The 288358-nt window shown below is 35.4% G+C and overlaps 2 protein-coding genes across 3 annotated transcripts; one reads left to right on the top strand and one right to left on the bottom strand.

Annotated features, from left to right (window-relative positions):
- The first annotated feature begins 25632 nt into the window (after nt 1-25632).
- LOC145668023 (uncharacterized) lies at nt 25633-161076 on the top strand. The gene is made up of 10 exons (XM_081735488.1): nt 25633-26083; nt 39287-39478; nt 57447-57677; nt 62429-62635; nt 98570-98791; nt 122745-123761; nt 125580-125747; nt 141905-142156; nt 145393-145440; nt 160576-161076. Exons 1-10 carry the CDS (start codon nt 25978-25980, stop codon nt 160641-160643), a joined length of 2511 nt encoding a protein of 836 aa, XP_081591614.1. The 5' UTR covers nt 25633-25977; the 3' UTR covers nt 160644-161076.
- A 16591-nt stretch (nt 161077-177667) lies between these two features.
- LOC145668026 (trypsin-1-like) lies at nt 177668-281150 on the bottom strand. 2 transcript variants are annotated; one of them, XM_081735494.1, is made up of 7 exons: nt 280994-281150; nt 259390-259475; nt 245009-245097; nt 233234-233372; nt 213787-213900; nt 187872-188030; nt 177668-178117 (listed from the first exon to the last, which is right to left on the bottom strand). In XM_081735494.1, the coding sequence occupies exons 1-7, from the start codon at nt 281112-281114 to the stop codon at nt 177968-177970; spliced, it is 858 nt and encodes a 285-aa protein (XP_081591620.1). In that variant the 5' UTR covers nt 281115-281150; the 3' UTR covers nt 177668-177967. The 2 variants fall into 2 exon arrangements, with proteins under 2 accessions (XP_081591620.1, XP_081591621.1); XM_081735495.1 differs by lacking the exon at nt 213787-213900.
- Nucleotides 281151-288358: the final 7208 nt, after the last annotated feature.

Below are 288358 nucleotides of genomic sequence, written 5' to 3' on the forward strand. Positions count from 1 at the left end.
GTCTTCGCGGAAAAGAAGAACAGAAGAATGGATTTGATGTACAAAAAAATATAAGGTAAGTTCCTTTGGGGAAATTTACAATTTCATAGTTGTTTTCCAAACACGTTACTAGAATGTATTAAGGATCGTACCATATACATTATATTTTCACAGTCTGTAGTTACGTTTCTAAGACTTGTTTAGATCTTGTAATTTTTTTCTTAGTGTATTTTGGAGAACGTGATGGCTCAGTGGCAGAGCGTTTACCACTCATGTGAGAGGTACTTGATTCGGTCTCTGGCCACCGTCTCTAGCGGTTTACAACAGTTTTTCTCGAAGTTCTTCCATTTCATATGCAATTGGATATTGATTCATTCATTGTACTTTTGAACTCTTGTGTTTTATGACTTGAAGGAAAATTAATTTTAAGTGGAAAATATCTGAACATGTTTTATATGCAAGATCACAGCCACAGAAATAATCGGGGAGGAGGAGAAAATGTGTCTGAAAAACAACAATCCTTATTAGAGGAACCAGAAAATGACTTTAAAATCCCATTTTATTTAGTGTTAAGGGTTGATAATTTATAACCTTATATATCCCCTCCGAATAGCTATGTATTGTTGTTTGCAGTAGTATTGTATCGCACAAGTGACTAACTTTGGCATCCCCATTTCGGAATACCACGCTACGCTACTGGTTACTACATAGGTAAAAAGAGCAAGTTCCGAAGGGATATTTGAAGACTATAATCTTGAGAGTGTAACATAGCATCTCTGGAAATGTGCGAAAACGTGGAGTCAACTCTTGCAGCCCATCACAAGTAGCTTCTAAAGAAAGGTTACGGTTGACTAATTCCACGTAGAAATAATATTTGGATCAATCACCAAGGATTACGAATAAAATCAAGAATTAAAGAAACGACGTAAAATAGAGTACCACAAATTTTAATTTAAAGAATGGAAATACCTTACATATCAATGAAGATTACTAAAATGTATGTTAGTTACGACGGATGTTAGGTACGACTGATAGATCCGACGACGACGGATGTTAGTTATCTCGACGGATGTTATAGTTCTGGGAATCGTTTGTATTTGGTCATTCGTCTTCTTAGTGGTCGGACTCTCAACACACTCTCACCCAGTGGCGGCGATTGGACGTTAAAAGTGGGGGGGGAAGACATGATCTGAATATTTGTATATCAATCTTAGTTTTCCTGGTTGTTTCAAACACTTTGTTTCACGAAAGGTTGTATAACTAATAGGATACTATATTTTTAAGTCAAAATACTGTATATCGTATTTCATATTTTATTAAGTAAATTGACAAAACCAACGCAAGTAGGTACTAGACCTTTACACTCTGAAATAACGAAAATGTAAGAAGAGATTTGATTCCTTGCTCACGAACATCTTAAAATTCTGTCTGGAAAATTGTGTAATCAGATTATTTAATAACAAATTTGAAAACCAAATAAATAGAAATAATAATATTAATCATAGTAATGAATAAGTTGTCTTGCTTTGTAGATGCTATACTGAAACTGGGGATAATTGAACAACTTAATTTTTAATTCCACACATGCTATTAAATGCGTGTTATTACTCTTAGAAAATGAAAGACAGTAAATACAACAAGCATATGCTACGACATTTAAAGCAATATTTGCTTTTGCAGCTTCCCGAAACACGTTCGTTGCCATTAGGTGCAATTTTCACTTTCTTGGAACACATCAAAAGACAACAATACTTAGAATCACTCTACACTCCAGCTATACAAAATAATCCTAAAACCTAGAATTATGTTGAATTCACTAAATTTAATTGTATATACAGTTACACCCCTAAACACACACCACTTCACTCGTATATTACATTACAAAACAATGAAAAAGGTAGAAGTTGTTTCTTATTACGCTCTTTTTAATCAATATTCCTTACTTTAGAAAGAAGAGAAGACATTTTAGGAATTGTCAATTTTTGTGCAATTAAAGAATAACTTGTGAAATACTTCTTTTTTTGCTAATGTTCTCTCAATTAGTTTCAAAGCGGCTGACTAACATATCGAGCCCTTGTAAGAAGGGGGTATAGAAGCAAAACCTGCTAAAACCATTTTTGAATTTTGTCTGAACGACGAAAAAGTGACGCCCTCGTGTTTTCAGAATTATTGAACAACATTTTTTGTTTAATGGTTGATTTCACTCATTTGTATTAAGTAGGGACCTCTAAACAAGAAAATTGTTAAACAATTCTGAAACATAAAGACATCACTTCTTCGTTTCCTGACAAAACTGAAAATGGATTCAGCAGGTTTGACTTCCATATCTCTGGATTGAAAGTATGCTCGAATTGTTGTGCTCCAATAGATTGATTTTTGGGTTAATTTCCGTCGCACTTAAAACGCAATTCTTAAAGCTTTCTTAACTTCACGGGAAGACAACCAATACGTACTCACGCAACGGCAAATGTTACATAGCACCATTTTTCTTATGAAACAGTAGCACACACATAAACTTTATATTTCCAAATGAAACTACGGTACATACATTAATGGGTTGCTTCAAAAAAGTGGGGGGGGGGGGCAACTGCCCCCTTTGCCTCCCATGCTCTCACCTCGTCGTAAGTCAAATCTTCCCCGAGCCATTGTGTTCAGAAACTGTAGTCTTGAAAAATTCGATAAGGAAGCAATGTACTGTATACTAAAAAGAAACGACAAATACCCGTGTTTTAGGTACACGGTTGAAAGGAATTTGAGTTTATTGCAATTAATTACAAAAGCTGATAGGCGATTAGAGCTCTTCCCCAAGGCCCCACGTTTGCTCGATCTACAGCCTCGTACCCCTTAAACCCGCAATTTCCAGGGCGGACGAAGTCAAACTTTTCACCCGTACTAAGTGACTTTTTGGCGCCCCCTAATTCTAGCCTATATTTTACATTTTATTACAGTGATTTTAATATTTTAAATCAATTTTTTCAGAAAGAAAAATCAACACTGAAATACATGATATTGGTACTGTACATTAATACTTAAAAATATACGTACATATGGTATCAATTACATTGTAATTTTATTGTTATTTATGTACCGATATTTAGGGCCTATAAATAAAAACAATATCGAACAGCATCTATTGAATACTACTAATGGTGACATGGTTACTGCTAAATTATAAATTGTCTTGTTATTGATATAATATCAGGAGTCATGAAACAATCTATTCTAATAACGGGAAGTACCAATAAATACAACTGATTCATACTAGTTTTGTTATATTTTAATAACTTACACTCAAATACAAATGCTGAGCAAAGCAACTTTTTATTATAAATTAATAAAATCATATTTGTGACAGTTTCGGATATCTAACATATCCTTCTTCAGACACGATCGAAAATAAATGAAAATACATATGGGGGCGTCGCATTGTAAGCAGCGCATCGAATTGTAACTGATAAGTGGAGCTATTACAAACTATATGCGAGATGACTGCCGAAAATTCTGATAGACGCTTACAAAGATGAAAGAATGATAGCTGAACGTGATCTTTCGGCCCGGTGGGAAGACGATATATATGACATATTTTCTCACATTGTGAGGGGTGATGAAACCTGAATATCGTATACGTCAATGCGGAGCCAAAGCTGCATACAGTCAATGCAATGGCAGCACTCCGATTTCAGCTTGCGAAGAAATTCATACTATCATCATCAGTTCACAAAATCATGGTAACTATGTTTTGAGGCCAAATCGGTATGATTCTTGTGAAATTCTTGGAACCAGAATGCACAATTACAGCATATATATATATATATATATATATATATATATATATATATATATATATATATATATATATATCGCCAAACATTGTACAATCTGCGAAATGCCCTCCAAAATCAGCGAAGAGGAATGTTCTGGAGTTCTTCAGATTATGGCAACGCCGGGCACATACAATTGCTCGTACTGTTGAGATAACTCAAAGATTTCTTCGGGAACTATTCAATCATCCCCCTTACAGCTCAACCTTGTCCCTAGCAATTTCTTCCTTTCTCTTCACCGGAAAAAGTGGCTGCATAGAACCTTTTCGGCGATAGTGAAGTACTCAAGACACTAGTTCCAGGCAGAGATGGCGTGGGTCAATGAAAACTTGACCCAAGACCCACTGACCTACCATCCATCGTGACCCTCGCCCCATTGATCCACAACCCACCACCCACCGTTAGCTACGACCCACTGACCCACCATCCACCGTGACCCACTGTGACCCATCTTCCACTGTGACACAGTGACCCACCACCACACACCACGAACCACTGACCCACCAAAACACATTTTCGTCAACTCTGACACATGATCCACGGCCTCTTCTCTACTGACTAAAGAGCTGAGTTGATTTTGAGTTTAAAGTACCGTTCATCAGCGAGGCTATATCAGACATGGACCTACTGATTAATGTGGAATCTGAACCATATGAGCTCCGCCGGGATCTACTAACTAAGGAGTTTACACTTGTAATAAAACCAAGTTGTGAAATTCTAGCTGATCGGAGTTTGAATTTCCACTGTCAATCGCTCAAGCACCGCTTTGTTACCATAACGGTGGATCTGACCCTTACAATAAAAAATGGTAAAGTGTTTGTCATGGGCCAAATTACGATGAATTTCAATTAAATTATCATAGTACAATTATTTCCTTGTTGAATTATCTATACTTTTTCAGTGGAAAAACAGATGAAGTTTGAAAGTCCTAAATCAAATAAAGTAGACTAAAGTACAGTCCAAACAAAATTTTCGTATGATTAAGCTCACAGTACAAATTTTTCTCACACCTTTATTGCTTGACTGCCTGTGCCCTAAGCGCTCCATAAAATAAACATAAGCTTCAGCAATTATTATAGTAGAAAGCGCATGGTATGCATATATGGATATATGATGCGAAGCGCTATTTTTTTTTCTGAATTTGTTTCTCAACTAATATCGATCGTTTTTTCATTATTTTTACAAACCAACCCACTACCAATTTTCCATATATAGAAAGACCCCCCTCATAAAGCAGAATTTTAAAAAAATGCTAGGAGACATTCCGTTCATTTTCAATAAAGAGTTAATATACGTACTGAATTTCAGCTCCGTAAGTTTAACATCTTGTGAGATACTCAATTTTTTTTCCCCGCAAAAATTCGGATCCCCACTATCCCCTTAGGACATTACCATAATGAAAGCGATATGATAACATCCCAGTTTGGATTAAGACCAAACTATATACCAAAAGTCATTTCGTTTGACTTTGCAATTTGGCCGTGATGATCAGGCGCACACAGTACTATTCAATTATTTCAGGATTTAGGATTTAGGTTTCTGGGCGTTCGGCATCCAAGGCCATTTAGCCCGTCACGTTTGAGGCATGACCTCCCTCGACGAGCACCCAACCCGAGGAAAGGGAAGGAAGAAAGGATTGGGGAAGGAAGGAAGCGGCCTGGGACCTATAAGTTAGGTACCCACCCCTTCATTTGCCTGGTGTGAATGAAGAAAACCCAGGAATAACTATTTCAAGGTGGCTGGCCTGAAAAAAGAGTTTATAGTTTTTCGACCGAGTGCTCCCACCGGGAATCGAACCCAGGACCGCTCGTACAGAAGGCGAGAGCTTTAATCTTTTTAATGGAATAATTTATATATTACAGTGATTCAATAATGTAATGTTTCCAGTAGTTACCTCCTCTAAAAGCTCACAGGCTGTTTGTGTCGAAAGCCAAGTAGTAGTATAAGTTCTATTGTTATTATTAAAATTACAAATATCAATATACAAAAAAAACCTTGAGTATCTCTAAGTGAAAAGAGAACTTATCTCAAGTAAGTAAACAGAAACAAATGAAAAAGGGAAATGGATGCCTTGAAATCAGTATAAAATACAGTATCAATGGCGCGCGTTAAAGTCGCCGTCCCAGTACAGAGTCCCATAGGATGTACCTGAAAATGATAACTTTTTTTGTCAAACGAAAAGCCCGTGTATTTCCGACATGATTCATCCAAAACTATCTGAAAAAATCCCCTTTTACAATTGAATCTGTACATAATACGAGCATTAGTCAGTGTAGCAATAAATTCTTCCATGTTAGGGGTGACTATATTATTGGCTTCCACAAGCTTAGATAATTTACCGAAGTTTAGAACTAGGCGTCCTCTGCTTGCAGTATTTTTAACAATAAAGCAAGGGAAACGATACTCACTAGTACTCTCCACGATAACCCCGTTATCCAAAAGTTTTTTTTTTAATTACACGCATTTTTGCTTTTGTTTACTAGACATAGGATATTTTTCTTTTACGAAACACAATATCCTCCTTAACCCGAAATTTATACTTAAAATCTTTAATTCTTCCGATATTTGATGTAATCACATCAGTATAACCATTTACAATATCCTGTACAAATAAATGTAAGGTAGTATCTTCATTAATAAGTTCATTATCAATGTTTTCCACAACTAATTTTCCATTTGTACTATCTAGTTAACAGATGATAGTTGATTAACAGATTAATCATAACTTTACTACCAATACCTAATACCTCATTTCTGTTCGAAAGTACTTCTGAAACACCCTGTACAACGTTACATTCAATAGGTGATTTAACTTGCAACTCATTTTTATATTCTATTACTTTTTCATTTTGAAAAAAATCTTTATTAGTAGCCTGTGACGTTAAAGACCAAGAATTTAAAAAAGAATTATATTCATTAAATTGATTTAAAGCAGAACAAGCCTTTTTAAAAATAACAGGTTCTTTAGATAAAGCAAAGTTTTGTTTATATTTAGAAACACACTCTTTACCTTGCTGTAGAACTGCTTCCTTATCTTCAACAGGTTGCTGACCGGGTGGCAGGGCTGTATTACGTGGCACCTGGCCTGGTGAGAACTCAGGAATTCAAGAGGTGTTGTGACCTTGACCATGAAAAAGGCTCTTATCTTCACTGCCGAGCTGGTTTTGAACATTTGGTTTGTCGCAGGATGTGCGGTTCCTTGTAAGATAACCCATCAAATATGATGTAGAATAAGGACCAGTCTTCCTGCAACCAAAGGGCCAGAATATTGTCCACAAAAAGGAGATTTGAAAACATACGTAATGTTGAAATTGTGATCAGGAAAGAATATACTTTGTTCTTCAACATCCTATTTAAAGGCAGTCTGCTCAATAAAAGGCATTCCTAAAGTAATATGTTGGCCACTGGGACAATGCTCGTTTATATACGCACCAACAGTTAACTCTTGCTTATCAATTCTCAGCGGGAGCAAACTATATTTGTGTAACACTAAACGATAGTTTGTAGCAGTACGTCCCACAAAGTTCTTAACACGTACTTTTAGGTTCGAATCCCGTTGTAGTAAATACTGTAACACTTCGTTACTTATATAATTAACATTTGAAGCACTGTCCAAACATGTAAGCTATTTTTATCATACAAATCGTCTTCAATAAATATACCACCTTTCCCAACTAATGAAGGTAAGGTTCGTACACCACAGCCCGAGGTTCGACCCTGCTGAGTATCAGAAACTTCTTGAAAATTAGAAACCTGTCCTTTGTGGAAATTACCCGATCTGTTTCGTACATGAGGAACCACACTACATGATCGAAAGTCACTGTTTTTACGATTTGTATCTAAAGATGATCCACCAACCGTTGATTGATGGTGCTTCGTAAAAAGTTCTAACTGTGAGTAAGCCTTTAAAGAGTTCATAAGTTCATCACGCGTTTGAGGATGGTCACTATAAAATACATCCGATCTCACATCCGGTCTACAACCACTCGCGACTGTTACGATGTAGGGCCTAAGTTTCATCACAGATATGAATATCCAATATACGTGATACTTGATCAAGTCTACGTGAATATTGCAAGACCCCTTCACTTTCGCCCTGAGATTTATAAATTATCTCGTAATAAGTTGTTGTATAGACACGTCAGAAAGGAACTCAGTCATGACATATTTACATAAATCTTCCCAGTTCCTCGTTGTTTTAACACTATCCTTAAGACACTGCAATAATGGATTTGTGGTTTTTGTTTGTAAAGCGTATACCACAAAACGTATTGGAAATTCATTACCACTTAGAAAATAGTCTGTTTCACATATAAAATTGAACAACCTGTCAGTCATTACCATCACAAATTGGAAGATTTTCTACAAATCTATTTAACACCGTCAAAGCAGTATTATCCTCCAAGCGAGGAGCATTGGTACGGAGATGAGCGTCACCTATGCCCTTTGTATGGTCACTATGGCCTCTATTACCAGACAATTTACTAGTACGTTTAGGGATAGCACCAGAAGACCTATCAAATCCCTTATGATCCTTATTAACATGTATCCTAGAAGATATCGGACCCACTTTTCTAGCTATGTCTTCTAACATTTCTCCTAATCTTTCAATTCCAAAAAACAATCTATCAATTTGTAACACGTTTCCGTTATAAAGAGCAATTTTACAATATCGGCATTTGAAAGCATCTGTTTACATTCATGTAAATAAGTTAATCCAATAATCGAGATTTGAAAGCAATTAGATACAACCATAAGTAATTACATAAGAATTGTAAAATAACAATGATTATTAAAAAAACTGTTATAATGAAAATTTCAAATGAAACAGTAAATATCTATTCTTCGGTACTTTGTTCCCATGATGTTCGGCAGGTACTACTAAATCTTCTGCTTTCAAAGGCTCCAACCTGTCATGTTATGTCACTGTCTTGACGTACAGTACAGCATTCATGCTGTTTTTTTATATATATATATAAACTTATGGACTGTGAGCTGTCTCTTCACACTCCTTGCTCGGTTGCTACATAAATTGATGCACCAATGATCTATCAATTTTATCTATATTTAGAGGTAGCGTTCCTACACCATCATCATCGAATCCGGATATAGCATCTTATCTTTATCTACACCTTCAACCATGTTTAACATAGTACGAACAGCAAGGGCATTAACAAACTAATTCAATATGTAAAAAGCCTAAAACTGGTGAGATTGACTTCAAACCAAGTATATGTAGTGTAACACACACGCCCTACCGCAAGTCAAGGAAGGCACTGTACCAGTAGTTAGATAATTTAATAATAAGGAATACTTCCTCGCATCATAGCACCAGCATATACAACACATACATAAAGGCACGTTATTCGATTGGATACCCCCCTTAGGCAGATATATAAGAAACCAGAGGCTTTTCAAAGTCAAAACTTTATCCTCAATTAAAAGGTATACCAATGAACAATTTAATAACCAGACAATAGAGAGCAAGTAAACAACAAATATATATATATATATAACACGGTAGTAACAGTAGGTTAATATCAAATTAGCAAAAAAAAAATGAATTTATACATTAAATCAACACGACTTTACCTGTGGATGAAAAGGGCAACCTCCAATGGTCAAGTCGGGACCGAACCCTGGCAGAAAGTTTTCACAAGCACAAAATAGCATATTATATATATATATATATATATATATATATATATATATATATATATATATATATATATATATATATATATATATATATTTAAAAAAGAAAACACTTGAGAAAAAAACTATAAAAAACACAAACTACAGAACTAAATAACTGAACACTTCCGTTTACAATCCATTCCCTCGTTTTCCATTGAATTGCGAGGCACAATTTTACACTTTAAAAAAATGTCCAACCAATACGCACCCGATTTGAAGTCAATCTGACAAACGGCAGAAGGAATTCAAATCGGAGTCATGTATGACGTCATATCGCATACAATAGTACCAGAACAATAAACCAATAGAACACCAGAATAAGAAGACATATTTTTTGTTAGAGGTATTAAAGTAGAATACACTACATCTGTTAATATTGATCCTAGATATTTGAAACTATCCAGTTCATCAAAAATATTATTTAATATTTTATCATATCCATAATTTGCTGTATTACGGTTCCGACTTTCTTTCATGTATTTAGTTTTCTTTGTATTTACTTATAAGCCCATGTCCCTGCAAACGTTTAATAAGACCTGTGCATTTCTTTCTATTGTTCTCCTATCATTCCCTATTAAATTTACATCATCAGCATATGCCATAACCTAGTCAACACAGTTCAACTGTAGGCCCTGGTTACTATCTTGTAGCGCATTCCAGAACAAAGTTTAATAATAATAGCAACAACGCATCTCCTTGTTTCAGACCATTCTCGACGTGAAAGCTCTTGGACAAAAGGTTTCCTACCCGGACTTTACTATGGTATTCATTTAAACATACAATTAATTAATTTAATTAGCTTTATCGGTACGGACGTTGGACGGTACAGAGTTTCCCTCCTAACCGAGTCGTGTGTCTTCCTAAAATCAATAAATAGTTAATGTATCGAGATATTGTATTATCATTCCCTTTCGAATATTTGTCGAATGGTAAATATTTGGTCGATAATAGATGGATTTCGTCTAGATTCGCACTGATAATCTAATCTAATATAAATAAAATAAAGAGTTTGTTTGTGTGTTTGTCTGTCAGCCTCTGTAGGGCCTGAGGACTAGAGGAATGGACCGAGAGTTATCAAAATTTGGTTACACATACCTTGGTCCAGGCCCCAGATAAAGACGAAGCGTTTCTTTCAAATTTCGAACCAGGGGGGTCTCAGGGGGCGTTTACCGGAACTGGTTTTTGAAACAGACAAATTGACCGAGAGTTACCAAATTTTGTCACGGATACCTTGGTACAGGCCCCAGACCAAGCTGAAGCGTTCTTGTCAAAATGCGAACCGGGAGGTCTCAAGGGGGCGTTTACCGGGACATGTAAAAGTAGTAGAAAATAACGGATATTAATGTCGAATTCATAGTTTTTGCGGTCGCTGAAATCAATGCTGAAACTCTGATCACATTAACTTCCAAATTCACCATATTCGGCTGCGGGCTGGGGGTCACCGTGAGGAGGATACGTAAAAGTAGTCCAAACTGACCAATATTAGTGTCAAATCCATAATTTTTGCGGTCGCTGAGATGAATGGTTACACTTCCATTAGCGACAACTTGCAAATTCAGCTACGATTGTATGAGGGGAATGTGTCAGCGGGGGAGGATAACGAAACATGTAAAAGTAATCCAAAATGACCGATTTTAGTGTCAAATCCATGGTTTTTGCGGTTGCCGAAATGAATGGTAATATTTCCATAGGCGTTGACTTACAAATACTGCCCAAATGCGAAGAATCGGTATATTCAGCTAGTCTCTAATAATTTTATCTGCGCATGGGATCAATCTTGCTAATAGAATGTTTTCACAGAATTCTACAGGATGTTGACGGGAGAGAAATGCCTCCGTAATTATTAGTCAGTTTGTCGCCTTTCTTGTCAATTGGAACACTGATTGATTTTTTCCACTCTTGTGGCAATTTTTCCTTGTTCCAGATACGGAGAATGAGCTGTGTATCTTGTTTCACATTTTTTCGCATCCAGCTAAAATTAACTCAGCCGGAAGTTCGTCTATACCCGGAGATTTGTGTTTCTTTAATTTCTTCATAGCGTTTTCTACGTCCATTCGGTTGGGTACCGGAATGTACGGTTCTGCGGTGTGTATCTCCCTTTCTCCACGAATATTAGTTTTTGGCAGCGTGTTAAGCAAATCGTCAAAGAAATCTTTCTATCTATTTAAGATGCTATCTGTATCCGTGAGGACTGTTTTGTCAGCTTTCTTTAATATATAGGTACGAGGGTGATAGCCTTTGTTAAATTCATTGATCCTCTAATACATCTGCAGAATGCTTTTATTTTACTATGATATTCAAGTTCCTTAATTTTAGCTTTCAAAAAATCGGCTTTCTTTGTTCTAAAAGTTTTGGAAATTTCCCGCCTGATGTCTACGAAATTTTGTGTAGTTATTTCATTCGGATTTTGTAGCCAACGTAATTTTGTCTCTTGTCTCTTCTCTGCTAGTTTAATGCATTCCTGGTCGAACCATGGTTTTTTCCTACGTATTTTCGCGTGTACCACTTTTTCTTTTGCTGATATTTTAATGCCATTTCTAATTTCAATCCAAGTATCCTCAACACTAGTGCACTCCAAGTCTTCTAAATCCGGAAATTTATTCAAGACTTCAATCTGATATCCTCTCTGATCTGGCTCTCTTCTAATTTCTTTAAATTAAATCTATCCGTTTTCAAACTTTGACTTTCGTTTCTTCAACAATAATCTCACTCTTATTATCGTTGCTACCAGGTAGTGATCAGTGTCACAATCAGGCCCTCTAACTGACCGGAGATCAATTATGCTTGATTGTATTCTTCTATCTACTAAAACGTAATAGTAGTATGGGCCCAACCTGATCTAACTTTGGACTTTAACCCCGACATTTGTGACGTCATAGGTCAAAGGTCAATGACCTTGGCCCGGAGTCAATGACCTAGGGGTACTTAGGACCACCCCCTCTAGATTTTGGCAGAGGTACCTTGGCCCACCCCCTAAATTTTGACAGGGGTACCTAGGACCATCCCTTAGATTTTGGAAATTGCATAATCTAAAAACTTGGTGTGGTAGCTGAGAACCATAGTATGTACCTCTATTAGTATTGGGGGTCTATGTCGTTTCCTTTCATGGGTAAAAAATTGCCAAAAATTCAAATTTCGGAGGTTTTTGACCTAATTTATCCCCTTTGATGAGGTCCTATTACCTTATATGGTTATATGAGCGTATACAGGGATTCATTTCCTTTCATAAAACATAGGTACATTTTGTGCACCCCCTGATTTTTTGGGAAGGGTACCTTGGCCCACTCTTCAATTTTGGAAATTGCCAAATTTAAATATTTGTATCATAGTGCTGGACCCTAATATATATCATTATAAATTTGGGTGGTCCCGTCGTTCCCTTGTAGGAGTACAAGATTGCGAAAATATAAACGTAAGCAATACGTAGTACCACATGTTTGGTTTTGAAATAAGTTATCCCCTTTGATGAGGTCCTATTACCTTATATGGTTATATGGTCATGTATAGGGGTCCATTTCCTATCATAAGACATGGGTATATTGACGCACCCTTCTTAAAATTTGGTAGGGGTACATAGAACCACCCCTTCAATTTTGGAAATTGTCCAATTTAAGCATTTACATGACCTCAATATGTATCATGATAAATTTCGGTGGTCCTTTCATGGGTACAAAATTACCAAATTTTCATTACAACCACGTGTTCGGTTATTGACTAAATTTATCCTCTTTGATAAGGTTATATGGAAAGACGGGTATTCCCCTTTCACTTTGGTACGACCCTTAGGGTGTCAAATGCTTGAATGGTCACGTGATCGATGATTTGATTTTGATGCGCGAGTCTTTGATACGGGTCCCTGGTCAATATTCTCTGAGTTAGGTGGAAACTTTGAACAAGATTCATGGCATTTAAAACTTTTTTCAACTTTCAAACTAAAAAAATCAAACCAAAATTTTCAAAACAAAAAAATTGAAACGAAAACTTTTAAACAAAAGTCTTCAAAGTAAAAAAAATTCAAACAAAATTTTGAAACGAAAACATTTCATACCAAGTTTTCAAAGAAAATGAAACGAAAATTTTTTAAATAAAATTCTAGAACGAAAAATTTTCAAAAAAAATTAAAACAAAAACTTTCAAACAAAAATTTCAAAATAAAGAATTTTCAAGATAAAAATTTAAAACAAACTTTGAAACAAAAATTTCAAACTAAAGAATTTTCAAATCAAAATGTTTAAAACAAGATTTTTAAAACGAAAAATTTTTCAAACTTAAAATTTCAAGCAAAATTTTCAATCGAAAAATTTAAAACAAAATTTTGAAACAAAGAATTTGAAAACAAATTTCAAAGAAAAAATTCAAATAGAATTTAAATCAAACAAGGATTAACTTTCACGGTTAACCGTCAAACTTTATCCGGTTTTTAACTATTCGATTAATAATTAAACGGTTTTCAACTATTCGATAAACACAGAAACGGCTTTCCGTTTCTCGCCAACATTTACTAGTGAGTGCAAAAATTTACAAACTAAAAAAAGTTTGAAGTCACTTTAAATACGCATAATATTAGAAACAAGGTGTTAGTGTTCATCATGGATACACAGTGGAAACATTCATTTACCTGTATTCTTGCAGGATCTAGTGGGTGTGGAAAAACGTATTTTGTGAAGCAATTACTGTCACATCTCCCAACCATGATCAATACGAAATTTCGTAAGATATACTGGTATTATCCAGAATTGCAAGATGTGTATGGAACAATGCCGGTTCCAGTAAAATTTCACGAAGGACTTCCACGAATGAAAGATTTTCAGCCTCAAGATGGACCACATTTGATTATTATTGATGACCATATGCGAGAAGTGAATAGTGATATTGTTGATATGTTCACGAAAGGATCGCATCATCGAAATAGTGTAATATTTATAACACAAAATGTATTTCATCAAAGTAAAGCAAATATAAATATGAGTTTAAACTGTTCGTATTTGGTGTTGTTTAAAAATTCGAGTGACAAGTCACAAATCAAGCATATGAGTTATCAAATCATGCCTGAGCATCCACTGTTTCCACAAGAAAGTTATCCAGACGCAACAAGAAATCCACATGGCTATTTACTGATGGATCTTAAACAAGATACACCCGATGAAATGCGATTTCGTACAAATATTTTTCCCGACGATTTGCATCATTATGTTTACGTACCAACAAAACATGTTTAAATTATTGTGCATGTGAAAAGGATGACTTAGTCTGTCAGGATGTTTCCTACAGTGAAACATGCTGATCTGCAGAAAACTAAACCGAGATTGCGCAAAGCTATTATAGCCAATGCAAACGCTTCATTAATTCATAATTATTTGTGAATGTTGTTACAATGTCTTAAAAGGCAATGTTCCACTGACAAGTGCGCAGAAGTCAAGATTAAAGCGTTTCAAGAACACGCTCCGTTATCTCGTGGACAATACAAAATCATTGCATAAAAAGAAGAAACATTTAGCCGTACAACAAGGAGAATTCTTACCTGCATTACTTGCACCTATTGTAGGAAGTGTGTTATCCAGTATTTTGTTTAAACAATAAACATCATGGAACATAGCAAGAAGATGGTTTTAGTGCCACCAGAAATGCTTCAACGAATGCATGCATCATCATCCCAAGTGAGTGAAAATCGAGAATCTAATCTCGATCGTGAAATGCAATGTATATTGAGTACATCGTATCCAAGTGATGAAGAAAAATGGAATCAGTAGAATAGAATACCTAAACAAGAAGAACCAATACCACTTACAATTACATCAATGAAACCTAATGCTGACGTTCCGAATGTTGATGATAGCACGAAGCACGAATTTTAGCCGTTATACCACAAATGTATCGTAAGAAAGCCGATCTACTATTCCGACGTTTAAAACAAGATGACGCAATTACGTGGGATTATAAGGGAACAGTCTAAATCAACGATAATAAACTACATGGATCCAATATTGTAGATTTAATGTGTAATGTGACTCGACCGAGGAAACATACTAATCCTCAAGGCTGGGAATTGTTTTGCAACTACCTTGCATCGTCAAATATACCTCAAGAATTGATTGGTAATCCACGAATATTAAACTATATTGTCAAGCATAATAGTACAACAGCATTTGAAGGATCTGCACCACCAAAACCTGCACCTGAATTATTTTCTTCCGGAGAAGAAGAAGAAGAAGAAGAAGATGATGATGATGATGTTTTAGAAGTCCGACTAAAAAGAAAACGTATCATTCTACAAAGGTCAACGTACAAACCATGAACAAAAAGTTGAAATCCATTTATTACAATCCAGCACATCCTGCATCATTTTCTACAGCAAACAAATTATGGCAAGCCACAGAAAAATCTATATCTCTAGCCAAAATGAAACTTTGGTTAAACAAACAACCTACCTACACGTTACATCGTCCTGTACGTCGTCGTTTCCGTAGATATTTTTATCTTGTCAACAATATTGATGATCAATGGGAATGTGATTTACATGATTTACAATCACTTCAAAACTATAATGACAATTACCGTTATATTCTTAGTGATTGATGTGTTTAGTTGGTATGGGTGGGCTGAACCACTAAAATCAAAAAGTGCCGAGGATATAGTGAATGCAATTGAAATGATTTTCCAGCATAGGAAACCAATTGTGCTACGTAATGATCAAGGAAATGAATTTACCAAGAAGACAGTACAAAAGTTTCTCAGGAAACACAACGTGCAACATGTTACAACAAAAGATCGAGATATTAAAGCCAGCATCGCAGAAAGATTTAATCAGACATTGAAACATCGTATGTGGAAATACTTTACCAAATATCAAACATACAATTACATCAAAGTATTGCCTTTACTTGTAAAAGCATACAATGAAAGTCGGCATTCCAGTATTAAAATGGCACCTGCAAACGTTTCTCAGGACAATTTACTGGAGGTTTGACAAAACTTATACGACAAAAAACTACAACGTTCAAAACAAGATACGGATTTATCTGTTGGTGATACTGTTCGTATTAATAAAACAAAACGTATCTTTGACAAGGGTTACCTTGAGAACTGGACTTGGGAAATATTTAGAGTAAAAGCCATTGTACCAAGAAACCCACCAGTGTATCGACTAGAGGATTTAAATCATCAACTCATCGATACTGTTTTCTACAGAGAAGAGTTACAACTAGTATCACTCCTTTCAACGTTCCTCATCGATAAAATATTACGCACAAGAACAAAAGGTCGCAGAAAGGAGTATCTCGAGAAAGGAGTATCTCGTCCAGTGGAAAGGATATCCTACCTCATTCAATTCGTGGATCCCTGCAACTTCATTGAAGAAGAAGAAGAATGGAACCTGATCAAGATTTTTACGTTACACTTCTCAGTAATAGTTCCATGGATTATTTTCCAGATAATACATTGACTTCATATATTACGAAATTACAACGACGTGTAGAGTTTCGCCAGAAATGGGATGTGGCAATTGTAGAGATTCATTATCCACATTCTTTACTGAACGTTAATAGTGAAAACAATAAAATATACTTCAAATCATCAAGTAGTAATGATCAGGAACCGTGGAAGGTTGTAACGATCCCTGTACGCTATTATAACAATATACGGGATCTTATTCATGCAATTAATACACATCATAAAGAAACCAATTTATTTATATCTCATGATGCAACTAATAAGACATTTTAATAAGGAAATTCATACTTCTGCACAATTCTCACCAAGTGTTAGTTTAATGATTGGATTTGAACCGAAAAGTCATTTAAAAGATATGCAAAAGGCACAGTATACACCGGATGTACGATTAGGTTTACCATCACAAATGTACGTCTACTGTGACATTATTGAATCTGCCATTGTTGGAGATACAATGGTACCCTTACTACGAATTGTCAACATGGATCTTGTGAATCATACTTTTCGAAGTCATGCAGTACAAATCTTTAATGCTGCACATTATGTTCCGGTGGAAAAAATGAATTTTGAGCAAATACAAATCGATATAAGGGATAGCACAGGTCATTGTATTCCATTCACCTTTGGAACGGTGTGTATAAAACTACATTTCCTTCGTCGTCGTCATGACTGATCCGTACTTGCAATACAACCAAAAACAAGCGTTATCCGGTATCAGCAACGTCTATGTGGGAAGTCCCTATCAAGCAGGACATGGCATTGGAAATTTCCTTGGTGGCTTATTTCGTTCAGTGTTACCATTTGTGAAGCAAGGAGCTAAAACTGTGTGAAAAGAATTATTAAAATCAGGTGCCAATATGATTACCAATGTTGTGATCTCGAATCAACCGCTGAAAGAATCGTTTCATCAATGGATGCAAGAGGCAAAATCAAATTTACATGAAAAAGCTAAAAATAAGTTGAAAACTATATTGGGAAGTGGATATCATAAACGAAAATGGGACGACTGCTCTCAGTTTGAGGTTGACCTTCCAACGAACATCATCATCAATCCTACGAAGAGATACACAAGAAGAAGAAATGATCACATAAGAAAAAGAAAAGATCATTGCATTGTCACAAGATATTTTTGATTAATTCAACGATGGCTTTCTTACATCATCAATCCTGTGAATGTGTAAAAAGTGAATGGGACATTTTTTCAACGTTACACACGCAAACCAGTGTTCTGGACAATCGTATTATTGGCTACAAACCAATTAGTTCAATAGTTGAAAATTCACCAATAGAATTTGTAGTGAGTGGTAGCATTGATGAATATATTGATTTGCCACAAACCTTATTGTACATCGAAGCACAAATTGTGAAATCAGATGGTTCCTCCTTCACCGAAACGGATAAACCAATTGCACCGGTCAATGATTTTCTAAATGCTATGTTTCAGGGGCGGACTGGCAACCATAGGGCCCAAACTGCTAAACTGAAATGAGGGCCCACTGTACAAAAATGTAAAAAATGTACTTGGCATTCTTCATATGTATTACATATAAAAGTCCATCTTCGAACCCATAAATAGTATCCCATATATTCATACAAAAGCAAAACATTAACCTCGACCCGAGAAGGATTTAGCCAAAACGGCGCATAAGAAAGTTGACCCGAGCCGACCCGTGGCTAGAGCAGCCCTGATCCTAGCGTAGGTGACCTGACCCGACCCGTGGCTAGAGCAGCCCTGATCCTAGCGTAGGTGACCTGACCCGACCCGTGTCTCAAGCAGGCTTGACTCGACCCCTGACCCATGAAAGCCTGATCTGACCCGTTTGAAAGCACTACGCGGCAGCAAACAGTTCAGTTAATTTCGTATTCGCCTGTTAAAGTTGTGTAATTTCAAGTAAAAATAGACATAAAAGATAAGCTAGAATTGACTGAAATCATCCAAAGACGTGGTGTACACATTATAATTTATAAACACCTTAGACAGAAAAAAAACTGGCAACTGTCCTGGAGTACTCGAATGAGTCGCATCACGCTCATTTGTTTCTTGGGGCTTCACAGATTCAAATAGCCTACGTTTTTTTGGGTCAGATGCAGCTTTTTGTAAATCACATCTTCACTTGTGTTCTCGCTTTTTAGCACCACTTTTATATTTCTTCTTTACAGTAATCTTACAATCACTCCTACTGACACAACCACATCTGTCTTCCAAGACAAACGACACGTAACTGGTGTTCCAATAATTGAATTGCTGCTATCGGATTTGCTCTTCGATGTAATATACAAATAAAACATGAGCCGAGGGCAGCAACTTGATAGTAATTGTTTGAGGTTTGTATAAAACAATCGTTGATAGTGGCGACTAATTTCTTTTCGCTTTACCGCACAAGAAAAAAAATCGAAGCCTGATCCGATTTCTTTCTTCGAAGCATGGTCTGAGGACAATGCAGTTCAAAAGCGTTCCGGCTCCACCTCCACTTTCCACAATAACAATATCTATGAAACTATTGTTTCTTTAAAACATCTCCACTCGCCGGTTTGTAAAAGGACCGGAGTAGGCAATGGTATCCAAATCCAATAACAGCCTGAAATCTACTATGTTTCTTATATTTTAAAAAGTAATAGTTAACGTGCTCGTTTTTAACAGCTGCTGTATCACAAACCCCGCAATGTTTTAGGGCTTGATTGTCTCACAGACGGAACCTTTTCAAGTCGATAAACGTGAAGAAGAATAAGGTCTGTTCATGAAAGTTTAATTTTACGTCTTTTTTATGCAAAACACAAGTTTGCGAGAGTTACCCTGCCACATTTTTTATACTGGTAGGTTTAATTGAGCACATCTTTTTAAATTGGTGGAGGGGGCCCACCTGTTTGGAGGGCCCACCTTGCATTTGTAGGGTAGCAGGGTGGGCCAGTCCGCCCCTGCTATGTTTAGTGAAATACAAATCTACTTGAACCATAAACTGATTTTATTTCCGTCACATAATCATCCATATCGTTCGTACCTGGAAAAACTGCTCAATTATAGTGATGGAGCTAAAAATACACATTTACAAACAGCAATGTGGTTTCAAGATACTGCTGATCATACGAACGCAACCACCAGTGAGAACAAACGATTTCAACAACGCTATGAACTGTCAAAACAAAGTATGAAATTTGATATGATTGGACATCATTGTCACATTTTTAATCAAGATAAATTTGTAATTCATGAAGTGGAATTACGTGTGAAACTTATTCCTGCAAAACCAAACTTTTGTATCATGACCAATGAAAGTGGTGTCAGTGCAAAAATCAATGTTCTAGATGCATAGTTGCAAGTGTAAAAAGTCAGCATTAGCCCTAGTGTCAAATTGGCACACAATAAAATTTTAAATCTACACGGGCAAAGTATCCTCTGACAAGGGTTCAAATGAAATCATTTACCATCCCGATGGATATACAATCCAAAACTATTGATAACCTGTTTATGGGAACATTGCTAAATCGTATTATTGTAGGTTTTACATCGAATTAAGCATCCAGTGGAACTATTACCAGCAATCCATTTGAATTTCAAGATCTAAACATTAATTTCTTTACATTGTACGTGGATGGAAAAGCTGTACCTTCAAAACAATTGCAACCCAGCCTTGAAGAGAATCTCTACATTTCATCGTACCACACATTGTTCTCAGGCTCTGGCATACATTTTACCAATACTGGAAATACAATTTCAAGAGTCGACTACAAGAATGGATATACACTGTTTGTGTTGGACCTAACTCCCGATTCTTCTGCTGGAGATTGTCTCTATTGGAATTTACAACGACATGGAGCCATCCGGTTGGAAATTCAATTCCAAGAGAAATTAGCAGCACCTGCAAACTGTATTGTTTATGGGGAGTTTTCCTCACTCCTAGAGATCGACCACCAGCCCAACATTATCCTGGACTTTTAAATTACAAGGTACGTATACGTTATGTATCATTTCCACTCACGATGTTGAATACATTACATTAGCTAGTGCTTTAAACTTTAGTCCATTATTCAGAAATGATTTTACCGGGGTATTTGCAAGCGATGAGTTGCCCTCACGGATTTCTCTTTCTCTGGCAACCATTGTAAATACATATCCATCCACAAAATTAGGAAGCCATTGGATTGCAATTTATATTAATAATCGCGGCGTTGGAGAATATTTTGACAACTATGGCCTTCCTCCTTATGTACCACAACATGTTGCATTTTTAAAACTTCATTGTATGAACTATAAATATAATAATAGCAAAATGCAAAGTCTTGGTTCATCCGTATGTGGCTATTATGCTTATTTTTATTTGTGCTCTAAAGCCCAAGGAAAATCTCTCCGTGAAATTCAATACCTGTTCACAACAGTACCCTCGGTTAATGATCGTAGACTACTACAATATACTTTCCAGGTAATTTTATCATATTTATCATTGAGAGTCTATTTGTTTTATCATCATCTATTTCTATAATAATCATCTTGTTTTCCTCGTTCCTTTTACAGAATTCACAATACGAAGCTTTGCAAACCGGTACTATGCTGCAAAACATGGAAACAAATAATCACAATCAAGAAGAAGAGGAGGTCTAATGAAGAAACCAGCTCAATATACAAACATTGCCAATACCTTAGTGTAACAAGAAAGAAAAAGAAGAAACCAGAAAAATGAATAAAATACAATTTATGCTTATCTATGTGTTTTTATTGTTCATTCCATCAATATGATACATACAATCTTATCAGATTCAAAGTAATGTTCTCTGCGATATAAGACGAGAACCCTGGTCATAAATCTTGTTCAAAATTTCCACCTAACTCACAGAGAACATTGACCAGGGACCTGTATCAAAGACTCGCGCATCAAAACCAAATCATCGATCACGTGACCGTACCAGCATTTGACACCCTAAGCGTCCTACCAAATTGAAAGGGGATACCCGTCCACATCTTATAACCTTATCAAAGAGGATAAATTGAGTCAATAACCGAACACGTGGTTGTAATAAAAATTTGGCAACTTTGTACGCATGAAACGACCATCGAAAATTATCATGATACATATTGAGGTCCTGTAAATACTTAAATTGGACAATTTCCAAAATTGAAGGGGTGGTTCTATGTACCCCTACCAAATTTTAAGAAGGGTGTATCAATATACCCATGCCTTATGATAGGAAATGGACTCCTGTATACGCCCATATAATCATATAAGGTAATAGCACCTCATCAAAGGGGATAAGTTAGGTCAAAACCAAACACGTGGTACCAAGTATTGCTTACGTTTATATTTTGGCAATTTTGTACCCATGAAAGGGAACGAGATGGACCACCCAAATTTATAGTGATATACATTAGGGTCCAGTACTATGATACCAAATGTTTAAATTTGGCAATTTCTAAAATTGAAGGGGTGGGCAAGGTACCCCTCCCAAAAATTTTATAGGTGCAGAAATGTACCTATGTCTTATGAAAGGGAATAGACCCCTATACATGATCATATAACCATATAAGGTAATAGAACCCCATCCAAAGGGATAAATTGGGCCAAAGCCTCCGAAATTTGAATTTTTTGGCAATTTTGTACCCATGAAAGGGAACGAGGTGGATCACCCAAATTTATAGTGATACATACTAGGGTTCCATACTATTATACCAAATGTTTAAATTGGGCAATTTCCAAAACTTTAAGGGGTGGGCCAGTGTACCTCTCCCAAAAATTTAAAGGGGTGCATTAATATACCCATGTCTTATGAAAGGTAATAGACTCCTGTATACGCCCATATAACCGTATAGGGTAATAACACCTCATCAGAGGGGTAAATTAGGTCAAAATCCTCCGAAATTTGAATTTTTTGGCAATTTTTTACCCATAAGAGGGAACGACATAGACCCCCAATATTACCAGAGGTACATACTATGGTCCTAGGCTACCATACCAAATTTTTAGATTTGGCAATTTCCAAAATTTAAGGGGGTGGTCCTAGGTACGGGTGTGGTAGCCTAGGACCAAAATTTAGGGGGTGGGCCAAGGCACCCCTGCCAAAATCTAGAAGAGGTGGTCTTAAGTACCCCTAGGTCATTGACCCCGGGCCAAGGTCATTGAGCTTTGTCCTATGACGTCACAAAGGTCGGGGTCAAAGTCCAAAGTTAGATCAGGTGGGGCCCATACTACTGTAAACAATTTGATTATGTGTTTGTCCGTCTGGTGATGTCCAAGTGTATTTATGAACGTCGCGATGTGGGAATTTTGTACTCTTCACGATTAGGTTTATGGATGTTGCAAAGTTCACGAGTCTAACACCGTTGTCGCTACTTTCCTTATGCAGACTTTCGTTCCCTATAATCGGTTTGAAAATATCCTCTCGTCCTACCTTCGCATCAACATCCACTAATAGAATTTTCCTATGGTATCGCGGGAGTTGGTCAAATATCCGTTACACTTCTTTGTAAAAACTGTCTTTTGTATCGTCATCCTTATCTTCAGTTGGAGCATGTGCATTTAAAACAATAATATCACACCACCGACCCTTAAGAGTAATAAAAGAAAGTGTATCATTAACAAATTCAACCCGCTTGCTGATATTAACAAATTGATAATTGCTGATATTATTCGTTTGTGAATGAAAAACCCTGTTCCAAATCTCTGGAATTTACGGTTCCATTTCCTTCCCACCTAACTTCCTGAACTCCTACTAGGTTCATCCTGATTTCTCTAACTCATTCGTTCTTGAGTTTAACGCGCTTGCCCTATAAAGACTTCTAATATTCCATGTTCCAAATCTCATGTCCATTTTTCTTTGCTGAGGTCGTGCCAACTTTACTGTCCTGGTCCGAGACTTCTGTGAATGTTTCTGAACAAGTTCCTTTTCTACAGTATGAGATTAATAGCCTCACCTAAACCCCCAAGCTGTAGGACCACTTCTAGTCGGCTGTCCGCGACTTCTTATTCAGTATATTGGCAGCTAACCTCTATATCTAGAGGCCTTCTTCTCGATCCGCAACCTGAGAACGCGCTATTTCGTGGTGACAGGAAGCCTCATTACACGGAAAGTATATAAATGTACTTAAATATATGAAAGAAGGCCGTTTTGGTTCTTTTAAATCGCGAAATAACGCGATTTTGGTACTTTTTTTTCAAAAGAACACCGAAATGCACTGCATAAAGCGATAGAAAAATGAAATGAAATCTTTGAGTTGTAGGTCCCACGGTTATGCCGGTTAGGCTAAAGGAGACGGTGATGATGAGTAATGAATAAAACGGCGGAATGAAGAAAGTGGGAGGAAACGGGAGAACCCTGAGAAAACCCACGCACACGGTGTTTGTCCACCTCAAAGTTCACCTGGCGGGGGCTGGGATAGAACCCGGGAACCCAAGCATCACAAGTGAACGCTCTACCACTGAGCCACCGCGGCCCCACCACAAAGCGATAGATTCGTGAAATCGCCCTGTTTCCCGGTAATACTAATAAAATAACGCGTTTCCTTTGTAACAAAGTGAGATTCGCAGAAGAACAACAGTCCAGTTATTTTTGGACCGGTTGGTTACTGAAAGTTTGCCCCTGAGATTTTGCTGGCTGTGCTCTTGAAGCCAGTTTCCAACGTTGATTCTGAAAGATATTTTTCAGAATACAACTTCGTAGTTACGGAGAGGACTCAAAACCTTAAAAGAGGAAAATATATATAAAAAATAAGAAACATTCAAGGAACTATAAATTTTCCATTAAGTGAAAATGTGTGTTGATATGAATTGCGTTTTAAATAAGTATATTGTGGATTGGTTGATTTTTGGAGTGAAGAAAATGTTAAAGAAACACTGCAGTGTGATTTTTAGTCGATATCCAGTATGTATTGGTAAGTCCAAAAATATAATTTATTCTTTTAAATTTAAGATGTCAAAATTTAAAACTATTCGTTTAATTTTAAAATTATATTTTATTTTAATTAGCTTTCACAGACTACTTTCTCTACGTTTACACTATACTTGCTTTTCAAAACCATTACAAAAAAATGTCCTATTTGCTTGAATTAAATCGCGAAGAATAACACCGATTTGGAGCAAAAAATAACACCAATTTCAGGAATTAAATAAAACGAAAACTTCACGTTCCTAGTGATAGAGCGTTCACCTCTGGTGCATGAAGTCCCAGGTTCGATCCCAGATCGAGCCAAGTGAACTTTGGGGTGGACAAGCGCCATGTGAGCGGGTTTTCTCGGGGTTCTCCCGTTTCCTCACACTTTTTCATTTCACCATTCCATTCATTTCTCATCATCGCCCTCTCCTTTAGGCTAGCCAGCATAACTGTGGGACGTAAAACTTCATTACCTTAGACTTCCTTTTTTGGGGGGTTGGTAGAAATTGCTTCGTGACGTACGTTGCCTGGGCTGTCGTTCTTATTTTTTGTTTCCTTCGTTTAAAGCAAAATATTTCCTTATAAAATTACATGTTCTATTTTAAACGTTTGTCTTAACCTTGTTTCAAAGAATTCTGTATGTCTCACAATTGTCAATTCTTTCGTATGTATTGCCTATCAAATACCAAACATTTTCTGCATCTTATGGAGCCAGGCTGATCCTGGTGTTTGAGGTCTTTTATTATTACTATTATTATTATTTCAGCGAGCTCTTATAAGGAAGTGTTTGTTCTTATCGGCAACCATTAACTCTCGTTGCAGTACTCAAGACCCATTACTAGCACATTAAATGTAGTTTGTATGTGTGCATTGCCAACAGAAACGTAAATGTCATGGACGTGGAAAATTCGTCATCGAGTGGAGAGGAGGAAAGAAATGTTTGAAACGAAAATTTCAGTGTGCTTGTAACGCGAGGAATGCTATCATTGATAACAAACGCAGCAACCATTTGCAACGTTGCCTGAATTAAGCGTTTGCAACGAACCGTTTTTGTAATCTGACTGTTGTGATGTTTGTGACAGATTAGGTAAATGATGTTCAGTGACCAATTGTTTATTGTGTGTTTAAGTACGTTTTACCGGAAAGTGGATAAACAAAATAGCGACAATGTGTGATGGAGTTTTCCTTTTTCTCAAAGAGATTAATTAGTCTTTACATATCCATGATTGTGATACTTCTCGAAAGTGTGCCGGAAAGTCAGTGTCGGAAACGAACCAATAGTAAGTAGGAAAATACAATGTCTTCTTATTATTTCCACTTTTATTTATAAAATAAGATCAGATTTACTTTATAAAATAAACTATTTCTAGCTTTCATCAGTATTTTCCTTTTACAGATATACAAATCAGAATATACAATTACAAAAGGATTTTACAAATCAAACGGAAACTGTGACACAGAACTCATTGATTAATTTTATATTGTAAGGGAATGTTTAGGCCATTTTAAGATGATAAACGCGGCTGTCACCAGAATCCCAATTTCTTATTCTTTTTCACGTCTGATGCATAAGGTCCTTGGTTCCACCCGATGACAAACGCGGCTGTCACCAGAATCCCAATCTCCTATTCTTTTCCAGGTCTGATGCATAAGGTCCTTGGTTCCACCCAGCTTGCGCCAAGTGAAATTTGTAGTGGAGAAACACCGTGTGCATGGGTTTTCCCGAGGTTCTTCCGTTTCCTCCCACCTTATTCATTCCACCATTTCATTTATATCCTATTATCACCGTCTCCTTTTGCCCAGCCGGCATAATCGTGGAACGTAAAAGCAAAGATTTCGTTTCATTTTTTTTTCTTATTCTTTTTGTTTAATAGAGAAAAACAATCAATATTCGATATGAACTGCTTAAAATATTACATAGCCCTAATATCACTTAACAAAAGTATATTAAAGAAGATAACTTATAATTAGGAATCTGATTTAAGTTTGTCGATAGTTGTTTCTAAACTCGCGGTACAAAAAACGACTGATATTTAATACCTCCCCCAATCTAAGTAGTAGGAGTAGTATAAGTAATAGTAGTAGTAGTAGTAGGAACGGGTTAGAAGCCCCGCAGGGGTTGGTTGAGTTCTGTTCTCGACATAAAATAGACAAATTAAAGAGTTCACCTCCGATACATGGGGTCCCTGGTTCGATCCCAGCTCGCTCCAAGTGAACTTTGTGGTGGACAAACAACACAGTGCGTAGCGCTTCTCGGGGTTCTCTCGTTTCCTTCCACTTTCTTCATTCCACCATTTCATTCATTTCTCATTATCACCGTCTCTTTTAGCCTAACAGCCATAAACGTGAGACGTAAAATTTAAAGATTTCATTTATTTTTTTTTCTAAAATGAAATTCCAGTAGAGTCCCTAAAAATAGGCACTTCGGGTAACTCGGCCACACCCTGGCAGGGTGAAATATCCGTTCAAGGTCATTGCTGGACATTTTTCTGACGTTTGTCTTATCAGGTAAAGAACTGTATAGTGTGTATCCATTAATTTTCATTTCCATGCATTGTAAAGGATCTATGTCGTCATAAAGTACTTACTTTTCCCTTGTTTTAAAGGTAACTGGGCAGTTTATTCTCTGTTGTATTCTCAAGCAACCAATACATACAGGTACAGTACTGTATTTTCTGAGGAAACACTCATTCTTTTTCAACCTCATACCCGATAACCCGGCGTTTTCACAAACACGGCCACCCTTTGATCTACATTAGGCCATCCTTCGATTCTACTCAAGCAATAAGTACACCCAACCACAAAACTATCTCCCTCCCTAAGCGCTCTAATTCCATTACTTGGGGCACAGGTCATTGGCAGTTGGGAGAATGCCTAGACAGATGCAACCCAACTTACACGTAACTCTTCTCGGGACTAACACCAGTTGGTAGCCCTGATCCAGGTGTTTATGCAGGTACAATGTAAAGTAGGTGATTATCGAAACATTTCTCCATTCAAAGATGAATCTCTATGGTTTGGATAGTGTTTTCAAAAGAACGCAATTTATTAATCTCAATATTGCTGTGTATGTAATGTATTATTTCTTTATATACTGTATGTTTAGAGAAATAAAAATACAGACTACGCATGAATCAGGAAATGCTTGAAAGTTGCTGAAAATATCAAATCTAGAACAACTGTTGGAAATAAGTTTGTAAATGATTGGCTCCATTGAGAGACCTTCTCCAATTCTCCTCATTCCAACATCTTTCTCTTTCTGGAGAGGAGATCTTGCTTGTCACAATGTGTATGTATTGAAATTGAAATCGAAACATTTCAAAAAGATAGAACCTGGCGGGGATTTGAACCCATATCTCCCGAATGGAACCTCAATACGTTAACCACTTACCTACCGCGTCACTTCACATAAGTTATTAACAAGTGGAATCGGTTCATGAAAGACTATACATAGATACTATTGATCGTATAAGCAGACGTTGCTTATGTGAATATCACAATGACTTATTCGAGATTTCCTTCTTTAACTTAAAAACAAGTTATATACACCTTCGTTAATCAGGAAAATATCACAAAACGTTCTTCAAATTGAAATTACCTCATAGTTTTTAACTATGGTCCAGATTTACATTGCTACTGTTCTTCCTCACCTTAACTTCTAATTTCCGAAGAAGAAATATTTTCACATTGTTTTGAATTCTATCAAAACGTGTAGAAATAGTGTGTGCTATGTTTATCTACCATAACTACTAGTTTATTTTTTTTTACCTTTATATGAGGAATTGATGGCAAAGTGTGAAAGCAGGAAGCTGACATTTCAGTGACCCGGGTTCAAATCTCGGCCTGACATTCATTTTTTTCTTTATTGACAGATATTGTTTACGTAATTTATATTATTATTATTATTATTATTATTATTATTATTATTATTATTATGCGCATAATTGTATGAATTCCTATGGCAACTTTTGCCGAATATTAGAAAGTGAATATGAGAGAACTATGAAATAAAGTAAAGAGATGCGCGTAATTTTATTATAAAATTATATAGCGAACGCATTTTATCTTACCCCAGACGGTTATCGTCCAATATACACGGTTAAAGGAGCACTCTGTTGGTCAAATTAAAGGGACTCAACGATTTATCCCTCTATAAGGGGACGTTGCTTCTGTGAATGTCACAATAACTTACTCAAGATTTCATTCTTTAAAAAAAAAAAAAAAAAAAAAAAACTTATATGGACGATCCTCAATGAGGAACATATCTTTCTTTTACAAGAATTTAACAAGTAGTATAGCGATTATGAATTTATTTCTTCACGGGATGCCAATTCTGCTACCCTATCAACAGCTCAAGTGCAAAGATAGAGAAGGGAAAATTACTTACACACTAAATGCGAACCCCATTCGCATTGTCGTCCAGAAGAAGTACTATTGCTTGGCAATTGAATGCTTGGCTGCTTGGAATATGATGCGAATGATGGCCTCTGCTTCCAAACACCTTTTTATTTGAAAGTTTATCTTAACCTTCAGTTTTATCTCCAGCGTTCAATTTCACTTAAATGGTTATTCACCTGAAGATTGTGTGGTAGCGTGCGGGGTCATGATGTGACTCGTCGTCTGTGTTTTAGTTCAGTTTTGTCCTTGTTTACTCTTATTGCAATTTATGTTTCGTTTAAGCATAGTCTTCGGGGTGTAAACTAACAAATAGAGTCATCAGCTATCATAAAATGTTTTTATCACATTAATTACATTTTTTTCTTCTTCCTTCCTGAGGGTTTGCGACAACTGAAAGCGTTCAGCATTTCCACTCTCCTATTTGCACGTACAATATTCGCATTACCCACATTATTTATATGCGTGTATTTCCAATATTCATTATTTCATGTTAATAAAAATATCCTTTATGTACTTATTGTTTGATAATCCACTTATTATATGATACAAGTAACACTTATTTCTACCTTCAATATATTTAAGGAGCGATGGAAATTTTGTTTTCTTCTTGGAAGTTATACTTAAAGTGCTGATAATGATAATCAACAAATTACTAACAATGACGTATACACACTAATATAGAGGAAGCTCAGAAACAGTGTGTAACAAAATACTTCTTTCTTTTGTGTATTTCTCAGAACTTTCAACCCTCCAGAACACTATATTCTTTCGCTTTAAATGTTTTCTTAAAATCATTTTAAGAGCTCATCATGTCAAGGTTAAAAATACCTGAGAGTAATCAGTTTTATTGGAATGGGAAATACTTTTAGGATTAATGACCAACATTCGTTTTCAAATGATTTTTATAACACGAATGATGAATTTTAGAATATTTCTTGTGTTTTGACGATCCGGAAAATGTATCGTCATTAAAAAACATTAAAACTTAAATACCATTCATTTCGTTTTTCAAAATAGTCGTACGGTTCTGTCATTAATATCAGAGCTATACTCAGAACAGCCCCAAGAGGCCGTGGCCTGACCACCAAGGTAATATAACACTTCCTGAATTAATATAGTAACAAGTAACGATACATTTAGTATTCTTTATTTGAATTAGTATATAAAGTTCATGTATGCTCCTCTTGAAAATATCTTTAGAATGGTTCTGAACGCTGACACAGAAATAATCTTTTCTGTTTTATGTAACAACTATTATCCGGGACTGCATTTGAGATTGATTTGAAGTAAGTTTTCATTGTTTTAGCTCATTGATATTTACACCGCATTCGGAATACTCACCGTCAATTCACATGGAAACAGAAGTAAAGAATTGTTAAGATTTGACGTGTCATTGCACTTGTTATTGATTAATAAGGAAAAGAGACACGGCTATTGGGATGTAATATCTTTTGATTCAACTAACTGCTATAACTGACAAAAAGGCAATTTAAGTATCTGTTCGAATCAAGAGAAACATTTTACTTATCGTGAAGAAACGAGTATATCCTAAAATTCCTCTTTCACAATAAAACATCATTTGTGTGTGATGGTCGTTAAAAAAATCAACATTCAAATAAAACTGATAGTTCTTAATTACTTTTTAATGCAATTTTCTGGAAAGTGGCCATTTCTTCTATAGAATGGTGAGACTTGGGAAACAAGTAAAAGCTCTATGTAATAGGAAATTTTTCGCTTTATCAAATTAGTCCAGTTCATTTCATTTCTAAAGTAAACCATTTTTCACAAACTGTCCAAGAACCGAATGAAGATGCCTCTTCGTAGCCATTTCTCTTGCATGGTGGCCTTACACAAGTTGAATCCATGGAGACTTTTAGTATGTTAAGTAGGAAGACAATTACAAGAATCCTATGAAGAAATCGCAATCCTGAATACATATGCAAGTACTAAAATAAGTTTCGCATTTTGTTACTGCGTTTCTTTGATACTAATTGAAAAACAAATGGACTGATAAAAGGCAAACGCTGTAGACCCTAACGCTTCGATGCGAAGTTCTAATATACGTATGAAATAATGATTTTTCTTTAGAAGATTCTTGGAAAGGAAACAGGAAAACAAGTTAATCCAGATTTTAACAATATTAATTGGTATATTATATTCTACATCAAGATCTTTATGTAACTTCCTTCATGTTGACTCTGGAATTATTATTTAAATAATTGCCTTTTTTCTGACCAAAGTATGCACTTCTTTATTAAAAATAAAGTATTTCGTAACAGTTTCCATAACGTAACGTTATCTCCTCTTCATATGCATGTTCATATTAATGTAGAAATAGAGACAGCATAATATTAAATTGAAGGCCTGAATTGCAAAACATCCCAAGTCCACTCTTTTTCTTCGTATTTTGCGATTTTTATGGTAGCATCTTTGTTTTAAGGGATATTCACTTGCATAATACGTAAGTCCAAATCAAAATTTTTTCTTAAAATGTTCAAAATAATTTCAACTAAACAGAATAGCATGCCAAGTATAATCTTCTTGTCTTTCTTCTTAAAACAAAAATGTACTCCGGTGGACTTGATATGTTCTGCAATTCAGGTCTTCAATTACTGATATACAATTAATAATTTATATTATGATGTCTCTATTACCTACATTAATATGAACATACACATTAGCGTCTGAGGAACATGACGTTACGTTATGGAAACTGTTACGAACTACTTTATTTTTAATAAAGAAGTGCATACTCTTGTCAGAAAAATATTAATTAATTAAAAAATCTTTATATAGTATATACACGAATCCAAAGCCGCGAATTAGAGGGCAATATCAATTTCATACTTGAAGATAACTCCTCTGTGGTCCTTGATGAAACAAAGATCTTCCTAAAGTCTAAAACGTGGTCGCCAAACTCATGAAGCTTCTGAGCTATCGTAGCCTATCGTTTTTAAATCCTAAAATGTTCCCGCGGGCTAATAGTAGCTCGCCTCGACAGTTTTGTGATCACTGGTTTAAAACAACATAAAAGTATATTATAAACAATAGCGATATAAGAAGTCTTCGTCTGGTTTCAAAGTTTTGTAATTTCAAAACTGCTAATCGTATTTCAATGAAATGGTTAAATAGTTTGAAGAGAGAGAGTTCAAGTTTCGTTTGATTGGCGGGAGAAGTCATTAGTGCGCAGAAATGGTGCACGCTAGTGATATTTCCCGCCAACTCCTCGTCAGTGTTAAGAGTGTGAAGACATCAACAATCGACTTTATATGCACAATGCTGTCGGAGGAGATTGCATTGAAGAGTGGTGAAATGGAAACATGATGTATTTAACTACAATTATTTTCAATTTTGTAACAAATTTGTAATGCTTTGTAAAGCCAACAAAACAAAGATATATATAGGGTGTCTGGTGAGGAATGTCAAAGATTTTGGGAGGTGATAGGGGAGGTCATTCTAAGCAATAATGCTTATGTGAACATGTGGTCTATTCCCCCTCGTTCCGGTGATAGGGGTGGTGGGGATAACTTTCTTGCCTCTTGAACTTGCCGATTTTTGTTTGAAACATTCTAGCACACCGTGTACTTGGGCTTATGTTATATATTATACCTCGTTTGAAAGCTAATAAAACAGGCTTGCAGATGTTATACTGATTGTCCCAGTGCTGCATACAAGAGGGAAGTAATTGAGGAAAACTTTTCGAATTTCCCTATAAAATTCCTTTTTTAAAACAATTTTGCATTGTTTTTCAGTGGAAACACTGTCGCTAGAGGAACCGTATCTGATTAGGCGAAAATGATACTGTATACCAAAGATCAGGTAGTGCTGGAAGTACATGGACGCCCGAGTTTGAAGAGTCACATCTTCCAGTAGTTCTGGTAATGCATGAGTAGGAAATGCGAATAATATTCACCGGTCAAACGTTGGGGCACAGAAAAGGGACCAATGATCTGATCACAGATAATCCCAGCCCAAACATGTACAGAAAATCGTTCCTGATATTGTCTTACTGTGGTTGCCCTAGGATTTTCGTCACACCAACGATGCCAGTTACGGGTGTTGTTTATCCCATTCCTGGTGAAAGTGGCCTCATCGGTGAACAAGATAAATGGCAAAACATTAGGATGCTCCTGTACCCATTGGAAGAAACCAACACATAGTTCAATATCTCCTGGATGGAGGTGTTGCATTTTTTTGGACATGGAACAGATAAAGCCCTTCTCCTCGCAGTACATCATGTATATACGTACATGAAAGTCCAGGTTGATACGAAAGTCTCCTAATGCTGCTGGTTAGATTTCGCTGTACAACTTGAATAATGTTCTCGTCTTGTTGAGGGGTGTATTTTGAGGCTCATTCAGATGTTAGCTTTACGCTGGAAAGCTCATCAGTTTCCCGCAGTTTAGTATACACGTATGTAAAGACCCGTGCAGTAGGGACTCTCCGGCGAGGAAACCTTCGCCGGTATTCTTCCACCACACCTTTGGTATTAACATCACAAAACCCGTAGACGTACATCGTATCTGCATATCCAGTGTGGTATTTGAAACGGCATTCTATTACAACACTGTCGAACTTCTTCCACAGTCTACACACAAGCACTTTGCACTTCCTCAGGGTACTGAAACTCCTACTATCACTTGCACACAAGGGAGACAAAATAACTAATAAGAACCCCTTTTAAATTAATAAGTTTTTTTATTATTTTTTTTACAATGCTATAGGCATGCCAGCCCCTTACAAGGGTTACGCCCTTTTCTCGAGAAGAGAAGGAATAGTAATATGGAAAAGAGGCAGCAGGGATAGTCTAAGTGATTTAATAATTTATATAAACTTTATTGATCATAAATTATATAGCATGCAAGTACCATAGCAGACATTGTGGCCTTTTGCCATAATTATTACGATGGGTGGTGAAATGGAGATGAGGATGAGCTCCACTGAACAGCACAACACAGCAAAGTGAGTGGTTAGTTAGAAGAATGCATGTTATCTTCCGATCCTGGTGCTGCTCAGGATCATGATGAGAGACACAATGAGCCCTGTTAGAAGAGATGGATTACTGTGCATATGATGGGAAGATCTAGAGCAAATCTGAATGAGTGGCAAAGGTTTATGCGATGTCTTCATCAGGATGGTTTGGTGGGAGTAAATAACGATATAGAGTAAAGAGGAGGGAGAGTGGTGGGGGCGGGCAGGATGTTGTGGAGCGTAGTCGATATCACTGTGTAGAATATCAAGGAAAAGGGTATGCTTCTGAGCCAGTCTATTGGTGATGTAGGAGAGTCGAAGTTTTTCGAATGGTAAAGGACGTGAGAAAAGGAGATGCGGCCATACAGATCTTGTGTAAGGCTGGGTAGCTTGATACGATATGCAATACGCAGGGCGTGTTGTTCTAGGATCTTGAGCTTGTTGTAAAAGATTGAATGTGCAGCTACCCAAGCTGTAAACCTATAGGTGAGGACGGGTCCTAGGAACACCTTATATGTGGTGAGAATGGTATCTGCTTATCTCCTTGTAGGCTCCAGGTTGTGCATGTGAGTCGGCGAAGAAAATTCAGTCTATTGTAAACTTTAGTGATAATCTGAGCTAAGTGAGGTCGCCATGTGAGGTGAGTATCGAATGTAACACCTAGGTACTTAACATGCTTGGTAGGTTTGATGGGAGTATCAAGAACAGAAAGGTGCAGGCGTGTTGGGTCTCTATGGACGCGGGACCGTCCGTCTCTTAGGGTCAAGAAAAGTTATTGCTTGAGTCTTCTTAGAATTTAGGCGTAATCGCCATTTCGAGCACCAGTTAACAAAGATATCGATGGCAGATTGGAGTGCTGTGTTCAATTGATGGATCGTTTTACCGAGAGTAAGAAAGGCTTTGTCGTCTGCAAACTGGAAGAGCTGTACATTTGGAAGAAGTGAGAGAAGATCGCCAACGAAGAGCAGACACAGAAGTGGAGATAATGCTGAGTCCTATGGAACGTCGGAATGAATAAAAACAGAATGTGATAAGGGGTTGTTTACAGATATATATGTAATGCGACATGATAGAAAGTTGAAAATGAATCGGATGTAGCACATTGGCAGTTTACAGGACAGAAGCTTAAACAAGAGCGCAAAATGCCATACCTTATCGAAAGCTTTCTCAAGGTCGAATAAAAGTAAGCATGAAGGCTATGAACGGTTGAAGTGATTCGTAATGAGATTGGTGAGGCGTAAGAGCTTGTCATGAACACCAATGCGAGGACGGAAACCTGCTTGATGGAATGAAATGATACAATGTTGAGAGAAATGTGGATGAAGTCTGTTTACAAGAATGCGTTCGAGAATTTGGTAGAAAACAGTGGTTAATTGGATTGGACGGTAAGATGATACAGAGGTAGCTAGCTTTTTAGGTTTTAGAAACATTAAAGTCTTAGAGGTTTTCCAATCGGCGGCAATGATACCGGTACGTAAAATGAAAGTGAAAATATGGGCTAATAGGAGCAGTAAACAGAAAGGACTCTCTTTAATGTGACGGTAGGTGAAAAGGTTCATGCCTGGAGCAGTGTTACTACGTTTGCGAGCTGTGACTTCACGAATTTCTGGAACTGTGATGGGTGTGGTAAGTTTGTGATGAGCTGGGAAGTTATGCTCTGTACTGGGTTGAAGATGAGGAGAATCAACATTAAACGTATACGCAGGATGATATCGTTCAGATCTTTAAGGAGGAAATGGCGTGAAGATGGTTTGGAGATGATTCGCAAAGGCATCAGCTTTGGTACTATCTGAGGTGAGTGGTTGATCACCATCAATGAGAGGGTAAGGTGGTCGAGTAAGTTTGATAGTTAGTCCATTAAATCTCTTCCAGTATCTGCGTCCAGTGTGTTGCACGTTTTGACCCAGTTTCAAAGTTTATAGGAGATAACGTAGTTACGAACCGTACGTTGGAGTTGTCGGTGGTGGAGTTAATAAGTTGCGGTGCGCCGCTTGCAGCAGAAAAAATCCAAAAACATTTCGAGGAAATTGGGCATAACAGTGGCAACGTCTTTGTTAGGTGTACGTGAGACAAGCTAAATGTTTGTGTGGATTAGAAGTAATTATTTATAATTTCGAGAACCCTATTGCAATGAACATTCTGGTGTAGTATGTTGTACTAAAACTTTAATTCAAATGGGATTTGTTTCGCTGCCATCTGTTGTTCAGAACTAATTAGTGTTCTCGCTTAGAAATATCGAGCTCTCGTATGTTAGGGAATAGTATTGTATTTGTAGTTTTGCATGAAAACATTCGTTTATTAAACTTTGTAACCTATGGAAAGTTGAAAAATTGTCATGTTATTAGAGGAAGGACTTAGGAAAAAGTAAAAAAGTTGAGGAAAAGGAAAAAGGAAAAAGTTGATTATATTATACAAGCTTTATTTATTATTACATAGGTCTTATTTTTTTCTATGTCGGTATCCAAATAAAATTTCACACAATTGATATATTAATATGAAGCCTTTTCTTAAAGTAAAGTTCAATGTTCAACTTAAATTAAACTGTGCTTATTTCAAGTTCTTATAGATACATGCTACTTATACTTAATAATAAAGGATCGTTACAAACGTAACGTGAGTTACAAGACTCTGTGCATATTCCATTAAAATAAGTAGTCATAAAATGTAAATAAAAGTTTAATATTTTTGCCATAATTACATTATATGTGTTCCTTTCTTACATATTAATTTCATGCACATAGCTACGCCAGGACAAAAGAAAATGTACTGAAAATCACAGCCTCTGAATGTAGGGAAAAAATTGTAACGTGAGTTATTATAGTATTTTATTTTTCCTAGGTTTGCTGTATCATGTAAAATGACAATATTTTGTAATTATCTGTATAAATATGACAGTTTTACTTTTTTTTTTTTTAAAAAAAAACGAAGTTTTAAAAGTTTATTTGTGGTTAGTATTCTTCAAAAGATACGTCATTACGTAACGTGAGTTACAATGGACATGCCCATTCCCGTTCCACTTTTGTCCGAATATTCGTCTCAGGATTTTTTTTTTCATATACTCTCAGTCTACGTTTTTTCCTCAGAGTAAGTGACCGTGTTTCGCAACGATACAGAATAACATACATGATTATCGTTCTATGTAATTTAAGCTTCAAATTCTTCGACAGAATTCGCGACGACAGGGGAGTTTGAACTTAATAATAACACGAATTTCCTGCTTTTAATCAACATTTAATATCTTCGTGAATACGGTTTTCGTCTGTTAATATTGATCCTCGATATTTGAAACTATTCACTTTATCAAAAGCATTATTTGATAGTTTTGCCCTATTACTATCCCGACGAATGTCCATGTATTTGGGTTTCAATATATCGATGGGACTAAAATGAAATGCAAACTATAGAACACTCTGTATATTCGCAAGATTTCTTGTTAAGTCAAGCTAAGTTTCTATTTTACTATTTTAAAACGACTAGAATAAAATGTAAAATAAAAATTGGAAAAAGATGAACTCTAGAATTTAGGAAATCCTACGAAATGCAGCAAAAATCGTTTTCTGAGATTAATGTATTTAGCGTTTCATTTGTAAATTTCCGAATCTCAAACTCCCCTTTGTTGGAGGATGTTATTTTCATTAAATTTTATTTTTAATAATTATTTTATTTTATTATTGTAAGGTTGTCTAAAAAGCATTTGGCCCTTTTAAGTAGGTCAAAATTATGGATACATTTATTGTGATTTGAAAATAACTTTATGAATCAACGTAGCATCAGTTTGTTCGATGATCTTTTGTCAGTTTTCCGCCAACACCATAACACTGTCGCTATAGACCTTCTGTGATTTTTAGTGAAAAAATTGTGACATAATTTTCACAGGTCTCTTTGGAACTAAATTTAATAGCATCTAGGAAGTACAGCACAGGCCGAAAGAAATGATAGTTCTATAGTGACAGGTGGATAAATTAAAATCTCCCAACCAAACTCTGTGAATTTCTGACAGATCGTTAAAGATGTATGAAGTTTGTCGTTGCCAGCATGGTATACAATGGCATGGTAAAATTTTTGTTGACCAGATCTGGCCGTTTCACTTGAATTCCTAGATGCACTCACGGTAATTGTCGACAGTACAAATTCCAGTTTATATTTTTGCCCTGTGGTAGCAGTTGGTGATGCAGAAGTCCTTCGAATCCCAATAAACGCATAGCATAACGCTCCTGGGCAGCAGTGTGAACTTTGCCACAGACGACAGAGCTTCTTTTCTCTTTGGACACGATCTTTCTAGCACATTGTGGTCGCAGATTAAACACTTTTATCAATAGTAACGAACCGCTTCAGAAAGAGCTCGTCTTCATTACGTTTCAAAGAGATTTGCAGATCGAAATTCATCGAGGAAATATTTTTCAGCCAGATCATGTAGCATCCAAACGTCCATTTTTAAGCCAGATTTCTATAGAGTTTAACATTGTTTGGCGATGAATGCTTACGTAACTGGCAATCATGAATACTTACAGGTCCATCTTTCTCGACTTTGACAGAATATTTTCCACTTTTGCTATAATTAGTAGACCACTGCGAATAGAATGATGGACGTCAAAATTTCTAGAACGGAAGCGATTGAACGATCTTTTGGCGGTTGCTTTCGATGGCGTATCATACCCATAAACAGCACAAGTCTCTTCATGGCCTCTGCAGCATTGTTCCCTTATAAAAATGAAATTGTAAAATATAACACAGTTTAACAGAAATTTTACTCATCTTCGCGGAGCAGTACTTCACTCTGATTATAAAAACTCCAACACTTCCTGTACGTCTGCTAGCTTTGACTGTCAGCTAGCAAGTGACATTAGGCTGTGGCTCATATTGTGAGATATTTGAACACTATCGCTATCTCGTGCGCAAAAGGCTCTATACTTTTTAGACTACCTAATATTTTGGATCGAAAAGCGGGGAAAGCTTTACATCGAATTACTGTTGTTAAACATTCGCATTTTATCTTAAAGAGTTTTATAACATGTAACAATTTTACAAAATTTTCATTTGTGTGGATATATATCTTTCTTTAAAAGTAAGCTTTCAACATACTTAATTCTTCATATTTTTCTTTTTAATCGTAGATATTTCGCTTCCACAGAGCAGATATGAGAAACTGATCACTTCAAATACAACATGGTACTTGTTAGGCACTGAGAGAGTTTCGTGGGAGGACGCCAAGAAGCAATGCCAGACGTTGGGAGGACGTCTTGCCCAATTAGACGATGACCAAGAAGTTTCATCCATTGTTAATGGATTATTTTACTCCAAAAGTAGTGAGTGATATTAGCAAATCATTTAGCTTTATTTCATCTAAGTGCTTTGCAAGAAGGTGAATTTATATAAAGATAAAATATCAATAAAATAACGATTGTTACAACTACTCTAGGTTACAGTTGCAGCAATATCATCTGATGGAGATAGTGATTTATAGTATAACACAGATTTGTAATATTAAAGTTTTTTGGTTAAGTCATTTGTTATTTACCTTATTCTCATATGCGTTAATTTATGTTTCCTTAGAATATTAATAAGCAATAACCACTCTTAAGGTATGCCAGAGTATAATGAAGATGGAACATGAAATCAACGAGAACATAATATCAGACACATTTTACATTCTAATTCCTTCAGTAACTGAAATTGTATTCATTTCTTGCTTCTAAAAATCTTATATCCCTTTCCGGATCCTTGGTACAATTTGTACCATACGCATTTTTCATGGTACATTGCGTTATTTCTCTTCTATTTGAGCTTTTTCGTCCGGTTTTTTTTTTGTTTTGTTTTTCAAGTCCAGAGACATTGTAGAAGACATTACATATGGTTTCAGACCGTCCTGCGTCCAGACATAGGAGGTGATGACGTCATAGTCTTAAAATGTATTTTTTCCCCTTTTTAAGCCTATGTTCATTATTTTTTGGCGGGCTTATTTCTGAACGTAGAAGATTGAAATTTTGTACAAACATTCAGTTCACCGAGTAGTATTTACCAGATTTTTTGTTCCGATGTCAGTGTTAAAACAGTGGGGAACCAAAGGGGCAAAGTGTTAAAAAAAAAGGATAATTTTACCCCAAAAATCCCGTTTTTCGTCATTTTCCCGCCTCACATATATGATAGGACCACGTGAGTCATACCGTCTGAAAGGCAGTTCCATTCTGAAGAGAGCGACGGTCGAATTATTATCGTAGGGTAATTAGGGATGTCTCGGGGAATTTTTAAAAATATACTTCTATATAGGTTAAAAGTGGGGCATGGTAGGAATTTTTTTTGGCGGGCCTATTTTTTCACGTAGAAGATTGAAATTTTGCACAAACATTCAACTCACCGAGTAGTATTTACCAGAAGTTGTTTCTTCGATTTCTGCGTAAAAACAGGGGGTCCAGAGGGGCAAAAGTTGAAAAAAGGGATTTTTAGACCAAAAAATCCCTTTCTTCGGGATTTTCCACCTTTACATACATGATAAAGACACGTGAGCCATACCGTCTGAAAGGCAGTTCTGTTCTGAAGAGAGTGATGGGCGAAACATGACCCTAGGGTAATTAGGGATGTCTCAGGAATTTTTTCCCTGAGATCATGGTGTTTTGCGGTAGTTTTGGGCATGGTGGGAATTCCTGATAAAATTTCTCCCGCCCTTACTATTCAAGATATAAACTTGAAATTTGGTACACACATTTAGTTTACCAAGTACTATTCATGAGATTTTTGGAGGTCTCTACGTTCACACAGGGGAGGGCCAGGGGGGCCCAAAGTTGGAAAAAAAAAATCCCCATCAAAATTTTTTCTTTGACATCAATTTTTCCTCTCGTCGTATATGGTATGGGCATGGAAGTGATACCATTTGAAAGCCTGCTCTATTCTGAAGAGAATGAGGTATGAACCATGATCCTAGGATAAATAGTGACGATGCAGTAGCTGCTTGACTGAAAGTCTAAAAAATAGCCCAAAATGCCAGGATCCGGAAAGGGATATTCCTAAATGACGCATGAGGTGACTCGAGCTCTAATATTGAAGTTCAGGTGTCCAAAAATTATGTTAATATTATCGCAAGCAGTATCATATTTTTTTCGCATATACGTGCAGGGTTTGAAACTTTTCCAGCTTTTGACAGGGAACAGGGTAGATAGACAAACAGTTAGGTATAATTGAAGTATATGATAAAGCGATTCTTGTTTGTACATCAGTTGCAGTTAAATACTCTTGATATATGAGTTCAAGATGAAGCTAAATATGGGACTCACCCACAGTAGACGAGATCAGTGATGAAATATATTCTTCTGATTGTGTAAATGCCACGGAGGTCAACGTTGTAATACTTGATAGTATGGGTGAATAAAGTCTTACATATGGAACAACCAAAGTGTTATCTGCTAACTTCAAGAGAAGGAAAACATCGACGGAGAGCAAGGTGCATTCAGGGCAACTCGAAACTTCAGTAACCATGGAGAATAGTAATTCTCAGCACGAGGCGATGCTCTCAGATAAACCAATTGGCCCGAAGATAGTTCCAATGATGAAAGGAATATCTGTGGAACGTGTTCTCAGGAACTAGAAATCAGAAAGTTACCCTTAAATTGGGTCCCAAAAGGGTTGAGCACCGATCAAAAACGACATTGTGTGCTTGCTTCACGCACAATGACGACTCATTTTGACTGTGATTCGCACGAATTTCTTTGATCCGTTTGGTGACTGTTGAAATGTCGCTCCATCACTACGATTCAGAAAACAAACAGTAGCGACATACGGGTTCATCAAACTCAAGAAATTTCGACAGCGTAAGTCCGCTGCCAAAGTGATGGTAATTGTATTTTGGGATAGGGAAAGAATCATTCATATCGACTATGATCAACAAGCATTCACAGTGAATATCAACTCTTGCTGCTATGTTCTGGGTAAATTACATGCATCCACTGGAAACGCCGTGCAGCTAGGCAGCCCAATATACACCTTCTTATCCCATAATCGTGTCTGGTAAAGAGACCCACCCTCTCTCTCCTTCTTTCTTCTCTCCCATACTAAAATTAGCTAACAACATGAAAGCATTCTAATTTCAAACTACACATGTATTAGTATCGATAAAATGCAATAACAAAACCGAGACGAAACAAGAGTCATAAGTTAATTAAGGGAGAAACTGAAACACACACAATAAAAAATTGAAACCAATGGATGTCTATTACACAGAGGTTCAGAAATGAGGCAGAGAGAGAGAGAGAGGGAGGGAGGGAGGGAGAGAAAAGAAGAAAAAGAAAAGGGAGAACAGGTAAAAATGTGGAATTTTAAACTTAGTAAGAAAAGAACCTAACATTATAGATTTCCGTTACCAGAAATCCAACAGTAATGTAGAAATAAGGTTTGTTTTTATATATTTTTCAGGACTATTCGAATATATAGAAGATGCTTGAAACATTCATTAAGGCATTTTCAAAAAGGATAGCATACTCAATTCCAGTAGAACTGTAGATCTCACAGACACATCTAATATAATGTCAACAGTTTAATACATGCTTTGTTTCCGCGTTGTTCGGTTGTAAATTCGGTAGTATTCATTGGACGTACTGATGCAAACTACCTTCCAATAAACCCAGTAGGTAGCGTAGGTCATATCTTCCATTCCAAACTACTAATGCAAAGTGAAAAAAAAGAAGAAAGAAACTAAAAGAAAAAGGAAGCAAGCAAGAAAGAAAGATAAAATTGAGTGAGTGCTATTTTACTGCTAAATTTTTACCAGAAATATCCTATATTAAAAGTCCAAACCGTATCATAATGAAAAGTTACAAATGGTCAAATGGAAAATTGGATGTTCCTTTTAGATGTAGCAGACCTCGCATGTTTCAAATTTTAACGTGAATAAATCACATTGAATTATAAGATGGAAGCAAATTTGTTAGCGATGACGATGAAATTGAATACTGTTGTAAATTCGATGGAATCTGCATAAACTTTGTAGTAGAATTCCCAATGATCACATTTTTTCTTTTTCTTAATAACGCCTAATTCAGAATGTACCTTATACTTTTTTAAGTAATTATCAGCATTTTTTTAAAGAAAAAGAGTACTCATCTTTTGTTATATTTGATTATTGAGTCTAATAAATATTTCATAAGATTCAAGTTGTGTTGTATAATAGTAATCATATATTGTTGTTTTATAATGATAAGTCTATATTAGAGCTGGATGTTATAGATGTAATAGTGTACGGGGCAGTATGGCGTAGGGCATAATGGGGTTGACTGAAATCCAATGTTCCATTATGCCCCACGTAGGGGGCATAATGAGGATAAGAGTCATTTTTGGAATAAGCTAAGCAAAAAGGTCCAAAACAATATTTTTTGAAAAGATTTGCTGATTGAAATACTACAATAAATATTCAACGTGTCTACTGCAAAAAATTACTGCAATTGAGATATTGGTTACCAATTTAGAAAAGCAAATATCTTAACTTCCCCATTATGCCCCACGTTCCCCTACAATGTATTTTTTTGTCTGTAATATATAAATTACTTCAATATATAGCAATTTTATGGTAATATTTGAATTCTCTGATCTCGATAACCTATAATTCCACACCAAGATGAGTTTTCTAGGTGATTTAGTTACTTATTTATGCTATTTGGCAACCATATTGGAAAAAGGTGTCTGTGGAGATGAGCTGCCATAGTTGAGATGTCTACCCAAGAAATAATAGAGAACGATTGGTCGAAGAACCCGATACAACAGTAAAATTCCATGCACCCAGATTTTTTTTTTTTTTTTTTTTTTTTTTTTTTTTTTTTTTTTTTTACGGACATGTATTGTGAATCCAGGACTATAACGTTCAAGTCTAAATTCAGATACCTTTGGAATGGTAGTTGAGAAGGGGGCGGCACATTTCGAAAATGACAAAGGCTACTGTCGAACTCATAGTTCTCGGAGTAGCTAAACAGTTATATGCCAATTCCGATGACATTTAAACCTAAGTTTGGGCACGAAACAGGCTTACCAGCTTGCTCGGGAATTTACAGCGGCAGGCCGAAGACGTTGCTCCTGTATTTACTCGTGTATATACTCTGAAACACGTGAAGCAATTTCAATGGAACTTTTTACACATATGACTCACAGTCCGCAAAGAAACAAAGAGAAAAAAATGCAGTGGAGTAAAACACCTACAGGACCCCCTAGGAAGGGGATGACCGGTATTTAAATCAATAGAGTTCAGGGTCGCTGAGATGAATACTGACACCTCTGATGCTCTTTGGGTACAAGTGTAGCGCCTATTAGCCAGGCCGGTAGCCAGCCCAAAAATGTAGGGGGGGGGGCTGAAGTTATTGGGGGTCAATCCAACCATATTATAGTTCATCACCATATTATAGTTTATTTGCAAACCTACCGTGAAAATTTTAGGGGGCCAGCAAAAATTTCGGGGGGCGCCCCCTAGATCCCCTGGATACGGGCCTGCTATTAGCACACCTACGGGGTGGGAAGAGGTGATTTGTAATAATAAATGAAAACGACCGACATTGATGTCAGATTTATAGTTCTTACTCTAGGGATTGTTGAAGTGAATGATGATATTTCTGATACTATTTAGGCGTACGTTCAGTATCCCTACCCCCGCCCCCAGAGCAGTGGTTCTCAACCTTTTTAGACTGGCGACACACTTTACTGAACATCCAGGACAACGTGACACAGTTGTTTGATATGTTTGTTATAAATAATAATAATAATAATAATAATAATAATAATAATAATAATAATAATAATAATAATATCTATTATAATAGTGAAACCAATTAGTTTTTACAATGAATCTATATATCACTGAGCATTATTGCTATCACTGGAGGTGTTGACTGATACACTCTGTCTTGATTTTAAGTAAAATATTATTGGATTCGTCATGATTTTTAAATTCTAAAATTTCGCAACACACCTTAGGGGACTTCAAGACCTGCCAGTGTGTAGCGACACATTGGTTGAGAACAACTGCTCTAGAGCCTGAAAGAAGTGGATAACGTGTTAAAATAATAGAAAACAACTGGCATTAATGTCGAATTTACACTTTTCGGCGTCGCTGAGATGAATAGTAACATTCCTTGAACCGCTCAAATCCAAGTTCAGCTATCAGTGGAAGAGGGGGGTTTGATACTCCTAGCACCCAATAGGGGAAAATGATAACATGTAAGAATAATAAAAGAAAACGACCGATATTAGTATTGACTATACAGTTTTCTGGACCGCTTAGACGAATAGTAATACTCACGATGGTGTTTAAGTACGAGTTCAACCCCTTTCAGCACCTCAAGAAAGAGGAAAGGGATTATATGTATAAATAATCAAATAAGACCGATATTGGTATCGATACCCAATTCATAGTTGTTGGGGTCACAAGCTGACTGGTGACAAACCCAATGACATTTAAACCCAAGTTTAGGGAAGAACAAGCATACAAGAAGTCCTTGGAAGTGAAAGGGGAATGCCTAAGGCGTTGCTCGTACATACATACGTACATACGCACGCCTACACACACACACCACACACACACATACCTACATATATATATATATATACAGGGTGGTAAGAAACTATTTGAACAAACTTTGGGAGCTGATTTCCGACTAGTATTATAAAGGCCTGAAATTTTGGGTTAAAAAACAGGTTTTTACCGTTTTTTCCCCGAGCTTGGAGAAAAACGGAAAAATTGAAAAATTGACATTTTGGAATATTATTACTACAGTATACTTTTCAAATGAAAATATTTTATAATTACTGTATTAGTTTACAATTAAGATCATTGAGTACTTACGTTCCTTGTATTAGAACAGGGAAATTTTGTCGCAACAAATATATTTGCACCAATCTTTAAAATTAGCACCGTGATAGAATGGAGTTATGGTTACAGAAGATAATAAAATATAATCCTAGTCAGATTAATTAATATAGACGCATTTAAATTATCTTAAGTATTTTTTTTTAAGGTAAGGGATTAGGTTTGGGAGATTTCTTTAATCATCTATTTTGTTTATTTCAGTATACTTGGTTTCATATCAAACAAACTAACCCCAGCCATTAGAGGGTTACGCCCTCTCTTTGGCATAGGTTTCCATACATGTTGATGGTGCTAGTACAGGTACAATAGATGGTCTAAGTGCAATGCAAAATAACAATAGATTGAGAAAAGAAAAAAACGACGTAAAATTAGTCTTGAAAAACAAAACAATATAATGTGGTGCAAGATATCATACTAATGGTGCAAATATACAAATATAGTTAAAGGATAAATGTAAATAGGTATATGATATATATATAAGCAGGTATGGTAATGATATGAAGTGCAATTGACGTCACAAACACATTGGGGAACATTAGTTGAGACACATGAGCGTTAGATCTTCTGTCTCGGGGCGACTCGAGACTGATGTAAGACGTGATGATAGCCCAATGTTAGTGATGAGTGAGAAACATGTGCTAAAATGGAAAAATATGAGGTATATGATCTCTGATGACGTAAATATCAAATATTGCTCCCTCTGTGGCGTCCAAATTTGTTGTCTTAACATATAGCGTGGTGAGTATGGTGAGCGGTGAGTGCTGGTATCGATACGGAGCATCCGTGAGAGCATCAAGTCTTAAAGTGTCCAGATAGAGTGGATGAGCATTTGTAATGCGTGACTGAATGTATCTTGTCCGGAGTGTAGCAAGATGGTCGAAAATGGCTGGAAAGTCGATGTGTTCGTAGGTCATGTAATTTGGATATGGCAAGCGAATCCGATATGCCAGGCGAATAACATGGCGTTCCATAACTGCTAACTTCTCGTAGAGTTTAGGTGAATTGTGACACCAGACAATGTGACCAAAACTCAGAAGAGGTCGGAGAAAAACTTTGTATGTCTTTAGTAAGACATCCGCACTTAGTCCCCAAGTCGTGCCCGTAAGGCGGCGTAGAAGATTTAATCTAGTAGATGCTTTTTGCGCCAGTTTTTGAAAGTGAGGTTTCCAGGTGAGTTTGGTATCAAATACCACACCCAGATACATAGCAGAGGCGCTTGGTCGAAGAAAATGCCCGTCAACTGATATAGTAAGATTAGCACGATTTCGGCGTACTTTAGTTCTACGCTTAGGTGGAAGAAATACTAGGGCTTGCGTTTTCTCTGAATTGACAGTTAATTTCCACTTCCTGCACCAGATGAGAAAATTATCGACTGTCAGTTGTAGGCTTCTACTGATCTGATATATAGTTTTCCCAAGCGATAAAAATGCTGTGTCGTCAGCATATTGGAAAATGTAGACATTAGGCGGTGGTCAAGGCATATCTGAGTCATATAAGATATATAATAATGGACTAAGTGCAGATACCTGAGGTACGCCTGTGTGCGGAAAAATAGGTCTAGATAGGACATTTCCTATTGAAACATATGCTATTCGATTACTTAAAAAAGAGTAAATGAGACAAATGTAGCAAGTGGGTAATCGGAGTGACTGTAGTTTCCGCAGCAAGCCATAGTGCCATACTTTATCAAAAACTTTTTGTAAGTCCATAAGGACTAAACATGGTGGAAAGGCTTTATTGTATTGATTGGTGAGAACTGTCGTGAGACGTAGCAGTTGATCGCTAATAGAAAAGGCAGGCCTAAGACCTGCTTGATGTGTTGGTAACAGATCATGTTCTTTAAGATGAATATGTAGTCTGTTGACAAGAATCTTTTCAAATAGCTTACTGAAGACAGAAGTTAACTGAATGGGCCTGTAAGACCTAACATCATGAATGGGCTTGTGCGGTTTATGAAACATGCAGACTTTTGAGACTTTCCAATGTAACGGATAATATCCAGTGCTGAGAATGAAATTATAAATAGAAATTAATAAAGAAATAGAGGCGGGGATTCTTTTAGCATCCTATAAGAGATGCCATCTATTCCTGGAGCTGTGTTTCGTTTTCCTCGTAGAGCGCAATGTAATTCGGGAGCAGTAATTGGTCTGGTAAGTCGATTTGATGTGTTACAGAGGGTTGTAGAGCAGGTACACTGGAAATATCAATACGTTCGCTCTGCCATGGAGACTCAGTTGGAGTGAATACTGCTTGTAGTTGATCTACAAAAGCATTTGCTTTGTCTGTGTCTGAAAGTAGTGGAACACTATTGAGATGGAGTGGATATGATGTAACAGTATTCTTTCCCGTTAATTGATGGAATTTCTTCCAGTAGCGGGTAGGATGTGCTTCGTCTCTCAACGTATTGCAAGCACTAATCCAATGTCTCCGTTTATATGCAATGAGATAGTTTCTCACTGCTCGTTGCCATTGTCTATAGCAATGAAGATGTGCCTCGTTTCCAGTACGATAGTATTCACGAATGTGCTGACGTGCACGTTTTACAATGGCCAGATATTGAGGCGGTAACTTTGGTTTAGAAGGACAGATTTTGTCCGTAGGAATGGATGCTTCAGCATTAGAGGTTAAGGTATCTGTGAGTCGTGAGATAGTGTTATACAATTCAGATTCAGTACTTGGTGCTGCAAGATCAGTAATATATTTTTCAATGGTTGTCCTATACGTATTCCAATCTGCTTTATCGTAACGTTTGACGGTACGGAACACCGGAGTGTTGTTGCAGTAACGGCCTTTATTGATCGTTAGTTTTACTGGGCAGTGGTCGCTGCCTATTGTGTCAAGTACCTGGATATTACAATCGCCGACCAGATTAAGTGACGTAATTACAACATCTGGCGTTGTTTGACTGCTTGGTCTGGTATGACTAGGTAAGTCATGGATATGTAAATGTAGTTGTTGCGTTACGTAGTCGATAAATTGCTGTTTTTCTCGGTCGTTGCGACTGTGAATATTGATATCAGCCATAATGATGATATTCCGAAAATTCTGGGCAATGTAATTGAAAAAATCAAATAGTATTTGGTGTCTCGGCCGGATATAGATTGTAGCAACGTTGATAACAATGGATGGATAGTAAACGGACAACAGAAGATGTTCTGGATGATTGCCAAAAGCCTGTGGATGATATTGTCGGAATGGTAATTTTGGTGAAAAACCTACTGCAACTCCACTTTGAGCTCTGGCGGCTGGTCTCATGTAATCATGTCGGTGAAGGTGATAACCCTTGATGCGAGCTGTGACATTAGGTTTGAGTGCAGTTTCATTCAGAGCAAAAATATCAATTTGTTCTTCCAGTAAGAGATGTTATAAGAGAAGTTTGTGTTGCTGGAAAGATCGAATATTAATAAACAATAAATTCATAATTAGAATCAGAAGAGACATGGCTTTAAACGACGGTTTCAAGAGGCGCAATTTGAAAGTGAGCATACTGTCTTGAATATGTACCATGGATATTGATGTTAAAGAAAGATTTTGAAGTGGCAGTTATGGTACGAAGTATATGATCGCGTTGAAATGGCAGCACGTTCTGAAGCACTATAGTGAAGTAACGTAGAAAATCTTCGATACTGAGTGGATGCAGAATAGATTGAGCTGGAGGTGTAGTTTTATCAGAACTTCGAATGGTGGAGTAAACTCCGGACGAGTGGGTTCTGCCGGGGGCTTTGCTTTGCAGCGATAGCTGTATGTGGGGTGCATTTCACCACATGTGGAACATTTTGGAGGTTGTTGTTGATTTTGGCACAACCTGGTTTCATGTTGGTTTCCACAATATCCGCATCGCGGTTGATTTGGACAGTTGTTTGTGAAATGCGAGTTGTAGGTCTGACATCTCTCGCACCGAAGAGGCACTGGCCCAGGAATTTTTGAAGGCTCTACCCTATGAATTTTCTTATAAATAGGTGCACCGTGTGCCAGAAGATGATCGATGGCCTGCTGGTTTTGGGACAAAACACGAATCATATATGTTGGCCCATTATTGTTTTTAATGCGTATGCATTTGTCAATGTTAATGCCCTCTTGAAGAAGCTCTTCGCGTACTTCGTCGTCCGTAAACTCTGGAAGAACACCACGGATAACAACAGACAACATTGGCAATTTCTTGGGTGGTGGTGGCTGTTTAGGCCTAGAATCAGACTTTTTTGTTAATTTTGCGTTTTTCCCGAAGATTTCATAAGATGCCTTGTTGCGTAAATAGGTTCCAAAATTTGGATCTTTTGATTTTACAATGTATCCATTTCTAGTTTGGACTATTTGTTCTACATTCGCACCTGGAACGTATTTAATGATCTGGAGAAAGATCATCTTTGGATGTGTGTACTTCGGGTCAAAGTCAGTTAGGAGAAAATTGTAAACGGGTTAAGTAATTTGACAAGGTTACCATTTTATGGCAAAGAAGCGTTAAAATAACGACGAGAATCATTTTAGTTAATACCGGTATGTTAAAATAAAATGTATATTTTATGGAGATACGTATCTTCCTTGTGCTGCGTAAAATTTCCGGAAATTTCGAACCCTTAAAAAAATCTTTTATTCGGAAATATTGACAAAACCCAGAAAATATAATTTAAAAACTTATTTCTTCGCCTGACGCTAATCTTATTTGCTGTAACGTGTCTGCAACATATACACAACGTATTTCGCTAGTAGGAAAAATACTTAAAGCAAGAACTTTTAATTCTAGCTTTTAGTTTTCTGATACCTGATAAAAATCCCTCTTTATTATTTGTATATTTTTCTAACAACTGAAAAACGGAGATGATCTTATTTACATATACACACATACACCGCAGAAGTGCGTAAATTTGAGCAGCGACAAATATATTAAAGAATTTAACATGTGAACCTTCCGTTCGTTATTATTAAAGATAGCAGAATACCCGTCCTTCACACAGGGAGAATACGTTTCATTTTGGGAAAAAAGTACACCAAAACTGTCACTAATGAACTTCGGGACCCGAGAAACTATGAATTCGATACTAGTATCAGAAACCCCGAAAACTATATATTCGACACTAATATTGGTCATTTTCGATTGTATTTATATATCTCCCCACCCCCAAGTTGTGTGCCTGAATTTGGACTTAAACGGTATCGGAAGTGTTACTGTTCATCACAGCAACCCCAAAAGTTATGGATTTGACACTAATATTGGTTATTTTCGATCGTTTTTATATAGCTCCCCTCTCCCCCGCCCCCAAGTGAAGAGGATTAGTTTTTTATTTAAATGGCATTAGAAGTGTCACTGCTCATCTCAGCGACCCCGAAAACTATAGATTTGACAATAATATCAGTCATTTTCGATCAGTTTTTATATATCACCCCTTCCCCTCCATAAAGTTTCGGCTTTGAATTTGGATTTAAACTGCATCGGAACTGTCACTGTTGATCTCGGCGGCCCTGAAAATATGGATTCGCACTAATATCGACCATTTTGCATCATTTTTATTTATCCCCCTCCCCAATTTGCGGAAATAAATTTGGATTTAAAAGGCATCGTATGTCTCACTTTTCACCACGCGACCCCAAAAACTATGGATTCGACACCAGTTTCGGCTATTTTCGATCATTGTTATATATCCACTCCTTTTCCCTCTCCGAAGTTGCGGCGCTGAATTTGGATTTAAACGGCATCGGAAGTGTTACTGTTCATCTCAGCAACCCTGAAAACTATGGATTTGACACCAATATCGGTCATTTTCGATCATTTTATATATTTCCCCTCCCTTTCCCTCATTTTGCAGTGCTGAATTTGAAATTTAAGCTTCATTGGAAATGTCACTGTTCATCTCAGCAACCTCGAAAACTATGGGTTCGACACTAAGATCGTAATTTTCAATATATACCCACACTTCCTTCCTCCAAGTTGCACCTTCAAAGTGAAATGTTAAAATCTATCCCAGGTCTGAACCTCATCTATGTTCAAAATTTTTATCGAGATAAGTCTGGTGGTTCAAGAGTTGTTAAGTTAGAAATATAGTCACTTTCATTATACAGGGTGGTAGGCAACTCCACCAACAAACTTTGGGGTGATTTTTTATATGATATGAAAGAAAAAGTTCTAATAAACATGGGACGAAAAAGTCTTCTTTTAGAGTTATGAGCAGCAGAAAATTCGAAAAATTCATGTTTCGAAACGCTCTGCCTTAAAAACTACAGGACCGATCCCAAGCTGTTTAAGGAATTACAAAGGAATCAGCATGCGCTCTATCTAAATATCTATGTTCTACCGTGGTCTGTTATCGGCGAAACGAATTGTAAAAAGGAAGTTGAGGTATAGGGATACTCCTTTAAGTACTAATGGCGCGTTCATTTCGCCGATAACGGAGGATGGTAAAACATGGATATTTAGATAGATCGCATACTAGTTCCGGTGTAATTCCTTAAGCCGTTTGGGATAGTTCCTATAGTTTCTAAGGCAGGGCGTTTCGGACATGATTTTTCGAATTATCGGCAGTTCATAACTCTGAAAGGAGACGTTTTTCGACCCGTGTTTATTAGAACTTTTTTCTTTCATTTCATATAAGGAATCACCTCCCAAAGTTTGTCGGTGGAGTTACTTATCACCCTCTCTCTCTCTCTCTCTCTCTCTCTCTATATATATATATATATATATATATATATATATATGTAATATGTTACACTATAAAACGTGTTTGTTTACATACAAAATTTTGTACATAAATTTTATTTTAAAGTCTGTATTTGAATATTAAATAATAGTAATTATATGTCACTTTTTACATAAGTATTAATGAAATTTGCCTACTGCTCTTTTTTTAAAGAAGTAATTTGGTTAAAATTCATAAAATTTTACCAGATAAAAAAGTACATTAAGAACTCAGTTTCATTCAAGAGCCCTAGCTATTGCAACAGAAACGCTTAGTGATGGTAGATGTGTATGCAATTGTAAAAGTCTGTAATTAATGCATAACCAGGAGTAAACGACTAAAATTCATATGAAGGAAATGAGTGCCGACTATTAATTTTCAAGAATAATTACAACAGTTTTATTTTGAATGCTTCTTTTTTTAAATATTCACAATATTGAAATTTCTCAACTTACATTTTTCACTCGTTCGAAAAAAAAACTGTCCCATTACTACTAAAACTAACTTAGTACAAAGATTTTTGATATTTTCCCAATTTTTTAAATTTTTCCGGAAAGAAACCGGAAAAAAAAACATTTTTTCTACCAGCAGGTTCAAAATTTCTGGAAATTTTGTAACACTATTCCCAACACAGAAACCAGCAAAAAAAGTCCTGTGGAACTGGTCAGTGAGGGATAGTTTTGGCGATATAAGGTGCCGAAAGCGTGAGAAAAATGAACTTCAAAGGGTTGTAATTCAAAAACAAACGCAACGTAGAGAGTGCGGTTTAGAACATGACACTCGAAGTCATGCGTGCTCTACTGAAAAATGTACGCTTCAAATCTCCGCAAGATGTGTGCGAGGGATTCCCCAAAGGAACGTAGGGATTAGGGTCCACTTGCCATGTTATAGAGAATCCCAACCTTCCCTTTGAAGAATCCCTCGTACACATCTTGATATAAGATGAATGTGTGTGTGTGTCACCATATTTCTGGATTGCCTAAAGCAACTACAACCAAAACTTGGTACACATACACATGACCTGGGAATAAAATGCTATAGACTAAGATACCCCAAGTTATACTAAGGATGATGTGAGAAGGGTGTGGCATATAACAATATTCGAGAATGTCAGATATTAGTGTCTAATTCATAGTTTTAGGAGTCGCCATATGAATACTGACACTATCGATGCCGTTAAGTCTAACGAGGGAACCTATCCAAGTGCAACTCAGACTTCGAGTCGAGACTATGGTCGTTGGATACCTTGTCCCAAAAGAACATAACACGAAAAGTCATACATCCTCGATCGCAACCGTTGCAGAGATATAAGCGTGAAAAGTTAGAAATTGAGCTCCATACTATACATTACAAAGTCGGCTTCCGGGTCAGATTTTTCGGAAACGGTTAGGTAAGGAAACTCAGCGAATACATATCAAATTAGTGTTGGAAGCCCACCACCTTTTGAATGAAAACAATGTTGCCCCCGGGGCACTCGCAGGGTCCCAGGCGGGGTCCAACTCAAAATTGGCAAATGGAACCGGGAGTCAAGTAGCATATTGTATGAAAGCTATTGTTAAATAAAAGAAGATAGAACAAATCTCAACTCTCTATGATGACCCTGTGCAAACGGGCAACTGGTCAAAATGTCAATACAACCTACATCAGAAAATATATGGCCACTCTTCTAAATCCGTTAAGTTGTGACAATAACAAAACAGAAAAACACGTTTAAAAGTGCAAGGTATTGAAGTTAAACAAATTGTTGCAGAGTCTCTCACAGAGTTACACAATGGACCTTATCCAAGTATAAGTGTGACTTCGAATGACCGATGGACCATAGAATGACCATGGCCATTGGATTGCGTGTCCTAGAAGAGAAAGGATACATTGTCAATAGCAACCGTCGTGGAGGGTGAGAAATTCAAAAGGCAACGGTATATACTTCGCGAATCGGGACCCCAAATTCGCAGATTGCACCGTGAAATTTCTGTCGGGGAATTTGCTGAACTAGAAACATGATTGTAAAGACGAAAAGGATTGACCTTGAAACTGTGAGGCAACTTGGAGAGGAGTGCGGTTGAGAAAACTGGAATAATGGTGCAGAAATAAATTATATCGGAGGGTGCTTTTCTAGGGCTATAGGGAATGGTCAAAAATAATATTTCGTTCAAATATAAAGTTGGAAACCAGTTGATATATTGTAAACTCGAGAAAGAAAGCGATAACCAAGTGGGGTGGGAGACGAGCCAAAACATAGCGAACGTACTAGAAGGTAGTGTTTCATAGAACATTAGCTACATTAGCACACAAATATACTGTGACAATACAATATTTATTTGCAGACACATGCAATTTATTGGAAGAATATCTGGATGAAATATAAGTAAACAAAAGTATGTCCACTTGCACTTTTAAACGTGTTTTTCTGTTTTGTTATTGTCACAACTTAACGGATTTAGAAGAGTGGCCATATATTTTCTGATGTAGGTTGTATTGACATTTTGACCAGTTGCCCGTTTGTACAGGGTCATCATAGAGAGTTGAGATTTGTTCTATCTTCTTTTATTTAACAATAGCTTTCATACAATATGCTACTTGACCCCCGGTTCCATTTGCCAATTTTGAGTTGGACCCCTGGAACCCTGCGAGTGGCCCGGGGGCAACATTGTTTTCATTCAAAAGGTGGTGGGCTCCCAACACTAATTTGATATGTATTCGCTGAGTTTCCTTACCTGGCCGTTTCCGAAAAATCTGACCCGGAAGCTGACTTTGTAATGTATAGTATGGAGCTCAATTTCTAACTTTTCACGCTTATATCTCTGCAACGGTTGCGATCGAGGATATATCACTTTTCGTGTTATGTTCTTTTGCTACAAGGTATCCAACTACCATAGTCTCGACTCGAAGTCAGAGTTGCACTTGGATAGGTTCCCTCGTAAGTTCAGCTTTCAGTGGGCTAAGACAAAGCTAACACTTCCAGCGTTGGAATGAGATGAGTAACATGGAAAAGTAATCGTAAGTGGCCTATAGTGTTAAATTCATAGTTGAGTTGATTTTAGTTTAGCGTCCCTTTCAGCAGCGAGGCTATATGAGACGTGGACCTACTGATTAACATGGAATCCGAACCACATAAGCTCCAGCCGGGAATCGAACCCGGGTCTCCCACGCCAAAGGCGCGTATGCTAACCGCTTAGCCACGGAGGAGCTCTTAAATTCATTTTTTTTGAGCTGCTAAGATGAATAGTGACAATCCCCGATACCGTATAAGCTGATGTTTAGCTCCAATCGGCATGGTGGATGAAAATAGATGAAAATAAAATATCCATATTGAGGGATAAAGTGTCGAATTCATAGTTTTCTGGGTCGAGACCTAGCTGACTCATTTGAAATAATATTTGGAACAATGTGCCCACCTCAAAGTGGGTTTCTGTTGTGTCAGTCCGATTCAAGTCCGTATTCTTTGCGTGGTAGGGGTGTTCCAAAATTTTTGCCAGTAGTAGTGTATTTATGGAATTTTATCATTGAAATGTATATCTTAAAAGGGAAGATGTTTCAATTGGGTCGTATGCACTTATTCTCCCCGTGCGAAGAACGTGCATTTCCGCTGGTGTTATTATACAATTCATGCAGAAACTATACCAGCTTCTGCCTCTTCACAAAATTCAAAATGGTGAAGTGAGTTGAGATGAATATATTTTGTAAACAATGATGGTATCATTCTTGCTGTTGACATATAGCGTGAGGACAAATATATATATATATATATATATATATATATATATATATATATATATATATATATATATATATATATATATATATATATATATATATATATATTTGCTACAAAGATGACTGTACTTGCAAGGCCGTTGGCGGAAGTGTAATGAACTGTAAAAGGCAAGAGGAATACATTGAATAAATTGTTATTAGTATTGTCGATCAATCCCCTTCCATATAAAGCTGGAAAGTTTACAAACCCTGTCGTAGTATATGTGAAAACAAAACAGTTCTTTTTCTCCATGCTTATGATTGCGAAGATTATTACATTTTGATGCAACATGATGCGTATTATCTTTAATCCTTTGCATTAACAGATTCCATTAACTTGATGTATGGTTTGTTTGAATATCTCCAAAACTTGATGTCCTGAAAATATTTTCCATAAACATTATTTTTGCCTGCGAAGAATGGGTATTCTGCTGGGAAACTCTTTCAAACCAATTCTTTAATAATTGTATTATTCAATAATGCAATCTACATAAAACAATAAATGCTAAACTGCTATTTCACTGCGAATATGCTGCGAATTTGTATTTATTAAGCTTACTTATCTATATACCCAGGGCCGGATTTAGCATTTTGGCGCCCCTAGGCCCAATAATTTTTTCCGCCCCCTAGTCTGGTTAAAGTTACTTTCCTAAAAACCTTTATTAAAAAATTATATCAGGCCTATATGTTAATTGCTTAAACATCACTCCGCGATGCAAATAGTGTAACTTTACCAACAATTATTTGTTCCAATGAACTTCAAAATCAGAATGCTTTATTAGCCTGATTTTTTAAAATCAATTCAAAAAATATGTTAAATTGTGGCTATTTATTTTCATTTCTAGATATTTTTTAATTTTTTATTCTCTCGGCCGTGCGCCCCCTGGGAGCTTGCGCCCATAGGCCCGGGCCTATTGGGAAATCCGGCCCTGTATAGACCTACTTTCGTAAGTTGTTATTTACTTCAGTTGTTGTTATTATTATTATTATTATTATTATTATTATTATTATTTTTAGGTGTGGAGACAGTGTGGCTCGGAGGTCGTTACTTAAATGAAACCTGGATTTGGATCAACACAAACACGACGATTCTAACAGATCAACTAAGGAACATAAACTTTCTTCTGATGTACAAAACCAATCATACGATGAATAACAAATGTCTTTTGCTTCAGAGGAGAGACTTCAATTTTGGTGTTTTCTTGCCTTTCAACTGCCGTGTACCGAGATCCTTTCTCTGTGAAAACAGTAAGTTACGTAGCAATAATCAATGCAATAACTATTGACTCAGGAAGAATGGACATTCCTCTCCATAAATTAATAATGATTTAAGGTTTGCATGCAACATAAACAAGACTTTCAAGAAACAGCATTTACCGAAACACCAATCAAATGACTCGATATCTGAAACATGGGGTCAACAATACTAAGGAACCTGTACTATACACAATGGAAACAACCTTTTTGCACACATTTCTGTTTATCATAGGCGGGGCATATTGTGTTTATATACATTGCTAGGCATTACCGGCATCTATGGTCTTCAGCCTCTCACGTATGAGGGATGACGTCCCTCAACGAGCACATTATCCAGGGAAAAGAGAAAGAAGAAAGAAACGGGGAAGGAGGGAAGCGACCTGGGATCTATATGTTAGGTACCCTCCGGTGTTTGCCTGGTGTGAGTGAAGAAATAGATAATTCAGATGCAGAAACATCTGATAGAGGAAGATCTAGACCGTCAGATGCAGTTTACTGATGGACGGTGGAACTGGCAAAGAATCCTGATCTTTCGCTAAACGTTTTCTAGTCCGGAGAGGCGTATGTTAACGTAAAGATGGAAGTTAACAAACAACATCACTGCTACTGAAAAGACAGTAACCCGCATTGCATTGGTACATCAGGGAGCGTTGGTGACGAAAATGCTATTGTCTTTTATAAAGCTTTTGACACAAGGATTACTGGACCACTCTTTCTTCATCCACGGCACCCTGAACACCGACCAATACCTGTGGCTGCTAGATGGCAATATGCTATCATAAGTTCTATCGGAGGATGGCTCATACCCAACATTTTCCCAGCAGGGTGGACCCTTTTCCTTTAGCAAATGTGGTATGTAAAATTACCTGGATCAGACGTTTCCTGCGGGAGGACCGAGCGTCGAGGCTGGTAGACTAGCTACCACATCCTCCGGATCACACGCCTCTGAACTTCTACTGCTAGGTGATCTTAAGTTCATGGTGCATTCCATTAAGATCCAGAATTTACCTATGAACAACATTTCGTGCGATAATTGAGGTTGCCTGTGCTGCCGTGCATCCAAGGACATTGCTACCTATGCAAAGGAAGTGAAAGAGATGTGTGATACATACTATTTTTGTGCAAGTGGTCATTTCGAGGATGTACTGTGAGAGGATAAACAAAATAAAATCAGGCTGTAATTAGTGACTGGTTAGTGAAAGGTCAAAATTGAAAATGGAACTACACCTCCTGAAAATAAGCTGCATATAAAATTGTATCGAATATGGGACTTTTTAGGGATGTAATGGTAGGGAAAGGAGTTGTACCTTTGAAACAATGTACCTTTGAATACTTGTACTTCTTTCGAATTCAGAGCTATCTAGGTGCAGAGATTAAAATTCGTTTGAAAGAGGAACGGAGAAAGGGCACTACAAACGCGATTGGGAGTTGTTTACTGACTGTTGTGCCGAATAGTGTTCGATTTAATTTTTTCATCCCCAAAGCGAAGAATTTTTGTAGTTACCTTTTGAGTTCTGTGCTCTTCGGTTTTCGGAACTTCTGATATTTATTTGCCCAACCTTGGGATAGAATCATTGGCGAGTACAACAGTATATTTAGTTTTAAGTTCTGTGTAATATTTGAGCTAATGGAGAACTTTTTTTCGTAATGGTGACCCTCTTCTACCTATGAACATTAATGCATCGTGTACCTTTGAACGGTATTTAATAGCATTCAAAGGTACAATCCTGGCATTTCATATTTATGGAATTGCAAAGATTGTAGGGAAAATGTATAACAGAGCATTCAGTACTATTAATATAACTAGTGGACTTAAATCAACTGGAATTTTCCCGTTGGACCCTAGTACTTTCACCGATGATGATTTTCTGTGTTCCTTCGTTACTGATCGACCTCCTCCAGAACAACCAGTTACAAGCCCTCGACCTAATTCAACATCAATTCTGTCTGAACAGCCATCCCAAGAGCCCCAACCAACGGAAGGTAAAACATCATCCGCTACAGAGAGATGTGCAAATATAGTATCATGTCAGGTAAGTTCTTTACTAGATCTTCCTGCGACTACTATTGCAACTGCCACAGCCAGCATTTCACCTGTGCAAATACGACCTTATCCACAAGCAGCACCACGGAAGACAGGAACGAGCGGAAAACCTGGAAGAACAAGAATTGTTACAAGCATCCTTGAAAAGGAAGCTCTCGAAAAAAGAAAATCATAAATAAACAAGAAAACAAATAGCAATAGTATAACCCAGAGACCGTTGGTGAAACCTCGAATTTTAAAAGAATTATTGCAAAGTGATTCAAAAGATTATCTTCTTCCGAACATTAGTTTTCATGATAGGACTAGCGATGAAGACTTCGAAGCCTTGAGGGAAGTTATCTTTAATTCAGAAAAATGTTTAGAAGAAATAAAGAAATTCCAAACGAACAGTTGTGTTATTGGTGATTTTGTGTTAGTGCTGTTCTTAACGAATAAAGGAGACCCTGAATATTTTGTTGATGAAATTGTAGATGCAATATTGGGATTAAAGAAGCAAGATAATGTTAAAAGTTGTATACACTCAAGTTTATTGTTCACAAGTTTTTGTTAGAACTTCCTTTCCATTTTGAATTAAAATTAATAAAATTTCAATTATGGTGAACTTTTTATAGCTAAACCTTTTACTGCAACTTATAACTGTTAATATTTATGGCTTCTTTTTATATTATTGCCGCAGAAACGTTGTAATTATCACTTTGTTCAAAGGTAGAAGACATGGCCATAATGTACCTGTGAACAAAACAGATAGGTTCTTATGATATCTTATAAAAGCTATTGTAATTACGTAACACGTTTAAAAATTATCCTATCTGATAACGAAGAGATGACACTTCAAATATATGACAAAAATTGGGGGGAAAGTGCTGAATATTAGCCCCGAAATTTCGAAAACTCTAAAAGTATTCACAGATACAATGCCCTCCCCTATATATACAGGAATATAGAGCCAATAAATACACATCTCTTATTTTTGTAGGACAACGCATGCTCACACTGGGTGTAGGAAAGAACGAGGAGATACGAGAGTGCGTATGCTGTATATTTTTAAAAATAATCAAGCGTATATCTATCAAAAATTCTTGCATTTCATCAGTAGAATACGGAATAATTATGTGAAGTTATATATTACGGGATGTAGTTACTTGTATACGATAACAAATATACATATAAAAAGCAATTTTCACCTTGGAATTTTAAGTAGTGCATTATTACAAAATTTTCTAAATTCAATTTATAAAAATTAGGGAGAAACATAATTTAATTCCATAGAGTATAAAATTGTTCTCTATCTCTATTCGATTATAAAAATCGTACTACAGAATACCTAAATATTAAGATACAAAGCATGAAGATGTAAAAATAGGTGTAAGATGTTGATTGATTGAAGGTGTAAGATGTTTTGCTGATGGTAAATGAAATGAAATATTTTCTAAGCAAAGTACAAATTAGAGAATAATACAGCTAAAGGGAACGGAATAACACCTAAAGTTAATCTATTGGTTCATCATCTAATGTAGAGAATGTTAACAGGGAAAAAACTAATTGTGTGGTTCAGCTGCATACAATTACTACGTTCGTAGTTGTACTGTAGACCTGTATGTAAATCGTAAAAAAAGTTCGTATTTCTTACTATTTTAGTGGTTAGCACAATATTTATAGATTCAAATCATGGAGAGTTGATATAATATCAAGAGTTTGCTGCTTATCCATGACTGTAAGATGCAATTTATGAGTTTTATGTGTGGTAGGTAGAACCAGATGAACTTCTTTAACCCTTCCTATCTATCACATAATGAAGTTATGGAAGAATCAAAAGAAAAATCGCTCTTGTACAAATTGCCACACTACAGCATTATTGATTTTAAGAGGTAATTGTTCTTCAATTGTTTTGGAAGTTTTAAGGAAGGTATTGAATTTAAATTGTTCGTTAAGTTTATAAATAAAGATTAATTAGATGAAAATATATTTTGTATCTGAGAGTGTGTGTGTTCTAATCTTTCCGACATTTTCCATTGTTAATCATGAGCAATGAATAGTATTTCTCACAGGAAGGAAAATTTATCACCTCATCTGACACAAGCCAAGAATCAAGACGAGAAAAACGTTTTTAAGCTCGAGAAGAGGAGAGAAACTTCTCGAGTGTCATGAGCAACACTAGTTCACACAAGTGTTAGATCTCAAACACTATATTAGTGTTAAATGATTCATAGTGTAAAACTATAAACTGATAAAATGATCATACCAACCCAATGAACATCGTTTGAAGATACACAAGGCAAGAACACACAGTGTACTCTAAAAATAAATACAATTTTAATGTTGTTGCATTACACTTTGTGGACGGCTATGACGCGGAAAGATTTTGGTAACGTTTAGATAAAGTTAAGAAAAAAATCACGTCATAAACTTTGTAAATTTGCAAAAGGAAACGAAAGGGTAAAAACTTTCCGAGAACCAGGACGAGGATGAAGCTTTCGATAATCGATATTTCTAAAAATGGTACGAGAACGAGGTGAGAAAACTTATTTCTCGTCACCTGGGCAACAGTAGCATTGAATTAGAACGTTCTACAATGATTTTTCTCGATAGAATAATTATTTTCTTTGATACGTTTTTACATAAATATATTTTATTTCTGCTTTATATTTTCTAATTTTACAACTGTAATATGCAAATTGAGATATTTTTTAATGACTAGTTTCAGATCCAGATTTCAATCCACCAAGTGATGTGAAACCAGCAGAAAGTTTGTACGTAAAGGACCGTGTGTTTAAGTTTTATCGTCGGAGGCTGTCGTGGGATGACGCACAGACTTACTGCTTGAGAAAATATAGTCACCTTGCAGAACCTTCAAACCAAGAATTAATCAGAGCCTTTTATCATCTAATGCTTCGTACAAGACCAGGTAAGAACAACTTCTCAGTAGTAGTAATACATAGTAAAACGCGAATCATTGCTACGAATTTTACGAATGTTGTCTCGTACAATTAGTCTAGAAATTTACCTATCATGGGGTAATACTGCTTCCTGGGACCTCTTGAATAATTGTAAATACAACTACTACGTGCGTCACAGGCTCTTTCAGGGGCGTCTTTTGAGGAGAGGGGAAAGCAAAGTCCCCCTGAGTTTGGGATTCAGCTTGGAAAATTTGTCAAATCCCTGACGTTAAAGGATTTTTTAAAGTTGGGGACTCGAAGTTCATCAGTACAAATTGTCGTAGGTGACGTTTACGTACATTTTCTTAAACCAGGATATGAATCCAGCATATGGTTAGCCGTTGTCGATATGGATAGAGCAAGAGAATATGTTTTAGATAACCCGGCAGTAGACTCAATTAGTTAGGCTCGTACCGTCGTGAACAAGAACGTATCGGAGGATGTGTAATCGAGGTGTCCATGTGCGGTTGAATAGTATGCGTCCTAGAGTAGTGGTGGTAAGCCAGAATGAAGGCTACCATGGTGCAGATAGGAGCTAAAGACATAATGAAAAACGAAAACAGACACACTAATGAAAATGAAGCAGATGATACTGTAAGACATAAACGTCTCGATATTACAGCTCTTTTCATTCTATCCATAGCAGTGATTGTCCTTTGGTTTAGAAATCTTTGGCCATAGTCCTTGGTAATACAGGAAGCGGTCCCGAGGATAAGAAAAGAGTAAGAAATAGAAAGGAACAAGGAGAAAACCAAGCTGTGATAGAGATCGAGCTACAACCGATTAGAGTTTTGAAAGGATTTTTGGATAGTCATAATAATTGTTGAGCTTACGAAGATATCAGAGAAATCAAACTTAGAGATTAGGGAAATTGATATGTATTACTTTTTGAAGTAGAATTTTGTTTGGGAGGGGGGGCATTGGAATATATCTTAGTGAACTTCAGAATTTTGATAAAACTTACATGAGCAGTTTCACTGCCATCTACTTTTATATTTTTTCTATTCTCTTATAATTACTACTATTAGTTGCGTATGACTTTTGTTTGCATTGAACAAGCTTTGAACAAGCTCAAATAGATACGAAAGAATGCTATGATTTATACAGTACGTTATTATATATGATCTCTTGTTTACCATTATGCTAGTCGTGTTTTTTCATTTATGTGACATATCTCGAGTCACGTACAGAAACATCCAGAAATAGTCACACATTATGTGATGTTCGAAATTCACCTCATACGGTCCTTTAATATCTTAAGTTCTATTAAAGCGCTCCTCCTGTTTAGAGCACCGACATTTTCAGAAAATAAGTTCAGAGGAACATTCAAAATTGTAGTTTCAAACTCACTGAACATCCTGTATTTTCAACTTTCGTGAAAAATCTTTTCAACTAGATTAATATAGTTAAGGCTATGATTGTTTCCCAGAAAGTTGTGAACCACACTGTTAAACGCTATTTCGTGGTTCTCTGGAAGTCGTCATTTCGACGTTTTCGATTATAGGGACCGATGAAAACACTCTCTTTCAGAATAAGTTTGTTTTATTTTGGCACACTCCAAGCCAGTGGACTTGGTTGGCTTTTGAAGATTTTCTGCTAGCACTCACCTTAACGTTTTAACCCAAGCTTATTGGCTTTGTCGTGTATGTGACGTTAGTTGTCAGCCAGACCATCAAATGAGATCATTGCTACTTGGCGGGTATTTGAAGTGCTTAGTTACCACACGCAAACAAGTGTGTTAGGTCATTTGCACACGGCAACGACAATATCGGTGGAAGCGCCAATAATGTCAGCGGTGGAATCGACTTCAATGTACTCAAATCGTAGCTTGCACACTCCACCGACATTATCGGCCGGCAGATGCTGTCGGCCAAGCTCCCGATATTTTCGGCGATATCGCTGACACAGGGGCTAATGTTTTCTTGTGATTGGATGCACATGTGGCCCACCATTGAGTAGAGGGTAAATGGGGATTCTAGCGCACTTTTACTAACTCACCACTCAATGACCCTACCCTCAATAACAATAGCGCACCCCTAATAACTTCTAGCACACCCCTGCCCCCAAATATCTTCTAATCAACTCCTAATAATTTCTAGCGCACTCCCTATCCCCCAAATAACTTCTAGCACATATCAAATAACTTCTATCTCACTCTTAATAACTTCTAACACATTCTATCACTAAATTTAGTTACAAAAAATCACTAAATCTGGTTATAACCGGCTTTGACTTCAAAAAATCACTAAATCTGGTTACAAAAAATCGCTAAATCTAGTTACAAAAATGAAAAAATCACTAAATCTAGTTACAAAAAATCGCTAAATCTAGTTACAAAAATGAAAAAATCACTAAATTTAGTTACAAAAATCACTAAATCTGGTTATAACCAGTTTTGACTTCAAAAAATCACTAAATCTGGTTACAAAAAATCGCTAAATCTAGTTATAAAAATTAAAAATCACTAAATTTAGTTACAAAAAATCACTAAATCTGGTTATAACCGGTTTTGACTTCAAAAAATCACTAAATCTGGTTACAAAAAATCGCTAAATCTAGTTACAAAAATGAAAAAATCACTAAATCTGGTTACAAAAAATCACTAAATCTAGTTACAAAAAATCAAATATCTCCACTATTTAAGAATGTATTATAGAACTGTAAAAGGAGTATAAATACTGACTCTAAAACAATTATTTTCATGTTACTAGTTACATATGTCTAAGGATAAATTACAAAAACACTTTTATGACTTAAAAATATCATAAAGTTAATTAAATTTTACTTAAAACCAAAGCCACACATAATTACTCACTAACACCTATCAACTACACTACACATAAAAGTTAATTAAATTTTACTTAAAACTAAACCACACATAATTACTCACTAACACTTATCAACTACACTACACATAAAAGTTAATTAAATTTTACTTAAAACTAAACTATACATAATTACTCACTAACACTTATCAACTACACTACACATAAAAGTTAATTAAATTTTACTTAAAACTAAACTATACATAATTACTCACTAACACTTATCAACTACACTACACATAAAAGTTAATTAAATTTTACTTAAAACTAAACTATACATAATTACTCACTAACACTTATCAACTACACTACACATAAAAGTTAATTAAATTTTACTTGAAACTAAACCACACATAATTACTCACTAACACCTATGAACTACACTACACATAATTACATTTTAACTATATCTTATAATGCCCCCAAACTAATGTACTTACACCACCCTCTAGTATATATCTTTTGTCATCACTCGAATCTAATGCTAACTTATTTACAGCTATGGTATACACATCATGCTTACAACTTCGAATTAGATTTATATTTTTGTATGTTTTCGTATCATTGAATAGGGTTCGCTTATAATCATTAAATTGTAACTCTTTTGCTACTACACATTTCGTTATTCCTTTTGGTTTTTTCTTCTCTTTATTTTCAACTTTAAAGGCATACATCTTTGATCTTAATCCAATAAACTCTGTCATTATTTTACCATTGTTTTCATCCTTCATCTTTCCTAATACTGTTTTGTTTACTAGTGGTATTCCATATTGATTATCCTTTCCATATTCACTTGTATCAAATAGATCAACCATTTCCTTTAAGTCTTTGTAGAAGTCATCTGTATCAATTTCATATATAAAACTATCAGTATCCATGTAACATAAGTCTATATCGATATCGTATTTAGGTTTCATAATGTTGTAATTTAAGTCATACATTAATAGTTTTGACAAATCTAGCACACTCATACCAACATATATTGGTTTGTTGAAGGTCATTTTTTCATTTTTCATATGTATCGCACACAAATTTCCAGTAAATATTGTTCTGTAATCAAAGTTCGGTTTCGCTATTAACTTTTCCACCCTCATTGGATCACATTCTAAGGTAATAGATGGTCTCTTTCTAATGTTTTCCATTGTTTTACCAAATACGCTATTGTTCATTAACTTGTAAAAATCTTTCTCGAAATCATTCTTAGCTCTTGTTAGATCAATATATTCCTTTAACCAGTTTGATTGCTTGAACTCCAATACTCTATGAATTTTCTTTAGCATCATCCCAAGTGACATATATAGTTTTAAGTTTCTGTAGTGAATAACATATCTTTCTTTGTTGTAAAGCGTTGTTAATAATTTTGAATGTTTCGATCCTGGTGGACACATTTTCTGGAGCTAATGGTAGATCTGAGTGTTTATGTAAGTATTTTGGATATTCTAAATCAACTTCTAATATGTAGCCAGTTTCTGAATCATCTGGAATATTCATTATGTTTATGTAAGGTTGAACCCATTTAAAGTCTTTGTAAGGCATGTATTGACTCATAGCCCAACCATATAAATTATTTGCATCTAGATAAGCTAAATACTTTGAAGGTTTGTCTTTGTTATAACTTTTCATATACTTATTATTTGCTTTTACATATCTCTTACTACATTGTGAAATTCCACCTCTTATACCTTTCTCTATCATTAATATTTTGTCATAGTCAGTTAACATTTCTAGTTTGATCTTAGTCATCTTTAACATTGAATCCTACGATAAACCAGGAGCAGTGAAATACCAAGCAGGATCTAAACCATATGCTTTTAAACACACATCTCTAAAACTTTCAAATACATCAGCTAATATTAATACATCTGTCTTGTTATAAAGTTCTGTATATTCACCTAGATTTTTAATATTGAATGACTTCCAAACATTTTTCGCATGCTCATAATCTTCATCACTGATGTGGGTTTTAGTAAGTTTATTAAAGAACATTTCTTTTGAAGGTAGTTTTGTTTCTTCTAATCTTTCAGTTGAGTCAATATAATCATATGGATACACTCCTTTTTTAATTACTAAATCTAATAAATCATTAGGGAAATACTTTGACGTTTCTCTATATTGTTCTTTTGTAAGGTTATTTGCTAGTTCTGCTAAACTCCTTCACATAAACCTAAATGAATCTAGAAATCGTAAATTAATCCCATTCTTTTTATCAACTTTCACATATTTCGAGTATGTTATATATTTTTCTTCATTGTTTGCAATTAGTTTTATTTCATTCTTATCATAAGCAAGTTCTTTAACAAACAGGTGAGTATCACAACCACTTAAGTTGTGAATAAATACTGGAATAAAATTAGGATTTCGATAGCTTAAGCTACAATAACTGTGAGCTGCACCTCCAAACTTTCCAGTTCAATGATCATGATCTCTTACTTTTGCTTTATTTTTATTTATATCCTTTAAACATTTTCCTAATTGATCTTTCCATTCTCTTAACTTTTCAATCATGTCATCATTATCTTTAGCGAATTGTATTTTCTTATTTAACATATTTATTTGTTTTTCAACTGCTGGTGGTAAATCATTCAAGTTTTTCTCACATATATGACAACTATTGGAATTATTGTATCTCTCTTCCTCATCATTAGTTAGGTTATCCATTTCAACTTTTTTGTTATATATTTTCTTTATTTCTATTGCTTCTTGTTTTAACTTCTTCACAAACAGCTTTGCAGCATCTAAACCAATATAACTAACAGGACTTTTATACATAATATTTGAGTACTTGATGTAATAACAGAAACTCATTGGTAAATGCTTTTGATACTTCACAATTTTAGAACAATTATGGTCTACTTCCATTTTACATAACAAACATTCAAAATCGGCATATATCGTAAACGGTACTCTCAATGACCTATTATAATTTTGGAACTGTATTTGATTGTCATATGGTTTTGGAAGTTTTATTCTAACAGATTCATGCTCCTTGCAATATAGCTCATGTTCTTGTAATGGTATCTCATTTCTAAAATGTCTTGTTAAACACCTATCACAGAAGTACAATTTCTCCTTATGCTTTGTTACTTGACTTCTTATTAATCTCGATAAATCTTTTATCCAACAAAAATGGTCATTATTTTCATCTTTTACATATAATAAATTGACGTGTTTGTCCTGCTTATTTTTTGTGATTTGAAGTGGGTATGTATGTTACGAATTATACGAATTATATATACGAATACGAATTATACGTTATAAGTTACGAATTATACGAATTATATTCATCATCATAACTATACACGTTAATGGATATGTTACTTCTCTTTTCAAACTTTACTATATCTTTTAATTGTACAGGAAATTCAATATCGCTACAATATTTCTCTTGTAACTCATTCACAATTTGATTATATTGTGGAGCTCTTTGAGGATCTTTTTGTGCTGGTTTTAAATAACTTGCAATAGAATACAAGAAACATTTATTATCTTTATTTTGAACATTAATCACTGCTTTCTTATCTTTAATTTGTTGGGAAGTTCAATATAGGAAGAAGCTTTCAATGGTACATATTTATTTAGTCTGATTTCCAAGTGTTTAATTTGATGTAATGACCATCCTGATCCTCTACCTTGAAATTCCTCCATCTCTCTACGTAGTTTTTGTTTAGCATGGGTTATATATTCATCTAGGTCACTTGATTGTAATATTCTCTCATTTGATGTTTTAAAATTGCATTCTTGTACTTCTTTATCTTTAATGTAATCACAAGTGAATACAAGGTTGACTTTAAGTGGGTGGTGCTTTAATTCTTCCTTGATTTTGTTAATAACAACTTTCCCACTTATATTTAAAAACTTCACCGGATCTTTATATTCTCCTATGTTTTCAATTGTGATAGTTTGTAATCGTTTCTGTATTGCTGTTTCCTTTGTTTCTACTTTAATTGGTATTCGTTGTGGTTTCGATTCTTCAAAAACATCTTGTTTAAATGAGAATATGTTTCTAATTTGTGATCTGTTTTGTTCATCTTCATGTTGTTTAATAAGATCAATAAGTTCAACCCTTCTTAATCTGGAATATCATTTTATCCTCTTCCTTTTACAATGGTTTTTTAGTTAATCAACTTTCATTGTGTATATAACTTTCAATTCATCTTGTTCATTTTGATATTGTTCGATTTTTTTATTAATTCACTCTTATTTAAAGAACTATAGTCACGGATTTTTTGACTTTACATATTAGTTTTAGTTTTGTAATCGACATCTCCTTCACCTCCCCACTAGTAAAATTAACATTATATATACTCATCCTATTTATATAGAAAAATACTGTATCGTTTTTTATCTTCACCAAATTTTTTAGATCATTTTCATAATATTTTTTCATGTTATATATACCAACATTAGCATATTCATTTTCCTAAGACAACTGCTAATATTTGTACACCCCTGCCATTGTCTACATATATTAGTGTATTGTCTTAGTATACGACTTTTATGGGATCACCCCATCAAAGTCACTATTAATATGATAAAAACTAAATCATTTTCATAACCTCATTCATCATCATAATCATCACTATTATATTCGTATTCATCACTCACCTTCTTATCCTAATTATCTTTTATGAAATAACCATAAAATATAACATTTATAATATTACATTACTCTTATCTATCCAACTATTATGTGAATCATCAAACCCTAACCATTTAACAAACACTTTATTACCTTACTTTCTCAACATTTTTTCCTCCAAATACTCATCCTCATATTTAGTTTTTAATAATTCTTGTTCGTAAAATCTTCCTCTAATTTCTTCATTGTTTAAATCTTTAATTTTATATGTTGGTGGATTAGATGGTATAACCTCATTAATAACAAATAATTCTGTTGACCAATTAGGTGTATATCCTTTCTCAAACAAACCTTTAATTTTACTTATACCAACATAATCACCAATCTTATACTTAACAGACTTATATTCTTTCTTATACACTTTTTTCAATATCACATGCTCATTTTTCTTATTCACTTCTACAGGTTTCACACCAATTGTTCTATGTACTTTGTTATTATATTCATCAACCAAACCTTGCAATATTTTAACCACTTATAGTTATCTTGAACAGTAAATTTCTTCCACATATTTTGTTTAAGTGTTTTGTTAAATCTTTCAACAACAGAAGCTTTTTTACCACTATATGTTGAGTAATGATTGATATTGTTTTTTCTCATCAAATCTTCAAATTCTTTATTGTAAAACTCTTTCCCTTGATCTGTTTGTAAATTGTTGGGTTTTCTTACTTTTAACACTGATTCAAATGCTTTAGTAACATTCTTCCCACTCTTATCTTTAACAGGGACAGCAAATGCATATTTTGAGAACACATCTATAATCGTTAGCAGATACTTATAACCTTTATTTAATTTGGAAACACCTTTTAATACTCCACTATCCATTTCAACAAGATCAGGTTGCCAAAGATCATCAATACCTTTAATCACAACACTTAGCCTAGGATAGTTTTTCCTTGCTGGTCTATGAATTTCTTCTATAATGTCTTCTCTAATACCTTTACCTTCTTCTAGTCAATCGGGCTTTTTAACGAATTGAGACTTAGTAACACCACATACAGAACAAATACCTTTCTTAATATATCTTCCATTTTTTGTTTGCTCCATCCTAATGGTATCTTTCTTTGTATCTGTTGATTTCTTACATTTAACACAATACATTATCATCATTTATTGTATAGATAATCAAAAAAATAATTAAAATTTATCACTACCTAATACTTACTTTTAATGTTACCAAAAATATCCATATTTATTATATAGCAAACGTCTTGCGGAAACCTCTCTTTCTATGTACATTATAACAAAAAATAATTTCCCTTCTTCCATAGCTGAATTTTTAGTTGGTTTAATCGTAATTATATCGTTCTTGTTAAAGTTAAAAGGAAAATTTTCGAAGTATCACCCAAATATACCTCTAAAAAGTATTTATCCAAACTTAATTCCATGTGCATTGTTTTCCCATTATAGAGAAATTTGTAACCATTAGAAAGATTAAATATTCTAAAGATTGGGTCTTTAACGTTTTTAGCTCTTAATCGATATAATAGAGGTATAGTTTCTTTTTGCATAATCAATTTAGTAGTATCCATCCTAATCTTTTGAAAATCTTTCTTTATGTATGTGTCTTGTAACGTTTCTAATGCGTCTTCAAATCGTTTTCTATCGTTCTCTAATTTTTCTTCACTAATACTAACATCATCTTTTCTATCTTTAACATTACCAAATATATCCATACTCATTTATTATAAAGAAAATGCTCATCGTAATTTTTCAAAACATTTCTTTAACGTCTCTATTTGTTTAGGTGAATGTTTAAAATCAATATCAACATGAACATCATGCTTTTTCAACACATAGTACAATACACATTTTAGGTTACTAAACAATGCTCTTTTTGGATACAGTTCTTTAAAGGTTTCGTATAAGTTTTCCAAGTCGTTTATAAGTGTTTCTTCCATATGTTGTAAGTTGAATGGTTTTTGATCGGTAACGTTATAGTGTATTAAATAGACATCATCATAATATTTTGTGTATTTGTTTTTCTTTAGTACTTCTAGAACATCTTTTGTTGATATTAAATGTTTTGATATATCTCTAAATTCATCATTTAACACCTTGAACACATCTTCAGGAATAATTCTATCATGTAAAGCTTGCAAACGAGATAGCTGTAACTTAAATCTTTTTGTAGTATTATACCATGGTTTTCTTGCACAACCAGCTTTCATTCCTTCATTAGTACTGTAAACCCAACCATTCCCTACAGAACAATCATCACAAATGTAACTGCTCATACCTTTTGTTAATGACTTACTACCACAATTATTGCATTTTAATGGTCCGGAGTTATAATTTGATAACAAATCCTTTAAGGTAATTATTGGATATAACTTTACCAACTCTTCTTCCGTGTACAAAAATTTAGGTATTAACATTTTCCATAATTCAATAACTGTATATGCGTTGTTTTTATTTTATAAGTCTATCTTATTAACATCCCGAAAATACAGATAAAAATTATATCTAACTAGTGCATCTAGTTCATCCTCATGCTTCTCAAAATAATCTAAAAATCTATTGTGTATAGCTTCCATATTTATCTTAAAACAAAACTTTTATGGATATAACATATAAGCACTTAAACCTAATCATTTTTAATCATATACATAACATCACTAAAAGAATACCCTTGATTTAGAAGATTTAAAACCTTAACACAAAGATGACCACATATAACTGAATTAAAGTCTTGTATTCGTTCGTCATTGTAAAATAAGTTTTCGGTACCAAGATATTGTACTAGTTGTTTAGGAGGAACACCACCATAAGAATCGAACACGTACTTTATGTTGTTATCTTTCGAATAGCATATCCAATGAGTACCAATGTTTTCTGATTTATCGAGGTTAACTATACCACACTCATTTACATAGGGTTTTTGTGGAAGTTCGTCACTCATAAATACACTTCTTAATCGTTTTATCTTTAATTCTTTAACCAACCTCTCTATATCGAAGCTGGTCAATGGTTTTAGCTTTTTGACTTCTTTGGTTTACCTGCTCCCTGCTTTTCTTCCATAGCCATATTGTGCCTTTTTTCTTTTTCAAGTTCTTGTTTATTCTTCTTAGCATCCAGTACAGTTTTAGTAATCGCTGCTGCACCACCTGCTAATGAGCTAACTGCTCCTAAAGCTGCTAAAATGGCTAAAATGGAATTGTAAAAATAAAACCACCCATATGCTCTTTCTTAATCTTTTTCATTTGTGCAGTAGTTAAAGTTAAATTCATTCCTTTACCTTCTTTAATTTTCTTAGACTTATTGCTAAGTTATTTCCTTGTTAATACATGATCAATATTTAAATCCTTTAGTTCGTTATAAGGAACACTAAACATACAACATTTAATAGAACACATCTTCCTATTTATTTAAGAGAAAATCTTGGTTTGTAAAAGTACAGTTGTTGTTGCTCCACCAAAATCAATTAAGGAATCATTCTCATCTGTTATCCTTATCTCAAAATTATCAACCTTCTCTTTCGATATAGGTAAAAATAATGGATAAGTAGGCTCATAAATAATACTATGTTTAAACTCGGCATCTGTTTTAAATGATGCTAAAGTTTCTGTTTCTCTATGTGTATACTCAGTATCTTTAACAAATATACCATCTGCTATATTACAGTGAACATTAATTGTATCGAACGGATGAAACTTTGGTATCTTATCTTCAACATGTTCTATGTTTCTAGCTAAGTTTTTTTCACTGAAACCTAATACAGTGTAAATGGTGTCCAAGGTTATATTACATCGTTCGTTATATATTATAACTCTATTTTTCTCTCTATCCTCAGTAAATTTAATATCTAAACTAGCATTAAAAGCATCAGAGTATGGAAGACTTGATTTAATGTATTCCTCTAATTCTTTTAAATTATATTGACCAGGTTGAACTATAAGTTGTTTTGTAAGATTAGAAAAGCCAGGAAAGTCACAAAATGTTAGTTTATTATTTTTTTCTGTAATGTTTGGAGTTAAGTATGTTGTGTAAAACCCAACTAGTCCTATACTTAAATAGTTGCTACCGTTGTCTAATTCGTAATAGAGTTTCTTCTTTAAAACAGAAGTATCACTCGTTAACTTAAATACCTTAGCCATTTATAATATAATAAATGAATGAGTTTGATTTACCTAGAGATATTCCAAGAGAGAATATAATCAAGTTAATAGAAGATATCATTCAAAAGTTAGAATACAGTTTAAAGAAGAAAAAGAGAAAACTACGAATTGTTAAATATGCATACTACACTTTGATCACGTTATCGGTTATACTTTCTGCAACAACTTTGTTTATTAATATTTTTATACCTGTAACAATTTACTCAATATTAACAACGTCTCTTGCAACTGGAAATGCTATAATAACAGGTTTGTCTTCTAAATTAAACATAAGCAAAACAAAAGACGAATATAAAACCATTGTCACTTGTATTAACTCATTTAAAGAACAGTTAGAGATGATAATAACATTAAATGGTGAAATGGATAACGAATATATAAACGATACGTTGCATAAGATCAGAGAACAACTTAAAGAAATAAGATCATAAAAGAGACGATTTTCTCTATAATAAATGAGTAAGAAAACTATTAATTGGGATGTAAAATAGATGATAAAAGAAACAACAGTTAAGAAAAGAAATGGAGAGCTTATACCTGATGATATTCGATGCCTTATTGTGAGTCCATCTGGGTGTGGTAAAACTTTTTTGTTATTTAATTTTTTATTACAGCCAGGGTGGTTAAACAATAATTACTTTTACATATATTCTAAAAGCATGAATCAGCCTAAGTATGAGCAGTAAAAAGATCGATTTGAAAAAGCAAAACTAAAGTTTAAGACTCAAATAGCAACGTTTTTAAGCGGTAATGACCGTATTATCCCTATTGATGAATGTGAAAAGTACTCTATAGTTGTGTTTGACGATTACATTTTAGAGAATCAAGATACTGTTAGAAATTACTTTACAAGAGGTAGAAATAGTCATTTAGACTGTTTCTATCTTGCACAAACATATTCAAAAGTACCTAAACAGCTTATAAGAGATAACGTTAACTTCCTATCTGTATTTAGACAAGATTATACTAATCTTAAACATGTGTATAATGAGTTTGTTGGAGGAGATATGTCTTATGATAAATTTAAAGGGATATGTTCAAAATGTTGGCAAGAAGATTATGGTTTTATAGTAATTGATATGACAAAGAAGGCAAACAATGGTAAGAATAGGAACAAAATAAAACTGTTTATAAACGTTTGACTTTTTTAACGTTTATTGAGGTTCTTTGACGTTTATTGACGTTTTATTCAGGTTTATTGAAGTTCTTTGACGATTATTGACGTTTTTTCACGTTTATTGATGTTCTTTGACGTTTATTGACGTTTTTCACGTTTATTGATGTTCTTTGAAGTTTGCGGACGTTTTTTCACGTTTATTGATGTTTTTTACGTTTATTAACGTTTTTCACGTTTATTGATGTTTATTGCCGTTTGTTCGTTTTCTATATAATAAATGGATGAGAAAGAAATTAATAAGAATATTAAGTTAAAGGAGTTCTTGATAAAGGGCTTCAAATATTGGAAGAAAGAAAGAGTAGGTATATATGATAAATTTAAGACACAAGAACAACCTGTAATTGATGCTATTCAAAATTTAGGAAGTGAAATCAAAGAAGTAGCAGAACAAAATAAAAATCTAATAACTGAACTTGTTCCAGCTGTACATAAGACGGCTTCAATAGATTCTAGTCTACTAGAAACATCTAAAAACCTAGAAACTTATGATAGTCCTCCAAGTAGTAGTGATACGCCTATAACAGGAGAAATAAAACAAATGAGAAAACAAATTAAAGACAAAGTCGAAGGAGTAGAACCTTTGACAACAGCACAATCATTTGGTAAAATTGCAACAAAATATTATAGTAAAAGGAATGATAGTGTATTTGGAATACGAGCTGTTGAAGAAGATGGAAAAATAATAAATAAAATAGGAAATTCTGAAGTTAAAGTGAGTGGTGATGATTTCATAATTAATGGTAAAACTTATAAAGGAACAGAAGGTCTATGGGAATTGTTAACGATGAATACTAACAAAACCATTGAAGATTATGACGATGACGATTTTGAACAGTACAAGGAAATAATAATAGAATCAGATGCTGCATTCCAAAATATAATCGGGATAAAAAGGTAGCATCTAATAGAGGTTCTAAGTACATTAATATTATCAAGCCTATTTGGGATAATTATATTAAACCATCTTTACCTCCAACTCCTAAAAGGACTGGTGAAGGAATTAAACAATATACCGAGATACCTAAAGAATATATATGAATGGATGATGTGAGAAAGTTAATTGATCGGTTAATAGTTATAGATGGAAAAGAAAAGGCTGGTAATAATAACTTTTGTAATGAGAAAGTAGGTATAGTGAGTATGATTAATAATAAGCTTTCACAATTTATTCCTAATGATCCAAAAGGTATTGGTTATTTGATTAAAAACTTACATACCTTACCACCACGATTCTGGAATGATAAGAAGCTTGGGAAAGGATTAGTAAATGATTTGATTAATAAACTCCCATTTGAATTACATATTCCAGGATTTTCGTATTGTGGTCCAGCAACTAAGCTACAAGAAAGATTAGAAAGAGGTGATAAAGGTATTAACCCATTAGATGAGGTTTGTAAAGAACACGATATATACTACAGAGACAATAAAGATACAGAGTCAAGACATATTGCAGATAAGGAACTAGAAAGTAAAGTATGGACTAGAGCATTTAGTAGTGACGCATCAATTGGTGAACGATTAGCTTCTTTTTGGGGTTGGTACTGCTATGAATGCTAAGGTTAAGTTAGGATGGGGAATATAAATTTTTAAATGTTATTATGTATGATTCTTTTATGGGTATATCCCATAAAAGCTTTGTTTCAAGATTTTCTTTATAATAAATGGATAGTGTTGAGAGTTACGAGTTACAGAGTTTTAAAGCTCACACAAGAACATTTGATAATTTGAATGAAGCTAACAAAGATTTTGAGTTTGATTTCGATGTGGGGGATGGGTTCATACATTAACACAAAGCAGATTGTCATATGACTTCTGAAGTTGTTGGTACAGCAGTTGGAGGAACATTTGGTGCAAATGATACTATAAAACTTTTAGATAACTTCTTACCATTCTTCTTTTCTCAAATTGAGGTTAGAAAGCATGGAGTTGTTATAGATAAGATTGAGCTACCTGGAATAACATCTACAGCTATTGGAACATTAAAGATTTCCAAACCAGAAGTTGAATATTTAAAACAAGCAGGATTTGAAACAGATGATAAACTTGGTCTAAGAAAGGACTTTAGTGTTTTGTACCCATTAAGATTAAAGTGATTATAAAGAGGTTATGTGGAAAGGTGGATTGAGAATAACATTTACAAAAGCTAACAACAAAACGATGTCTTGTACAAATGGACTGGGACAGAAGCAGGTGCAACAGCTCCTCATGATGGAAAAATGACAATAAAAAGTATAGAGATAAGAATGCCTATTGTTGAATAGGAATCTAATTATGAAAGCCAGTTAAAGTTGAATATTCTTAAAAAACCTAAAATTATGTTTTTATTCCATACTTATCAATGTGTTCAAAAGACTGCTCTAGGTTCTTTCTTGGAGTTTGATGTTACTACTCAATTTAATTCTAGACAATTTGATATGCCCGATTTCGTAGTTGTAATGTTCCAAACTGATAAAAGTGGTAAACAAACAACAGATGCAAGTAAGTTCGATCATTGTAAGGTAAAGAATATCTATCTTAAGAATGGGAGGAATGAGGTATTTCCAAAAGAATCAAGAAATTTAGATATTGCTAACAGGGATTATTTTAAGATGTATGAAGATTATACTGCATTTAAGAGAATAACATGTGGCAATACCGAAATGTACTATGATCCTAAAGAGTTTATAGATAACAGACCAATCTATGTGATTAATTGTAGTAAGAGGAAGAATGTATCGGTAAATGAGAGAACAAACATAAAGATTGTAGTAGACTTTGCGGAAGCTGTGGCTGCTAATACTATATGTTATGCGATTTTAATTGGACAAAAGAACTTTACATATGACCCTAAGAATGAAAAAGTAGTAGAAGAGTTTTAGCTACTTACATGTATTTTTGTGATGTTTATGGAGGTTCTCCATAAACATCATAAAAATAATTAAAATGTTTTTTGTAAAGATGAAAATTAAAGAGCGATTATTGATTTTCTATATAATAAATACGATGGCGAGTCATATTGAGGCTTTGAATAAACTTGGAAGTCTTGAGCAAAAACAAGTTATTGGATTAAGAGAATTAGAATCAGATACAGAATATAAGATTGGGAAAATGGAAAGGATTAAAACTAAGTTTCTGAAGAGCATTTTAGTTGAATGTGAGGAGTTTAAGGTCTTTCTTTCACCTAGATTTACAAAACACTTAACAGATAAAATGATTGATGAGATCATTAAAGATGGAATAAAAATCAAATACACTGGTTTAAAAGATAATTATCCAACTCTTGAGTTCTGTATGTAAATTTCAAATGAGGATCGGTTTTGTGAATCCAAAAAATAATAAAAATAACCAGAAATATGCCGTCAGAAGTAAAAAATGGAGTGGATAGATTGGATCCTCAAAAGAAATTTATACTTACTAATAATTTCAATGTAATTGTGAAAAATGTGCAAACCGAAGTTCAAGTTGTTTTTGATAATAACGGCTGTCTATTCAGCTTGAATTATGATCAGTAGACAGAGTTTAAGAAGTCGTTGTTTCCTATAGAGAACGAGGTTAGCAGAAGATTCCATTATCAGTATCCGAACTTGTAATTTTAAGTATGTTCTAAGTTTATAAGTGTTTTTATGGTTTCATTATCAATATCCGAACTTGTAATTTTAAGTATGTTTTAAGTGTATGTGTTTTTATATTATCAAGACTATAAAAAACTAAGAACTTTGGGTATTCAGAACACAATGCTGTTTGAATTTTAAAGATATATATGTATAAATAAGGGATTTATTTGAGTTTTTTATAATTATATCCTTAGAGTTATACAACCTACAAAACATTCGATAGATAGTACATTTATTTCTCTATTGATTGCCGTTTGAATTTTGAAAATCGGTTAATATCTGATGGTTATAACAAATTCAAAATTTTGGGAATTTTTACGGGTTTATTTTTGAGTTTTCGGGAAAATGTTATTCTTTAAAAAAATCTTAGAATTTTCTGTAGATTATGCTAGTATTTTTTATTTTTCAAATATCTGAATTTTTATTTTTTGCAGTGTCCCAACTCAATTGGTGTGCAAATTTTGCAGTGTGCAAATTTTTCTGAAATTTGCCAACTTTTTTATTTGATGAGTTAGCACATTATAACTATGGAGGGGTAAAACTATCCTCTTAAATTATTTTGGGTAAACACTATAATATTAGACAAGTGGGTTGGCAACACTGACATTTTTTTCATGCAACTTAGGATTTAGTTCTAATATTCTGGTATGATTGAGTGTTGATGGGAAGGAAAGAGAGAAAGAGACTCGAGAGATATTTCGTCATGGATTCAATGACGTCATGCATTGCGTTGTCTCCCTGGAGGAGACTACGTCAGATAGACTACCATCTCTCCACTGCTGCTATCTAGAAGCTGTGTTGAAGGAAGAGGGTTGCTAATGTATATATGTATGTTGACGTGAGGAGAAGGAAAGAGAATCGGATTGGACGGTTCTGCGCTGGTACTGGAATCGTTCAAATGAATCCGTGACAGATCACCTATTCCAGTAAATGCTATTTTATTATACATTTCTTCCCATCAACTTTTTAAAGTTAATTTTAACCGGTTTTAATGATTCAAGTGTCAAATGAAAGCTTAGAAACTGGAGATTAAGATTCAGTAAATATACTTTGTGTAGGATTACATTGTAATATTTTAGATGTAAGTTTTTATGATTTTAAATGTCATAAAAGCCTATGCGATCTCACTTTAACATTGTAGTTATGGGAATACTTGGCGCCGTGTAACTTTGTATAATTAGCTGATTCCTTCTGCGCTGGTCAAAAATATGTCTGAAATGGGTTGGTCTAGAGTTTTTGGCCCAGAAGTGACCGTGAGTGATTTTTTGTAACCAGATTTAGTGATTTTTTGAAGTCAACGCCGGTTATAACCAGATTTAGTGATTTTTTGTAACTCAATTTAGTGATAGAATGTGTTAGAAGTTATTAAGAGTGAGATAGAAGTTATTTGATATGTGCTAGAAATTATTTGGGGATAGGGAATGCGCTAGAAATTATTAGGAGTTGATTAGAAGATATTTGGGGCAGGGGTGCGCTAGAAGTTATTAGGGGTGCGCTATTGTTATTGAGGGTAGGGTCATTGAGGGGTGAGTTAGTAAAAGTGCGCTAGAATCCCCATTTACCCTCTACTTCATTGGTTTAGGTGAAGAGAGTGAGTTACAAGGCGCTGTATATTCTTGTTTCGTTTCTTGTCTTTGGAATTTTGTTGTTTCCATTTTTTATTACAAGTGTATATCATTATTATTATTATTATTATTATTATTATTATTATTATTATTATTATTATTATTATTATTATTATTATTATTATCATCCTGTCCCACAAACAACTTGGGAACAGCTTATATTTTTTTCAGTCTCTGTTTTGGAGTAGCTAATTCTCCCTCTAAATAGCTATTATCAAATAGAATATAGGAAATTTAGATAACTAACTTCCATTGATTATTTTCTACTCTTTTTGTATTTTTGTTTTCTCTTTCTCTCTCTTTCTCTCTCTCTTTGATTGTATCTTTTTTTAATTTACTAAAGCATTTAAATTTTATTACATTCTTGAAATTCATTTAAGCGTAATTTTCAAATTTGATACACTGTGAAAAATAAGCATATGAAAAAAATCCTGATAGTCACTACTTCCTTTTATTTTCATCAGAATTTCCCGGTCCCACTCAATAAGCAAAGATTGAATAGAATATTTGTTGACAAGTTAAAGTAGAATTATTATTATTTTGAAAGTAAACCAGCACAATTAAACACTCTTTGCAAAGCTCTCAAGGGCAAGTGACTCATTTGGCATTTTCTTGATTGTGATCTCAACAACAGGGATGTGACTCCACACTTCACTTGTCACTGTTCTTTTCTCTCCCCACTTTTTAAAAGAGTTTGTGAAATGGCAATTGAAACCAAAGACCAAAGCTATAGGACAGAATTGAAAAGAAAAAAGCATGGCAAGAACTTTATGCAAGTCTTTCCGATGATTCTGAGTGCATGGACAAAAAAAAAAGAGAGAGAGAGAGAGAGAGGGAAACGAGATGTACTACCATGAGCAAAATAAATGACGCGTCTCTTTATTTTGAAGTTTTTTGAAAATATCTCCGTTTTCTTTATATGTTCGAAATTTCGGAAGGTTTCCCCAGCAGGACAGGTTAATAACAAACCCGTTTTTAATATTTGTGTTAGATATTAGCTTAAAATAAAGAAATTAGAAGCAAAAAACATTAAATCGCCAGAAATCTCGAGAATTACCAACTCTGCTAAAGTGGGAAATTTTCAAGAACACGAGGGAATTCTGCATTTCAACACGTAGCAGCGACATCTATGTCATTGAGAGAAATGTGGATTAAATCTACAAACTAAACTTTTAACGAATATTTCTAGTATGTCTTATTATATGCATTATCTGCAAACTCCAAATATATGAATATATGCTAAGTATTAACATAAAGATAGAGCAAATAGTGGAAATTATCTATGGAAAAGGACGAATTGGTAGGACGATCGTAATTAAATGTCGTCTTTACCGGAACAGGCTCAGTTCACGTAAAAAAACAAATAGCTCAGTTAGTTAAAACAACGAGTCTGTGTGCTGAAGGTAGCGGGTTCGATCCCGTGGAAATGCCGTTATCATTTTTATCACTACACTACGATTATTTTTTTATTTTTTTATTTGGGAAAGAATCAAATTGTAACGTATGTGTAAAACTCATGACGATACCAAAAAAAGAAAAAATGCTGTTGTCGCACTTGCATTAGCATCCCCAATTTTGTTTGCAAACAGTTTCGTAATTATTTCCCCTATGCTCACTGCTCACCATATGCTCGCTGGCGCATAACGAATGTTTGAACTTTGTGGTGGACAAACACCGTGTGCGTGGGTTTTCTCGGGGTTCTCCCGTTTCCTCCCACTTTCTTCATTCCACCATTTCATTCATCACTCATCATCACCGTCTCCTTTAGCCTAACCGGCATAACCGTGGGACGTAAAACTCAAAAATTTCATTTCATTTCATAACGAATGTTTCCCAGTAAATGTTAATTCTAATTTGGAGAATTTTATAAAGTTTCACAATATTTCTCACTAGATAGTCTTCTATCTACGTGTTTGGATATTTTGATAAAAGATGTCCCTATTAAATGTTTCATTTTCCCTAGATGTTTAATTACGGAAAAGTTTTACAATGTATTTGTATTGAATTGAAATTGTTTTGAATTTACTACATAAGGTAAGTAGACCGAAGGAGGAGAACTCAAGTAATTGATATTCTACGTAAAAGCAACCTATTGTAGAATGATGATGCTTCTTACCTTCAGCACATAATCTTTACGTTAGAGAGTCAGACAGAGAAAAATCCTGGTTTTTCCTCCTCTATGACCACCCATCTTAAACCTCTACATATCATTGTTCGTCTCACAAAATTTCGGTGCTCCAAAAACATTCAAATAATAATAATAATAATAATAATAATAATAATAATAATAATAATAATCCTGAATATGCCATCCTTACATAATGTAGAATATCTTAGTTTCCTAGTTTAAATCTTAAATATCTTAGTTTAAAATGCTTTCTTTAGTACTTATTTGAGCAACCATGTAGGAGGGGGTACGACTTTTTATTTTGCCCCTCTCATTTAAGTAGCCTTCCAACAGAATGTAATTTTTGATAAGCAGGACAGACAAAATGAATAAGAAATATATTTACAGCATCCTCTCCCCTTTCATGATTGGAATATCACGTAATATTTTTTATTCTACGAAAGATGGCCCTGTGCGGTTAGGGGTAGGTAACTAAAAAAATACCTAATATATAGCGCCCCTTGATTGTAATATTACCGCTTCTTTATTTGTACGAGGGAGCCCCTACACAATCAAGGGTGACAAAAAGAATAGGAAGAGTGTCTATTGATTCCAGTGGTGGATCCAGCACGAACTCCTGGGGGAGGGGAGGGGAAGTGAAACATTCTTTTGATGATGTGAAGCTGTCACAAATTACCACTTAATTAAACTAAACAATAGTGGGGGGAACCGGAACCCAGTCAGTTTAAATTGATGTAAAAGTTTAATTTTTGACTTCATATTAAAGTTTTGGTTTCAAATGAGAATTTCAGTCCAAGTGGTCAATGATCAAATCTCGTGGGGCTCTTCAGTGTAGGCTAATACGGCCCCCTTATGAGAAAAGGCAAAATTATTAACATGTTTATACCTTTCGAATTTTTCGTCTATTTTAAAGAAATATTTTGCTTCGTATTAAAGTGTTGGTTCCAAATGACAAATTCAGCCCGAGTGGACAATGATCAAATCTCCGGGGGGGTCTTCAGTATAGGGGGCTACGGCTCCCTTATGGGAAAAGGCAAAAATATGAAAATGCTTATAACTTCCGAATTTTCCGTCTATTTTAAAGAAATTATTGGCTTCATATTAAAGTCTTGGCTTCAAATGACAATTTCAGTCCGTGTGGACAATGATCAAATCTCGGAGGGCTCTTCGGTGTAGGGGTTTCGGCTTCTTTATGGGACAAGATTCACGTAGTTGATATTGCAAAATTGTTTTGTATATATAAGTGGAAACTTGCACCATTTGGTTAATTTTACCTCTTATGTTTTGCAGATTCATATTCCAAGCAATAGTTGCTTCGCAGAGCTAAAAGAAGGCACTTACTAGTTTCATTAAAATGAAATGTCTTTTATGAGAGGAGCAGACGAACGAACAGGCACCCAAACGTTGGTTGAGTCGTACGGTTGAAACTCGTTAAGCTCGCTTCAATTATTATTATTATTATTAATATTATTATTATTATTATTATTATTATTATTATTATTATTAATAATAATAATAATAATAATAATAATAATAAAGCATTGCAGGGACCTTTGGTGCAGGGGGTCCGTGGCTCGATTCCACTTCGTGCCAAGTGAAATTTGACGTGGACAAATATCGTGAGCATGGGTATGTGTTTTCTTGAGATTTTCCATTTTCCTCCCACTTTCTTCATTTCACCATTTCATTCATCATCATTCTCCCTTAGCGTAGGTGCATAATCGTCCAACGTTAAACTAGATATTGCAATTTCAATAATAATAATAATAAAAATTAATTCAACTGAAAGGACTGTAATTTATGTGGACAGCAATTATCATAAATATGCAACCATTATAAAAACAATGCTTTGAGTAGAAAGATAATCCTTCCCAAGTGTTAACGAATGCGCACGAGATAAGACATGTCTCGAGAAAGAGACAAGACGCGCTTTGTGACATCCAAGATAATACGAGGCAAATATTTTGGACACGAGATAACTTGTAAAATGTCTCGTCTTGTCTGGAATGTCTCGAAAACAAAAGTCTAAGTTTTAAAATTATTTTTCAAGATCTATTCTCTCAGAAGTAGTTCTCTGCCTTAAAATTAATAACGGCATTTGTGATTTTAAAAAAGATAAACAATGCCTAAAGTTAATAGTTAACTTTTCGAAAAGAAGCTTCATTAAGGGTGAACCTGAAAGATGTCCACAAACTTCGGGAGGTGATTCGTGACATCAAAAGGAGACAAATGGTCCTCTTGCAGTTTTCGAATCAGCTTCGTTGTCGAGATACAGGGTAGCCAACTGGTCGTGTTTGAGAAACTCACTGGGAATAAATTCAAGTCCAAGAATAAACTACTACTCATATATTTTTCAGGTCAATTGACTTATACCATGTTGTAAGGTCAAATATTTATTTATGAAGTGTGTACAAAATTCGCCAGGGTCTTTTCTGAGAAAATCGTCGAGAAAAAGTCACCTCCAAGAATAAACTACCCCTCGTAAATTTTTCTAAGAGAAATATCTGATACTGCAATATAGGGTTGTTAATTAAATATTGATTAATGAAAAATAAACAAAATTGTTAAAACCATTTTTGAGAAAATAGCGTTTTTCGATTTTCGGTTGCTTGTAAACCACACTTATTTTAGGTGGTAGGAAAAAATGGAAAAGCTCCTGTAAGAATACTAAGTAAACCCTAAGTTTAAAATTTGGTGTAGATAAGTTGAACGGTATGGCCTCTAGACGAGTGCATATAAAAGTGTGCCGAACGGACGGACCGGAAGGACAGGTGTCGAAAAGTCACATTTTCGGTATGTAGACGCCAAGAAACATGTAAATCCGTTGAAATCTGAATTTGATATTATTTTCACAATCACTATATTTTCTTCTCTCTTTTGTCGCTCGAAAAAGAAAAGCCTGAGTTTACCACAAAAAGCTAGGGAGTTTCTAAAAAAATATTCAATTACAGGGCCACCGCACTAAACTTTTTCAATTCAATTTCTTAACGGTGTTAGGCCGCAGTTGCTACTGAAGTGTGTATTTGGATAATACGAATAAAATTATCGTATTATTCAAATACATCGAATGTCAGATTATCGAATAAAAAACTTCGATTGAAGAAAATCCATACTACAAAACTAACTCACACTTTCATTAGCACATTTTCATTAGACATATAATAGACCAATTAATGCAATCATTGTTTATGAAATATGAAAAAAATCAAATGATACACTTTGGGAAAGTCGTTCAAAAAGAACACGTCAGGAGTAACCTACCTCTTGTGAATTGTTTCGAACAATGAGTTAAGATATACTTTTGGTTATTAATGAAATATTTATTTGCGAAATTTGAACAAAATCGCCTGTCGTTCGAGAAAATTGTCGGGGAAAAAACCTTGACCCCAAAAATAAACTATCCGTTGTAATTGTTTTTCATAGAAATGACTTATACTAAAATATAGGGTTATTAATGAAATACTTATTTATGAATTATCAATAAAATTGTCCGAGTAATTTTTGAGAAAATCGTGAGGGAAAAATAACTCCCCGAATAAACTATCTCTTGAGGATTCTTTCAGGGTAAGCGAGTTATTCCATATTACTAGGTTTTTAATGAAATATTTATTTCTGAGTACGAACAAAATTGCTGACTCATTTTTGAGAAAACCGTGGAGGAAAAACACCCCCAAGAATAAACTACCCCTCGCATATTTTTCAGGACAAACGAGTTTTGCCATATTGTTCGGTTATTAACGAAATATTTATTTTTGAAATATGAATAAACTCTTTTGAGTCGTTTTTGAGAAAATCGCCCAGACAACATTCCACCAAGAATAAACTACCCCTCGCATTTTTTTTAGGACAAACGAGTTATGCCATATTGATAAGTTATTAATGAAATCTTTATTTATGTCCATTTTGAGTCCATTTTGAGAAAATCACTGAGAAAAAACTCACCCTTGTAGATTAAACTGCCCCTTGTAGATTTTTCTCAGATAAATGCCTTATACACAAAATAGGGTTGCTAATTAAATATTGATTTATAAAAAAAAGAAAGAAAACAAGATCGTTAGAGCCAGTTATGAGAAAATATCTTTTTTTTATTTTCATCGTACAGGAAACTACCCTTGTTTTGGGAGTAGGAGAGAAATAAAAAAAACTATAAGAAATACTATGAAAATCTTAAACTAAAATTTGGTGCAGATAAGTTGAACGGTATGGCTTCTAGGCGAGTGCACAGAAAAGTGTAGCGAACGGACGGACGAACTGATGGACATGTATCGAAAAATAACTTTTTCGGTGTTAGGGGCTATAATACGTGTAAATTCGTTGAAATCTCAAATTTGATTTTTTTTCGAACACCATACTTTCTTCTCTCATTTGTCACTTCAAAGTAAAAGGAACTCAGAACTACAGATAAAAGACACCTACTTTTACACATAGACATTTATTGATTTAAAACTGTTTTAGTTTGTGTCATTTCACTTCCAATTGAAAGGTTTTACAATGATTAACGGCATACCAATGACGAGACGGAAGTTTTCAGGAAATAAATGCATTCAGAAGTCTAGACTGCATTACAGCCTGTTTTTATTTCTGCAATTGTTAACAGCTGTAATTTCGTCCAAACGCTACATGAAATAATTTTTGGTTGACGTCATTGTATTACTATTTTAGTATTGTTCTCTTCAGACTTGGTTGAAGTTTTGTCTTAACGGTTATACATTTTTCTTTCTTATTTCATCGTTACACATAAGAACAAAATGTTATGGTGAGTGGATAGATTCGAACCTACGAACATTGAGTTTATATTCTTCCAACACTTTACCAATGGACCAAGCTTTGTCTTCACGTTAACGCCCGGTTACAGGGTTTACTACGATTTAAATAAAATGGCTGGCTGTTAGAATTCCCTGCTCACATATTTCGATAAATAATTTTCATTGCTTCGTAGATACGTAGAGCAAAGTTTAGATACACATTTTAGGAGAGTGAATTTTGGTGTGTATAATAATTTCATGCCAGGTAAAAGCTAGATAAGTTTTGATAAAATGTTTCATATGTAGTTCTCAATAATAAGCTTGCTGTTCGGAGTGAAGTTCCAAGGTTCAGCATTGCCTAGCAGTTTTTGCTATTAATATAGCTTCTAACAATATTGGCAGTGGACAAAAGTTAGCCCGTGTTGAAGCTTTTTGCTCCTAATTTAGTTATTTTACTCATTTAAGGAATATATTGAAAATTGTAAGCAGGCACGTATGCAGTAATTTAGTTCGGGAGAAGTCCGACTTCAATATTAGGATAAATTATAATAAAATTTAAAAGATAATCCTTAAATTTAGGCTAAATTTACATAGAAGTTGGGATTTCAGAGGGGAGTCCGGACCAACTGGACCCACCCCTAAATGCGTCCTTGTTTGTCAGTAACGTTTCCTCATTTTGAAACCCTCAAAAACTTCGGATATATAAAGGAAAACGAGTTATTTTTGATAAAATATCACTTCAGAAGACGCGACAGTTTTATTGCACATGGTGGTATCCCAAGTTCACAAGGGCAAGAATTCATTAATTTTGATTCTCTGTCATTGTGCTCTATCGAAAGGTTAGGTTTGTAACATATTACTCCTACGAACAAGCATGACTGGCAGATAGGAATACTGAACACAACTCCAGAGAAATGCATGCTGAACTTACGTTTATAGCTACGCTTTGGTGATTTGCCCTCAAGGTCAATCGAGTGGTAATTCAGTTCCGTCTCTGTTCTTAATCCATGTTCGTATTACTTCGAACAGTTTTGATAATGAAAAGCATGCCTCTTAATATAACAGACTTCTTTCGCGTAAGAAATCGAAACTCAGTTTGTCAGAGCAACTAGTCTGTAAGAATTAGGTTGTTAGTTAGTTAGGAGCCCAGTACGAGTAAGGGTTTTTATTACTATTGTTTTTATCTTTTTTATGTGAGGAAAAATCAAATTGTGACATCGCGATATCAAATGTATTTGATTAGGAAGCTTTGTCTTAGCTAAACTTTAAACATCAGTAACCGTCGAAATTATTTCACCAACAGATCACTTACTGAACATTTCAAACACGTCAAACCAGTGGCATAACATGAAGGTTAACCTCTCCTCCGCAGTCGTTAGTTATGCGTCCGTACTTTCAAGGGCGGACTAAGGGCCGGGCGACTGCCCGGGGCGCCAGAGAAAGAGGGGCACCAAAACGAGCCTCAAAAAGTGAATTTTATAATGTGCTTTCTACTGACGTTTTTGGTTTATATTCTTGTAAAGTAGTGGCAATTATATGATCTTTTTCCATTTCACTATGGAAGAAGAGAGTTTCATAGTACTAAGGGGGCTGTATCGAAAAATTGAGAGATGGCATGTAGAATAAAGAGTGCCGGGAATTAAGTATTGTTTGTTTGTTTGCTTGAGTTTAGCGTTCCACGGTTATGCCTTAATGGGCAAGGGAGATGTGGATACTAATTATAGTGGAATCCGAATCACTTTTATCGTTCAACAGTAATCCACCGGGAATTGGACCCGGTACCACAGAAGGCAGGCGTGCTAGCCACTAGACCAGGGGGGTGGAGTTGGTATTGTTTATAGCGGGCCATATTCTTTGTGAACTTTTCCTAGGTAATGGATTTCTTTTTCAAAATGGGTTTAAAACAGGGGCGTCATTTAGGGAGGGCAGGGAGGGGCATTTGCCCCCCGTGAGTTTGAGATGTATATAGATTTTATCATTAGAATAGTAGTAAATCATTGAAAAACGCGAAATTTTACTTATATCAAGAGGTCTTGGCCCCCCAAAGCAAAATCTGAAATGACGCTCCTGGTTTAAACTATTAAAAACACTATGATAAAATGTAAAATATAGGCTACTACTAGGGGAAGGGCGCCAAAAAGTCACTTTGCCCGTGTGAAAATTTGGCCTGCTCCGCCCCTGCGTACTTTCTGTATATTTTTTGGCCTTGCAGCTTGTGCGGTCCCCACGCCACATTGTTGCGGGGGCGCTATTTACGCCTACCCTTCGAAAGTAATTCAATAACTGTTTAAGAAATTCTACCATCAGCGTGAAAACGGGAATATATTTTTCTAATAGTCCCATAGAACTTTCACTCAGAATGCCAGATGCAATTTTTCAGAGTGGGCTCTGGCTAAGTAGAAGGAAGATCTGATGTTTCCTAAGTAAGTTCCTTTCAGAAAGTTTGCTATTTCTTTAACGTGATGTAAATAAACATACTCATCGTTATTAGCTTGACACCAAACCATTCTGGACAAATCGCTCTAGAACAATGATCGGCAAAAGTTATTCTGCCTAATTTTATAAGCGACTCAAGGGTGAAACACTTGTTAACGAAAGCAATGTTGTGTATATACTGCCTTGTTTCTGACAAAATATAAAGTATTTTGTAATCTTTAGACACTTTTCCTATTCTTTTTGTCACCCTTGGTTGTGTAGGGAAGCCTCGAACAAATAAAGAAGAGGTAATATTACAGTTAAGGGGCGCTATAAATATATTAGGTATTTCTTTTGTTACCTAACCATAACGGCGTAGGGTCGTCTTCAGTAGAATAAAAAATGCTACGTGATATTACATTCACGAAGGAGGAAAGGATGCTCTAAATATATTTCTTATTCATTTTGTCTGCCCTGCTTCTCAGAAATTATATACCTTCTGTTGGAGGGTGCTGAAAAGAGAGGAGGGAAAATAAAACGTCGTGCCCCCTCATACATTTTAAATTTTGTGACGTGGTTGCTCAAATTATTACTAAAGAAAGCACTTTAAACTAAGATGTTTTAAGTTACAACATTATGTAAGGGTGGCATATTCATTAATAATAATAATAATAATAATAATAATAATAATAATAATAATAATAATAATAATAATAATAATAATAATAATAATATGAATGTCTTTGGAGAGCCGAAATTATGTGAGACGAACAATGATATGTAGAGGTTTAAGATGGGTGGTCATAGAGGAGAAAAAAACAGGATTTTTCTCTCTCTGACTCTCTAACGTTAAGATTATGTGCTGAAGGTAAGAAGCATCATCATTCTACAATAGGTTGCTTTTACGTAGAATATCTATTACTTGAGCTCCCCTCCTTCGGGCAACTTATGTAGTAAATTCAAAACAATTTCAATTTAAGACAAATATTTATAGAGAAAATTAAACATTTAATAGGGAAATCTGTTATCAAAATATCCAAACACGTAGATAGAAGACTATGTAGTGAGAAACATTGTGAAACTATAAAATTCTCCAAATTAGAATTAACATTTACTGGAAAACATTCGTTATGCATCAGTGAGCACAGGGGAAATAATTACGAATCTGCTTGCAAACAAAAATTAGAGACACTAATGCAAATGCGACGATATTTTCTCTTTTTTTTTTGGTATCGTCATGAGTTTTACACATATGTTACAATTTGATTCTTTCCCAAATAAAAAATAAATAAAATAACCTTAGTGATAAAAATGACAACAGTACTTGCACGGGATTCGAACCGTCTACCTTCGGTATACAAACTCGTTGCTTTACCTAACTTTTTTTTTATTTGCCATTTGCAGAAGAGTTACATGAAGCTAAAACAGCTTAGGACAGATATTCAGTACATAGTATACGTAAATAATTTGAAAAATATTTGTGAGCTACATTTACAGAAAATTGTTTACAAGCAGTTTTAAGAAACATCACATATGCATATTCATTTCCATACGGATATGTGTCCATAAGATAAAAAAACGTTTGACCAATTAACCATGTGACGCTATTGTTTTTCGTGATTGGAAAAAACTTATAGTCTGAGAACAAAGCATAATTATGATCAAACTTATGTGCAGGTTCTCGGCAAATCACACTTAACAGGCGTTGTAATTTAGCCCAGATAGAAGAAGAGTGAAGACACAACGTCAGTCTGTGTTGTAGCGTGTCTTCCTGATTACAGTGTTGACACATATCCGTAGGGAGTACACTAATACGTTTTAACTTACCATGAGTAGGTACGAGCTCATTTACTATCGTATACCAGACACTCACGACCGCTGATGTCAACGTGGTGTTATGAATATTGAACCAAATTCTGGACCAATTTTTTGTTGGAAATTTCATTTGGATACGCGGAACGATATTATTGCAAAGAGGTGCGTGGAAGTGTGTGGATAGAAAGCGGATATGGGAGTAGTTTGTAGGATCAGAGATAGGAACATAGGACCAACCTTGCACGCAGTGTTGAATATACACCGGGGCCTGTTTGAGTGACATCACATTAGGAGGATTAGGTGCAGGGAGGGAAGAGATCCAACAAGAAATCCATTGGTGGGTGATTTGGTCAGTAACTTGAAATTGTTTATAATTATTAGCTAGAAAGAATGCAGTACATTTCGCTCTGACTGATATTAGGTTCAAGCCCCCACGGTCAAGGGGTAGGGTAACAGTGTCACTCTTGACACGAAAATAATGCCCTGCCCACAGAAACCAACCAATCAGGGAATTTATTTTACGAACATACAAATCACTAATGGGATATATATGAGCGGAGTACCACAATTTAGCACATAAATAACTATTGATGTACCAAATACGTTGAATTAGGTTTAAGTTGCGCAATTTGTGATTTAGACTGAGCATTCGTAATTTTTGAATGAGAGGATCCCAAATATGTTCATACTGTAAACTGTCTGAATTAGAAAACGTTATGCTCAGGATTTTCACTTTCGTAACCAGTTCAATGTTGGCAAATGGTAGGGGTATGCCGTCCATAGTCCAAGAATGAAAGGGCAACACTTTCGTTTTTTGTAAATTAAGCAGTTCGCCACTAAGAGCACTAAATTGTTGTAATTGGTCAATAATATAGTGAAATTGTTGTAGAGTGGTACAGCTAAGACTAACATCGTCTGCGAAGGCAGTAACCGATATATTTTGCAGGTCATTCAGATCAGGTTGTATATAGGCAGCTAACTTATATAATAAAGGTTCTAGTGCGAGGCCAAACAAAAACATGGAAATTGGACAACCCTGACGTACTCCTTTCTGTAATGGAATGGGAGCAGTAGAAAAACCATTTATTTGAAGCGTAGCCGTGGCTGTGCTGTAAATATGAGTGAGAAAGTTAAGGAAAACTTCCGGAAAATTATACGCTCGTAGCACAGCAAACAGAAAGGCATGAGATAATCGATCAAATGCATTTTGAAAATCAAGGGATATCAGGCAAGCCGGTTTTCTATTAAACGTAAAATAACCTACAACATCCCGAATCTTGGTCAGCGCATAATAAACATTCTTATGTGGGTTGAGAGCAGCCTGAAATGGACTAATTTTGTCTTGAAATATTGATTTGAGCCGTCGCACTAGAACTTTACTAAACAATTTGAGATCGGTGTTGAGTAAGGTGATTGGCCTATATTGTGTGACAGTGTTGGCATCAGAAGACTTAGGAATAAAGATCACATGACCATCATTTTGAAGGAAGTGCGGAGTAGCATAGAGTTCATTATATAATGTTACCATATCCACGCCAATGATATCCCAATACTGTTGATAGAGTGCATACGGCAAACCGTCACTCCCGGGACATGAGGTAGGATTACATTGCTTAAGCGTGTGAAGTATTTCCGCTTCTGTTAGTGGTGCAGTTAATGTCTGATTATCAGCCGCTGATAATTGTGGGAGCAACAAATTTAAATAATCGTGATACCCATGGGGAGGGTCCGTAGTGGCAGTATATAACGTTGTATAATGGTCAAAGAAAACTTTTTGAATGTCAGGGAGGGCCGTAAGTTTGGTATTATTATGATTCAGGGTGTCAATCACCTTCCCAACACGACGTTTATGTTTCGCCATATAGTGATAAAATGTAATGTGTTCATCGGGCAGACAGTCTCCGTCTGGCAAGGGTATGAACATATTTGCGTACATCATTAGCATGAAGTTGTTTTATCCATGCCTTCGTTTTGTGAATTGCAATCATATTTTGCGGAGAGCTGGGCAGGATCCAGAGTTCATGCAGCGCTCTGTAAAGATACGCTAGGGTGTCACGCTGGTCTCGTTTTTTTTCAGCTCCTTGCCATTTGAAAAAACTTCTTATTTTAGGCTTCACATATTTGACCCACCAATCATTTAGTGTCGGGTAGTAGTGACGTTGGCGGAGCCAGTACGTCTATTTAGTTCTAAACAAACATTTCGTGTCGGCGTCAGTAAGTAATTGAGTATTCAATTTCCAAGCTGTTTTTCCATAGGTTGTAGTAACACCTAGCGCAAATTTACATGTCCAGATTACTGCGGCATGATCACTGAACGGAACTAATTTCAAATGAATATCAGTGATGGAGGATACTAGATTAGTCGTTGCCAAAACTCGGTCCAACCGACTGCTCATAGTAGAATTTTTAAAAGTGAATTGGAGATCTCGCCGGTGGTGGACCCAGACGTCCTTGAAAGGTATTGATGAAACTAGCTGCTGTAGGGCAGGTGATGGAATAAACTTTCCCGTGGTATCAATTGCTCTAGAGACAGCATTAAAATCGCCTGCAAGTATTATGTTATTCGGAATATTCGGAAATAATGGTAAGATTTCAGTAGAGTAAAACTGTTCCCGTGCTATTCGATTATTAGTGCCAGAATACGAATAAATATTAATGATCGTAATATTGTCACAAGTAATGCTAATACCCCTGCCAGACGGCAAATGAATAACATTTGAGACCTCTATACCTCGTTTACATAATATAACTGTACCCCGGTGTGCTGGTCCTATATTGACAAATGCAATATATTGGGGTAAAAAGTCAAATTCTGCAAACGCCACTTCTTGTAATAAAATAAAGTCAGTCGATGTTTGGTTGATAAAGCTTCGTAAAAGATTGCGATTAGCATCACTTTGAATTTCATTCAAATTTAAGGTAATATATGATCGAACATTTGGCTTACGAACTTCTTGCATTGACCCGGATATAGCGCACAGGAACAGCAGAAACAAAAAGAAAGGAAATGACCTCGCTGGTACGTTTCTTAACAGACGGTACATTTGTAAACAATCTATATAACAGCATATAATAGAAAACAATGTAAATAAAGCTTTCGTATCGCAGGCACTATTACGTAAATCTTACTTTAGAGTCAAAATGACTATCAGACCGGGAAACTATCAACCTTGAAAAAAAAAAGAGAGAGAGAGAAGAGCTGTGCGGTGTGTTGTTGGTCTCGTGTCTGAAACGTGTAAGATCGCAGAACGATATAAACACTTGGAACATGGTTTGTTTACGAATTCACTGGCTAACATTGTTTTCACCATTTGCTGGAGTAAGGGAAGACACTGCACTAGAAGGCCACACGGATAAAGCACTTGTTACGTCATTCCGTTCAGTAGATACTTTTGTTTTCCTTTTCTTTGACACGTTTTCACTTTGCACTGGCTGTAGCGGAGGCTCTAATACAACAGGGGGAGTCACATGTGCTTCTTGGTTAATAGACACTTCAGGCTGTTTACAGTCGGGCGAGAGGTCAGATGACAGGGTCGTTGCAGTAGTGGGAATCATCTTGGAGGTAGCATGAGGGGCACTGCCCTCTTTACTCTGCTTCTCGGATACAGCTGACTGAAGAGATTCACTTTTGAGGGGCAACTGGGGAAAATTCCTCTCATCCTGTAAATTAGGAACCGAAGGGGAGGGGGCGCTCTCTAGGACCATTGGTTGGGCAGTAGAAACCGTTGGCAACTGTAAATCGGGTGAAGAAGGGCAATAGCTAGGAGTTGTCGGCATCTTACCACTGAAAAGTTCAGTCATCTTAAATGCAGTGGGAGCTGAAGTAGATATCACCTGGGGTTTAACTTTCCGTGGACAGGCACTTGCGACGTGGTTCGGGGCCAGACAAATAAAGCACGTAGGCGGTTGACCTTGATACATGACACTAGCACGACACCCACGAACCACAATTTTAGAGGGAATATGTTTCCCTAAAATCATTTGAACGAGTCTATTGCCATTATAAACTGGAAATGGTAACGTACTGAACCACAGTTCCTCCGTGACATGTATCACTTGTCCATAGGGGCGAAGCACTGCACTAAGTTCATCATTAGTGATTTCCATGGGGAGATCCAATATGCGTACACGGGTATATTGTATACTTGCACTGGACAACTGTACTTGACTTATTGTGCCATTTTCATGCTCAAAATTCATGGTTTCCGGGTGCTGACGAAGAAAGGTGTCCACGTGATCTTGACATTTAAACTTGATGTACAAACTATAATCCTCATTATGAAGTTGAATCGCTGCAATATCCTGAATATGTAATTGCAATTCGGTAGTTAACCAAGCCTGTATCCTGGCTACACTGGGCCTGATAGTACGCGTCATCTTGTCAAATGCAATTCGAACTGTATTTTTACGTAAAGCATTCATTGTAAGTGGTACAAAACTATCGTAGAGTGACACAACAACTAAGATGCACTAAACAAAACTATTCAGAAATCCGGGTTAGGTACACTGACAGACACACTACTGAAATGGTATCAAACACAAAGGCCGTCAAGGCGAACGTATAATATAGTTACAGCGGAGCTCACACACGAGGTGCACTACACCGCGTCTCACAACGAACTGACCTGAGCTATTTGCTCTCTTACGTAAGCTGAACCTGTTCTACAGTAAAGACGATTTTTCATTACGATTGGGCTAACAATTCGTCTTTTTCCATAGGTAATTTCCACTATTTGCACTATCTATACGTTAATACTTAGCATAGGTTCATATATTTGGAGTTCGCTGATAATGCATATAATAAGACATACTAGAAATATTCGTTAAAAGTTTCGTTTGTAGATCTAATCCACGCTTCTCTCAATGACATAGATGTCGCTGCTTCGTGTTGAACTGCAGAATTCCCTCGCGTTCTTGAAAATTTCCCACTTTAGCAGAGTTGGTAATTCTCGAGATTTCTGTCGATTTAATGTTTTTTGCTTCTAATTTCTTTATTTTAAGCTAATATCTAACACAAATATTAAAAACGGGTTTGTTATTAACCTGTCCTGCTGGGGAAACCTTCCGAAATTTCGAACATATAAAGAAAACGGAGATATTTTCAAAAAACTTCAAAATAAAGAGACGCGTCATTTATTTTGCTCATGGTAGTACGTATGGAGCAATGTAAAAGAAAATTACTAATTCGAATCTTATCATTTAATATACAATGACATTAGTGTTATTGCATGGAAAACAAAATACTATTCATACATACGATATGTAACATTGTTTCAACAAAAATTAAAACTAATATAGTTTGCAATGTACCGCAATATCAGTTCTCATCGAAACGAAAATAATATGTTTACGAAATCTATTTAAAACGGCACTGTTAAATCTAAACATGTTTAGGCATATTTTTTCTAAGTTTTGTACCGTCTTCCACATCTCTTCAGAACAGTTTTTGTAGTCCTTGTTTTAAAAAATATTGTTTTCCGATTATTAGTACTTTTATTTATTTTCATATGTGGAGAAGAATTTTCGGCAACGATATTGTCGGGGCTTCCACCGACATTGTCGGTGACGTATGCAAAGCTTACCGGCACCGACACCGACATTATCGGGGCTTCGTCCAATTTTGTTGGTATCGTGTGCAAACACGCTTACAGTGACTTGTGAGTGGTGTGTTTCGTAGCGTATTTTAACTCATAACTTAACTGTGGCGTGGCAAGAACACGTTGCAGACAGATCCATCCTTTAGGCGGGAAGCGTGCCAAGATAAAACAAACGTACTCTAGAATGTGGCAGATTTTAGAATCTATCGGAGGGGTACATGCAACCGTTGCCAGGCTTCGTTAATACCTTGACAAGCTATTTCAGTATGCCCAGTTGTGTGACAGAGATTGCAGGTTAAATTTTTCTGTTTCTGAAAAGCATTCATGTATAATATTCTTGTTCATTGACATCAATTACATCCTACTCTCCGATTGTTTCATTTACGTATGAAACGGGGGAACATTGTATGTCCAGCTCGGTGACCTACAAGTACACCGAACGCTTTCAAATATCGCATGCATTCCATTCTTAATCTTTATATTTAAGAGTACTAAAAACGTATTAAGATCTCCATGTCTCCTTGAGGTGTATTGAATGGCTTATAAAAGTATTGCGCTAAAGGAACAAGAAATTAAGTGGGACATTGCTCGTGCTGTTAACATGCCTTGTGAATTAAATAGCTTTTCTATTTTGAAAACAAAATAAAAATCTATTTTTGTCAAATTTAGTTTATTCAGTAAAAACATCTTCCTACAAGTTTTGTATTTGAATTGTCGGGACCAGTATTCGTTGGAGTCAGTGCTTGTGTCTTTAATAATAATTTGTTTACCTCTTCACTTGCCGCTACCTGATGTTGTTAATTAATAATACTTTAGGACATGTATACCAGTTACTTAATTTATGCGAAGAAGCTGCACCAGAAGGATGTTGCACAGTTTTTTTTATTTGTTTCATCAAATTGCTACAATCAAATGGAAATCCGACCGCTGTATGATAGACATTACACCTGCGTTCAAGGTAGAATGTAAGTAAGTTAATGATCGCCAGGCAGCGGTTTCTGTATACCTAGGAGTAGTAACTTAACAAAAAAAGTCTTTGATTTTAAAATTTTACCGCATCCTGTCAAACTAAAGGAAGAGACTTATGCTATAATATGTTCCTTCATCATATTATTTGCTAATCAATATAAAGGGTTAGAAGTAATTTAATATTCTTTTCTTAATTTAGAACTATGTTTTAAAGTTGAAATGGTAGTTGAAATAGATTCAAACTTCTCTTTTCACAGAGTTTGATCGTGTGTGGATAGGTGGAAGACTCTTTGGAAAAGACTGGAGATGGAGTTTCAGTGACGAGATTATCCCAGAGATGAGAGGATCAGATGGTTACCCACCATGGGCTTACAAAAAGCTTAGACGTCGGAGAGACTGCATACATCTTGATGCACACGCGTCTCCTCTGTTTATTGATGCTATGTGTAACGAACTCTGTTTCTTTGTGTGTGAAGAAGGTACGTATAATGTAGATATTGTTTGACGATTACTATTTGTACTATACACTTACGTTTAGTGATGAAAATTTCCCAGATAATTTTGAAACAGAATATTTTCCTTTGCATAAAACGTTATTTTGACTTGTTCCTATATCGTTGTTATACTGTAAACATTTTTTTTTTTGTATTACACACTCCATGAAAAATAGTTACATGAAGTAAAAATTCAACAATTCTTCGAAGAATTCAATAGGTCTATACTTTTTTTTGGTAGAATTTAATTTTCATCATATAAAATTATGATATCGGAGTTTGATCAACTTTATGCGCGTAATACAATATTTTTTCATAGCCTTACTTCTTTCCTGTGGGCCACGGTGGCTCAGTGGTAGAGCGTTCACCTCTGGTGCATGGGGTCCCGGGTTCAAACCCTGCTCCCGCCAAGTGAACTTTGTGGTGGACAAACACCGTGTGCGTGGGTTTTCTCGGGGTTCTCCCGTTTCCTCCCACTTCCTTTACTCCACCATTTCCTTCATTTCTCATAATCACCGTCTCCTTTAGCCTAACCGGCATAACCGTGGGACGTAAAACTCAAAGATTTCATTTCATTTTTTTCTTTCCTGTATTTACATAGTTCCATCTCAAATAAATAAGTCTAATATAAAGTATCTTCTGTACATTTTTCATTATCCATAACATCGAAGTAACTCATTAAAACAAATGCTGAAAATTTTCAGAAAATAAAAATATATTCATGTATTTACTCGGAAAATCAAGTTAATTGGAGTTGTTCTTCCTACTTAAATAATATATAAAAGATAAGTCAGAAGCTGCAATAAGTAACTTCATTTTAAATTAGCTATGAAATAAATAGATATGTCTTGTCCTTCAGTTATATAAGTATTTTTCTATCACATAATTATTATCTTTTCTGTTATTATTTTTATACAATTTTTATAGATAATAATTATGAAACGTATATTTTCAATACAAACTTTTCTTTGACAATATTTTTTAGAACTATAATTTATAATAATGGATAAGGTTGTTATAATGCGGTATATAAATTGCCATTCTATCAGGCCTTGTTTCTATTGTTTCTATACATAGCGAGAGAGAGAGAGAGAAAAGTATAGTCCCATTAAGAAAAGAATCTGGCAAAAAATAATACTGGACTACAATGGTATGTAACTCATTAAAATACTAAGACTTGCCAGAAATGAATGTACATTCATGAGGACTATTATTATTATTATTATTATTATTATTATTATTATTATTATTATTGAAGATTTGAGAATTTAATGATTTGTTAAAGATTATGCTTATATCAAATATTCATCTAATTCCCTAACATATAAATCAATAGTAGAACGGAATTCGTCATTGAATGAGCCAATCAGAGTTTTCCAGTGCAAAGGTGGATGATAGAATGAAAACACTTTCGAATTTAGTGAAAGTATAAGGATCAAGGTCAGGTGAGCTGTCAGGCGAAATGCCATAAAATGTGTTCTAAGCTAAATTTACATGAACTAGAACTACTGAGCAATTACACAAGATGAATTGAAAAATAAATCCCAAAGTGAACTGCTCTCAGTATGTTTTCACATTTTGTCATATCAAATTTCACAACTACAGGGTATTTATTATTATTATTATTATTAGCTGGTAAATTATTAGCTAGAAAATTACAGAGCATCATTAGCTGGTAAGGTAACAAGTTCCTTTCAAAATGTTTGAAATTAAGACCTGTGTTCGACACTAGCACAGACTAAGTATAAAACTCAATAGTACGTATTTTATTCAATTCGAGTTTCATCGTGGCTGCGTGGTTAACGTGCGCGTCTTCGGCGCGGGAGACCCGAGTCCGATTTCCGGCGAGAGCTCATGTGGTTCGAGCCCCGCTGCTGAACGAGACGAAGAACTGCAACTTGACAAATCAATTTAATAGCTGAAGAAAATAGCTAATAACACTAACGCTATCTTGAAAGAAAGCATCTTCCTTGTCGCTTCTCATTGGGTTCTCTACTTTACTTTCACTTGCTTGCTCCCAGTGAGTAGATAAACACAATGAGAACGTCTATTGGTCCCTCATAGCTTTATGGTTAGAATACGTTGGTACGAGAGACTTGGGTTCGATTTCCGGCGAGAGCTCATGTGGTTTGCATTCTACGTGAAGCTGTAGGACCTCCTTCCCTATATTAGTGCAGTCGCTTGGCACAAAAATATTTCTATTCTGGATACTAGTATGAAACTTGGCACATTTATTAATTATAACATGTTGAATGAAAATCCGCCGGGACACAAAACCGATGATCACCCCGTCGGCCAGAATTCAAGATGGCGTCCAAAATGGCGGCACAAACTGAAAATATACCAATTTTGCCGTTCTTCGGGCCAGTTTATATGTTCATTGGCATGCTAAATTCAAATAACGCGCTTTTAAAAATATTAAGGTAATAGATTTACAAATATAAAGAATTATGGCATATTTACATCCATTTTAATGCAAAACTAAACATGCTATTTACTGTAATAACAACGAAAAATTCGTTTTTAAAATTTTGAATGACGTGTTCAGACCTTATACGTAAATCCAAAGGTATTATTGTAGTTAAGTGTTAACTATGTGTTTTTAAGTAATCTCATGTTGTAGAACACTTATATTATAGGTAATAAACTTGATAGTTATCCTCAATCCATTAGCGAGTTCGGCAAACTTCGCAAACCATCAAGAAAGTCTGACATTATTACCTGTTTATCTTCAGATGTTTGTGAGAATCATGACAGTGACTGTAGTATTTTATTTTGCTCGGCTATTGTTATAGATGGCGCTGCCCTTGTAGATTCTCTTACTCCAGGTTCATCTAAAACATTTGGAGAATTTGCAACCAAAATATTTCGACTTGCCATAGAATCTCACCTGCAGAAATTTGATAGAGTTGATGTAGTATTTGACAGATACTTGGCAAGAAGTCGTAAGGCTGACACTCGTTTGAAACGAGGTACTGGAGAAAAATGTTAATCAAAAGAACACCATTCCCAAGGGTATATAGGAAATTTTTGCAAGTTGATGAAAATAAAAAGCAACTTTCCCACTTCCTTGCTTCTGAAATTGAATCACTGGAGGTTGGTTGTAAGGTTGTTATTTGACCTCATAATTTGCGTAGGATCCTACAATAACAACAACCAACTGTCTCCTTGTTCACATGAAGAAGCAGATACAAGAATTCTTCTACATGTGAAAGATGCAGTTTTATGTGGCCACAAAAATGTTGTAATTTCAACAGTAGATTCAGATGTAATAATAATTGCTGCAGCGGCCCTGAAGGAGTTGCAGGCTCTCGATTTGCAGAACTTGTACTTTATTTACGGTGTTGGGAAAAACAGAAAACAGTTTTCAGTCTGTGAAATGTTACAAAATTTATGTCCTGAAACTTGTGAAGCATTGCCGTTTTTTCATGCTTACACGGGTTGTGACACAGTATCTTCTTTTCATGGGGTTAGTAAAACTAAAGCTTGGAATGTGTGGAAGACACTGCCAGAACTAACGGACGTCTTTATTCGATTGTCTACCTCATTCATTTTATCTGATGATGATTTTGATATGATACAGTATTTTACAGTGCTTCTGTATGACACAACCAGCGCAACAAAAACAGTCAACGAATGCAGAAGGATACTTTTCACACAGAAGAATAGATCCCTTGAAAATATACCCCCTACTGAAGATGCTTTAAGATAAGATATTACTTGAAAGGAACAATGTTTCAAGGAGTGAACATTGTTTTGAGACAGTGTTTACAGCGTCAGCCTGACATTCCTGATGTTACCGACTGGGGATGGAACGTCTCAGATTCCCCACCATGGCTTACACCATTATGGACAGTTCTTCCAGAAGTATCAATGAAATGTTCGGAATTAACATGCTGCCACTGCAAAACAATGTGTATGAACAAATGCAAATGTCAAAGCTTGAACATGCAGTGTACCGCCTTATGCTCTTGTGATGGACAATGTGCAGGGTTTGTCCGGGAAGTAATAGGACTGATTTTATTCCGCCATGACTGTACTTCGGAGCGTGCGCGCGCCGACTGGATCCGGTAGAGGGCGTTCCTAGCTAACGAACGAGCGGCTGGTCAGTTGTCTCCGAGCACACGGAGAGTCAGGACAGGCTTTTTCGCGCGACGTGTTTCTGTGAGTGGTGCAAGCCGAAAATGCAGCATTCGTTAGAGTAGAGGTACGCGATTAAATTCTGTGTTGAACTCGGTAAATCTGCGACAGAGACATTTGATATGATCAAGCAGGCTGACCCAGATGATGATTTAGCAAGAAGCAGTGTGTTTCGGTGGCACAAGGCCTTTTCGGAGGGCCGGGAAGAGGTCGCCGATGAAGACCGTGCTGGAAGACCTTCGACTTCGACAAACACCGACAATGTGACTCGTGTGCGCGAAGTTTTGAGCTCAGACCGTAGACTAAGTATTCGTTTAATTGCCCAGATGTTAAATTTACCAAAAACTGTGGTTCATGAAATTGTGACGGAGCATTTGAACATGCGCAAGGTGTGCGCGAAGATTGTCCCAAAAGTGCTCACTGACGACCAGAAATTGCGGCGAGTGGAATTGTGCCAAGAATATTTGAACATGTGTGAAAGTGACCCCCAATTTTTGAATAACGTAATCACAGGTGACGAATCATGGATGTTTGAGTATGATCCCGAGACAAAGAGGCAATCTTCCGAATGGCACACGCCGGCGTCTCCTCGCCCAAAAAAATGCAAGAATGAGCAAATTCAAAGTGAAAACGATGCTCATTGTCTTTTTTGACTTCAAAGGCATCGTCCATCATGAATTTGTTCCTCCTGGACAAACCGTCAACGCCAAGTTTTACGTGGAAGTGCTCAAGAGACTCAAACGAAGGGTCAATCGGGTCCGACCAGACATCGGAGCCGACTGGAAGCTGCACCACGACAACGCCCCGGCTCATACCGCCTTTCTTGTGAACAGCTACCTGACCAAGGCCGGCATCCCAACGCTTCCGCAGCCGCCCTACAGCCCAGATGTGGCCCCCAGACTTCTTTTTGTTTCCTCGCCTGAAACGCCCGATGAAAGGCAAGCATTTTGAGACGACAGAGGGGATCCAAGCAGCTTGCACCGCGGCTCTCAAGGCTATTCCGGAGAATGCCTTCCGTGACGCCTTCAATGCTTGGAAATCGCGCTGGCAGCGCTGCATCGACGCAGAAGGAGCCTATTTTGAAAGTTTTTAAAGAATTGTAACGATTGGCTCAATATTTTTTTTTTAAATCGACTCAGTCCTATTACTTTCCGGACAAACCCTGTATACAGTGAGTGAGTTATTGATAGATGAGACTTAGACAAGCATTCGATCTCTAGTACAGAACGATTAAAATATAGTACTCTTTAAAATTGTTCGCAATTTCTTAAAAAAAAAAGGGAGAGAGGAAGGAAGGAATATTCATTAGGGTTACATTCTTATTTTAGCAATTTTCGAAATAAAAAAAGAATAGAATTGAAACACACTTTTGTACATATAATTTTATTTTTAATATTCTACTTGATGATGATGATGATGATGGGTGTTCTGTCCGAGGGCAGGTAGTTGGCCTGAAGGTCCCTGGGCAAGGTGAACCCATCCATGGTGTCTTGCCATTGCCTTCCATGGGATGATGATGACGTTCTAAGGACGGCTCCTACAGTTTAACGAAGGATCCGAACCACTTGTGTCCCCACCGGGAATCGCACTCGGAACCCCTTGATTGCAAGGCGACGAATGGAGCCACTCATCCACCAGGGACACTATATTCTATTTTAACATGCAATAATTTAGTAAATGCTCCCAATTATTTAATTTTACTCTCTTTACTTTCTATTTATCACCCTACTGCCAAAGAACTTAATTGCAATCATTATCCCCCTCCCGTCTTTTAATAGAAGCTCATATGACTTGTGTCCCGGTTGTTTTTTTATTGTGTATTACCATCTAAATAACTATGTCAAATTTTATTCTGGTATCCAGAAAAGAAATATTCTTATTGAAATTTGTACGAAGCGACTGCACTATATAGTCTTGCTGCTGAAAAAAAAATGCTCAACTCCAAACCATTTAAACAAAAAGAACGTCCCAATCTCAGTCAGAATTTGCAGGGTTTTGCACCGGGTATGTATTCTTCGGCTTTGTATATGCTCCACACATTCCGTTTATTACGATTGCCTTTATTCAACTCCATTTGGTACATCTTATCTATGATGTCATTGAGGAGTTGCCATTGGTGTAAAATTTCAACGAAAGGATATATATTCTCCGTAGCATTAATGCTATTTTCTGCATTTCTTTAATTTGCATTTTGATTAAATATACCTTAATATTATTTTTCATATTAAGCCACTTAAACTTGCATTTAAACCATACTCTCTTACCCCACTGGTGAGTTACCTGGTTTGATCGCAGCTTCCGTTAAATTAGTTTTGTGACGGACATACACTGTGTCTCGGGATTATTCTGTTTCCTCTCACTTTGTCCTTCTACTATAATTATCCATGTGATCGTCACCTTAGCCTCGGGACACGCTAGAGGGACGTTAAACTATAAAAATATTGAGTTTCTTAATATATATATTTCTTTATTCTCCGATTTTATGTCTACTACAGAATATTCTAAATCATTGTTCAACAATTATAATATAATATTCTTGTGCTTACGTCGTTGCTAAGAGCAGGAAAATTCAGTGGTGCGACTTAGGTATTCTCGAGAAGACGTATACAAATAGCTCTTAAAAGAATATGGAGAATTGGTTTCGGAGTTCTTATATTGCGAACTACGAAGCACATTTTCCTTACATACACGACGTTCTCGATACTATCAATTGCGAAAGGAGATGTACCGAATATCAAAGTAATGACATTAATGGTATTGCTATATGGAGTTTCGAGTTCGATTAAGAAGTAGTCACAGCATATTTCATATTCACTCTGCGAGCATATGCCGTATTCTGCATTTCTTTTATTACTTTCATAACTTATTATTAGATCTGATTTGAGATTTTTGTTGAAATACATCGACTGAATGTCAGTGTCGACTGTCTTGCTTTACACTGCAATGAATCTTCGAGCTCATTAATAACTGAAGCAAATGATGATGTTGAAGAAATTGGTGAATTACCTTTGAACAACAGCTTCTTCTTCTTTCTGCACACTTCTAATTCTTTTGCCATCCTTGAGTCATATGATAGCAGAATTGAAACAACTGAAGGTAGCTTTCTAGGTGATATTCCAAAACCCGAACTAGACGGAATAATCGTTGATACAAGTTCAGACACGTTAGAAAATAAGAAGTCATGGTGGAGCTATATTTTCTGCTGCTTCAATGGCTGTTTTTGATCAAGGATTAGTGTGCTTTTATCTATTTCTATCTTTTATCTATTTATCTATTTCATCTACAGAGGCTCGGTTAAGAGAAGATTTCAGTTACTGACATCTGCAGCTATAGCGCGTCCAGTAAGAGAACGTCTCTAACAGCTCGCAGTGATATTGCCACTACTCGCGTGTCAAGGTTTTTTCGGTGCAACTGTAGTGGCAATTTAATTAATGGTATAAGACAGAGTGATCGTGGTTGGTAAAACGGGTATAAAAGTAGGGGCTGCAATGTCCCACCGCATGTGGTAAGAAACGTCAGAGACCATCTCTTGTTGGCCGTGCTATAAAACGCTAAACTTGAAGCCTCTGAATCGAAAATACTTATACATGCCACTATCTACTCATTTAGTAAACAATAAAGGAAGAAAATTTTAATTAAAGATGCAGTGCTTGATAATGAAGATAATGTTTTGATAGAAAAATAAATAATCTAATTTTAAATTACATTAAATTCGAATTCATTAAACAACTAAGAAATAGTGGCCAAGAAACGATATCATTCAGATAGACAAGTTGCCAACAATGAAGAAAAGTTATTGGCTTTCACCTATGAAATTTTGAATCTTCAACGATTAACGCGTGTTTAACAAAAAATAGCTTTCCTTATGAATTCGAGTCACCACATGTGGGACAACATTGTAGCCTATTCCTTCAAATTGTACGGTACTAGTGTCTTAATATATTGTAAAGAAGCGAACATTTTTTGCTTCTATTACTTGTATTGAAATGTACCTTGTGTACAATGTATGTTTGAAGTCTAATTGTAAACAAATTGTTGAAGATCATTGTAAATACGTGACAATTCATCCGCAATAACGAAATCGATTTAAGTTTGAAAAAAAAAAAAAAAAAACATTTGTTTTGGAAAGTTGTGACCATATCACTTAGAGAAACCAATGTAATTAAAGCCTGCTGATGCACGGCTGATGCAAGATTTTCAATTTAAAATATACATATAATTTTTTAAGTAGACATCTTTAGACTTTATTGGAAGGAAAAAAAGGAAATTGAAATTAAGTACTGCCGTTTTCCCAAGATATCTTCTAACGATAGTCCTCGAAAAAATTTATAACTTATTGCTTTCGAATTGAAACAAGCTCTCGCCTTCAGTGCGAGCGGTTTCGGGTTCGATTCCCGGGGAGCACTCGGTCGAGAACGTGTAGAACGCTTTTTCAAGCCAGCCACCCTGAATGATTTTTTCCTCATTCACACCAGGCAAATTCCGGGGTGGTGCCTAAATTATAGGTCCCAGGCTGCTTCCTTCATTCCCCAATCCTTTCTTCCTTCCCTTTGCCCGGATTGTGTGCTCGCCGAGGGACGTCATCTCTCAAAACATGACGGGTTAAATGGCCTTAGGTGCCGAAAGCCCAGAAATCTAAATCCTAACTCCTAACTAGAATTAAAACAATAATTAATGACCATCCGTTGTTCAACCTGAGTTATTATTTATATTATTATTTCGAAACCATGAAAATAAGGTGCATATAACTTAAAGTATATAACAGCGAGTCTCGACCTCGGGTACTTGCAATGGCGTAGGGAAGGAGGGCCAGGGTGTCCAACCCTCCTAAAGAATTCCGGCAATGTTCTTTGATGTTTATATTTTTTTCTCTCGGAAGAAACAGCAATTGCCTTTCATGTACTATATTTCAAAACAAAATACTGTATGTGACTAAACAGTTCCTAGACAAGCTGTGTTCACCAACGACGCCTTTATTGTTCAAAAACGTTTGCATTTTGGGGGGTATGGAAATCGAGTTTTCTAGCAATCCCTGCTGTTCAAAGAGAAGAAAGGAAAGAGAGTGCCTATATGCATATAGTGACCTTGTTATTGTTTTACTGTTTGACATAGCAATGACCAGTTTTCACACATCTTTGATCCAAAGCCTTTGCAGACTGAGCCAGTCAATACTGAAAAGAATCAGTTTCTTTCTGATCATAAGAGTAGTTGTAAAAAATAAATTACTTTACTTCATTTAAATAGTTATGAGGAAATGGACAAATTTGAGCCCAAGAAATTATTGACCTCGACCAAAATAACAAACACTTGACCTGTCATCGTCTATTTTAAATCATCTACCGCCGTTCCCAAAAAGGATTAACTAAAACAAGAAACCTCGGTTTCTCGTTTGTAGCCGCAATTTGCTTAAAAGAAAGCGCCGATCAATGGATTTCGATAAATGCTCAGCAACTAGTTTCCTTAACATACAAGCAAAAAATAAAGAAAGAAAGGAGTGTTAAAAAAAAGATTTTTCTTTGTTATTTTGTTTTCAATCAGATTAAATATATATATGAGGAGAAATTATTCACAGGAGGGTGGAATACAATAGTAAAAATTGGCACAGTAATCTCTGATGTTTGATCAGTTAGAGCAGTCCAGACGATTTGCTTGAGTTTTAGACTACAGACTCGGAATCGGAAAACGACCATTAGGAAGACTTAGGCGCAGATGGGAGGACAATATTAAGATGGATCTCGCAGAAATAGAAATACAAAGTAGAAACTGGATGCAGTTAGCTAAGGATAGAAGTCAGTGGACAGCTTTTGTGAACGCGGCATTGAACCTCCGGGTTCCATAAACCATAGATTTAGTTAGTTAGACTATAGACGTGTTTAGAGTGTCGAAGTAAGATTGCAAAATGTCGGAAAACGTTTTACAAAAGTGGTTAAAGTGAGGAAAAAAAGACAATTGTGTTAATTTCGGTGATGAAAATGTGCAAAGAAAGAAAGCAAAATACAACGGAGAGAAATCTTATCAAGACATTAATTCACAGAAAGATATATTATTATTAAAACTAAACATTCTGGAGCAACAAACATATATTTGGGATACGCACCGAAGCGATCGGATTACGCGGCAAATAATTAGTACCGAGAGAAAAAATGACTTAATCTTTGCTTACAATGTAAACAATGTATACTTATATCAAAAAGGCTTAACAAAAGGTACAGAAAATAGGAATAGAAGAATGGCGTAAAACACAAAATAAGAAAGTGCTTAATCTGGTAACTAATTTGTACTCCAATTCTACAAAATTGAACAGAGGAAGTTCACAGTAACCAGTTTCGTAAGAAATGGATAATTAGAAAAGGTTGGTTGTAATTTTAGTTTATTGTACCTTTCAGCACTGAGGCTATATGAGGCGTAGACTACACCTTAACGTGCAATCGAAATAACATGAATTCTCACTGAGTATCGAACTCCTATCCCTCTCGCCTAAGGTAGTATGTTAATAATATAACCATGAGGGAACTCTATAATTATAAAACAACCAACTGAGATGATTTATTAAAATTTCTGAACGGATTTTTCCCTAAAAAGTCTATCAAAGAAATCTCGGGGATATCAGTTCTGGGATATCGGATTTGATTTTAACGTCCCATTTAGCAACTCGGCTCGTCGAGATGTGGATTTATAGCTTAACATGAAATTCGAATCACAAAAGCTCCCGCCGGAAAACAAACCCTGGGATCTTGGAATGTGTATAGAACGTCCCATTTTCCCAACGGATATCTCGATGTTATCCTGTAAGGAGCCTTAAATCATAGATTTTTGAAATGAAATATTTAGTTTTACTTCCCACGTTTATGCCGGTTAGGCTAAAGGAGACGGTGAGAATGAAAAATGAATGTGAAATGGTGGAATGAAGAAAGTGGGAAGAAACGGGAGAACCCCGAGAAAACAAACGAACACGGTGTTTGTCCACCAGAAGGTTCACTTGGCGCGAGCTGGGATCGAACCAGGGACCCCAAGCAGCGGAGGTAATCGCTCTACCACTGAGCCACCGTGCCCCCTTCACAGAGTTTTGAGTTTCTCTTAATATCAACGTTAATAACATAATATTGAAATTTCAATAGTATGCTAAATAACACTGTTCAACAAATTTTGATCGAAAGTATGTAAATTCTTTGAAATTGCGATTTTTACATTCATTTAAGCATAATATGAAAGGAAATGATAATAGGAGAATTTTCTTAGCTCAGGTAGTGAAAAAAAAACGCTTTTGTACAACAGTAGCTGTATATATACAAATGTATTAATATTTATAGAACATATAAGCAAAATCCTTGTAAAAGCCAACATTTCACTTTTTTTTTTATCTATTTCACTGTGATGTGATATGCTGGGGAGTTAAGAAGTACCCTAACCTATAGCTTTCTATACCCTTGTACTTCCTTTTTCAAAATTGCGCAACTACCAGTTTCACAGCGACACAGAAAATAAAGTAACCGTGGTCAAGTTAAACATTAACAATTCCGTAATAAAAGTCAGTATTAACATCAAAACATGAAAAATATGTACAAATACTCTTTTGTGCAAGAACTACACTGCAATAGACAAAAGTTTCAAGTGTTCCCTTGTACATGATTATGTTTATTTTATTTTGAGCGTCTTCGCTTGGCTTGCCTTTTGTAGGTTACATCTGGAGCATCCCTTGCAATAGTCCAACAGTAGTCGGCCAATATGTCAGAACTCCACTTTCCCTTATATCTCTTCTCCATGACTGCAATATGTTGATGGAAACGCTCACCATGTTCGTCACTTACTGTTCCACAATCTTCGGGAAAGAAGTCTAGATGTGAATGAAGAAAGTGGAGTTTCAGAGACATATTGCAACCAAGATTTTCGTAGCACAATAACAACTTTGCTACCAGTTGATTTGTAATTTAATGCTCGGTGTCTTCCCAAGAACTTTGAACAAACACTCTTCAAGCTTTCCCACGCAGCTTTCTCCTCACCTTGGAGAATTTCGTCGAACTTGTGATCTTTGAATAGTTGCCTAATCTGTGGCCCAATGAGAACACCTTCTTTAACTTTGGCATCACTTAATCGAGGGAATTGTCCTCTTAGGCCCCATCCTCTTGGTTCATACTCTTAACAAAACTTTTCATAAGACCTAATTTAATATGTAGAGGGGGAAGCAAAATTCGGTTACAATCTACCAGTGGTTCATGCTGCACATTTTTCACTCCCGGCTGAAGAGTTTCTCTGGTACTCCAATCACTTTTGCGCTAATGAGATCCACGATCTCTACTGTCCCATTCACATATAAAGCAACAATACTTTGTATACCCTAACTGCATACCTAGCAACAGTGCTATTACTTTAAGGTCACCACAAATGAGCCACTGAAAATCGTAATATTTAATGGCTTGAAGTAAACGTTTCAAGTTTTCATAAGATTCCTTCATATGAACTGCGTAACCTACAGGAATTGAAGTTCATTTCCAATATGTAAAAGCACTGCCTTTAAACTCACCTTGGACGAATCTATAAAGAGCCTCCACTCCGTAGGTTCGTAATTAATTTTAAGTGCCCTCATGAGACCATTTACATCTGTACATGCCACAAGTGTGTCTTCCATAGTAAAAAATGAAGTGAACATCTTCTTCCTATTCCGATACACTGAAATATTTACTTTTTCCTGCAATAAATTCCATTGCTTTAAGCGTGAAGCTAAAATTTCGGCTTTGCTTTTCGAGAAGTCCAAGTCTCTGATTAGATCACTTAGTTCCTCTTGAGTAAGTCTATGTGGTTCACATGGAGGTTCTTCTACAACAAACGTAGGGTCCTTCGAAGTACTTGATTCAGGAGCTTGAACTTCTTGATCATCATCAGAAAAAAGATCGTATTCTTTAGGTGGGTCAGGAACAGGTAGTCCTTCTCCATGTGGAACAGGGTGCATTGCAGAAGGAATGTTAGGATAGATCAAGGCCCGCTTCTTCTTCGTGGAAATTCCCTTCTTGACGGAAGGAACCATACAAAAATAACAGTCTCTTATGTGGTCGCTTGGCTCCCTCCAAATCATGGGCACTGCAAAAGGCATTGAGCGCCCCTTCTCATTAATCCAATTTCTTAGATTGCTGGCACAAGTGTTACACACAATGTGGGGTGCCCAAGATTTATCTTGGTCTCCAATTTTACAACCAAAGTAATATTGATAGGCTTTTCTTATTAGTGGTGTTATAGTCTGCTTTTGTGAGGAAAATGTCACTTCCCCACACACGTAGCAGAAGCTATCCGCACTGTTTACACAATTTCGCGGCATTTTTGTTTATTGAAATCCTCAAAATGTCACTTGAAATAGTTCCGACAACTATTTAAAAATATACATTCGAAATACCAGTATCCTGCACTACACAAACGTCACACCCAAAACGCTGGTAACTGCACTAAACCTGTCATTTCTAACAATAGCAGAACACTACTGAGATAAGGAACACAATGAAACCAAACGTTCATATAGTTTCTCCAGTGTTGCCGGATCAGTGTAACATTTTACTCCAAACGAAGCGAATATATTTATTTTTAAAGCGTTATTATTAGACATGCCTGTAAATCGAAAAGTAGAACTAATATTCGAAAATAACTTTCAAATTCGTGATTAGCACCAAAAAATTAATAAGAATTAGCTGATTTTGTTCAATCTACATTTTCGTTGTTGAACAATGTAACATACGAAAAACGAACTTTCTTCATACATTATCACGCTCGCAGTAAATACAAATGTAGTAAGTTTTATCTCCGTCTGCACAGCATTTATGATACAACGTTTTGCAAGAAGTACATTGCCATATTTCTGTACTTCTTAGAGCTACGACTTAAAATGGTCGTAACATGTAAGTGTAATATTCCTACACTATACGCATACCCGAAATTTCTTTTTTTTTTTATTTTTGTTAACCCGGATATCTCGTAAGATGATATAGCAATTACAGAATGAAATACTAACAACGAAGCTTCCAGTTCAGAAAAGTAATACATATGCATGTCGAGGCATGTCTTACCAGACAGATTAAAAGAGAAAGCTATGTGTGAACGTAGCGCCAAGCAGTGGCGTAAAAATGGACTTTTTCGCCCCTAGGCAAAATCTCTAGTGGCGCTTCCTCACACATTGAATGGATCCCATGCATGACCATGCGTCCGCACAGAAATGGCCATAAACCGAAGATTACCAGTGGGAGGGTATTGACCGTTTTTCTTTTTATATCGTTCTGGTATGTCATTTAATAGTAGACTGGACAGTGCCCTGTTCATTAAAAATATACTCATGTAAAATTCGAACTTTCTTTCAGTGGTAGTGTAAATAAACAGTATTGTATCAGCTAGTATTACCAAAAGGATTTCAAATAAATATATATAGTATGATACGATTTTACATAATTATAAAATAAATAATAAACCTTGTGAAACCGCTTATAAGAATGTTCCTATTTTCATTTTTTTTAATCGACAAATTGCATTCAAAATCAGAAACGCTTATTTCTCACTTTTGTTTCCGCAAATTCTTTTATCAGATCAGATATGTTCAATTTGTGAGCTCCTTTTCGCTCAAAACTCAGCATGGCTACACCCATGAGCGCCCGAAGGGGAGGGCAGGGTGGATCTCGGACCCCGAATAGTTTACAAAAATGTATACGTAATATAGCAAACCACGTATATTAAATACCAGACGTAATATAGCAACCATGGAGATGGACCCCTCCCTAGAAAATTTTCTCCGGGCCTCCTGGTTACACCCCAAAGGAATTCTTAGATCATACTGTATCGGAGATATGTCTTGATTAATTTTAACGTAGAGAATGATCGCTCAGCAGTTGCAATTGTAACAGGAAGAGTTACATATAAACAAAACGCAGTCACCCGATTTGGAAATGCTGAGCTGAGCTCAGATTCGGTAATACTGTAAAATGAAGAATCTGTTCGTGGGTTGAAAGATTTGAAAGTCTGTCTTGAAAAGTGTCTCTGAAAGTCAACACTTCTCGTGGAAACTCACTGGATAAATCGTTCGCATACAGAAGCGTAGTCAAAAGACTGCTTGTTGACCTCTTCTTCAGGAGTGGTTCGTAGCATTGACGGGCATAAAAACGAAAATCTTTCACGAAATTCCCTCATTCCTTCGAAGCGTACTCTTATGTTTACTATTACAGAGTCAAGGATAGGCAATAGCACTTTCACCTCGAATTCTTCGACAGGGTCAGTAAATCGCTCATCTTGTGCCAATTCATCAAATAATATTTTCGGCACTGGCTTCCTTCTTTCTTCCAACTTACCTGAAACATCAAATTTGCGCAAACAAGCACTGGCTTTCTCGAATACTTGAGACACATCATTTCTAAGATCTTGTACCATTGTATAACATTTTTTTCAGTTCTCGTTGACACTCTGACAAGCAGATACTAGGGTTCTGTAGCTTTTTTTGACACAACATTAATGCTTCTTAGAACTTTTCCTCACAACACAAGCATTACCACGAAATCGAACTTTTCCATTTTTCGTTTATAACGAGCTGCTTCAGTCCGTTTTTTTTTTTTTTTTTTTTTTTCAATAAGGCACATAACATGGAGACATTTCATAACGTCCGCATATCTCTTTCTTAGTGCGAGCACGGCATTATGACTTGAATTCCAGCGTGTTTGGGATAAATTCTTCAATGTCGTTTCATTTTCCGGAGGTGTATCCTTGGGAATACAGTCTTATAAAGCCTTCCAGCGTTTCACGCTGCTATCAAAGAAGTTTCTTGTAGAGTGGCAAAGAAATTAACAGATTCTGTGTTAACTTTTGCATCCGATAATACGAGGTTCAGATCATGTAGTGCGCAGTAAGCACATATGGCATTCTTGCATGTTTTTGAATCCACATTTGGAAGCCAGAAATACGACCACTCATTACTGCTTCTCCATCGTAGCCTTGTTCTCTGCACTTCTTAATCTTAATCTCATATTCTATAGAACGTTTTTAGGTAGTATTAAATCTTCATAATTTTCTGCATATTTTTCGCCCATATCATAAAATCCAAGGAAGGTTTTTAGAATTTCGAACTGTAAGAAATGATCACTAGGTTTAGAAGATAACATAACGAATGTTGATGCTTACTTGGTCGATTTTTGAATCCAGGTTAATGCTGAAAAAAGGAGCTCTTGCATATTACTGCAGATGTTTTTTCTTAATTTTGTTTGCAGTGAGATCAATGATTTCATTTTGAATTTGTGGACTTAGTCGTCTTCTAAAATTCTGTCCAAAACTTCATCAATTCTGCCGTATGACTGATAGTACGAAGAAAATTATCTGAGTTGCAGCATTCTTTCACAGATTCTCGACCACGAAGTGCCACATCACCAGAACATGGGAAAATGATAACACGAAACATTCGATTTAATACTTCCTGCCAATAATTAATGCTCACTTGTGTTTCCAAATCGAGCTTGCTTACCATTGTTCGCCTTGTGACCCATGCAGATTTCACCCTTACTGAATGAATATGGCTTTCTGAGCTTACTATACCTTACTATTTTACTTAACAAGCTCTTCCATGTATTTATGCCATTAATCCATTCTTCTCCGAAATTTCATCCCCGCCTATCTACAAACAGCCAGCAAGTCTCACAGGAGACCACATCCAACTTGGGAGAATAACATAACCATAGTCTTTCTTGGAGAACCCCAGCCTTCTTTCGAAAAGTGTAGTACTCATTGGAAAATCTGCGATTTCCATCATTTTAAATTGTAGAACACACAGTAGTTGTGGCCTGCATGAGCCATAGTTCAACATCTGCTTTCTTAAGAACAATATCTGTCACTTCAGATAGATAGTGCCCCTATCTGCCATGTCTACAAAAATACTGTAAGTTATGTTGCAATCGGTACCTTTTTTTTAAAAAAAAAATCAGTTAATTATTACTCTCCAATAATGTTGAGTTAGAACCAAAATAGGTAAGTATCCTCCTCATCCATTTAACATTACGTAATCTTAGTCAGTATCAGGATCAGAAGAAGGCAACATTTTTACCCGACCAATATTTATTTTGCCCCCTACCACCTAGTCCTGGCCTATATTTTATTACAGTGATATTAGAAAATACGCTCGAAAAGTTATTTTGGGGTGCTCGGTTGAGCGCCCCCTGACGTTGGCGCCCCGGGCAGTTGCCCGGTCTAACCCACTCTTGGTTCTTGGCTTGGTTCTGTGTAGCTGAGGTACGAGGAAATTGTTGCTGTGCTTCATAATCATGGCAACACTTTTTAACTCGTTTTAATCCACGTTTTATAGGTCATAGAATTTGTCATTACTATTGAAAGTTTGTTGATCAGGGGAATTTTTTTGAAGTTAGTAAGCTCAGTACATGTAATATAGGACTGATATCGTATTACTGCAGGAGGATTAATTTCTTAATCATACAGTGCTATAACCTAGACGAGTTTACAGTAATGCCAATAATTTGATACGCCAACGTAAGAAACTGCGAACGAAGTGAGCAGGAATTCTTTTCTTGCCATGTTCGGAAATGAAGACAGCAAAATCTTGAGGCTCCATTTATAAAATTTGCTTCTTTTTTATTAAAAACCTGAGGCGCCCCCTAATATACCGAAATGGCCTGCGCCCGTAGGCAGTGCCTACTCTGCCTACCCTATTGGTACGCCACTGGCGCCAAGACATGTCACTGGTCATATGAATTTTATAAAGGCAAAGGTTCTTGCCACATATATCTAGCCGAAGTACCTCCAGAGGAAGGGAATAACACCCTAAGGAGATCCACGAAAACATGATAAATGCATTAGGTGATGCCACTCTTACATACCAAATTATCAAGAACTGGTCACCTGACTTCCAGTGAGGCAGGAAGAGCTATGAACATACATCAGGTGCAGGCCCGCTCGTAACATTTTGTACACCCGAAAACATCAACATTGTTCACGACCTGATAATGGCTGACAGACGACTTACTGTGCAAAGGTTACCTGAGGTTACTAGCTTGTCACTCAGTTCAAATAACACAATTTTACACCAACACTTAGGGGTGCACAAAGTATCACTCCGATATATACAAAGAATGTTAACAATTGATCAAGAGTGTGATAACGTTCGTTGTTCAGACACAAATTTGGCCTTATTTAAGAAACACCTGGGTAACTTTCTTGCTAGATGTGTGACGCTAGATGAAACCTTGGTACGTCGTTATGATCCACAGCCCTAGCAAAAGAATATTACGATTCTCCACCCCCGAGTACTTAAAGACGATGGTATGAGCTTGCAAGCTTGTTAGAGCTGACTATTATTTACAATTGATGCCAAAGATTAGGGAGACAATTAACAAGAAACGCAGAAGGATGCTACACAAGAAAGTGCTGCTGCTGTAGGACAATATTCCTGCTCACACAAGTCACCTTACTGCCGCCGTTATTGATGATGCCGGGTTCGAAATGCTTCAGCACTCTCTCTACTCTCGAGATCGACTGACTTCTTTTTCAAGCAACACCAGCGAGGGTCAAAGTTTGCCAGGTTGCCGAAGAATGGTTTCTAGCATAGTCATCATTTACTTTTTTAAGCTGGTATTCGTGATCCAGAACATAGGTGAGAGAAGTGCATTACAGTGAGGGAGGACTATGTGGAAAAATGACAGATCTTCTATGTAAGGAACAATACTTGTTGAATATATACTGTTGCCGAGCCGAGTCTGTCCCTGGCCCAGCTAGGGCACCTAATTTAGCGATCTTCTTTCCATAGGTGATGAAATATTTCCAGACTAAATTTGATTTAGATCCGTTCAGTCGTTACCACAAAATAAAGTCACACACACACACACACACACACACACACACACATATATATATATATATATATATATATATATATATATATATATATATATATATATATATATATATATATATATATATATATATATATATATATATATATATATATATATATATATATATATACATACATTTGGTGGCCTAGCTGGGCCAGGACAGACTCGGCTCGGCAACAGTCTGTGGTCCACAGGTTTTCGTGCTTGGACCATCTGAGTTCGGTTCACTTATTGTTTGCACTTGCTAATTGATTTCTATTCGCACCCACAGGTGGTAAATTTTGACGGATTTCCTAGGGAGAAAGAGCTCAAATAGATTACAAATACAGCATGTAATTAATTTTATGAATTCATATAAAGTATCAAACGGAGAGGTTCCGGTGATTTAGTTCAATTTAACACAACTGTATAATACCTGTTATTTGTGCTAAATTATAAAAAATAACTTCTTAACGTCGGGATAACACCATAGAACATGCTGATGTAAGTAGAATCCATTTTGAATATGGTGCACTAAGGGAAGGCTTCACCCGGATGTGCTTCACCTGGCTACGTCACTATTTCTACATGCAATGACTTCAATGTGATGCTTTGCTATGTATTGTGGACGGACACAAAATTTCAGGTCTCAATTCAGTAGCCAAATCATAGAACTTGGTCGTATTTTTTTTCTCGCCCAGATGAAATTTATACAAATGGCTATCACCAAACTAAAATATTTTTCATGAATGGCCAAATGACAGTCAATTTGATGCTTGGCCGTATATGTTCAGCGTTAAATTAGCTAGGCGCCAGAATCGTAATTCCAGTCGCTCTGGGAACATGTCTCCAAGTATTTTTAGATTTCTGTTTTTTATATATATATATCCATTTTTGTGTGGGAGAATCCTTACTTGAGTTCCTGTCTACGCTACTGATTATTGTCACTGCCTTGGGGACACTTTAAGGCAACTGACCGTATCGTACGTCGTTCTATATCAACGCTAGTGTTTCAAGAGGCAATATGCAAATATACGAAGCCACATCTGCAGGGGCAAAGTTTGTTGAACATCAAGATGGTCAGTTCATTTCCCCATATTCAAAATCATTTTACATTTGTGGCTAGATTTAGAGAAGGAAGTATAATGTAAACACCTTCCTCCATCCTCACTAACATAAGTATTGAATGTATACACTGACCAGCCATAAAAGTATGACCATCTACCAAGGATTTGGTATGATCACCTTTGACTCGAACGAAAACGATAATAACGCTTGATATGAAAGTAAGGAGAAATTGGAAGGTGTCTAGAGGCATGCCACACTACATCCGTACACACGAGTTACGAAACCTCTTTAAATTTTGCGGAGGGTGTCGATAACTTTGAATATGGCATTCAATGGCAACCCAAAGGTGTACAATTAGGTTAAGATCGTGCGAGATTTGGGGTCTCTACAACAAGTGAAATTCAGCCCTGTGCTTCTCAAAGCAGTGCAGCACAGCTATGAGCCTGGAGTAGTTTCCTGCTAAAAGATGTCATTCTCAATTGGAAATATATCTGACATGAATGGGTAAACATGATTAGCAATACCCTGTCGATAGCTAGAATCCTCCATGATGCCTTTCACATGCACTATTTGGCCCATGGATGACCATGAAAAGATTCCCCAAATCATGGAGCTACTACCAGCCTGTCGTCCTCCTACTGTACACGTCACGAGCCTGTGTTCTCCTGGAAGATAAAGGATTCTGACCCGGCCATCGATGACTGGGCAGTATCGTGATTCTTCGGAGCGTGCAACGTTGTTTCGCTGCTTTGAGATACAATGACAGGTGGCATGTACCTTTTCCAGTCGTTATCGATGATACCGTATACCGTTTTTAACATTGATACCTGCGTGAGACATCCGTTGCGGAGACCTATATCTAACAGTGTGCAATAAACCGTTTGCTCAGACACACCTCTGGTGCATGGTAGAGCGTTTACCTCTGGTGCATGCGGTCCCGGGTTCAAACCCTGCTCCCGCCAAGTGAACTTTGTGGTGGACAAACACCGTGTGCGTGGGTTTTCTCGGGGTTCTCCCGTTTCCTCCCACTTTCTTCATTCCACCATTTCATTCATTTCTCATAATCACCGTCTCCTTTAGCCTAACCGGCATAACCGTGGGACGTAAAACTCAAAGATTTCATTTCATTTTTCATTTCACAATCGCACTTGGTCCACTGTTAAATTTAGTTGTGCATACTTTGCTCTCTATCCCGTTGTACCAATCTGAATAGTGTATGATGTCAGAGAACACATTACTAGACGATGGGCTTAAAATAGAACATGATATAGAATGTTATGAATACAATGTTAGCTTAAGCTATTTACATCTGCATAGAAACAATAAAATATTTCGTTTAGTTAAGTTCCCTCACATTTAGATTAGATTTAATTTAGCGAAAGCCAGTAGTTAATGTGATTTATTACTTGAATGTCAGGCTTATGTACTGTCCACAGTGATAATACAAATATTTACAAGTAAACATTTCGGTATAACTTTTGACCTAGGGTTAGTCTACAATATGCATAATAACTCCCAAACATTATTCAGTTAGTGGTCAAATCAACATCCTCCATATTATTGCTAAGGCGCATCTCAACTATTTTATTGTAGTATAGGTTTTTTTCCTTAGATTATCTATTAAGAGATATACAGCGAAAACTTTACTATTATGCAACACGATTTTCACTAAATTGGACTAAGTTCAGTAGCTAAGTTATATCATACCATGAAGAAGACATTTAATATGCAAACAGCTCCATTCCAAATGTTAGTTTATGACCAGGAACTCTGCTCTCAATTCATACAGTGACGTTATCACCCTTTTTGTATGTTTGGAAGTAAGTTTCACATAGTACAAGGTTTCCTGGAAGCTAAAACTAAAAACGCTTAGTTAACTGTTATATTCATTTTCGCTGCTCATAAATTCACATAAACTATTAAACAATCCAAGTTGATTCTAATTGCAGGGGGCCAATACAAACCATGAAGATAAATACAACGTAACCTAATCTAACCTAACCTAACCAAATCTAACCTAACCTAGCCTAATCTAATCTAAACTAATCTGACCAAAATTAGGCTATAGTTATCAAAAAAGGTATGAATTCTTAGAAAAAAATCTACCCCTCCCCCCCCGTAATTAGAATTTATCCAACAATCCATATTTTAGAGCAAATAATTAATAGTTAATGTATGTTAATACATCAACAAACTTACTTGTTACTTCATTTTATAATAATATATATTTGTCTGTTTTTCTTCTTCCGATATCTGAGATTACACCGATATCAATTCGGACAGAAAGTCGGGGGGATACAGAGGACTAGCTCGGGAGAGTAATACTCCTGGAAGTAGGAACTAAGTACACGATGCTGATTGGTTGGCGTTATCTGTGTCTTGCCACGTAGCATACATATAGCAGAAATCAAACACTTGCTGCTGTCGGCCCTAGTGGTCGAACGTGCTAGCGCTATGGGCTAGTAATAGCAATCGCTTCTGGCGTGGGTTCAAACCTGGCCCAAGGAAAGTTTGTTTTAGTTTTTTAAAATTTTCATAACACCTTTTCATTGATGAAAGTAATACTCAAAAAAGTGATTTACTTACTTTTTTGCAAATAAGTAGTAGTAGTAATAGTACTAGTTGTAGTAGTAGTAGTAAGAGGAGTAGGAACGGGATAGAAGCCCCGCAGGGCTCATTTTGTTTCACCTTGACCCCATGATATTAATTTTTTGAAGAATTTAAAACAGCTGGCTAGGGTAGCGCGCGAAAAAAAGTCCTACCGGGAGAAAGACAATTTAAAGGTAACAAACAAAAACAATACTTGTATTTACATTAATTTAAACACTCACGGCCACAGTAACATACGACAATATACAAAACGACAAACATACGACAATATGAGAGTTCGTTACAACTATAAATTTAGCATTATACGAACATAAAGAAGCCAGAGGCTAAGTGATAAGCTTAGAAGAAATGTCATCCCGAGACCAGATATAAGACTCCGCTTAATTCAATATTGAAACAAAATAGTCATCGCAGCGTGAACTTGGAGAAATATTCATTTCATCTTCCTTTTAAACGATTATGAATCTAAGCATCTTCATTCACAGATTGTGTGTATTTAAATACTTCCAGGGACCTGCAGAGAAATCGCTGTGCAATTACGGATACAAAATCGTAGAAGTACAGGAATGTGTGTTCAAAAGAAAGTGATGTTATTTGTAAAGTACAATTATTGATCTTCACATTGGTGCTTTACATTGTAATTTTGTATACTTTAGTTACTGTATTTATGTAATAAAACATTTTCTAAAAACATAAATTGCGACTAAAGTCTAGCCCAAATCTAAATTGCGACTGAAGGATTCGAAACCAGGTCCAAGTCATTCTATTTTACGATACCGGACAGAAATCTAATAAAAAAAAGTAAATTTGTTGACTCACACGATCGTTATTGTTGGTTCTACATGAACACTATTGGGGAAAACATATTTATAATGATAGTATACCTAGTGTTACATCTTTCATAGACATCACATGTTGATTTCTAAGATGCATCTTGTTAGTTATAGCGTTAATCTGACATTGGATAAAGTACAATAATTTACAACATTCAATATTTAATTGTTTAATGAATTCATATTTGATCTGCTGGCCAATTCTGGTTCCATTAAATTCCAGCACTAATATTGTTTACTTAAAAATGGAACTTGAAGAACATCTACAAGTCTTTACAGCCTAAGTGATTTGATGTATCGTTTCCAAAGTGTTGCTATCCTGTCATGCATCAGAATAGGTCCACAAATTAGCGGTACAGAATTAATGCACCAAAGAAAGTTGTAATCCTTCCTATATATTTTATGGAATTGGAGCAAGTGCGTGACTACAAGGTAAATGTATGTTTTTGCTTTCAGATTCAGTCAGTCCATGGTCTCAAGTAATAAGTTCGTCCAGGACTTCCAAAGTATGTGGAATTAAAGTTCCACGAAACGAGAGTAATAAACCTGAGATTTTAATTAGCTCTCCAGAAGAAGGTCCTGCTGAGGAAACCACACCAGAAGAAACTACTACTACTACCAGCACTACTTTGTTTTTACCGGTGGTTCCTTTTGGAATTCCTGGTATGCCAATGTTTAGCAAGAGTAGTTCAACAGGAATAACAACTATGAGAACTACTCTATTCACTGAGCCATCAACAACTCCTGAGATTCAAACGACATCATTAAATGCAACAGAAATTTCTTTGTCAACCATTGTTTCAACAAGCACAAAAACAGAAGCATCACCTGTAAGCGAAGTAAATATTACAACTATGCCATCGACAACCTCAAAACAAATAACATCGTCACAGCCTACAACAGTAGACACTACTACTACTAGTACAAGTACTACTAGTACAACAACAACTACTAAAAGTACTACCAGTACAACAGCAACTACTAAAAGTACTACTAGTACAACAGCAACTCCTGAAAGTACTACTAGTACAAGTACAACAACTACTACTGAAAAGATACCCACTACTAGTACAAGTACAACAACTACTACTAGAAGTACTACTAGTACAAGTACAACAACTACTACTGAAAAGATACCCACTACTAGTACAAGTACAACAACAACTACTAGAAGTACTACTAAAAAGATACCCACTACTAGTACAAGTACAACAACAACTACTAGAAGTACTACTAAAATGATACCCACTACAACAACTGCTTTGATTATTAGATCATCTAGTACTGCGTTTACACAAGCAACAAAGAAACGTCGTAAGAAACCCAAGTCCACTACAGCGCAAACTATATTCAAGGCATTGTCTCAAGGGACAACTGAGAGCCAACCGTTAATAAAGAAGAAAGTTCAGCCGGCACTTGTAACCAAACAAACGAATGTGTCTGCTAAAGAAGATAGTGGAAGGGACAGTTACAGTAAGTTGTTTAATATACTTATCATTGACTTATTAAGTCTAAAAGTATGTTATCTGTTGTACAATTACTGTCATTCAAAATAATAGAATCGCAGAGAATTAATACTTTATTCAAATATGAGTACATGTTTAAAACTTATACTATTTTATATTTAGTAGATGGCGAAATGTTTTTAAAATCCCCTTCATAAATTGTAATCAAAGTTTGAAGTATAATATCATCTTGTAATAACGTTTGTTTTAGTTTGCAGATTATAATTGATGTGTATAATGTATCTCATACTCAATCTATCCATTTTTCAAATCTAGAGAAGTTGGTCAAAATTCTCAATCATTTACATTTTCTTTTTATCAAGTGGAAGGTTGTCATTTCTTCTTATGTTTTAATAATGGATATCTCTGAGGAAATAAACCAAAACGATGAACTTACTCTTCGGTAATTCATGAAGAGGAAGATATTTCTTTTCTAGGTGTAGGTATAGTCTTCAATGAAAGTCCGAATTTCTACAGAGGTTGTTCTTTCATCAAAGACCAACAGGAGGAATAATTAACAATTTTCAGAACCATTTTTGATGATGCGATAATGTTGTTCTCTGTAAGTTACTCAAGACTGCACCAAACTAGTTTATTGTTTCCTCTTCTGATAAAGAAATAAGTAAGAAAATACATGTTTCTTTTGTTAAAGACTGTGCTGTCAATGTTTTAAAATTGTACTCATGTATTCGTAAGGCACAATTATTTAAGCATAACTATTCCTGTCCATGAATTGTATTACAATGTGTAGGAGTACATATAGGTGATCTGGCACAAAAGGTTTAGGGTGTGTAGTTAAAGAAACACAAAGTTCGAATACAATTAACGAACTTCGAATAGACGATGTTTCCGTAAACACGAAACGAATAATTATAACCTGCATCCTGTAATATAGTTTTGATGTCATTCTGAAACACTGTTCATGAATTGGGGTCATATTTTTGTAGACTAGGGTAAACTAAATATTCAGGCTAAGTTTCAAACTTGAACTTAGTTTATACATCACTATGAAATTAGTACTGATTAACTAACTAATAAAAATGTCGTGGATACTTTAATTACTTTCAAAATGAATTATTAGGCAATGAAAAAGTTCGTAAGTAGACGTATGTACGGGTAAGAGTGTAATCTAAGTATTGTTGGAAACACAATGCAGACAAAATGTAGCTCGCTGTGAAGTATTTATCAGCAATAAGTTGTACCATTTCATTGATAGTTTAGATCCTTAATTTGTGATGTTTCTTCAAAAATAATACAAACATATAAACTTGCCAAATCTGAAGAGATTTCATAAGTCTGAAGTGACGTTAGTTTCACGGTGTTCATTTTACTATTAGAAATTGAGAAATATTTGTGTTATGATGAGTGAATATATATGATTCTAAGAACTGAAATAGAACGGTTTAGAAGATTGCAAAACACGTTACCAAGCTTTCATTTTTGCGACCGAAAAGTTTCCTTGATCATCGCTTTCACGGTCTGTATCATCTCCAAATAAGGCAACAACATTCTGCTTTAACTGGCTCACAGTCACACATTATTCTTAGTAATTAGAGGTTGTATTTCTGTGCCTGTAGTTCATCACTTCATTCTTTGTGTTACACATTAAACATTAGCCCCATAGGCATTATCTATCAATTATATTTAATGCATTATAGACATAAGTATTAATTTATATGCAATGCATATGTACTTTTATAACCTAATATATATTTTGAAATTCAGGATTATTCATTTCGTCAGTAATATATGACAAATATTGTATTTTCAAATATTTCTTTTATAGTTATCCCTGATTCAGTAGTGGGATTTGTTTCTGATCTTCACTACTACATCCTTCATAAGACGAAAGGAACCTGGGAAGAAGCAAAACGCAAATGCGAAAGAGATGGCTTTTATTTAGTTGAAATTAACATTAGGAAAGAAGGATTTAAATTAATAAGATTCAAATATGGTAAGTCATAAAATTAGCAAGTGTTTGCCTCTGAAACCAGACAATAAATGATATAATCAGTTACGTTATTGCTTTAAGAATAATATTAGGGCACCACTAGTAGAACCAAAATGTACACAGCTAACATATGGAGATAGGTTAAGTACTCAGAATTTCAAGTTATCTAGTTATAAACGAAGACAAAATTGGGAGGTATATTAACTTCATTTATTTACAATTGAAAACACATTTAAAACATCCTTTATGTATCGTGTGGTTCGAACGAAATTCACGCCCTAGAATTTCTGTCTGTAGAGACATGCTGATCATAGTTCCAGGAGCTAAACACATCGGTCACCTTGGAAAACAGGCTGCTCATAGTGTCTGTAGTCGCCAGCCTACTAGTACCTTCAGGATAGTCGGACAGCACGAAGAAATGAAGTCGGGATAGTCGAAAAATGAAGTTTTCATTTTTTAAACTTCACTTTAATTCAAAATTCCGGATTTCAAGATGGCTGCCGTCAAGGATACCCTTACTGTATCACTTTCCTCTAGGCATAATATGTATTACCGAAACTTTTATCCACTTATTGTCATTAATACGCGGGTTAGAAGCGGAGGTAAGGGACTTGCACACGTAGTAAGTATAAACAATTAATATGCCTGTAAGGTTTCCCCAAATGGGCGAACCTTAAAATTAACTTCACCATTGTCTTCCTGATTAAATTCTATCCCGAAATCATGCATCATATTACCCTATTCCTATTAAAAAAAAAACTTGACCTTAATTCAAAATGGCTGATTTTAAGATGGCTGCCGCCAAGGTTATACCTATCATACGACTTTCCCTAGGCCTTATATGTATCTACATGGTTGTTTTTTCATTAACACTCCATTTACAAAGGGTAGTAAGGACTTCTACAATAATCTCTAATAAGCACATCACAACTCTTAAAAATTATAGAAAATAGAAAACATGCATGCACCATGGCAAAAATTTCTGTCATCACAAATAATGAATACATGTTCTCTGTCAGAAAATAGTTTCATTGAAATCGGAGTCGGACAATTGGGTGGTATTCCTTGTAAGGTTACTGTTTGCTTCCATGCAACAAGCTAGAACTGAAATAATCTTATAGCACACAGATTCTGTCCTATTGAAATCGTAGTTTAAAATGCTGGTGTTCCAGCTGTCTAAACCAATCAAAAGGAAGACTGGTTTCCTTTTTCATTTCGAATCTCACTAAAAAAAGATGTTTCAATTCTCAAAAGGAAGTCTGCACGGAAAACCGGAAGCAGCAACTTATAAATACTGTATTTTATAGAAGCATTGTTAACAAAATTATTAACGATTAAATTAACAGATAAATATCTCTGAAATTTGGTACGATGCAAATATTGACAGGTACACTCATGTCCAAAATTATTGTCGCATGTCTATAAATATGATGTTGCAGGAATATAATTTGATAACGAATTACTTATAATGTATGTGTATAATCGGCAAAGACATGCATGTGGCAAATTTCATGTCAAAAGAACAGTAAATAAGAACAATAAAACGAAAATAAATCTTTCTTGGCCATTTAGCAACATTTTGTTTTACTCACTCTAATTTTCGTATTTATAATTATTTTCCTATGAAATTTACGGCAAATATACATTTCCCGATTACACACATAGTCTCAGTAATAAAAGTACCCTTCAAAATCATTATCGAATTATATTCTTACAAGAAGACAGTTATAGATATGCGACAATCATTTTGGACATGAGTATACATATCGTCTGACAGACACTGCAAAACAACCAGATTAATTGTGTTGCAAGCCTACAGATACTTTATATGATATTCTCATTCATCTCTCATACCATGACAACATACCACGATGACATTGCCAATCGTCATCCAAACTTGGTATCAATAACTAATTATAAGTTGTTTACATCTTCTTTTCTTTCTCCCTTTCTCTCTCTCTCTCTCTCTCTCTCTCTCTCTATGTCTCTCCATTAGGAAACACTTACCGCGACCTAGAATCTCGTATTGGATTTAATAGCTAGACAGCGATTTGCTCAAAATAAAATATATGACACAATATATAATTTGAAATATCATATTTCGAGAAACTTAATAAAAAGGAAACTACATTTCCTGTACAATTTTGTGATGAATTCAAGTACCAAAATTTCATAGATATCCTTCACTCAAAATAAGTTACATATGTCGATCCATCCTATCGATCTATAAAATACAACTCGCGGCTGTTTTTTTATTTTCTGTTAATCAGTAACTAACAACTATTAAAACACATGCATTTTTTTTCTTGTGGCTCCTACTGCGCGCTTTATTAATTTTGTATTTGTTCTTTAAGTGTTTATTACTGTGCTTGTCAACTCAAGCGTTAGCTGTCAATGTTTCGTTACTTCAGCTTTTAGTAATATTCCTCTTGTAGTAACAATAGTGGAAGTATTAGCTACTTACACTGTAAAAAATCGTTGTGTTATATCAACGACATGCCTATATGTTAACACGATTGTGTTAAAATATAACACAAACAAGTAGTTAGAACAACTCACTCTCCATTTGGAGTTGTGTGTCAAATGCCGGTAGTTGAACTGACACACAGCCTGTGTGTTAAATTAACACAAGTGTAGAATCTTCGGTGTTGTTTTCTGCGTGATTGCCAAATATGTTCGGCATCTAATTATAAAGGCTTATGAATTGAAGCTACAGACAAACACAGTAGAAAGAAATACTTAAACAAATCTAGGTATATGCAAAATTTCATCTTCCACATTTGATGCATTTATTGCTTCTTTTTCTAAGCGATTGTGTACTAGAAGCAACAAACGCATCAATTTTATTAGATGTCAACTGTCGCCGATCATTTGAAAGTGAATATGGAAAAACTATAAAATAAAGTAAATAGACAGTCATCATTTTGTTATAAAATTACATGGCGAGCAGATTTTATCTTATCCTGAACGGTTATCGTCGAATATACGTTGGTAAAAGAAGCACTCTGATTATCCAAATTCAAAAAGACCTCAACAATTTATCCCTCTACAAGCGACGTTTTCTTCATCGCCTCCGTGGCCAAGTCGGAAGAGCTCGCGGCTAGTAATCGGAAGGTTGGTGGTTAGTCCCCTCGCCCCCGCCACTGCAGTATTTTTTTTATTCGTTTAAAGTGTCTTTATGGACTCAGCATAATGTAATCACATTACGCATATAGGCGATTTAACATATTTTCAGGGAGTAATTTTGTGGTTCATTAGCGCTTACGGCACGGCTCAACACCGGTTGTGTGTTAAAGACTTAACACCCCCTGTGTTAAACGCCAACACCACGGGGTATGTGTTGAACTAACACCGTATAGTGGTAGTCACGCTGGAACCACTGCCCTGTGTTAAAATTGAGTTCAATTAACACAATCATTTTTTACTGTGTACAGTTTGTTTGCTTCATCTTGTATGCCATCACGGAATCGCAATTCTTTCGATGTGTTTTGGTTGGCTCTTCTTTTGTACAGCGCAGACAAAACGTAACTGAAATGTCTGCTCACCAACAATAACTGCATGTTTGGTTCTTTAAGATGCACTGTCCTATGAGAGGTGGAGCCGGATACTTTCAAGGCAAAGGCAGGTTGCGTGATGTATTTGGGATCGTGTGACAATAAGCAAAAGGCAATTCTCATATTAGTTAATACAAGTAGGGTTTTGTTGTGCAAACATACACAGAGTGATAATTATTTTTCACTTTCAATGCCAACCAGTCCAAAAATAAGCAAAAGGATAAGATATCAATGGTGCCATCTTACAGTCATTTTCACTAAACTGGATAGAATAAACTTTATAATAAAGTTTTTATTTCTTGCGAAGATGAGGGCATAATATCTGTCGCACCTACAGAAAAATGTATTATTTCTAATGGTACTATGTCAGATTATTGCATTCAAATTTATATGTTACACGACAACAAACAATACAGTGTTACAAACTCAGGACACTACAGTGTTGCAAACATCTATATTTTGGTTGCACTTACAACAGTAATAACACATGAGACGGACGAAGCACTTCATACCCAAAGTTCTTTACTGTCGATACCGTAATATATTTCGAACAGACACGAAAAAATTATAGAACATGGACTGGTATAGGTGAGGCGAGTATAATTTAAAAAAAAAATCTTTCGAATCACAATTGTATTGATCTTTGAGTAAGACGAAAAAACGTGAAACCCACCTCGGACAGGTAGGTTTTGAATATGGCGCTTACAAAACTAATAGACCTAATATCTCAGCACTTAACTATCCTGTTATAACATTCTTTCTTTTAAATGGAACCTCATTATATTTGCAACAAATTTTATCCTTATAGTTTTTGCTATATATTTAATGGTTCGTGCAGAACTAATAAAAATGAATTTCGTAGTCTTTTAAGTTCCATGCAGGAACAACTACGTAAAACACGGGAACGTGAAGAAGAATAACTTAGAAGGTTTAATACAGCTTGTGGAGGTGATAATTTGGTCATCCATCAAGCGGATAAATATGTCCATTCTCGCCAATTTCCAACCATAATTTTCAGGTTCAGAAATTTTAGAAACGTTCTCCAGGCATCGTTTCCAAATTGTAGATTAGTAATTTGCTCTAAGAGCATTTCGATAGAGGCAATGTCCAAGGGAGGAAGTTGAACAGAATCAATTATACCGTGCTTCATTTACTTGAATAATACGCTTATTTCTGAAATGCAGAAAGCAAAGCTCTGTAGTTGGCCTGAAAGTTCACTATTGATATCCCAGTCTCTTCTATAGGAAGAAAATACATGTACAGTGACCAACCAAAGGGTTATGAAGACCTGCTATTTTTGAAAGAAACCGTTGGGTAGGCTGACGTAAAAGTCATGGGGCACAGGAGAACCACTCGACAGATGATGGACGTGTGCACAGAATGAAGAAGAAAAGCGTTATATTAGAGTTTAAATGGGACCGGAATGTGACGACCACACGGCTAGTAACGACCATCTCGGAAACAACATGATTTATCGGATGTTCACAAACTGTTCTGAGGTGTTCCAGAGAGAAGAAAATACGGTGAAGCGTACAAGAAAATACATAAATAAATATATAAAATAAACACAATACATGGGATCCTCAAACCTCATTAAAAATATCGGACGTCGTAGATTGTCAAGGCTAGTACAACAGCATAGGATGCCAACAGGCAGAATTAACAACAGGCCTTAACAGTGGATAATCCTTGAGTTTGTTTCAGCACACAATTCACCATACGCTGTCAGATATGGGCTTTCACAACCGTCCCACCCATGAACCAATTTTAACCTCATTACATCATTGATAACGACCGAAATGAGAGCGTGCCCAAAATCGATGAACCCAAGAAGAATGAGGCACTGTTGCATTGTCTGACGAATTTGGACACTGTCTTCATCACATCGATGGCCAAGTCAGAATCCAACTTCCTCCAGGGCAGCAGTTATTCGAAACGTACACAGTTGGATGACGGCATGTTGGTAAAGGCTTCATTATGATGTGGAGAACCTCCTCATGGTTATCGATGTCGGCCATATATCTAGTTGAGAATGACAACGCTTCCCATCGCAAGATCAACGTTCTGTTGTAGTGGTATGAGTAACACAACGGTGAATTTCGATTGCTTCAATGGTCCCGAAACTCACCCGATCTTGGCATCTTTAAAACATGAGTTCACATTGCTTCCTCTGCACATCTGAGAATTATTTCAGCAGACTTTGTTGGCTTTCCTTTATAAGTGTGAAAACCTGCATATAGTCTGTCACTGAAGTAACCTACTGTTAAAATTTCAGGTACGATAAACAAAAATCGCATCTAAACTATATTTTTTCAATGTGATTTATGAATAAACTTCATTGCATCAATAACTGTTCCAAATTTACTTGTAGATAATTTATAAGGATTGAAACTATACCTTAAGAAAGTGTGCCAGTGTGACCTTATTTGTTTCATTTAAAGTTCCACCTGGATTCATTGAGAACTTCCTCTGTGTTCAAGCTATGGTTTCCAGCTATCAAAATAACATTTCCGAAAATATGTCTATCCGCTTTTAATTTTTCTTTTTAAATTTTGTCTTACGCTTAATCTCTTTGCTAGTTTTGAAAGTTTGCAGCTGAATTTTCTAAAAGGATCAATGAAATTTTTATTCCTTCTATATGATCATGTTTGAGGTCTGTCCACATTTTCCCCTTTCTGACTTGTCAATAATAAATCATTTTAAACCTCCAGCGGTGCTTTTAAGCTTGCCAAAATGTGTACAATATTCAAGAAAATTTGTCAAAATGGTTGGTCCATTAATCCTCTAGAACAGGGCGCAAAATTTTCGGTCGCCAGGTCGCCATTGGCAACTAGAAATTTACAGCTGGCGACCAGTGTTCAGTAGGAATGGTTTCTGCCTAAACTCATAGGGCTGCGTAGTTTCTGTTTCGCACGAACTGAGTAAGAGAAGTGTCATTGAGTAAGAGAAAACACGGAATGTGAAGTCTTCACAACAGACATAGAAATTGAAGTCTTCACAACGGTGTAATTCGCCCTCCTTTACAGTGAAAACCTCATTACGAAATTCCCAAATTTGCTTCCAATTGTCACATTTACTGCAGTTTTATCTGTGAGCACTGCTTTGTATGAGAGAGGCTTCAGTAGTCTCAACAGAGTTAAGACTGCCTACAAAAATTCACTGACGACTGACACACTGGATGATTTGGTGTCAATTTCCACCAATGGCCCTTCACTTACGAACTTCGATCCGAAAACTGCAATCGATAACTGGTACTTCAGTACAGAGAGGGAGCGATGTAATCTCTTTTTTGTCAAACCAAAGGCCGTAGGAGGGAAGGGGGGTATAATTTGTACGTGAGAGATACTGGCGACCATCATTTTTGCATTGGAGAGTGCATCTGACTTTCCAATTTTGCGCCCTGCTCTAAAAGCACAAATAAGACCGAGACTTGTTCAACGCCTTTAGATTAATCAACGCCCAGGTCAAACTGCGTAAACAAGAAGTTTGAAATTTGGATAGGGCATATATTTGTGACGTAAGAAACTAATAAGGAAGAAACGTCTTGTAGCACTTTTTGACACTTCCCCTACAAGAAAGAAAAGACTGGAAGAAAAATGGTGTGATTGGAGTTGTTAAAATAAAATTTCTATCTCTCGAAATCCATTAAGGTTAGAGAGATGAAAGTTTTTAAAAACTTTTAATCTAAAATAATTAAAGTCATCTTTTAGTGTTTTATGATATTTCCTCTGGATGGGACGAAGAAAAGTAGAAAGAGGAAGGGTGGGAGTTACAGGTGACCATATGTCAAAATCCCTTAAAATTACAATCATGTTCGAGATATGAAACTTGGCATATAAACTTACCACTTAAATATGAAGTGCAAATTGGTATACAGAGCGAACGCAGAGGTTTGGGACGAAGTCTATACTAGCCGAAAGCTAGTAATGTATAAAACTCTCTAAAGGTAGTGTAGGAGTAAAATAGCGTAAACAAACTAAATCGTTTTATTCTCTGAGGTTAAAATTGTTATTATTGTGTTAGGGACATTCCCGATTGTGTACGAGTCACTGCTGGAGTTACGTATAAGTTAAACAAGCTGTAGCTTAGGGCCCATTCTCTTGGAGGCCCCAAAACATTTACAGAAAAAAAACTGGTTGTATATTTCCAAAGTATAGGATAAACAGGTTATAAAACTTACATCAGCATTATTTTGTGTTGCGTAGACTCCTATGATGTAAGTAATTTGAATCGTCAAGTATAGGAAAGAAGTAAGTTCATCAACCAAAATGTTGAGAAATCGAACAGAAACTGTAGGTGGTAGAGTTTTCAACAATAACTACAATGTTTGTACTGTAATTACAGAGTATATACTATATCTCTCATATGTAAAGCAAAATCTTTAAGTAATGTAGGAGATAATGTAGAATACAGAGTGTGATTGAAAAGTACCGGAACTTTTCCCGCCGCGCGGCTCGCTGGCGTTCGAAAAATGTGAGGGGTGGGGGAAACTGTGCGCGGGACCTTCCTCTTTCAAGCGGAACTTGGCCCAGTGCGCTGCGAGCATCGGTTGAGAAAGCATCGCTGTCCGCGCGAACGTCGTTTTGGTCGTCGGTCACGTTTTCTGAGCGCCGAAAATGGAGTCAAAGATTGACCAACGCTACGCCATCAAGTTTTCTGTCAAACTAAAAAAGACGTTCACCGAGACCCAGGACCTGCTCAAGGAAACCTTTGGGGAAGATGTTATGTCCCGTACTCGGATCTTTGAGTGGCATAAGACCTTCAGGGAAGGCCGGGAGGACGCCGATGACGAACCACGCTCTGGGAGGCCGTCGACGTCGAAAACCGATGAAAACGTAGACCGAGTTCGCGAATACCTGAACCTGGACCGTCGGACAACCCTCCGGGAGATCAGTGAAGAACTTAATTTGACATACTATGCAGTGCAAAAAATTGTCACTGAAGAATTGAACATGCGGAAGGTGTGCGCCAAACTGGTCCCCAAGGTGTTGACCGAGGAGCAAAAGAACTGTGAGTGAAAATGAGTCGTGAAGTGCTGGATTGTGTGGAAGCCGTCGAAGAGTTATTAGACAGTGTGATCAGTGGTGATGACACATGGTGCTACGAGTACGACCCCTCGGTGAACTTGATGGTAGCGTTGGTCAATCTTTGACTCCATTTTCGGCGCTCAATAACGTGACCGAAGACCAAAGCGACGTTCGCGCAGACTGCGATGCTTTCTCAACCGCTGCTCGCAGCGTACTGGGCCAAGTTCCGCTTGAAAGAGGAAGGTCCCGAGCACATTTCTCCCACCCCTCACATTTTTCGAACGCCAGGGAGCCGCGCGGCGGGAAAAGTTCCGGTACTTTTCAATTACACCCTGTATAAGAAGTTGATTTTTTTGTTTCTCATTCCAATCTTATAGCTGACGATTCAGTTACAATGATGTTATTGTTCCTCTACTGCTAAATCAAGGAAGTTTTAACGAGAGTATTTCGTAAGCTCAACAGATACTATTTGTAGATTCAATTCATGGAACAAGAAGAAAGCATACTTTTCTATTCACACTATTAAACTTATTGATTTCGGGCCTAAAGCCACTTGAATGATGCATACGATCATGTGGTCACTACTTATTTCAGAGAAGAAATTATCTGTGTTGTTGAAGGGGTGCTCCTCAATCTCACTACACCAGAAATTGAAAGACTCTTCAGTGTAGTCCAACGCCCATGAACTATAAATCCATCACACGAATCAGATCCTATATTGGAATCAACAGCTTTATGCGGCTCTTTACTACCAATCGGTTACAGATAAATGCACTGATCACAAACGGAGTTCTCAATATCAAAGAAAATATTATATGACGTTGCATAATCAAGAAGTTCTTCTCTTCCAGTATTCTGTTCGAAATGCTGCAAATTTTTAAACTCCACCAAAAATTACAATAATTGAACCAGTCTGTAGTAGAGGTGGCGACACTCGCAAAGGACTCAGTAAAGCGCCTCTAATTAACAATTCCTATGCTACATGTAAAATCTAGGTCATCGCACTGGAGCAAATATTTCTCCAAGAAAATCTCTTCGCAGCAAACGCAACGAGGAATAAAGATCTTCAATTTTTTCAGCTATGCAAAGGACTAGATGGATTACCCCTGGGAACGCCTCGTTCCTTCCCCTCGGCCAGTAGCGTAGCTAGAATTTTTTCAGGGGTGGGGTCAATGAAGGGTCCAAGAAGATTTGAGGGGGCAATTTCCAATGAATGAGAAAATTGTATGTGTGTGTTTTGTGTGTGTGTGTGTGTGTGTGTGTATGTATTCAAGGTGAATGTTTCCATCTTTGTTGTTCATGATTTTACTCTTTTGAAAACAGTGAAAATGTAAGAATTTAGTACCTCAAACAACTAGGATTCATTTATGCAATTGATTTCTAATATAAGTAAATAGTTATTTAATCACGGCGTTTAAAATATGTGTAGTTGGTTGACTTAAGTGGAAGCAAACATACTTTTACAGGTAAAGAAATTAACTTATAGGTTCATGCCTCTACTTAAAGAGGGTCTTTCTATTCGTGTGGGCTGCAGCAAACTTACCCACAACTTGTTAAAGATCTAACGATTTAGCAATTTTCTTCTCAATATAAAGTAACACTAAGTTTTTCAACCTATCATGAGTCATTGAATTGCGTATACAAGTCCTTAATCTCTTCAAATAAGAGAATGGCCTTTCACATGTAGCACTTGAAACTGATAGAAACACAGAGATGATACCTAGCTTGTAGGTTTCCAGGAATGCGTTTTTGTAGACACAAAGAAGATAAACGAAATTCGTTAAGGAATAAGTTTTGGTTTTCTTCTCGTCTTCATACAACTTAATTGTGTTTGAGAGGATTTTGAGTTCTCACTTTAATGTTTGCAGATCACGCCATAATGCTGGGCCATAGGCTTGACAATGTAATTTGAAAAGGTTTTAACTTTTTCTATGTAGTGTGGTGCTTGATCTGATGATTTTGCTACATGATACAAACCGGTTTTCCATGTCAGTGATTGTCTATCAGTAGTAGGCAGAAAAATGTCTCTTGGTAGTAGAAAATTCGTTTTCTGCATCCAATGAAGGAAGAGTTTCATCCAAAATGAATTTGTGATATTTCGATGGCGGATGTCTAGTTCGTTTCCACAAGGAACCTCTATATTCTATTTGTTTCCGGCTCTGGAATTCGAGACCATTTTCTTTGCACATCTCCAAACATTCTTGATAAATTTGTTCGAATATTGTTCGTTGAGAGTAATATTCACCAGACCTCATCTTCGACAGCGTTTGAGCTAGTGTATCTACAAGAATCAAACCTTCTGACATGTCTGCATCTACTTGAGATAAGGCGAAACTCAAAGTTATAGCATAGCACCAGTAATCTAAATTTTAGCAGCCCGAAAACATTCCCTCGTGTACAGATCACAATTCCCTCTAATTTTCGGATGGAATGATGGAGGTAAATAAATATCACAAGTTCCAGATTTGTTTTAATACCGCATGATAATATAATGTGTTCAAAACAGATTTTATGAAGAAAAAAGAGGAATAAATGGATATGATAGTTTGTAAAAAAAAGGTGATAGTGCTTAAGTGAATTATAAAAAAAAAGCCTTGAAAAGTAATCAAGAGGAACCATTAATACGTTTTTCCTTTGTTATAATAACTTGTCCTAAGGGACAACTGTGAAAGAAACTAATGAGACCTTTTAATTGCAAAAATATATATATATATATATGTATATATATATATATATTAAAGCACTTAATTTGAAATTAAAGACTGATAAAATTTGGAAATATAATGGGGATTCAGGCTGGCAGTGGGGGAGAGTGAAAACGGAGGCAACAGAGACGTCATTTTTTAGCCATGTGCAAAGAGATTAACCTTGGACTTCGGATGAGAGGTTACCATATACTCATGTAAGTTTCAATTGCTACTTGTAAAAGTTAGCTGAGAAAGACAGTCTGAGCTTTCTAGTTTTAGTTTCCTACCACAATTAGTTTTTGTGACAAATAACTCAGATATGCAAATAGCATCATTAATATCATCTTGTATATGTTAGAATTCTCTTTGTGTAAATAAAATTGTAATTAAACATTTCGAGGTAAAGCAGGTTCTTTTACTTAACTTCTACAAAGAAAATATTAGAACCTACCTCTTATGCACAGATACGACAGCGTCGGATACTGTCGGTCAGTAAATAATATAATCTGAAGTCATCTACCATGCGTAACTAAATATAATTGATTAATCATTTTTAATTGATTAATCAATAAAAAGTTGTTTGGTAAATAAACTCTAATAATAATAATAATAATAATAATAATAATAATAATAATAATAATAATAATAATAATAATAATAATAATAATAATAATAATAATAATACCAAATCATTTAATGGATGCTGTGCATTTGTTCTATGTCGCCATAATCAATGGAAATTAATTACTTAGTGTACGAAGACTTCTTTCGTCCAACACAAGTGTAATGTTTTACTGCAGTGCATGTTATTTGTAAGTAAGCATATATTTTAGTATGACTTTCAACATTGAAGCGAATGAGTATGCCGACTGATTTTGCTATTTTTCTGGTTCTTTGTCAAAAGGAAAGGAGATAACTAGAGGTTAAAATGAATGTCCAGGTGGTGAGGTCAATGCAAGCACCCCACAGATTTCTGTGAAAGATCTTGCCGTGACTACAAACTAAAACGAGTGGAGCTATTTTATTCGCAACGCAGACTATTGCAACGGTATTCTGCAGTTCGTAACTTTCTTGTCGAGAGATGTTTTGGAAGTAGTTTCACTTGTAGCCAATGCCAACTTACCGTTTGTCTACCTATAGCAGCATCACTCTGTGTGTGGGGGCCACTAGGGAGGTCAAGAATTTTAGCAAGGGGGGCCTGGCCCCCCTTGGCCCTCCCTTGGCTCCGCCACTGCCTTCGGCAAACGGAAAAGGAAAACTCAAACATCCATCAAGCTATTAACACTCGAATTTCACACCGCACGATATGTAAGATACTGCAGAGGCAATAATTTCTTATCCAAGGAATGCCATTCAGCAATTCAATCAAAAAAGAATGAAACCTAATCTAACCTAATCTAAGCAGCAGGGTTCAGTTGCTTTAGCAAGAAAATTGATTCACTCAATCGTCAAAAGTTTCGCCCGAAATCACCCTTAATTAAACGTATAAACTAAAATCTTTTAAGTATTGAATCCACCACTAAAAAAATCTTCAATAACATTTCATACATCCTAACATCTATAGACAACTTACGAACAATAAAAACAGGATCATCAAAACGGACACGGCACATAGTCAAGATATAAAATCACACCACTTATAACGTACGAAAAACTTTGCCATGTTATACTTTTGGCTTGGTAATCACTTTCTTCCTTCTGCTTCTTTCCGCATAATTTCACCATATTTACTTACAATATATATATAGATATGGATATATTCCAAACTGACACAACCTCTTTTCCTAAGTTTACGATTTCCATTCGCTCATTCATTGGGACCATTTAAATTTTGATAATGGAAATGCAAGTTCATAATAATTTTTCTTTTAAGGTACTTTTAGTAACAAAACAATTTATTTATTTGAATTTTTCTCCTTTTCGTTCAATTGATTTCCAGGATCTTTCACAATTATTTCATTTTCTAGGCGACCCATAAATCAAGTAAACAAGACGTCGTACGGCAAAATGTTTCAGTTATACATGGAATTAAATTCATTTTCTTGAACAATAACGAATAACTGTTAAGTTTAGTACTTAGTTTAACTTATTTTTCAACCTCAATATTAATACTATGATCACAACCGTATCAAGAGATATTCTTTGCAAGAGATACTTGGATCATCTGACTTATAAATAGAACAGCAGCCACACGGGAGGGCTTTCCAATATAGATAATAATAATAATAATAATAATAATAATAATAATAATAATAATAATAATAATAATAATAATAATAATAATAATAATAATAGTAGTAGTAGTAGTAGTAGTAGCAGTAGTAGTAGGCCTAATAGTTTTGACGTTTAACCTAATCTAAGGGAAATTGTGAAAATCAGATAGGTGAGAACAGTGGAATGACAAAAATGAGAAGAAATAAGAGAGCTACGAGAAACCCTGGCAGACCCAGGTATGCACCACAAATCCCGCTTAACAGAAACTAGGAGTTGTAACCTATAAATCTTTCCGGTACAGTTACATTGGAAATTGCAAATACGAGAATGGGAAAGACTCGGCATACCTCTTAAATTGACATCTAAGGAGTAGAATTGGGACCGAGGGTACACGTGGTACATCAGTTCGATGAAACTTGTGGAAAGTGAGGTTTCTTTGGGTAGATTTTACCTACTCCATCGAGGGAGGAATGTTATAGCCACAATGCCTAGGCATACAGCCTACATCAGTCATTGGTTCTGGAAATATACGGAATATATCTGCCATAATTAGAAGTAGTCAGAGTTGGGACTCTGTCGTCCCTACCAAGGAAGGAGGACTACGCCCTGAGTAATCTAGTAATTAGGGGCCCATGTTGCATGTTCACAGCACCATTGTCAACGTGACTAAAAGTTATTGTCCCTTATTAGCGGTTTCGCCCATACAACCCGATTCTGTATATTCATGTCACGTAACTCGCTGCGGATTGTGATTTTCGACGTACGCTGTGGGAAGAATTGCTTAAGTCCTACGTTACTTGCATTTCAGTCGCATGACTCTTATGAGTAACAATCCGCTTTAATGCTCAGCGTGACCAATCACTGAGAGATTTCTACCATCCACTGTCTTATTCGCGAATGTGATTTTGTCGTGAGATTTTAGGCCGACATCACCTTGGGCACCGTACTGTTACGACAAAGATTCTAGAAGATTCTATTTTTTAAATAAAACATAGTAGATCACTTACAAATTTTGCAGAACAGTGGATAGTCTATTCATATACATATAGTATGTCAGTATTAAAAGACAATGAAGCAATGAAAGCATTGCAATACGCTCCGCAAAATATACTTGTATAAAAAAATTTACTGTATAGCACTAACAAACATCCAGAATTAGGACTCTTCTATCTGTCATCCATACCTGAAACTTTAGCAGAACAGTGGTTCAAATTAATTCATACACACCTAACAGCACAACCTTGGATTTACCAAATTTTACACAACCGTATGATGAAATAATATATGCCCAACATGAAATCATTTGTGGCGTTTCAAATTAAGACTTGTATAAACTGTCAAAATGAAACGGCTTTCACAGAAACAGCAAGCAGAACTATTACAGTACCATAATGCCTAAAAAAGTGATATTAACTAATGATAATAAATGATAACTTTATGTTTTCCAGTACGTGCAAACTGATCATTTCCATCGCTTTAGCAAGCCACATCATTATCCTGTTTTTATGGCTTTGTGTGTAATGTATTGTCAACTGCATTCACGACTAGCAAAACGACGTCTCAAACTTGATATATTTGGATCAATCCAACTGGAACTATATCAATCAAATACCCCACTGAACTCCAAACTTTACCTCCTTGATTTACACCCGTCACCATCATATAAATATTAAATGTACTCTCCAAAGCTCCTGAAGTCTGACCCTTGAGGGAGATGTAGTAGCACTGATCCTGCAGAAGCTCATTTTAATTTCATTTAATCTTCGCATCCTTTATGTCTATCCAGTGTAATAGTGTATGTGCTTCCAGTGTTGCAATCCTACAGTGATTTTTCAGGGTTCAGTTTTTCTTTAGTGCTTCTGCATGGTACAAATCGCTCCACTCCAGCGCAAATCTTGAGAAACATAATCTTCAGGCTTATTTTGTTACACCAAAAAGGGGGTGTAATATCCTCTGCACATGACGACGGTCCACGTGCTCAACAACAATACCAAGCAGACGACAAATTTCATCTTCCAATATGTTACTCCAAGAGGTGTAACATCATCACCCCCAATGAGGATCTACGAGGATGTATGAGGATACGGCATAAAAGACACTGCAGCATTTTCCAAAATATCAGTCTTGACAGATTCATCACTCTTGCCCTTCTTTTGGGTGCTCTAGCTCTTGGTAAGTATCTTACCCTCTTTTGGCTGCGTCTGGGCCTTGAGAGCTCCTTACAATAATATATTGGCTGCGTTTGAGCCCTGAAATTTCTTCCCACACTCTTGGCTTTGTCTCGGCCTGGAGAGAAACGTAATATTTTTCTTTTGGCTGCGTCTGGATCTGAGAGAAACTATATATTTACCTTCTTAAAAATTGTAATACACTGAATCATTGTGAAGTTTTATACGATATCGTAATAAAACGGTTTTGGGAAAAAGTCTAATCTCATGTAGCCTCATTTGTCTCTACCAACCTAGTGTCCGCAGAATATTACAATACGTTATTCCCATCTTACTAAAACTTATGTCCACTCGCTGCTTTTCCTATTCTTACATCTTCGCTGTCATTGTTATTATGCTTTGTTTAGTCTGGTATTTTACTGATTTCTGGAAACTTTCAAACGAATGTGGTTTAATAACTCTTCATGGTTATAAACGTATTTTTAAAATATCTTCTGTTTCTAATTGCAGGAGAAAGATACTTATGGACTGGGGGAACTAATTTGAAAAACTATAGAGCAGGGTCACGATCAGGGAGAGGGAACACTTGGTATTGGTCATCAACTCAGAAGCGGATAGCAAGTGACAAAACTGGATTTCCAGCTTTTGATGTCAAAGCATCAGGCTCTGGGTCTTGCGTTGCTCTGGACAGAAGAAAGAAAACAATGGTGACGTTAGTAAAGGAGGACTGTAGCAAGAAATTGTATTTTGTCTGCGAACAACGTGAGTATGTTGTAGACTGTAGATACAAAGTTCTAACAAAGAATATCGCTTTCCCACGAAATTGCATGCTTCCCAATGTAATCAACGAATTCCACTGATACATTCATCATATTATTACTAGACGACATTGGAAAGTTAATTCTTTATCGTTCAAGCGACAGTCGTGAAATCTCTCCCTAAATTCCATTGTGGCACATATGAATTTTGTATACTAGATGTAGTTATAGTATCACCTGCGTGAACAGAATATATCCCAATTGGACCCGAATCTTTATCATTGTGGGTACATATTTTCACACCACACCATATATGATACATTGAGCGAGAAATGGAATTTCTACTCACAAGTCAGCTACTTGGAAGCGGAAAGCTTTGTGTAGAATTGAAAACTGTATTGTATTCTGATTTGAACGCTAAGAACGTTTTATAAAGCATATTACTTGCTGAAAGTTTTTTTGCTATTAGAATAAAATTTTTTGTGAGCTTTCCTAAATCCATTTGTAAATTACGCTTATTGTGTAGACGGAAAACTGAGAGATTTCCTAATGTATGTTACGTTTCTTTATGACCAAAATGTTTACAAAAATTTTGTTCTTTGAAAATCGTAAGGTAAAAATCTCAAAATTTAACGATAAAAGTACATCTGTGATCATTTTAGACTTTTGATTATGGTTAATTTATTAATTGGCGGCACAAGATTATCTGAAATGAGTTACGTGGTATACGTAGATGGTAGTGTGTATACAATGTCCAAGAAGAATTATTCTTCATCAACAATGTAATTCGGAACAATTTCCTTATTTACACATTTATCTCTTTTTAATATGTAAAAAATAGTTATGGTGTTCCACACACTATACATATGTGGGGTAGGGGTATTAGCTGGTTGCTCACAAGAGTGCTCGAACAAAGGACATGTGGCATCAGATATCGAGTCGGGAGTATATTGTAAGTGACAACATTGGATTTCAACTTTTTAACCGGAAACAATTGATTCTGGCTCTTGTATGCGGTTCTTACGGCATTATGTTTTCTTTTAAAACAATTTCTTCATTACATGAAACTGGTTATTTTTGCTTTACTTTACATGTGTGTTACTTTACATTCACAACTTTATTATAATAAGCATTTCAAAATTGTTTGTTTATAAATCTCTTATGAAAAGGAAGTTGGAAAATCATATTCAGTAATTTAATAAATTAATTCTTAGTCAAGTACATTTTATTAGGAATGGAATATTTTCTGATTTATATCACTATTGATAACCTTAAATGAAAGATGGTAAATTAGGGCAAAACTTTTCTAGACATAGAAACATTTCTTTCTATTTCATATTTAAAGTTTCAAATAGAAAAGGAACTTTGATCATGAATAACCGGCATTTACATTGAATAAAACAAGAAAGTAAACATATATTAAATTTCTGCATCTTCAGTTCAGATCAAATATATATTCTAACAATTGGACGTTAAGTGAACATAACACAATGAATCTTGATATTGACCAATTCGCGCAGATTATTGTTTTAGTGTAGGGTTGTAAGCTCGCGGCGATTACCCCAGCCCCACCTGATGTATATTGGGAGATGATTTCAATATAGATTCTACACGATTTCCTTATAAGTTTCACTACTAATTTTTTGAAGTGTAAAATATCTTCATAATTATGTCTTAAAATTTGTTAACAAAATAAACAAGCGTAGAAGACAAAAAAGTAGAATTTACTTAATGCAGGCTCTGGTCTAGCAATTCAGCTGATTTGTATTCGTATGGGACTCCACGAGCTGTTGTAGATGTGCTAAATTGGTGTTAATGCATTCACTCACCAGTAGTTCCAGCAAAATACGAGTATGCCTATTATTTCATTTGTCCCGCTCCTCCAAATAATCCACAGATTTTCAATTCAATTTAACTCAGAAATTTGCAGATCAGACAGCAAAGAGTTGTTTAAATGTTCCTAAAACGCTTTGAGTCATGTTTGAGAAATAATATCTTGCTCAGATTCAGTGTCAATTAAATTGCTGCCCCGTGTAATAGTAACTTTCTCGCAACTACCCGAATATCCCTTAAAATATATATATATCAAAAGCTACGATTTTAAATGTGTTGCTCCATCATAAATGTATTGAATTAATGCAAACATGATTAACCGAATAATAGTAAAATAATAAAGTATTAATAAGAAAAGTTATAGTTTATAGAAAACGTACAAAACTACACTATGTTCGTCAGGAATAACACTGAGCCATCAATATACATTTTAACTTTTTAATTTTTCATATCAGTTCTTTTCCACCCCGTGCAATTGCATGTGTTGCACATAGCCACAAAACTATGTGTTTAGCCGGTGTTGGCCTTGCCACGAAGAATAATGTCCAAATAAACATGCTGGTTCATGTCGAAATTTACCTGTGTAAGTCATAAGTCATGGTGCCAAAAAAAAATCAAAGAACTAGCGTGGATTACAATCTCAGCGTACTCAAGGTGAAATGCTTCGTTGAGCTTTCTGCATATCCGACGCCTTACATCATTAAGATATGGAGAAAATGTGGTGGGCTTTTTCGTGGTACTTGATTCCAAATGTCCACTGCATGAAGTTCCCATTGCACTGTTCTTTAGGATATATGAATCTATATTTATGTATCCATCTGTTTCGAAACGATTTCCCTTAACCAGACTTTAAGTTCTTTGTTGATTCCTCAGAATTATGTTCTAACGCCATTTTGCTTTTACAAGTGAAATTGACCTATTTTGTAGACACATTGAAAAGTCCAATGTGATACACCGAAAGATCTGGCTAATTCATTTACTGAGTGTACATAGACACACTGAAAAAACGGCTATCCATTTCTTCAGTCCTGACACATCTTTGCAACAGGTTTTGACGAGTTCTTTTCTATACAACAGACTAACACTCTCACTCCAGTTAACTGTAATGGTTATGTGTCAGTAGTCATAGGTCAATTAGTTGCACGTCGCTGGTAAAATGATAGAAACGAATTTATTTTAATACTACAGGGATAACTAATTGCCTTTATCCGATGTGTTAAAATAAGACTTCAATTACTTTCCTTATTATACTCCACGTTGATTATCAAATCTCTATTTTGAAGATATAACCTAATTTCTACTCGTAATTAAAAGTTGATTGTAATGATTTTAAATTTGAATAATCTACTCATACATACAAATAAATCAGATGTTTTTCTAATTGTGTTTAATTTGTCTTTGTTACAGTCATGTCGAGAGTTGACGATCCTCACAAATGGTCTGGAATTGTTTCAAGTATGTTCCTATTTTCTTTTAATACTTATTATATAGATAATATCTGTCTTTTTCCTACAACAATTTTCTATTTGTATTTTGTAATAATAATAATCTCTAATGGTACTTTTAAAAATCCCTCGATTATGACGTTTAGACTGAAGGAGAGGAATGATGGAAAAGTAAATGCTTTCAAAAGAATGAAACTCTGCATGGAAACGGATACAAGAAAATTTACGTAGATGTTGTTATCCAAACTCAGAAACCTGAGAGCGAACCAGAAAATCATTGCACACCCTGCGTCACTGAGCCACCACTTCGAATTACATTTGGTATTTGTTACGTTTAGCCATGTAAAATTAATCGAGACATTCGGATTTTTGTTGGAAAATCCTAAACATTTGGATTATTAGATTCTTTGTATACCTGATTATGAACATAACGTAATACATTTAAAAATGGATAAGTAGCAATACAGTAGTAGTTAAGGTATATCATTTCTTTGTGCTTGAATAAATCGATAAGTATATTAGATCACTCATATTATTCAACATTAAAAAAACACACTGAAGTGGCTGTTCCACAAGGAGCAGCTTCAGAAGTACAATATGCGAATCAAATTACATTTTAAATTCTGCCAACTTAACATAAACATTTGAAAAAGAAACGAACCTGATACATAGAAAAAACACATTTCGGAGTATCATCTAAGAGTAAAATTTAATTCCAAGTATGTTACTGTTCACCAACGAAGAAAACCCGAAGAGCAGTTTAGCAACAACCGAGAATTTTACGATGATTAGCACATTCCTATGTTTTATTACTATCTTAGCCAAACACAAGCAGCAAAGGACCTTGATCCAAGTTTCCTCACAACACCTACTGAAGTGAATAGAATTATCCAGTGTATGATCTTAAGAAAACTGACGTGCCAGCTTCATTATCGTTGCGTGCCACGGGATATTACTACCACAACGTTTAGAAATAACAAGAAATACTGCCAGCTTGTAACATTTTCTGGAAGACTCAATCCTTCATCGATACCAGGAATTTCTGTAACTTCGTCTTCTGCGATTTCCTTCTAGTCTGAAATGTCTAAAACTACCTTTATCTTTCTTATTATCTCTATTTTCGAATTCGTCTATTTCCACAGAAAGGACATGTGTGATATGAATTGGATGCCGACATCCAGCCAGGAGACTTTGACTTACTCTCGCCATGGCTCTTTTTATTGACATCACTTGCGATGTCCAAAGTAGAGGTCTGCACGAGCTCGGACGGAGAACGCGGGCCTGACTCGAACCTATAAAGCATATACCACTTTTTTGCCCGGGTCGGGCTCGGGTCGTAATTTTTTAAATATACAATCATATTCTCGGGCTTTCTCGGGCCTAACTTTGTAAATATGCTGTACAACGATATTTATAGGACCGTTCTTTCTGGAGAACTTTTAAAGCACAACTGCAAAATTAAACCTCTTATTGTTGTAAAGAAAAACACAATTTGGAGTTATTTTCTGTAATTCGGGCTTATTTAAGGCTCATTTGATTTTTTCGCGGGCTCAGGCCTAAATGCTAAAACATATTTCGGATTCGGGTGTGGTCTCACATTATAAATTCACGGGCCGGGCCCGGACTAAAAATTCCGGCCTGTGCAGACCTCTAGTCGAAAGAGGTGCATCTGTAATAATTCCTGATGTTTCGTGGAGATAGGGGAGATGTTTTTTTGTTGTTACACATCGAACAAAATATCAAACTACCTTCTTAAGCCTGGCTCGTAGCATGTGACTGAAAGTTTTACTCCGACAAACATTGTGATTACGCTGTCATTTTGGACTTTGAATTATGCTCTTCTACAAGATAGAGTGTCAATAACTGCCGCATTAAGACCTACTTATGTCGAGTTTCGAATCTTTAATTTCCTTATAATCTTTCCATACCTACTGTACTTTCAAACGTTAATTGTGTCCTATATTATTTCACTATGCATTTCTTTCACACAAACTTCTGAGTAACCTCTACTTTTAAAAGTGTTTCATTTAAAGTATTTGATTTATTGTAGCCAAACTGCATCCTAGGTTTCAAGGAATTAACACTAGTGGTGGAGATATTATTCCCGTAATTGGCAAATTACTTATAAGAATTTGAAATATTCCATTGTATGGTAAATTTTGCAAGATTAAAATTACTTGAAACCGATAATGTAACATGTTGGTATGATGCTTTGGGTTTGATTTTCTGTAGCGCCATGCAAAATTTAGTTTTTAGGATGGTTTTTCATTGATTTTACTGGATAATCTTTGCCATCTTTTGAATTATTTTATGTACTCGGCATAAGATCTTTTCATTGTCTTGGTTGAACATATTTGCATTTCTTGTTGTTTGTATATGTTTATAGTTGCAATATTTTGTGGAAGAGTGTAATTTATTTACTGACTTGTATAATGATTTAGATGTTACAGATTTTGTGAATCTATTGCTACTTCGTCTCCTGACCTATATATTTTATGCGTCAGCGTTTGGACAAGATTAAAAAGTTGCAATATTTAAAGTCTCTTTCTGGCTGTGAAAATCCTTCAAGTTTTAGCAAAAATTCAGACATCGCTATAGGACGTAATCAGAGCAGTGTTAGTGTGTTTGAGACCGAGACCTTTCTTCAGACTGATAAGGGATGATGTTTCTTACAATATAGATCAGTTTGAAGTGCCAGTTTAGGTGACTTAAAGAGAAAATGGATTCTTTGGGCCCTCCTTTAAGGTTCCTCAGCGTATTGGTTTAATACGATAGCAAAGTAGGCAGATTTTGTCGGCTTAACATATGATCAATTTAAACAAAAGTTAATTGCAACTTTCAAGGAGGCGTTTCTTCCGCAACTTAACAAGCAGGAAATGCGCTCGAGAGAACAAAGTGAGAACGAATCAGTCTTGTCATATGCATACGCAAAAGGGAACCTTATTCTGAGAAAAGACATGGACGCACTGGTCAATAAACTAATACATTTGTTTATAGACGACTTAATTCTAACATATATGAAAATTGGTATAAAAAGGAAGTACGAATCAATAGAGGCTCTAGTTCAAGGAAAATGTTCGTAAAGATAAGGAAAATGTTCGTGATGTTTTAGAGAAAAGAGCAATTGTGAAAATTATGAAGAAGAAAACATTTCTCTTAATGAATTCCATAATGATGCAGTCAAACCCACCTGAGGAGAGTATAATTCCACAAACCTTACCTTTTCTTTCTGCGGGACGGACCTTGGCCTCTCCTGTTTCTGTCTCACAGCCGGCTGAGGAGTTCAAAAATCAGTTGGCTGCGACTCATAAAGAATTGACCCTGATTAATTTACAAACAGAATCTAACAGGAAATTACTCGAACAATGTCCTTCTTCAGGCGTAATAATAATGATAGTAGTAGTAGAAAATTTCCTAATCATCAGGGGAATGACCAGAGAACAACAAATTAGGTCACTCAACGGTCAGGGCAATAATAGCTAAAGTAGAAACTTTCGGAGGCGTATAGTTATTTTTAATAAATGTAGCAAGGAAAATCATTATGTCAATTATTGTAGGAGTAATTTAAACTAGTTCAGAGAATTAATGAAGAATGGAAATAACGTACATTACCACATTTTAATGTTATAATAAATAATAGAGAGAATCCTTAATCTTTAGAGTGTGGTACTCAAATTTCCTCCATTGGTTTCCACTAATGACAAGGGAACCCTGTCAGCTGTACGCTTAAAAACTTCATAAACTTTCCAGCAAATTAGTAACAAATGATGTAACATTCGTTTGCTTGTTAAAGTTTACCATCCCATCACCATTAATACTATATTACACGTAAACCTACAATTTTATGTGAAGTAGAAACCAATATAAAGCGTTTAATGCTCTTTTTACTGTGAATTGAACCTTGAAGCTTGTGATAGCCACTAGACCAGTGGGAAAGCAAATTACATTACAATTGGGTACACAAGAACAATAGCTGGAGAAGTATTAAAAAGTAAGAATGACATCAAAGGAGAAATCATAAAAATCACGCAATGTGCTACCCATATGGGACTTCTAGAGCAACAACAAAATAAATAAATAAATAAATAAATAAAGAAGAAATATATTATGAAACCTGCAAAACTGGTATAAGAAGTGCCTCAACCATCCAAGGAAAAACTAGATCACTCCAACTACGGAAATAATCCAATAACAAAACAAAGACCACACAAGAACAATTCGCACTCTAATCAAAATATACACGATTATAATACCGCACCTATGATATTCAATTATCAATGTTTGGAACAGTGCCGAAGCGTGCTGTAAAAAAAAAACTGAGTAGACAGACACAAACACACACACACACACTATATACAGGGTGGGCCATTTTAATTAATCCACGGAAATATCTAAAAAATGATAAAACATAGAAGAAATGTTTGAAGTAAACGTTATATATTGCTAAGGGGGAAAACCAATTCCGCCAAAAGTACCCCTCCTCGCCCCCCGTAAATGGGGGTAACGGGAGGTAACTTTGAAATGTCAAATGGGAACATGGGTCGAGTAATACCTCGTTCGAAAGATCTTGGAAAACTAAGTAACGCTGTACCAAAAGATGTTTCATATTGTGCTCCAGTTTCAAAATGGCCGCCATGATATGGTTCGGAAACTCCAGTACCCGTAGTATGAAAACCATGGAAGGTAAATGAATGGAACAAAATTGAAATACGTAAATATCATAGGATGATCCCTTGTGATCCCAGTGGACTCCCTGAAGGGGTCTTGGGAGCTAACTTCAAAATTTCAAATAGTAACATGAGTCGAGTGGTACCTCGTTCGATAAATCTTGCAAAATCAAACATCTTGCAGGAGAAAACGATTGAGGTGAAATGGCAGTGTTCTCAAAAAGCCCCTTATAGTTACTCAAAATGTAACTGTGGCCATCCGCATTAACTCAGTGCACCAATTCTCTATCCATGAAGACTGCCTTCCAAACAGCATTGGGTAGGTCAAGCGTACGCCCGAACCGTTGTCAGGTCGGACATTGAAATTTTGAAGTTAGCCCCCAAGACCCCTTCAGGGAGGCCACTGGGATCACAGGGATCATCCTATGATATTTACGTATTTCAATTTTGTTCCATTTATTTACCTTCCATGGTTTTCATACTACAGGTACTGGAGTTTCCGAACCATATCAAGGCGGCCATTTTGAAACTGGTGCACAATATGAAACATCTTTTGGTACAGCGTTACTTAGTTTTCCAAGATCTTTCGAACGAGGTATTACTCGACCCATGTTCCCATTTGACATTTCAAAGTAACCCCCCGTTACCCCCATTTACGGGGGGCGAGGAGGGGTACTTTTGGCGGAATTGGTTTTCCCCCTTAGCAATATATAACGTGTACTTCAAACATTTCTTCTATGTTTTATCATTTTTCAGATATTTCCGTGGATTAATTAAAATGGCCCACCCTGTATATATATATATATATACAGGGTGGTCGTGCATGAATGTCGGAAAATTCGTGAGATGAATCTACAGGTAAAAACAAGCAAAAAATGTCATATGAACATTGGGTGAATGCGGCTTCGTTTGGACGCTAGAGGCGTCTGAAATGTCACCTTCCGAGGAGGCAATTTGCAATATCTCAAGAACGGAGAGAAATACGAATGTCGGGTCAAAACATATCAAAGGAAACCCCATCCGAAGAATCCAATTATGCATAAGTGGTGGCGAAACAGTGGCGGCGCTAGAGGGGGGCACAAAGAAAGTGAATGAAACATGGAGAAAAGTGAACAATTTACACTGAAAAATTGTAGGAGGGGATGTTACTTGGAATATGCAACAACAAATGTTAATGAACAAAGGCAACAACGGCTAGTCTGTAGGGACTTTATGAGAGGCGGATTGTAGGAACAGAGTATCTTTGTATAGGTGAGAAATAGGAATGTCGGGTCAAAAGATATCAAAGGAAATGCCATCCGAAGAATCCGATTATGTATAAGTGATGGCGAAACAGTGGCGGCGCCAGGGGAAGCATAAAGAAAGTGAATGAAATGCGGAGAAAGGTGAACAATTTACACTGACAAACTGTAGGAGCGGATGTTATATGGAACATGCAGCAACAAATGTTAATGAAGAAAGGCAACAATGACTACGCTGTAGGGAAACTATGAGAGGTAGAATGTTGAAATACAATATCATTTTAACGGAGAGAAATAGAAATGTCGGGTGAAAAGGTATCAAAGGAAATCCCATCCGAAGAATCCAATTATGCACACGTACTGCGGAACAGTGGCGGCGCACGGGAGCTGCAAAGAAACTGTTAAACACTCTTAGTGATGAAAGGTGCAGATCGTAAAAAACACGTATGGAAGATGAGACCCAGTGTACTGTAAAAATAAGAGGTATTTTACTTAAAATGGTCAACATAATGCCATTCTATAGCAGCTGTTCAATATGTCCTCCTTGTTCTTCGAGACAGACAGTTACACGATGGCGTAAGGATTGTCTGACTGGTGGCAATATTGCTGGCGTTTGCCGTAATGTGGCAAATGCAGCACATACACGCTGGCGAAGATTTTCAACATCATGCAGGGGCCGTGTATACACGAGACTCTTCACGTAACACCACAGGAAAAAATCTAGGGGATTCAGGTCGGGTGAACGTGGGGTCCATGCTTGTCTTCCACCACGACCTAACCACCTGCGTGGAAATGTTTTGTTCAGAAATGCACGAATGGTGTGACATGAGTGGGCAGGGGCGCCATCATGCAAAAACCACATACACTGTCGTGTCCTCAGTGGCACATCTTCAAGCAGAATACGTAGGTTCTGAGTCAGAAACTGGAGATACGATATTGCGTTCAATCGCTGTGGTAAGAAATGCGGTCCCACAATGTTGTCGCCAATAATACCAGCCCACACATGCAATTGAAACGCTGTCGATGCTTCGTCTCTACAATTGCATGCGGGTTGTTGAATGCCCATCGATGGTCATTGTGGAAATTTGTGATGCCATCCCGTGTGAATAATGCCTCATCCGAGAACAATACCTGTGTTTGAAAGGCTGGTGATACACGGCAGCGGTGGTATAACCAACGACAGAAACGTCGTCGGGTTTCATAGTCACCATCGTATAACGCATGCGTTCGTTGTACGTGGTATGGTCTAAGATTATTACTATGGAAGATGCTTAGCACGACTTGATGCGAAACGTGTTCCTGCCTTGCTATACGTCGGGTACTAATACTCGGGTTCCGGGTCACATGTCGGAGTACCCTCTCTTCCAGGGGGGTGCTCGAACGCGTCATCGTCTCGGAATGTCTGTGTTGGGAAGGAATGACCCAGTGTCACGCAATCGCTGATGAATACGAATGAACATCCCCGGTGCTGGAATTTGTCGATCTGGGTAGCGTTCCGCATATAACGTAAGTGCTTCTTCTGCATTACCTTCCGCTAAGCCGTACATCAAATGCATATCTGCCATTTCGGCGTTAGTGTATACTACCCTATTCATTGTGGTAAATTACACATAGCGCTTGTCAACATCAACACTGTTTCACACGACACAAAGTAAACCACATTCACATACACATGGATTACTGCCCTGCCTGTAGAGTGTAGCACTAAAACGCTTGTGCTGTTACTGTCATTGCCCCATTCAGTACGAATGAACTATGCGCTGTCCTCTGCACCTTTGATGCGAACGCTCTCGTTCCTCACGCTTTCACTACTCCTATAACTAACTCTACTACGCGACGCTCTGCACGACCATTTGTTCCACCTACTGTAGCTATGCGCCCTCTGTCATCGGACTGTATCATACAGTACACCTAGAGTTGTATTCCTTGTTTCCTGATTGCTTTCAAATAGTTGTGTTTTCACCAATTTCAACTTTTCTCCATGTTTCATTCACTTTCTTTGTGCTTCCCCTGGCGCCGCCACTGTTTCGCCATCACTTATATATAATTGGATTCTTCGGATGGCATTTCCTTTGATATCTTTTGACCCGACATTCCTATTTCTCACCTATACAAAGATACTCTGTTCCTACAATCCGCCTCTCATAAAGTCCCTACAGACTAGCCGTTGTTGCCTTTGTTCATTAACATTTGTTGTTGCATATTCCAAGTAACATCCCCTCCTACAATTTTTCAGTGTAAATTGTTCACTTTTCTCCATGTTTCATTCACTTTCTTTGTGCCCCCTCTAGCGCCGCCACTGTTTCGCCACCACTTATGCATAATTGGATTCTTCGGATGGGGTTTCCTTTGATATGTTTTGACCCGACATTCGTATTTCTCTCCGTTCTTGAGATATTGCAAATTGCCGCCTCGGAAGGTGACATTTCAGACGCCTCTAGCGTCCAAACGAAGCCGCATTCACCCAATGTTCATATGACATTTTTTGCTTGTTTTTACCTGTAGATTCATCTCACGAATTTTCCGACATTCATGCACGACCACCCTGTATATATATATATATATATATATATATATATATATATATATATATATATATATATATTTGTAGGGTGATTTTTTTACTTCTGAAGTTGAAATTGATTTTGAGTTTAACGTCCCGTTCAGCAGCGAGGCTATATGAGACGTGAACCTACTCATTAACGTGGACTCAGAACCACTTGAGCTCCTACCGGGAATCGAACCCGGGTCTCCCGCGCCAAAGCCGTTTTTTACTTCTATTTTTAGCTCTGATATTTCGTACTGTATAAAGGATGCTGATATACACTAATCACTATCCCAAGTAAGACGATCCCTGTCATAAATATAGCATTAATGTACTTTGCAGTATATGCTTACTCTGGTCCTTTAAGTATAAAATATTATAAATAATGAAATTTGGTGCATAGTATTTTTTTTTTTTTTTTTTTTTTTTACGAAGTAAAGATATCTGAATTTTACTACGTTTGCTAGAAATGGGGGCATTACTTTCCCATAGCCTCTTTAGGGACAGTCATGTCTAAGTATCTTAGAAATGAGCTGTAAAAAAAAAAAAAAAAAAAAAAAAAAAAAGAAGTAAAACACCTAACCTAATACCTAATACCTAATACTTTACAGTCTTGTAAATGAGCTCCATATCCTGTTCTTCATTTCGGCGAAAATATTAATAGCTCTTTCTTTTGCAAACTCACACAAAAGGGGCACTACAATCTTTACCAACAGTTCTAGGAAAGTACACCGCTTTCCTCCCACAAATAGTGTACCTTTTTCACGCTCCACAGACACACCCATACACTCCCACAAACTCCCCCATGCCGTAAGCGTCGGTGGTCCACTGATGGGCAACTAGCGATATCTCGCCAAAAATTGGCGGCCCCGCAGCGACGATCCGCGGTGGCCCCTCTTCCGTTTTGAAAATTATACCACTAGCAGCAGAAACGTTGTTGCTAAAATATGTTAAATCATTACATTAAGGCGAGTCTAAAAAACACTAAAAAGTACCAAAAGTGACCGGGGAGGGGGCTCGAACCAGCAACCTTACGATTGCCAGCCGGGTGTTCTTCCAACTTCACCACGGAAGCGATGAAGGAAGCATCGTTTGTAAAGGGATAAATCGTTGAGATCTTTTTAATTTGGTGAATCAGAATGCTCCTTTAACCGTGTATATTAGACGATAACTGTTTGGATAAGATAAATAGTCCAGGAACTTTAGTCAAAATATGGGTGTTTATTCGGAAAAATTAGAAGCCAAGGTTTTTCTTCACAAAAACGTTCATTAGGTCATTCTAAATGACATATCAAAAGTCCCCGACTTTCTGCTGTACGCTTCCCCTTTTTTCAGGGGGTGGAAGTGGGGAAGGAAAACGCAATTTAAAATACAATCAAATTCAGCTTATTTGCATGTTAACCTAAATATTCCGAATAAAAAAAAACAAAACTTACCGGGAACACTTAGCACATTTGCTCGTAAATGTTTCACAGGAAGTCCCAAAGAATATCGGGTCGGGTTTCGGAAATATGGCGTCATCAAAATGGCCGACACCAGAATTTGGAGTGTTTTCTGGGAATGGTTATAACTTTCTGCAGAATAGTGGCAAAACCGTCGTTTTGTTTCAGATTGAAGATAATTAATTACCAAATGTACGGAATGAAACGTGCTGTCTGCATTGTTAATTTCTTTCGAGATACAATAACCAAAAAAAAAAAAAACTAGTTTTTGAGTACCTGGTTTTAAGTGTAAATGCAAATAACTCAGTAATCATAAAATATTTCAAAATATATATTCAAATAAAGGTTGTAGAACATTATAAAGGCTTTCCAACGATTGTAGAACATTATAAAGGCTGTACCTGCATTTTGTTTGTAACTAAAACCGACTAAAAGGGAGAGGTCCAACTGCACAATTATGGGACCAGTATTTAGATATGGTGTTAATCCGTAAAGAGTTTATTGGGGCAGAGAGGATGGGTGACTGGAAGGCATATCTGTCTGCAGTGAAGAGGATGATTCCGTATTTTCACGCCGCAGGCCATTTTTGTACGCTAAAAGTGCCAACTTGTTTGTACAAGGCATGGTAAAGTTGCATAACATAATGGATGGAGAAATCCATAGAAAATTTACTGCATACTTTTTCACTGTTAAGGGATCAGACAATTTTTTTAGTGGAACTCCAACAGATGTGGTAATAGAACAGTCACTCATGAAGTCTTCAAAGATACGAGGAGGCTTTGTGTATAGAAGAAGTACGAAAGAGAATGTTTTAACTAAGTTTGTTGTTGGTTTGTTAAGTGCCAGCAACATTTCTGAAGGACTAGAAAACTTTTGTGGGATTTCGTTTGCAAGTGGAGAACAGCACGTAGATGCACGAGAATCTCGAATCAAACGGGACCAAGAAGATGTTAGGAAAGTATCAGAGTAGTTCAGTGCCCACAACCCTTTCCCAAATGTACAAATGATCATGTCTACAGCAACAGGGGTTACAGGTAATGTGAAGATAAACTGTTACGATGCACTGAACATTGGAGCAACCATGATGGAAAGAAAAGTTGGTGACAATTTTCATGACATAAAATATTCTCGTACTGATAGGATTCTTGCTCTTCATACAGTGAACAGTCACCTTACAGTACATGATGTTACTGTGCTTGTCGATCCACTGCTGTTGTTTCAACGATTCAGCGTAATCAAAAGATGATGACCTTCGAGCATGTTTAAATTTCGAACTGGATCCTTACCCAATGGTTTTTTTTGATGCAACTGGAATGAGAAAAACGAAGAAATCATCCTTATTCAACATCTTCAACCCGATCAATGTTCATCCTGATCTCGGAAACGCAAACTACGTCGTTGATGGAGGGTTCCTTCTTCATCGAGTGGTGTGGCGTCAAAACGATTCTTACATGGATATTTGTGATAAATATGTGGCATATGTGGAAAAACACTTCGGTCAAAACACTGTCATCGTATTTGATGGATATGGTAATCCTCAGAAAAATGTAAAAGGCATGGAGCAACTTCGACGGTGCTCGAGAGCAGCATCAAAAACAATTATATTTGATGGAAACATGGTTGCGACTACGAGCCAAGAAAACTTTCTCGCCAATGCAATCAACAAAAGTAGGTTGATTGGTTTGCTCACTAATAAATTAAAGGCTGCCAATATTGATGTCAAACAAGCAGAGAATGATGCTGATGCCCTCATTGTAGAAACCGCACTCATGATATCAAAAATTAATTCTAACTCTACAGTTATTGTTGGTGAGGATATTCATTTGTTAGTAATCATGACAGCTCGATCTCCGCCGAATTTAGAATTTTTTTCTTGAAGCCAGGAAAAGGAAAGACAGAGCAGAAGATTTACTCATTAAGGAGTTTAGAAGGTGTATTCAAAAATCACATGCATTTCTACATGCTTTTATAGGCTGTGATGGAACATTGCCATTTTTCAGAAGGGAAAATCAGCTTGTTTGAAATTATTACAAAAACGTCAAGATTTAAAACATGTCGTAGAAATTTTTAATCGAAGCAACGTTTCCCATCCAGAAATAACTGAAAATGGCATACAGTTTTTTTTGGGGGGGGGTATACGGTGCATCTGCAAATGACATTTCACTAAATGATTACCGTTACCATTATTCCACTAAAACCGTGAAGAGAAATAAGTCTGTCGATTTAAAAGCCATACCACCGACTTTAGCTGCAGCACATTTGTTTCGGGTTTATTACCACGTACAAACATGGCTCGGAAACCAACTAAATCCTGAGGAGTGGGGTTGGGTTATGAAAGACAATTTGTTAGTACCAATTCGATCAACGTAGCCACCTGCTCCACCGTCCCTTTAAAATGATTTTCTGTTCATGATTTAAAGGATGCGGCAATGTGTGTGGATGTCGAAAACTGGGTCTGTTCTGCTGTCTTGCTTGATCAAATTGTCACGGACAATCCTGTTTGAATGTCACTTCAACGGAAGGAATCTCTGAACGTGAAATATTCATGGACGCCGAAGGAATAGAGCCCGAATACTTATTGAGTTCCTTTGCTGATTGATAAATAATAATTGTAATTATAGCATGTCCCAAACCAGGTTGACATGCTATAATTACAATTATTATTTATCAATCAGCAAAGGAACTCAACAAGTAAACCATTTCAGGTAAGTTGAATAGTTTACAATTCTTATTCATTATTACTCTGAATTTTACATTTCTCATTATACAGACGATAAGGATCTATCGCCGAACGTTGTAAATCCTCATTTTTGTATCTGTGTCTGGGGTGTGTGCGACTTACGGATTCTAATGCGATATTGAATCTTATATCCATTTTTTTTCAATTTTTTTTTTAAAAAAAGTAGGCTTATGTTGTCTTTACAAGAGTCGGTCTACTAAATAAAACAACATACCTTCCTTACATTTCAAAATACAAAAAATGCAGGTACAGGTACCGTGCAGGTACAGGTATAATGCTCTACAACCATTGTTTGAAGATATATTTTGAAATATTTTATGATTACTAAGTTATTTGCATTTACACTTAAAACCAGGTTCTCAAAAACTAGTTTTTTTTTTTGTTATTGTATCTCGAAAGAAATTAACGATACAGAAGCACGTTTCATTCCGTACATTTGGTAATTAATTATCTTCAATCTGAAACAAAACGACGGTTTTGCCACTATTCTGCAGAAAGTTATAACCATTCCCAGAAAACACTCCAAATTCTGGTGTCGGCCATTTTGATGACGTCATATTTCCGAAACCCGACCCGATATTCTTTGGAACTTCCTGTGCAACATTTACGAGCAAATGTGCTAAGTGTTCCCGGTAAGTTTTGTTTTTTTTATTCGGAATATTTAGGTTAACATGCAAATAAGCTGAATTTTATCGTATTTTAAATTGCGTTTTCCTTCCCCACTTCCACCCCCTGAAAAAAGGGGAAGCGTACAGCAGAAAGTCGGGGACTTTTGATATGTCATTTAGAATGACCTAATGAACGTTTTTGTGAAGAAAAACCTTGGCTTCTAATTTTTCCGAAGAAAAATGCTAAAGTTCCTGGACTAAAAATGCGTTCGCCATGTAAGTTTATAACAAAATGACGAGTGTCTATTTACTTTATTTCATAGTTCTCCCTTACTCACTTTCTAATGATCGACGACAGTTGCCATCTAAATTCATATAATCATCGCACTTATCTCAAGATGTTTCACTTCATGATGTTGAAGCAGAGGTTATTCTTGACTCCCGCAGCTCATTTTAGGAACAATTCGTCAGGAAAAAGATAATATATAATAATAACCGCATGCACATGACTGGCGATAGTTCGTGTTGGTCCTTCGCGATTCTCCGCGACGAATCGAAGGAGCGCGGACCAAAACGAAGTCCCTGCTGCTACGAAGTGGTAACTTGAACACCCGACTCGAGATATCTGTTTCGACTCGACGAAACCCTGCCGCCAGTGGAACACTAGCGGCAATCCTTCGACGCATCGCTATATCGACGATAGACATTTACCCGCAAGTGGGCCACTAGGTGTTAGCGACGTTTACGGCATGGGGTCTGTCAGGACCATTTTTCACCACCCATGTAAATTCCGCAAGAACAATAAGAAAATCTTCCACTTGCGACACTACTAGAAGAAACTGAGGAGAGTACGTATGTGACATTCATCCCTAACATGCAAGAAGAGGCCAACCTTGATAAGCTAAACGAACAAATAAAGTAGCGTTTTTGTGACCAAGTAGCTTTTACGTTTACCAGGGCCCTTTAGGATGCACAGGCGTGAAGTTTGTTTTCATAAAATGGGATGATTATTTTATGAACATGAAAAATTCAAATTCGAGACGCACGTTATCAGCATGAAAGTAAACAACACATACGCAACAAGGAGAAAAACAAGGTAAAGCCTTCATCTGTACTCAAAGTCCTAAACATCAATACTGAAATGGAAGTGCTCCATAGTGATCCAAAGCAAAATAAAGACTATAACATCCTCTGCATTCAATTGAGTAGGGACAAACTACCTTTTACCAGTCTTTTCTTCAATAATCATGAAGGTGTTGACCAGCTTATTCCGGCCGGAATCCGGCTGCCAGGAGGATAACATAAGATAGAAGCATCATTAAAAGTTGCAAGAGCCAGTCCTTTAACCCACAACGCATAACAAGATATGGATCCGAGCAAGACATCTCCTTGTTCTGATGTTCGAAGCCGATCCTCCATAAAATTCTACACTCTTCATACAGCAATGTAGCGTAAGTTAGACGCGCTCTCTCTATATTCGGGGTAGTAAATTAAAGTTTTCACTTCAGTTTTAGATATCCACTCCAATACACATTAATTTGCTGATTTACAAACTCATTTGCGATTTTCTTGACAACGGTACAGCTTATTAGACAGCCAACAAGGCTCTCGACTACAACCCTAAACAATTAAATATCTAAATTGAACAATTCAGTAGATGGTATATAACATTCAAACGACCTGAGGAAACTATTGAAGGAAATAGCAGTAATTCCAAACGAGAATATTACGAATTTTAATATAAATACGGTACTCAATATCCTTAAGTTTTATACAATTTTCTCTGTTTAAATGTCAGTCTAACAATTAAAAGTAATATGAAGTATTTTAATCAAGAACCTTAATCTCTAACAAAAGTTATATTGTTTCTTCAGCAGTACTTATTTAACAATTTTGTTTCAGAGACTAAGAATAAATTCAAAGATGACAACGAAGATATCGTCGTAGTAGCAGCGCAACGGACTGGCTGACTACCAAGAGGGCGACTACTAGAGTCAGTGGAAGGCCAAGAAGAATGTAGATAGAAATGTCCTTATTTGTACATATCTTCAACTGCTGTATGTTGGTATTTTACTCCCTAGTTCATTGAATAGCATCTTGTAGATTATCTGAGTTACTATCTAGATTTTTCATGTTCGTTGTATTTAGTTATTCACTAATATATTTTTCTTTTTAATTGTTTTCAATTAAAAAGGGATGGGAGGAGGTAACATCCTTAAAAGCCTATATGAGTAAACTCAGTTTTTAAATAACGAGTAATAATTATATTTTATTCAGCTAATAATGTATTGTTTATTATATTTCAAACTCTCATCCCACCAAATGGCGTTCTAATTATCAGTAAGTACTGTTATAAATTAGATTTGCTGTTCTTTGTACAATTTGTAATAAAGTGCTACTACAATAATGGTATATCTCAGTTATCTTATTCATCATCATAGGTATTCTGCCATTATTGGCAGGTCATTTGCTGGAACTGAAGAAGCTCCCATGCTCCAAGGTCTTCCGCTAACCTCTTCGTCTTCACATATGATATTTCTGTTTTGATATCATCCATTAACTATAGTCTTTTTCGTCCCCTCTGTCTTGTTTCTGCCACCATAGCTTCTTACACATCCGTCATGATACAATCCCTTCTTATAGAAAGTCTTAACCAGTTTTTCTTTCTCTTCTTAATAATAATTATTTTTCCCCACCATTTCTAACACAGTCCTATTCGTTTTTCGCTGGACCACCCTTGTTCTATCCATTCTTCTCCACACCCACATTTCGAAAACCTCCAGTCATTTTTCGTCATTTTTATCCAATGTCCATGTTTCTGATTCATAAGCATAATACACCACAGGAAGCATTTTATGACTTTTTTCTCAACTCTTTATTCAAGGTCCTACAAAATAGCATTTTCTTCCTCTTAAAGGCTTCATTCGCATTTCTATTCTTGCTTTTATTTCATGTTCACACTTCATGTCATTACTAATAATACTACTCAGATATCTAAAATTGGCTACCTGTTCTATTTTCTCCTTCCTACTTCTATTTTTGACACCGACCCCTTCGTTCCAATCACTATGGTTTTCATCTTGCTGTAATTTCCTTTCATCCCATATTCTTGAGATCCTTACTCAAATTTTCTAGCATGTTGATTTTCTTTTCAGATTTCACAACAAGTGCCATACCATCTCCAAACCGTATACACCTAAACATTCTACCTCCTACCGAGAAGTCTTCATTTTGTAGGCTCTTTCTCACTATCTCTTCTAGATAGATATTAAATAGTGTTGACGATAGACAGTTCCTGTCGAACTCCCTTCCAATTGGACTCTTCTATCTCATTTCCTTCCCCATTCTAACACTTACTTATTGGCTCATATACAAGTTTCTTATGAGTCTGCGATCCGATCTTTCCATGCCAACCCAACTTTCTTTTTAGAACCTCCAACAGCAATTCCCAGTCCAAACGGTCAAAAGTCTTTCCTAGATTAATGTATGATATATATCATACATCACTTTTCCTTTTCTATAAACCTTTCACCATTCACTCTTAACAACCCAATTGCATTTCTTGTGTCCTTACCTGTCCTGAAGCCGAATTGTTCCTGTTCAACTTTTTCATTTGTTCTTCCATACAAACTTCTGCTCACAATTCGAAACAAATTTTTTTGCTGCATGATGTGTAAGACTAATGGTTCAATAACGCTCACATCTCCCTGAGTTCAATTTCGTAGCTATCGGTATCATGTTTCATATATTTCATTGCATAGTCGGAACAATTCTTTCCTGCCCTTATCTCCGATATTCTTAACGAATTCGATTGGCATATTATATATTCCGTTTGCCTTTCTATTTCTAATCACGAATATAGCTTTTTAAAACTAATCGCGAAGTATTAGTTTTCGCGACCTCTATCATCCTCGCCTACTTCACTTTCTACATCAACATCTGGGCCACATTGTCTATCCCTACTCTCATGTAAGTCCTCAACATGTTTTTTTCGATCTTTCTAAAACTAACCCTTTTTCACTGGCTACCTTCCCATTCTCATTTTCTACTGCCACCGTAATACCCCTTGTTTCTTCCGAAATTCTATAGAAAAATGAAATTTTTGAGTTTTACGTCCCACGCCTATGCCGGCTACGCTAAAGGAGACGGCGATTATGAGAAATGAATCAAATGGTGCAATGAAGGAAGTGGGAGAAAACGTGAGAGCCCCGAGAAAAAGCACGATCACGGTGTTTGTCCGCCACAAAGACCACACGGCGCGAGCTGGGATCGAACCATTGACCCCAAGCACCGGAGGTGAACGCTCTACCACTGAGTCACCGCGCTCGAGAGTTTTATCGGGGTTCTTCCGTTTTCTCCCACTTTATTCATTCCGCCATTTCATACATTTCTCATAATCACCGTCTCCTTTAGCCTAACCGGCGTTATCGTGGGACGTAAACCTAAAATATTTCATTTTATTTTCCCTTTGCGATTCAGAAGTGCTGGCTCGAGAGTTTTGAGTTTTACTTGAATATAGCTCAACTGCTGACAGTGCACGTTATAACAAGATGGATTGGCGTGAATTTTTAAACCAACCCTCGTATTATTCCAACATCAATTCTTGGAAATGAAATGCGACTAATCAACAGTTGGAGAAGAACAATGCTCAGGAATTTCTCACCCAAAAGGTACCTCACTTATCCAGACAGCTCTGCTTCCTCCCGTCAGCCCATATTTGGAGGAAAAATGTTGCTACTCTCGAGAGAAACGCCCACGCAGTGAACTCTTATGACGATGACAGATCTTTACGTGACAATGTAAAAATTATCAATAATCATTAGTTCCACAACTTATTGGAACTATCAGTGTTTTTAATGTGATTTCTATTAACTTATGAACCATTCATTATATATTATTAACAATATAATAACGTAAAAACTTAATGTTTTCTACGAACTATATTTAGTTTAGTCAGTGTATTCTTGCGCTGTGAACTGGCAACGGTGTGTCGCGCGAAGGAGGGAGGAGAGCGTCGATTTCTGCAAAACGACATGGACTGATTCAACAAAAGCTCTCACGAAGAATTAAGCAATTGAATTGAATACGTTTCTGATAGTGTTACACCAAATTTGTATATTTAACAGTGGTGATATTGTGAAATCAATAATGTCTTTTATCGTATTATTGTAATGAACACCTTCATAGTTAAAATCAATGAAGAAACTCCCCTTTGATTTGTCGTTCATGCCAGAAATGGAACCATCGAGCTAAGTCATCTTCAAGTAGCAATGTAAACGAAATCTTCCTTATGAACGTGTATGGATGTTCGTCGTTACGTCCGTCTATATCGTCGTGCGCGCTCACGTACCGTCCCGAAAGCATGCATTAGGGCCAATATATCGTGGAGTAAAATATTATCCACAATTTGCAAATGTTATTGTTTTTAAATCATATGTAACACGTACAGTGAAAGTGAATGATAATATAGTGCTAATTTAAAATTCTTGTTATTATTCCTGAAAGTGAAAAGTGTTAACCAGATGTGTTTAATAAGTTATGTTTTCTTTTAGTGATTGAAATGTGCACCAGTTAAAACGTATGCGGTATAAAGTGTTTGTCAAAAGGTAAGGTACCTATCAATAGAGAAGTTCAAACATTTATTTTCGTCTCCCACTATCTATCTGGCGCAAATCACGCATTGCTGTCCCACCATGTACTCTTTTACAGGTATTAACTGGTATACCTTGACGCAGCAGCGACGGTGGGTAAACGGCAAATGTCTCTAGTTAGTGCGACGCCCGAATCCTAGGACCGTGGAGGAGTGAAGATACTTGTTTATTGCCAGTCTCTTACGTCTATTTACTAATTTGTGCATTCGAATGATGTTATAAAGGAGACTTTGAGAGATCCAAGGTTCGAATCCCAATATTATTATTGTTAGTCGGTCTTCTCGAACTGGAACAAACGAGTATCGAACCCCATTCTCCTTATATCTGGCGCTTCGAACACGGACTTCCGGAACTCGAACCCAGGACCGGCACTCCTATTATATCTGGCGCCCGAACAGGGACAGATGTTTTAGTGGGGAGAAAGCGAATATTTGAACTTCCCTATGTTGTATTCAATGCCACCACAATAATTTGCATCTTGTATTTTTAACTATAATATTTTACAATGTCAACGCTTAGTGAAACGGAAATACTGCTTGAAGCGGTGAAAAGGGTGTCCGCAGATTTGGCTGCAACTAACCAAATGCTAAAATCAAATCATAAAGAGTTGACCAAACAATTTGATAATCTAAAAATACAACTGGCTGAATTACGTGAAAGGTATGAAACGCACAAAAAGGTTGAAAATTCTCAGGAGCTGTTAAATCAGCCAAACGCTGCTGTACAAAAGCAGGTAGGTCCTAGTTTACGCATACCAGAATGCGAAACAATCACTGAAATTTAAAATGTGAACCTAGCAATTAATGTTCTGCGAAAGAAATATATCCTTGCATTCTTTCACATGTAGTGTTACTTACATTCTTATATGTTGTGTTTGTTTTAGAATATATAATTCATAAATCCACGTACAAAATGCTAGCGCTGAATTTAATGAATGTAAGAGCACAGATAGAGTTACAGTACGCTAACGTAATAAATGAATATAAGTATAGTACTGTTCCATTTTGCTTAGAAGAGTTTCAAAATGTTTTAGGCCTTGATGTAGAAACTCATAGATTCAGTAGAGCAGCGAAAATCGCTATTTGTGAATTTGTATTTAATTTTAATTGCGAATATAGGAAAAACGTAGAAAAGGAGGTCAATCTCCGTGTACGTGGTATACGTAGAAGTAAGCAATACGAGAAATTGAAAGAGAAATGTGCTCGCGGCAAAAATGTATATTTTAACTATGTAGCGAAAAAGTTGAAACTTCAATGTGATGACGTTAATGTCAAGAATAAAGTCATTGAAATAATAGTCGAGCGGCTACAGAAAAAGTATTCTAATGATGTTAGTTCTCTTAGTGATCATGATAGTACGTTCAATGGAGAGGAGAAAGAATTATTTTCAAGTAATGTTGAAAGTTCTCCTCAAACTAGTTCCAATGGTATCAAATCTATCCTCAAAAAACGTAACAAGGATGTCAGTTTACATACTATGTCAAGTAATGTGGATCAAACCGAAAAGGAAAATAAAATCTCTAAAAAGGTTAGATTCACTGGTGAATTTAACGTGTACCCGTTAGCACATGTTCGTCATAGTAGTCCTTCTGAGGTTGGAACTAAAAGTTGTAAAAGGAAATTGGAAAATGTTGCCGATGATATTGATTCATATCCAAACCCTGTCAAAAAAGGTAGGTTATCTGAAGTCCAAGAATCGCATTTTATTCAAATTAATGAAAGTGAAAATAGTAGGTGGAATGAATTATTTCAGTTGTTGGAAAATAATTCCGTACAATTACAAAGCATTACAACCAAGCTGGAAAATATTTCTGTTTTACAGAGTAATGATGTCTTTATTCAGGGAAATGAAGTAAGTAATGAAAATGTCAGTGTAAATGTAAATACCGTGCAGGTTGACTTCATGGAGGCTACCTCCAATAGTAATACGAGTGTGGTTAACATAACCACCACTAGGGAAATAAAAAGTGATACTGTTGTAGTATTTTTAAACAAGAGTAAAATCTGCACTTGTCCCTTATGTGATAGGAAGTGGGTGAATCAGCTGTTTCCCCCCTCCAGCTCAATGCTACTTGTTCATAAGAAATGTTTGTCGGTAAGTCCTGTAATTTTTGTGGTGTATACACGGCATGTTACGAGTTTTCCCACAGTATGCTGCATCAGGCAACCAATTCAGATTGGCGAGTTGCGTTATTTTTCCAGTGGTAATATATCTTTAGTGTTGCTGAAAGGTACAGTATGCATACTCGTAATTGTATGTTTTACTAAAAATGAAACCATTTCACGTTCGCTTGGCATACATCGTGCAACTAGTAAATCTATAAAATTTAAATTTAAGAAAGGTAAGGAAAAGTGTATTGAACTAAGTCAAAACGTTCAGATTGATTATCCACCAACCAACACTTTGTACTTAACTCGAAATGTTATCGAGAAATGTAGAAACAGAAATTTTTGTTTAGAAAGCAAAAAGTTTTTCCTCCGTGCGAAAATGAAAAATAACTTGAGAATTGGCAAAAAGGTCCGTAAATTAAGTAAGGTATTACACCTACGAAGAAAGCATAAATTCTTCACTGCTAATATTTGTAATGACACTCAAGTGGTAAATGTTCCGAGTGTACAAACCAATCACAAGGTAACAGTTGATTCCTACAGTAAGGTAGTACATAAAGTTAGCGCTTGTAGAATGTTGCGTTTTCATATTAAGAAAAATAAGTGGATGCCTAGTATGGAAGTTAAACGTAGAATCTTTGATTGCATGAAAATCCTACTTTACGATGTTGTGATAAATCCAATACGAAAAGGAATTGGGTAAACGACATTAATACATAGCCGGATTGCCCATTTCCCATATTTTGACATGGCAATGAAAATAAATTCTGGTTACATTGCAGAAAATTTTGTATAGAATTTCTTTTGTCGTTAGTAATTATTTTTCATACCATAAATATTTTTCAACACTGTTAGTGTTTTACAAAATTTTGAATGTTTAAATAAAATTAATAACATTTTATTGTGTGTATCACGTTAATGGCTGTAGCCGATAGATTCAGGAAAATTTTCAATATTAATTTTTTCACTTCATACATTATTGCATCTCATTAGATATTGAAAATGTTGAATTAGAGATACAAAAAAATCTTGATACTTCATACATACGTAATATGAAATTATTTGTAACGGCATATTTTTTCATTAATGCATTCACAACTAATTTTTATTTTTTTGAATGATAGAAAATATAGTTCTTCTTTTCGAAGTGCAAGAGTGAATTTGCGCAGTGAAAATTTTCAAATATAGTGAAATAAAATAAAATTTAAAATGTTGAAGATGTGGAAAATCTAAACAGAATACTCCATCACAGTGTTGCAATTTTATAAAATTAAAAATGTTTTGAATCACAAATTTAAATATTCTGGTGAGAAACCATTCGGTAATAAACCTGAATAAACACATTTTAAATTAATAAATCAATTTTCGCAATTTTTAAATAACAACCATGCGTCAATTAATAGTAATGTATATTTACGATGTCTTACGTCAAGTTATTTGTTTTAACCAATCAGTATGCCTCTGGGATTACTAATCAGCTGAGGATACTTGGAGTTTGGTGTGGTAAGTTATGGTAGTTACCTGTACCCACCTTCATGGCGCGTTGTTTAGTTGAAAAAAAATATAATGAGACATCCTATTATAAATGAGTACCAAGTAAGTTGTGTACATACTAATTGTTAGCAACTATTGTTGCATTCACTTTGTATTAATCTTTTCGTTGAATACGAAAATATCTCAAGTAGTACTTGAAGACATTGAAGCAAAGGTTCCTCCAATATTTTGGGTTATTCATATTATGTAATGCCCGGAGTAGGCAATTTCCTTATTAGTCCCCTCTATATTATTTTTAAATTTTAACCAAAAGTTCTATTTTTTCACTTTGCATCGGGGATGGAAACATATTAATAAATAAATGGGGTAGGGTCTTGTTGATTTAATGCAGGCAGTATATTTTTATATACTTCGAGCGTGACGAGCTCGCATATGCCTAGTTTATTTCATTTCATAGTAAATGAAATATTTTTAGTGTTATATTTACACATGTGCATTTAATATGTAATCTTAATAAAATGTGAATTAATTGCGTGTATTATATCGTATATTTTAGTTGTGTTGAATTATTCTGAATGTTTTTAGTGAATAATTTGTGTTAATATGTCAATGAACATACACTTTTGAATTTTATGAATAATATTGGTGTTTCAAATATAATAAATTTTTATGCATTTAGCCGTAAGGAATATTTTATCTTTATGAAAAATAAAATCATGATAAGTTGAATTACTTAGTGATATATGCTATTTTGAATGATACTGTGTGTTTTATCTTAGAATTAAGAAGTATTATTGCAGAAGTTTAAGTAATTTTACTATTTCAAATTTATTGGTATAAATTTAGTTTGTATTGTTGTGTATTTTTAAATATGGCATTGAATACAATACCTTACCAAATGTAATGTTTTATTGAATATAGTATTGCATTGCATATATTAATATGTTTGTGTAATTTAGTTTGAATTTTGAAAAACATTATGAAGTATAATGTTGAATAGTATTTTGAATTACAAATAGCTATTGTATATATTCAAATATTGAAATTATCTTGTGTTTATATTTCAAGGAATAATTGAAATAAATGGAAAATATAAACAAATAATAAAAATAAAAAGGACTCAAAAGACATTTACGAAATGGCCCTCGCGTTATCGTAAATGGCCCTCGCGTTCGTTACTCTTCGAATTTCGCGATCATGTGCGTTCGAGTGAAGTTACAAACTGCTATTCACCAGTGTGAACGAACTTCAAATGATATTAACCCTCTATGGACTAATGGAGTGCTGTGATTGCGGTAGTGTTGCAGTATGGTTATGAAGATTTGGATTCCAGGGTTCTTGCCCACTTCTGTGATACCTTCAGTGGACAGTCCGTCGCCCACCATCTATAACAAGATGGATTGGCGTGAATTTTTAAACCAACCCTCGTATTATTCCAACATCAATTCTTGGAAATGAAATGCGACTAATCAACAGTTGGAGAAGAACAATGCTCAGGAATTTCTCACCCAAAAGGTACCTCACTTATCCAGACAGCTCTGCTTCCTCCCGTCAGCCCATATTTGGAGGAAAAATGTTGCTACTCTCGAGAGAAACGCCCACGCAGTGAACTCTTATGACGATGACAGATCTTTACGTGACAATGTAAAAATTATCAATAATCATTAGTTCCACAACTTATTGGAACTATCAGTGTTTTTAATGTGATTTCTATTAACTTATGAACCATTCATTATATATTATTAACAATATAATAACGTAAAAACTTAATGTTTTCTACGAACTATATTTAGTTTAGTCAGTGTATTCTTGCGCTGTGAACTGGCAACGGTGTGTCGCGCGAAGGAGGGAGGAGAGCGTCGATTTCTGCAAAACGACATGGACTGATTCAACAAAAGCTCTCACGAAGAATTAAGCAATTGAATTGAATACGTTTCTGATAGTGTTACACCAAATTTGTATATTTAACAGTGGTGATATTGTGAAATCAATAATGTCTTTTATCGTATTATTGTAATGAACACCTTCATAGTTAAAATCAATGAAGAAACTCCCCTTTGATTTGTCGTTCATGCCAGAAATGGAACCATCGAGCTAAGTCATCTTCAAGTAGCAATGTAAACGAAATCTTCCTTATGAACGTGTATGGATGTTCGTCGTTACGTCCGTCTATATCGTCGTGCGCGCTCACGTACCGTCCCGAAAGCATGCATTAGGGCCAATATATCGTGGAGTAAAATATTATCCACAATTTGCAAATGTTATTGTTTTTAAATCATATGTAACACGTACAGTGAAAGTGAATGATAATATAGTGCTAATTTAAAATTCTTGTTATTATTCCTGAAAGTGAAAAGTGTTAACCAGATGTGTTTAATAAGTTATGTTTTCTTTTAGTGATTGAAATGTGCACCAGTTAAAACGTATGCGGTATAAAGTGTTTGTCAAAAGGTAAGGTACCTATCAATAGAGAAGTTCAAACATTTATTTTCGTCTCCCACTATCTATCTGGCGCAAATCACGCATTGCTGTCCCACCATGTACTCTTTTACAGGTATTAACTGGTATACCTTGACGCAGCAGCGACGGTGGGTAAACGGCAAATGTCTCTAGTTAGTGCGACGCCCGAATCCTAGGACCGTGGAGGAGTGAAGATACTTGTTTATTGCCAGTCTCTTACGTCTATTTACTAATTTGTGCATTCGAATGATGTTATAAAGGAGACTTTGAGAGATCCAAGGTTCGAATCCCAATATTATTATTGTTAGTCGGTCTTCTCGAACTGGAACAAACGAGTATCGAACCCCATTCTCCTTATATCTGGCGCTTCGAACACGGACTTCCGGAACTCGAACCCAGGACCGGCACTCCCCTTATAACGTTGCATTGATGCTTTGACCAGCTGGTACAAGTTCCCGATGCACGATGCCACGAGCAATCCACCAAACACACAGGAGGACCTTTTCTGCTGCAGTGCTGGTTTCTTCTGTTTTGGAACTGGTTCACTGAAGGTTTACCATTGATGACGGTGCCGTAGAGCTTCGTAGGAAACCATTGAATATCAGTGAATAATAGAATAGTGTATGTGAAACTGGACCTCGGTACATCAGGTGGAGAAATACGCATAACAGCTGCCAAACAGATTGAATGCCCACACAAGGATTCTATCGATCTTTGAGAGTATCAATCATAAATATTGGATGTACTGTGACCTATTTAAGCAAGGCGTACGTTGGTAACTACCAAATTGTTCACAACCCATTATCAAACATCACTGATTTCCATCACAAGGTACTGTGTATGAATAGTTTTCCAAACAGTAGTCCACGTACGGTCTGGTATTGGTCGCTGACACAAAAATAAAACATTTTAAAGTGTTGACGCTAATACCATTGAGCTTCTGCGGTCCCGCTCATAGTTCTGTCCTGTACTATCTGTCTTAAAATACTAGTGTCTTTGCGTTAGAACTTGATTTATGTTTAAAAGATTGAGGGGAAGACGAATACCTACAATCTTAATGAAAATGCGATGTAATTACAAGTTATGTTTTTATTAGATATATTTAAAAGTATTTTCATTTCTAAATTTCCCCAATGTACAAGAAAATAGTTTGGCGAAGGACACAATCATTGTTCCGGTAACTCCTCTGGGGTTGAAAATAGTAGAAAGTATTTATAGTATCACAAAAACTTTCTTTCCTTTCCTCCTAAAAACCTTTAAATTAAATTATTCAAACAACCTCATGCCGTAAACGTCGCCAACACCTAGATGTCCACTTGCCAGTAAATATGAATTGTTGATATAGAGATGTGTCGAAGAATTGCCGCTAATGTGCCGCTGGAGGCACAATTTCGTCGAGTCGAAACATAAATCTAGAGTTGGGGTGTTGAAGTTACAATTGTGTAGTAGCGAGGACTTCATTTTGTCCGTGTTCATTCGATTCTTCTTGGAGAGTCGTGAAGGGACCAACACGAATTATCGCCAGTCATGTGCACGCGGTTATTATTATACATTTTTTTCTGATGAATTGTTCCTAAAATAAGCTCTGGTGATCTAGAGTAACCCCTTTTTCTACATCATGAGATGAAAAATCTTCCGATGAGTGAGTATAAATGTATGCTTTTAGATGGCAACTGTCGCCGATCATTAGAAAGTGAATATGGGAGAACTATGAAATAAAGTAAATAGACGTGCGTCATTATATTATAAAATTACATGGAGATGCATTTTAGCTGATCGAAACGGTTATCGTCGAATATACGGTACCCGGTTAAAGGATCACTCTGATTGGCCAAATTACAAGCAAGGTTTTCTTCATCGCCTCCGAGGCCTAGTCAGAAGAACACGCTCCTGGTAATAATAAGGTTGGTGGTTTTCGTCTACCCCGGAGTACTTTCCATAATGTTTTTTAGACTCATCTTAATGGATACGAATAACACATATAGGAGATTTAACATATTTTGGAGGAGTAATTTTGTGGGTCATTGGTGTTTCATCGCATCTTTGCCGCTGGTGGTTCGTTGGTGGTGTAATTTTCAAAACGTAAGTTGGCCACCAATGATCGTCGCTCCAGAGCCGCCAATGTTTGGCATGATATCGCTATTTGCCCATTGGTGGTCCACCGACGCTTACGGCATGAGGAATTGGTATGGTAAACACAGAGGTTGTTCTAACGGAATTTTCTTGGTTCCCTTAATTCTTGGTTCTCTCGTACTTACAGGGTCTGCGGATACTTTTTCGACCAATCACTACAATAAAATATTTAAAACATAAAAGTGTCTTATAAGTTATGTTTACCATATTCCGATAAATTACTTTATTTTATTTATGTAAAAAAATAAAATATTTCAGTTTTACGTCACACGATTTTGGCATATAGGCTAAAGAAGAGGGTGAAGATGTCAATGAAATGTTGGGATGATGAAAGACGAAGGAAACGGGAGAACACCTAACAAACCCATGCACATGGTGTTTGTCCAAACAAAGTCTTCTTGGCGCGAGCTGGATTAAATCACAGACGCCAAGCAACCAGAGGTGAAAATTCTACAACTGAGGCGTCGATGCTCACGATTGAAAGAACATACTTCTGCCTCAATGAAAGGTGCCGTTAATATTTACAGGTTAGACTTTCTATGGCATAGGTTAGACACAGAACGGAAAGTTCCTTTTCTCTCATAAAGAAATGCACATTTCAGATGGCACAGTTCTTTGAGAACTATATCAAACTTAGGAAAATGTATCCCCTCTTGGTGAGACTTTGACTATCTCTTTACGTAGGCACTTTTGTTTATTTTATTGACAGACCTTATATTATAAAATAACTTCTACGTAGGAAAAAATTGTCTTAATGCATTCTTACAAAGAAATAATAACAATTCATGTACAATTGTAGAGTAACAATTACTTTCGTATTAAACTGTTACCATTGGAATTAACTAAGCTTGTAACAACATTCTAGCAACTCCCACAATGTCGCAGTTCTGTGAGGTGATGGAAAATTTAAGAACTAAGGCAAGTGAATGAAATAGGCATAAGTCCTAAACTGGATAAATCCTGAATAGCAGACCTAAATGGCACAAGATCTACACAGCAGAACACCTAAACCTTAGACCTTGTGCACATATGTTTATGATTTATCTCGTTAAAGGACTCATGAACATATCCAAGAATCTAATTTCAAAGAATTTCTCGGCATATCCTGACTTTATTTCAATTTCATTATGATAATTTAGAGTGTAATTAATTTCTCGACCATAATTTCGGCTCGTCTGATGCAGAAGAATTTTAAGTAAATAGTGTTGTTTTCGTAAATGTATTTCCTATGTTAGTTCCACAATTTAAAACTTTGGTAATTTTCAGACAGACCTTCAAACCAGTGAAGCCATATCTAGCATCTTGGTGCTAGATCTAGCATAATTCACATGCATTTAGCATCTAGCATCTTAACTTTAGCATCTTGGCCAAATCTAGCATAATTTTATTCTTCCCTCTGGAGAACTGGAAAAGAACGAAAATATAGATGGTTCAAGGACTGTCGGGAATTATTCTTTTTAGTTGAAGCGATGGTTGGAGCAATGAAAACCAGTCAGTATCTCCACAGTTGTAATTTATTGTTGAATTCAGAGAAATGTTCAAAAATAGCAAAATGTGACCTGCAAAATATATTTACTTACCCGTAGTTTTATTACTGTCAACTGAAACCTGAATGTGTGGTTATCTTGGATGTTTCTGTCCCTTTCAATTTACAGCTTGATAGGGGAGGGATATGAGCGACAGGGGACAGCTAGTAATACACTAAAAGGAATGCTCCACGGCTGTGTCGGAAGCGGCATGTTGTGCATATATTTCTTAAAATGTTATCCATTCATAAAATATAAATTAGACCATCCTCCCCTATAATGTGTCATTTACCAATTTATTTCATTATCATTCCTGACAGCGTCATATTAGCTTTGTACATGAATACAGTTAAAATACTTCGTTAAAATAATGAAGATAAGTAGGGGCGGGTCTTTAAAATTAATTAGGAAAGATAATTTGAAAATCTGGCATATTTTACAAAAATCTAGCATAATTCAGACCCATGTTTGGCATCATCGCGATTCTCGAGTGTGGCAACCCTGCTTCAAACTCTCTTTAACCGATATTTCAGGTATTTGATATCTAAGGTACTTGGTTGCATTCTGACCCTACATGACGTAAGATGCACCTGGAGAGCCAGAAATTTTCTGCCATTAGCAGGAATAGTGTCTCCAATGTTGGGTTACGGGTCCCATGGTTGAAGTTCAATGTGAATCAAAGAAGTCGTACAGTTCGTTGATCACTTCAACGAGAGTCGGAACTGTCAACTGCAAAGATGATTATTTAACTAATAGAGTATATAGTTATCTGACTGAAACAAGTGGGAAATGTGGGACAGGGGGAGATAATAGCATTGTAAAACCAAATTTGATCATAATGTCAAGAGTGACATAACAGTAGTTGATAATTTCACGTTGTCCACAAACAGAATAATAACTCTCTGGTTTACAAGCACTTAACCTTCAGTTTATCATATTGGGTTCATGGATGAAATCTTTGCCCAAGTGTGACATTTTCAAACGCCAGGAAAATTAAAAATACCATATCTGGTTAATCAAAATAATCACGCCTAAAACCACATACTTTTGTTATTGCTCAACCAGCGATTGGATTCCGTAGAGAATGAAATCTCGAATCTGAGGTTAGAAGAAATCCTCAACCATATGTTCCATCGTGTGGTCATCAGGAAAGTGTTCGAGATGCCAAAAGACATCGTAGTTAGTGAAAGATGCCTGAGGATAATACGGTGAATGAAGTAATGTTTCAACTACAACTGATGGAGAGTCTTGCACGGTCATTTGAGCGTCATTTCCGCTTGCAATGTCATGTACCATGGGAACATCATGTCTTTATGACTATTTCTCAATATTTGTAGGCAAAGTACTACATGGAGATCATGGAGATCAATATTATACCTAACCTCAGTGATATCACCTCATCACATATCATCATGCCAGCAGCAACCTATTCTAAGGGTTTTGCAAACGGTCCTGGACTTTGATCAAGATCTAACCATAGTCGTGAATGTTTACGGATAATCCAACTGAGGAAACTTTTCTGATTATTTCTTACATTCAAAGAATTACATGGCTTTAGACATCAATTTCTGATGGTCGGTGTCAACTTGTGGCACTTTTTACTTAACCAATTCCACGAAGTACCGGAACAATATTGAAATTTAAAATTGGAATTGAATGTTTCTTCTTCGCCTGCAGATTCCTTGCACATTTACTAGTAGTGGAATGAGAGCTCGTCACCGAGTGACGCAGAAAATCTGATGACTTGCTAATGAGTAAGAACAATCTATCGTTGTATTTGCTATTTTCTATTGTAGCGTGATAAGTGTCCAATCAATTTTGTATCTCTTGTAGATCAACTAGTAGAGTTTGAAGAATGTAATGCACAGTAATTTAACAGGCTTAATATTAATGTAAAATATGATACAATCTTACTGGAAAGTTAATTGGAAATAAAGTAACTTTTTTCCGGTTTAAATTTAAACTTACTAAATTCAGGATATTTGAATGGTTCATTGTTCGCTGTCATTTATATACAACGTAAAAGCCAATGCTAACTCCTGAAATTTCAATCATGTGTTTCTCCATTAGTAATCAAACTCAAATCTCCCGCACCCCTATTTACAAAGAGGGAGGTAATTTTTGTGAAATTGTAACGAATGATTAGAATTATGACATATCACCTGCAGCACTATTTACTTACTAATCCGTTTACACTACACTTACATGCACGACGAGCGACTAAGCATCCAAACACAAATTAAGTTGTTGCCTGTGAACTATAACCCTATTATGATCAGTGTTAAAATCCCCAGTTGTTTGCAAAAATCAAATATAAAACGTAATTGTCTGAGAAATACCTGACCAAATGTAACGAAAGCATATTTTGAGCAGTTTACTCGTGCTCAATTAAATATTCTTACTCTAAAATAGGTTCTATTTTTAAAATAAAAGAAGAAACGTTCTCCTTGATATTTTATTTAGTCAATATTTCAAAAGAAAATAATGAAAACTTGATTAAATTCAAACTTTCGTAAAAATTGTAAACATAATGATTACTAATTATTTGACAAATTAAAAAGTAGAATATCAAGGACAAGAATTCAAATCTTTAAATTTGAGAACTTACATGATGAAGGCAAAAATATCTCAAACTCTATTAATAACTACATAATAAATTATTCAATAAAATGGAGTAACTTCTAGTATACAAAATTTCCTCACAAATATCAAAAATTTCAATCAGATAATATTTCTCATAATTACTTATTCTGTTTTAAACTACGATGCAAAGGACAAAAAGTCTGAAATTTCAAAATACCCAGCACTAAACCAAATTCTCTACTTTCAGACTATAAGATAACTAATTAACTTCATTTAGCCTGAAAAATTACTTCCAGTTAAAGAATGTCTAAATTTCATAGAGATTAACTTCAATAGGATTTCAAATTACAGTCAATTCGAAACGTTCAATTGGTCGTATAATTAATACAAATCGAAAGTAGATCCAAATTTTGCTTTGTTAAACAAATTTCCTTTCTATTAATTAAAAATAAATTATTCTCAATAAATATCTGTTAAAATTAATTTCAACTGAAAAATATAAGTGAACAAATATATACATGTTACTTTTCTAATGGCTTAAACAAATTCTCGAAATCAATTTGAGGCAGAATGATCTCTTAAATTTGCTAATCTGATTAAATTCTTTTGGAAAAATCTTATCATTTAATGAAGGTTACCAATATCATCTCAACTGACCTTAAGTACAGTTAATCCGTGTTTTATATTTAGTCCATGGTTGTACAAAAATTGTTGAATTTGTATCCAATACAAAGATAATTTGTGAATTAAGTTGGATTTTACGAGTTTTTACCAGTACTTCTCATGTTATATGTTATTTACAGATTTTCGAAGTTCGGATCGAGGTTAGATTTCAATGATATGCCCCGAGTTATACTTCGTTAAGTTTCATTTTCTCAACTCAAAAATAAAACTAGAATTGAAGTTTACTCAATTTCCAGCCGAATTATTAATGTTATTACTATTGGACATGTTTTAACTATTATTATGAATGTTTTCTTAAATTTTAAGAAATAATAACATAAACAATTCTCTCAGCATAAATTTACAACCTGTGTGCTAGTAATCGACAAATCTAATTATTAACCTTGAATTATGTACAAAATGTAGAACAGAACTAAATCAAATATTGGAAAGACATTGCTAATATATGTCAACAAAGTGATCTCCACAATAATTGAAACAAAATATGAGAAATAAACAGCACCAAGATTATTATTTGATAATTGATTCAATTTATTTTTGTACAAAATTTCGTTATCCATCTATTAAAATTGGCTGTATTATTGTGAATGACGTGTTTGTAACTCGTAACCTATTAGTGATAAGAGGTCTTCTACATTTACCTTCTTCCTTCTCTTTATTCCATTCCACAATTATCTTTTATCCATTCTACGTACGCGGAAACTCTCGTATAGACGCCATACGATCTACGCAATCCACAACCCACTCCCCAAGACACTATTCCAATCAGTTTGTGTTTAGCTACAAGAGGTCCTCCAGAGTCACCCTAAAGGATGAAGATACATGAATTAGATACATTTTCAAATATTGCAAACTACGAGGGGAGTCCAATAAGCTATTTACCTACCCAGGAAGAGAGGGACGCACACACCAAGGCCACTGTGAGGAACCCCGCTCAACAATTTGAGGTCAGTCGGAGCAAGGCAGTGACCATGAGCACAGTATTTGTGTTACGTCGCGTAGCGAATGTTTCTGTGAAGTGCCGAACAATGGATTTGCTTAAGTTGGAGCACCGTTCGGTCATCAAGTTTTTCACTAAAGAAGGGAAGAGACCAAATGACTTCCACGACTGACTGGGGAAAGTGTACCGGGATGCAGCACCGTCATCGTTTTCCGGACAACAGACTGTTTCCCAGTGGTTAGCAGACCATGACAAAGAGTATTTTTGTCTGGGATTTCTTCGGTGCCCACAATGTGGCAACGGTGCATAGACCACCATGGGGACTACATCGAAAAACAGTGATGACCAGGTCAGCATATCTGCAGTCCTTACTGTTTAGGTAGATAACATATTGGATGCTCCTCGTACATTGCAAACACGTTTTGTAATTTAAAAAATCTCTTTCAGTGATATTGCTTGTTCTTAATTTGTCTCATTTCATGTAAAAATTAAAACCAAATTAATGTGTATTCTCTCTCTCTCTCTCTCTCTCTCTATATATATATATATATATATATATATATATATATATATATATATATATATATATATATATATGATACCTCAGATACTTAGAAAAGTAAATAAATACATTTCAATTTTTTAAACAACTGTAATTTTCTTGAGATTGAAGGTAAAGAAAAGTCTTCTGTTACTCTGTCAGAGGGGAAATTAATTATGATGAGCAGCCATGTTTCTGCTTGCTTAATAATCCTAATACCATTACTTCTCTTTCTTAAGGAAATAGATGTGCTTATTCATAATGCACATATACACTGCAGATTGCTATTAAGTTCCTGAAATTTAAAAATTAAGTTACATTCATCAAGTTCGTTTGAGATTCTGCAGGTCATGTGACTCTAATCACTTTCATGAAGACAATTTGCGTTTGCCTCCAATTTCTCTGAAAACCGACTATCATCACGTCGGTGTCGTCTGGCCTAAGAAACCTGAATTTAGATCACATTTAGAGATTTACGCAGATTTTAGAATACTAACTAAATAAATCTAATACAATTAGGTTTACTTTAACATTTTGTGTTACTTAAGAAAGTAATCGCGTACCCCATTCGAGATGTCAAACTTCTTACTGAAAACTGATTAAACACAAAGAAAAACTTTGTGAGGTTATGGGACACTATTCGCTGGAGGACGCGCCCTACATAAGGATAACATGTAGGTGGAATTTGATTTATCTTTGCTTCCGAAGAGGGACACTGACCATCTCGGTCCTTCGAGTCATTCCATGGAAGAAACACTGATTGTAACAGAATATATTACTGGTTTATTACAGCGAAATGAAAAGTAATCTTTATTTTACCATCTCAGAGATATATCCTGAATGAGACGAAATATGAACGAGAAAAATGAATAATGAAAGAGACTGTGGAGTTGAAAAGTAAAGGAAATGGAAGAACTCCTAGCAAAGTTACGAATATGATGTTGCCCACCACATAACGAATATATTGCATGATTTGTGATCAAAAATAACTCTTTAAACCAGAGGTGAATATTCTATTATTGAATCACGATACTTAAATTGTGGCTGTCATTACACCTCCGATCAAGGTTTCAGGTTGCATACTTCGTGATTTTCGCTGTCTTGGCTACTAGATAAGATTTGAGACTACTTCGTCTCAAAAAATATTGCGGAAAATGAAGTTCCATCGTGGAATATTTGTCTCTATTGAAGTACTCTCTTGTTTTATATCTCACAAGCAGCACTAATTTTTTCACACAATAACGTAGAAATACAGAAGTTACCGGGGTTGATAATAATGCTGCATAAACATGCTGTTAGATCTAGAAATGTATCTTCTTTTAGTTTGAAATGTCCTTGGTTGAAAACTAATATTAGTTTAAAGATAAGGTGTGTTTACCCGTAGAATAAAACGCTTTTATATTTTAAACATTTGCCTAGGTCCTAGTAAAACCGATCCAGAATTTACATAGAATAAATGATTATGTGTTAAAATTCATTTGCTCAATATATATTAGCAAAATGTTAATCATGGAAATCAAGAGCACACAACAGTGAATAGTAAAAAGTTATGAAATAATAATTTACGAATGCCCAATATTCTTATTATTTTTCTGCGACTTACTGTGTCATAGTTATCTATATGCAAGTTTAGTTGATTGATTAATTAGTTGGTGTGTAACGTCCCTCAATACCATTAGCTTTACATAAAACAGGACTTCTTTTGAAATACAATCCTAAACAGTACTAGAGTGTTAATCTGAGGCACGGACCTCCAATGGAAACTGGTATCACACATGATAATATTTACTTTATTCCTATTATATTTTTAGAACGTATGATTATTATTTCAGAATACATAACAAGAAACACATCAATTATTCTACTTGTTAATAAAACCTTACTGAATGATTTTTTTGTTATAAATCAAGGGCTAATAATAAAATGATGGAATACTTAACATTTTCCTTTCAATTATGCTATTTTACATTTGAAATTTTCATAACATTATTTCCCAATCGAATTCAAGGCAAAAATTTGCTAGAGGCTAATTCGAAGAAATTTTTAAGTCTCCGAGTAGAGTGTGGGGCAAACAAGAAAATAGTTTTCTTTGTACAAAACTTGAACACTAAAAATTTAATTCTCAGAATATTATCTCAAACCGGTCGATTGTTTCTTACGCTAACTTAAATGTGCTCCTTTTTGTGAATCGATTTTCTGGTCAAAACTATCTTTTGTTTACAGTTAATTATGACTGAGTTTGCATTGCATAATCGAAAGTTCAGCCCTTGTAATGTATAAACCTATTATACGCTCAAGTTATATTATGTAACATCAAAATAAAATTGTATGAAAAAGTTGAATTCGTAAACTGATGGAGATTTGAATGATTTTAAACAATAAGTAGAAACCTGTGTGTACACTACATCAAGGAGTTTTATATTTGGCATGATATTTTCCCAATTAATATTTGAACCAGACGTCGCAATAGATTTCTACTACTTCCCGCTAGTAGAGAAATTAGAGTGGGAATGAAATACATTCTTGGGACACGTAATTGATTGAAGAAAACCATTTTTGTTACCTGTTACCGATTCTATTCTATAGCAATGAACGTCAAAACAGAAATCATTCGTGTCTGGAACTTTGTCAAAAATAGTACCTGTTAGAATGCGAAATTAATTCCAAAAAAACGCATAATGCCGGATATATATATATATATATATATATATATATATATATATATATATATATATATATATATATATATAATATATATATATATCGCCGTTTTACTTCTACAGCGGTCAACGTTAATACTAGAGGTAATTGACTGCCACTTTCGTTACGTATTGAGAGTGAATAGAGAAGATGGTACTAATTTTCAGAACGTAAAACCGACTTCAAAAAAGTGCTACTTCTTCTTGTTTTTATTTTATGTATGCAACCAATGTGTATTGGATTTCTATCAGTTCTACTTTTAGTAGAGTTAAAGATAGATAATAAGATAAGGTGATTAGTCGTTTGCAGAAAAACATTTCTTGCTAACTATTGCCGTTTAGTTCTATAGTTATTAATGTCGATCCAGAAGTGGTTGATTTCGTCCACTTGTAGACTAAATATAATTCCCACCAACCAACTCCATTCCGAACTTTTGGCCTCCACATCCTACCTAAAATTCATTCAGGAGACTTTTGGACTCCCAGACGGACATAAAGTGAGTAAATACATAGAGTAGTATTCTTAAAGCAAACTTCTTAATAATAATAATAATAATAATAATAATAATAATAATAATAATAATAATAATAATAATAATAATAATAATAATAATAATAATAATAGTAATAATGGAGTAATAGAACTACAATAACAATAACCTAAACCATAAGATTTTAAGATGTAATTGACATGATGGAGTTAGAATCATTCTACGTTTAGTAGTTTTGTAAGTTATAATTACACCAAAAATCTTTCATGTAAAGCTGATGAATTAAAGCACTAGTTGGGGAAGATATAAGTTTATGTTCTATATTTTACATGAAAATATATCGAAACCTAACTAATATTTTCGTACGTCCTGATACAAATCAAGTAATTCAAAACTATTTTTATCCTTCCAAAATAGAAGTTAGATTGAGAGACCAAATTTAAAATCGGTAAGGCAGCCTCCACTTGAGAAACATATGGAGATATTTTGCTCGTTGAAGTATGCTTATGTAACCTGCTTCCGAATTGAAGAAGGAAGTGATTAGTAACGCACCTAAGAAATGTCTCTTCATACGAGTTCATACGAGTTCATTTAACCTCACATGAAGAATTTTCAATTGCTTAATAGGTTTTGTGCAACAGCTAGTAACTAATTGGCATAAGTAGTTGTCGCATTGAACTTCCACCAACGAGACCCAGGTTCGAGTTCCGCCAGGTCCAAACTTTGTAACAAGCTTCACTTTCGATTTCAAACCATATTCAAGTGGTAAGCAAGACCTCCTATAGAGAAAGAAAGAGATTTTAAATAAAGAGGAACTGGAGTAGGTGAATGAATGGAGACAGATTTATAAATGTATTGAGCTCCTTCATGGCTAAGCGGTTAGCGCACGCGCCTTTGGCGTGGGAGAGCTAGGATCGATTCCCGGCAGAAGCTCATGTGGTTCGGATTCCACATTAATCATTAGGTCCCGTTTCCTATATCCTCGCTGCTGAAACTTACGTTAAACTCAAAAGCAACTCAACTTAATTATAAATGTATTTCCTTCAATTGTTGTAGGTTTGATACTTTCAGGTTCTTTCAACAATTTTCCCATTCATGTATGACTAACGTTTTACTTTCTTCTCACATGCAGTATTAATGAAATAATATATTAGACACACGAGTTAAAATGTTATTAATATATGGCGTTCATTGGAGTACATGGTGAAGATAATAGAGTTCATTTTAAAATGGAGAGATGATCGGACATCATATATGATGAAAACTTCTTCAGTCCTGCCAGCTGCCATCATTGAGTACCGGGTTCATGAGCGTAAGGTTGCATATCTCTCCAAGATGGACATCAAGTAATGAAATTATAGCACTCAGACTCCAAAGAATTATGTCGGTGACAGTACCAGCAGGTCTGTGCCTGCCAACTTCGGCAATTTTGTCCTTTCTCTTTCTTTCTTGATGTACGTATATTTAGTGGCAGAATAGTATATGATGAGATGAAATTTCTGGAACAAAATTCGAAAAGACTGAATTCTTGTTGTTCTGAACAAAAGCTAGCAGTAATACATAGAGAGGGACCGTGGTGGATCGATCCTTTTCAAATGAGTTTTCTGGAGGATAAACACTGTGCATATGGGTTTTCTCAAGGATTTCCCATTTTCTTCATTCCATCATTATCATCCATCTCATCAACACCATCTCTCTTAGACTCGTTGCATAACAATAGAACGTTCTCGTGGATCTCTTTTCGTCCTTCATTTGATTTTTCTATATAAAAAATCAACATTAGGACAGTATATTCGTGCTTCATCTGTTTCTCGTAAAGAGAATCTAAGTTAGAAGAAGAGTATATATCATATGCGATCGCCGAAACTCAACCGACTTTCTTCAAACTTATTACGGTAATAGAACTTCATTATTTTAGTACACATACCAAATATTTTATTGTGTTCGGACCTTTGGTTCCTGAGTTATTGATCATCAAACTTGGGGTAAGATTTAGTGAAAGGGAAGCATATATGGTATGCTGTCAACGATGCTGATATGATCTTGACCAAATTTCGCTTGATAGCAGACCTCGTGTAGCTTAGTATGTATGTTACATGAAATACTGTATTGTGGTATACATACTATTGATTGTTGAGTTAGTGACCATGACATTAAAATTTGGATCTGGAAACAGTGACATGAAAAAAGTTCAATAAATCATCATCAACAAAATCTACGCATACGAATATAATGTGAAATAATGTAATGTACGAACATTTAGTGTTCGAATTATTGGCATCGAAGTTAAGTTTGAACTCAGTGAAATCAAGAAATTTAACAAAAAAGCTACTTATAATCTCATCCGATGTTGACCAAAATTGGGATAGTGATAGAACTTCACTCGCTTAGTACAAAAATTTTATGATGTGCAGGCCTTTGGTTTCTGAGATATATTCATCGAAGTTAAGGTATTTATTTACTACAGTCCAGACTTAAAATTTGGTAATCAATTACTGGAGAACCACAATCATGAACAATACGGTGTCTTACGCGTATATTAAATTTGTTAGAGACCAACATTTCAAATTTCGTTAAATGGGGACTTTTAGTTCCCTAGTTATTGGACACCAAATTTCGAGCTTGACATAAGAAACCAGTTATGGGAAGTAAACCCAATGTGCAATTGTAATCAAGGTTTGCAAATAAGTAATGAATACTTTTCTTTGTCTATAAAAAGAAATTTCTAGTTTATCTCTAGTCTGTGGTCTCTGCGAAAAATATCTCTAAAGAAATATATACAAAGAATTGAAGTATCTAAAAGAAACGTTCCTATTAGCTATACAGGATATTGTATAATTATACACAAATAAAATTGAAAATGTAGAAACATTAGATACATTAACACTAGTAAGAATATAGATACGAACCTTTAAAATACACAGATATTTGATATACCAATAATGTGTCTAACTTAGTTATCATATGTGACACTTAACCTAAATTAATCAATATCATTAAGAATTTATAAAACATAATCTTTATACGTAAGTATACATATAAAACACATAGAACTCGATAGCAATAAATCATGAAAGTATTGTAATTAAAACGTACCGTTTTTCATTTTAATTTTGTTTTTGTTTAAGCAGGAAACATTCTAACAGATTCTTATTGTTAATTTAAAATTAATAACCAAATATTGCTATTAAATATAAATGACTAGCAAACAAGTGTGCTGAATAGTTGGTTGATTCTAGTTCAGGGTCCCTTCTTAGCATCAATGTTAGAAAATACATAGGATGATACCTACTCTTCAAAGTGGAATTTGAACTACCGATAGTGTCTATATTTGATGCAACTGCCCCGAAGGGGACCGAAGCAAAGACCAAATACATAGAAAGGCAAGTGTAAATTTACCATTTTTGTTGTGTGACTCAAGCTAAAACTGAAATATTTAGTGGATACCTAATTAAAGAACATACGTACCTAATTATTACCAACTGATATTCAATGTAAGATACAAAACCATTAAATTTTATATCCAGTGACTGGTTATAAACAAGTTTAGTTACTGTGAATAAAAGTGAGATAAGACTTTAAGATGACTTGTTTTAATCAATCAAATGAAGATTAATGTGAACTAAGAAAATATCACCCAAGTGGATCATTCACAGTAACTCACTCCTGTTGTTGTCATGATTCTTGTAAACTGTATCGATGTGTTGCGCCCAAGATTTTGCAAATTCTGAATTTGGTAGAGGACAAAGCATGGATCTGACCTGGGTTGCATTTGAATAAAATGGAACATTTACAAAAGGGATAGATTCTGATGTTAAAAGTGGGGGAAGGGAAATAGCAATTGGGATTGATTAATCTACTAGTACTCACTCGTACGTCTCGGCATTCCTTCCTTGATGGTTTCTTTTGGTGGATTGACGTTCGTCCATTTATCTCCTTGGTATTCTGAGCAGTGAAGCAGTTGGGAATTAAGAGGTGGCGTAATCCAAACAGAGAAGCCAAAACTTTAGCGATGATTGACTTAACCAAGATCGAAATTAGGTTGTAAAAGACGACACATTGTTATCAACAACTGTATAATGTTGACGGTGACAAATACTCTTTAAGGTAGAGCAAGGTATGACTTTCGGTAGAATTCGAAATCGTTGTTCGTGCTCTTACATCTTTACTCGTTTGAAATCCAACTCCAACTACCTCTTCTAAAACTCTCCCAACCGTTTTGTTTAACGTCCCTTCCGGGTTATTTCCTAGTTTATTGACAGTTTCTTCTATGACGTAGAAAAGTGCACCATGGTGAGGTAATGAACCATGGTAAGGTGATGACAAGAATGCGGACAGGGAAACAATCTGCTGTTTTATTAATTAAGAAATTATACATGAAAGAATAAGACAACAGACAGCAAGAAAACTTCCTTGTTTGTAGAGCAAACAAACTTAGGAAAGAAAAAGAATTGAAATGCGGCTTTAACATTGATCAGACGATGACGATATCCACTGAGTTTAATTTAAAATAAAGTGTCCCAATGTTCAAAATAAGATTGCTTATAATGTGTACAAATTCATATATCTTGACAATATGAGTCTCTTATTGGACTGAAACATGCTTAACTCTGATTAATACTAATGCATAGTGTGCAAAAGCTATGCATAAACTTATGGAATTTCATAAAAATTGTGATTGCTCCTAAAATATAAGTTTACAAATATGTTAAAATGGAATTAGTACCACGTGAGTTTATTTATTGCGAATAGGGGGGGGAAATTTATTGATGTACATCGTCACTATTATCATATTAAAACCAGCATTTCGAGAAACTACAACTATCATATTGAAATCAGGAAGGCAACCGTGAAATATTTTCAAGGTACTAAAGGCATAGTATACTAAAGATGTTTTGTCCGCATTCCACAAGCGTTTGGGCAAGTTACGTCTAATCACCATTTCTCTGAAACAAGATCTCCGAAGAACTTAAATAATGCATTTCTCATTCACAAAATTTTAGATGCATAATCGCAGAAGGGTGGAAATTTTACATTGCCGTGAACGCTAATGACTTACGTTTGAATCAATTTAACCTCTTGTTTCTTACATTTATATTTTATATGAAAACGTTTCTCGCATAAATCAAAAAATTTAACAATAATTCGAAAAGTATCAAATTCTACGTTGAAAAATGAAAATTGAGTTATAATTCTAACGGTTATATTACATTTTCGAAACTTTCATATGCAGGTAATCGTTCTTAGATTTCAAATTAATTAAGTTCTAACACTTTGTATATACATACGTATAATTTAAAACCTATTAAACAATGTAATGTCACGTTTTCTCTCAACATACGGTGAAGTAGTGGCACATAGTAGCACATTAAAATTCACTGAATTGTGTAAGAGGTAAATATCGAATGGAACCTGAATATTTCTAGAAGGCCACTAAGATTCGAAAGTTCTTAAGTCTGAGAAATGCTGAAAACATTTTGTAAAAAAAGTTGTTTCGGTTTTATAAGTATTTGAATTTTCTCCGGTATAATAATGTAAAGATCATAATTTCGTTTTCACACAATCAGAGACAAAGTTATGTTACATGCGGAAAGAATGTTCCCAGTTTTTCCACGAAGAGTTTTCCTTACCACAATCCGGAACTACAAAATATGTTTTCTTCAGACTTCAACTCTAAGAAGCATCGTTATATTAAACTAAAGAAAGTTGTGGAATGTTGCATGTTGTGTCCTTGTAGCATCCCTGAATGATGATATATGGATGCAGTTTCCAAAAACAAATACATTTACTTTTAATTTTAAAAATTAAAAAAAAAAAACAATTGAATCACGGTGGCTTTTTTCTTTAGATAAGTTACCAACATCTTTGAATTAAATGGTTAATCATACCTGACAGGAATCCTTGCCTCCTTCTTTGTATCCTGCGCATATATTATTGGTTGGAGATACACCTCCAATATTCTCGTACGCCTTGGAACATGTGTTATAGTCAACTACTGGAACATCGGTTCGGCGTAGGTCTCCGTCTATAGTTTGGCTGCCAGATTGCTGCAAATGAAAGGTTAATAGAGACACATTGCTGACATCACAAAACAATACAAATATGTTAGAGAATATTATGCCAAGCATAGTTCATAACACTTTGCTAACAACTGAAGATAAAATTAAGTAGTTATCGTCATAGTTATTAGTTACCTGATTATACAAACGTAATAATTTATAAAGTGTAATGATTACACGAAAAATGTATAAGTAAAACCAATACATCATAACCTTTTATAAATATATTGTGATTAATATATGTGGCATACACCAATAATGACAAGATACAATACAGCAAGGCCTTCATTCTCCAGAAACTGTCTTAGAGACACACACAAGAAATGATTCAAATAAATATAATCCGACACCAAACCATTGAGAAGAAGTGGAGGAATTCTACGAAGAACTCAGTGTGTTCAATAACAGATAAGTTAATTACGTAAAGGACACATGAAAGATTTCAGCGCCAGGAAGGGACAAAGAGTTAAAGTATAAATCGATAAGAAATTTTGGATATAGCGAATGAGACGAATGTGGAAAGTTTAAAATAGAGTTTGCCGGCTCCGAACAGATGTACAAGATTGCATTAGATATTTCAAAAGAGTTTATGAAGAAGCGAAAAATTTCTAGGGAAGCTTGGTAGTTATTGTGAGGGACTGATAGAAAGATTGAACAGGTATGAATTGCCTTATGTGCTGCTTTCATTAAACATAAGAAAATTTTCGTTCGGTGAAGATATCGGCAGTTATTAATGCTCTTATGTAGTGTTCAACATGCTTGTATAAAGTTCAATAGATATCTATAAAAAGCAGAGCAAATATACAGTTGTTCGGCTGTATAAATACTATGAGACACAATATCACATAAGTCTTTGTTACAGTGAACTTGAGCGTAAACTTCGATGTCTCTGAAACAATAAAGGAATAGACGTAAATGAGGAATATCTCACTTATCTTTATTTTGCTGATGTCATTATGCAAACATCAACAAATATCTACACAATTAATTTGAAGAGAAAGGAAGTCGATATGAATTGAATATAGAAAAGATGAAGGTGATACTCGAAAACTTCTCAAGGATCGCAGTTGAAAGCACGGAATCGAAACAAGTGAATACTTACGTTGATTCAGAACACAAGACACTCATGGATTCCAACATTAAAGAATAAATTAATATATTTATTTAGTTAGGCTGGAGTGCATTCGGAAGTAGCAGCTTCAAATGGAAATTCAATTACCGAGGCATCTAAAATGCAAAATTTTTGAATGAATGCATTCTGAATGTTTTGGTATAGATATCGGATACATGGACTCTAACTAAAGCAGGCATTCACGAACTGCAGACTACACAATGAAGCATGGAAAAATGTACGTTCGGAATCTCCTACAAAGATAGGGAAAGAATAATGTAAATCAGAAAGGTGACAGAAGGTACTGGACATATTGAAAGAAAAAAATTATGAATGTTGAACAAAAAAATCTATAGAGCGTCTCACTCTTAGATTGCAGTACGGAGTAAATGGAGCGTGCTGTTGCCATATTCTTCCGACGTGTGTGTTCTTCTGAAGAAAGAACAAGAAAGACAAAAAGAGTGACAGAGTCTGTAAATAAAGCTTTCCTTAAATTCATATATTTTGAACTCTTTTTTCATTTCATTCAGTCAAATTCACTTGGAACGGCTAATTGGAAGGTATGAAACAACAGTCTAATAATTGCGTGTTAGAAATTTCTTTTTATGACGGTTTATATATCCTTGCAATAAAATTTCGATAAGAGCAATATGAAATCGAAAGAACATATGAAACGAATAGAAAACATATGATTGAAATCAGGGGCGGATCCAAGGGGCGATCCCGCGATCGCCCCCCACAAGACGGAACTTTCTTATTTTATATATAAATAAGACCCATCCCAGAGCTTGGAGCTCTTAAGAGTAGCTCTAAGTAGCAATATTACAACAAACTCCTCCCCCCCTAGAAGTCCGTCCTGGATCCGCCCTGATTGAAATAAATGACAGACTAAACAGTTTCACACAGAAATTTTCTGTAACAATTGTGAGGCAAACTAAGGAATAGCAATGGGCAAACTACTGCTACTGAAGTTGGATAAGAGTGAAAACTGGAGTAGTGTGATAGTGATACGTGTCGAGAAAATATGACGTACAAAAACGCACATTCGTCTATATTGCGAAAATGCAAAATATCCGCAAATCCAATTCCGTTTGTCAAATAAAAGTTACATTAAGTATACTGTGGAGACGGCTGCTCCCCACTTTCGATGGTTTAGATCCGATTTTATCCGCGGAACAACAGTATGATATTAACAAATACAAGGAGGTCTAAATAAACCATCGCACTATAGTAGGAAGAGATAAACTGATGAAATGGACAGGGGGCCTACCTATTAATGAATTATGGCAAAGAAGTTTGGATAACGTAGACAAGAAGAAAATAAAAAGGGCGCTTATAAGAACTAAAAATGGTGGAACGAGATTGGTTGTAAAGTGAACACGGAGATTTAAGGGATTGGCTGAAGACCTCAGCAAATAGAAATTAAACTTTTTTATATAACAATGACTATATATATATATCTGTTAAAAGAATTTAAACTTTTTCATAACAATGACTATATATATGTCTGTTAAAAGAACTTTAAAAGAAAATTGTTCTTAATAATGATTATGTCTGTATTTTCATTTATGTTCTATAGTGTCTGAGGAAGGATATCTTAGATATCCGAAACCGTTACATATTATAGTTTAAAATACAGTGGGTTTGAAGCTTTGGTCAGTGTTTCTTTTGTTAAAAGAAATTATAAATACTTTTGTGAATATTATCGAAAGATTTGTACATATAAAATAAAAGGAGAAAAGACGCATCCTAAATATCTTTTAATCACTTAAACACTTTCGGCACTATTTGATCCTCTCTCCCACGCAGCCTACCAATTGAACGTCTTTTCCGCACTTCAATTTTCATGATGAACAATACAGTAAATATAACATTGCACACGACACACAGTGATGCCAACCTGAAATGTTTCAAAATCCCATCTAGTGAGGCAAAAATTCCCATTTTGTACCGAAAATTCCCATATTGCACTAATTACGAAATTTGCACTAAAAACTCCAAATATAACAGTCACCAGTAGTTAGGGTTGGTTACTTCTGGCGCATTTCCCCCCTTCTAATATTTTTGACCAGCGCAGAAGGAACCAGCTAATTATCAAAGTTACACGGCGCAGAGTATTCCCCTAACTACAATGTTAAAGTGAGATTGAATATGCTTTTATGACATCTAAAAACTTACAATGGAATCCTACACAAAATATATTTATTGCATCTTAATCTCCAGTTTATAAGCTTTCATTTGACACTTGAATCATGAAAATCCGTTAATAATTAGCTTTAAAAACTCAATAAGAAGGAATACATATAGCTTCGGAACAGGTGATCTGTCACTGATTCATTTTGAACGATTCCAGTACTAACATTGGAACATCACAACACGAGATCATAAGAAATAGGTCAAATAAATATGTTTAAAAAATCAGAGTTTATTTCAGCAAAACTGCCGTCGCAGAAATCCTAGGATCCATCTGAGATGTCAGCGCTGATGTTGTTGTTGTTGTTTTCCCCCCAGGTAGATCCTAGGATTTTTTGTTCAATTTCTATGTGCCTTTCTTCTTTCTTTCTTTCCTTCCTTCCTTTGAGGTCTGTAAGCGAACTTGTGGCTTTCCACCCAGCCTCAGTATAGCTACCTATCTGAATACGAGTCACAACATTCACCCACACAGCTCACAATCTTATTGCATCCATCCCGTCCCATCCCTGGCGCCAGGTTCCCCTTCCTTCCCCTCTTGCTGTCCCAAGTAACAGAGACGCCCAGCCATATCCCACACATGAGTCAGAGGTGAGGACACTGTAGCCATCTGTGATGAAAGACAGCCGTATAGCTCAGTTCACTTTACAGTTCCTTGAGAAATTACAAATTTATACCCCGGCCGTAGATATAAATTTGCAATTCCATGGCGAGGATTCGAACCTACGTTATCAGTTTACGAACTACAAGCTTTATGGAACTGCGCGCTAACCAACTGAGCTACGGGTTAACGCTGTATATAGGAGAGAAAATCGGTCCTTATATATGAACAAATACTTCTACAAGTAACGCCATCTATTAGCAAAGTGATAAACTAAGTGATATGTAACGCCATCTATTGAGTAGGTGAGTAACTGCTTGAATATGTGCGCCTGCCTGGCAAATTTAAAACGAAAAATAAGAAAATTGTGGATATCTTGGTTCCTATAAGAGATAGAGGGTTGATATTTAATTTTTGGCAATTAGTGTTTGGCTGACCCATAAGTGTTGCCAACCTATAAAATTAAAAAATCACTAAGTCTAGTAACAAATTTGGTCCTAAGTTTGCAACACTGCAAAAATAAAATTCATAAATTTGAAAAGTAAAAAATACTAGCATAATCTACATAAAATTCTAAGACTTTTTTAAAGAATAACATTTTCCCGAAAACTCAAAAATAAACCCGTAAAAAATTCCCGAAATTTTGAATTGGCTGTAACATTGTCAAATATTAACCGATTTTCAAAATTCAAATGTCAATCAATAGAGAAATAAATTGAAATTTTTTTGAATGTGTTGTAGGTTGCAAAACTCTAAGGATATAATTACAAAAAACTCAAATAAATCTCTTATTTATTATGTATCTTTAAAATTCGAATGACATTCAAAAGTACTGCTTCTCCTTATGCATTGTGTATGTTTAAAGATCTCAGTTTTATGGCTTTATCACCATAAAACACTTAAAACATACTTAAAATTACAAGTTCGGATACTGATAATGGAATCTTCTGTTAACCTCGTTCTCAATAGGAAACAATGACTTCTCAAACTCTGTCCACTGATCATAATTCAAGCTGAATAGACAACCGTTAATATCAAAAACTACTTGAACTTCGGTTTGCACATTTTTCACAATTACATTGAAGTTATTAGTAAGAATGAACTTCTTTTGAGGATCCATTTCTAAACACTCCATTTTTTACTTCTGACAACATATTTTTGTTCATTTTCATTCATTTTTGGATTTACATACAGAACTCAACAGTTGGATAGTTACCTTTTAGACCAGTGTATTTGATTTTTATTCCATCTTTAACGATCTCATCAATCATTTTATCTGTTAAGTGTTTTGTAAATCTAGGTGAAAGAAAAATCTTGAACTTCTCACATTCGACTAATATGCTCTTCCCAAACTTAGTTTTAATCTTTTCCATTTTCACAATTTTATATTCTGTATTTAATTCTAGTTCTCTTAATCCAATAACCTGTTTTTGTTCAAGACTTCCAAGCTCGTTTAAAAAATCAACGTGGTTTGCCATCGTATTTATTATATAGAAAATCAATCTTCAATTTTTATCTTCACTAAAAAATATTTAATCATTTTTTATCAATTTCGTTTGATGGAAAAACTTCCATAAAACAATCGTTAATGAAAACAGTTTGAGGGTATCTTTTCGATACCCTTATGCCCGTTGATATTTTGCTAACTAACTAAAACTCTTCTACTACTTTTTCATTCTTGGGATCATATGTAAAGTTCTTTCGTCCAATTAAAATCGCATAACATATAGTATTAGCAGCCACAGCTTCTGCAAAGTCTACAACAATCTTTATGTTTGTTCTCTCGTTTACTGATACATTCTTTCTCTTACTACAATTAATCACATACATTGGTCTGTTGTCTATAAACTCTTTAGGGTCATAGTACATTTCGGTGTTGCCACATGTTATTCTCTTAAATGCAGTGTAATCTTCATACATCTTGAAATAATCCTTGTTAGCAATATCTAAGTTTCTTGATTCTTTTGGAAATACCTCATTCCTCCCATTCTTAAGATAGATATTCTTTACCTTACAATGATCAAACTTACTTGCATCTGCTGTTTGTTTGCCACTTCTATCAGTTTGGAACATTACAACTACGAAATCAGGCATATCAAATTGTCTAGAATTAAATTGAGTAGTAACATCAAACTCCAAGAAAGAACCTACAACAGCCTTTTGAACACATTGATAAGTATGGAATGAAAACATGATTTTTGGTTCTTTAAGAATGTTCAACTTTAACTTGTTTTCATAATTAGATTCGTATTCAACAATAGGCATTCTTATCTCCATACTCTTTATTGTTATTTTTCCATCATGAGGAGCTGCTCCCGATCCAGTCCATTTGTACAAAACATCGTTATTGTTGTTAGCCTTTGTAAATGTTATTCTCAATCCACCTTTCCACATAACCTTTTTATAATCACTTAAGAAGCCTGGAATTAATCTTAATGGATACAAAACACTAAAGTCCTTTCTTAGACCAAGTTTATCATCTGTTTCAAATCCTGCTTGTTTTAAATATTCAACTTCTGGCTTGGAAATCTTTAATGTTCCGACAGCTGTAGATGTTATCCCTGGTAGTTCGATTTTATCTATAAGAACTCCATGCTTTCTAACCTCAATTTGAGAAAAGAAGAATGGGAAGAAGTTATCTACAAGTTTTATAGTATCGTTTGCACCAAATGTTCCTCCAACTGATGCACCAACAACTTCAAAAGTCATATGACAATCTGCTTTGTGTGGATGTACGAACCCATCGCCCACGTTGAAATCAAACTCAATATCTTTGTTAGCTTCATTCAAATTATTAAATGTCCTTGCGTTAGCTTTAAAACTCTGTAACTCATAACTCTCAACGCTATTCATTTATTATAAAGAAAATCTTGAAACAACGCTTTGATGGGATATACCCATAAAAGAATCATACATAATAACAATTAAATACTTAACAGATAGGGAGCTCCGATCGGTGCTACCAAAAATATACATGCTGAAGTCTTGGACTTTCTCTCGACCTTCCTATAACCCCCATCCCAACTTAACCTTAGCATTCATAGCAGTACCAACCCCAAAAGCAGCTAATCGTTCACCAATTGACGCATCACTACTAAATGCTCTTTTCCATGCTTTAGTTTCTAGTTCCTTATCTGCAATATGTCTTGACTCTGTATCTTTATTGTCTCTGTAGTATATATCGTGTTCTTTACAAGCCTCATCTAATGGATTAATACCTTCATCACCTCTTTCTAACCTTTCTTGAAGCTTCGTAAAAGGCCCGCAAAATCTGAAGCCTGGAATATGTAACTCTGGTATTCCCTTCATGTTTAAAATCTTATTCATTAGTCCTTTCCCAAGCTTCTCATCATTCCAGAATCGTGGTGGTAATGTATTTAAGATCTTAATCAAATAACCTATACCTTTTGGATCATTAGGAATAAACTGTGAAAGCTTATTATTAATCATACTCACTATACCTACTTTCTCATTGTAAAAGTTATGATTTCCAGCCTTTTCTTCTCCATCTATGACAATTAGCCTATCTATAAGCTTTCTCACGTCATCCATCCATACATATTCTTTAGGCATCTCTGTATATTGTTTAATTCCTTCACCAGTCCTTTTAGGTGTCGTGTTCTTTTTAGGAGTTGGGGGTAAAGTTGGTTTAATATAATTATCCCAAATAGGATTGATAATATTAATGTACTTTGAACCTCTACTAGATGCTACCTTTTTATCTCGATTATATTTTTGGAAGGCAGCATCTGAGTCTATTATTATTTCTTTGTACTGTTCAAAATCATCATCATCATAATCTTCAATGGTTTTACTAGTATTCGTCGTTAACAATTCCCATAGACCTTCTGTTCCTTTATAAGTTTTACCATTAATTATCAAATCATCACCATTCACTTTAACTTCCAAATTTCCTATCTTGTTTATTATTTTTCCATCTTCTTCTACAGTTCTTATTCCAAACACAGTATCATTTCTTTTACTATAATATTTCGTTGCAATCTTACCAAATGACTGTGCTGTTGTTAAAGGTTCTACTCCTTCCACTTTGTCTTTAATTTGTTTTCTCATTTGTTTTATTTCCCCCGTTATAGGCGTATCACTACTACTTGGAGAACTATCATAAGTTATCTTTTTAGGTGTTTCTAATAGACTAGGATCTATTGAAGCTGTCTTATGTGCAACTGGAACAAGTTCAGGTATTAGATTTTTATTTTGTTCTGCTACTTCTTTGATCTCACTTCCCAAGTTTTGAATAGCATCAATTACAGGTTGCTCTTGTGTTTTAAATTTATCGTATATACCTGCTCTTTCTTTCTTCCAAGATTTGAAGCCCTTTATCAAGAACTCCTTCAGCTTAATATTCCTATCAATTTCTTTCTCATCCATTTATTATATAGCAAACGAACGAACGTCAATGAACGTCAATGAACGTCAAAGAACGTCAATAAACGTCAAAGAACGTCAAACGTTATAACGTCAAACGTCAATAAACATCAAACGTTCAAGAAGTGTTTTATCTTGTTCCTATACTTACCATTGTTTACCTTCCTTGTCATATCAATTACTATGAAACCATAATCTTCTTGCCAACATTTTGAACATATCTCTTTAAACTTATCATAAGACATATCTCCTCCAACAAACTCATTATACACATGTTTAAGATTAGTATCATCTTGCCTGAATATACATAGGAAGTTGACGTTATCTCTTATAAGCTATTTAGGTACTTTTGAATATGTTTGTGCAAGATAGAAACAGTCTAAATGTCTATTTCTACCTCTTGTAAAGTAATTTCTAACAGTATCTTGATTCTCCAAAATGTAATCGTCAAACACAACAACAGAGTATTTTTCACATTCATCAATAGGTACAATACAATCATTACCGTTTAAGAACGTCGCTATTTGTTTATTGAACTTTAGTTCTGCCTTTTCAAATCGATCTTTTAACTGCTCATACTTTGGCTGATTCATGCTTTTAGAATATATGTAGAAGTAATTATTGTTTAACCAACCTGGCTGTAATAAGAAGTTAAATAGCAAAAACGTCTTACCACACGCCGACGGACCCACGATAAGACAACGAACATCATCAGGTATAAGCTCTCCATTTCTTTTCTTAGCTGTTGTTTCTTTTATCATCTCTTTTACATCCCAATTAATAGTTTTCTTACTCATTTATTATAGAGAAAATCTGAAGGGGTGAGCAAAACGCTCACCTATGATCTTATTTGTCTTAGAGTATTTACAACCTATAAACGTCATCCAAGATCATGTAGACGAAGAAGATAAGAAAAAAAATTTCAGAAGTTAAGGGCGGCAATTCACCGCCCTTACGAAAAACACATCCAGATACAATCTTCATCAATGAGTCTGGACTGCCTTCTTGTAAACGTATGTGTCTGATATGGTGTTATTGATTACCTGCTAATTTGACCTCATATGATGCTTGTTTAAAAACCCTCGGAATTCCGATGATTAATTTTCTGCTCATAGTACTAGTACAGGCCCGGGTTCGTTGATGAAGATTGCTTTACCATCACAACGGCCGTCGATTTTCCCGACGTCTGTAAAAGACTTAAGCTCGCGCCTGTCTTACGTGATGCGAAGGAAACAGTTGAAACGTTTACAAGACTTTTAGGCCCTACACATGTGAAGGGCCAAAGATTAGAGACTTGACTTGTATTTACATAGCCTGTCTTATATCTTTAAGTTGTTCTCTGATCTTAAGCAACGTATCCTTTATATATTCGCTATCCATTTCACCATTCAATGTTATTATCATCTCTAACTGTTCTTTAAATGAGTTAATACAAGTGACAATGGTTTTATATTCGTCTTTTCTTTTGCTTATGTTTAACTTCGAAGACAAACCTGTTATTATAGCACTTCCAGTTGCAAGAGACGTTGTCAATATTGAGTAAATTGTTACAGGTATAAAAATATTAATAAACCCAGTTGTTGCAGAAAGAATAACCGACAACGCGATCAAAGTGTAGTATGCATATTTAACAATTCGTAGTTTTCTCTTTTTCTTCTTTAAACTGCATTCTAACTTTCGAATGACATCTTCTATTAACTTGATTACTTTCTCTCTTGGAATATCTCTAGGTAAATCAAACTCATTCATTTATTATATAATAAATGGCTAAGGTATTTAAGTTAACGAGTGATACTTCTGTTTTAAAGAAGAAACTCCATTACGAATTAGACAACAGTAACAACTACTTAAGCATAGGACTAGTTGGGTTTTACAGTACATATCTGACACCAAACATAACAACACAAAAAAAACAGTTTCTCATATGGTGATAGACAAGTTTTTATACCAGAAGGACAATACAGCTTAAACAGTCTTAATGAATATTTAAAATCTCAATCCATCAACATAACATTATCAGAAGATCATTTAAGAAATAGAGTTAAAATTGAAACTGATAGTAATGATGTTACAATTGGGAGTATAGGCACTGTCCTCGGGTTTAATGTTTTTGAAGTTTTAGAAAAGAACAAAACATATATTGGAAGTAAGTTGCCAAAGTTTCATCCGTTTGATACTATAAATGTTCACTGTAATATAGCAGATGGCATGTTTGTTAAAGATACAGAATACACACATAGAGAAACAGGGATCATAGCATCATTCAAAACAGATGCCGAGTTCAAACATAGTATTATTTACGAGCCTACTTATCCATTATTTTTCCCTATATCCAAAGACAAGGTTGATAATTTTGAGATAAGGATAACAGATGAGAATGATTCCTTAATTGATTTTGGTGGAGCAACAACAACTGTACTTTTGCAAACCAAGATTTTCTCTTAGATAAATAGGAAGATGTGTTCTATTAAAGGTTGTATGTTTAGTGTTCCTTATAACGAACTAAAGGATTTAAATATCGATCATGTATTAACAAAGAAACAACTTAACGATAAAGCCAAGAAAATTAAAGAAGGTAAAGGAATGGATTTAACTTTAACTACTGCAGAAATGAAAAAGATTAAGAAAGAGCATATTGGCGGTTTTATCTTTACAATTCCAGCCATTCTAGCAGCTTTAGAAGCAGTTGGCTCATTAGCAGGTGGTGCAGCAGCGATTACTAAAACTGTACTTGATGCTAAAAAGAATAAACAAGAACTTGAAGAACAAAAGAGACACAATATGGCTATGGAAGAAAAGCAGGGAGCAGGTAAACCGAAGAAGTCAAAAAACTAAAGCCATTGACCAACTTCGATATAGAGAGGTTGGCTAAAGAACTAAAGATAAAACGATTTAGAGGTGTATTTATGAGTGATGAACTTCCACAAAAACCTTATGTAAATGAGTGTGGTGTAGTTAACCTTGATAAATCAGAAAACATTGGTACTCATTGGATATGCTATTGGAAAGATAACAACATAAAGTACGTGTTCGATTCTTATGGTGGTGTTCCTCCTAAACAACTGGTACAATATCTTGGTACCGAAAACTTACTTTACAATGACGAACGAATACAAGACTTTAACTTAGTTATATGTGGTCATCTTTGTGTTAAGGTTTTAAATCTTCTAAATCAAGGGTATTTTTTTAGCGACGTTATGTATATGATGAAAAATGATTAAGTGCTTTTATGGTTTGTATCCATAAAAGTTTTGTTTAAGATAAATATGGAAGCTATACACAATAGATTTTTAGATTATTTTGAGAAGCATGAGGATGAACTAGATGAACTAGATAGATATAATTTTTATCAGTATTTTCAGGATGTTAGCGAGATAGACTTAAACGATAAACACAACGTATATAATGCTATTGATCTATGGAAATGGTTAATACCGAAATTTTTGTACACGGAAGAAGAGTTGGAAAAGTTACGTCCAATAATTACCTTAAAGGACTTGTTGTCAAATTATAGCTCTAGGCCATTACAATGCAGTTATTGTGGTATTAAGTCATTAACAAAAGGTATGAGTAGCTACATTTGTGATGTTTGTTCTGTAGAGAGTGGTTGGGTTTACAGTACTTGTGAAGAAACGAAAGCTGCTTGCGTAAGAAAACCATGGTATGATACTATAAAAAGATTTAAGTTACAGCTATCTCGTTTGCAAGCTTTACAGGATAGAATTATTCCCGAAGAGGTGCTCAAGGTGTTAAATGATAAATTTGGAGATATACCAAAACATTCAATATCAACAAAAGATGTTCTAGAAGTACTAAAGAAAAACAAATACACAAAATATTATGATGATGTCTATTTAATACACTATCACCTTACCGATCAAAAACCATTAAAATTACAACAGATGGAGGAAACACTTATAAACGAGTTCGAAAACTTACACGAGGTCTTTAGGGAGCTGTATCCGAAAAGAGTATTGTTTATTAACTTGAAATGTGTATTGTACCATCTGTTGAAAAAGCACGATGTTCATGTTGATATTGATTTTAAAAACTCGCCTAGACAAATAGAGATGTTAAAGAAATGTTTTGAAAAATTAGGATGGGCATTTTCTGTATAATAAATGAGTATGGATATATTTGCTAATGTTAAAGATAGAAAAGGTGATGTTGATATTAGTGAAGAAAAATTAAAATTGTTGGAGAATTTAAATGATGTTGTTAGCGTAAGTCAACTTAGATCAATAGAAGCCCAATTAGAGAACGATAGAAAACGATTTGAAGATGCATTAGAAACGTTACAAGACACATACATAAAGAAAGAAGATTTTCAAAAGATTAGGATGGATACTACTAAATTGGTTATGCAGAAAGAAACCATGCCTCTACTATATCGATTAAGAGCTAAAAACGTTAAGGAGCCAATCTTTAGAATATTTAATCTCTCTAACGGTTACAAATTTCTCTATAATGGAAAAATAATGCACATGGACTTAAGTTTGGATAAATACTTTCTAGATATATATTTGGGTGATACTTTGATTAAAGAGATACCTTTTGACTTTAAGAAGAACGATATAATTACGATTAAACCAAATAAAAATTCTGCTATGGAAGAAGGACAATTATTGTTTGTTGTGATATACATAGAAAGAGAGCTTTCCTAAAGACGTTTGCTATATAATAAATATGGATATCTTTGGTAATGTTAAAATGACACCAGAGTTAGATAATGCAGTTGTGAGAAAAGATATTACTATGTTGAAAGAAGAGCTTAACTTCATCAAACGGAGTTACGTTATGGAGCTTCATAGTCGATTGATATCAGAAAATGTTGAAACTCCGTTCTTTTTAATACATAATCTCTCTATCACATACAAATTTCTTTATAAAGGTAGGATAATGCATATAGAGTCATCTTACAATACGTATTATATAGATCTATATTTAAATGATTCTCTAGTTGAAACTTTTCCATTGCACTTTAATACAAATGATAATTTGGCAATTAGACCATCTAAAGGTTCTGATCTGAAACATGGTAAATTGCTATTGCTTCTTATGCATGTAGAAAGAGAAGATGAAGATAGTGATGATGGTGAGAATGTTGAAAGCATAATATTAAACAACGGTAGTTATTGATTTTCTATATAATAAAAAGGATGTATTGTGTTAAGTGTAAGAAATCGACAGATACGAAGAAAGATACCATTAGAATTGAACAAACAAAGAATGGAAGATATCTAAAGAAAGGTATTTGTTCTGTATGTGGTGTTACTAAAACTCAATTCGTTAAAAAGCCTGATTGACTAGAAGAAGGTAAAGGTGTTAGAGAAGACATTATAGAAGAAATTCACAAACCATCTAGAAAAAACTTTGACAGATTAAGTGTAGTTATAAAAGGTATCGATGATCTTTGGCAGGCTGATCTTGTAGAAATGGATAGTGGAGTATTAAAAGGCGTTTCCAAAATCAATAAAGGTTATAAATATTTGCTAACGATTATAGATGTGTTCTCGAAATATGCGTTTGCTGTTCCTGTTAAAGATAAGAGTGGTAAGAATGTTACAGAAGCATTCGAATCCATATTAAGAACGAGAAAACCTAGTAACTTACAAACAGATCAGGGTAAAGAGTTTTACAATAAAGAGTTTAAGAAGCTGATGGAGGAAAATAAGATTAATCACTACTCAACCTATAGTGGTAAGAAAGCTTCTGTGGTTGAGAGATTTAATCGAACACTTAAGCAGAACATGTGGAAAAGGTTCACGACACAAGGGAACTACAAATGGATAGAGATATTACCAACGCTAGTTAAAGAGTACAATCATCAAATTCATAGAACAATTGGTTTAAAGCCTGTAGAAGTTAATAAGAAGAATGAGCAAACAATATTAGAGAAAGTGTATCAAAAAGAATATAAGCGTGTTAAGCCCAAATACAAATTAGGTGATCATGTTCGTATAAGTAAGTGGAAAGGGTTATTTGAGAAAGGATATACGCCTAATTGGTCAACAGAAGTATTTGTTATTAGTGAAGTTATTCCATCTAATCCGCCTACATATAGAATTAAAGATTTAGAAGAAGAGGATGTGCAAGGTAGATTTTACGAACCAGAATTATTAAAGACGAAACACAAAGATGAATACTTGGTAGAAAGGGTGTTGAGAAAGAAAGGTGACAAAGTATATGTTAAATGGCTAGGGTTTGATGATTCGCATAATAGTTGGGTATATAAAAGTAATGTTGTAGTGTAAATATAAATGTTTGTCTTTTATGGTTATTATGCCATAAAAGGATAGTTCGAATGAGATAAGGGGGTAACGAAACGATACCCCCATAACATATATTTCCAGGGCTGAAAACACTCTAAGGAGCTTATTGAGTATTACAACAAACTTCGAAGTTCCTCGGTCGACTTTCAGACAATGCAAATATTTATACAGCTATACAAACACAAACAAACTCCCGAACGGAAGATTTTCCGGTTGCAAAAATACACTATCATGACACAAAACAAAACATCGGAAGACAAGCTCATTTCAGAAAAGATAAGCGGTCAGACCACTTCAAAATTACTCCGAAGCTAGGAACTTCAGAAACTCATCTTACACAGTAAAACTAGCTGGTAACGAAAATGAAGTTAAAAATAAAAATTTTCTATATAATAAATATGGGTACTATGGATAGTTCACTTAGTCTAAATGATATTTGCTACGAACAGATTAAAGACAACTATTGGTACGGCGTCTTTGGTGACTTCAAGTTGATTATAGATAAGAGTACAGGATATTTCAATGCTACTAAGTTGTGTCAAGATGGAGGAAAGAAATTTTATAAATGGTTAGAAAATAAACAATCTAAAGAGCTAATTTCTTATATAAAGTCATTGCAACGATTTCGTGGGGATGACTTTAAGATTGTTAAAGGTGGGCAATTAGGTATTATACGAGGAACATATGTTCCGAAAGAGTTAATACTTGATATAGCAAGATGGGTTTCACCAGATTTTTATATTAAATGTAATGAAATTATTATTAATTACTTCACTCAGGAATTTAGACACTATCAACAAAACAATAAAGAGTTGCAAAAAAGAGTAGAAGAAATAGCTCAAACAATGGAGAGATTGAGAATTCGAAACGAGAACTTAAAAGAAATTGCAGCACCATATACAAATGATGTTTCAAAAGATAATTGCCTAATCATATATAAGAAGAACAAACCTAATGATCCTTTCCCTTATTATGCTATCAGATGCCAAAAGAGAAGTCTATACAAGCCTCTTAGTGAAGCAGAAGAAAAATATCCGAATCATGTAATAATATACGAAAAGTTTAGAGATCCTAACAGTATTAAGCTATTCAACCTAATGCAGCAAGAACTAGATATTCGTAAAGGTAAGGGTAATGAGTTTTGGACATCACTATCAGAAGAAGAATTGGTTAACAGTATAGATCGCTTGTATGATCAGTTATTATCTGATAATTAAAGTTACGACTTTTATGGTTTAATCCATCAAAGTACAATTTCAAGCGTTAAACAAAACCATCCAGGGGTATCTTACATAAATCAAAGCCGGTGCGGGATATCTGGCGTCGGCTAGCTGGTAACGAAAATGAAGTTAAAAATAAAGATTTTCTATATAATAAATATGAGTACTATGGATAGTTACTTTAAACAGCTTCGACAAAACACAACCGCCCTAAAAGCAAGAGTTGAAAAAGTAGAACAGCTAATGTCCGACCTCAAAATACGTAACGAAGAACAAGCAAAGGAGATAACAATGCTCAAGACCATAGCAGCAGAACACACAGAAGACCCAAGTAAGGTACACAAGTTGATCATCGTTAAAAAGAACCTCACAGCTGGTCAGCTTCAAGACATAGTAGACAAGTACGACACAGACAAACACGATCAGGTTAGGCGTTACGAGTCATACAAATATTGGGTTGGAAGAGTTCAGCAGCGAAACATCAAAGCAAGACTTCAGTGTCTTAAAGAAAAGTACCCAAGAATGTCAGTGTTATCAGAAACCAAAGACCCAAACTCAGTCAACCTCCTAAACAAAGTCAAAGAAAAATACAGCTGTGTTGTTTCATATGGTTGTCACGTGGATATTGAAGGAGAAGACGACGATGAGTTTGTTATTGATTTGTTTTTAAGTATAAGAGATTTGTAGAGGTAAAGGTAATAAGTTTTGGTTACAACTGGGGGCCACCAGCACTGGCTCCCTTTCAAACATACAACTTTTATGGTATAATAGCCATAAAAGATAATTAGTTATGCATTAACCCTCTGCTGCAACAGCGAACGCTAAATTCAGCATACTACCTAAATCAGGATTATTATGATATTTTCTTATTATGGCTCTCCAATCTACGTAATGTCTAAATATATATATATAAAATCTATAGATAGGTCTTGATAAGTTGAAATGTTACGCCAATGAACTCTACCTTCGAACTCTGCAATAAATTCTTCTGTTAAATTTTGAGACATTGAAATCATTTCCCAATCTACTTTGTCAGCGTAATCTCTTATAAAGTTTTCTGATAATTGACGAGTTCCAGATATGTACCACCAATTAACTCTATCTGCATGTTCTCGTATAAAGGCTTCAGAGAGTTCGTTTTTGTAAGATATAGCATCAAAATCAACTTTATCTATAAACTCATTAATAAATTCTTCAGATAGCTTTTGGTGATACGATACTTCTTTCCAATCAACTCTATCTGCAAATTCTCTTATAAAGTCTTCTGATAAGTCTTGGCTTCCTGAAATAATCTCCCAATCAACTTTATCAGCTAATTCTCTTATAAACTCTTCCGATAAATTTTTCCATAAACATATTTCAATCAAATTAACTTTCTCCTGATATTTGCGTATGAAGTCTTCTGTAATGTGATCATAGTTATATTCCTCCTCATAATCATCATAGCCTATAGATAGCCATTGTTCATCAGTCAGTGAATCTAATATCTCATCAGACAAGTCCATAACGTTTGCATAGAGAATGTTTTGTATGAGAAATGAGTTCTTTTCTTTAGTGGCTTTCTTGAACAAATGATCTAACATACCTATGGACACGCTAAAATTTATTTTGCCTTTATCATTGTAACCACCAATATCTAAATATTTACATACACAATCAAATATAGGTTTGTAAGATAATATTTCCTTAGCACTAGTCATGTTTGTTTTTATTCTTAGATTTTTAAAATTTATTTCATTTTTGTTGGTTTTCTATATAACAAATATGGAGAAAGATTTTGATTTATTACATGATAGACTTGAACTAATTCATCACGATCTTAAACTCTTAGCAACACTACTAGAGAAGCAAATACTGTTAAAGGAAAAAGAGTTATTAGTAATGCAACAAAAAACATCTGATTTGAGTAGTGATGATGAATATAAATATGGTAGTGATGATTATGATGATGCTGCTGCTGCTGATGATGATGATGAGTAAGCTTACAAAAATGATTCAGTTTTAAATGTGTATATGTGACTTTGATGGGTTAATCCCATGAAAGCCGTGTTCTAATACAACGCGTAATATGTAGACAATAGCAGGGGGTGTACAATGTTAAGCGTTGTACTAGGACAAATGAAAATGAACTGAAATAACCCGGTGAGGAGTACTAACGAAGATTTTCTATATAACAAATAAGATGAGTAATTATAATAAGTTTACTGTAATAGAGTTAAGACGACAATGTAAAGAGAGGGGAATCAGAAGATATTCCCGATTAAGAAAAGCAGAACTGATAGACCTTCTTAAACAACATGATGATGAACAAAGCAGAAGGCAGATTAGAAATGTATTCCCATTTAAACAAGAAGTATTTGAAGAACCAAGAATCAAAGTTGAATCAATACCAATCGATGTAAAACGGCAGAACAATGCATTAAAATCAAGATTAGAAACATGGAGATTTACAACAGATTACAAACCACAAGATCCACTTGAACAATATATTACTGCAACATCTAAAGCTATATCAAACAGATTACAAATTAGCTTAAGTAAACATAGTTCATTGAAAGCTAATCTTTATATAAGTTGTACATATAAGAAAGGTGAAGAAACTGAAAACTTCTATTTTAACACTGAAAACCAGGAAATATATCGATCAAGTAATCTAAAGGAAGAAATAACTAAGATGAAACAAAGATTAAGAACAAGAATGGATGAGTTCCAAGCTAGAGGTTCTGGCTGGGCTCTTATAAACATTAACTTTTTACAACTAGCAATCGTCAAATATACACCATATAGAGGATCAACATACATAGAATTACCTAAACAAATTCAAAACAAAAAGGCAGTAATTAATGTAAAGAATGAAGATGAGAAATGTTTCTTATATTCAATTTGTTCTGCACTATACCCAGTTAATAAAGATCCACAACGACCTTCCAAGTACAAGCAAGCCGTCAAATACTTACAAGAAAAATTAAAAAATATTCATTTTCCTGTAAAACTATGCGATATTCCAAGAGCTGAAAAATTACTTAATATTTCTATAAATGTTTATGCATATGATAAAGACTATTCAATCTATATACTACATCACACACAAAACAAGCAAGAAAATCATGTTAATTTATTATATGTAAAAGAGCAAAATGAAGACCAAGTTAAAACACACTATTGTTGGATTAAGGATTTAAGCAGACTAGTATGTACACAGTTAACTAAAAAGAGAGCTCGAAAATATTTATGTGATAGATGTTTGTTATACTTTTACTCTCAAAACGCTTTAAATAAACATGAGCAAGATTGTTCGTTAAATGAGCCAGTAAAAATAATAATGCCTGAAGAAGGTAAATGTCTTGAATTTAGAAACTACCAATACATAATGAAAATGCCATTTGTGATTTATGCCGATTTTGAATGTTTGTTACATAAAGTTATGGGTTGTAAAGAATGTTATCCGGATGACGAGCCATATACGAAAAAATATCAACAACATAAGCCATCTGGATTTTGTTATTATGTAGTAAAGAGCGATGGAAGTAAAACTAATCCTGTTTTGTATAGAGGTAAGGACGCTGCTAAGAAATTTATAAGACTGTTAACAAAAGAAGCTAAACACATATCGAGCATATACAAACAAAATAACGAATTACCATTAACAAAAAGTCAAAGAAAAGAGTTCAATGAATCTAAATGTTGTTATTACTGTAAGCAGGAGTATACTAAAGAAAATCATAAAGTTAAGCACCACGATCATATAACAGGAAAATTTGTAGCACCTCTATGTAATAACTGCAATTTAAAAGTCAAAGTACCAAAGTTTGTACCAGTGATCATACATAACTTGACAGGATATGACTCACACTTGTTTATAAAAGAGCTTGGATGTAATAAAGAAGAAATAGATCTAATACCTAATAACGAGGAAAGATACATATCATTCAGTAAAAAGGTTGGAACTATTAAATTGAAATTTGTAGATTCATTTAGATTTATGGCTTCTAGTTTAGACAAATTGTCATCGAACTTGAAACGCGAACAAATGATACATACCCAACACTTTTATCCTAATCAAGAACAGTTTCGACTTGTAATAAGAAAAGGTGTTTACCCATACGATTATGTTAACAATTGGGATAGGTTTAGAGAAAGAAAATTGCCGCTAAAGGAAGCATTCTTCAACAAGCTTATGAACACACATATAAGTGATGAGGATTATGAACATGCAAAGAAATTATGGAAAACATTTGACATTAAGAATCTCGGACAATACCATGATTTATATTTGAAAACAGATGTATTATTGTTAGCAGATGTGTTTGAGAACTTTAGAGAAACATGTCTTAAAGCTTATGACCTTGATCCAGCTTGGTATATGACAGCACCAGGTTTAGCTTGGGATGCAATGTTAAAGATGACGAATATAAAGTTAGAATTGTTGTGGGATTATGATATGGTATTAATGGTAGAGAAAGGTATAAGAGGTGGGATTAGTCAATGTTCAAAAAGATATGTGAAAGCAAACAATAAGTATATGGAAGATTACGATAAGAATAAAGAAGATTCTTACTTAATGTATCTAGATGCCAATAACTTGTATGGGTGGGCAATGAGTCAATATTTACCGTATAAGGGATTTAGATGGTTAAGTGAAGATGAAATTGAAGAAATAGATTTCACAAATATACCTGATGATTCTGATACTGGTTATATATTAGAAGTTGATCTTGAATATCCTAAAGAATTGCATGACTATCACAAAGACTATCCACTAGCTCCTCAAAACATATGTCCGCCTGGTTCAAAACAATCAAAGCTATTAAGAACCCTATATGATAAAGAAAAATATGTAATTCACTATCGAAACCTAAAACAATGTTTTTCACTTGGATTAAAACTTAACAAGATACATCGAGTAATAGAGTTCGAACAATCAGATTGGTTAAAGAAATATATTGATTTAAACACGCAGATGAGAACTAGAGCAACAAATGACTTTGAAAAAGACTTCTATAAGCTCATGAACAATTCAGTTTTTGGAAAGACTATGGAGAATATTAGAAAGAGAGTTAATATCAAACTTGTAAGTGATGAGAAAAAATACGAGAAACTTGTAGCAAAACCGAATTATAAGAGTACTACAGTTTTTACGGAAAATTTAGTAGCAGTTCACATGAATAAGGTTAAAGTGCAATTTAACAAACCGATTTATGTTGGTATGTCAATTCTAGATTTGTCAAAATATTTAATGTACGACTTCCATTATAATGTGATGAAGCCAAAATACCAAGACAAAATAGAAGTATGTTATACAGATACTGATAGCTATATATACCATATTCAAACAGAAGATGTGTATGAGGACATGAAAAATTACATTGATTACTTCGACACGAGTGATTACTCTAAAGATAACAGATATAAGATACCACAGGTCAATAAGAAAATACTTGGTAAGATGAAGGATGAGATTAAAGGTACAATAATAGAAGAGTTTGTGGGTTTAAGATCAAAAATGTACTCAATCAGGTTCGAAAAATATAAATGTTGTAAGAAAGCAAAAGGAGTTAAGAAAAATGTTGTAAGTAAAGAACTATCATTTAACGATTATGAAGACTGCTTGTTCAATCAAAAAGAATATTATAAGAAGATGAACTTGATTAGAAGTTATAAGCACGATTTGTAGAGTATAGAAGTAAATAAGTTAGCTTTAAGTTGTGTGGATGATAAGAGATGTGTTTTAAAGGATGGAATCAATACCTTACCATGGGGTCATTATAAGTTAGAAGAATTGTAGTTTTAGATGTAAGTAGTTTTAGATGTAAGTAGTTTTAGATGTAAGCTTTTAGATGTAAGTTTTTTATGATTTTAAATGTCATAAAAGCATATTCAATCTCACTTTAACATTGTAGTTAGGGGAATACTCTGCGCCGTGTAACTTTGATAATTAGCTGGTTCCTTCTGTGCTGGTCAAAAATATTAGAAGGGGGGAAATGTGCCAGAAGTAACCAACCCTAACTACTTCACCTTTCTCAATGTAAGTCTAAATGTTCCAAAAAGTTCCAATTCTTCCATATTAATAACAGATTTAAACAAAAATTGAGCAGTCAGGACTTCGAGGACGCGCTCTTTTGTGTAACACGGGAAATAGACGAAAGAGCACTTGTTTCGCGGACGCGCTTGAACATAACATTACCTCCCTTGACTTTTCATCCCCGAACTCTGTAATTGAGTTTTCTGCTCCTAAACAAATGCATTACGTGTTGATGTGTTCTTTTGGCGGCGAATTGCGACAGCGTGTGGTTGCAACAGCTAGACAAAACTGTTGTGAAAATAGGACAATACAAGGAACAACCACATTCATGTTTCCATAATTTGAGAAATGTATTGTAGGTGAGGGGAAAATCCTATATGTGGCCAATTTCATGAAAAACCTCATTATCCCATTCTTGAAAATTAAGGCCCAAAAATCTCACGAAATGGGATTTTTCCCAAGATTTGGCATCACTGACGACACATCAAATATTTTAAATATTCCAACAATCTACAAATGTAATGGTGAATAGAAACTGAATCGCCCTGGTTTCTATACTCACTTCTGACACCTCAGACGCACATTATCAAACAGCAAACAGAAGAAAAATGAAAAGATGTTCTAAACAAACGCACAAGTTGTGACTTTAAATCACGTTTAGTGACAGCCAACAAGGTACAGATAGTTGACGAAGAAACAAAACCACACAGAATAATTAAACCCTCCGAAAATATATTTTGTTTCTTTCATGCTTCCTAAAGAAACATACAGGGAAAAGAACAAAGAGCCTTTTATTATTAACAGATATTGGTCTCGTCCATAGATATTGATCTTCTGAAGAAACAGTTGGTTTTCTTTGAGTGCTAACTGAATTTTTCTGATTTATGTTATAGCTAACTAAATTACTATCCTGATTCGTGTTCACTACTTACTTATCACCCGCGATTGAAATTTGTCTTTCTTGGAAGAAAGAAAATAAAAACTATACGTCTGAATGTTAGTCTTATATATACTTTTCTCCGCGCAGCCTAGTGGATTTAGAAGAAAACCATCTTTTAGTATGAACTTTGCAATCCATCTAAAGACAAGAGTGTTAATTATTTCCAGGATTTTCATTCGCGCTGAAACTGTATAGCCAATTGACGTTGAAAGTTTGTTGTTCTCTTCCTCTTCATAAATTCATTCTTTGGGAAACAAAGGATTAATTAGAAACGAAACCCGTAAAAACCATGTGCCACTTTACTCAGCCGAAAGAACCTAAGTTCTAAAGCGACGAGATTATGAAGAATCAATAGCAGCATGTTACCGAATGAAATGGTGCTTTAGTGGTTGCATTATATTACTTTCAAAAGTGAAGAAATGTATTCTCAACCTTGACCCTGAAATGCTCAATATTTTCTAAGCAACCTGATATTATTAAAAATCCTACTTACGCATAGTCGATATTACTCTGATTTTTGTATGATAGATTGTGCCGTAGTTATTACTGTGCTCTATTGATCGATTGGCTAATAAATTGAGACAAAATGTTCTTTTCCAACACAATTTTTATATAAGAAGTGATTAGTATAAATGCAATACGACCATCGTTCGAATTAGATACCTTTCCTCTTGCGGAAATCGGTATGATACACGATAATTATAATAGGAACAATGTAAATACCGGTATTTCTTCAACAATTTCCTCAGAAGTTACAATTTTGCCATTCCAAAATGTATAACAAGAAACAAACAAACGAAGTATTATATTTGTCAACAAGACCTTGTGAAATGATTTTCTTACGATTCAGAGGGGTTACAGATGGGAGATTCAATTGATTAGGGGGCAAATAGAGCGCCATAGACATCTTTGGGTGGCACTTTTCTTGTATGCAGGAAAGTGTATTATAATATGAATCTGTGAATGTGTTATACATGTAACGGACACTGTAATTGGGTTATATAGCCTGTTGGTCTGGAAATAAATAAATAAATAAATAAATAAATAAATAATAATAATAATAATAATAATAATAATAATAATAATAATAATAATAATAATAAATAAGTAACACTTTCATTTCGCTTGACTACACTAGAATATATGTTTTCTGGACAGTCGGCGGGTGGATGGCGACACCACAGGACGCCCGTTTCCATTGTCTTTCCTGTAGCATCGTTATTGCTAAGACGATAATAGTGTTCTTTTCAGCAGTGAGTCTATGAGAGACGTGAATCCACAACTCAATGTGGAATCCGAGCTACATAAGGTTTTACCGAGATTCGAACCTTTGTCTTTCCCCTTGAGAGGATAGTAATATAATAGTGAAAATAATTTATACCATCTTCTCAGGTATAAAATTTTACATTTACCATTCGTACCTGTATAACATTGTTTACTAATTGCATTTTAAAATCAAGAATTTGATGAAAGGTTATTGGAGAAAGCTTATCAGTCTCCGGGTTAGGTTAGGGGCACACATTACACCACAAAGATAAGAGATGCCTAGTGTCCATTTTTTTTAAAGAATCCATTCCAAGGTACCCCTCCCAAATTATAGTTCAAAAATCTGGTCCCATAAGTACATCATGTTTGAAGCTTAAGGTACCCTTCTAAATTACACAATACCTAAAAGTACAACATTGTCCCGTCAAAACACCAATCTCAGGATATAAAAAGGTCCCATAGACACTTGCTAAAATAACAAATTATTGCAATCAGGTACCCCTACCTAAACATTTCATCTTGGCGTTTCACATCCAAATTGCCAAAATCATGTTCTTCTTCCAAAGATCAATCTACTTAATCGCTGTCCAAGATGAAACAATAAATCCTTGTCTTAGAAGTCGAAAATCTACCTAATTTGGACTTAAGTACTTTTGACAACTTTGATTTTAAGAACCATCCAAATTATGTAGGCTAGTCCTATTTTTCAAGGGACTACCATAAACTAATGTAGTTTGAATGAATCACAATGTACCCTCATTACTTTTAGTTGTTTTAAGAGACCATTACGAATATTTCAGAGAAGTGACCTTACGACACCGATGCACCTGTCCCAGAAGAATGAAATCATAACTCAGAGTACCAAAACTTTGCAAATTTCGATTTTGGCAATGTCCGTCGTCCTATATTTTCATTCTACAGTAAGTTATAATACAGTTCGAATGAGTCATAACACTCTGCAATTTTTAGTAATTTTAGGTAAGTATATAGGCGAAAATTTCAAACTGATATTAAAACTTTCAGTTTTACTTCCAACGGTTATACTCTGTGGGCTAAAGAAGACGGAAGAACCAATGCACACGCTGTTTGTTAACCCAAAGCTCATTTGCCGCGAACTGGGATCGAATTAGAGATCAAATGCATCAGAGGAGAATTCACTACTACTGAGCCACCGCGGTCAGTGAAATTTACATCAAGGTCTACATCAAGGTACCTATGTTGAGTTATAAAGCTTTAAACTATATATATATATATTATTATTATTATTATTATTATTATTATTATTATTATTATTACTTCTGTAATTCATAAGTCTTTAGCATAAGAAAGAATGCATGTTCTTAAGGTTCTAAGACTTTAATCTCGGGGTCGTAGACCTTGGTTACTACTGCCAAAATATAGCTTGATTATACGAGCCAATACCCAGGATCCAGAGCCATGGCACCTGAAACAGGGGACCAAAGAACATGTCCCTAGATGACGTCATAACATGTGACCAGGTCACATGATTCGAAATAGAGATAAGTGAGATGAAGCGAGTCATACAATTCCTGTCAACCTCCACATTTTTATACGGGCAGTATCGTCCACCATTAAGTAAAGCGCCATTGCAGAGGCGTATTAAGAACCTAATTATAATTTTCTTTATCTTCCTCTTTAAAAATTTACATTTTCTTGTCTAACGAATACAACGTATGTTTTTGATTGTTTTATAATATCTTGTGTGAGTTACTTACGCTAGAAATTCCAAAGCCACTGACAATAGCTTTGGTTCCAGGTGAAACTTCCTCTCCAGGAGAAGGTAATGAAATTGGTTGAATTTCTTTAGAGAAATAAAATGGTTCTTTTACCTATAAGAATAAATTGAACATCTTAAAATACACTCTAAGACAAATTTAAAATTTGAAATTTTGGAACATTCTATTGGAATACATTAAGACTCGAAGAAATAGATCTAATTTCATCCCTTGTTTTGATTTCAGTGTCAACAACTTACTAATACTAATATTTTTAAAGTTTTTTTTTTCCGAAATGTCTACAACGGCTTCAATAACTTTTGTATGCTCGGTGCATGGACTTCCATGCAAAAGAGTTACAACTTTTTGTATGTCACTTAGTCAATGCTTAGTGCTTCATCTGCTAATTGATTATATTGTTAAACGTTTGTAATTTTAAATTAAATATTAGTAGTTTGAATGTTACGTGCAGCACATCTTCTTAATGCCAACGTACGCCGTGACTAGACATTTTCCAGAACAGAAAATGCCACAATACTCTAAACTTTCTTCTCACTATATGTATGCATATATATATATATATATATATATATATATATATATATATATATATATATATATATATATATATTACAAACTTACAAACAGCAATCAATTTAAAGAACTTTGAGTCATGTAAATATAAGTTACTGAAATTTGCCTTCGATCATCTGCACAACCTCAATATAATGAAAATTACATTACTTTTGTATATAATAATAAAATAGGTATCTTTAGTTTAAATTAAAACAGAGAGTATAAAGTGTCATTAGTGTTATAAGTAAATAGACTATATGAACTATGAAATTACCAATAACTACGAGATATATACTTGAAAATTTCGAAGAGAACGAGACAAATCTTATGAGCAGTGGTCGAAGTGAGACGGTATGCGGTGATATACCATACCGTCCTTTGTTTTTCAGTGATCAAGGTATACCATCAGTGGAAAGTAAATTATAAAATGCCTTTAACAAATCCATTTTTATACACAGTAACTGATGAATTGCTTTACACGTAAAAGAATTCATTTCTTATGTAAAAATAATTTCTAAGTTGAGAACACCGACATTTTTGTTATCTTTTCCCTACCTTTTGTTTTTAAAATGAGATGCCTTTAAAGAAATTCATCTAAACGGCGTGACATCTTGGCATTTGAAGGCGGTGCTCCAAGTTCCTTTTAAATGCTGCTAGCAAGTGAGTGGCCTGTGGTATTGCCACGTTTATTTTGTACACATCCATGTCTATCCCCTGCCACGTGATCGCGCTGTATTTCCTCTGTTTAATCATAGCCACACCCCTTTACCACTTGGCAACGTCGCTTCAGAGCTTGCGTTTTATTCGTTTAGCTGAAATGCCAAGATGTTTGTCACAGGCTTTAGTTTACATTTTGATGTGCCATAATGATTTTTTTCTTTCTTATCTCTGTGAGTGTGTGTGTGTCTTCTTGTCTTATGCATATAAATGTCATGTTTTGATCATGGGTGAATTTAGAGGTTGTCTGTTGTGAGGAGGCGGATCTTCTGGCGGTTTGAAATACCCCTCAGTCAAGTAGGGGATCCGGGAATATTCCCCAAGGAAGTTGTTAATATAAGAGCTCGGTACTTGAGCATTTTCGTGTATAATTCTCTATAATACAGCATAAGGAAATTTTTATTTTTTCAGAAAAAAGTTGGCAGGGGATCACGGTCTTTCCATGTAACCCCTGTAACTACAGAGAAGCTCTCCAATGGCTTTTAGTCAACATATAAATAGAAGTGAAATCTTTTATTCAGCATACCCTTACTGTACTTCAATATTTAGATAGCCGGTATGTCGAGTCAAAATCGTAATAAAACATGCCGTCTCTGCCTTTTTTCCACTTATGAGTATTTTGTGATAAATAAAGTAATGGCTCAAATTGAAATATCTTGCAATGAAGCTCAAGGTATTGGAAGTTGGTAAAGTTATATGCTGAAATACAAGTTTCTTGAATAAATAAGTTTCTTTACATCTTTCGATATTAGACACGTAGAAATAGGTATCGATCGTGGACATAATTAGTAATTTACCTTCTCTCTTTACATAATTGTTGCAATTATCTTGCTCATTAACATAGTAAAAATCCTCATTGATTCCACTTGTATTAAGACCGCTATATTATGAAAATGGCGAACCAAACAGTAGTTTCATCTGGTTTCGGGTTAGGGGGCGCGGTGGCTCAGTGGTAGAGCGTTCACCTCTGGTGCTTGGGGTCCCGGGTTCGATCCCAGCCCCCGTCAAGTGAACTTTGTGGTGGACAAACACCATGCTCGTGGGTTTTCTCGGGGTTCTCCCGTTTCCTCCCACTTTCTTCATTCCACCATTTCACTCATATCTCATTATCACCGTCTCCTTTAGCCTAACCGGCATAACCGTGGGACGTAAAACTTAAAGATTTCATTTTTTTTTTTTTTTTTTTTTTTTTTTGGTTTCGGGTTAATCTCTCAGAAACGGCTACTTTGCGAAGAAAATTATCTCGACCAATTTGAAAGAGCAAAAATGTCATATTAAATCCATCTTAGTAAGAGTTACAATTCCTCAGAAATAATGGTCAATTTTTAGAAAATTATATTAATATACCTTATAATTGTCGGTTATATTGGGATGTTGACATACTTTCAAAATTAATGGAATGATTCACCTCCAAATTCTTTTTATTACGATAGTTAAGACACTTCTTGCTTCTTGTTGATTGGTGAAATGTTCGTTGTTTTTCCCTCGAACTGTCTTTACTACCAAAGCTACCCATTCTTTGTGGTCCGTCAATTTAAAGTAAATATGCAAATGTTCTTCAAAATATTCGTACGGGTCTGTCGCTAACATTGGCTCTGTGCTCAAAATGAGTTAAGAAGCTCGAACAATAACTCTTTTTTATATTTTTTAAAAAAAGGAAACGAAAAGGAAACACGGTCACAAAGCTCGAAAATGACATCTAAGTGACATAGTATTAATGATCACACCAGAGTTAATATTCAAATGATATATTTAATATTCTCTATTAAAGTTAATACATTACTTTCAGGCAAACTCTCCTCGAAAATTTCTTGACGGCACAGCATCCGACCCCTTGGGAATTTCCTGAATATGGTAATGATTCATAAAAGAGAATTCCACTATACGTTTCTTTCACAATCGCTAATCACGAGCATATTTGAAATTGTTTAGAGTCAACCTTGCGATCAAAATAAGAAAGCGCTGTTGGATCGGTGAGGGTTATATTTGATTTGAAACGAAGTGTAAAATCACTCTTGAATAAAATATAACTACAAATTTAGTTGAAGTATGAGTGGATAAGTGCCTGATGTAAGTCATTCATTTATCTTCGTCTAATGAGAAAAAACATTTTAGTATGAGGTTATTTGGACCTGATACCATATACTGTAGCTAGCTGGTAAAACTAAAAACAAAAATACTCCTTTTCCGTCTTTCTATCTATAAAACACATTCGTTATAACTATGAGATTCATTTACTCTTCAAATCTTGCAGTGTTTTGTAAGGAAATTTGTTTTCTACAATGTTTAAAATTTCGTTTATTTCGTATTGAAAATTATAACTTTCCTTAAGCTATATATTATGTCAAATGCAAAGTATATGTCAGGGTATTCAAATGTTATTCAGATTACGGAGATTTTAGTTTATACTGTACTATGACGATCAGAAATGCTTTTACATTGCCTTGCAGAATATGTGACCACGACTTACATCTAGGAAAAGTAGTTTCCACTGGAATATGTGTTATGTTTGTTTATATATTGACTAGAGAATGATGGAGCAAGTTTAAGTAGTTAGAACTCGATTCGCAGCATCGTTGCGATATCATCCCTGAGAAAAATTTGGATCTTCAGTTTCTCGATTTCTTATCTGATACTTTAACTACAGTACAAACACTACAATATGTATTAGAGGTTGATTTAGACATTTTAATTTTGAATGAGGTAGACATTTTAATTTTGAAAATAGACTCTGTAGTCTATCTGTCAGAATATTCATCTCCAAAGATGAGGTAGATAAAAGAGAAAGAAAGAGAGATAACGTCTGCAATATCTGTAATATCTATTCGATTACGAAGCAATTATACTCGATTCACAAGGTAAGTAAGGGACGAGCAGGAAGATCTAGAAATCGAAAATTTTAAAAACTTCCTATAGCACGAATATGGTTAAATTGCTAATGCAATTTCTTTCTTATCTTAATTTTAATATACTTAGTCTTCTCGAGCATCCTTACGTCTCCATATAGAATTACAAGATAAAGAAAACATGATTACTCCAATACTTAAATCACAAAAATATTTTGCCTTTCGCAATCAGGACTTGAACCTCCAACCTTTTCATTATGAATTCAGCATTCTACCGCTCTGCTAAATACAACTCTTTTACCTCATTTCAAAAATTTCGAACCTGGGTGCAGTAGTAATGAAATCAACGAAGACTTAAATATGAGAAACACAACTTTAAAGTTTTCCCATATGTTCTGACAATATTTTTACACAGGCAACTAGAAGAATGAAATTTTCAATTTGTATGTTGCTGTTAAAATCTTAAAATATTATTATACTCTTACGTGCTTTGTTCTATATTCAAAACCATTACCATTTCGTATTTAGATCAATTTATTCTCCCAAGTATTATAATCACAAACCTTTCATTCAAACTTATGTCATAAACTCACTAATATTGACTTATTTTGAACCTTTAATCTAACTTCATACATCTGACATCCTCATTATAATCTTGTCTGAAACAATCTATATCTTCATTATTAATATCCGTACGACATATGTTAATAACTGACTTGTTTATATAATCAACATCATATTATTCTTGGTGATCCAGACTAACTACTAGGTAAGCAAGCACTTAACACTGCATGTGCAGATATTTCTCTCACACATCGTCAACAGTTGCATTGTAAATTTTTAGTAGAAATCGAGATTTATTTTGCAGTTTTTTTTTTATTATTTCTGTTGTGAACCTAGATATGTGGATGTTGGTTTGACCGATCTTGCACCTAAATTGACAATTAATATTTCTGGAATGTGTAATGTTCGTGTATACTGTAGACGTATTCCTCTCCCAAGTACTCCAGTTTGTCAATGTTGCCAACCAATTGCAAAAATAAGAAGTTGTAAAACTGGTTCCGTACGATGAGACGTTTATACACCAAACTTGGCAGAAACATCACACGACACTATAGCAAAAAGACGTTGAGTATTACCGTCTTCCAACCATCCTAGGTTATCAGTGTTTTCAACCATTCTAAAATACATTTTCTCGAAAGGTTGCCTTACCATGCCATAACGAAGCTTCTATGACCAGATGTATGCATGACTCATCCAACCCTTTCTTTCTATATGAGCTTCTAACCAGCCCCGTTCGTTCCTGCATGGTCAAGTCATGTTCCATGATATATGTTCAGCCACATGGTCACATTATTAGACAATATAAAAATTCCGCTACGCTCGTATACTGCTATTTGAAGAACTTTCATATTGAAAACGTTAGCAATACTGACAGACAGGCGCTTGGGGAATGGTACCAACCACAGTATGTTTGCTGTTGTGTTGAATGTTTATTTCAAGTTTTGTCTCTATGCTTGCAATGGTCAGGCAACTTCTCGAGAAAATGTATTTTAGAATGGTTGGAAACACTGTCACTATGAATGCTTATGGGTTTACACAACATACTACCATCTAGTATGGGTTGCAGTCTGATTATATCCGCCAATGCTGTCGATTCATGTGAAAATTTTGAATGTTCGCATTGATTGGCAACACTGCCAAACTCTTCTTTTTCTTTTTCTTTTTTCTTTTTTTTTTTTTGAGAGGGAGACATTCATTCACATTACGTTTTCCATTGTCCAATACTGCAGCTGTCACATTTGTTGTATGTTCGGTCAATGGCAACCATTTGCATCATTATGATGTTTACACTTAGTTGGCAACACTAACAGCCTAGGATGGTTGGGAAACTGTAATACTCAAGGTCTTTTTGCTACAGTGTTGTGTGATGTTTCTGCCAAGTTTGGCGTATAAACGTTTCATTGTAGGGAACCTGTTTTTTACCTTCTCATTTTTAAAGAAAATGATTGGCAACACTGACAAACTGGAGTACTTGGGAGAGGAATACGTACGTCTACAGTATATTTTCTCCAATGACTAACGATGTTTATGCTACGTTTCATGGATTTACATACAGTAGTACAGAAACCATCTTCCACATTGAACTTACAGTTCGTTGGCAACACTGACCAAGTGGGTGCGTCAGGGTGCAAAGTGATATCATCAAACCCTTACCCAAATCACGTTCTAGCAATGAGCCAAAACAGAACATGATGGGCTCAGGCGCTTTTGCGTGATACATCTAAACATTCATTTTTATTCTGTCGAATATGCCTTACATAGGGTCACAAAACCAACAAAGCAGATCCTTATAGGGTCAAGTTGCGGGTTTGCCCGTGATTGGAAAACGGTTTTATAGTTCTCATGGCAAGAGCTTTCAGACGATATATAGGCTTCCTCCAAATACTTGGTCCCAGTATGGAATCATCCCTAGTAAGTGAAACTGTGGGGTGTATGGAATGTATATCTGTAAAAGTTTAAAAATGAGTAGAATAATTTGACGAGAAAGGTTTATAAGGTAAGGTAAGGTGTGAGAGAGATGTGAGAAGTGAATGTTACTGTAAAATTTGAGGTAAGGTAAGGTGTAAGAGAGATGTGAGAAGTGAATGTTACTGTAAAATTTGAGCATGTTTTGTTAAGCTCTTGTTTAGAAGTAAAATTTGTGTTGTTCAGCACTCATGGTGGACAATATACAGCTGAAAGTTGTGCAATCATAGGTAGTTGGTTCTAGGGGTGGACGGTTCCTGAAAGCGTAAACCGCGGTTTCGGTTTGCCACTTAAACCGGTTTGGAACGGTTAACCGAAACCGAAACGAACCGTTCCCCAACCGAACCGAACCGATCCCAAACCGAACCGAACCGAATCGTACCGTTCAGAACTGTCCGTAGAACTTTGACAAACTAAACTGTCCAAAGGGTTTGAAACGTGGTTTTGTTTACTATTGGCTAACCAAAACTTAAGCGAACTCCGTCAAAGCAAATTCAGCTGTGTCCACATGGAGCTGAATTTAATCTTTAACTCACTAGTAACATACGACCAGTTAGCAGATTTGTGTATAACAAAAGAATAAAATAGGAAAGAGCCTGAAAGTACTCATTGCAGTATATATATATATATATATATATATATATATATATATAATTTCATATGTCAACGGAATAAAAAATCACTGTTTGTGATCAGTCTTTGAAAAAGATGAAATTCGTTGGGTTAAGTTCTAACCTGTTAAGCCCCCATTCTACAACTGCTTCAAATTCGAAAATGTTATTATTCTCCTTGTTTACCTTCACTTTTAATATTCCCGCTCAAATAACAGCTTGCATGTGTGTCTTCATTTCTCTCATTTTTCATACTTTCATTCTCACCGTTGTGATTAATATTAAAAGAAAAGCGTGATTAACTAACCAGACTCATCATCCTCAAAACGCCGAACACATATTACAGACTTTGACCGTTTCTGATTTTGAAAACGCTCCTACGTACAATGTAAGTCAATACTCGGCACCTTGTATATCACATCGTTAACAAATCATTATGTAATTACTGTAAATAATAAGTAAAAACTTCTTGTGAGTTTTACTGAAACGTTTGGATTGCGAGCGTAGCGAGCAAGAAAATTTTTAACAAATCTGTTTCTTTGCAAACTGACAACAATATTGATTTAATAGGGCGCCAAATTTTACGGGGCACCACATCGTTTACTCATTTTCAACACTTCTTTTTTCTTATTGCTTGTTCGGCGCCCTTTCCCCGTCGCTACGGCTCTGGGTGTGGTATCTTCTCCGTCGCGATGTAGGTTCTGTACATTTACTAATCGTACGCATAAATATCATTCTCTGACAGAAGAGTTGCACTAAGTTGCAATCTCGCTATCTTCGATTCTGGACAGTGAACACAATGGCGAGGAAACATCTACCATTTCCCACTTTAATTTCTCTTAATTTCATCACCATTCGGCCAACGAGTGTGATTACAGAGGTAATGGAGGAGTACACACGTGAGAAATTGTAAAAGATCTAGGCTTAATAATAGACCAAGGGCTTAGCTGGAATAAACACATATCTGAACAGTGTATTAAAGCTAAGCGCATCTTACGACAGCTTTATAAATTAAAAGGCTATTTGTCGCAAGAAACAAGACTATATCTTGTTAACACTCTCATTTTGCCTCTGTTCTATTACTGCGATTCAATATATGGTAGCTTTCTATCCACTCAAAATACTAGAGCAATTCAGAAAATACAGAATTACTCTATACGCTTCTCTGTCAATTACAGAAAGTCTCAGCATATTCTGCCGGTACTTAATGAAAACAATATTCTAACCATGTCCCGAAGACGATATCTCCGATACTGTTGTTTACTATACAAAATAGATTCACATAAAACACCACCTTACTTTCATCATAAATTAACATGTACATCAGAAATTCACCGTTACAATACCCGAGGAAGTAATAAACTGAATATGCCCCGGCATTCTTGAAAAATAACAGAGAAGGCATTTTCGATTTCGGCAGTAACAATCTGAAAGTCCCTACCAAAGTCAATCACTGACAAACCATACAATTCATTTAAATTATAACTGCAAACATTATTATTTAGAGATCAGAGACAAAGCATTGGGACACAAGAAAAGTTTACTACAGTATGAAATTGGACTAACAGTATTAGTTTTTTCTTTTTCTTTTCTTTTTTTTTACATTTACATTTACTGAGTGTTTTGTTTATCCTTAGTATTATTGGATGTACCATGTTTTGCTGTTATTTGTATCTTATACCTTATTTGTGTCTTTGTTTTTTCTTTCTTTTCTTTGTAATGATGACAAGGGTTAGGTGGCAGAGCAGCCTCTGAACCTCGCCCGCTGAAATAAAGAGAAATTCAATTCAATTCAAATTGGCAGACATTGATCTGGCACAACGGTGTACAGACAACAGATTCCTAATCTTAGAATTCCACACCACGAAACCTTTTTCAGGTGTACATCGAAGATTACAAGAAACAGGATTACTGGAAGCACACAGGCCTGATGCTGTACGAAACAGAACCGTATGGACTGTGGCTTTTGAGGAGGAAATTCTTGCTTGAGATCAGAGAAAACCGTCCACCAGCACACGGGTAGTAACTGCTGAAATTAACACCCATCATCGGCAGATTCGGAACATGCTTCACAAAAATCAGATGTAATACTTCCATGTCCAAAGGTGCATGCATTACACGCCATCCACGTAGGCGGGAGTTTGTCCAGTGGTTACGCGAACCATGCTAATATATCCCGCTTCATGTCTCGTATTCTCTTCAAAGATAAGGCTATGTTTTCCCATGATAGAGTGATGAACACTCACACTCAATATTTGTGGTCTGAGGCAAACCCATATGGAATGTCAACTCGTGCCCATCAGGAACGGTGTTCTGTGAATGTGTTGGCATGAATCGTCGATAATTCTCATCAGACCGTACCTACTACCACAATGCCTAACCGGGTAGAAGTATTGGATATTTTTGAAAGAGATTCTACCTGAACTACTAGAGACTGTGCCACTGGCTGTTCATCGAAACATGTGGTTTATGCACAACGGTGCTCCAGCACATTTGCTGTGGAGGTGCGAAATTGTCGAACGCGTCCTTTCTGAACAAATGGATGGCAGAGAAGGACCGATATCTTGGCCACCTTGCTCATCCGACCTTAACCACTTAGATTTCTTTTCCTGGGGTTATATAAAACAACTAATCTGCTCGACGCCTGTGCAATCAGAGGAGGATTTGGTTGCTCGAATTGTTGCTGCAGCGTGGAGCATTCAGGAAACGGCAAGAGTGTTTCAACGCCTTCGCAGCGTCTTTCCCTTCGACGCATCTGTAACCTTTGCATTGAAGTGGTGAGTTGAAACTTTGAACACCTTTTGCAGTGTCCGTTCTGACAACCATCCTCTTTCCACGTAAACAAAGACTCACCTCTGTACCTTGCTCCCTACAACTACCTTTTGTATGCAGTCCCGTTACACGATTTGGATCCAGAAATATCGGCCCTTGTTACAGTACGTATAAATATCCTGAATGGAGGAATATTTTGTTTCACATCCGTCAGTTTAGATCATTTATTGAAAAAAACGTACTGTAGTTGCATTTGTGTGATGTACTAATCGAAATGAATGTGCTAAAACAGTTATGTGTATTATTATTATTATTATTATTATTATTATTATTATTATTATTATTATTATTATTATTATTATTATTATTATTATTATCATTATTATTATTATTATTATTATTATTATTACGCGTTCTTTATTTGTCTGTAGTTCTTGTTCAATTACTGTAGTTGTAAAGGTACTTTTTGAGGCGGTATGCAAGCACACACAGTAATTTTTACTTCATCCGCCATCTTTTATCTTCGTGTATGAGTATTGACCTGCCACGTAGTATTATTTCCAGGCAGTGAAATGTCCTTTACATGTTGTTGTCCACTCAATTTACGTCATAAAATATCAAGGAATTCCTTGTGTCGCCATTGCACAAATCTGAAAACTGCAAATTTCGATAAAGCAGGTTAGGATATTATGTCGATATCATGCCGCATCACGTCTACAATCAGTAGTTTGTGCAATATTTAACTCTAAAGTTCGTTTTCCCACGCTTTCGGCAGCCTATAACTCATAAACGACACACCTTTCGTCAAAAACAGCATAAATTTTCTTGGTTACCTGATAATATTACACCACGATATATTCCACATACAGGTGTAAATCATGCCCCCCCCCCCCCCAGTAATTTCAAGACGAATTTAATGTTTCATTCTAAACGTAGCTTCTCCTGGAATAGCATCCACCCTTCAAGTAACTGCCACCTTTACCACGGCATCTCCTAAATCCGCCCATGCCGTAAAGTTGTCTTCCAACTGATATTAAGAGTTTTATTCCAAAATTCAAAGCATCAGTAAAAGTACCCATACAAGTACGACCCCTAAATTGTTTCAGTAATATCGAAATAATTTTAATCTGAATAAAGTTATGCCGAAGAACGTAACATTCACCCTTATTATAATGTCTGGGTGGACGGTTGCTAATAATGCAAACTGCATTTCTGTCGATTTCAAATATTGAACTGAAACCGAACAAAACAGTCCTCAGAAAGGGCCCAACAGTTCTTAAACCGAACCGTTTCAAAACCGAACCGAACCGTTTCCAAACCGAACTGAACCGTTCCCAAACCGTACCGAACCGAACCGTTCCCAAACCGAACCGAACCGGACCGGTTTGAAGTCCAAACCGATTGATTCGGTTTAGACTACAAACCGAACCGAATCCGGTTAACACCCCTAGTTGGTTCATCAGTGTGCAGTGTTTCTAACTTGCAAAAATATAGTTAAGTGCAACATTTATATTCGGGTTACTTTCGACACATATTTAGGGCACTTTAGACAGATGCTTCCCCCCCCCCCATTCGTTATGATTTATAATAACTATATATCAAAAATACTACATTAGTATTCACATATAGAAAATAAAATATCTGCATCCTTTTTCCTTTGCATGAGATGCTCCTGGGATTTCAACAAAATGTCTGTAGCCATAGAAGCCGTAAAGAATGCAGTGTTACTTGCTACTGCTTCAAGAGCTTTTCAAGTTCCTCGGATACATTATGTGACAGGTTATTGTAAGTTACCTGCAAGAAACATTTTGGTGAATATACAACATTTACTAAAGAAGATGAACACGCACTAGAAGAAAAGTTAATTATATTTGGCGGCTATAGGTCCATCCAAGAAAATGAGATGTGGTACTGTAAAGCGAAAGACAATAGTGCCAAACTTTTAACATCTGCACAGAAAAATAGTAACATAGAAAAATCAAAAGATAATGACACATAAAAGAATGCACAGACATAAAAATGTTGCAAAACGCAGTAACAAAAATTAGAAAACTCAAAAAAAAAAATATATATTGTGCTACCTGCCGAAAATTATTGTGCAAAAACAATTCAACTGATTGAGTTCAATGTACAAAATATTTTCATCGGTTTAACGAGGACTGTGTTCTTCATCCAAACGATCCCTTCTTTGTCAACAATGTGAAATCATAAACAAATATGAGTACAATGTTTGCTCTTTCCTGTATATGAAGCTAACACTAATATTTTAATCTATAACCACACTTTTGGTAACATATGATTAATAAGTACTTTATCATGAAGTACAGAATTTTTCTGCTTTCTGCACTAGCACACATTTATCACATTTAGTACATTATTTTTAAAAGAAATTCTTGTTTCATATATTTGTTGTAACTGAACAAATTTTTTGATGATTATTTCCGTCATTTGTGACTCAGTGATATTTTTTTAATATTTTAATGAGCTGCAAATAAAGGTATTCCACATTCTTAAGCTTATAGATTCCCATGTTTCTTTGAAGTCCATGAACTACTTTACGAACAGTAATTTTTCCTTGTGGAATTATTAGTGATACTATCATAGTACGTAAGGTTTTAATGTTGATGTCGGTATTACCCCAACAACCTGTCGGTCTTCCCCATAGAGTTGGGGAGAGTGACACTTCTGCATCGTTCATTTCAATTGTGCCTCTACAGCCACACATTGCTTTTGGGTAACATGTATTGTATCTGTCAACTAGCTGAAATAATATACTTGTTCATGGGTTATAATTCGTGTCTTTAATAATCCATTACAAGCTTGTAGTAGCGTTAATGTCCTTAGGGTGTCGGTATTGCCCCAAAGGACCATAAAGTGTGAGGGATTGATGTTGAGGGTGGGAGATTCTCGGAACACAAGTAGTCACCTAAAGCCACCACTAGGAGAGAGGAAAGAGCCAGATTAAAAACTCTACTCCTTATTCAGACAAAATGTCACCCTTTCTGCTTACTCAGCTGTCTTCTATCAAGATTGGAAAGGTACACTATCTTGATGGGTCGATGAACTGGAGTGGAAATAATGATTGCGGTAGACTCAGAAACAAGAAAAAGAAATTAGACTCTTTACTTCAAGAATTTTTTAATTAAAGAACGACAAAAGATCTTTATGTAAATGTGAGCCAAAAGAGATTATTAAAAATTATTACAACCGATTTAAATATTTACATAGGTCTCACAACTCACATGACCTACCTTGCTGGGTTTAAACAAGCAGCCTCAAAAGTTACAAGTGGTATAGCTCTTCCATCGAGATTGGGTAACTGAATTAGATGGTACCGGCTGTAGCATTTACAGCCATGAACCTAGAGATCGCTGTTAACAATCGCCTGAAAAAGAATACTGCAAATACTTTCTACTTACCCCCTCCGTTTCAATATACCACATCATCACGATGTAGTTGAATTCCAAAATGACTATAATCCAATATACGATAGTAGTGATAAATTTATTAACACCAAGCACAACACTTTAATTCTGAATTAACGCTGAACCCGAAACCACTTTTAAATATTGCTTAATATTTTTACACTTGATTGTCTTTGGCCACCGAAAATTTATCCTTATGAGAGTGTCCTTGCTAATTCATTTCCACCGTAAGTTGGAAGATTGCAGGAACAATCTTTCCTTTAGATATGCACTCTTCTTCCTATAGAGAGGTTCTCGGTTGGAGTCCGCTGAACTTCTTAGACTTAGACAAGCTTCCCCTTCATTAACCACTTAATTTGCGTAGTGGTTCTATTAGATTGCACTTAGACGACTATGACTACAATCATTGCTGTAATTATGGTCATGCACGGTGTCCAATGCGTTCACTATGTTCGTCACTAATGGCACCAAAATTATCTGGGTGCATTATTATTCAACATGTTTTCCCTTTCGAGCAATAGTTTGATAGCTGGTAATATTTGGTGCAGAGCGTTTACCAAACTTTAAATGATATATCGTAAAGGTAATCGCTCTAATTCGATTACTTGGGGTCCAGGTCATTTGCAGTTCTGAGAACGCCTAGACAGATGCAACCCAAATTACACGTAACTTTTCTCGGCTCTGACAGCAGGTGGTAGCACTGAGTCAAGTCTGTATGGAAGTAAAATGGTGAGTAGATGACGCACGAAACATTTCTCCATTCTGACAAGTAAACCTTACGTTTGGGTGAATCGAGTTGCCGACTGAGACACATATGAGAAAGTAGTACTAAATGTGGTCAGTATTTCAGTGAAGTTGTAGGTGCGAAGCTCCAGGGGTTCAGGAGATACAGCTACCAGAACATCACATTGAAGTACAGAAAAGTCTTCATACAGTTGGAGGTAAAAGCTCTGTAAGACCTCTTGTAACGACAAAAGGTGAATAACAAATATATGGGTACATATTAAGACTAGGGGGAAGTCATATAGTAAAGATATACCTGACGGTGGCCATCTTGAAATCCGCCATTTTGAATTAAGGTTAAGTTTTTAAAATAGGAATAGGGTCATGTGATACATGATTTAGGGCGCAAATTTAATCAGAAAACAATGGTGATGTTAATTTTGATTTACGCGCAATTGGTATAAAGTTACAGGGAAATTAAATATTGTTGCAGCATATGTATTAGTCCTTTACCCCACCTTGTAAATTTTGTATGAATGATAATAATTAAATAAAAATCAGGTGGATAAATATTAGGTCTATGGCAAGAGTTTCCTTGATGGCGGCCCTGTTCAAATCCGCCATTTTGAATCAGACAAAAGTTTTAAATAGCGAGCGAGAAATAGATGTGAACAGGATACAAGAAAAACAACTAAATGGCGTGCAAGTACAGCATCAGAAAACTAACATTGTAACGCCACAATTGTATTTTTGATTAACTTCTAGCCCGAAGTCATCTATTGCATTATCTATTCCCATTTAATTTTGCGCTGGTTAATGATAAAGCAAAAATAGTTATACCGTTGGATTTATGGTAAAATTTGCTACTAATAAGGTGTCACTGTTATGCGTTTTGTTTAAAACTTTTGTCTGATTCAAAATGGTGGACTTGAACATGGCCGCCATCAAGGCAACTCTTACCATAGACCTAATATTTATCCATCTGATTTTTATTTAATTATTATCATTAACACAAAATTTACAAGGTGGGGTAAAGGACTAATACATTTGCTGCAACAATATTTAATTTCCCTGTAACTTTTTATCAATTGCGCGTAAATCAAAATTAACATCACCATTGTTCTTCTGATTAAATTTGCGCCCTAAATCATGTATCACATGACCCTATTCCTATTTTAAAAACTTAACCTTAATTCAAAATGGCGGATTTCAAGATGGCCGCCGTCAGGTATACCCTTACTATATGACTTCCCCCTAGTCTTAATATGTACCCATATATTTGTTATTCACTTTTTTTTTCGTTACAAGAGGTCTTACAGAGCTTTTACCTCCAACTGTATGAAGACTATTCTGTACTTCCATGTGATGTTCTGGTAGCTGTATCTCCTAAACCCCTGGAGCTTCGCACCTACAATTTCACTGAAATACTGACCACATTTAGTACTACTTTCTCATATGTGTCTCAGTCAGCAACTCGATTCACCCAAACGTAAGGTTTACTTGTAAGATGAATCTCTGTGGTTCAGAGCGTGTTGTCCAATGAACATCATATGTTAATTTCAATATTGTTGTGCATGTAGTGTATTTTTCATTATATACTGTATATTCAAAGATATAAAAACACTGATCACATATGAATCAGAAAATGCTTGAAAGTAACTGAAAATATCAAATCTAGAACAACCAATTCTGCTCATTCCAACATCTTTTTCTTTCTGGAGGAGAGAAGATCTTGCATGTCATATTGAGTATGCATTGAAATTGAAATTGAAACAGAAACACTTAAAAGACTTCAGCCTCGCCGAGATTCGAACCCGGGTCCACCAAATAGAACTTCAATGCGCTAACCACTCACCCACCGCGCCATTTAATCTTCTACACAAACTAATACGTAGCTAAAGCCGTTTCATGAGAAAATATAAACAAGATACTCAAATATAACAGAAACAAACAAATATAAACAAAATATAAGTAAAAATATAAACAAGAAAATATAAGCAATATGTGTGTCTTAATGACTTACTCGAAATTTCCTTGTTTAACTCAAAAACAAGTTATATAGACGTTCCTCAATGAGGAAAATATCACGAAACGCTCTTCAAGTTGAGGCTACGCCATCGGCAGAGCCATAACTTATAGGGGGCACCTGCCCCCTCCAGAGAAGCTCCCCGCCGTTCGAGGGGCTCCATTTTCAGACAAAATTTTCTTATTCCATATACGATAGGAACATGAAATTAGAAATGAACCATCAAATAGGGTCGCTACATTACATAAACAAAACAGCACACAAAAAATAAGTAGAACAAAAATGAGTCGTGGACACATTTCAGTAAAAAAAATGCCTACTATTAGCGACTCTAGAAATAATATTTATGAGTATGGCTTTGAGATTTATCAATATTTTCTCCTTAATAATTTTGTCATGTACGAAATGGGCCCAGGTAGTAACTAACGAACCGCAGACCTTCCCGTGTGGCATTGCCCACAGAGGCCACCATAAAGATTACAAGAAAATTGGAAAGAGAAAGCCAAAGAATTAGAACAACTTTTCATAGGGGGTCCAAATAAACCTATTAATTCTTGCACCCCCACAAAAAAATCCAAGTTACGGCGCTGGTCATCGGTTGCTGGGATTGTCCCGATTTATTTACATTTCGTCTTTACCACAACTTCTAATTTCCAAAGAAGAAAAGACGACAGAAATTATTTTCACATTCTTTAAATTCTATTAACACGTGTAGGAATAGACAGTTCTATGTTTATGTTCCATAACTACTAGTTTATTTTCTTATGTTCATGTGAGGAATTTGTGGCAAATTGAATCTGAAGAGCAAGGTTGGAATTTTAATTGTCCACAGCATTTATGTGTTCGTGTTCCTGTAGTGTTTGGAATACGTCGAAAGGACATGAGATGCCACTGGCGAAAAATACTCCGGTTGGGGCGATTTGTTTTTTTTAAAAAAATGAGAAAGCAGGAAACTCATTGCAGCTACCTAGGTTCAAATCCCGTCGTGGTAATTAGTAATTTTTCTGAATGGGAAGATAATGTTTATGTAATCGGTATTGTAATTAAGTCATTCCTTTACTACTACTACTACTACTACTACTACTATTATTATTATTATTATTATTATTATTATTATTATTATTATTATTATTATTATTATTATTATTATTATTATTACCACAGAAGGAAAGAAAAAGTAACATAGTCGAAGGTATTCATAGGAACAGAAAAGATATAGAATATGTCAGGTGGTTCTTAGATTTACACATGAACGCAATAATATTATTATGTTTATGGATTTACAGATATAATTATCATTTTATGACATCAAGAAATGGAATATAAAGGTTTGTTAGCTGATAACAGTAATGCATTTTGTTTCTCCCTTCTTCTAAGTAGAAAGGTGAGTTGACTTCTTAAATAGGATCATTCCCGAGACTAGCGTTGTAAGTTCGATCACAATTTGCAGTTTGTGCACAGCTACGAACAATTCCTTGGAACTCAGTTTTGGCCCATACTACAGGAGTAAAGACGTGTTTAGCCCATATGTATTCATCAATTCCTGTCCAAACACGTTATTTGCCAGACGGTTTCGAATAAAGTTGATACGGATGACTTAATTTTTTGTTGTTGGCATTTCCCCTGTGAACGGGATCGTCTCAACTCTTAGACACAGAGAAACTGAATATTTTTCATGCTAGTATACGTAAGAAGTATCAGTTTTGTAGATTGTGAAAATTTACTGATTTACTACACCCGGAATCGAACTCGCGTCCCCGACATTATGAAACTAACGCTGAAACCACTACTCTAAGACATCACTGTTCTGTTAAAAGGAAAAAATGGAATTGTAGTGAATTCAGTAATTACACAATTTTACGATTCCAGAGTAATAATGCTGAAACTTTCTCATTTCAGAGATGATAAAATAGTAAAGTATTATGCAGAAAGAATAGTCCAGGGAAGTCAACTTTAAATTGACAACTCATATGTACGGAGGCGCTGCCATATGCTCTCGCCGCGGGCCCTGATTTTTCACGGCACGGTGTTGGACAGATGCTTATATTAAGTGGAATCTGGTATTTCAGGGCACTGGCTTATTTTTTTAAGTTAATTAATTTAACGAACCTTACTCTCTTATGATCATCAAAACCTTTAGGGTACTTCCCCTAGATATAGAAAGATGAAATGTAGTATCCAGGCTTGGTGTAGCGTGCAAGTAAACAAATAAAAAGCAACAGGATAATATTTCCCCTTCAATGGAGTGTGTTGATTATTCAACAAAAAGACGTGAAATCCAATCAAAAATTTATAAAATATAAAATATATAGCCAAGTGTCGAGTTTGAAATAATAATAATAATAATAATAATAATAATAATAATAATAATAATAATAATAATAATAATAATAATAATAAAGGAATAACAGAATTACAATATTAATTACATAAACAGTACCTTCCAATCATGAAAAAATAATAAATGCCACACCGGGATTCGAACCCGGGTAACGTAATGGCAGTTCTATGCTCTCACACTTTGCCATCAATTCCTCAGACAAAGACAAGAAAATAATCTACTAGTTATGTTATATAATCATAGCACGCACTATTGCTAGACGTGTTGATATACGAGACGTGTTGATATACTCTCCTCAGTTTCTTCTAGTAGTGTCGCAAGTGGAAGATTTTCTTATTGTTCTTGCGGAATTTACATGGGTGGTGAAAAATGGTCCTGACAGACCCCATGCCGTAAAAGTCGCCAACACCTAGTGGCCCACTTGCGGGTAAATGTCTATCGTCGATATAGCGATGCGTCGAAGGATTGCCGCTAGTGTTCCACTGGCGGCAGGGTTTCGTCGAGTCGAAACAGATATCTCGAGTCGGGGTGTTCAAGTTACCACTTCGTAGCAGCAAAAACTTCGTTTTGGTCCGCGCTCCTTTGATCTAAATTTTTATTTCTGTCAAATGAGATATTCAGTGTTTTTCACAACTCATACAACAACTTTTTTTCTAGGAATGACCTTGATGTCTACAAACTCTTATTTAAATATTCCAAGTCTATTTTATTATCATATTAAATAATATTGATTTACATTTTTTAATAAACATCTTCCAAACATGGTTATTAGTCTGCAGCTTCTTTCAACATTTGTCGTTTTAATATATATATATATATATATATATATATATATATATATATATATATATATATATATATCTAGAAATATATTTACTAACCTTTATGAGGGCTAGATCATTCTTATTTCCCTGTATATCAAAGTTAGGATATACAAGAATAGCTTCCACCGTATGGTAGATTCCTCCTTTGAATAGATTATCTGTTCCTACAAGAAGGCTAACGTTCTTCTTATTTGCTCTGAAAAATAAATCACATAGAATTCATATACAAATCGTATCAGTCAAAACATACGCTCAGATTAAGCTAAAGTAACTGCGTTGATTGAATGAAACTTCTTAGAGCTAACTTGTGCAATTTCTGACATTGTACTTCTCCTAAGCTTTTTGACCGATCTTCCCTCAATGTTTCATGGTATTGGATGCTGCCAATAGAAAGGACCTCATGCGGGAATTTTAAGATGGACTGAGTCATTCATAACAGTGGCGAAAAAAAAAAACTGTCCCACACTTTTGCTATTACTACAACCATGGCTATATGACATACTAATTGGATGAGTTTTTGTCCCAAAAAGGAATATTGTTTGCGGTAATCAGAATAAAGAGAAGTAGCACGAATATTGCTAATCCATTCTGCAATCGAAAGGGAATTTCCAGTGTAGTCATGTACGCAGAGTGTCGTCAAGGAGAGGGTTTAAGGTTACAAGTCCATACCATTTCAGGTGTTTGTATATCTTAGTGTTTTTAAATATTTAGTTTTGAGCATCTTACTCAAGGTGGCTGAAATAACAAAATCCCTCTCCTTGTGTATACCACTTGGTCAATGAAGAACTCTGAAATACACGATTAGCCTGTCAAAATGACGAAAACAATTTAATGATGATCTAAATTAGCTGCTACACCATTGCTTGTAATTCCATTTACTCTGACTGCTATCTATTGGCACCACCTTGTGACTGAACTATGAACTACAACCATAAGTCACTTCTTAATACGGTGGCCTACTGGCTAGCATGTGAGTTTAGTACAGATGTTATAGGGTTCGATTTCCGGTGCTAGAGCAGAAAAATTTAATTTCACAATCATTTGTTTTCATTAATCATTTACCTTCTTTAGCCTAAATGGAAAATCCGTGGCACACAGTACTACTGGCATCACTTGATCCAACTTTTGTGACCCTGGTCCCTGTCTCAGAGACCATGGTCCAGGTGTGCATCTACTTTTTCAAAATTTTAGCAATGAGTACGTTCCCCATCCCCTCAAATTTCAAAACGTGTACGTAGCATCACTTCTTAAATTGTGGAAATTGACAAATTTAAAAATTTGGTATGGCAGTACAGGGCCATGGTATGTGTCTCCATAACATTGGCTGCTGCAGCTCTTTCCCTTTTATGAGTAAAAAACTGCCAAAAATTCACAATTTGAAGGTTTTCAATCTATTCTATCTCCTTTGATGAGAGTTTATCATCTTATATTGTCATATACTCGGGGAAAGAGGTCCATTCTTTTCCATAAGATATGGTTAAATCGACGTACCCCTCTTAAATTATCATAACGGGGCATAGGATTTCCCTTAAATTTAGAATTCATCAAATAATAAAATTTGGTAAATGTACTCCGTACCGTACCGTCTCTCTTGAGGCTTTAGTGCATTATATGCTGACATAAATGAGTAAATGTGTCAATGAACCATCATAGGATATGTTTACATTTATATTTTCCTTGGAAAATTGGAATTTCGTCTCTTTTGGTATTTTTTCAGTTTTACTTCACCAAAATTTTGTCATACTTTAATCGACCAATGGCTCTATTATAGTTTATGGCATATACGGTATTTTTTTTTATTCTGCTAACATATTTTGGGACGTATTATTTGATTGTGATATTACATCGTTGTATCAGCGTTTAAAATATATTTTTATTATCATTAAGTATGCGGTACAATTTGACAATAATTTATCATGGAAACGGCAATTTTATGGTTAAAATGAGTGAATGTATGTGAAAGGAAACTCTATAAGATTTTTATTTCTACAGACTGAGTTTCTCAGCATAATGTAAGGAAGATGTATTTTAAATATAAAAGAGTTGGTTACTAGTGTCAAACCATTACAAGTGATAAAGGAAGGACGCCAGTTGATAATTCTTAATACATACAATAATATTTACAACAGATAGTTTCTTTCCGTCAGGAAAGCCCTGCATATTCTTAATGTTGTACGATTCTCGGGTAGAAAGTAGAAAAAAACGTATTTTGCTGTTTCCCTTCATATCCCGAAATAACAGAAAATTACCCAGATGACAGCGAGTACATAAAGGAAAGCTTAGTAGTTAATAAGGGTGGAGCGTTTTGCACTTTTGCTGGAAACTCGATGACGGCGAGTGTGGAAAAGGTGCCATTAGTGGCACCGACCTTACTGATCTTTCTCTTTATTTTTATTATTATTATTATTTTTTTTTTTTGGAAAACCCCTTACCCTGCCCAAACGGACTTGAAGTTTTTAAGTACTTGTAGCTAGGCCAGTAAATAATTTTAAAATGGTTATGACTCAAAATACAGCCATATTAGCTCAGTTGGTGGAATTGATGTCCAGATTTGTTTGGAATGCCACGTTAAAGATGATTATAGACATAGCTCTTGACATAACACGATTTGTTTTTGGCAACTCTTCTCATGTTATGAACACAGACAGCAAATGCCATCTAGCGGCAGGCTATACAACTTCGTAGTTGCTTACTTTGGCCACGCTTTTCGAGCGTCGTCGCAACGTCCGGCTCCGTCCAGAAGATTCGCGCACCTCCCGCTCGCCTGGTTGGCGGTGGTATAAATATTGCGTACTTCGGCAAACCAATCCAACAGGCCAGTTTATTGCAGCTTAAGCTTTAACGGTTTTACTTCGCTACTGTTTCTGTTAAGAGTTTGCATTGTATCTAAAGTTACAGTCTTCTTAGTGCGATACGATTCAGAGACATTTTGTATACTTGGGTTTCCAAGTTTGGAAGCAAAGGAAAGCAAGATGAAGAAAAAGCCTCATAGCAGACCAACGCGGGAAAGTGTGAAACGAGGCTTATTTGGCACTCCAAGTGAAGTGAGTGAAGTGCAGTTACCCACGTACGCTGACGTTATGCGACATTATCATTGGCTTCGAAGTGGTTTAAGTGGTGACGAAAGTGTAACTAAATTACCAGTGACTGACATTTGTAAACTAGTTGGACAAAGAGTTGTATATATTTGGCGTAAAGGGAGCATTCCTGTCTTTTCAGAAAAGATAGTTTTTGACATGCTGAAAACATTTTATAATAAGTGTCGTAACAAGGAAAAACATTTCAGTCGACAAGGAAAAGAAGCAACACTTCTTGAAGGTTTTTTTGCACACGCGGGAAAGTCTCTTTTTGATATTGCGTCTTGCAAATGTAAAACCGCCGAAAATTGCAACTGTGAGAGGACACGCAAGATTCCAAAACGAGAAATCAAGTTTCTTTTGGACCGCAGAACATCACGGAAAATGAGCATTGGTAACATTGACGTCCGAACAAGCAAATCTCTGTCAAAGATGATTTCCCGTAAAGTGAGCAGATTTAAGGAGCAGGCAACCAAGAAAGACGCTGGAAGTGTTGAAGCAAGTCCATCAACTAGTGGGATTAGGCATAGGCACAAGTCAAAGATACTGGCGTCGTCAAGGGAATCCAGCGAAGCTGATGAATCGGGAAGCACGTCGGGATCTGACTTTGAGGCGCGACCAAGAAAGAAACAGCCTAAAGCGCATTTGTCTTCAAAATACAACGGAGGCTGCGTTTAGAATTGAAGCTTCAGACAGACAGGTTGGTTTGATCGCTTCTGCCGTACTTCAGAACGCGAGACTCATAACACCAGAGGATAAAAATCTTGTTGTTGACAGATCTAAGGTACGAAGAGGAAAAGATAAACTGGGTGAGAAGATCCAGAAAGAAAAGGCTCACCTAGGCCGGGCAATTACAAGTCTCTACTTCGACGGAAAAAATGATACAACTCTTGTGCAAGAAAAAATTAACGGCAAACTACGAAGTCGAGAGGGTAGAGAAAAGCATATCAGAGTTCTATCGGAGCCCGGTTGAGAATACTTGGGTCATGCCACACCTAAGTCAGGCACTGGCAAGGATATTGCCGACTCTATATTGCAGCTTTTAGAGAAGAACTAGTACAACGTGTCAAGTCTTGAGACAGTCGGCAGCAATGGTGAAGCCATGAACACAGGATGGGATAATGGCGTGATAAGTCAGATACAAAGATTCCCTAGGAAAGGAACTGCAGCATCTCATTTGCCTTCTTCATACCAACGAGTTGCCATTTCGACACCTGGTTACCGAATTGGATGGTGGGACGACCGGACCCAACGCTTTTTCCGGCACCATCGGAAAGAAATTAAAGGATTGTGAACGTTCACCGATCGTCTCCTTTACATCCATTCCCGTTGAATGGGTGTCTGAAATGAAAAAAAAAAAAACATCGTTTAAACAGCGACCAGAATTATCTATTTGAAATTTGTAAGGCTGTTGCTACAGGAATATGTACTACTGATCTAGCAAACAGAAAACCAGAACCATTATCACATTCACGATGGCTTACATTGGCCTGTAGGATGCTTTGTCACTACATCAGTATGGATAAACCTAGTTCAAGTTTGTGCCTACTTTGCCAGTACATTGTTCAAGTATACGCTCCCGTCTGGTTTTCAATACGGCGAAATCCTTCGTGTGAAATGGACGCCATGCATCTGTTTAGCATAGTTTCTGCCAAACGGATATTACGATCATCATGAAAACCTGCTGATAGCGATGACAGCAGATAAAAATCCGCATATTCGAACGTTAGACTGGAGAAGGATAAAAAAGTGCCGCAGCCAGAAGACTCCGAGATCAAGCCGCCCACGTGACTTCATTATTCCGAAATTAAACTTTACAGCTGAAAATTACTACCACATTATTAATTGGTCTAAAGGGTCTAACAGAGCCGTCAATCACACGAAACATAATGGATCAGTAACTTGAAGAAAACATCCGAACTTCAGCTACTCTAACAATAACATTCCTTTGCCGTAGTCAAGCTCTGGAACGCACAGTAAAGCTGGTGTCCGAGGCAGCGTCTAAAAAGTGCGGCCAAAACGCAAGAGATATCTACGTTAGAGCTAAACTGAAGTCTAGAACAAGAATGCCCCGCTTCGAGACCAAGAAGAACTACGTGACCTAAGGTCAAATCTCAACGTATGCCTACTAAGTGGATGGGTGGGCGGTAGCCCCGTGGTGAGTTCTGAGTTATTTTGCGTACAGAGGAAAATAAGCGAAGAGTTGCACAAAGAAAATCGTGTTATATTAAGAGCTATGCCTATAATCATCGTTAACGTGGCATTCCAAACAAAATCCGGACATTAATTCCAACAACTGAGCTAATACGGCTGTACTTTGACTCATAAACATTTTAAAATTATTTACTGGCCTAGCTACAAGTTTCTTTTAATAAAATATTTTTATTATAGCCATCAGGTAACTCTAAAAATGACCACAAGTAGGTTTTCTGTCATTTGTGTTGTGTGTGTTGCCTAACCAAACACTTAAAGTCCGTTGGGGCAGGGTAAGGGGTTGTCCCAAAAAAAAAAAAAAAAAAAAAAATCAGTAAGGTCGGTGCCACTAATGGCACCTTTTCCGCACTAGCCGTCATCGAATTCCCAACAAAAGTGCAAAAAGCTCCACCCTAATACACATGGGCATTGCCCGGATATTCCTAAGAGCGGAGCAAGATCAGGTCAATTTAGTTTCAACTACATTTATATTATTAAGCTATTAAAGGGAAAATCAGGTAATTTGAATTGTAAAATACTACCGTGTATTTGTAATGTATATAATATATGGACAATCACATTTCTTTCTTACAAATTAATATCCAATTTGAAATTAAGACATGAGATAGTTCTTAGTTCTTCTTTTCCACTGGTTTGAACGCCAGCTGAATGCGGCGAGAATGAAAAGCAACCTTGCTTATAATTTCATCCATAAAAGTCCTTATCTTGACATTTACTCGTTCGTAGTTGATCGGAACCAAGATTTTACACGACGAAGAGTTCTGAGTGATCGTTTGTCGGTGGACATCGTAGCAGTAAAAGTTAGTCACAGCAATACTGCCGAATGCACTGCAGGACAGGACTTTGAATAATGTTGAAGTAAATCAATGTATTTTACCTCTTTATAATTTGTAACTCTTTTGTTTCTCCACAATGTTTGACTCTGATATTTTCAGTGGAATGCAGACCACTTTACATACCTTTACTGAGAAGTTTTCAAGAAACTTTACATTACAGGTTAATTTCGTCCTTAGAAGTTATATTGCTTACATTTAACGTTTCTGCTTAGCTTCAAATAACTTATGGTAACAGAATTATTAATCTTCGATAGTAAATATAGTTATCGACCTTGTCTTAAGAATCATCAACAAAGCACTCTCTGGTCAGTATCATTATTCTCTGTTTCACATATGCTTATAGTTAAAAGAAGTAGTTTTCCCCCACCACGCTCAACTACAGGTGGTGTTCCGTCTTCCGCCATTAGCCGTCGCACACGGAGGTATAGAGTGTATCTAAATATGTCTAGGCCTAAATAATAAATTACCATTTTCATAATAACACTATGTATTTTAAAGCACTTAATTACATTTACCTGCATTAGTGAAGTAGCACATGTATCATTATAATGGAAATTTTATTGAACAGTTGTATTGTATATTTTCCTTCTTTTTTGGCAGTCGGGGTTGTGACATAATGTTGGAATGGCAAGGGATAGCAGGGTTGGTAATTGAGTGGGTATTTACTGCATTCATACAATAATTTCACAATATAAAATCGGAAACCAAGTACAATATGTATGAGTAAATTATTAGAGCGTTAAGATGATAACAATATAACCTGAAACAATAATATCAATAATAATAATAATAATAATAATAATAATAATAATAATAATAATAATAATAATAATAATAATAATAATAATACACTCTCTCCCCGAGCGCCACAACTCAGGCGAATGACCTGATTTCTATTGATTATTTTTCAATGAAATCATTTACCTACTTTTTTCTCTTCGTACGTGTACCTAACCTGATGGTGGCAAAGTATCTTTTTGTTTGTTTGTTTGTTTGCTGTTTATTAATACGCAGCATTAAATTTACAGTAAAGCATCACACATACAAGATTAATCAACATTGAAGTCTTCTGAGTTTATTAAGAGAGGAAATATTGTTATGGTTGACTGAGAAAAACAATTCCAGATTGATTGAAGCCTGACACGCAGTAGTAACTACAGATGCCACGTAATTTGAACAGGCCCATGTCTGAGTCTGCAGTTTGCAAGCAAAATTATAATTTTTGGAGCTTAACCATCACAGTGAATTTCACGACCCTAAAATCACCTAAAATTTGGGGCCTTGTGCTGTTGCAATTCTCGCCCAGCCCTTTCGTCGGTCTTGAGTCTAGTCAATTGATAATAGAAGAAATTGACTTTTAAATTGTCACTTGACTACTTTAATAAAAGCGTAGTTGTCAACAGTGCTGATGACCGTTGTGGGGGAGGAAGAGTAACAGAAGTTTGTTAATGAAATTAAATCTTTGAGTTTTACGTATCGCAGTTATGCCGGGTAGGCTAAAAGAGACTGTGATGACGAGAATGAATGAAACAGTGGAAAGAAAAAAGTAGGAGGAAACGGGAGAACTTCGAGAAAATCTGCGAAAACAGTGCTTGTCCACCAGAAAGCCCACTTGGCACGAGCTGCGATCGAACCAGGGCCTCATGCACGCTCTACCACGGAGCCACCACGGCTCCAACAAAAGTTTGGAGTTCTCACAGAACACTTGCCTGAAGGTCAATACAATTAATGGGTGCTTACTTGCATTGACTTCAAATGCTCTATAAAATCAACATATATAAATACACACGAAAGGACAAATAATACTGAGTAAAAGGTATTAGTATCAGTTGCTGCTCTCCAGAGGTTCTGTATTCATATTTTGTTCACTGTCGTCAGAGTCGTCACTGTTGTCTCCAAGGTTAATAACAGTTTCCTTCTGTAACTTCATCAGTTATCCTGTCAAGTTCCCAGAATTTCATTTCGTCCATCTCCAGTACATGTTGCACACACTCTTTCCACTTTCACCTGTTACCATTTCTAACCCTTCCTCTAAAAGAGTCTTCATTTCACTAAGTGTAAAACGTTTATTGTTTCGTGGCATACTTTTTGACTTGACTCCAAATCAGTTCAATTACATTATGTGTACAGTAGTAGGAGGAGTATTTTGAGAACTTTCCTACCTCAAGAGGCCGCCATTTTGTCCACTTTATATTTGCAGCATTCACTTTTTACTGCAAGAGGTATAAGACTAATTAACTCAGTTTTAACGAACGAGTCCTCATAAGAAATGTTTTTGTTTTGCAGCCATTCTTTTACTTTACTTTTCGTCCAAGACATGGTGAGAATCCGGTTTAACTTTACACTGTGATAAGATGCGTTATCCATGACTATAACGCAGTTCGGTTTTAGATGTGGAAGTATGTTCTGAAACCAAGGTAACATTTTACTTTTACCGATAGGGTTCTTAAGTCCAGTGGAGAGTCCAAAAAGAATGGCTTGTTAACTAGAATTCATAGTTTCATCTACCATTACATGGTATGAGAAGCATTTACCCGTGTCTCATCAAGATAGTAGATTTTCCTACTCTCTGCTCTGTACTTCTTAATTAAACGGAGATATTTTCTCCTCCATTATACTATGCCATCCCTATCAACAACAACAGACCTTTTATTGCGTGATAAATACTTGAATGTCATTATTTTCAACAGCCAATGGAGAGTTGTGTGAGAAAAACCGGGCAGTTCATAATCGGTATTTCAACTCGGTGTTCAACTCCATGTGCACCACCTCCCCGTGGTGAGTTCTGAGTTATTTTGCGTACAGAGCAAAATAAGCGAAGAGTTGCACAAAGAAAATCGTGTTATATTAAGGGCTATGCCTATAGTCATCATTAACGTGGCATACCAAACAAAATCCGGACATTAATTCCAACAACTGAGCTAATATGGCTGTACTTTGACTCATAAACATTTTAAAATTATTTACTGGCCTAGCTACAAGTTTCTTTTAATAAAATAATTGTATTATAGCCATCAGGTAACTCTAAAAATGACCACAAGTAGCTTTTCTGTCATTTGTGTTGTGTGTGTTGCCTAACCAAACACTTAAAGTCCGTTTGGGCAGGGTAAGGGGTTGTCCAAAAAAATGTTCAAAATCAGTAATGTCGGTGCCACTAATGGCACCTTTTCCCACAAGCCGTTATTGAATTTCCAACAAAACTGCAAAAAGCTCCACACTAACACACATGGGCGTTGCCCGGATTTTCCTAAGAGCGGAGCAAGATCAGGTCACTTTTGTTTCAACTACATTTATATTATTAAGCTATTAAAGGGCAAGTCAGGTAATTTGAATTGTAAAATACTACAGTATATTTGTAATGTTATATGGACAATCACATTTCTTGTTATTTTCCATACTGGAGAGTGGTGGAAGGGAGGAGAGTTTCCTATCAGGTTGCCTAGAATAGATAATAATAACTATTTACAAAAATTATTCTGTGGCTTAGGCACCAATGAGTTATCTCAGAACACTCTACCATTCTAAAGTAGAACACTGTAGAATGGAAGCAACACTACCATCCTAAAGTAACAATTTCTTTTTTCTTTTTAAGGGAGAGTTTTAATCAAGATCTACTTATGTGTACCAACTCTTTGTTTCTGGATCACTGACAACGAATGTTTCCGTTCATAGTATTTTTTGCTACTTATGATTTCGTTCGACTAAAATCATCCGTCACGTTTTAAAGAATAGGCATCCGATCTACGGACTTGCATTCTGCAAGAGCACTTTTCACACTAATATATTTACAGTATATGCATAATTGCTTCGGAATATCTATTGGTTCTCAGACGTTGAGCATCATACCTGTATTATGTGAGATCAAACAGTAAATATTCTTGTGTAAGACCATAGGTAAATATCCTTGATCCATCGTAGATCTCTTGTGACACACAAAGATTCTTATCACTCCTAGATGCAGTTAAGAAAAAATCATTGCACAAATTTTGTTAACCAATTTACTAAACGCGAATATAAAAATTTCGAGACGAGAGAAGAAAGGCAATCGAAACGAAATGGAAGTTTTACAAAATTGTACGAAACGAAGTGAGAAATCCTTATTTCTCGTCTCGCCTCGGGTTGTGCTCAACACTACCACTATCAGCTCAGCACTGTGGATGCCACTTCGCAGTTGCCAACCCAGATATTTGGCATGTTTTCAATTCTAGGTGTTCCTATTACTCTGATAACCATCTGTATATATTACGTCTACAATAAATTCCCTTCTCCGTATCTTAATCATATCTTACGTACCACAAGTTTTAACTCTCGCTTCGTAATTATAGATGGGCCAGAAAGTAAATAATCAAGATTTCTTAATCTAAGCAATAACTAATTGACATTCAAGAAGCCATCAATATTGCAAACCTTAATTACAACTTATAGTCCTATAACATTTAATGTCCAAACACCAAAGATAATCTTGCACTCCAGATCAGACTTCGATATGAATTTCGATGGCTGCATTACGGATCGGATTACCAACTGCTGAGTTAATAAGAACTTACTATTAGATTTAATTAGCCTAACTTTATATTTACTAATATTTAATTTACAACACCAGCATATACGTTGATCTGCAGTGTATACACTGCCGGTCAAAAGTTTCCGGACAGGCGCTTCAACTTATATTTTTATGAGCTAATCAATATATATTCGATAGGGAAAACAACCAATTAGAAATATTTTGTTTGTTTAAGTCTCTATAATGTTTCAGGAGGATAATAGACGTTCTTAGTTTTTGTAACATGTTTACATGTAGTAAAAAACAAAGATTATTAAATTCTTGTAAAGTCGGCGATTATTTTAATTAAAAATAACGTGATCAGAATCATGAAATAACTTTATCTGATCGAATCACGGTTAAAGATTAGAAGTTAATTCGTTTTTATAGTTACCCCTGAATATAATTCATTAGTATACACGCCTTATCAGACAAATAATGTCAGGAGTTTACATTAGTGAACAATATTATAAGATGCCGTACAGTGAAGTTTTGAACAGTGTTTGTGTGGATGTTTTTGCCTCTTCTGAGGGTTTGTTGCTGGAAATCTGGACAAAAATGGTTATCACTCAGTTTTAAGCAGCCATATTATTCCCTCATCATTTCATTTGATTGGTCGCAGAATCCCTTTTCTGCAAGATACTGATCACATGGACACGTCCAAACTTTGTTTTAATTATTTTAAGAAGAAACAAGCCAAATGAGATATTTGTATCATGGAATGGCCTCCTCAGTCTCCAGATCCTAACGCCGCTGAGCTTCTCTGGGAAGAGCTTCCCAGAGGTGTACGAAAAGACTGTCCAACATCTGCTGCTGATGTGTTTGATATTCTGCAGAACGCCTGGAATAATAATTCAGATGAAAATCTTCAAAAACTTGTAAGCCACATGCCCCGATTGGTGAAACGAGTGAAACCGGCAAACGGCGATTTATTTGACGAGAAGAACATTTAAAGAATTTGACAATTTTCTTTGTCGAATAACGTTATTACGGTATGTTATTCTTATGTTAAAACTATCACCGTGTTTCTAAACTACCAAGTATCTTGTCCAAAACTGCACCGTATTACAAGCCTAACTTAATATTTCCGTTTTTCGATCTGTCCGGAAACTTTTGACCGACAGTGTATATAATGAGAGAGAGAGAGAAAGAGATTTCTTACCCGTAAGTACAGTGGCCAGCTGTAAGGACACAACTTCGATCAATTATCGCAGCTCCACATTTGTGTCTACGATTGTACTGAAACGATACCTGTTTACAGGAAAAACATAAACATAAGTAATTATCGACTACTCTGAATTTAAAAATGTTCTTTTATTTACTTTCTTACCATTTTGTATAACAGTATTATTCTAACATACTTGGTTCATAAAAACTGGATATACATTGTTGTAAACATAATTTCACTATTTTATAATGATAGCGAAGCAGAGAAACATTGTCATTGTTTATATATATATATATATATATATATAAGTTAAGGCACTTCTCTATGAAAGTTTTGTGGATATATGATACCGTGAACCCTAGTAGTCACACTTTGTACTAACAAGTTAGTTAAGCAAATAAACTTGTTTGAAGCCTGACTGACAACCTTCTTAAGATGTGGAACTTAAGATAGCTTAATGTCACATACGATGGTTGTAAGAGTAGAACTAACAGGAACTGGTGTATTTTCAACATCGATCGTAGTAAAGTCAGGTTTGGATACACTCTGAAGCGTAGTCGTTGTGATAAAAATACAAAACAGTGTATCTTCGTAGAGTTAATACTCAGTTTCCATATGTTACACCAGTGGACAAATCTATCAATAGCAGGTTGCATCAGTAGATTTATTTCCTGAATAGTATAAACTGTTGAGAGAAAAGTTGTGTCTTAAGCAAATTGATAGTTATGGATGGTGGCTGGTCGGTAGTTTGAGATCGGCCACATAAGATAAAAAGAGAAGAGGAGAAAAACCTTGCGAAACTCCAGAGTGTAAGAATATTGGATGAGAAAGAGTGCTGTTGATGGATGTGTATGTCAGACGTTCTGTAAAGAAAGAAGTGATCAATCGTATATAGAAAATAGGAAACATATAGTGATGCAATTTGTAAATAAGCCCTGGATGGCAGACTTTATTAAATGATTTTTCGAAATCAAACGTAACCAAACAACACGGAAAATCCCACTTGTATTAATTATAAATGGCCGTGGTAAGACGGAATAGCTGACGAAATGACAGAAAATGGTGACGTCGATGTGGTCATGATGTCTTGGAACAAGAATCCGTTCTAAGAGTATACAGAGGCAACTAATTAAATGAATTGGTCGGTACGAGTGAACATCAGATGCTGGTTTCTTTGGCCTGGGAAATAAAAGAGTTTTGAAGTATTTCCTAATCAAGTGAAAAAAATAGTACAAAGGATAGAAGTACGTACAAATATGGCTGAGAAATAGTAGAAAAGAAGGTGTACGTTTCATCAGTATATGTGTGATAAAATCAAATCCAAGTGTGGTATTTGGTTTCTTTGTTACACTTGTACTGATATCATCCGGTGTTGTAGGTTGCATAAACAATTATTTGGTTCGAGGAGATGAAGACCAGACAGTTGTACGTGATCTGAGGTCGGATCAGTTTGGCGGTTGGTTGGAGTCTTTGTGGCGTGTGCTACTCAGGCAGCGGAGTGAATATATCTTGAAAAAAATTTTGCTAATCTATTTGCCTTTCTTTGTGCGTAGTGACAACTTGATTGTTATGAATAAGCGGATATGGCATACGAGAAGTTGTGCCAGTTAGGTAATTAAATTTGCGCCAATATTCACGTGGATTAGTTTCGGCAGCGAGAATATTACATGTAGGAATCATCTGTCGCTTATTGTGGGCAATGATGTAGTTATGTGTTGTACGTTCTCACAAGGTACTCTCGATAAACTCTACGTGACACAGTTATTAATGAAAGAAGGTGGTAATGTGGGTTTATGAAGATGTGTGCCCGTAGTAGAAATGGAGCGGTGAGCTCTATTCCGAAATGCTTCAACAATACAGTGATTACTGGATCGGGGTTATGTTGCGAATAAGTACATTGAGCGAAGTGATGACATCGTCAACTGAAGAACGGTATTGATCCCAATTAGCCTACTTATAACAATAGTTTTTCTTAGCTGGTAATGGTATCATGGATAAGTTGGCAGCATAGTTCCAACTTAATATGAACATGATATTTTTCTATGCCATCCAGAATCCAAATGGTGATAGGCTGAGTCAGAGTCAGAGAAGATGAGATAATAACATCATCAGGAATAGTGTTACTTACTGGTCTTATAATTTTTGGTAGAATGTGAAACTAACCAGTTGTTGTACTTTGAAAAAAATCGAGAAAGTGCTGTTTGTCTCGCAGAGTACGATAAGGAAATTTAGGCTTACCATAATGAGGTAATGCTCACAAGGGACATCACCCAATTGTCCGGCTTCGATTTCAATGAAATTTTTCTAGCTGATAGAGGACATATATGTATTATTTGTGATGACAGGAATTTTTGCCATGGTGCATGTTTTCTATTTTTTTATATAATTTTTAAAAGTTGTGATGTGCTTATTAGAGATTACTGCAGAAGTCCCTTACTAACCTTTGTAAACGGAACGTTAATGAAAGAACAACCATGTAGATACATATAAGGTATAGGGGTAAGTTGTATGATGGGTATGACCTTGACGGAAGCCATCTTGAAATCCGCCATTTTGAATTAACGTTAAGTTTTTTAAATGAGAATAGGGTAATATGGTACATAATTTCGGGCTAGAATTTAATCAGAAAGACAATGGTGAAGCTAGTTTTGAGATACACTTATTCGGAGAAAAGTTACAGGTATTTGATTTTTCACTTACTACGTATGAAAGACCCTTACCTCCGCTTCTAACTCGCGTATTAATGATAATAAGTGGATAAAAGCTTCGGTAATACATGTTATGTCTCGAAAGAAATGATAGGTTAAGGGTAACCTTGACGGAAGTCATCTTGAAATCCGCCAGTTTGAATTAAAGTGAAGTTTGAAAAATGAAAACCATAGCATGTGACACCTCATTTTAATAGCAAATTTTCCCAAAAAAGCCAACGGTATGCTTATTTCTGTTCTATAGTTAACCAGTATGAATTTCGATCCATTATTCGACCCTTCAAATTGGCAACACTCCTAATTTTCACCGCATCTTTTAAGATACCAACTGGCACTTTGCAATTATTTCCATGGCTCATGTTTGCTACTGTTCCTTTAAAGTTGTATTTATTAAAAGTATTTTATTGTTTGTCGTTTGCGGAAACTGTATGCTACATTTCCTGATAATTTTGTTTTCTTATAACACCAATTTTTAATAATTTCATTTGTATTTCTTTACGTCACATAGGTCCATAGGTTCTTCATGTATTCTTGTTTAAAATAAATAATTACATTGCAAGTCTTCAAAATTCACAAAGGTTGCTGGATGCTTATCCCAACACTATTCACGAACTGACAAATCACAACTCTTAAATAAAATGTAACAAATTTAGAAAACATGAGCCATGGAAATAATTGCAAAGTGCCAGTTGGAATCTTAAAACATGCGCTGAAAAGTAGGAGTGTTGCCAATTTGAAGGATCGAATAATGGACGTTACTGGTTGCCAATTTGAAGGGTCGAATAATGGATCGAAATTCATACTGGTTAACTATAGAACAGAAATAAGCATACCGTTGGCTTTTTGGGAAAATTTGCTATTAAAATGAGGTGTCACATACTATGGTTTTCATTTTTCAAACTTCACTTTAATTCAAAATGGCGGATTTCAAGATGGCTTCCGTCAAGGTTACCCTTACCCTATCACTTCCCTCGAGACATAATATGTATTACCGAAGCTTTTATCCACTTATTATCATTAATACGCGGGTTAGAAGCGGAGGTAAGGGTCTTCCACACGTAGTAAGTGAAAAATCAAATGCCTGTAACTTTTCCCCGAATAAGTGTATCTCAAAACTAGCTTCACCGTTGTCTTCCTGATTTAATTCTAGACCGAAATTATATATCATATTACCCTACTCCCATTTAGAAAACCTAACCTTAATTCAAAATACGGATTTCAAGATGGCTTCCGTCAAGGTCATACGCACCATACAACCTCTCCCTAGGCCTTATATGTATCTACATGGTTGTTCTTTCATTAGCGTTCCATTTACAAAGGTTAGTAAGGGACTTCTGCACTAATCTCTAATAACCACGTCACAACTCTTAAAAATTATATTAAAAAAATAGAAAACATGCACCATGGCAAAACTTTCTGTCATCACAAATAATACATATATGTCCTCTGTCAGCTAGAAAAATTTCATTAAAATCGGAGCCGGACAATTGGGTGATGTCCCTTGTTAGATTGTGAGTCAATAAAGCGAAAATAATCATAGTTAAGTGCGTTTTCCAGGTCGAAAATAGATTGTAGCATAGGCGACGATGCGGTCTCGAAACTAGATAAAATTTATGTCATATCCAGGAGGATTAGTATTATGAGTAATTGTGATGGAGGGATATGGCAGGCGATTACAAATGCTGAAAGCTGCACGACTATAAAGACGTAATCCTGGCTGGCATTGTGATGGAATAAGGCCAGTGTTGGGTAAGTTACTTGTAAACATGTAACGCGTTACAAGTTACTTTACTTCCTCTTAAAATGTAACGCGTTAGTAACGCGTTACTTGCCCCCAAAAAGTAACTGTTACTTTACTTCGAAAGTAACGCGTTACTAACGCGTTACTTTTAGGTCCGAAACTTTAAAAATGTGAAAAAAATATGACTTCAATTTTCCCTACTACTATTACTACCGCTATTATTATTATTATTATTATTATTATTATTATTATTATTATTATTATTATTATTATTATTATTATTATTATTATTATTACACGTAATCGCTTTATGTAAATGCAAGGACAAATTTTTATACCACTCATTCTAGCTTTGGAACTTCTTGTATAAATTAAGAGACAAATTCTGACCAAAGCATATATTAACTAATAAATAATAGCGTTACAGTTTCGGCAAATTAACCTTGCCTTCATCAGACACATTATCTGATGATGCAAAGTTAATTTGCCGAAACTGTAACGGTATTATTTATTAGTTAATATATGCTTTGGTCAGAATTTGTCTTAATTTATACAAATTTTTACTTGATATATAAACATTTTCATATAATGTAAAATTGATAAAATGCCATACTGCGTTACTTGTAGGGATGGACACGAGCGAGTTCGAGCGAGTTTTCTTTGACACTCGATTCGACTAGAAACAGACATCTTTGAGCTCGACCCGACAACTCGACTCGAAAAATTTCCTCCAACTCGACTCGAATTCGGGTCGAGTTTCGAGTCGACTCGAGCCAAATCTGGTGTGTAGTTTCGAGTACATTCTTCAAGTATATTACATAGACAGTATAATTATTATCAATGATACTACTACTACTACAATTTATATTATTATTATTATTAATTATAACAACACTGTATATAAAGAGAAAGATAGGCGGTTTGTATTTTAATACTAAAAAACTAGTTGATTGCCAACCTCGGTAATCGTGAAGTCTATTAGTCAAGGGAATTACTCACGAGCTTCTGAATTTGGGTTGAGGGTTTAGATAGAGTATTCGGGCTCAAGCCAAACACTGTTAAAAGTTATCGGGTACTGGTCAAATATCTTCAAAACTGCTCAGTCCGGGTTTAGAATTGTCAACGACTCGAGCAGCTCGGCTGACAGCTCATTCACTATTGACCCGAACCGAGAAGTGAGCCGAGCCAACAGCTCACCCAACCTACTCTGCTCAGTTGAGCCGAACCGAGCAAATGGCTCATCCCTACCAAGCTAGCTCGAGCCTATGGTTCACCCCAAGTAAGCCAGCTAGAGCCATCTTCTCAGTTGAGCCGAGCCGAGCTGAGCTTGTTATTAAAAAAATCTCTTCTGGTCTCGCTATCGAGACGAGACGAGATGCGAGCAGTGTCCCCTCTCGTGAACAACACTAAAAGTATCCCATATTACTGTTTTGCTTACATTTCTCATGGCTTTCGTTTTCCAGTGTAATCAGGCTATGATTTCAAGACGACTTAAAACGAACGAGCCATTTATCAAACTCGACTGAACTCGAAACTAGACGCGAAAAACTGAATCGGCTCGGAACTCGACTCTAGGATATTATCCTTGACTTGACTCGAAACTCGACTTGAATTCGAGTCGAGTCGAGTTTTAGCTTGACTCGTGCTCATCCCTATGCGTTAGAAAAAATGGTTGCTTATTATAATTCTGCTAAACTAATTATATAATAATAACAATGTTGTTATGTAAAATTAAAAATAAAGAATATAGAGAAACATTACATTACTCTATAATCAACGGGACTCTAGGATAAGCAAACTCATCTGAAAGAACTCCAATATTACATACTATCAGCAAATTATTTTCTAGTAATAAAGTAGGCCTGCTCATCAGAACACAGTTTATTCATATTAGCCCATTACTGTAAATCGTTCATTATTTCACCCTAGTTGTTGATAAATATTTTCCGCCGGGGCACTTCATACACTTTACTTTTAAATTCTGTTCGCCATCATCCTCAGCTCTTAAGAAAAAAGTATTCTTTCAAATGTTCGAACGGTAAAATATTTTCGTTCTCCATCTTTATAAAAACAACACCAATCAAAGTAAAATAGACTACCGGTATCATTGCATTCCTAGTTCACTCACTGAATGTATTGATTTGGAGCTGTCAGAATCTGCGACAAAATCTTCCAGGTGCTTGCGATCAGTACACGTGATTTCCATAAGGCTGTCCTCATCTTCGAAACAGCAAGTGGCACTACGAACTTACCTGTTTCTCTGTGTGTCTGTGACTGTCGGTCACTGACATACGTAGTTCATGCTCGATTGTTTCATTCTGAGAGATTCACTTACAGGAAATAAGCATTTGTTTCCGAAAAAATATACATATATTGTAGTTACTCACCCGAAATGTAACGCGAAAAAAGTAACGCAAACTAGGTACGTTACTTGAAAATTTGTAACGCGTTACCGTTACAGTTACTTTGGAAAAAATGTAACGCGTTACTAGGAAACGTTACTTAAAAAGTAACGCGTTACAAGTAACGCGTTACTTGCGTTACGTTACTTCCCAACACTGAATAAGGCATTTATCAATGTGTAACAATTCAGGTAAGGAGCCGGTATGTTTCGTTCAGTGTAAAAGCTGATACTTGTTCTTCTTCTAAAAATTGCGTGAAAAGCACTCGATGTGTTCGTAATGAGCACATGTTCAGAAAAAGTAAGGTGCAAGCAGTAACAAATATACAGAACAAATTGGTGGCCAAACATAATACATGACAGAATAAGACAGGACTCTCACTTATTTATAAAAGAACTTGGATGTGATAAAGAAACAATATATCTAATATCAAATAATGAGGAACGATACATCACATTCAGCAAGAAGTTGAAACAGTTAAATTAAAATTCATACTTTTTTTTTAATTTATGGCTTTCAGCTTGAATAAACTACCATCAAACCTAACAACAGAACTAATTGTTAATACAAATCACTTCTACGCCTTCCAAGAAAATAAAAGAAATTTGTAATAAGAAAAGGTCTTTATCCATACGTATACATTGATGATTGGAATAAATTTAAAGACAAAAGTTATCATCCAAAAACTCTTTCTTCAATGGACGTAACTACACAGAAATTAGTGATAAAAATGGCTAAAAATGCAGGGGCAGTTTGGGATAATCAGACTTTAACTATCTTAGATAATATTATGATTTGCGCTCAAAATCAGATGTTTCGAGCGAACGTATTTGAAAATTTTAGAACCATATGTATGTATGAAACAAAAAGATTTGTTCATGCTTGGTGTATGACCTTTCATATTTAGTTAAGGAAGCGATGTTAAAAATGAGAAATAAAGAACTAGAACTGTTGAATCATTATGACAGGCAATAATGATTGAAAAGGTATAGATGTGGAATCTGTCAATGTGCTAAAATATATGTTAAGGCAAACAGCACATTTTTTATATGAAAGGTTATAATAACAATAAAGAAGACAGGGTGCTTAATGGAAGAAATGCTTAATAGTAATAACAGCACTAATTACCCGTTTTACTATATACGAATCGCTTACGCCGCTTTTATTCTCAACCACTATGGTCAGACGTGAACATGCTTACTAAGGAAAAAACAAGAAATATGAATCAAATCACCATTTATTATCATTTCACTCAGAGAAATAATTATTCTACCCTTAACAATCAAAACTCTTTAAATAAGACTTTAAGTTGAAAAACTAATGGCCTTCAAAGCCGTAAGTAAAAGACAGCCTTTTAGGTCTTAGTATATTAAACTATAACTCCGGAATTGCAGTCCAACATCATAATATTGACTATAAGACCTAACAGGAGGCTTATTACACCATAAATAGATTTACAATCTATCACCTAACATTTCTGCCATCCTATTTAATTGCAACGATGATTATTTTCTACAGATCATAAAGATATTGGTACAATATATCTAATCTTTGGGGCTTGGCCAAGAATAGTAGGAACATCCCTAAGCCTTCTCATTCGAGCAGAACTTGGTCGCCCTGGTAGCCTAATTGGGGACGATCAAATCTACAATGTAATCTTCATTATAATTTTCTTCATAGTTATACCAATTATAATTGGTTTGTTCGGTAACTGATTAGTCAATTTAATATTAAGGGCACCTGACATGGCATTCCCATGCTTAAATAATAAAATATTTTGATTACTGCCACCCTCATTAACTCTCCTCGTAATTGGAAAAACTGTATAAAGTGGTGTAGGAACTGGATGAACTGTATACTATCCACTTTCCAGAGCCATTACCCACGCTGGGGCCTCTGTTGACCTTCCCGTATTCTCCCTCCACTTAGCAGGAGTGTCTTCAATTCTCGGAGCAGTAAACGTCATTACAACTGTAATTAACACGCGAACTTCCGAAATAACATTAGAGCGAATGCCATTATTCGTCTGATCTGTAGTAATCACTGCTGTTCTACTTCTGCTATCCTTCCCGTGCTCGCAGGTGCCATTACAATACTTTTGACTGACTGAAACCTTAATACTTCGTCCTTTGACCCTTCTGGAGGAGGAGATCCGATCCTAAATCAACACCTATTCTGATTCTTTAGTCACCCTGAAGTATATATTTTAATTCTTCCAGGATTCGGAATAATTTCACATATCGTAACCCAAGAAAGTGGTAAGAAGGAAACCTTCGGTGTCCTAGGTATAATTTATACAATACTAGCGATTGGATTTCTAGGATTCATCGTATGGGCTCATCATATATTTACTGTTGGTATAGACGTTGATACTCGTGGTTATTTCATTGCAGCCACAATACTCATTGCTTTTCCTACATGAATCAAGGTATTTAGATGAATTGCCACCCTTCATGGTGCACAAATAACTTATTTCCCTTCGTTTTTTATGAACTTTAGGACTCGTTTTCCTATTCACCGTAGTAGGTCTTGCAGGAGCTATACTAGTAAATTCATCCCTAGACATTGTCCTACATGACACCTACTATGTTCTAGCAATTTTCACTATGTACTATCCATAGGGGCCGTATTTGCTATTATAGCAGGCACTATACACTGATTCCCTCTATTTAGAGGAACAACAATAAATCCAACATGACTGAAAATTCAATTCCTAGCAATATTTATAAGAGTAAATATTACATTCTTTCCTCAACTTTTCCTGGGTCTAAGAGGTATTCCTCGTCGAAACTCAGACTATCCTGATGCCTACACTATATGCAATATAGTATCAAGTGTGGGTTCATTCCTTTCCATCGTCACCGTTTTAGGGCTCATAATTATTATATGAAAAGCCTTCGCTAGCGCCCGGCCAGTAATCTCCTCAGACCAGCAAACATTATCCCTAGAATTATTCTGAAAGTTCCCACCTGCAGAACTTCCCTTACTAACAAACTTCTAATATGGCAGATAAGTGCATTGGCCTAAGCCCCAAATATACGATGATATTCATCTTTCTTGGAAATGGCCATTTGAAACCAGCTACAAAATGTTGCATCACCAGTCATAGAACAAATAGTTTTCTTTCATGATCACACAATACTTTTTGTAACTATAATTACAGTACTTGTAGGATATCTACTAGCCTTTCTCCTACCGAACACATATATTAGGGAGACAAACCTCAGAAACTATTTAAACAATTCTACCTGCCATTACATTAACTTTTATTGCATTACCGCCCATACGACTCCTATATCTCCTCGATCAATTCATCAACTAGCAACTACCCTGAAAACAATTGGACACCAATGACACTAAAGCTATGAATATTCTTACTTCTCCTTCACAGAATTTTCATTAATTCCTGTTAATGAAATAAATAGCAATTCATTTCGTCTACTATACGTAGATAATCGTATTGTATTACCTATTAATATTGCTATTTGTATTCTAGTTATTGCTAGAGATGTCCTTCACTCATGGGCTATGCCACATTTGGAATTAAGGCGGATGCTACACCAGGTCTCCTAAACCAAGTAGCAGCTAATATTAGTCGCACAGGCCTATTCTTTGATCAATTTTCGAAATTTGTAGAGCAAATCACAGTTTTATACCAATTGTTGTTGAAGCCTGTCCCCATTCAGTATTTATTAACTGAATAACAAAAATGATGCAAGAACTTTCATTGGATGGCTGAAAGTAAGCAATTGTCTCTTAAACCAAAAGATGGTAAAATAACAATTACTTCCAACGGAAAAATATTAGTTAACCTATAACATAAGCATGTCAAGCTTAAGTCACTATTCAATAGTATTTTTCTATTCCTCAAATATCCCCTCTAAATGACTCATATTATTTATTATATTCTCCTTATGCTACCTCCTATTTGCATCCATTATATATATTTTAACTCAGACACCCCCCGTCCTACTACAGATACTACTAATATTAAAAAACAACTATAAGCTAGAAAAGAAAACCAACGTTTTTTCAACCTTTGATCCCTCTACTTCAATCATAAATACATCACTCGATTGACTTAAAACAGTAATTAGTTTATTAATTATTCCTATACCATTTTAGTTTCTTCCTGGACAACTAAACATCCTATGAAATAAGATTACCTTAACTCTTCACAAGGAATTTAAAACCATTCTTGGTCCTACTAATCACCAAGGAAAACCTTCTTATTTATTTCTCTATTCTCTATTATTTTATTTAACAACTTCATGGGTCTATTTCCTACATATTCACTAGTTCTAGTCATTTAACCTTTACATTAACTTTAGCACTTCCCTTATGATTAAGCTTCATAATTTATGGTTGAATCAACCACACTCAACATATATTTGCTCATCTCGTTCCTTCAAGAACCCCAACCCTCTTATACCCTTCATAGTATGTAATGAAATAATCAGTAATATTATCCGACCACGAACCCTAGCTGTACGACTAATGGCAAATATAATTGCGGGCCATCTCCTTTCAACACTACTAGGTAATACTGGACACTCCTTATCATTGTCCATACTTTCACTATTAATAATCGTCCAAATCACCCTACTAATACTAGAGACTGCTGTTAAAGTAATCCAATCCTATGTATTTCCAGTTCTAGGCACAGTTACTTACGTCAGCATCACAAAATCACCCTTACCACCTAGTTGACCAAAACCCCTGACCACTCACCGGAACTCTAGGAGTTTTAATTACAACTACAGGTCTCACTAAATGATTCCACCAAAATGACCCCTCCCTAATAATCATATTACTAACCATAATTCAATGATGATGAAACATAACCTGAGAAGGAACCTATCAGGGTTTACATACCATTCAAGTAGCATTAGGTCCTCGATGAGGTATAATCCTATTTATTGTATCCGAACTATTCTTCTTTATCTTATTTACCTGACGTATTTAGACGGGAATAACCTATATGGATGGATTATGTGTCATACTTAACTAGCAGAGGATTTAATGGTTAAATGAAGAAGATTTAAAATATCGGATGAATCAAAGATGGGATATATATTAAAGTTGATTCAGCATGTTCTAAAGAATTACATGATGTGCAAGAAAACTTTTTGCTAGTACTGCAAAACATCCTACACCTGGTTCAAAATATTGAAAACTTCTAACAATCCTATATGATAATGGCAAATATGTGATCCATTATTGAAATCCAAAGCAATGATTATCACCAAAACAAAAGAAATACATAGACTTTTAACAATATTGGTTAAAGGATTATATATCGACATAAACACAGAAATGAGACAAAAGAAATAATGACTTTGAAAAAGACTTCTATAAACTAATGAAAATCTCAATGTTTGGAAAGTTTATGAAAAATATTATAAAGAGAGTTAGTACGTAACTTGTGAGTGATTCGAAGAAATATGAGAAACTTGTAGCAAATCCTAACTATAAATCTATCACAACATACAGATAAAATTTATTAGTTGTTCATATGAGCTAAGTAAAAATAGCATTTAACAAACCAATCTATGTGGGATGTTTGTCACATCAAAGGAAAGGGTTAAGGTATGACTTCCGTTAGAATATAATGAAACCAAAATATAAGAATCACACAGAAATATGATGTACAGGCAGGAATAATTTATCTATTACATTCAAAGTAAAGGTGTTTATGACTATACAAAAAGTTCTAATAGTTGTTTTGATATATACCAAAGATTAATAAGAAGGTTCTCGATAACATCAAAGATGAAATAAAAGCGACATTTTTAGAAAATTTTGGTTCAAGATCAGAGATATATTCTATACAAGTGCCGCAGGCTTATTTGAATGATCCAGATATTCTAAGCAAATTCGATAAAGAAGAGTGTTGTGATACATAAAAGTTATTAAGAAGAGTGTTGCAAATGAGGATTTGATATTTAACTAATCTAAAGACTGTTTATTTGATCAAAAGGAATGCTATAAGAATATGTATTTAATTAGAAGTTATAAGCATAAGGTTTGTATTGTTAAAATTAATAACTTAGCCCTCAGTTGCGTACATGATCGAATATGTATATTAGAAAATGATATAAACACATTACCATGAGATCAATATGAAATAGAGGAGAAGTAATGTTTAAAAATTAAATAAATTATATGTAACTTGTTTATATAGTAAATGTCTCAACAAAATATGACAAAAATAGAGTACTGCCCTCGCAAATATTATTGCAAAACCTGTAAATGATTCGCGACAGAGATCAAAAGAGAATATATAAGTAATTTATGTTTTGAGACATGTAGATATGAAAAGTATGAATATGTTTATGAATGTAAATGTTCATAATGAAATATAGCAATATAGTGTTCAGATATTTTATTTATGATTTTTAAACCCTAAATATCTATGCATTGTTCAATGTAATGATTCATAACGTAGTCTATTTGATCTGATAATAGTGATTTGAATTAGTATCTTCTTCACAAATATATTTACATATTTTTTTAATTTTTATATACATAATCACTTCTTCAAAAGGGGCGGTACAATTTAAATTGTGTAAGTTATTAATCTAAGTTGTTTAAAGGTAAATAATAGCCTAAAATTACAACATTCATATACAAAAATCACTAGAATAGGCTGTTTCAGAAACTCCCTCTATTGAATACATTGAAAACAACGCAATGTCCGTACTTCATCATGTCAAATGGGTTCTCAAGATGACCTGTGATCTTGATCTGGCCGTGACCTCTGACCATGGCACTTGATTGACGCATATTTGGTCAGCTTGTGACATAGAATCATACCATACAGGTTTTCCTTTGTTATCACTTCGATTTACGGTTTTTCAGGCTCTTTCAGAATTTACCATTGCAATCCCATAAGGAAAAAAATCGAAATTTGACCCTTGACCGTATATCTCTTCAATCTTTAGTAAAAGTGACATGCTTCTATGACGAAACAAAACTTAAAGTTACACCAAATTGCACGGCTTTACCTCATACCACTTTTGTACAGTGAACAAATGAAATTGAAACATGAATTAATCAACCCTCTGTATATATATATATATATATATATATATATATATATATATATATATATATATATATATATATATATATATATATATTCTTATCAGGATGTAACACGAGAATTAAACCATTACAAACCATACTTAGAGTTTTGAAATTAGATTGAAATTGCAAGATGATGCGTCTGGCAAATATATTCTGAGCTTTACTCACAACTGCAATTGTACTTGTAATGGTTTGTAATGTTGTAATTCGATGTAAAATAAGTATTGAAAAGAGTTATTTGATGTATAAATAATGGAGATACGTATGTTCATCCAGTACTCTACATGTATTTGTATGTATTAATCTTCCATTTGCATGTTTCAGTTTTTCTTGTTTCGTTTTTATTTTCATTTTAAAAAAGTAGTTGCCATGACTATCTATAGTGGTATCCCACGTACATGCATATTAATTTTCAATGTGATTATATTACTTTACCTGGTATGGGACGTATTCCTCTCTTGTAACTGTTCCTTGGACAATTCTTGCTTTTGGTCCAATTACATATGCTTCTGAACTACTTTCTGAAATGAAAGGAGGATAAATCCATATGGTATTATTTTCACTTTGTATAGTTTAACTGTATGATTATCTTCTTAAGATTGTACTTTCGTCTCCCTACTAACACTGTGAAATTTGATAAAGACTCAAATTAAACTATTAGTAAAAAATAATATTTCCTTGGTTTCTAGATGAAAGATATGATAGAATGCTTTTGATCAACTTTACGATCAATAGTCATGTTTTTAACAGTTGCTCTTTTGTACAGTATCTATCTTCCAGATATGAATGTAATTAAGTATTTTTACTGAAAAAAAATTCATAACTTAACTCTAGATCCAGGATCGGGTCCAGAATTTTCTGATAGGGGTGCGCCAGTAACTACGAGTATATTTTAATTAAATTTGATTTTTTAAATGTCCCTAGACATCTGTGGTGTGGATGAGGATTTGCCTTGGAAATGCTCACTGTCTGGTCTCGGAAATGAAACGCACAATTTTCCGAATGCAAATCCAATGTTTTACTAATTAAGCCACAGCCACTTTGCATCGGTATAGTTTTCAGTATATAATTAGCTTGCTGCTTTAGATCAGGAATTTCGTTAATCATTGACACTTGGAATTGAATCCTTATGAAGGTGTTCGTGTTGGTATTTTCACTGCTAGCTTCTCCTTCAAGTGTATATTTACAAGAAAGAGGGGTGCACGTGCGCCGGTACACCTCCCTAAATTCTGCCCTATCCAATTCCTCTAAGAGCTACTAAAGGAGCGATTACTAGAATCTTTCGACATTCAATTATATATTCAGCTCCCTCGTGGCTCTGTGGATAGCAAACCCGCCTTTCGGTGAAAGCAGGATTCGATGCCCGGCAGGAGCTCATATGATTCGGATAGCACATTCATTTGTAAGTGCACGTCTCATAATACATCACTGCCGAATTGGACGCTAAATTTTAGATCCGAAAAAAAATTCCAATAAAGCCTATTTTTCTACTTCCAAACGTCTAGTTTGAACTCATCTCTAGTTAATCTTAAATACTTTCTCATCTCAAACACCATGATGCGTAACTTACAAAAGCCAAGAAAATGAAAATAGTACCTGCTTAATCAAAATAGCCAACATCTGCAACCAGATATTGTATCCATCGCTCAACCAACGATTCAATGTCATGGTCAAAGAAATCTTGTGTCTACGATATGAAGAATTTTTCAATAGTAGATTGCCGTACCTAATCGTCAGGGAAAGTCTTCTCTCCCAAAATCTTATCGAGATGCCGGAAGAGATAGTAGTCAGTGGGAGAGATTACTGGGAATACGATGGTTGAGGAAGTGTTTCATACTGAAACACATGAAAAGTCTGCAATGCCCCTGCAAAGCGTTGTCGTTTAATATGAGAACACTGCCTGTTAACAATTTCTTGATTCTTGCCGACAAGTTTACGATATATTTATTGGAGCTTATGGAAATGGATGGTTTCACCTGTCCTCCGAAAGACATGTTGAATCACACACCATCGGCTAGCAACTCTTCCGTCAGTAATCAGGCGGCTTGGGAAACCATCCTAGGCGTTTACCACGACCCGACTACTATCCTTACCGCTTACAATTGTCAAGCAGGTACATTTTTAATCTGAAATGACAATCTGATAGAAGAAACTTTCCAGGTTAATTTTTAAATTCAATGGATAGCACGCCTTCAGACGGGGACTCTTGTAAGGCCAGTCTCAACTCATTACGCATCGATAGGTCCAACATCAAACAAAACCGCCAAACGACAATGCTATAGTATATGCCTAACCCATATACAATAACATGAAGATTTTCCTAAGAATCTGCTTCCAAGGTCTTTTTGAAGAGTTCATTTGTTCTTGGTGCTCAAGGGTCTCGTTTTGTAATGCTGTGTCACCGCAACGAAACTTCAAAAAACAACGATGAGTTATGTGTTTATTAGCCACTGCTAGTCCAAATCAAGTGGTTATCTTTTTCTACGACTTGCTGTGGAAAATTTCCCAGTTTAAATCCAGAAAGAAAAAAAAACTCACATTTATGTGCTTTTATCTTGCACTTTCACACGACCCTATTCAACAACACAATTGTACCTGACTCTTTGCGTAGTCCAGCTTGTTTGTTATATGCAGTGGTGTATTTAGGAGGGGGGCTTACTACAGTAAAATATATGAAATATCTTGCAGAATTTTCACATTTTCAGGCAAAGTCCCCCCGAAAGTTAGCAAACTCCCCGAAACAAAATCGTAAATACGCCACTGGTTATATGTGTACAGAATTTCTTACATTGGACGCGTGATCTTAATGCGTCCCTCTTTATCTTACTGAGGTGAGTTTCTTCACTAGACGCGAAGCTGGACATTTCATTCGTACTAACTAATATTACCATTTAAACAATTTTGTATATACCATTGAAACAAATCCTTATTGTAATAACTACATTTAGGCCATAAACAAAAAAATCTTCATATTCATATCATATTAGTCATACGTTTATAGCAAGGATCAAAGAAGAAATCATTTATCTAGTATCAGAGGCAGCGGAACCACCCGTGCTGCCCGGCCTACAGCCAAGTCAGTATTTAGGGAAGTATTAGTTAAAAAATTCATGACGTATAAAAAATGATGATAGAAATCAAGTAATGAATAACCACTCTCAGCTTTTCCGTGGAATCAACAATTGACAACGATGTAGGGCCTAATAATAAAAATAAACTTCGAAGGACTATGTGTGCTGCTTTTGTTTTTCATCCATCATCCACACCTTCCAACAGATTTCTTTTTTCTTCTTTCTTTCGCTTTCAACTACCACGCCAACATTGTACAGATAACATTCTGTCAAATAAACTAGAATAAAATAACAGGAGCATGGACAGTATTGTTTCGATTTACTTTCTCGCTTCTCTGCTCCTCACTCAATCCTGTTGAACTCAGTGAGCATCGATTGAGTGACAACTATCAGATATATAAATGAACAAGAAAAAAAGAAACTTGTATTTTTGACACCCTAGAATCAAGTATAGTCGAATTATAGTCGAAGTATAGCCGAAGTATAGTGCTTAATCCACAATCTTCTGTTCTTTTCTCCTGCACTTAGTTTAGGTTGATTAGAGAGGCTTCTGCTTAACAAAAATGGAAAACACTAAAAATTATAGATCCCCTTTGCTGGTGAAATACTTTCTTATTATTTCTAAGGTTACGCATGATTCATAGTATCCCACGAACGAACGAGTACGAGAAAAATGGAATGAACCAAGACAATAACAAGTACGTGTTTAATAGTATATATATTTTCACATTTTCCTTGACAGAATATTGTTCCAAACAAATATTGTTCCAAGTAATATCGGTGCTGAACCTGAAGTGATGAATAGACGAAGAGAAGTAACGAAACATTCGTTTCGTTATGATAATGTTTTGGAAAATGCAGAAAACTTGTGTTACATTACCATGGGAAAGGTGAAAACTTGATGTGGTTCGAAGCCTACAAGTTGGTTTTAAACACAATGATCAGAAGATTTGAGGACTATATTGTTTAATTTATAAAATGTTTATCTTAGGTATCATAGTTAAGTACAGTGGTTATATATTTCACTCTTGATAACAGTTTACTATTATTTCGGTAGTATGTGTGAAAAGAAAAGAATTTCAATATATGGATTTATTACAAAGAGTTCCATAACAATATTACATGCATGCAGACTTGTTACAATTAACAACTAAAATATTGATTCATTAATTCTGTGAGCTCAAAGGAAAGTCTGCGTACGAGTATTTCAAACAATATTGAATTAACTAGTAATTAAAATAAGCTTCAAGAGCTGTTATCTAAGAGGCCTTGGAGGAGAATGCCATGAAGAAATTACTTCTTCAGAGACTAATATTCAAAGAACTTAAGTAGATTAAAACTTAGCATTAGATTAGAACTTAGGTATTAGATTACCTATTAGGTTAAAACTTACGTATTAGATTCGGTGGTCTCTCTCTAATCTCGGTGCAGCGTATACTGAAGACAATCATCGTTTGAGCCTCGAAAAAGTCCAGATTTAAAATCCAAGATATTCAAGATCCAAGATCAAAGATAACCTAATGTTCCGATTTTTCAAGCTTATATACTAGTTTGAGAGACGAAAGAATGTAAAAAATAACCTGTACGTAATAAGTCCTTGTGGCTTACTTTCGTATTGTTTTTTTCTGAAAAGTTATTTGTCTTCTGACGTTTTAGCTTTTTTTTCTTTCTGTACTACACTAATAAAATGTTCGTGATTGTACACTCACATGCAAAAATTTCGTTTTAATATTTCAATAATTAAATTAAATAACCATAATATATTTTCTCTGTGCTGTAGGATATTCAACAGTTACTGATAAGTAATACTAATGGAAAATCTGTTCACATATCAGTTTTAATCTAAACGTATTCAAAGGACACAACTTGCTAACTTAAAAGCGCAGTTAAGATGATTTCCTCGTTTCACTTAAGCAAAAATATTCTTTAAACATTAAAGGTGTTGAAGAACTGATTGTCTTATTGAAATCTGAACCAAAAGATATAATTTAGAATTTGTTTTCGGAAGTTAATAAGATAACAATGCTTTACTTACGGTTCCTATGACGTCAGTGACAGCAGAAAGATTATTTTCGGCTCTATGAAGAATGAAATTTTATCTTCGGAGTACCGTGACCCAACATAGACTAAACTACTTGATTGTTCATTCTCACAAAGATCTTCTCGAGGAAGTTATGAAATAACCCAATAGTATTGCCAAGAAGCTCATATTAGTAAATAAGAAAGCGTCTGGTGAATGAATATTTTTCATTTTGAATATATTGTGATAGTGGTCCATTTTTATTTGATAATATCACTTTTTGAAAATAAGATTTTTTTTGTGAACTCACTAGAGTCTACAAGTTAAATCTTATACAGTGTGTATTGAAGAGGGGGAGGGATTACAAAGTACGATGGACTTTAGTTCCTATCCGATGAACAAAATCGTTTTCCATAGAATTCAGTCCGGGCAAAGGTTTTCATCTTTCGCCACCATCGTGTAGTATATACCCTGCATAATTTTCACACAGCTTGTTTATAATTCTGTAAATAAGACTTTTATTGTTACAAGCTACAGTTTCATTCAAATTTACATTAACGGTTTTCTTAATATTGCTATTGCTTTTTTTTTTTTTTTTTTTTACTGATAATCTATTATTCCAAAATTCACTTGATTTCAAATCTTCTTTTCTACTCAATTATCGTGTAATGTTATTTATATTGCTTCTCTTAATAACATTTGATTTCATGAGTAGATTTAGGTCACCGAAGCTTTTCAAAGAAAATTTTCTCACCAATGCAAAACAAAGTAACTAACTAAGTAATGTAGACTAACATACCTTAGACAAACGAGACGTACAGTATCAAGTCTACATGTGAGGAGCATATGGGACAGGGCGCAAAATTTCAAAGTTAGACGAACTCACCAATCCAAAAATGATGGTCGCCAATATCTGTCACGTACAAATTATGAGAGCCCCCCCCCCCCAAACAGCCTTTGGTTTGGCAAAGAAAGAGATTGCATCAGGGCATAAAATTTCAAAACTAGACTATTAGATCCAGGATAATCAATTTTTAATTAAACAATTCATATACATGTAAAAAAACAAATCTTACCTTAAGACTTCACGTTTGTATAACGCTTTCTTTCTGCACTGAAGTAGCAGTTGTCGATTGCAGTTTTCGGATAAAGTCCTTAAGTGAAGGGTCATTGATGGAAATCGTCAGCAAATCATCTAGTGTGTCAATCTTCAGGGCATTCCTGTAGACAGTCTGTTGAGACTGATGAAGCCTCTCATATGAAACAGTACTCAAAAGTAAAAATGCACAAAATGTGACAATTGGAAGTAAATTTGGTAATTTCGTAATGAAATTTTCACTGTAAATTTTTTTCAGTGTCTGATTCAACGTGAATGAAGAGAACAAAAGTTTATATTCTGCCCACTCTGCTAAGAAAAGGTCCACCTTTTCACTGTATAAATCTGGTTGCAAGAACTTAAAGCCTTCAAACAGCGGGGGAAACGATCTCTTGCGTTGACGCGCCAGGAGGCAAACCATTTCGATTGAAGTTGGAAAAGGAGGGGCGAATTACAATAAAGTACGAACTTCAGTTACGCGGACTTCAGTTTCCATGTCCGTTGTGAAGACTTCACATTCCGTGTTTTCTCTCACTCAGTGACAATTATTTTTGTACGAAACAGGAACTGCGCAGCCTTGGGAGTTACAGAAACCACTCCTACAGAACACTGGTCGCCAGCTGTAAATTTCTAGTCGCCAGTGGCGACCGGAAATTTTGCCCCCTGATATAGGATATATACGATTGAATGAACCAAAGAAGTCAACATTAGCGCAACATGCAATAGAAGAAAAGAAAAAAAAGAAAGAAAGAAAAAGAAAAAAAAGAAAATGACTTGGTGATATGTAGATATATCTACTCGTAGATAAACAGGCTATTATGAGAAGTATATAGAAATACAATTTCACAATAACACACTAGATAGAGAATAAGGTTGGACATTATGTGAAATTTGGAACATTTTATTACAATTAGAAAAACCGAAAGCAGTAATATAATATTAAGAATACAGTTATAATAAATTTGAATCAACCTGCAACTTAATTGAAATATAGCTAATTAACTGAAATATAGTTATAATACTGTGAAAATTAGAATTACACGACAATAATTGTACAAGTTCGGAAAAGCACAACTCTGAAGATAAACGCAGTCAATGCGCTTGGAACGTCACTCTAATAAATAAAACATGGATGGCATATCAAATATCTTATTTATTGAATTATAAGAAATCGTTTGTACGGAATACTAAAATACGAGTACCTTGGAGTATTTTAAATTCTCAGATGATTTTAAGATTAGTTAGAACTCTTATAGTGAAACCATGAATTTATAAATCAATATGAAAAATAATATCTGGTCTAGGAATTAATTCGTGCGGTTGGTACGCACACATTGAAGCTGTAGTACAAACACAAAATACATAAATACCTTAAGAAAAATATTGTCCATCGCTAGCCACCACTTTCGCCCATCTGTCAGGCAATGTACGGATTCCGTGGCGAAAGAAGTCCTCATCCTTGGAAGCGATCCAGTCAGAGACCCATGTTTCGATATCTTCTGAAGAAGTAAACCGCTGTCCAATCAAATCGTTGTTCATGCAGTCGAACAAGTAGTAGTCCGAAGGAGCAACGTCTGGTGAATACGGCGGGTAGGGTAAAACTTCCCATCCGACATTTTCTAAATAGGTTTTGACCGGTTTTGCGACATGTGGGCGAGCGTTATCATGTTGAACAATAAGTTTATCATGTCTGTTCTCCCATTCTGGTCGTGTTCTGGCCAGAGCTTGCTTCAAACGCATTAATTGTCGTCGATAACGTTCTCCATTCATAGTTTCACCCGGTTGCAGCAGCTCATAATACACCACACCTTTCATATCCCACCATATGCACAGCATAACCTTTGCACAGTGAATATCTCGTTTTGGTTGTGATGGACCTGGTTCACCTGGTTTCACCCAGGCCTTTTTTCGTTTAGGGTTCTCGTAATGGATTCACTTCACATCACCCGTAATAATTCGATGCAGAAACACCTTTCTGCTCTGTCGTTGAAGCAGCAATTCGCAAATGGTTTTTCGTCTTTCAACGTCTCTGTCTTTCAATTCATGTGGAACCCAATGTGACATCTTCTGAATCATTCCCATGGCTTTCAAGCGTTTGGAGACTGTTGTTTGATCAACGCCTAATGCTGCTGCAAGTTGTTCCTGCGTTTGACACGAATCCTGCTCGAGCAATGCTGTCAATTCTTCGTCTTGAAATTTTTTTGGCTGTCCAGCTCGCTCTTGGTCTGCCAAGCCGAAATCACCACTTCTAAACCGTGCAAACCACTTCTGACACGTTCGCTCAGCTAGAGCATGGTCACCATACACTTTCACCAAAACACGATGACTTTCAGTCGCACTTTTCTGCATGTTAAAGTAATGCAGCAGGACACCCCGCAAAAACACTTTATCAGGCACAAATTGCGCCATGTTCACTTAACTACAAACTGGTGTTGTTGACGCTTTAATCCACTGCCCTATACTACAAACGATACGCGATGACAGGGGTTTGCAACACATGTGTGGATACACGGAACTGTGGGACGCTCCGTTCGTTGCGCCATCTCTTGTCCACCCGCACGAATTAATTCCTAGACCAAATATATGTTTGTTTCTAGACTTATAGTGGCCAAACGCAGGGATAAACCTTTTCCTCTGTTACCATTCAGCTGTGCTTCAGAATAAGTATTGAGAAATCTAGAAGTTAGAAATAGAATACTAAAGCTAAATACCTTTAAACTTTCACTTACTCACGCGGTTGAAGTATAGGAGGTAATGATGTAAAAGATCAGTACAAGAAAATATATTGTACAATTGTTCTTAATATAAAGTAGTGCTAGAGTGTGTTAACAGGAAACAGCAGAAAGGAACATATCACTAGAAGTACAAAAGTACAACTTTTATACAATAGGAAATAACTTCATTAAGAGCACTGAGAATCACGATCCCCTCTCTACATTACAGGGTGTCTGGTCATCTTGGACAGCGATGCATGGTCTGCAACGCACTTTCATCCCACTAAGTTTGTAATGATTACTTGTAGTACGAGTCATATTACTCCACCAGCACTATTGACAATTGCTACATAGTTCATGGTGCCTCTGGACGTGCTACAAGATGTCTTCCAAACAACCTCGATGGAATTAAAGTCAGAGGAACAGGCAGGCTAGTTCATTTGACAAATATCCTATTGTTCCAAGAGCTCCGCCATTTTTACTGTTCGATGCAGTTCCGTTATAATCCATAAAAAGAAATTGAGACTGGCTGTACGTGAAGAGTACGGTGTCACAATAACCTTAACCAGTGAGTGTACCACGTTCAAAAATTGGAAGGTCAGTACGACCATGCAACATTATGCCTCTTCACATAAGAACATCGAAGAACTCCTTCGTGGCTAAGCGGCTAGCTTACGCACCTTTGCTTGGAGGAATTGGGTTCGATTCTTGGCGGAGCTCATGTGGTTAGGATCCCACGTTGAACTGTAGGAATATGTCTGATATGGCCTCGCTGCTAAAACAGATGCTAAACTCAAAATCAAATCAAATCAAACAAGAACACTTGACCACGAAAATGATCATGTTTGACAATGTCCTGGGCATTGAGTGTTCCAACTTCTCGCCAGATAAGTGTGCATCCAAGTTACTATTCATAGTGATGGGTAAATTCCCGAGAAGATATTTTTCGGGAACATTCCCTGGGAATATTCCCGAGATTATTTCCGAAAATGGGAATTTTCCGGGTCTTTATGCACAATCAAAGAAAATTGCATTCTATTACTATATTATGATTTCAAAGTTAAATTCGTGTTTTTGTCTCAGTTTATTATTACTGTTGTCTCCAGAGGATTCTTTAAAATGTATACTCTGAACGGTATTATGTTATTTTATTAATATTTTATTATATTTGGAGAGTACTTATAAAGTATATTTACTTACAATATGTTCTATGCAAGTAAGTGTGAGAGAAAATGGTATAGTAAGCCCAATTACTTTTACACCGTTAAACAGTTTAAATTTATATGTAAGTGGATCTTCTAAACTTAAGTGGATTTTCTAAACTTGACTCTACTAGTGATATTATAAACATATTAAATTTTTGAATCTTGAAACATTAGGTTGGGTAACTACTAGAAGACACATGTCTCACTATTTTATCAACATTTACGCATACGTATTTATGTTCACAATATTTGCAAGATACTGACTTATCTTTATAGTTTTGCACGTAACATTGCCACACACGACCTTTCTTCCTACCTATTTCTCAAAATTTCATGCGTTAATTCACATGGAAGAGAAGTCCGAGTACCTCTTCAGAAATTCGAGTTGAGTTGAGTTGATTTTAGTTTAGCGTCCCTTTCAGCAGCGAGGCTATATAAGACGTGGACCTACTGATTAACGTGGAATCCGAACCACATGAGCTCCCGCCGGGAAACGAACCCGGATCTCCCACGCCAAAGGCGCGTACGCTAACCGCCTAGTCACGAGGGAGCTCTCTTCAGAAATTCGAGTCAGAGATAGGAGACAGACCGACGTCTATTACTAACGGTGGTTCGGGGTGTATTAATAGTAATTCATCTATATTGCTACATAATTTCTACACTACTTTACAAAATGGTTCCTTTTCATCATTTGTAAATTGGTACTTTGCTGCTTTTTAGTGGAAATGAAAATGGGACTTAGAAAATCATATTATTAGTTACATAAAGTACAGTCAACGAATTTTAATTTTTTTAACCTCCAGATTATTTAAAACCTAGAAGTAAATCATAATAAATGAATATAAAGTAAGTAGTCATATGGTTCTTATAATTTGAAAGATAAAGTAGAGAAATGGAAATAAATTCCTTCCCGGGAATTTATATACCAGGGAAGAAACCCGAGATTATTCCCACTTTTTATTTTTCTTCCCACCGGGAATATTCCCACTGCCCATCACTAACTATTCAGACTGAATTTGCTTTCGTCGGGGAACAGAACGCGACCTAAACTAAACACGGTGCAGAACAAATGTTCTAGACACCACCGCAAACAGTCATGCCAATACGAAGGTGTCAACGGAATCCAACCTAATGGCCATCAGGTAAATAGACCAGCCAGTGACGACACCAGCTTTAATTTCTTAGAGGGACAAAGGAGAAGCAGATACATTTTTGGGGGGCGGCATTTTTGTAGAGTTTTGAAAAACATAACTCTGTCTGTACAAAAACAAATTTTCATATTGATAACTGAATTCTTATTTTCTTTTCCAAGCCTCTGAAGTGATTATATGCGCCCAACTAGTGAATTTCAAGAACATTCAGATAACACCTGTTATACTTTTTTTGTTCCACCAAGGAAAGTCATCGAAGTAAATTCATGAGGAAATCATTGAAACACTGAGGGAGGGGACTCTCCTCCGTTATATGCAGTGGTGAATACCATACGTGGAGTTCAAACGTAGCGATTTCTCAACAGATGATGCTTTACGTCCAGGATGACCAAAAGCAGAGACTGCAATTTGTGATATTATTCTTGAAAATTGCAGAATTTCAGCGAAACGTGTGTCAGGATTGTGGACATTTCTCTGGAACGCGTCGGTAGCATAATTCATAATGACTTGGGCATGAGCAAGTTCTCAGCATAATGGGTTCTAAAAAATCTGTCAGGAGATCAAAATAGTGAAAGAGTGACGACATTAAGTGAAGGCTTCTACTATTTTTACCGTATTGCCCATAAACTTCTATCACGAATAGTAACCATGGACGAAATACGGTTGTACCACTACAATCCTGAAACGAAGTAACGATCAATGGAGTGGTAGAACTCATTTCTCCCTCGCCCCAAGAAGTTCAAGAGCCAGAAGTAGGCTGAGAAAGTGTGTGCAACATTCTTCTGGGAAAAGGGTCGTACTGATAGACTACGTGCTGAAGAGTCAGACATTTATTGCACAACCTCTGCATTACTCACAAAACTGAAAGACAAATTGAAAGTGCAACGAAAATAAAAATGAATTCTGTACCTTCTGGTGAATGCATCTGGCCATCAATACTGCAAACACAAATGACAATGCGTGCACAAACGCAACCTTGAATGTCTAAATCATCCTCCTTATTCCCCAGATTTAGTTCCGTCTATTACTTCTTTTCTATTAGTTCCGTCCTCATATGGAGTCTCCAAGCTATGATGCTACCGGTAACTGCATCAGTGTGCACCTTAACAACTCTCTGACTGACACACACTATATTATCCCTTTCATTCAAATGCTTTGTGTTCGAGAGCATATATTCAACGCTACGGTGAAGCCAGGGGTGCCCACAAGGGGGGGGGGGTTATGACGCAAACTGCGTCATTGAAATTTTTGGGGGGGTTAAAAATCTATATAAATATGTTTGAGAGGGTGTAAAAATTAATCGAAAAGATTTTTTTTCATGGAAGAACACATACGGATAGACAATTGAGGGGGGGTGCGTCATGGACATGAGGGGGGTGGGCACCACTGGTGAAGCTGACGTCACGTCATGCAACGTCTTGTTCTCTGTGCACGTGAAAACGAATTAGGGCCGTGATAACTAACATCGTGGTTGAAGGAGGAGTCGCCTGAACTTAGCAAAAGAGTGATAATGAAATATCTACTACTAATTGAAACTATAAATATTTTCTAGTAGAGTAAATTTTGAATAAATTATATTATTATTCTTAGTCTCTCTGTATATATTCATTTTAGAGGTAATTATCCCAAATCGGACTTCAGAAGAAACTTATCGAAACGAATTTATTGACCGTGCTGATAGCGACTACTCCCAGTCACGACCCCGTTTTCAGTTTTGTTAGAAATAAGAAAAGAAAGAGTGAGAAGGGAAAGGAGGGGAAAGAAGTAGGAAGAAGAAGAAAAGAAAAGAAAAGGAAAAGGAAAGATTGAGGATTTTAAAGGAGAATGGATTACTGGATGATTTAGGAGATATAGTAATGAACTCGAATGGTTATTATCCGGTAAATCATTCCAAATACTATTAGTGGAGAATAAATTTTGAAGTGATTTGGAAGAGACACATGTTCATACATGCAACCCCGACCTGGATCCAAGCAACCGCTCCGATCGGTTGCCCAAACCCAGTCCAGGTGTGGAGAAAAATGGAATTTAATTCTTTGTAATTTAATCTCAAACAATAATTGATAACTATCCAGTATCTGAACTCCGTAATCTGAGATCGACCCCACATATGAACTAGCCGAAGAAAAAAAAAAGTTATCAACTCAATATATGTATATATTGCATCAACAGGAGTTTCAATTTCTCTGAAAGAAAAAATGTCGTTTTCTGGCTCATCCTGTTATTTTGGTTTCACTCCTAGAGCCGACTTTAAATTTGTTAGTAGCGGTCTTTCATGACCTCGGTTATTTACCTTAACACACACATTCACACGCTCGCTCACACAGGACAGTGTATATATCGTTAAAGAAAATCATCTAGCTACGATTTTACATAATATTTATTACATTAATGGAGGAAAAGAATAAAGAATAAAAAAAAAATATTGAAAGAACAATTTCTTAGTTATGGGTCAACGGAATACATAAAGTTATACATTCATAAGTCATTTCTTGGAATTTAGCTTCATATATTTAATTACATTGACGAAAGAAAGAAAAAAAATAATATAATTACATAATTACATGAAAGAAAGAAAGAAAAAAATTAATATAATTACATATACCACGTTTTAGGCATGCTAAATCAAATTCATACTTCACAACATAAACGAAGAAGACATTCATATTTATATTAAAAAAATTGAACAAAGAGGAAAGAAAAAAAACTTTTATATATAATGAAAATCTTTATGAGTCTCTATCTCATGTCGAGACATTAAAAAAAAGTATCCTTATACGTCCTGTAGCGTATATCAAACTCGAGCATTCGAGATCACTGTTAATGCACTAAAGGTAGTGTCCAACACATTTCGCTCGATTTAATTTAGTTTATGTTTATACACATATATATTGCTTTATAATAACCATTTGTCCAGTATACACGAACTACCAGTTTGTAGCTGTATTTGCATACTGAAAATTCCATCCATCTAGGGATTTCAACGACAACATTTGGTCAGAGGAGGATTCTCCTCTTGGTTCAGTCCATTTTTGAATTCATTATTTAATAACTAAAGGTTACTAGTTAGTCATTCATCACTGGAACACATCATAACACTTTATTCGTGAATTACTTATAACTTTTATTCATAGTATTCATATTTGAGATCTTCAATAGTTGGGAGGATTATGGTGATTTATATCGTGGCAAACACTGGTTAAGTCATAGGATACACACTGGAAAACAGGGGGGATTCTAGGTACACTTTCCAAAAAAAGAAATTTCTGGTTGATCACTAAAGGATAATATTTGTTGAGGGATTGGATTACGTTTTAGACCTGCCGTTATTTTGAACTGCATGGCATTGAAACTGTTTACATTACTGATCACTAGTTACATTTATTCAGAACAAAGAAAATTATTTAAGTTCGCGGCGGTATTCTTAAAAAGAAAATTAGGCTACATCATTCCATTCGTCGGAAAACATTACTTAAGACCCATGGCAACCAATAAACGTATGGGGCAGATGCGGTGCTCTTACATATATCCATATTATAAATTTATCATTTTACATTTCACTTTAATATTCTATATTTCATACATATTTACATTTCGACGTCTCTCTCTATATATATATATATATATTTTCAATACACGCGCACACATTTAATTACATAACCCCAACAATAATTTGTCCAAGAAGGTTGCAACATTACACCAAGAAACAAAACTTCCGACATATCATCATAAAATATTATTTTCCTTTATACCGCGCGTCTATTAATTTTAAATTTTCACATATTCAATTGGAGAGTAGATCAAAGAAAGAAAAAAAACTGTGAGGCAGGCACGGAACAGAGCACATTCTTAAATACATGAACATGTATAAACCGAACAATTTTTATCTTAACTTTGGGCCCAATATTACAACAACATTCACGGAAATCAAATAAATGGAAAGTGACCACTGGATCAAAAAGAATCCCAGACGGACAATGGTGAAGGAATGAAAGTGGAAATTACGGTGTACCGAATCGTTACTCACTTCGGCGATGGGTCAAATATAATGTAAACCCAGTCCCTAACTATTTCATCAAACGAATCGTGTCTCGAGATGTCTCAGCTGGTCATTTCGGTTTAAAAATATATATATATACATTAATTCATTCATATATTATATTTTCAAAATCGGGGGGGAAGGTTGAAAATTTAAAAAAAAAACTTTAGAGAAGGAGTAGAAAGAATAGGTAGAAGAGAGGAGACAGAACACTACAACTACGAAAGATAAGTGGTCGAATTTGCGTATACAAAATACTATAACCAAATATTCTCTTTTATGCCAAAAGGGGGTGGTTTACTTAAATACGTAAACTCAAAAGTTATCTCCAAACACACAACTAGTCTGTGCCCGCAAGGGAATTTTCAGAAAGACGAAAGCTTTAAGGAAATTCCCCTCCTCGCTGTATCCGGTTGAGTCCTTGGAGATCCCGGAAATCCACCGGAAGGTTAGAGAAGGCGTTAATTTAGAATTTCAAAAAGGAAAAAAATCATCCGACCTCTCGGAAAGTAAAATAATCCAGAATAGTAATGAAATTAGAGGAAAAAAATAGCTAAGATGTCCCTAATTAGTAATTTACCAAAATAAAAAAAAATAAATAAACTGAATTTTGGATCGGTGATGTCAATTACCAAAACATCACCGATAGCTACCCTGCGCAGACATGCCACAGTCTGGGATGTCGTTAATTTCCCTCATCTAATTAAACTAAGAAAAGAAATGAAAATACTTAAGGGGACTAGGGGTCGACATCCGGGTACGCTAATGACCTAGATATTAATTTGATTTGCCCCGTCTGTCCTATTCAGTCTACAAACACTGTATGGTAGCGTAATATGAAGAAAAAAAATCTCAGAGTCATAGGATCTTCTCTTTCATAACCGACTGTAAACATAATTCACAACAGCCCAACACCAACTATTTGGTATCATGATCGATGAACAATTACATTTAGTTAGCCATTACATGATGCTATCCCTACCCTGCTGTCAGACGAGATTGTTATAAATAAATACTACTGTTATGGCATACTCAACTACGAAGGAATAAATCATTCTGATATATAACTCGCCTACCTTGTCGAGTGATGTCTCGGCGTGGAGGTCAGAACTCGAAACGATTCTCACCACACATTTACGTTTCATCTATATATATCAACATATGGCTAAAATACACTGGGCCCATGTATACACTATACGGGTGTCCTATCATCTATTCTCTTTTACTACACTACATTTATTTCTCACTTATATTACCATTTTATCCATATATTTATTAATTTCTGACAACGCAGTATTCTTTTTAGACACCCTGTTTCTTCTATCTATGCCCGAACTATTCATTCATTTCATCATATATTTTAAAAAATCTATAAATCGCGTCCCGACCAACACGCAAGAAACATTACTCGAACCCAAGACTTCTTTGCCACACAAACCATCCTATATCTTACTTCGCAGCTGTTTTAAAACAATTCTGTATATAGAAATATTCACAAAAAATAAAATATGCGCGATAATATTGCTGAATGTGATAGCATTCTGACAGCAACAATGAAAATTATTCTGCAACTACAAGAAAAGAATTGGAATTCAATATCTTAATTTCAGAACGGAAATAGCATCACATTGGCTGACTTCGGTTAAGAATCCATGCATAGTTTATTTACTTAAATATTTTCATTACTGGATTACACAGAATGTCGCAGTTTTCAGAATATTAAAGTGTCAAATCACATTATCCAACTATCTGTTTATATGGGCCGGAAATTGTGTTTACTCGGTTTTAATTCGAAAATAAAGGTCAATTTTGTGAAATCTAAATCACTAACTGGGTTCAATGGTAAAATATGCACGACTGATAGTACTAAATTTCGACACAAGGGCGCTAGTAACTATTTGATCGAACTGTAAACCACGAAATGTGACCTTGTACACTGAATTATTGTACTATATTATGTTCACTTTCAGATATGGATTATAAGTTCATTCAATGACGGAATACGAAAATCGAAGAGTAAATACCACACTGTCCATATTTAATTATCTCACGCTCCCCTTCACTCACTACCACAATTACTACTACAAGAAAATGTTTACTACATTACGAATACACACATACTACTTAAACTACAAGACATATCATGCTAATACATACTAATCATCACTACCATTAATTTTATTATCTATTTAACACACATAGAACTCATCAGAGTTTACCATTTTTGTTCAAATCGGCTCTAGTTGATGTAGAGGAAGGAAATGGACAGTGAAAACTGAACCAATTGGTCCTGATTAACTCATGATATTCTATAAGCTACTGGTCAAAACGTGTTCCAGGGGGACATACTAAAGCTATTAATTTAGAGGTTCCCCTCCCTAAAAGGGAAGGAAACCTAGAGAATTAAATATTTAGCCCATCCCTACTGGAAGCTATCCCAATTCGGGATGAAAACAGGAGCCCTTAAAGTTAACCTAAGCGATCATTCTAATGTTACAAAGATTGCGAAACTCAAAATACCGCCATGTGGGTTAGTAAGAAAAATCACTTACTATCTATATCAACAAGTTACTAAACGGACAGGTCTTGACTGTAAATGATATTGGGAGGGGTGAAAAGGATAATCACTGAATTGAATTTACTGAGTCAAAGCAAATGAAGATTTTATCACACCAAATTAACCGCACTTAAATGTCGAACCTGCCCACACTATTTGTTTACATCCGGCATGGCGTCCTGTGGTTCTGGCTATATTTCACTGGACCCTAGTCTGTTTTAACTATTAAGATTTACAACATTTTAGCTCCTGTACTTCCGGGTTAATGTAGTTTTGACCTGGAGATACAATTTACCTGTTTTAATCGGCTATTCTGCTACAAATCCTCTCAATTCGCTGGCGGATCAGACACGCATCTTGACTATTCTTCTGGGCGATGTAGAGTGAAGACGATCGCGCCTTAATATGTAGCGTGGGTAACTGCACCAATCAAAGTAAAGCTTTTTTGGCGGTGGAGTATTTAAAACGAATAAAAAATGGTAAAATCTGGATTGAACCGGATCTTTAGATGGACATTGGTACCAAAAGAGGGGTGAGGAGAATCTAAAATATTGTGCCAAAATTTAGATTGGTTAATTATTCTAAAACTTCCATTCAATGGTGGGCCTATATTTCTGAATAGCACTGACACCGTGAGATTTGTAATCGTCCATTTAAAATATGCATATATGAGATTTATAATTAGTTAATATATAAATAAAGATATGAATCCCCAAAATATGATTTCTAAAGAATTTTTTTTTTTTTTACCGTCTTCCATGTTAACTTGGAATAAAATAACGAACAAATTAAATAACTTATATGGATCGAAAGGAATTTTTGCTAAATAGGAAGTACAGTCGGTGCAAAAATTTCTGGGACCCTCCCATCAAAAATATCATTACATTAAATTGTAATGTTCCATTACACACGTGGGAGACACTTCTCTAAACGTGCTGCTAGGCTTTCATTCATTTCCATCGAATAAGCAACATTTTACGTTATTTTATCTATCTCGTTCATAAGTTGTTCACAACAGTGTAATAATAATAATAATAATAATAATAATAATAATAATAATAATAATAATAATAATAATAATAATAATCGAAACAAGTGTAGCGAAGCTTTTCCTATTCAACTTAATTGGCATTTGTGCATGTCCATTTGTTGTACTATATGAGATAGTCTAAAAAGTAGTGAGCCTCCGAACGATGACACGTTACTGTACAAATCTCAGAGTATATGAATTGCAAGGGGTCAGGCCCAACGTCACTCGTCAGCTGCACGTGATCGGGGTGCGCATCTCCAACGGTGATTTCGAATGTACTTGGATTAGCCTGTCGTATGAACCTGCTGTCCGTAGGTAACACAGAAACTTGCTATATTTGAATCGTGTATGCAGAGCGACAGTCTGACATGCATAGCAAGCGACATTGACAAGCGAGGTGCGGCGTGCCGCAAGCGAACATGTGAGTTTTTTTTTTTTTTTTTCAAACTTGGTCTATTACTGTTTACTTCACAGTCGCTGGGACCCAGTTTCTGTTCTAATGTTGGCATTTCAAGGTGCTACTGCAGGTGGTAAACAGTGAGATTTCAAAGACGTGTGTCCTCAAAGACTCGTATTTCTTTCCAGGATCTCAACATCGAACAGTGTTTCTCCTTTCATTTCCATGTGGAACCTCCTTTACTCAACGGGAGATTTTCCTGCGACACCACTGCGTTCCTCATTATCGCCATGAGATTCCGCATATTCATTTTGACATCCACGTGTGGCTTTTCATCGCTGTATACTGGTGAATTACAGAATGCTTCTATGCTATTTTACTTTCGCATCACCCTGTATATCTAGCAAAGTATTCAAAAGCGAATCGAATGACCATTCCCACGTTATTCACCGACCTCAAATTAATATCTATACGAAATTTCGTGCAATTCGGACTTGGATTACATAGTTGTCTTATGTTTCACTCTGTTTTGCATCACCCTGTATATCTCGTGAAGTACGCAAAAGCGAATCGAGTGACTATTCCCACGTTATTCACCGAACTGAAATTAGTATTTATAAGAAATTTCGTCCAATTCGAACTTGGATTACATAGTTGTCTTATGTTGCATTCTGTTTCGCATCAAACTGTATATCTCGTAAACTACGCAAAAACAAATCCAATGACAATTTCCACGTTATTCACCAACCTCAAATTAGTATCTATACGAAATTTCGTCCATTTCGGACGTGTGAAGTTGGGACCATTTTCTTGTAAGCCACAAACAATGGAGTAAACCCAACGTTGATAGAAAACAGTGGTCACTGGCAAACAAGTTGCTGTCGATGTCTTTGCAAATTCATTGCTTAATTCTTACTTATTATTATTATTATTATTATTATTATTATTATTATTATTATTATTATTATTATTATTATTATTATTATTATTATTGTCCAACCAAATCCACTTATTGTTACATTACGAACACATATTCGTATCATCTTACCTATGTTACATTCCCGAGCCTATTTTCAAGACAACAGTTCAAAAGCATTTTGTCACGCCCCAACTGGAAAATACTTCCGGCACCACGGTGAGAGTTAATTAAAGCCCTACATTCAGAAATAATAAATACAGTCTTTTAGTGTATACATACAAAAATATAAAGTGACTATGTTGTTGACTTCGCAGCGCTTGAACCAACCTACCGATTTCGATTAAATTTCCAACATTGATAAGATTCGGACGTGGGAGTGTCTGTAGTACAAATTGGGAAGGAGAAGGAAGGGGGATACATAAAAATAAATAAGACTTAATAACTCTTGAACCATACGACCGATCTCGATCAAATTTTCAACATAGAAGAGATTCGGGCCTGGGAGTGTTTTCGTCATTTCACTTTGACAGTGTAACTTAGGAGAGGTGGAGATATTTTAAAATGACACAAATTGACCGATATTAGTGTGGAATCTATAGTTTTCAGAGTCGCTGAGATGAAGAGTGACACTTAAATCCAAATTCAGTCCAAAATAGTAATATTTAATTTTTACTGTCATTTCTACCAAACACATGGCATAAGCAGCTGTGCACTTAAAGTTATTATTTCTACCCAACGAAACGGGTAATCAAAGCTAGGAATATTATAAAATGATGTTTCACTACCTAGTAATTCATAGAAAAAGTCCCGGGCGCGTCTTTTATGGAATATTTGTTTATGAAATTCGAACATCATTTGTAGCTTTTGAGAAAATCGTCCGAGAGAACTCAGACTTCAAAAGTAAAGTAGATTTCTTCAGAACAAATAAGTTATGCCATGTTGTCAGGTTATTAACTAAAGATTTATTTATAATTATGAACAAAATCGACGAATTCGTTTTTGAGTCTTTCGAAAAAGTCCTCAGCCCCGAAAATAAACTACTCTTTTGAGATTATTCACAACAAACCAAGTTTCATATTGTCACGTTGTTAATATAACATTTGTTTCTGAGAAACGAAGATAGTTGCGAGGGTCTTTTTTTAACATCCGAAAAGAAGTCACTCTCACTAATAAAGTACCCCAGATAATGAATCTTTCCCAGATAAATGACTTATACCACAGTAGGGTTTTTAATGAAATACTGATATATAGAAAATAGTTAGAGTTGTTTCTGAAAAATGCATTTTTTCTTTCCATTCATAAGTAAACTAAACTACCTTTACCTTAGAGGATACAAAGGAAATTCAGTCTCCATGAAGAATCTTACAAAAGCCTTAAATCTAAAATGTTGTGCGGATTCATGAAACGATATGTCCTGTATTTGATTGAACATGTTTACGTGGGGACAAACGTATTAACACACGAAAGTACTGAGATTCAAAAAGCACTTCTTCGGAATGTAAGGCAATGAAACGTGTGAATTCGTTGAAATCTTCACAATCACCATAATTAAGTATACATCTATTGATAATAAATTTTTAACAAATCTGTGCACCAATTTTTTTCCTGCACAGTTAAAAGAAATAACTGAAAATCTATTGTCGTAACTTCAATGTTACATTACGATTGGACCTACACTGAGGAATCCTGTTGAAACAAAGATCATTAAATTCAGTCTTGTCAAAAATATCACTCCCAACGTTATAAAGATATCACATTTGTTAGTGGATCATTGGAATTTTACAAATAGATCTCTAGGGCAGCGAAGAGTAGAAAATTGGATGACGAATTCTAGACCTACCTTGGAGTATGAAAACCAGACAACAGAGGCCTACAATTATTTTAAACATTTCTTGTGAGCGATGACAACTGATCTTGGTTAACGAATTAAACAAAACAACAATGTGAAGAAACACCCACATGGCTAGTATATAATATGTTTGTCTTCCTATGAGGAAAACTACTTTAAATTGTACAGTCGATATTTTATCAGCTTTAATGCCTCAAATTAACAGAATATTTTCTTCTTTCTAGTGTTGGAGAAAAGTTTATACTGTCATTAAGGTTCTCTTATCTTGGATTTGACCTTCACAAAATCATACAACCTAAACACTACTGATCCACATTTTCAAAACAACACATTCATCTTGCATCAACTGATATTTTGCTTTGTGATTTAGAAATGCAATAGAGTTTATTTGTTGACGTAAATGTTATGAAATGAAGCATTTCATAATCATTTCTTTATCTTCTAACTTCACATTTATTAGTACTTCTTCTTACAAAACCTTAATATTGTAAGGTTCATATCCATAACTTTTAACTTCTAACGGGAAAAGAATTTTCTGCTACAAAATAAAATAGAAGTAGTACAAAACGGTGTGTTTATAATTATGAATATCTTATTCCAGTTTATATTAATTGTGTCAGATAAATGAATGGTTTGTAAACACCTAATCATATATTTCGTTTGGTAACAGTTGGAAACAGCATCTTTCCATTCATTCCTTCTCTATTACTACAATACTAATACTAATAGATTGAAAGTCCATGAGAATAACATGGGAATGACTTACCATCAAGAACCCAGTGCTTCTTTCAGAGACTTGCTATTATTATTACAATTCTCATTTAACATCGTTCTAAAACTACTTTACATTATTTTCTAGCGGAAAGGTGAGGAGCGGGTCTTTCTAAAGCTTTCTAATGATATACACGTCTAATAGATCATAGTAAGAGATAGATAATTTTGTTTCATTTCTGGGAATATCTATCGTCTTTTATATGTCTGAAAGTAACACGAACTTTGCAGAAGATAAATTTATCTTTTTATTTATTATTTTTTTAAAAGGCGTCATTCATTAAGCAAACCAAGTGTGTATGTTGCTTTGCATACAAGCGGGTCGCGGACATAAGCTCACCGGCAAAAACCTCACCGGACATAAACTCACCATAAATAATACAATTATGTTATAACTTATAACAATTTATGTTATAACAGTTATAACAATTATGTTGTAACAACCTAATAATAATCAGCAAGGTTACTACAGTGAGGCTGAGCCCCCTAAAAAAATCTATTGTGGTGGGAAATCCCAGCATGTCATACAAAACAGCATATCAAACAAAGGCACTAGTGTTTTTTTTATGCAATGATAGAGAGTACGTACTCCACTATACATTATTTTGTATTGTACACGTTTCATAATACATATCTTCTATTAAACATAATTTAAAATACACAATTGAAGCAGCTTTGTTGAAGTAGTACACAATACATAATTTCTACTAAACAGAGTTTAAATTACATAATTACATCAGTGTTTAGTTAATGTAGTTCATAATACACAATTTATGTTAAGCATACTTTAAAATATGCAGTGCTTAGTAAATATAGTGCATAATACACAATTTATGTTGAACATACGTTAAAATACAGAATTTTGTAGCTCCAGATATTAAAAATTTATAGTAGAGTCTATGACCAATGGTTCGCAAAAAGCTCTGAACATCCCTTTTACCATTTCTGATTTCTCTACACAGAACCAATAACTTTGAACCTAGTTTCTGTTTCCTCGTCTGACGTTTTGCGTGAGAAATTGCTAACTAATGCTGCAGAATCATTGCTCTGGATACAGCTTTATCCTTCGTAATATTACTCAGAGCCTTCCAGAAGGATAACTGACTTCCGTTAACGAGATTGGAAAATCCTCGATTCCAGCCTTCACTTAAATTATTTGCCCTTTCTGCTCCGTTCAGAATAGCTTCATGCACAATCCACCTTTTCTTAGGAAAGAGAGGAGGGTATCTCTTGTATCGAGAAACAAATCCTATGTTGATGTGAGAAGTAAGATTTTAAGGTACTACTAATGAACGTACTATCAAAATAGAAGAACAAGCAAGAAAAAATTTGCTCTCGTAAATAGGAGAACCCTTCATCTACCGAGCGTTGTGGTAGAAAGCAAGAGCGTCTAACATTCCACCATAATGTTTTATCTCTTCACTTTCTTTGTACAACCCCGAAAATCCAAGTGTTAGAATTTTTCTTCATGTGCACTGAGTTAGTGAAAGTAGCATCCGCCCACAATAACATTGTCAGAGAAAAAAACTATATTCACTGCACGCAGAAACACAACTTTAAAATCTATCATTACCTCCAGAGGATTAAAAAATATCGACTTTCTTCTCGCTTTGGTTACCAATCTCTGTAGCATCTCTTTATAAATGGGCCTACTTTTCCCAGAAAGAAAAGCATACACACAAGTAACAACAAGTAACATAATTCTATAACGGTATATATAAAATACTGTTTGTGATTAATTGTATGTAAAATTTAATTATAAATAAAATCATGTTTCATGTTTAAGTGAGCTTATGTCCACTGCCGGTGAGCTTTTGTCCGCACGCTTAACATAAGACTGGAAGTGAGCTTTTGTACGATGAGCTTATGTCCGACACCCGCACAAAAGCATGCAATCTAAAGAAATGTGGTTGAAAGGAACGAGAGATTAGAAATACACTTTTAGTTAAATATCCTCCTAAACAACATTTGTTACCAGAATTACACGAGACTTCGGTGTTCAAATTCCACCGATTATTCTCTCTGATGGAAATTAGGATTTATATTATAGAAATCTTTGTCTAGCTTCTCAATCACAATAAGAAGTCAGACTTCCTTACACTGAATTTCTTTGGTGCATGTGTTCCTGAGCTCGATTCCTAATGGGAGACCAGAAAACAATAATTTCACAATTATTCACATTCATTAATTATCAATTTGCTTTAGTCTAAAGAGAATAATCGTGGAACGTTAAACTAACATTTTCTCCCTTATTCTGGGAGGAAGGTAATTACTGCTTGCAAAACAATATTTGTATAATCAAGCTATCGTCATTCAGTGCTCGTTTAAATGGAATTTCTAATCCAAGTTTTCATTCAATTGCTTAATGGCAGTTTCCCAATTCCCAGCATTGAAACACCCTTGAAACTGGTGGAGAATGAATTGGACATTCTATTCCTGCTATAGAGAAATAATACTCTTGATTAGCTACACTAGGAAATCATCTCTAGAATCTGCTTTTGAGAAGAATACAAATAGACAGTGGCACCGATTACTACCTAACTTTGGGGAAGAGAGTGTGTTTCTTTGTCAGGTATCCAAACAGAAATATCGAAATCATGAGAGGCACAATAACATGGGGTGACATGGGTCTTGTTATCACCCAAAAATCGGAGCCCATGCTTTAAAAAATACATAATGTATAGAGGTAAAATTATTAAGATGTAGATATTATGAAGACGAGGGCGTAGGGTGTCCATAATTTCAACAGTTAAAAGTGAGACATTTAAACAGTTTAAAAAACAGAAACCTACTGCAAAAAATAAAGAAACTACTTTTAGACACAGTAGGACAGTTTACACATTTTATCATCACTCTTCGAACACCTCCAGATTACACATATTCACCTCTTTTAGATACTGTGTTTCCCAAGCATGTCCCAGATGTATCTGCAAAATGTGTCATCACTTTGTTTTCGAACTGTTTGCCGAGTAGACGTGATTTAAATATGTCATACTAAACGCTTTTGGGCACGCGAAGTACAATTTATAAACACTATTTCGTCAATTTCCCCTTCAACATCTGTACTAAAAGTGTTTAAATCGTGTTTTTCTTTTTACAGTGAGAAAGATTAATAATTTTACAGTAAATCAATACCGCAAATTGAAAATAAAAAAACAACACATCGTTTATTGTGTAGCTGAAATGTAATAAACCAGTATTAAGTACTTAACCCTACAATGCATGATTTTTTACTTTCTGTGAAAAACATAGTTTTGCAAGAGAAAATAAAAATGAATTACCGGTACGCTTAATAGTGTCATCTATGCGAAAACTGTGCAATTACAACTAGCTTCGAACGTTCTCAATCTGGTTCAACATGCATTAGCAACCACATACCGTTATGTAGGAAAGCATAGATTATTTACCACTATGACCCATACCTGTCCCACTATGCATTGTAGAGTTAACATATAATATTATTACAATAAAACTTATATTTGTAATTTCTAGTGCCAGAAAGATCTAGCTAAAATATCGTTATTAGCTCATTAAATGCTGAAAGTGATTTCCTTATGTTGAGTACTCAATATAATGCTTGAAGTCCCTATTATATTCAAGAAGTCAGGTTTACTAAGTCACTACAATCTAGTTCCTAAAATTGAAACAGGTTAGCAGAATTCTATTAAACATTTTCAGGGCTGAAAGGGATTTCAAGAAAATCGTAGAACTTTACCTTGGCAGCCGTAGTACCCCTTCTGATTGTCATAAGAACAAGAACGAACCTGATTGTAAAGATTATAGAATACAGATTCTAACGAGCTAACTTTTGTGCTCGTGCCAAACCCGTAGAAGAAGAAAAAGAAATATGTTTTTTAAATGTATTTTTTTGTTTTTGGAAATTTGAGAGAGGCTGGCAACACTGTTACTTGTCATACCCAGGGAAAAATATTGTCACGTGTACGCCAGACACTGGGTACAATCATATAAGAAAAATGAAGGGCGAAAGTTCAATACCAAGTTCCGAACCAGTTTACTACGAGAATCAACCTGTAGATATTTTTCGAAATATATTTTGTTCTACCCTGACACTGGCAGCCCTAGCGACGCCGCTAATTATCACAGAAATTTAAGCCATACCTTGTTGGAAAGCCTAGTGACACAAATTAAAACGAGGTAATTTTTCTGCCCTCGTGTTCAAGTAGTGCTCAACCCATAAAAAAGAATAAGAAAAAAATTTAAAATTATTTTTTCTTTCGAAGTTTGTGGGACTGTGGCAACACTATTATTTGTCGTACTCAAGAAAGAAAGTTTTCACAGACATTGGTGAACATTGTAGAGAAAAATGAAGCGCGTATGACAACGAAGAAAAAAATTCAGAACATCGTACCAACGTGAACCATGCTGTATATTTTTCGATGGACTGTAGTCTACTCTAATGTTGGTAGCCCTTGCGACGCCCCTAATTGCCACAGAAATATGAGTTATACTCGTTACAAAGGTCATGAGACACAGATTCCAACAAGGTAATTTTTGTGCCTCCTTGCGTACGACAAGTAACAGTGTTGCCATAGCCGCACAAACTTCGAAAAAGTGTATTTTTCTTGATCTCACGATTATAGGGAATGGAAGTCTGCACAAGTCAAGTAATGACAACGGTGTTAGACTCGTGAACTTTGCAACATCCAAAAACCTTATCGTAAAAAGTACAAAATTCTTACATCGTGACGTTCATAAATACACATGGACTTCCTCAGATCGAAGAATACACAATCAAATTGATCACATTTTAGTAGATAGAAGAAAATAGTATAGCATAATTGATGTTCACTCGTTCAGAGGACCCGATTGTGACACGGATCACTACCTGGTACCAGCGATAATACGAGAGAGATTATCGTTAACAACGGTAATATTCAGTGTGAGAAAACGGACAGATTTAATTTAAAGGAATTAGAGAGAGCCAGGTAAAAGAGGAATACCACATTGAAGTTTCGAACACATTCTCGGTATTAGAAGATTCGGTGTGCATTAGTATTGAGGATACCTGGATTGAAATCCGAGATAGCATTAAAATTTCAGCAAAAAAAATTGGGACACACGGAAATAGGAAGAAACCATGGTTCGACCAGAAATGCATTAAACTAGTAGGGAAGAGGAAACAGGCAAAATTACGTCTTTTACAAAATTCGAATGAAATAACTACACAAAATTTCGCAGACATCAGGTGGGAAACTTTTAAAACTTTTAGAATAAAGAAACGCGATTTTCTGAAAGCTAAACTTAAGGAACTTTAAGATAAAAGTAAAAGCACAAACATTCGGCACATGTATAAGAGGATCAACGAATTTAAGAAAGGCTATGAACCTCGTACTTATATATTTAAGAAAGCCACTGGAACGGTTCTCACTGATTAAGATACCATCTTAAACAGATGAAAAAACTTCTTTCACGATTTGCTTAACACGCAGCGAAAAACTAATGAGCGTGGAGAAAGGGAAATGCTCACTGCAGAACCGTATATTCCAGAACCTAACCGAATGAAAGTGGAAATCGCTATAAAGAAATTAAAGAAACATGAATCTCCGAGTGTAGATGAAATTCCGGCTGAGTTAATTTTAGCTATAGGCGAAAATTGTGAAACAATATACACAAACTCATTCTCCTTATCTGGAACAAGGAAGAATTGCCACAAGAGTGGGAAGAATCAATCATTGCTCCAATTCACAAGAAAGGCGACAAAACTGACTAAAATTATCGAAGCATTTCTCTTCTGTCAACATCCTATAAAATCCTTTCAAACATTCTATTAGCAAGGTTGACCCCATACGCAGATGAAATTATTCGAGATTACCAGAGCGGATTTAGATGAAATCGATCAACTATTGACCAAATATTTACCATTTGCCAAATACTCGAGAAGAAGTGGGAATACAATACCCCGATACATCAATTATATATTGATTCTATAAAGGCGTACGATTCGGTTAGGAGAGAAACACTGTACAACATTCTTACATAATTTGGAATACCGAAAAAGCAAATTACAGTAATTAAGATATGTTTAAATGGATCCCAAAGTGAAGTCCGGGTAGGAAAAGTTTTGTCCACGAGCCTTCACATCGAGAATGGCCTGAAACAAGGAGATGTGTTGTCTCCATTATTATTCAACTTTGTCCTGGAATACGCTATAAGAAAAACCAAAAACAGCAACCAGGACCTAGAGTTGAATGGTATTCACCTATGCTGATGACTTAAATTTAAAAGGAGATGATAGGAGAACAATAGAAAGAAATGCAAAGGCCTTATTAAACGCTTGTAGGATATGGGTTTAGAAGTAAATGCAGGGAAAACTAAATACATGGAAGTTGGTCGGGATCGTAGTACGGCAAATGATGATGCGTTAAAATATTGAAAAATACTTTTGATAAAATGGATACTTTCAGATATCTCGGATCAGTATTAATAGAGAAAAACCATATTCACGAAGAAATTATATATCGATTAAAAGCAGGAAATTCGTTTATTATTCAGTTCAAAATCCCTTGTCATGAAATCTGTCGAGAAATTTAAAGCTTAAAATATATAAAACGATAATCATGCCTG

This window comes from Thermobia domestica, chromosome 13 (assembly GCF_964235325.1).
Source record: "Thermobia domestica chromosome 13, izTheDome1.hap1.1, whole genome shotgun sequence".
NCBI classification, from domain to species: Eukaryota; Metazoa; Arthropoda; class Insecta; order Zygentoma; family Lepismatidae; genus Thermobia; species Thermobia domestica.

Bases quoted from the DNA above. Each gene is read 5' to 3' on its own strand.
- LOC145668026 (XM_081735494.1), bottom strand. From the start codon at position 281,114: ATGTGGGTGTTTCTTCACATTGTTGTTTTGTTTAATTCGTTAACCAAG. The intron at 233,373-245,008 runs GTAAGAAATCTC...TTTATTTTTCAG, and splicing joins GCTGGCCACTGTACTTACGG to AGCAAATAAGAAGAACGTTA. The intron at 178,118-187,871 runs GTATGATTAACC...TTCATCCTTTAG, and splicing joins GAGGCAAGGATTCCTGTCAG to GGTGACTCTGGAGGACCTCT.
- LOC145668023 (XM_081735488.1), top strand. From the start codon at position 25,978: ATGGAGTTTTCCTTTTTCTCAAAGAGATTAATTAGTCTTTACATATCC. The intron at 39,479-57,446 runs GTGAGTGATATT...TATTATTTTTAG, and splicing joins ATTATTTTACTCCAAAAGTA to GTGTGGAGACAGTGTGGCTC. The intron at 125,748-141,904 runs GTAAGTCATAAA...TTCTAATTGCAG, and splicing joins ATTAATAAGATTCAAATATG to GAGAAAGATACTTATGGACT.